The sequence below is a fragment of the Poecile atricapillus genome, chromosome 14 (assembly GCF_030490865.1).
Source record: "Poecile atricapillus isolate bPoeAtr1 chromosome 14, bPoeAtr1.hap1, whole genome shotgun sequence".
NCBI classification, from domain to species: domain Eukaryota; kingdom Metazoa; phylum Chordata; class Aves; order Passeriformes; family Paridae; genus Poecile; species Poecile atricapillus.
The window spans coordinates 11,342,285-11,585,733 of NC_081262.1; the positions used below are offsets into that span (position 1 = coordinate 11,342,285).

General features: G+C 43.5%; 5 protein-coding genes across 16 annotated transcripts; 3 read left to right on the forward strand and 2 right to left on the reverse strand.

Moving 5' to 3' along the window:
- Positions 1-14,116: 14,116 nt before the first annotated feature.
- Positions 14,117-105,843, reverse strand: PRKAR1B (protein kinase cAMP-dependent type I regulatory subunit beta). Of its 2 annotated transcripts, none has more exons than XM_058849884.1 (11): positions 105,629-105,843; positions 104,599-104,803; positions 94,935-95,105; positions 91,048-91,139; positions 54,458-54,519; positions 53,681-53,727; positions 45,928-46,086; positions 37,137-37,197; positions 33,572-33,693; positions 17,053-17,134; positions 14,117-16,635 (listed from the first exon to the last, which is right to left on the reverse strand). In XM_058849884.1, the coding sequence occupies exons 2-11, from the start codon at positions 104,773-104,775 to the stop codon at positions 16,463-16,465; spliced, it is 1,146 nt and encodes a 381-aa protein (XP_058705867.1). In that variant the 5' UTR covers positions 104,776-104,803; positions 105,629-105,843; the 3' UTR covers positions 14,117-16,462. The 2 variants fall into 2 exon arrangements, with proteins under 2 accessions (XP_058705867.1, XP_058705866.1); XM_058849883.1 differs by having other exon boundaries at positions 104,599-104,782; positions 105,629-105,784.
- Positions 105,844-107,803: 1,960 nt separating this feature from the next.
- On the forward strand, positions 107,804-135,671 carry DNAAF5 (dynein axonemal assembly factor 5). The gene is made up of 13 exons (XM_058849829.1): positions 107,804-108,379; positions 108,983-109,167; positions 110,202-110,326; positions 110,759-110,874; positions 114,883-115,115; positions 117,510-117,722; positions 119,823-119,966; positions 123,863-124,031; positions 126,774-126,921; positions 131,275-131,425; positions 132,705-132,861; positions 134,022-134,213; positions 134,711-135,671. Exons 1-13 carry the CDS (start codon positions 107,845-107,847, stop codon positions 134,848-134,850), a joined length of 2,508 nt encoding a protein of 835 aa, XP_058705812.1. The 5' UTR covers positions 107,804-107,844; the 3' UTR covers positions 134,851-135,671.
- Positions 135,672-137,760: 2,089 nt separating this feature from the next.
- On the forward strand, positions 137,761-171,251 carry SUN1 (Sad1 and UNC84 domain containing 1). 10 transcript variants are annotated; one of them, XM_058849819.1, is made up of 23 exons: positions 137,761-137,889; positions 148,378-148,474; positions 154,123-154,314; positions 154,648-154,838; positions 155,941-155,967; positions 156,068-156,259; positions 157,907-158,029; positions 159,000-159,083; positions 159,400-159,510; positions 160,890-160,988; positions 161,609-161,702; positions 161,818-161,876; positions 163,041-163,186; positions 163,337-163,561; positions 164,067-164,153; positions 164,527-164,570; positions 165,483-165,618; positions 166,167-166,421; positions 166,944-167,028; positions 167,438-167,553; positions 168,027-168,194; positions 169,029-169,121; positions 169,541-171,251. In XM_058849819.1, the coding sequence occupies exons 2-23, from the start codon at positions 148,398-148,400 to the stop codon at positions 169,652-169,654; spliced, it is 2,718 nt and encodes a 905-aa protein (XP_058705802.1). In that variant the 5' UTR covers positions 137,761-137,889; positions 148,378-148,397; the 3' UTR covers positions 169,655-171,251. The 10 variants fall into 10 exon arrangements, 9 of the variants coding, with proteins under 9 accessions (XP_058705802.1, XP_058705807.1, XP_058705808.1 ...); XM_058849821.1 differs by lacking the exon at positions 137,761-137,889 and adding an exon at positions 141,611-141,750; XM_058849823.1 differs by lacking the exon at positions 137,761-137,889 and adding an exon at positions 142,059-142,298.
- A 601-nt stretch (positions 171,252-171,852) lies between these two features.
- GET4 (guided entry of tail-anchored proteins factor 4) lies at positions 171,853-182,807 on the forward strand. Of its 2 annotated transcripts, none has more exons than XM_058849831.1 (9): positions 171,853-172,068; positions 176,309-176,387; positions 176,798-176,879; positions 177,170-177,319; positions 178,918-179,056; positions 180,853-180,993; positions 181,078-181,153; positions 181,327-181,399; positions 182,470-182,807. In XM_058849831.1, the coding sequence occupies exons 1-9, from the start codon at positions 171,911-171,913 to the stop codon at positions 182,556-182,558; spliced, it is 987 nt and encodes a 328-aa protein (XP_058705814.1). In that variant the 5' UTR covers positions 171,853-171,910; the 3' UTR covers positions 182,559-182,807. The 2 variants fall into 2 exon arrangements, with proteins under 2 accessions (XP_058705814.1, XP_058705815.1); XM_058849832.1 differs by lacking the exon at positions 171,853-172,068 and adding an exon at positions 172,280-172,687.
- A 2,462-nt stretch (positions 182,808-185,269) lies between these two features.
- Positions 185,270-233,439, reverse strand: ADAP1 (ArfGAP with dual PH domains 1). The gene is made up of 11 exons (XM_058849830.1): positions 233,120-233,439; positions 222,931-223,061; positions 221,264-221,355; positions 213,021-213,103; positions 192,586-192,698; positions 191,983-192,129; positions 189,001-189,084; positions 188,025-188,087; positions 187,589-187,660; positions 186,969-187,197; positions 185,270-186,596 (listed from the first exon to the last, which is right to left on the reverse strand). Exons 1-11 carry the CDS (start codon positions 233,202-233,204, stop codon positions 186,568-186,570), a joined length of 1,128 nt encoding a protein of 375 aa, XP_058705813.1. The 5' UTR covers positions 233,205-233,439; the 3' UTR covers positions 185,270-186,567.
- Between the last annotated feature and the right edge of the window lie 10,010 nt (positions 233,440-243,449).

The window sequence follows — 243,449 nt, forward strand, 5'->3', positions numbered from 1 at the left end:
ATCTCAGTATCACACTTTGAGCTGCCCACTGGTTTTCCACACATCTCCTCTGACTTTCCCCAGGCCATCCATCTGGTCTCATAACCACAGGTCCTCTGGTGGTTCACCACGTGCCCCCATCCCACCCTTTGTAAAGGTTTGCTGTATCACTGCTACTTTCCTATCCATCTGGAATTTCCCCTGAAGGCTCTGAGCCACCTACTCCATAAGTATCATCAGACACCTTTTGCTGGGAGGGACTTTTGTTTCTTTGTTTCATGGTTTCGTAATCCAAATTGGCTGTCGATTTAATTCTAAATGCTATCACACCGGAGCAGGGCTTCTGCATTTGAAGCAGTTGAGAAAAATAAAATACTGATAAGGAGCCAGATGGCTCAAAAGATTGGGAACCAGCAATGGAGTCTGTAACCTCGACATCACTGCTCCAAAATGCAGCTCTGATCCACAGTGAACTTCATGGGCTCAGTCCAATTTCTTTCAATTTAATGGTCATACCAGAAAAAAACTTCCTGTATAAACACCCCCTGCTTTGGAGACCTGAAGAGGTGTATGAGGGTCCCTCAAAACAGAGGAAATGTCACCTGCTGCACAAGGATGATGCAGTCCCCAGCAGTGCTTGTGCACCATCTGCAGCAAGGGAAATTCAACTTGCAGCATTGTCCACCTGGCCAGCTTCCACAGGGAAGACATTTCCCTCTCTTCCAAATTACCTTTCAAGCCAGTATTAAAATTGCTTTGTGCCTAAGTCTCATGAAAACTGTAATTTTGCAGTCCCAGTGGTCTGACTGATCCAATGTACCTGGTGAGAGGCTCCTGAGAGGTGAAAGAACATGGCCAAAGTGTCAATAAAGGAATAAGAAGCAATTAAAAATTTGTGTCTGGAGCATCCCTAAGATTAAAACAGTATGAGAACAAAATCTGGCCACGCACACAGGAGCCAGAAGCCTTACTAAACTAAGTTACAATTTCTTGCAGCACAGCCTTCCTTCCTGCTGATGGTTATTTTCTAACATTGCTCTGCAGGAATTGGAAAGAAGCAGGTGCCAGAGAAGAGGTGACTCTGAAATGGCACTAAGGTCATTACACACAGAGCAGAAGGGCAATCCAGCCTCCCAGGTTTCATTTACTAAAGCCATAATAGTCAGAGAGAGCATCAGACCCCTTAGTGGTAGCCTTCGACTGTATGAGAAGGCAACAGAGCAAACAACTGCTTTTCCTTGCAAGGCTTCTTGGTGTGGATATTGTCTGTCCTCAGCCCATGTTCACTCAGCTGCTCTCTCCCAGATTCCCCTTGCCCCTGCTGGAAAGCTGCCCAGGAACTCCCTCCACAGCTTAAGGGCCAAGACCAAATCAGCTCAGGCTTGTTAGAATCATAGAAACATTAAGGCTGGAAAATACCTCTGAGATCATCAAGTCTAACTCTTAACCCAGCACTGCAGATGTCTCAGCTGGATGGTCTCCCTAGGGGCCACACCTACTAGTCTTTTAAATCCCCCTCCCCGGGACAGTGACTCCACCAATGCCCTGGACAGCCTGTTCTAATGCTTAACAACCCTTTCGGTGAAGAAATGTATCCTGATATCCAATCTAAACCTCCCCTGGCAGAGCCTGAGGCCATTTCCTCTTGTCCTACTGCTTCCTGGAGAGAAGACTGACCCTCCCTCCTAGCTACAACCTCCTTTCAAGTAGTTGTAAAGAGCAAGAAAGTCCCCACTGAGCCTCCTTTTCTCCAGCTCCCTCAGATGCTTCTCTTCAGACCTGTGCTCCAAAGGGACTCCTTGTTACGTAGGTTCCTGCCTTGCCTTAACACCCTGTGCAGGTCGTTCTCATTCTGTGGTCCTTGTTTTGGCTACCCAGGCACCCTGCAGTGCTCCTGGCTGTGGGATGACCACAGCCTGTCACTCTCTGCCCCCCTGAGAGCTGCTCCCATCCCACACATCCACAGCCCTGTGTCAGCCCCAGAGAGCTGCTTCGTACCGTCCACAACTGTTTGGTTTATATTCGCGTATCGGGCCGTGACCCTGAACTGGCTTCTCCCTTTAAATTCCTTCCACATGGCTCTGCCCACACTGTCCACAAAGCCTCTCAAAGAAATGCAGCTTGGAAAAAAAAATCTGAGAAGAAGAAAAACCCCTTCACAACAAAATGTCCTTCTCTCTCCAGCAGCTCTGCTTGGGTGCGGTTTTCCCAACACTCCCCCACAACCGAGGCGCGGAGTGTGTTCAGCTCTGCTCCCATCGGCACTGCAGGGACAGGGTCACCCCATGGCTGAGCACAGACACCCACACTGCAGGGACAGGGACAGGGACAGGGACAGGGACAGGGGACAGGGACAGGGACAGGGACAGGGTCACCCCATGGCTGAGCACAGACACCCACACTGCAGGGACAGGGACAGGGACAGGGTCACCCCATGGCTGAGCACAGACACCCACACTGCAGGGACAGGGACAGGGACAGGGACAGGGACAGGGACAGGGACAGGGACAGGGACAGGGTCACCCCCTGGCTGGGCACAAACACCCACACTCAGTCCCCATCCACAGGGGCTGGGCACCTTCCCGGGGTCACTGCAAACAGTGCTTTTACCCAGCTTTCATCCCAAGAGCCTCGATGCCCTTTAGCCTCTGCCATTGCACAGCCCTGGGATTGTGCAGCAAGGCCGGGAGCTTTCTCCCCTGGGTGGGGAGCCCATGGCAGCCCCACTCCATTCTCTCCCTTCCATATAAACATATATATAGGACTGTCCCCATATAGTGGCAGCTCCACACATGTGCTGGTGGGCGGGTAGCTCTGCATTTGCCCTCATGATTTCATGCCAGAAACATTTGCAAGTTCAGCTCGCTGCTCGGTTTCCCCTCTCTCTCTCCTTCTCCCTTTCAGGGTTACTCCCCGAGGCTGCAAAGGCATCCCACATTTCCCCCACCAGGCCATGGGCTCCTGCCTGCCAGCATCCCCCCAGCTTCTTCATTACCTCAGCCTGCCCCAACCTCTTAAAGATTTCCTTAAAGACTTCCAGTAAGATCAAAATAAATTTTGCCATACGTACTGCTGTTATCAAGCCTTCCCTTTTTGCCTCTTTTCTCAGCAGCTATTTTGGGATGATTAATAATTCACAGTAAGGCTTGGTATAGCAATGGTTAAAGGGATGAAGCTGAGCTGACGCAGGAGCCTTCTGGACAGAAGCAGTTTTATAAAGTCTTATAAGTGCTATTTTTTTCTTTAGGAAAGGAGTGGATTTATTTTTTTTTTTTAAGTTTTGTGAGAATAGGAATGTTTCTCTTTTAGCCAATTCCACATACTTTTTGTTATAGGAGAAGATGTGGTCTGAGGGTTTTAGCAGAGGCTAAAACAGGGGAGAACTGGATCTATTTCGGTGGTGTATCAAGTGGATAGGAAATAATCGAAAATGCTGTGTTAAAAAATGAGTTTAGCAGCAGCTCCAGGCGAACCCTGTTCCACAGAGAGCCCTCCCTCCCCTCACCTGCCCAGCACCCAGCAGACCTGGCAAATGTGCAGATTTGATCCATTTCCACCCTTTGGCCAAAAGACATTCCTTTAATCATGGCCTCCTGGGAACTGAGGTTGCGAGTGTTTTTGTGTTGGTAAAATGAAGCATATTGGCTGCCAGAGGCTGTTTCAGGGCTGTGCTCAGGGGGTGTTGCTCAGTGGACAGACAGGTCTCTCCTGGGGCTCCGCTGGGATGCTCCCACACATCCTGGCTGATGGGCAGCCTGTGGCTTTGCTCAGGCTGAAGCACATCAAACATTCCTTTCTGGGCACGGTGGTGCAGCAGCCTCCTACCTTGTACTGACTATTTTTCCTTCTGCACCTGCTGCCTGGGCTGAAATCAGAGCTCAGATCCATCCGCTCTCATCCCAGCACCCTGTCTCCATCACACCCTGCTCAGTGGAAAGGTGATGGAGTTTTTCCAGGACCTCACATGACATACATCCCCTTCTGAGGACATTCACTGGTCCCATCGCTTCAGACACACCTCCAGGTCTGCCAACAGCCTTGCCTGTAATGATGGGTGGGATGTAAAATGGATTAAAAAGCAGAGGCCAGAACTTTTTTAAGTTAATCTCCTAATGCAAAAGGATCATATTTGGCAGCAGCATAAGGCAAGCTCTCATCAGTTTATATTCCTGCTTTTCTTCCCTTTAACAATCTAATTTTGTACATTGCTGTGTGGAATCCAGATACAGATAATCCTCCCCCAGTTAACACCACTCTGGTTGTGCCCTATAGAAATCTTTGTGCTGCATGTGCAAGCTGGAGACATGAGGGTGCTGTGCTGGTCTAGAGACTGTCTGGAGGGACTTCAGCAGGCAATAGACAGGTCAGGGCCACAAGAAGAGCTGCTGGAAACACTTTTCATAAGCACTTTTGGAGAAAGTGGTCTTTTGTGTTTGCTTCTCACCTTACACTTTGGTGCAGGGACAGTTGGTAGCTATTGAAAACCGAAATATTCCGATTGTTGCAGAGGAGAAAATCACAATTTTCTCTGAAAAACTTTCACACCAAATGGATATTTTCTGACAAACTATTCAGCCAGAACGACCTTTTGTGCTGCAGAACAAACTGTGATGAACATTTTTTTCTACCCATTATGAATGTCAGAATTTCTCTGACATTATGAATCCTGATGGGGGATTAGCTAACACAGCTCATTATCAGCACATGCAGCATCAGAGAGGAGAACTTGGAGCTATGTGAGATCTCAAAAACAGCCATCTGATGCCAATATGCAATTTGAGATGCTGCCTCAACCAAAAAGGAGGATCCATGGGCTAAAGTTGGTGCCTATGTTAATCCCAGCTGTGGGTGAAGTTGCCCCAAGGCTGAATTTTCCTCAAGAGAGTCAAACTGGGGAGTGGATAAACTTCTAAGAAACTCAGAGTGAATGAATTAGTGGAATTACTGGGTAGGGTCAGCAATTAAATTATGAGTCCACTGCAGAGGAAACAGGATGCATTTCTAAAGGGCTAAGAATGGCCCCTTTGCTAGATTTATTGGGCTGAGGTGATGAGCACAGGGTCAGATAATAACCTTTCAAACCACCAAGGCAGACCAAATATGCTTTGCCATGGCCCGCTTGCTTTTCAATGCATGTGTGTCATGTTTGGAAAACAAGGCCCCGTCTGTCCTGGCTGAAACAGCAGCAACAAAATAACGCTGCTTGTTAGGGAAATGCCACTGCAGGAAAAGATAATTGAAACATTCAGGCTGGCAGTACATGGGGATAAAGGCAATAAATCCTGAAAGCACGCTGCCTTATCTCGGGCAGGAGCTGCCGGCGCTGCTCCTTGGCCGGCGTTCCGCCAGGCCGGGGAGGCCTGCTCCGTGCCCGGCTATCCTGAGCGCCGGCCTTCAGCCAAGGCCACCAGCCTGCCATGGTACAGCAGATACCTGTCCCTCCTCAGCTCTCCTCCCTCCCAGGCAGAGGGGGAAGCATCTGCAGTGGCTTGGGGTGTGTGAGATAACCCTGAAGGCACACGGCCACCAAAACACTGAGAAGCGGCGCAGAGCTGTGTCAGGGAGGTTTAGGGTGGATGTGAGGAGAAGGTTCTTCACCCAGAGGGTGGATGGATCCTGGGACAGGCCCCCCAGGAAAGTGGTCACAGCACCAAGCCTGACACAGTTCAAGTGTTTGGAGCACGCTCCAGGGCACAGGGTGGAATTTTTGGGTTGTTTTGTGTGGGGTCAGGAGTTGGACTCAGTGATCCTTGTGTGTCCATGACTCTATGAAAACAGCGGTGGGGCTGGGAGGGACACACAGACCCTTATGGAGCCACTCCAGGCTGTCCAGCACAGCCCTGGTGGGTGTCCAGCATCACCCAAAGGGCTCAGTGGGCTGGAGCTGCTGCTCCACTGCTCACAGACTTCTACCCCATTGCCAGGCCTTTCCTGATGCCACCACAATCTACTGCTCTAGGGGCTCTGAAAATATCTTAACATTACACAGTAAAAGTGGTCAAGGAGCCCCCATAATTCACCTACAAATCTGACATAAAAATGATGCAAACTTTTCTTCTGGGTTTATGTACAGCTGAAACATGAGCAATAGAGGGGGAAAGCCTGCAAACAAAACTAGTATCCTCAAATCTTCTGCTTATTACGTGGCAACAAAGGTATGTGATGCTGCAAAGCTCTTGGCTTGTGGCCTCGCCCTGCTCTCACACAAGTCCTGGAGAAGTTACACAAGTGCAATGGGAATCCATGAATTCTGATGAGGAGTATCCCTGCCTCTCACCATTTGTACCTTTGTGACAGGAGGCAGCACAGAGATGTGCTGCAAGGCAGCTGGATGGCAGTGACCTTTTCATTACTGCCCAACAGGGCACCCCCTCTCTTTGTCCATCCAGTTTTTCATGCCTGGTGCCTGGTCTCCTGTTGTGGCACTGAGATTCTTCTGGGAGTGGTTTTTCAGCTGGTAGCCTGGGCAGCAAAGCCCAGCCCCAGCCAGGCAAAGAGGGTCCATGATGGGATATGAGCTCCAGGGAGCACATTTGGGCTGTAGGGCAGCTGCCCTTTGAGGTTTTTTGGGAGCCCACCCTCTGCCCCTTTACTTTCTTTGATGTTCTTCAGATGGAGCCAGGATTTACCAATGCTTGACTGTAGGAAAATAATGTAGAGGAGAATGCTATTTCTCCCCCTGCTTCTTTCCCCATCTGCTCAAGGGCTTGATCCTGCAAGTACTGCTGAGACAAACCAACAGACAGGGGGAAATGATGTTTTCCAAGACCCCTCCAAGGTGGGCAGTAGCACAGAGCAATCAGCTCCAGTCTGTGTTGTTCTGTGCTTGACAAGAAGCAGCCAGAGAGTCTCCAGGGAGACCTGCTTTTCCTAAGGTGCCAGTACAACTCCTTACACGGAGCACAGCACTTTGAGGTCCTGAGGCATCGCTGTCAGACCCCAGCTCGCTATGGAAATGTTGCTCTGGGGAGGATTACCTCTCTCTGCAAAACACAAACCTTTCTTCTTCTCTGCTGCAGTAATTTTTCTGCAATTATAACTTACACTGAACAGCTCTAACTGCAGGCATTAACAGCACAGGCTGCAGCCTCCCTTTACCTTCGGGTGGACAGCATGGATCAGACGGCACCCGGATGGTTTCAGCATGAATCACTCACTGCCTCTGTAACCAACATTCCCATAACCTAAATCTATCAAAAAGAACATAAACCACATCAGAAGCCAGTTCTCAGATACTCATTTGCTAAGACTTTGGAAACCTCTTATATTAAACAGATCATCTCTTTACAGGAGTATGAAGCTGCCCTAATTATACAAAGGGTGGAAAGGGACGATCTTCCATCTGGGGAGGCTGTTTAACTTCTTCTGGCTTCCTAAAAAGCTATTTTCTTGTAAACTGAGCATTCCTTCAGTGGCCTGGTAGACACAACATTCCCCATGTCCCAACTAAGTGCTGTGCAAGGAGCAGCAGTACCAGAGCCAGTCAGCCTGAACAGCCCCAGAGGGGCTGGTGCTGGCTGCCCCTGGAACACCCCATTCAGAGCATGATGTGCTGCCAAACACAGTTCTGCTTTGGCTTTTGCCTGTGGTTCCTCAGCAGTGGCCTCTGGCCTGGTTTTTTTTGGAAGGAAAAGGTGCTCTGGGCAGCCCCCTTGTTCACACCAGGAATCACTGTGATTGTAGGGGCCTCAATGGGTGAGCAGTAGCTCTGCAGCATTGGTCTGGTGGCTCTGAGGTTTCTCCATGTGGCTGGAGATACAATGAGAGCCCCAGATACTCAGGAAGAGGAACAGCTTCATCACATAAGCTGCCTCATTTCTCACCAGCCACCATGGCCAGGTCCCCCCACACCGACCACCCAAGGAGGGTGATGTCCCAGGATGCAAAACAACATCCCTCAAACCCCCTTTGCTTGCAAACCTTGCTCAGCTCTTTTCTGCAGCTGGAAAACCAACTGTGAGTAGCAGTGAGGTGTCAGCTACTAACACCAAGTCACATCTTCTAGGGAGGACATTACTTCCATGTTATGATAAACCCAGGTATTTTTATTTGGCTTCAGTAGCTTTTATTATTCCCTTCCCTCCTTCATCTGTCATCAATACTGTGATCAGTTTCTGCTTGTGTACATGCTCTGGTAGATGCTATAGTACAGCTGACAGGCCTCAAATTTACACTTTGTGGGAGGCATATTTCTTTCCAAAGGTTTTACATTACTACAGGTAGCAAGTCACAAAATAAAACCTTTGTTGCAAATATCATTTGAAGTTAATCTTCATATAATCCACAGTAAATATTTATGTGCAATGCAATAGTGGCCAGATTTGTTTACAGTTTGAAATTGTTAGAGAGGATTCCATATAGATTAGTCAGCTAATCTGCTGTAATCTTCTTAAAAAGCAACTGAAATGGGTTTTCTTTCACTGAATCATGTTAGCCCTGTCTATGCAGTGACTTCAGATAGGGAAGGGATTCAGGCACAAAAGGGCATTTACCTTGTGGGTGCTCACAGCATTGCTCGCATTGCAGGAGAGCCATAAATTTTCCCTTCTGCCTTAGAGAACAGGACAGCTGCAATGACTGAATTTAAGCTGAGATGAGTGTCAGGCTCTTCTATCCCATTTCCTTGCTGCAGCTTTTGAACTGTATCGCCTGGGGATAAACTGATCTTTGATGAGGCACCTGCACGGTGTCTGCACAGAAGTCATCCTTTCTGAATTTATTCTGTTTTATTTCACTCCCTCCTAAAGAGATCTACAGGAGGTGCCTTTACCTAACATTCTCCTGGGTTAATAAGGAAAGCATCCCATATCCTTTACTCCCAACTCACCTTTGTTTGCAGGGAAGTTGCAGCTCAGGGTGGAAAAATATTTTAGATATTCACTGTACTTCACAGAAGGTCTCTGGGTGATGTAGGCATCCATGGCACAGGTGTGTCTCCTCTGGGCTGTAAGATCAAGGCTTGGACCTCTAATAGCCCAGTGAGTGGAGGGCAAAGCCTTGGCAGATATCTTCGTCCAACCAACCAAGCAACAAGTTTGTCTGGGACACTCAGCGAACACATGGCAGTGATGATATGAATAGTGATGAAATCCCTTTCTGTAGTTTTCACCAATATTCAGAGGTTGGAGGATCTCTCCAAGTCCTTGTTCCAGGTGTGAGGATACTCACACAGAGATGGCGTCATGGATACAAGGTAATAGCTGCAGCATGGGTGAATCCTGAGCTCCCTGCATCCTGTCTCTCTCTATATATAAGCAGGAGTATAAGTGTATAAGCAGGAGCCAGGCAGGGAACAGCAGTGCTAGGAGAAAAGGGGGATGAAAGAAATCATCCTGTGGGTGTGATGCCACCAAACCTGGGACCAGCCAGGTGGTGGATGGGGTTTCCTGTGGTTCCCTGTTCACCACTGGTTTAAATCCCATCTCCTGCCCCCTTGCACTGGGAAGGTTGGACACCTCCTGCCTGCAACATGCTCCTTCATCCAGGCTTGAGCAGTGACTGCAGCCCAGTTCTGCATCTGGAGGTTGAGACCTGGAACCTCCCCAGGGAAACCTGGGCAAGGCAAAACACACCTTGTGTCCCCCCCGTAAACAGCAACACTGGCAGGACTGTGGCTCCCAGTCTGAGAGGGGGCCTGGCCCATCACCTGTGCTGCCCTCTGGCAAACACATCAGCCTTTGGTGTCAGGACAGTCATTTCTCTCCCCTTTCACACATCCCCAGTGCCGGTAGATCATTTCAGTGTGGGTTCCTCTGAATAATACATTCATCCACAGTCCTTCCCCCACCCCGTCCTCAGCAAGGCCTTCATGAGTTGAATACAGTGGCTCAGCTCCAGCACACACAGCTGCCATCACTGCTGCAATTCTTTTGCCTTGAGAAAAAGCATATACAATTTAATATGCTCCTGGCACAACAGCTTTTCTGTAGCAGAGGAGGCGGGTTTGTTTATGGCTATTTTGATAGGGCAGCTTTCATCCGGACACAGGTTCTGCTGCATCTCCCCGCCCGCACAAGGGCGCTTTTGTTGGGCTGGTTCTCATGTTCCTCTGCCCATTTTGGTACCTTCTCCTGCTCCCTGCAAACCCAAGGTTTAAAAAGCCCTCTTTGCTGGTCATGTTATTCTTTAAAAGCTAGATCCTGGGATAAGAGCCAGACACACAAGGCAGTGGAAGAGGGTGTGATGCTTTACTGGATATGTGTCAAGGATATGAACCATCCTGCCATCTCATGGGAATCTGGCCCATGGAGCAGAGCTCATGGTGCTTGTGGTGGCCGTTAGCAGTGACCTACAGGCTTTCCAGGCTGGGAAGCAGCTCTGTTGCTTTCTCAGACACCTTCTGTCTCGCCAAGAGCCATATGAACCATGCACAGGGGCATAACTCCTTCCTCCAGGCAGGGCCAAGACAGGGATTTTCCATCCCCACAGGAGCTGGCACTGAGAGATGCAGATTCCCTTCCGGCAGCAATTTCCAGAGTCACCCTTACGCAAGTTAAACTGTGAACAGTGACACATCTCCCTGCTCTGCACTCCCAGGGCACCTCAGCTCCCCAGGCAGGGTGGGGTGTGGAGGAGATGCACCTCAGGGCTGGGAAGTCTCTATCAAACAACCCAGAGTATGCAAGCCCAGCCAACTCCTTCTATCTGGCAAGCGGCTTGAGCTGCCCCTGGTTGACGAGGAGAAATAATCTCTTGTGTTTTTCAGCTGCTGAGTCTGGTCCCTCTCACTGCCACAGTGGAAATAAATGGTGGGAGGGTTTAGCCAGCACTAATTCATAGCCACGTTCAATCTGAAGCTGCTGCGACTTTGTGCTTGGCCCACAAACACAACGGAGAAAATGAAACCGGATAGAAAATACAACGGATCATCCGATCATCGTAAGCACATGGGAGCAAAACAGAGTCACTCTGTAGTGCACATGAATTCCACACATGTGGAGGAATGCAAAGCAGCTATTGTACCCCCACTTTGCAGATTCATTTCACTGTTTTCCCAGTTTATCTGGAAAATACATACTGCATGGTACTGTACGTCGTATTTCACTGCTATGCACCATGATGTCTTCTAATGGAACAATCGCCATGCTTGTAGTCTAAGGGCAATACAAAAGTGCTTTCAAATAATAACAATACATTTTCTGTATAAAGAGGATAGGGAGTAGCCACTTCCCAGAAAGGCTTGATTTCCCTGGAGCCAGAAGTATGAACATCCAGAGAGCCAGTAACAGCAGGCAGTGGTGAGAAATTCCCTACCTCATCATCAGTCTATACATCCTATTTCCAACTGCCAGTTCTGGGCAGAGTGGAGACTGTCAGCACCCACCGAGAGTAAGGTGAATGCACCCAGTGAGTCTTGACAGCACAAGGCTCCATTTATCCCATCGGGGCTAGGGTGGGGAGCACTCTTTTGACAAAACAACTCTCTATGCTTTGAACCAAAGCTGTGAGCAGAGGAGCAGCGTTCTCACAGCCCAGCTCCCAGAGATCACACAGCAGTACAGCATCTGCCAATTCATTCAGCACTGCTGGCCCATGCAGCAACATGGCACGCCACTGTTCCATGTTTGGAGGCAGTTTATACTGGAATAGGAGCAGTCTTCTTGGGTAAAACAATTATTTCTTTCCTCCATAAGATCTCACGACTTTTTAAAGGGAACCCTGCACACTTCAAATTGCTGAAGCACAAGAGCATGGGAAGTATGCTGCAGCTGGTCTGGGCTGTGGAGGCTCTCTGTGGCACTTGTGCAGAGAATGACTTGAAAACAAGAATTAAAGCACAGCTGGGGAGGGACTGACACACTCAGAAGGGAAAAGTTATCCTTGTACATCAGATAGGAGTCAGAGCAGCCCAAGGAGACGCTCATGCTTTGCTTTCCTTGCCCAGCAAAGTGCAGCCTCTTTTCTAAAAACTCAATCCAGATTTTTAGACATCAGAAGAATCACTCTGGTATTGGAGCCTGATCAAGCACAAAAAACATCCTCAGCCTTCAGAAAAATACCAGATGGCTGCAGATGCCAGCTCCTTCGGCCAGGCAGTGTTTTGAGAGAAAAGGCCAGTTTGTTGTGAGAGTGCTGCATCCCAGATACAACTCTGCAGAGCAGCAAAGAACCACAAAGAAATCCCTGGAGGAGGAGGAGCATCCAAGCCAATGTATTCCCGTAACATTAGATTTTCAAGGCTACACATATGCTCATATCCAAATATGCTCTCTTTCTCCAGAGGGAACAGGGACCTACAGAAGTGACTGGCTGGAAATGCTCTTATGAGTTTCTGAGCAGTCGTGTGCACTTGAAGCTCCAGTCAGAGTTGCCAAATCATTGGAAAGAAGTTAAAAAAACATGCCTGGCAATGTAAGAGGGGATAATTTAGTCTCTAAATAGTGAATTGATCTTTGGAATATTAACTCTGAGAGTTTAAGCTGGTTGGTTCTCAGTCACCTTGAGGAGGTCATCATGGTGCTGCTGCTGCACGGGATAATATCCTCTTTGCCCTACATAAGTGGGCACAAAGAACAAACAATTCTCCCATAAATAGGACAATGAAAGGATTTATGCACCATTTAAGACTTAAAACTGAATGGGATGTACTCATGTTGTGCAACTTTCACAGCAGGAGAAATGTCACCCTTTGGGTGACAACTCCACTTCCAAAGACCACTGACTGCAAGAGAAACAGCCCAGCAGCCAATAACCCAGCTGGGGTTACTTGGTTCTCCAAGAGCTCTTGTTTCCCACCAGCACCTGAACAGGTAACAGGGTGTCAGACCATGTTTGCTTGATGATCAAGGAAGGATTCACAGTGTTCATGTGACTCGACGACTTCTGCACCATTTTAGCAGCGCTTTAGTGCCACAAAGCAGTGGGAATGCCTGAGCCAGTCAGAGTAATGTGATACACACACCAAAACCTGGTCAGCCACATGGCCTTGTAAAATCCTGAGGTGCAATTAGTTTCTATTAAAAAAAAAGTTTTTTCTTTTGTCTCAGGAGTCCTGAAATGGCCGTGGCACAATTAAAACCAACCAAAAAAGGAATGCAATGAGGAGTGGTGAGATGCTCTTTTCTGGGGAGCGTGGGCTGGTAATGTCCTTCTGGAAGGACCTCAGAGAGAGTGGTCACTTTTGATTACTGCATAATGTGAGTAATTCTCTGGAAAGACCAGTCCTTCCCTCCTGAATCATAGCGAAGGGGGGAAAAATAACACACTCCAAAAACAGAAAGCTGGACAGCCCTTGGATGTCGGGAGCCGCCCAAGATTTCTGTGCGGGGGCCACCACAGAGAAGCTGCAAGGAGTGAGCCACTGGCCCTGCCCTCTGCTCTGGGGTGACAGCTCCAGCTCTGGAGCCAAGCTTGGACCATAACACACCTACTGCAGTGACCACCCAGACCTCTGTTAGGTGGGGTGGCACTAACAGCACACGGAGCACCTCATCACCCAGAAGCCACTCTTACTGGTTCTTCAACCCATGCTCAAACCTCCATACTTGAGGTACAGGTGGTTCCTTTGGAGGCTCTGCCTTCTCTGAGAAGTTTGTCCTCAGTGTAGTTCCTGGCCAGCCCATGGCATGAACACAAGCCATGGCAGCAGCACAGTGCATCCCTGGTGCCAAAAGTGGGGCTGTGCTTCAGTCCCAGAGCAGCCACACTTCTAAAAATCCATGTGTGGCCAAAAGTTGAATGACTGGGACAGATCCCTGGTGTGGCTGGGACCATGGGCTTTGTTTGTGATATTGTGGAGAAAGGAGCAGCACTGGCATTTGAGAAGGAAAGAGCCTGTTTTTCCCCAGGTGTACCCCGTGGCTGGACAACAGGCTCAGCATCATCCTGAGGGTTTCACAGCCAGCACCTGGACAACAGCAGGAAGATCCCAGAGACACCTTGGACCCCTATTTCTTTATATAGACATATATGGTTACATTTAAACAGATGATTTTTTTTCCTTCGTGCTAATCCTCCACAAAACCAGTTTGGTTTCCATTACTATATATAGCACTGGGAATCGTGGTCTATTTTTTGTCCCTTTGCATCTGATTATTTTCAGTAGAGCTCAAAGTTTTGATGATATGCAGATTTTAACTGGAACATGACATCTACTCACACAGACTTCCATTAGCAATAAACCCACAATGGCCGCTTATAACGTAGAAGAATTTTATTCATACCATAATCCTGTCCCATCATCCACTGCAAATATTACAATTATCTTCAAAATGTCACTGAATATCATTTTGTTCCACTTAAAGCACAGGAATCCTGGTGTTAGACAGTTACATTTCTCTTGAGATTGCTTATAACAGAACCATAATTCAGACGTATTTTCCATGAGCTGTAAAGGTTTAAAGCAAAGAATCTGCAGTGTGTCTGTGTGCTCGAGTAACTTCTAAACAGTGAGGCTAATGCTTGGTATTTGACAAGAGATGTGTCCTGCATATTATGCGAAACGCTCACAATTTATTTTACCAACACAACAGAAATGCAACAGGTAAAAGAACATACTTGAGTGACTGGTAACATTTAAAAAATATTTCTTTTTAAAATTGCACAAGAGAATACAAAAACAGTGCAGCAAATAATCAAATGCATATACATGGACCTATCTATATAGAATGGGCGTCTGCCTACATAAATGCACATGATATAAATTGCAAGGTTGGAAACTGAATGGTCATATTTAATAACACATGCAAGAAGCATAACATAATCATAATAAATAGCAGCAACGAATATACACTAACAGGACCACTGAAATTAAGCTAAAATAAATTAAGCACCTTTAAGTGATGAGAAGAGCGTGAAGCTGAGAAGCTTTTTAGCTCTGTGAGAACCACTGTGGGCAGCTACTGGAATACTGGGCCCTTGGTGGAAGTCAACAGGAAAGTGTCCAATTAGTATTTGTTAATTCCAAAGAAGAAAGCCAATTGTGTGTCACGAGTCATTTTAGCCATTTAGCCAGCTACACCTCTAGTTTCAAAAGGGAGATTGGTACCATATTTCACTGCTTAACTTTTGGCATGTCAAAGGTACAGAAAGTTTGTATTTACTCAGAAGAATGTTGTTGTAAAGAAGAAATGGAGTTTTGGCCCAACTGAAGGGCAGGCAGTGCTGTTAAGGGTGGCTGAGATGCAGAGCTTTGATGCATGTGTAACAACTAGGTTACCTGCAAGGTAAAGCTTTGCAAATCATAATCCAAATGATCCCATCCTTGAGGGCTGTGCAGATCCCTAACCCTGAGAGATCTGAAAAAAGCTCCATTCAGGAGGAGCCCCATGTCTGGGCAGGGCAGCAGTGACTGCCAGCAAGGCTGTGAGGTCCCTGGAGGGACCTGGGCTCCAGGATCCTGGTGCTCTTTGTTACCTAATACCTGTATTTTGGAGAAGAAGCAGCATTTTGAAGCACTTATTTGGCTTTCAGAAAATTTTAAAAAATTCTAAAATTTAGTCATATACTAGTAGAAAGGCAGTTGAATTTAATTAAGTGGACCTTTTTAAAAACAAGCTGCTGTATTTGTCCCTGAAGTGCACCTGGCACCATCTCTTCGGTATTTCATATAATGTTCAGAGAAGTGGCTGAGGACATTCTGCTGAGTTTTGAAGCCAACTTAATTCAGCAGAGAAGCCCCCATTTGACTTCTAAGGACTTTAATGTAAATCCTCATTTAAAAAAAGCTGAGGACACCTAACTTAGGTCCTAAAGGCTCCATTTGAATTCTTACAAAACATTGTCCCTTGACCTCTTCACCCAGAAGACTGGTGCAGGCTGTTTGCCTGAGCATATCCTACAAAGCAGACCCAAAAGGGTTTGTGACATGGAGGAATATGGCCCCTATATCTAAGCCACAAACAAAATCACTCAAAAGCTTTACTTTTCCCTGGCTTGCTGGAATGATCAAAACCTTCCTCCAACCTTCCCCCTGAAACTGCTTCTCATCAATGAGACTGCCACTCATTCCACAGGATTTCGGAACCCCCCAGTCCGTAACCAGTGAAAAGTCTTTTAGAAGTGACAGGCAGAGAGATATCACGAAATCACAGACTGGTTTGGGTTGGAAGGGACCTGAAAGGCCATCAACTTCCAACCCCCTGCCATGGGCAGGGACACCTTTCACATCATTTGATCAAAGAACCTTGACAAAAGGTGAATAAGACCAGCTTTAAAGATAATAAAAAACCAGAAATTCATATGTATTTTAAATACTTGAACCCACAGTTTCAAGCAATATGAACCAGCAATAGGTAAAAATCTTGTCTGCAAGCCAAGAGCCCAAAAGAGCCCCAATCTTCCCTAAAGCTAGTCTTACCCAAACAGTTATCCTTCCACTTCCACTATATGTGAGATTTGAGCTGACATCCACTAGGTGACATAAACAGAAAAAAATACACATAAAATGCATACTTCTTTTTTTTTCTTCATAAAGCTATGGAGCTGCACAGAGCAAATTTTAAGTGCACAAGGTCACATGAAGGCAGCTTTCCAGAGGAATCATTTAGACGGTGAGCGAAATGAAGCTGTTGTATCTCTGAATGTTTCTCTTGAGGATCTCGGAGCAAGGGCCGAGCACTCGTTCGAAGCGGGGCCGGTCCAGCTTCACACACTTGAGGGGTCCACGTGCCACCACCGTGGCTGCCCGGGGCCGGTTGAGCAGCAAGGCTATCTCACCTGCAAACAGAGACAACACACTGCCACACGCCCTCCTCTCCTTCAGAGGGTGCAGATTCCACCATCCCATTGCTCTGCTTGTAGAACATCTCCCTTTATATATCTCTTGATAGACACTTTACATAATTCTGTTGACAGTACAAATGCATTACACATGCATAATGCATGTGTGTAAAATGCCTTTGAAAACAAATGCTTTCAGACTGTTTTGCTGATTCTGGATCTGTCTCCTGTCAGCTACACTGGTGTAAACCAAGGAGTGGATTTGGCTTCCCTGCAATCTCTGAGCATCGCTGAGAGCAGCGGCTGACCTGCACATAACCCCTCGCATGTAAGAGTGGAACACTAATTAAGACAATAAGTACTTGACCCAGACGTGCCTGTCTTTCTGAACCACGCTTAGCTGAATTTTCTTACCAAAATAATCTGATGGACCAAGTCTTCCAACTTCAATGTACTCCTCGTTGTCAGACCTGCGCTGCAGGACGGAGGCTGTGCCCTGGGAAGAGAAGGGCAGGGAGTCAGCTGGCTTTGCTCAAACCTGAGTATTTCCTTTTGTATATCACATATATATGATATATTGATATATGAATGAAAGGAATTAAAGGATTTAAAAAAAAAATAAACTATTTCTGTTATGAATTGTGTGGATGCAGATGTATTCAGCTTATAAAGAGGACAGGAACAGGACAGAACCCAGAAATTCATATTTAACTAATGCACATGATGCTTTAATGTAAATGTATGGTTTAATATAATTTTAAAATATGTTCTGTGTGGATGCAGAACCTGAGAGAGAGATACAGAAAAGATTTACATTAAAAGGAATAAAAAGATAATTTTCCCAGTAATAATCCTGGGACATGATTTTGTAAGAGCAACTAGAGCTTATTCCTCAGCTGACCTATTGCTGAAATGGGTGGCAAAAGAAGTTTTTAATGCTTGTTCTAACAAAGGGTGGTGGTTTTTTTACTGGCTTTGCCTGCTCATGGTCTGTAGTGGTCTGGACACCTGCGAGTCAGTCTCTGGAGAGATGGAATGTGCCTTGTCTCCACTACCCTTAATAACTGCTGTACCTGACACGTGCTAATACATGTTAAAATTCAGTTACAATCTATTTAAACCTTCAAAGAGTTTTACATGCAGAAATATTCTGACCTCGAGGAAATCTTAAATTATTGTGGCATAAAGCTTTTGTAGAGGAACAGAGAAGGTATCTGCTTTTCTGGAAAAAAAATTATAGTAACATATGAGAATATCTTCTGAGTCCAAACCAAAAGCGTAGGGAAAGGCCAAATGTTAACATATTTTGATTTTAACTGAAAAACCTCCATCCGGAGCAGAGTATTCAGTGAACATTCAATAGCTGCAAATATCCTGCAGCCTCCTTCAACCAAAAGAAACTTGTGCACCTCCAGGAGGTAAATCTTATTTCTTCTGTCAAGTTTCCAGAAAAAAAATCCTTTTCCTTGATATAACTAAATTGTTCCACCAACACTGCAGTTTTCCAAGATCTTCCAGTAAATCTGCAAGGGCATGAAAATGCAGAGATAGTGTGATGAGCATTGTTATTCACACTTGCTGCAGCTTTCAGAACAGACCCACATTCACACGCAGCACTCTCAGAAATACCCCACACAGGGAATAATGCCTGCATCCATCTCCCTCTTGCCAAACTTTGGATCAGGTGCAGCTCAGTAAATTGATGCTGTTCTCATTGCCTGTACCGTGAAGATGGATTCAGAGTCACTCCTTGTCCCTGTCTTTCTCTCATCTCCATCTGGAGCCTGGCAAAACCTGAACCCTTTGACCCAAATAGCTGCCTGAAATCCACGTCTCCAAAAGGAATTTTTAAAAAAATCTTTTGTTATGGATGTTTTATTACATAAACCAAAAAAAATTCCCTGAAGTAATCATAGTGACCACCCAGGTCAAATGAAGAAAGGACTCAATTCCCCACTGCTCACCTTCAGCACATTGCTATAAAGGTAATCACAATATCAAGCAATATTGCTTTCATCTTCCCAAGTGTCAGCTTTTATTGTGGCTAATATTTTTCTGACAGGGTCCATGTGATATAGGACTCCAATAAGTCAGCCTTCTGAAGCAATTTCTTCCACTGTTCCACTACAGTCAGCCTTTTTAATCCAAGAAACACCATATCTGCTGGAGAAGGACAGATGTGTCTGGCCTCCACAATAAACACTTGGCTTGGCAGGATAAAGCAATGCATATTCCAGATCCATATTTTTTCCACTCTTGTTTTAACAGTCACATAGGCTTTTCCCGTTGCCCAGTGAGAGCAGGTCTATCTCAGAGCAAAACAAGTTTCCTGAAGCCCTGACAGCGAGCACCCAGATGTCAGCTCTGATTACACTGCTTGGCCCCTCTTTGCACCAGCCACCAGCTCCACAAGTACATCCTGGAACATTGTCAGAGTGACCTTCGTGGGAAGGCTGTCCACCCCAGGAAACAAAGAAGATGTTTTTATAATTGCCTGCCTGTATCACCTTCACTTTGTGTGTTTTATCTCTGGAATCAGCACTATTCTGACTGTAGTCGAGGAGTCCAATTGTAGACAAACAGTGTAAATGGGGAAGAAATAATATAGAAATATAACAATAAAGAACAAAATAATACAGAATAAAATACTACAGAAGCAGTCCTTCATTACCCATATATCTGATAAAGTTGTCATGAATTCAGTTTTGACCTCTAGCCTTGTTCTCATCCCAAGTTTTGTGGCTGTTTTAAATTTTATTTTACTTGTCACATACTTCTGATAAAGCTTTTGATTTTTCTGTCCTTCTTGTGCTTTAGGATGTCTCACCTCCCACAAATGATAGGACTGAATAAATCCTCTGGGCCCTGTCCCAGGAGGTAAGGGCATTATCTAACAAGGGTTCAGGGGCTCATCACTCTCACTCTCAAATGCATTTTCTCTCTATGGGGAAGACTTCTCCTTAAATGACACACAAAACTTGGCACGATGAATCTCTGAAACAAGCTAAGTGATCCTAGATTTGCAGGATCAGGCAGCTTAGTGCTGCTCAACTTAAAATACTGCCTTGTACACTGATACCCGTTTCAGCCTCCTACACCACCAAGCAAACCCTACAGAGCACGAGCTCGAAGGCTGCCGAGAAGGTTTGACACCGTTTAATAAATCAGCCCTTTGTGATGATATTAAACTGAAGGCAGACAGGCATGTCTTTCTGCTAGCAGACACTTGGGAGTGAAATTATGGTCTTTGGGGGATCCAGGAATATTCTCTTTCAGTCACTGGGGAGTGCCTGTATTCCCAGAAACTGATAGCATTAACCTTCTCTCCTCTCCTCTGAGTAAATACGAGCATCTTATTCCAAAAACAACAAGAGTAGGAGTTCCCAAAGCACTGTGCCACCAGCATCTCTCTGCCATCCTCACCCCACACACCTGCCTGCTCCCTCTGGCACTGCTCCGGAGCACTGCTGGGAGTGTTTATTCAACTCCTTCCAAATGCTTCAGCAGTTTGTTTTGCAAAAATTTATGCCTTAGATATGGCACCATGATTTATGATATAAAAAATAAATTAAGGTTTATAATGCATGAGCTCCCATCCTCTCCAAAGTAATGAGATTTTGATAGATGTTTCACTTTTAAACTCTCAGACCCTACAGATAGATGAGGAAGACATTCTAGAGTGTGGCCCATCTGGATCAACACTGGGATTCCCAGGCCTTATCCTGCAGGTACATCCAAGCATTAACTGCTTCAGGAGCCCTGTTTTTATATTTAAGTATGAATCCTATAGCCAGCAGTTGGCCTAAAGAGCCTGGCTACAAAAGACAAATATGATTCATGGTGCTAAAAACTGAAATCCTGTATTTTTTCCCTCTATTCCAGCTCAGTGGATCAGGTGGGATCACTCCCAGGCAGCACAAGGCAAAATCTGGTAGTCTGTGTTACCCCTGGGTGGGACAGGCAATGCAGGATGGGCTTCACCAGAAGCAGAGGGTGGGATGGGAAACCCTGCACTGTTTTAGAAACTTTTTGGTTTAAAAGTCAGTCATACTGATTGTCTGGTTTTGTTGGTCTGACCACCCATTTTAAAGATATATAGCCATCAATAAAAAATATAGTGAAGTTTCATCTGGGATAAAGGATAATTATTAAAAAGAAGACATTATTAAAATTATAAGAAAATAACTTCAATTTTCACAATCAGGAAGTTACTACTTGATTTTCTAGTTTTATTTCATACTTTTTTTACTGACTGCTTTTTCTAAAAAAGCACAGGCGACATTTTTTCCCCGTGGCCTCAAAATGCGGCATTTTTATCCTAGTTTTGAGCTTAGAAAGCTTTTCTAGCCTATTTTATTTCCCTCTTCACCACCCAGCCCAAAGGGCAGTGCAGTGTATGGAATTAGAGATGGAAAGGTCAGGCTGATCATCTGTGATTGCCATTAACTCCATCGATGGCAGCTCTGAACATACCTTTGCTCTTTCTCACTTTGTTAACCCACACACTCCACAATTCACACGTTCAAAAGATAAGTTTCCCCTCGCTCCACAGCCACACAAACCCTCATTAAGGTGTTGCTATTAAATCTTTGCAGTTACTACAAAAGGAGAAGGAAGGGGCTTTGCAGTGGCACAAAACACTGCTGCTCCCATGGCGAAGCAGAGGGACTGGATGGACTGCAGCAGGTCTGAAATGAATTAAAAGATCTGTCACACAGTATGATTCTGGGAGGATTTCATTTAATTGTAGGCAAGACGAGGTTTGTGGAAGTAATGTATTTTATTAGATCAACAAGCAGAGCTAGAAAAAGGGAGGAGAGCTCTTGGGCTCATGTCTGTCTTCAGGTTGCCTATTTCCCCAGGTATATCTAATAAAATCCACCATTCATCTGCCTACAAACAGTGTTTGGGCAATGTTCTTACACTATAACAGCTACAGCTATATTAAGTTGCATCTTATTTAATCATATCTGCTTCCTAGAGCATCTCCAAATCATTAACTTAATTTAAGGAGAGCCAGAAGCTCAAAATGCTACATATTTCCTGGAAACTCCTGGGAGTTGGAACTAGTTGATATATGGGGTCCCTTCCAAGCAAACCCATTCTATGATTCTATGAAATAGTGATTGCCTGGTGAATCCGTCAGCCAATGCTTCAACCCCCACTTCAAAAAGTTGAAATTCAGTTGTCTGATGTGAAACCTCAAGCAAATTTGGTGCAGTTTGGAAAACTCATCCCTCTCAGCTATCCCTCCTGATGAGCCAGTTGTGATGGTGGGAACAGGCTGCCAGAGCAGCCCCAGGTTTGCAGTGACTGGAAAAGTGGTGGCTGTTTGCTTTGCTTATCTCAAGCAAGTCAGTTCTTTTCTGCATTCATTAGAATTCACTATAAATACTGCACAAGGCAATGCCAAGGTAATGAGCTGCTGAGAGCTTTTGAGAATGAATATGCAACATTTTACACATCCAGCTTTTTAAATTTGGTTGTGACTCTGTACATTTGGAGTTGCACTGATTTCCTGGGATTTTTAGGAAGCCAGCATGTTGGGAATGGGGTTAGGATTAATAATGCAAGTTCAAAGGAGCTCTAAAGGCAATGTTAAACAAGCTCTGCTCCCTGATCCCCACCCAGCCTCCTTAAGAGAGCGGTGCTGCCAAAAGCACCTTTACACTGTCAGTGATCATCACTAGGTTATCAATTCATCTCATTTGCCATCATTCTCAACAGCACATCAAATTCTAGCAGAGATGGAAAGCACCAGTCCCTGCCCAGCTAGCAGAGCTCCTGGACATCATCTCTACAACCACGACTGATATCAAACAACCTGCAGGTTGCTGTGTGTTTTATATCACACCTGCATCAAACTGCCCTACATATGCCCAAACTCCCAGTTCTTTGCTATTCAGACATGTTTATATTAGTTTAGGACTGTGGGTTTAAGAATAACACCCAGACCCAGGAGAGAGGAACAAAGCTGTCTAGAGCAGTCACCAAAATAGCCACAAACATTAAGGTACTTTTAAAGACGACAATCAATCATAAGCCAAGTGTAGCTTAAAACAGCAGAAAGAACTAAGCCACAGGGCATTTCCTAGGGATATACAGGAGGCCAGGGTTAAGGCCCAGACATGACTACACCCAGCCCATCATTAATCACCAGGAAATGCCTTTGTCTTGATCGTTCAGTATTTAAAATCATAGATGTCTGACACAGGAAGACCTTTTCAGTCGTTTTGTTCATCCTCCTATCTCAGTACCTCAGACAATCTTTCCCTTCAGTGTTTCTTTGATACAGCCTGCATTAAACCTGTGCTATACCTATGTATTCCTCTTGAAGTGAAAGAAATGCTGTTACTAAGTGGAAGTCAACATTCAGACAGAGAGAGACCAGTAAACACAGTGAAAAGCCAAAAGAAATTGTATCAGCTGCAATTTCCTTTGTGCATGGAGACCATTGCAGTATCAGGTGAAGTAAAGTGGGTTTTGCACAAAGAAGAAAAAAATGGAATTTCTTGTTTTGTTAAGCCTTTCCTGTTGAAAAGCTTTACAGGAGCAAAATTTTAAATTTTATAGTATATATTGACTTTGAATTGTTGCCTTTGAGATACAGCAGCAGAGCTACCATCAGGCTAGACCACACAGATGTCCAGCAGAGGCATATCCACATGGTGGGGGACTCATGACTCCATCATCATCATCACCATCATCATCATCATCATCCCCATCATCAGACAGAGGGACACCACAGCCCCAGTGCCACACTTCTTCAAACCACCTGGGTTAGGGTAGGGGCAGTCCCAGCTGCCAACAGGGAAGCCTGGGAGCGAGGGGATGGTGATAGAGGAATCAGATACCAGCTCTGAGCCATGGGAGGAACCCCTTGCCTGGGGTGTGATCCTCCTTGGCTAGCTGTCCTGGCTCCATGCCCAGAAGGCTGGGAAGCCATTGCACCACAGCCTTTGGGGTTCCTCTGCACTTCTATCTTTGCTCCATCCTGGGATTTTGGTCGCCCCTTCCATTACACATTCAGTCACCTGTTGCAGGGGTGACAAGAGGCAGAGCCAGTCAGTAAAGGTGGGCTCAGATGTTGGTTTTAATGATCCATCTCAGGGATACTTGGCCTTGACTAATCAGTAGCTTCTGTGGGAAAACAACTGAATTAATATTCATCCTGATGCCAGATTTTAAAGACCTTCCGTGCCAAGTGCTGTGGATTATTGGCAACAAGGCCCTGTTTTCCCCCCTCAGACATGTCAGTGCACAAAGCAATAAAAGTCACAAAGGGAAAAAAATGTTGCATTTTAGAGATTCTTTCTTTCTACAAAGCTAGCCATTATCTTGACTCTCTCTGAAGCCAGGAAACGTCCACTGAGTCAACATAAAAGTGACTTTATAATGGGTTATTCATCAACTGTTATATTTGTGACTGACCTGACAGGGCTCATCTCCTGGAAGCAGAGAGCTACCACCTACAGCCAGGGCAGGGGTGAATGTATGGGAGAGAAAACACGAAAACAGTGCTGAACCTCCCTCACCCTGCCCGCAAAATCCTTTCTGGTGAAAATCGTTTTTAGCTGTTAATGCTGTTTTACGGCCCAATTACTCCTACCACCATCTGCTTCTTTGTGAAAACATTCTGTAGATGCTGAAGTAACCAGACCAAGCAAAAGGCTGAGGCAGACATTGTCATTAAAGTCTCATAACTAATGCTGTGACCAGGGCTGGGAGAGCAGCTGTGGCCAGCAAAGGCAGCAGCTTCTGAGAGAGAAATAAAACTTGGAGTAAAATGGGGAAAGGAGAGAGTTCATCACAGAGATCAGGAAAATCCCCCAAGGAAAGTTCTCTTTGACTCCTTCCTGTTGGTGAATCTAGTCTGTTCAAAGGACCAAAACATTACATTCTAAAGAAAAATCCTCACAAACTCAAATTTGCCTCATCTTGGAGCACACTGGGAAGGGTCTTGCATGCTCCAGAAAATCCACGCTGCACAGCTAATGAAGGAGCCCTAAGGGCTATATTCTTGCAGCAAATCTGCAGTCAACTCAATGATATCTTTGCAGAGGAGGGACAAAAGCTGTTCGACTAAGGGACAGCTTTAACATTATCCAGGGAAAGGGATGCACTCCAGCAGGGATTGGGAAGTTCTCCATTTCTTTTCCTCTAGGTTGAGCATCACCATGTTTCAGTTCTTGTTTACACTGCAGTGTTTTTGCTTGAAGACAGAGAGACTCTCCTCAAGACAGAGCTCCCAGCCCCTGACATAGCAGATGCCTTTAATGTCAGTTCAGATTTAACATGCCTGGGGCCACAAAGTTCTTGTTCACCTTGACTAAGTGCTTTGAACCAGGGCTTGTGAGCTCAGGCTCCAGTGCCAAAGGAGCTTACGGGGATCCTGAAAACCTGGAGGGGTAAACAGCCTGTGCTGCTCTCCTTACTCCCATGGAGAGGCTTTTCATTCCCCGTGAACCTCCAAGGTTTTGCAGACTGCCCTGGTAGGAAGACACTACTGACAGGACCAGTGAAGTGTTAAAGAGCACCAACCATACCCTAAAGTTGGTATTAGCTCAGGAAGAAGTCACAGGCTGCTTTGAACACAGAGAAAATCTTGCACTCTGATTTTTATGAAAATTCAAATGGGGCATGAATATATTAAGAATGAAACTGCCAATTACTAACTTTGGGGTTTGCTTCTCTGCACACCAAATGATTTCACTGATTTCCCTGGTTTCCACATATCCCATTGTGGTACAGGGCCAGGGTGTGTCTGTCATTCCAGCATAAACTTCAATTTTATGGGTTTACAAATCAGATGTTTTAAATTACAGCTGAATGAGACTGGAGACTCCTACACAAGTTGTCATGTCAAAAGTGAACCGGGGAAATATTCATGATTTTTTTTTTTTTAATGCTGGGTATCACATGTGCAAAAAGAGGCTGGGAAAACTACTTTTAAGCCTTTGGGAACAGTGTGGCTGCACTGCATCCTCCTGGGAATTGTGCTCCAAGACCTGGGTTTGTCAATATCCCAAAGACAGAGTAACACAGTAGGTCCTGTGTGTACATGGTGGTGCTGACATAAGCAATGTCCTCATCCCCAGTGTCCTGGAAGACCACCAGCACATCACTCCTCAGCTGCCATTTCAGCCCTCAGGGACTGCTGATAGCATCATTCCTGGGACAGCTTTTATGTTAGAGCTAAGGATCAGCAGTTCTAGGGCTACTTTCCAAAAGAAGACAAATCCTTTGAACTATGTAGCCAAAGACACTGCAAATATTCCTTTAGCCAGTAAATAATCTTGGATTTTTACTTTTTGCCAGCCTTTGATTTATGAAAGAGACCTTTCTACAAAAACAAGGGACAAAATCAACACATTTCTCCCAATACAAAGTGCAAGTGACTTCCTCATCACGTGCAGTATAAAATAACACCCATCATTTTTGGGTGGTAACATTTAACCTAAAGGAACAAGGGTGCTCCATTAATGATGGGGTGCTGGCCACAGGCTCCCATTGTTTCTCTGCCTTAGACTTCTATAAGCGAAATCATGAAGACCTTCAAGGTATCTAATTCCCATCAACTGTTTTTCCAGGAATGAAGAACTATCACAATTCTTATGCCCCGTGCTTCAGATCACACCATGCAACATGAAGGTTGCTTCACACACCTCATCAGAAGGGGTAGTGAGGATAAAAGCCCTGTGACCTCCATGAGATGTCCATGTAGGTAAGAAGGAATAAACTGGTTAAAAGGTTACATGTACTACTGACCACAGTTACTATAAATCTTACAATTATTTAATTATAAAATTATTTATCTCATACTATATGGAGGGGCCAAATCCAGGTGAAAACTCTTTTCTATTATAAACTATTGGTTGTGCACACTGCTTTTACACTGTGTTCCTTTCCATCAGACCTCTTTTTCAAAAAGACTCATTTTCCTAATATAAAAGCTATCTGACATTAATGGTCTTGCAGAAAGATGATGCAAGAGGACTTAATTCTGGTTGTGGACTCAAGATTGAGTCACGAATGGGCTTGACAGTATTTCTTTAACTGTACATTTTCAAACTATTATATATTATTCTTCATTCTCTGGGTTCATAGCAACTCATGGAATTTACATACAGTTGTCCTGGTTTCTGCCACAAATGAGGAATGAAATCTGCAAAGCCCTAAAATAGACTAGAAATAGTGGTTAATCTGAAATTTCACAAAATTGTTAGGAAAATGCTCCCTCGTACATCACTCCTGAGGTGTCAGGTTTTACAGAATTCACCAGAGGTACCTGCACTGCAGCAGTTATTGGTAGGGCTGGAGAAAGAGTTGGAAGGAAAGGCCAAAAGCTGCAGTCATTGACAGGTCCTCCATGGCTGGTGGGAAGAAGAAAGGGAGCAGCCATTTGCTTCCTATGAGACATTATCCCATGGATATGCAGCCTGACCCACTGCACATGGAAATAAAACTGAGTTTAACAAGACCTGGACTGAGCTGACATTTTAGTCTCTTTAACTCAGCAAAATACTTCACCTCCATCCCTCCTCAGGATGGGACCCAGTCACACACACAACTTTCCATCTTTGACATCAGCTGGCCTTTAAAAATGGATCCTGAACAGAGAGGAGCTCTGTAGCAGGGCCAATGGAAATGCTGCTGCTCCAGCACAACTGGGTGATACCAAGAAAATCGAACATCCCCTTCCTGTAAGAGCTCTGTGGGAAACAATGTCTGTGCAGTTAAAAATAAGCAGAGTGCAGAGCCCTGGTGCCTGCTGGCTCTGTTTATTCAGGATATTTTGTTTATTGGGTACATTAGGAGTCGCTGCAGACTGCCTTTGACAAACATTTTCGGTATCAACAAAATCCTGGTAACACTAAGCAGTTCAGATTTGTAGCCTTTGAAACTCCTTTTCTAGACAACATTCATCTTCCTAATTAATAATTAATCGCACTGTGTTTTAAAGAGATTATCAGGTGTGATAGCAGAGTGTGCCTAAGGCAGTGACTTCATTATCCCTAAAGAAGGAGTTTACTTTGTAGTTCTCCTGCCTGTCGCAGGGGTAGGTGCCAAAGGGGTCTCTCTTAGGTTAGAATGTCAAAGAGCAACGATTTAGGGCAGGAAACAATTGAGCTATTATTTTTCTTTTTTTTTCTTTTCCTTCTTAAGGAGCTTTTAAATCATAAATCTTCAGATGCTCGTTGTGTAATTTAAGACTCAAGTAGAGTTTTCCTACAGAAAGGCCCAATTTTGTGTAGGACCAGGTGCCCTTCGGAGGCAGGGGCAGGTTACCATGGCAGGAAGAGTTTACAAACACTGTTCCACCTACAGGCTTTGAACTGCATCTGTGCAGGGACGCTCCAGAGCGTGCCAGGAGTGTCAGCAGGGCTGGAAACACTGATTTCACCTACAGGACACTATCTCAAGTACACTCTCGTCAAGAACTCACAGCGGATCCTGCCCAGACCGGAGCCAGTTCGTGGCCCTGACTTGAAATGTCAACAGCAGCACGGAAGGAGCAGCCCCACCCCAATCCCCCCAGACAAGGATCACTGGGCTGTTTCCAGTGTGATCAGCCAAGGATAGTGATGGAAAAATAATAATTACCAATTAATTTCACTCATTTCTTTTAATAAGGCAGCTCACTGTGTTAATTCTGAAAGGCCTTTGCACTATCAGTGGGGTTTTTTTCTCTTATTTGTCGATTTTGCTATTCTCATTGCCTGGTTTCAGTAGTGACAGATATTTATGCCTTTTCCCATTAAGTTTTTCCTCACCTCTAAGAAGTGTCATTAGGATTGTTCCACTGATGGGGAATAAGGGAGGGCAATGTTCTGCCCACAGCTTGAACAGGTGACACTGAAAATCAGATGTCCTGCAGCAGGACAATAAGGAAGAATACAAATCTCCAGATTTTTATAAGTGCTTTCCACAAAGGAGTTGCAGAGGAGTTGCTCTGTAACTTACCACAAATCTGCAATTAATAACTGGTTTGTAAAGCTAAAAACAAAAATCTAATCCCGACCTCCTTGATACCATGGGTCCATTTCTCCTTGAATTGTCTCCTGTGAATTATCTTCTATTTTTAGCTCTTTTATTTTTAGGCTGCTGCATACGATTGCTGGGCAGCTCGACCAGCTATTAATTGGAAATGTTTTACTTCTCGTGCAGATTTATTTCTATGCTTTCTGCACCACTTAAACCAACCTGTCCTGGGAGCAGATGACAAGCTGTACATTTAAAGGGCAGCCACAAGCTGTGCTCTCCAGGTTCAGCGTGGCCCTGTCAGAAACCTTTTGCTGCTCTCTCCTCCTCCACCTGCGCACGTTTGTGTCTGTGCACACATTTTTCTTAAACCATGTCAAACTTTATGAGTATTAGGGCCATATGGCAGCAGCTCAGCAAGCTCTGAGTGTGCAGCTGAGATTCAGAGAGTCCCTGAGCGCAGTGGGTGAGTCCCGTGACAGGGTCGGTGCTCCGGACACGGCGCTCGCTCGTGACAAGCGATGCCAGTGATCTGACAGGGGAGGGGTGGCAGCTGGAAATCCCAGCAGGCTGCAGATCCCTGCATTTTTGGCAGCTGCCTCACAGACTTCGAGGTACTGTGCCACCCAGCCAAGCTGGGAGCTGAACTTGAGAGAGTGGTACATGATCAGAACCGCTATTTTTAATACTATTGTCGCTACCTTTCTCAGTAACCTAGACAACAGCAAAAACCTCTTTTCTTTCCAGTTTCAGAGCACTACTACGCTGGTGTGAACTACTGTTTGAGCTGGAGTCAGTGGCAAAGCACAAGTTGGGAATAAAACCAGGCCCTGTTCAACTGGCATTTAATTTAAAGGGACTTTTAACTCCACAAAGCTCATGTGCCTTTGCATCCACCACTTTAAAATGCTGGCTAAAAATATTTGTGTTATCTGAAGTCAGATGAATAAATCCTCCCCACTGTTGGGTACACAGTGTGGCAGTGCACGACACAACTGCAAATTTATTTGTTAGAAACCGTACATCTGTTATGATTTACGCTTGCCAAAATATAATTCTTTATGGCAACAATTGTTTCATGGTGCTTAAAGTTTTTCACCTCTGTGCCAGGAATCTCATATGGGATAATTCCATGACCTTGGAATCCAGCAGATACATTCCACATCTGTCTGGTCTGGGAAAGCCCGAGTTTGTTGTGTGAAAAACCTTAGTGGGAATGTAAGACCTGGAAATATCTGAAAATACAGAAACTGCAGGGCTGCTTCTTTTTTCAAGTGCAGTAAATCAATCTCACAGAAGTCATTGCTTTTGTAAACAGACATTCACTTCTGATCCTATCTTCACATTAAGGAATATGGTATAAATATTACAATAATTCTATCTCTGGGAAAAAAAACAAAACACAGCATTTAAATATTAAAACTAAATCTTGTTGAAGGCTGCTTGGTATTTAAACAGGAAAGAAACCAAACTAGTGCAAGTAAACACCTTACTGGTGCCTGTGAAGATTTAGGATGGCAGAAAAACTGTAGCTGTCCTGGAATCTCAGGGTATACACTTTTCTCATTAGACTTTTTAACAAAAAATAAACCATAAACAGCTTTGTGAGCAGTGAACTTTAAAAGCTCTGGTTTCCTGTGATTCTTCCCTGTGCACATTTTCTGTTATTCTAGCAATTTGGCTGAGCTCCTGCTGCAGCCTCTCTTTCCAAGGGGCACTGGAGCATTTCCATGCACACAGCCTGCACCTCAAATAACCTGCACCCCAAATAAACTGTGCAACACTGGAGGGAGGAAGGTGAACAGAAAGCCACGACAAAAAGGTTATAGTAAGAAATACAGGGAAAAGGTGAATGTGTTTGCTTGAGAGAAGGGTGAGACTAATTAGACTTATCCATACTAACTAGGATGATATTCCTGGTTTAAAGCAGGAATTGCTGTTCTAATCATCACTGGGGCTATCAGTTTCCCTTTCAAAAGGTTTTAGTGGTTTCCCTTCAATCTGCAAATCCAGAATGTGCCAATCCACTCACAGGCTGTGTCCTTGGGCAGGACCAATGTCCTTACCATGTCCCAAAGGGATGGCACAGAGCAAGGCAGCAGGGCAGGCTTGCCAGAAATGAATGACTAATTTCTGAAGTTCAACAATTTTAAATCCATGTGTGAGTCCTGGGTGCCTTAGAGAAGCTTTTATACTAGGAGTCACAAGATTCCACTTGGAACCAGTAGCTGGGAAGCACCAAAGCTTTATAAAGTGATAACTGATTTGTCTAAGGCATGATATGAATGGTCATGGTTTCTGATAAATCATGGAGTGGTTTGGGTTGGAAGTGGCCTTAAAGATCACCTCATTCCACCTCCTGCCATGGGCAGGGACAGCTCCCACTGTCCCAGGGTGCTCCAAGCCCTGTCCAACCTGGCCTTGGACACTTCCAGGGATCCAGGGGCAGCCACAGCTTCTCTGGGCAACCTGTGCCAGGGCCTGACCACCCTCACAGGGAAGAATTTCTTCCTGATATCTAATCTAAACCTACCCTCTCTCTTTTGAAGCCATTCCCCTGCCCTGTCACTCCAGGCTCTTGCAAATAGCCTCTCCATCTTTCCTGCAGGTTCCCTTCAGGTGCTGGAAGGCCACAGGTTACCCTGGAGCCTTCTCTTCTCCAGGCTGTGCAATCCAAATTCTCTCTGCCTCTCCTCACAGGAGAGGGGCTCCATCCCTCTGATCATCTCTGATCATCTCCCCTGGGGAGGGGACCCCAGAGCTGGACACAGTGAGCAGAGTAGAGAAGCAGCATCACCTCCCTTGAATTGCTGCCACGCTGCTTTTGAAGCAACCCAGGACACAACTGGCTTTTGGGGCTGCATCGAATGTAAAATGAGTAAATAAAAAGGTAAATGAGTACCTTGTCCAAAACTCGTGTGGCCAAGTTAGCTTTGTAGTACTGGACATGCTGTGCTCCAAAGGAGGCCGCATTTTAGTGATACATGAAATGGTTCTCTGCACATACAGCAGCCAAACAACTTGGCTGCATTTCTAGTGGTTTGGATTAGAAGACCACAAACATCAAAAAGCATATGAAAGAAGCTAATGGCTTTTCAATGTATTGTGACAACAAACCAGCCAAAACTACTTTCAACCAGGTTGTAGAATAATGTGTTCCTGGTGACTTGCAGCAATTTTTCCTACAGAAAAGCTTAAAATCAAAGATGTAAACTCCTATAAAAATCATGTTTAAAATATGGAGCTTAAACTATGTGTGAGCAGGCAGAAATACTGCTGCAGCACAAGAAACAGTTGAAACTGGATGTTCATTCTTTAAAGTAAAAAAATATAGGAAATTTCCAAAGTGAGAAACTATGTCAGATTTGCAGTGGAAGGGTGAGGTGAGCAGATACTTTCTACAGAATGCAGTGTTAATGCTTTTCTACCCATTCAAGTCTTAACAGCTGTTTCAGCAAGAGGGGGAAAATAAAGGCCCTTGGTAACTCTTAAGCAAGCTGCCAATTTTCCACATGGGATTCAATGGCTAAGAAAATTAGATTTTCCTAGTCTCCTGCTGCTGCAAGGAATAACAGCACATGCAGTAACACTAGGAACAATAAAAATTCCATATTTCTGAAAAAAACTTCTATTTCCTAAATTTTTCTCGTATACTAAACATCTTCTTAATAGAAGACTCCCTATCTAATATCTAGTCTCTTTTATTCTGACACTATTCTTTTGAAGGGACACTGCTTGTCACATATTCAAAGTTCCTGAATTATCTCCCTGTATGATAGACAGGTGAAGTTACTTGCTCTGACAATTTTGTGAGCATTGAAGAAAAACTATGTTCATAAATAAAATACATATTTCCAACACTCAAGAGGAAAAAAAGGATGGAATTTTAAGTGTCAAATATTGATTATGAACCAAATTCTATCTGCTTTGCATAGTGGCAGCTGTCCAAAAATTTACAGATAAAGAGCAAGCAAAGCAAAGCCTGGAATGCTTTCTGTGTACATACAACTGGATCCCAAGGCCACGCAGTGACCAGCTCCTTCCAGCCCTGTGTGCCACCTTCTCCCACAGTGAGGGTCTCCAATCCCTGTTCCTGTGCCACCACTGGAACTCATCGCTGGCCATGCAACACCTGGCCTGGTGTGTGCACTGCAACTGTCTCCACAGCCATATATTGGCTATTTCTGGTCTATATATTTGCATAGGAACACTCACAATCCAGAGAAAATCATATCCTAATGCTCTCCTGTTATTCAGCCTGAGTCTCTCTAGTACCTCTTTATAGCTTTTTATATCACAGTGCCTTGGTGCTTGTTTGAGATACCAAGGATCCAAATATTTATGTCGGGGTGGGGTGGAAAACCCTGTCAGCATCCGTTTGCAGAGGTGAGACAGTGGAACTGGAGTGTCAGATAATCTCCCAAAAAGATGTCAGCATTTTCAGCTGCCTGACAGATCTGTCTTCCTGTGTCAGAGTAAACAAGAAGATGGCTCAGCCATTTGGACTGAATTTAAGGCAAAACAAAGAACAAATTATCTGTTTTCTGATCAGGTCTCCTGCTCCAGTTTACAGAGATCCATTTGTGATATTCCCTGGAAGTCTCTTTGGGAACAATAATCAATGCACTCTGTGACTGACCAGCCCTGCTGAAATATTGGAAATTTGGAACTAGAAAAATCTCCTGTAGAAAACAAACCTTCCAACAGTAAAGACACCAGACACACCTCAAAATTACTCTGCATTTTCAGTTCACTGGAAAGAAGATTGTTCCACTTAAGACAATTCCATGGAACTGGTCTCTGAATTAATTTGAATTTTAAGTAGGTCTCTTGGTTTAAGTGGAACTAGATTTATGCTGAAGTAAGAGATTGAACTGAACCCAAATTTCTTTTATACACAGCCTTGATCTTTACCAGGAAGTGACAGAGCTTATCAGGTTGCCAATCTTACCTCTGTAATAATGAAGAAGTCATCACCGGGCTCTCCCTGCACAACAATTTTTTCTCCATCTTCAAACTGGACAGGTTCCAGTGCATCAGCCACTGTCAGCCGCTCCCATTTGTCCAGGGACTCTAAAATATTGAAGATCATAAAGTTATATTATAAAAACACTCCAACTTTGGCTGAAGATTCATATCTAAACTGACAGCTCTGCCGTGCCTGGTACTGTTATAAAAGAAACATTTCTTTCATCTAGGCACTTTGCACGAACCTCCAGTTGGGAAACATGAATGTATTTATTCATTGTGTCTTAGCCATCAGTAATCACCCAGAGAGCAGTCTTAAAAGTTGGGCAGGAAAAGTTGGCTCCGGTTCCCCGCGCCTGCGATCTGATCCGCGCTGCCCTGGCGCAGCTGAGGAGCTGCAGGGAGCTGTGGGAGCACCTGAGATTCCCTCACCACATCCCACACCAGGGGTCAGGACAAGAGCTACGGTGTTCCCATCAGAGCTGCTCCCAGTCCCAGGTGGGATGAGGGGCAGGGAATGCAGTGTCCATCCCAAGGATGGGTGAGACCACCAGAGCTGATGGCCAGAGCCTGGTGGCACGAGCAGCAGGACACCAGAGGATCCAGGTTTATGGATGTTTCAAATTACACCTCCTCTTCATGTGCCAGCAGGATGGCCTGCCAAGTGTTCTCCTTTTCATTCCCCCACTTAAGGGAGAAAAGTTATAAAACTTCCAAAGAACGTCTGTAATTAAAAATGATGGGTCTGTTTTAGGATTAACAGAGCAAATGCAGCCTGTGATAGGGGTCCTCATCAGCCACCTGCCCCTGCCCCAAACCCCCATCATGGCAAGGGACAGCCTGCACAGGGCACATCCAGGGCTGCTCAGTGTCCAGTGCCCTCCCTGCCTTTGCTAAGGGATGGATTCCACCTGTCCTGCCCTCGGAGAGGAGGTGCCACCTGTGACTCTCCCCGACACCCATTTGCATGAGAATTCAAGACAGTGAATTGTACTTGAACTTTTGTACTTTGATCAGATTTGACTGAAAAATTACAGGTTTAAAAGTTATTAAAAGCAACAGATAATATAATGATTTAACCTTCACTGCCTCAAAAAGCTGGGCTGAAATTCACGTCCCAGAGCTCTGCTGATTCCTACTTACTATGAATTATTGAACTAATGTAAGTCAAGATACAGTTTCTGACACCAGGATTAGATCTGTGCCATTCCACCAGACTCTGGTTTCCCCATTTTGTTTGAAATATTGCTTAGAAGGATTGCATGAGGGTGAAAGGAAGTTCCTTGAAATTAAAATCCCTTTTGGCTGAACTCAGAAGGACACACTGAGTCTGGTAACAAAGCCAGACCAAAGTGCTCAAAGCACCAAAGGTAAGTTTTGAGTTGACAGACACAGCTTAATCCTTTTATGCCACTTTCTTGTTGCTGTTTGGGAAATAATTTCTAACATTTTCCCCACCTAAAGCACTTTCCTGGTGTGTTTGTGACTTTTGCTGCAGAAGAACTAATGTCAAAGACCAAGTCCATATTGTCAATGCAACATTCAAAAACTGCTCTGTTCAGTTAAAAATAAGCATAAAATTCTTTCATCCAGACTAGAGGAGACTTTTTATTTTCTTCTTTTTTTTTTTTAAAAGAACTCAGTAATTAACAGTGAAAAGAGTCTCTTGAAACCTCATCACTTGGCTTTATGAAAAATTCAAAGCTAATTCTAGCACTAGTCACGAAGTGTCTCTCTTTTGTCTAAGGGAACTGTACCACTACAAATACATTGGTTAATAATTCTTGCAAACAGAGCATTATATAGAATATTCTACAAGTTTTAGTTGCAGAGTTGAGGTATCAGATAAATTAGACCACATGCAATTTTTTTGCAATGTCTAAATTGTACATATCAATTCATGACTTCATATTTAATTAAACTCCAGAAGAAAAATTTTACACAATCACTTCTTTCATATCGGTTGATACATTACAAGCAACTGCTGATAATCTAAAAAAATACATAGATTTTAAAAAAAATGTGACTCTTGCAATTATATGGCTAATTCCAGACACTAGACATGCCTTGGAAAAAAGAAATATAAGCAGGTAGAGGTTTTTCCACCAGGAAATCACTGAGTTCTGACCACATTAAAGAATGAAGTTGACTTTTCAGTGTCATTTAGAGACTTCTAAAATATCTTTCTGCTTTGCAGGTGTCATCTACTTTTTAGACATGTCAAAGAGATCCTTACACATTTCCCCTAAATTTCCGTGTTCCTGCAATGATGTGTTATTTTGTTCACTCCTTTTCTGTACTTAAAAAAGGTTCAAATTTTAAAGTCCTTCCTCTTTTTTTTTTTTTAACTGAGATTCAAAAGCCACACTACAAATGAGGCTCTAATTACATTGCAAACCGCATGTTTAAGGAAGCACATCTCTGAATAACCTTTCTACTCTGAAATTGTTTTGAGATGTCTCATTGTTGTAATTGCTCCTCATTAGTGCAGGTGCACAGATTCTTTTTTTTTTTCTTTAAATACTCATTGTAATTTGGTATAATTTGTGCTCTTAATTTAGGAAGATTTAAATTAAGCATAAAAGAAGGATTTTAAATGATGACAACTTCATTAATAAGTGAGCAACATACTTGGCCTCACTTTAAGCATAAAAATATAATTGAAAAACTCATGGATAGCACCTCTCAGAAGTTCAAGTATACTCTGACTAAGACACTCTGATATTTCAGGTACCTCAGTTGAATGGCAGGTGAATATCATAAAAAAAAAAAACCAACAAAACAGACAAACAAAAACCAGAAAAGTTTTAAGTAGAATTATAAATACTCTAATTATATAGCAAACAAATGCTGAACTGTTTTTTTTCCAAGCAGCCCCAGCAAAAACATGATGTTTCTCCTACAGGATCAACAACTCATTGTTCTGTCTAACACTGTCCTCCTTATTAGAGGCTTTTGTTCTCCTAATGTTGATTGATTGGTCAGGCATTATGGGTTTGTTGTTTTTCCTACTGAAGGCCATCAAGAACATGTCCAAATTTCGTGGCTATCACATTAATCAAAGGGAAACAAAATCCCAGGACAAGAAGCTAAACAGATGTTTTAAGAATGTGAGACAGGGGCTGTAAAATGCACAGAAGAAAAAAGATCAGCCCGGTTTGATTTGTTTGGTGCACACAAACACTGTATTCTTGCAGGAAAAGGCTTCTCACCTGTTCCCTGCAAGGATGTAACTGGACTTTATGAGAAATTCATATCTCTGCAGTGCTTTCTGCTCTATCCACATAATCTTTACTCAGCAGCAGCTATTGAAAGTGCCAGTGTGTGCCTGCTCCACCTTTAATGCGTGCTCCAAACACACGGGCAGAGCACAGGAAAGAATGGGAAAAACAAAAAGGGCCCTTTACACTTTCATTCCTTCAGAAACAACACAATGTGAGACCTTCTGTCTGAGTACCACTGCTTTCATCGTGCCATCAAAGACCAAAATTCATCCTGCAATGTGAATAACAGAGCAACCAACAGCCAAGTTCCAAAGGGCAACTGACCCAAAATGGAGACCTTGCTCAGGAATTCTTCGTACATCTTCCGCTTCCTCAGAGTGCTGCCCTGTTATTACAGGAGAGAGAAAAAGGAGGCAGAACATTACACAAAGTATTTTTGTGATTTCTTCCTACAGCTGCTCTTTTTTTTTTCCTCCTCTTCCAAATCTTAAGCATAGCCAGTGTAAACAGCCTCAGGCAAACGTTTCCCTATAAAATGTCTGGGCAAGTTGTATTGCTGATAAGCAAAGACAGGAGGACTCAAATTCAATCCTGCTGTAATTTCACTGACTTCACTGGTGTTACTGGACACTGTAGATGAATTCTATCCACTTACAGACATTCATTTTAAAGCCTGAACTTCCTCAATTAACTGTTTAGCTAATTCAATATATATCTTGTTGCCAATGAGGTTCTTTGCAATTACAAAGTAGGATAAAACTTAAAGTGTCCCCAGTCATAGGTCCCATCCTTTTAGGTTAAAAACTCTTTAATGGCAAATGTTTATCTGTAAACCTGGTTAATATTCTGTACAGTGTTGTATCTATTGTTATGCTGAGTAATCCATTAATGTTATTATTTTAACAAGATTTAAGCATTGGGGCAGACAATCCATCAATGTATGTGCAGCCACCAGCATAGTCATTCCCACTCTACTGAGATTTTGTTGTGTGATAAATTTCTAAGACACCTTCTCATTTTACAGTGTTTGATCAGCAAGACAGAGACCACAAGTTGCCTTTCCAGTACGTGTCTTTGAAGGTGATTCATGTAGGAATAATTATGATGAGATTTTACCAATACAAATATAACAAATGCATCTTTAATTCCTTCTGCAATGACACACGATAGTCCCCAGGTACCAGAGGAACTCCAGGGCCTGCCTTGGTCCCATGCAGTTTGTTCCATGCTGGTGACACCCCAAATCACTCCTGGCCAGGCAGATTTCCTGGGGATGTCAAAGGCTGCCTTGTGCCTCCTACTCAAATCTACCTAAGGCACAACACAAGGATGATACATGGATCTTCTCAAGAAAAGGAAAACAGAGATGCCATTTATTCATAGACTGGGCAGAGAGGATGGAAGCAAATGTCAGCGTCTGCCATAGAAAAAGCCACTTCTCTATTCCTCCTCCTCCAAGTGACCATCTGTGAGTGCTGGAAAAGTGGCGATAGAGAAGGGAAAAGGAGAACAAACACTTTTCCCTCTGGTGTGAAAGCATTCAGAAGTGTTTTGGGTATGAAAATGGGAATGGCTGGTGTATTCAAGGGCAGAGATATAACTAAGAATTAAATATCATCCCTCTTCCTACACTTGCTGTGCAGGTGGGGCTGCAACAACCCCCAGAGCACCATGAATCCTTCCAGCAGCATCAACAGGCTTTGGCTCCAGCTTGGAACCACAGCTCCAGCTGGGGCTGCCAGGTGCTCTGGGGACAGCTCCTGTTTGTGCCCCTGTCCTGGGGTCAGCCCTGCTCCCAAGCAGCCACAGCAGCAGCAGGAGCTGCCACTCTTCCCAGGTAGCTCTGGATCAGAGCTGCTGGATCCGCAGCAGCTCCCGAGGCTCCCCCTGCGCAGCCCGGCCGTAACTCCGGGCTGGTGCTGACAGTTCTGCTCAGCGATAGCATCGCTAACCCTCGTCTGACCCCTCCGTCTGACAAACTCCCTCCTCAACCTCGGGGGGCCCCGGCAGCATTTGAAGTGCCAGAAAGAAAAAAGTAGAGAACTTCAAACACAGGAGGCTCTGCAAAGCACGCCAGCTTCTGACAGCTCGCTGGGAGACAAAGAATGGAAAACTGGACACTGCGCAGTTGTTGCTTTCCTCCCTGCAATCCAGTGGAAACGAGAGCAGCAAAATTGACAGCTGTGGAAAACCAGATTGGTGGTTTAGTTTGATGGGCTGGGACACCCAGGGACAGATGTGGAAAATGCTTTTTAAATGACTTGCGGACACAGATGAATTTTAAGAAGCAGTAATCAGTAGCCATAAGTGATGCCTGACCATGGCTTTGAGTATTTCGAGATGCAGACAAGACCCAGGAAGGTGGGAATTGCAGCCATCCCACCTGGCCCAGAGAGGAAGAGCCCACCACTTCCTACAGGAACACAGGTGTGTTATATCCTGGCTAAACTAAGCCAGGGCAGCAGTATGGAATCCACGGCAAAGACAAGTGCAAAAGCAAAACTGAAGTGGAAATAATTAAATGTGCTGTTACTATTTTTTGTATTGTAATAGTATCTAGAACCCCTCTGAATGCATAGCTACGCTGATTTAAATATCCCCTACCTCAGAATGATCCCACAGGGGTAAGGAAGAGCGTGGCAACAGGGAAGATCTGGTAACTGGGGCTTAGGGCTGCTGTTTCCCAGCACATGCACTGAAACCCAAGGTGACCCAGCTCCTGACTCCTCCTGGAGGATGGCTCCATCCATCCCTCCCTCCCTCCCTCTCTCCTGGAGGAGATGAACAGCAGCCTCTGGGGTGGCTGAAGAGCAGAGCTTCACCTCAGGGTGCCCAGGCAAGGCACAGGAGCTTCCTCTGCTTTTTCAGAGCATCTGAGGCTGGATCCAGGTTGGCACAACCAGACCCCAAATTCAGTTCCAGGTAGGAGAAGCCTGGCTCACCCTTATGCACACTGGTTTTACTGGAGTGTGTTTTCCTGCTCCAGGTCTCATGAGTAGAGTGAGGGGAAGGATTTTGAGAGATCAGTACTGTAGTGCAAGCTAAAAACAAGCCAGCAGTGCAATTACAGCCAACCAACCATGTGTTTATTTCCATTGGTGTTAACCATCTTCTCTCCCATAAAACAGAGAGAGAACATAGAATCATAGAATCATAGAGTGGCTTGGGTTGGAAGGGACCTTGGAGATCATCTAGTTCCCACTTTCTTTGGCCAGCCTGATATTCCTCTCTCATCCCTTCCCAGGCAAAATGCCACCTCTGGCTTCTGGTGTCCTTTTTACACTTGTTTTATTTAGTTGCTTTACCCAAATTGTTGAGGCCAGGGGTATGAACAGCATCACAATCTCCCCTCCTACCCTTCAGGTACCTTCTGCAGAAGTGCCAACCTGTGCAGTCCCTGGCACAGGTGCTGAGTCTGTCCTCATGAAATATTTTCATGGATCTTCTAGAAGCAGCAGCAATTAAGACAGCACCTACATTTACAGACTGTGAGATGCTGAAAGTTCACCAGAGCAGGAAAATAACAAGAAAGGATCTAGAAACTTTAGAAATGGGACTAGGAAATAATAGAATGAGCATCCATTTGGAAAATACAACTAATAAAAAAAAATCCAAAGCAGAGATGTTTGACTTACAGAAGACCTGCAAGTTGTAAAGCCAAAAGAGATTCACAAACAGGAGGTGAGACCTGCCTCAGACTGCAACAAGAACACAGCCAAGGCTATTTTGGTCTGCACAGGCAAAGATATCATCCAGGAATGAAGTTTAGAGGCTCCATCTCCGTGGCTCAGATGTGACGGCGCCTGGTGTGCTACATTCTGTCTCGGTACCTCTTCTCCAGAAATGTGCTCCCAAATCCAACAGAGCTTGAAGAAATGCTAAAACACTCAGGGAGAGCTGATAAGCAAGGAGCAAAACAAATCCAGCCTGTATTTGTTAGCTCAGCACTGGGATCATAGGTATGTCATCCTCATAGCTAGCATGCACTCTGGCAGGGGTTTTATGTATATAACAGTGATAATTATCTACAGATATATGACAGAAAGAGAGGGCAATTCAGTACAGCATAACTTGACATAACTCAAAGTAATAGGAGAAAATTAAGAAAATCTAATTTAAGATCAATATCAAAAAATTTTTCCAATGAAGGAATTATTCTCTCGCAGAAAAGTTTCCCAAGGGAAGCGGTAAAAATCTTACAGCTTAAGCCAGATAAAAACAATAGTAAATGTACATGAATAATTCTGCACTGGCAGGGTTCTTGATGGCATGCTTTAAAAAGTCTTTATTAATTCTGCTTTTTTCTAACCTATTAATATCTTATTTCAATAGTCACTGCTTCTCCCTCTCCCCCCTCTCCTTTGTTCACTTTCTCCCTGGTTCTGAGCTGTCAGGCACAAGCTCATCTCCTTAAAGGCAGTGGCTCCCATTAACTACAAAGCCTCGTTAATATTCTAAGCTGCAGTGCTCCTCCCTGAGACAGTCCCAAGGAGAAACAAGAACACTCTCATTCGTCAAATCCACACAGAAAAGGCCTCAAAGCCATTTTTGGGACCATTTAATGTTGCAAGCCCTAGGCTTAGCCTAAGCAATACACAGGCTGGGGAAAACGAATGCCCCAGAGATTGTAACAGGTCCTGTTGCGTTCCTATTCAGCATCTGTTCCATCTCATTTCCAGCTGCCCTTTCCCTGTTTTCTTCCATTTTTTCTTCTCATTCCTCCAGTCCAATCTCTGTCCCTCCAGCAAGCTTTGTAAGACACAAATTCATTTTTTCCAATTCATTTTTTCAGGTGGAGCTGATTGAGTCCTTCCTAGAAATCCCCACCTCCAGTAAGAAGCCAAACAAATGTCTACTGAGAGGCAAAGCATGACTCAAGTTTCAAAGAAAGAGTTATCCTGGCAGGAGGTGCCAGAATGGCACAGCCCCATTTAATCCCTGATTAAGCTGTTCCTGAATGATGCTTTGGGTGTTCATGCTGGAGCATGAAAGAACGAGCCCCTGATCATTCTGGCCATGGACACTCAGCAGCCCACACAGTCCTGGTGCTCTCTGCCACCCATGTCAGGCGGATTGCAGCCTTTGGAGCTGCTTTGTGCTTTGGCCACCACACAATCTGCATTTTATGGCAACCCAAAATCCTCCTGACTTTATTTTATCTCAGCTTAAAAAAACCCTACTTGTTAAAGAATTTGTTCTCGGGTTCCAAGCTGTGAAAAGACAGTAGGAGAAACCCAAAATAGAGTAAATAAAATGAAGGGTAACATTAGGAACTGACTATCCTTGATTTGTCACAACTTACAAACCAATGTTATAACTCACTTTCTGTGAGCAGTTTGCCACATAGGACAAATGTATTGAATCCCACACAACTCCACTCTCAGGGCCAGGTACCTTGGGCCAGGGAAACTAGAGGGTAGTTAAATTATCCTGGATCGAGTCCTCCAAAAGAAGAAATTGCAAGAAATTAATACTTCGAATTTTCTCAGTCTGGGAACTGAATTGTCTAGGGGATCAATCTGATGTTGGGATACAGACATTTGCTTCTCTGGTATTTGTGGTATTTGCTATATTTAGAATACAAATATTGTACTACCCTGGGATGTTCCCCATTCCTTGATGCTCTCGAATGCAAATTGCAAAAAAGAGGGCAGCAACTGAATTCCATGAGAACCTATGGCAGAAAAATATCCTTTGCTCTCTCCCAGAAGAATGTAAGTAAATAAATGTTGAATATGTACACAAGTGTGTGTGTCTGTGCCCATGTGCACACACACGCAGAACATACACAGAAAAGAATTTGCAACAGAGTGAAAAGTATGTAACTCAGCAGAGATGATTCTATGGAGTAAATGAAACACACAGATGGACAGATATACCACAGAGGGAACATGCTGAAGTGGTTTTTTGTACCCCATGTAATACAATGAATTTCATGGTGTAATACTGTCTCAAGGACTGCAGTGAAAGATAAGCAGTTTCACTGCACATTCTGACAAAAAAACCTATCCCAACATTTACAATCATCACAGCTGCTAAAACAAACTTGTATGTGACCTTCAAGCCATCAGGGTACCTAAGCTGAGACAATGAAATATACAGAAATATATCTGTTTCAAAAAACTTCCTCTGGGACAGGCTAAATAATAAATGGATGACAACTGTAACTAAAAGCCAGCAGGAACTTTCTGCATCAGGCTTTGTCTATCCGTAAAAAGGAAACCCCAAACTCCAAACCTCCTGAAATACATTTTATTCATCCCATAAACCAGTCAGGATCAATGAGACACATAAGTGGGGAAAATGGCACTAAGCAGAAATAAAACCAAGGAATTATTAAATGCAAAGCAAAGGACCAAAATAGCTCCTGCAAGGAGAAATAAGGTGGAGAGTCAAGTGTCTCATGACAGGATAAATTTTTTTTGGCAAGTGTGGATCTGAAAGGCATGATTTGCAAATAAATATTTACAACTCAAATAAAATTTCAACACTTGACTGAGAAAACACAGGGCTGGTCATGGCAGGGAAGGAATGCAGACGAGAGAAATAACTATCTGGGGTTATAGATGGGCTTTATCTGACTATAGCAAAAATCTTTGGGATAAAAAGGTCATTTATTCCTTGGACAAAAGGATTTGCAACCAGAAAATAAGAAAAGAGAAACCTGCTTGCTCCCAAGTTTTGAAACCATCTTAAATTCTACATTTCAAAAGGTACCCTAAACATTACTATTCTTTATTTAAAGGCAGAAGCATTTCTATGTTCAAAATACCCAGTCAGAGGCTAAATGGCAGGAAACCATATTTCTGGGAGCTGAGAGGCAGATACTACTACACTTGAACTGAGCACAGCAAAAACAGCCCCATAATGGTGGAGTCAGCTTCAAGTATGAAATGCAGCCACTGAAACATGGTGTAATTAATTCTTAGGCTTGAGGAAATGAGCAGAGAGCCACTGTAACCTGCCCTCACACGACTGCACAAAGACAGGTGTCTCATTTCACCTACAGCAACAAAATTATCCACCCTGCACCCCTACAAATAAATGAGAAGATGACAGGATTCATTCAGTGTGGACGGGTGATTTGCATTCACCATGGACTGCATTTCAAACCAGACATTTTCTATACCCGCAGCAAATAATCTACCATGAATTATTTCCTATCTGAGTACTGGGAATACTACAATAATGCTGTCTGGGTATCTAACACAGTGCAACAGACCACCAATTTTTAGTGGCCTCAAAGCACAAGAAGCAAGAGAAGGAGAGAAATATATCCATGTTAATCAAAAGCTCTCATCAACTGCAGAAACTGAGCTTGCTAGGTAAGGTACAGCAGGCACTGGTCCAAAGAACATGTAAATTAATTTGAAAAGCACTTAGCACTACACTAAAATCAAACAGAAGTACAACCATAACTGGCATTAAAAACATAGTCTTTTCCACTTGGGACTTATATCCTTCTAGCAAAGTCCTGTCTCTGCATCAAATATTCATCTTCTGAAGTGTGCTATCAGATGATAATGGACACATGACCAAACTTGACAGCTCACAGGGCTGGCTGTTTTTAGGTACCTTTAGCTCCATCAAGACCAACACTGAAATCACCTCCAGGCAGCAAAGCCTGTGAACCTGTCCCCTCAATTCCTTACCACAAGCTTACAGGCAGCTGCAGAAAGTTCTGCTTAAAAAGCCAAGGAATATGTGCCTTGTCCTGGCATTTATTTCCCTCCTACATTTCTTCGCTTTGGAATTTTGGATTCTTCCTTTTAGCTGGCAGGTTCATCACACCAGTTATCCCAGACACCCCTCCACTGCATCCTTGTAGGGCATGGGACAAATAAGTTGGGTGTGCCTCTTACATCCCTTCAGAAATTCTCCTGCTCTGTGTTTTGAAAGTACCTCTCCCTGCTTGCCTGCACTGCGAACCTGTCAAAATTATTCATCCTGCTTACCCGCAAGACAGAAGACAAAACACTTTTCTTAATCATTCCTCTGTTTTGTCTTGGAGCCATCAGGCTGAATATTTTGGGATAGAATAAATTTCCATCAGCTGTACTCTCCTAAATGTCAGCGTGATGTTTGCTTATGTGACACTGAACTCAGCCCATGAAATAGGGAGTGAACACCAGCAGTGCTCATACAGACACCCAGCAGTCATCACACAGGGTAAACAAAGCATTTTTGCACTGCTGCTTAAGAATTAATCATTTAAGGGCAAAATCTACTCAGTTCCTTTGCTGGTTTTTCTGTTTTTTATAACACCCATTGGAAATACAGATGATCTCAAAATTGTTAGTCTGAGATCACAGTGTCATTTCCTTCAGATCAGAATGGAACAACGCAGCTTTTAGAGACAAGTCCTATTGAGAAATAAGCTTTACACAGAGTAATGTCTGTTAATTATCAAAAAGAAAGGAATATTTTATGGAGAAGGAAGATATGCACATGGACATTGGAAACAAACTCATAAAAAAGTTATGACTTTGCTGAAGTTAATTATCTGTCAAAGTTTCCATTATAAACTCACCACTGAAGAACCAACAGCAAATCCATAAGCTAGCACACGCCCCAGGTGCCACAAAGGTCTGCAGAGCTTTGCTGCAGGGATGAGGGAGTTTGAAAGGAGCAGAGCAATGAATCATTAGCAGCTACAACCCCATGGTATGTGTGGCTGGGTGCTGGCTTACAAAGATGGAGGGCACAGTCCAAGCAAGACTTTTTATTGTTTTACTGGAGCTGGATTTACTTTCTATCACCTGCCTTGAGGAATGTAATACAAGATCAGACAAAGACTTCACAGGCAAGGGGTGCTGCTGAGAGATATTTCCAGGCTCACGATAAGGAGAGGATTTGCATAGCTTTGGTGGGTAACGGAGGCCTCCTGAGGTTTTCATTCACAGAACAGTTATGCATAATGTTTCTCAATTGCATTTCTGACTCAGCTCCTTTCTGCTGAATCCTGTCCCCTTTTCTTCCCGTTCATTCAGTTGCTCAGTGACTTTGTCATGTCCGCTCTCTTTCATGTGGAAGCACCAGAGTACTCTGAACACAGAACTGCAAAAGAAAGTAAAAAATACCAACTCCATAAGGAAACCCTTCCCCATGAACTCACCATCAAGATGCGTCTGTAGCTGTCCCTGTCGATGCCCCAGAGCTTCAGGTCCGTCTTGGCCTTGACGGTGGCAGCCCGGGGGGTTCCATAGATCAGCGCCAGCTCCCCGAAGCTGCCTCCTTCTCCAATGCTGGTCACCCACTCCCCGTTGACATAAACCTGCCATGGCACAAGACAAAAGAAGCAAAAGCAGTTTGGAGACTTAGTTGGAGCTCTCCTCCTCATTGCCAGTTTCCTAAAAGGCTGTCAGCAATTTCCTTTCTAATTGTCAATGTTGGGGACACAGAAGGAAAACAAGAGCGTGACACTTCCGACAGTTGGTCCCCAAAGAGGGGAGCAACCTGCTCTGTGGACAGAATTTCAAGTTCTCTTGCTTCAGTACAATGACTTTATTTACTCTCTGGGTTTTCAGCTCCCATGGTTAGCTGGCATCATGTTTTCCCCCTTGTGTTCAAGGCTCAGGCAGTCAACGAGCAGAACTGTCACAACTTTGGCTTTTTATTAACACTGTCAGACTTGAAAGGAAGGAGGTTTGTTGATATGTGTAATGAGGATTACTGAAATATGCCATGGCCATGAAATGAAAAACAGTCAAAACAAGGAAATATCTTTTGAAAAGGAACTTTTTTTTCTTCCCTAAGCCTAGTGCCTCCAAAACCCATTTAAATGTAACTATATAGATCTTCTCCCTTAGTGAAGATGACCAAGGGCTTTGGACTTGAGAAGCCTTAAGCAGAATGACCCCTTAACATCAGCTCTGGAGAACTCAGGAAGCAGAGTTTGACCCACATCCTATCTAGGTACTATATTCTCTTGGAACATGGTATGGATTGATACCACTATTGCCATATTTTTCCTGGGTGTTGCTTTGAGAAGAATTCCTGCACTTGAGTGCTATGTGACATCTTCCCTGGAAGAGGGGACTTGTGCAGGTGTTCTGCTGGGCAGCTTTTTCCTCACTGTTTATTCATGAACAGTGCTGCTCACGAGCCATAAGAGTGCATGCAAAGGCTGCTGTGGACTGTGCATTCTGCAGCTTGCTACAAACTGCACAATAAACCCTCTCAATTCTCTCACTGTGCCTGTGAGTCTTACTCAGGGCAGAGTGTACCCCAGCCTGTTACAGACCAGTAACAGCAGAAATCAAGCACTATGGCTTTCATTTGCTTGGAAGTTCTGTGAAGAAAAATAATATGGAAAAAAGAGGCAGGTATTCTCATCTAAAGCAGAAAAGTATTGCAGAGGCAAAGACCATAACCTGACACCAATTAGTGAGTAATAAACTAGCAGTTTTTTAAAAATGCATGAGTTAGAGCTGTGCTCAAGCTGGGCATGAGAAAAGATGGTGACCAAAATAAATGAACTGGGGTCAAAGCTCAACAACCTGTCAGTATTCATTTTAATTCCATCTTCATTTTATGATGAAAAGGCTTATTACAAAATAGAGCTGGAATCAATCCCAATTTATCTTCACAATATTCAATTAAGATTTGCTCCAGCTCCTACTGAGGCCGGTGAAATGCTGTTTCAGTAGGAGATGGATGAGGCCACGAAGCAATTCTGCTGATCAAGAGACCTCTTGGGTATCAGCTGAAAACGAGCAGCTGAACTCCAGGCAATGTGGTGGCTCCTGGTGCTCCTGGAAGATCTGAGGATCAAGGGGCTTAAAAATAAAGGGTAAAAATAATCCCAACCAGGCAGGTGGTTTCAGACTGCCAAGAAAAAGCTGAAGCCACAAAAGCTAAAGCTTCATTTCATCACCATGACAGGATGAATGTCACCCAGGAGAATATCACACAAGAGAACAGCAACAGCCTTCCCTTTCAAACTTTCACACTCACCACAGAAAGAAAATCTCACAGAACATCGAATCTACTTTTGATTCCCCTCATGATGAAAAAATGAAAGCAAAAAAAGAAGTTTTAAAAAAGCCAGGCAAACCCAAGCAGTTTCCTGGTGAAACAAGCAGGTAATTCTGTGGATTCTTTTTTTTTTTTTTTTTTTTTTTTGTGAGACAAGCAGGAGAAAGGGATGAATAAAATGAGGATTCTGAAAGGCTTGTAACATAGTGAGAATGTATGAACATTTCTAAACTCTATTAGTTCATTGCAAAATTGCCCAGATGCATATTTAATCGTAGGGATACCCTCCTTCTGCAGGAGTTTCACTGGATGGGTTCACAGGGTTTGCTACATTGCAGTAATCCATGTGTCCTCAGTAAAAAGTCTCAGGGATGGTGGGGAAAATCTAAATTCCAATGGGTTTTGGATCGCATCCTGAATGTACTCTGACATGGTACCCTTCACTCTTTTTCAGCACACCAAAAATACATGTGTATGTGTAGAGTACATGCTATAATGTTGAACACCACATATTTTGCTTCTGTAGAAGGGTCTTAATTATAAGCAGGAAAATAAACTTATTCCAACACATTTTTAAAGCAACATGGTGACATTTCTTGTTAAAACAGTGTGCAGGATGTGACTGCAGCCCAGAGAGGGGAATTATGCTGGTGAAACTCAAGACTGAGCAAGGGAAGGATGGACATTTAACGTTGCACAGTTGTTATTTAGAGAGGCTCCTACTGAAATTCTCCAAGACTCCTTTAATTTTGCTGTCTCACTTGACAAGACTGTTCAAAACACGTTTGACATCTCGCCTTAAACAGTTTATGCAAATGGTCATTCCTCCACCCTGAGGGTGTCAGGTTTAAAGTGCTCTGAGGTGAAACCAAATCACTGATCTGACAGTCTTTGGGCCCAGCACTCACTCCCCCAATAAAATGTCATTTTGAGTATCAGTCTCTGAAAATGAAAACAGTTTGAGAATAAGTTGTTTTCTAGAAGCAAAACCATCGGACTTCATTCTCTGCAAAGGCCTAAGTCAATACTCAACTTCTGTGTTTGTGATGAAGTTAGAGTGCATTGATGGCACACTACAAAGCCATCCTGCCCTTTAACAGAGTTCAGCTCCACTATAAATCCCTTTAAAATAGATTTTTTAAAAAGAAGTGGAAAGGAAAGAAGTTCTGTTTGTAAGGTGTGGGAAGCAAAGCTATTTTAGGCTCAGAACAGCTTATGAAAGTCGATTTTATATGGCAGCAGCTCAGATGATCTCCCTATTTATCCTAAAAAAATGCTGGGCTGAGGTTTGGGCTGAGCCAGTTTTAGGCATTTGTGAACTCTCACCAAAGTGGTGAGTACATAAATGAATTATTCCTAATTGTCCTAATGACCTGCCAGTCACAGATCCATAATAACTGGAACCTTCTTTCATGCAGCCGAAAAGTAGAAGTGCAGATGCCCAAATATGACCAAACCATCAGGACCATCTACTTTCCACAGAGCAAAAGTACTTCAGATTTCTATTGTTTTCCATCATCTAATATGAATACTGCAGTTTCTGAGGGCTTGAGTATCACACAATTTGGTTCATTTCATTATCTTCTGAGGAGGCAAATGGGCTGTGATACCCATGGGCACAAACTGTGGGAGAAGTTGCAGAGTCACACACATTCAATGCCACAGGAATGAATCTCCTCATCTTCATGTTCTTTTTCTGAAGATGCAGAAAGGAACCTTGCCAAGAGCATTTTACCTTGAAGCCAGGATATGAACATTTATCTCTCAGCTTCGCTGGAGTGAATTTATCATTCTTTTAATTTTGTATTGCTGATTTCAAGTTAACTTCCAGTATTTTTTTATTTTTTTGTGCTGCCACTTTGTGATCTGTCTGGACTATCCAATATGTTCCAGGCATGGCAATTCTTATGTCTTAAATCCCCTCCCTTGTATCTGTAATAATTTGTGCTTTATGTCTTGTCAAGCCTTAATATTTGTTATCCAAAAATGAAGATGAGTTTTACTTTTTCTTGGAAAAATGAACAAGCCTTAGACATGAAGGGTATTTTTATGTGGGTAGTTTTCTCAAAGACGGTGTTTAATTTTACATTTGAGTTTAAACATATGAACTTGGAAACTGTCTTAAGAGTCCTTAAAAGTCAAATTGAAAAACTCCAAACTTTACAATGTTCTGATTCAAATTTCAAAAGGCAGCCTTCCAATATTAGAAAAATCATTGATGATGGAAAAATTTAAACTAGAAGCAATCTATGGAATCTAACCATTAAATATGACTAGTTTTTAAATCCAGCAGTATTCTCACATAAAACATAGTGTAATTTTCATCTTTGTATATACAAATTAGACAGTTTTTATATGCAAATAAGGGCTTCAGGAAGATTTGAACTACAATCAAGAGATAATTTTATCTCTTATCCACAATATTCATGTATAGCTTCACATAGAAATGTATACAGTAAATACAGAAATTTAAGAAAAAAAACCTGAAAAGTTTTCATTTTGATTTTCACCCTACTACATCTTGGCTGCTGTTGTATTACAAGAAGAAAACCTGAGAATGCCTGTAGAGAAAGTTGCTGTGACATTAAATAGAATAGGAAGTTGCTGGGTCTAAAAAAAAAATACATCTGTTCAAAAAGGGCAGTCAACGGTGCTTTTTAAAGTAAAAAAATGTGAGGTTATGAGATTAAAAAAAACAAACAGGAAGTCACTTTATACTTAGAAATATGGATTAGAGATTTTTGCAAGTCATATTTTAGCAGGTACTTTCAACATCTTTACTGGAAACTATAATTTAAGTTCCACCAGCTCCTTTTTGGCACACACTCCCATTTGTCTAAGCAGGAAATCTTCCAGTAGACAAGTGACCTCTAAGCCTTCAATGTTTGTGCCATCATCTACCTCATGTGCACTGTACCCCTCTGCAGGGACAGTCATGAGATAAAATCCACCTGATGTGCTAAGAGGAAGACTGTGACTGATAATTCAATAATGCCAGCTTTGGTCAAAGTGTACCTGCTTTGTAGGATAAAGTAGAAGAGAGGAAAACCCCATGTTTTCCAAGGCCTACCTCTTCCTCATTCTAAAATCCCTCTTTTGCATATGAAAATTTGTGCCCTTCCCTTGGCCCACAGAAGAAAATGTAGAGATATTTTATTCTGTGCTAACAGGGCTTGTTTATACTCTAAGAAAATGTAGGAGTTGAGAATGAAGTGCTATTATATTAAAAAATATTTTATGGTACTTCTAATTTGACTCAGATTATTTTGTAAGGGAAAATTTTAGAAAGTTCTTACTTAGTCTTTGGGGTGCCTGTGCCAAAACTCGAACAAAAATTACTTTTACATGTTGCAGCTTTTTAAACTCAAAACACCACACACTGATTTTGTTATTCTCACTTTGTTGGTGGTTTCTGTTTGGTTTTGGTTGCTTGGTTGATAGATTTTATTGGGGTTTTTTTTGTTTTTGTCATGACTTTCTTCCACGGGTAGAGATTTTATGGTGACGCTTGCGACCTCCTTTACATCTGTGTGTGGAAAATCTGGGTGCTTATCAGTCATGATGATCCCAGAGTGAATTGCTCCTTGAATCCACCACTGCTGATATTCCTGCTGCTCCCAAGCAGATCAGGGAATGGCAGCAGAGACCCTGGCCAGGGGTTAAAGCCTCTGTGCACGTGCCAACACCAGCTGAACCAGGCAGAAAATGGCTCCAGGCTCTAAGTCTCGGGGTCAATTGTCTCCACTCCAAGTCACTTTTTTTTTCTTGGAGAAGCATGGAAGCAAGCCAAAAAAGTATCTGGCAAGGCTTAAATGAACAGCAGCTCGCTTACTAGCGGCCTGGGGTTTCCTCAGGCAGCGCAGATTTCAGCAGTTCTGCCCAGAAAGCGACAGAACTCCTCTGGGGAGCACCACAGACGGGGTGATGGTGCTCACCCAGGGGCTCTGGAAGCTGTTGCCTTACACAGGAGCAGCTCACCCTGCACTGGTGCCCTGGTACAGAATTTGCTCTGAGGGAAAGCTGGGATCAGCTCCCTGCAGCTGCCCAGTTAATGCAGGGAACCTCCAGCTCCCACCCCAGCAAACGCCCCGTGCCTTGCACAGCACCTTGCACTGCAATTCAGGGGCACTCTGGATGAAGTTTTGGGAAAAGCTTCAGAAGGAGAAGGACCAAGCTGAGCAGATGGGGAGAGCAGTGGGAAGGTGCACCAGGAGGCTCCTCAGGGGGTGCTGAGGTGGGGCAGTGTGAGAGCTGGTCACAGGAGTTTGGCCACACACAGGTGGGCAGAAGCTGCACTGTTCTCTGGACAAACACAGTCCACATTACATTTTTTACTCTTGTCAAGAAGTATTTGTTCCACAGGTGATGTCTGTACATGTCTCTGGTTAAGTGTCAGGGTGACATTGTGGTGGATATGTTCATTTTAATCTGTTCTAGCAGCTATAGGTTGATTTTAGAGGACTAGGGAGTGAGAATGCATATGAAATCAAAGTTGCAGTCTACTCAATGAAACCCTATTTAGTCACTGTTTTTTAAGAGCACTATGTGCATACAGAATATTAACTCTTTTGCAAAGGTTTTTCAAACTGTTTTCTGGTGTCATTCAGTCCCTCACTATCCCTGAGCTGAACACTGAAGAAAGCTTTCCTAAAGGTGCTGAGAGAGGACAAATTCTTTTTAAAGAGGATTAATCTATAACTTCAACATGTGCATTTGCGTGTTTGCAGCCCTGATTCAAAGCCAGTGAACTCATTTAGCTCCCTATCGGTCCCAAGCCAATTATTTTAAAACTAAATTTTAACACTGTTCTATAAATATTGCCCTTTTATTTTCTGGCCCTGTGGATGTGGCAGTGTTTGCTATTGAGAGGGTTGTCTGATAGGAACAGTGAGTCAGACGGATTTCCTGAGGAGCAACTTCCAGAGGCAGAGGCAGCATGTGAGGTTTCTCAATTCCCAACAATACCAATTAGATGGTCTCCTGACACAAACAGACCGCTAAAAGAAAATAACTTTCACTAAAATAACTCTGTGCCTCCTGCCTGGATTTAAAATAAATCACCTTCTTCTTTAAATATGCCAAACCAAACTCATGTGGGCATCTGAAGAGCAGAGCTGCTAATGAGCAAGTCTGTCCTACCCAGCTACTGTGGATAGATACATAAAATGTGTGTAGGAACTCACAGCAAAACTGCAAAAGGATGAGTTTCATACAGGAGAGGAATGACAGGAGGTGAACAGTTTATGGTTTGGAAGGCAGGTTCAGAAAGAAGTTTCTTTTCAAAGACTTGCTGATTAAACCACTGCATACTCCTGTAAACATTTTGTGGTCTAACAGATCACTTTACACTTATAATAATCTTTGCTTTATTAATATGCTGCATTGTTCTTATATTTGGACCTAATTTTAAAAGCAAATTAAGGTTTCTAAGATGAAACTCACTGCCTGAGGCTGTATCTCAATTTCTGGAAAAAAAACAAAACAAAACAAAAACAAACAACACATGAGCTAAGCTAACTGATTAAAGAAAATATTTTCTTTATGGTTGATCTGAACCCTCAGGTGCATTCCAGCATGGTGGCCTGCTCTGCCAAAGACTGCACACCTCCAGGTGTGGTTAGGGCTCTGAAGATAATGTCATTTGCTTGGTTTTGATACCATTTTCCTGCTTGGAATGGACAAATAAGCTAGGATGTAACTCATGCCAAATTTAAAATTATGAACAAATAACCTAACACAACAAAAGCAAAGTCATGAAACCAATGCTGTGAAATCTAGTACAAGAAGAAAGATCAGACCCACAGCACATGGCTGGCTTCAGCTCTCTGCCAAAGCACACAGTTTTATTCTAGAGCTTCAAAATAAATATTATACTGCAAGAGCATACTTACATCCACCTCGCCTTGGTCAATCACATAGAAGTTGTCTCCCTCATCACCTGGAAACAAAATACAAAAGGTGATTGTTTCCTGAAGGTCTGCCAAGCTATTCAATAACTTCCTGCCCTTGTATTTAATCCTGTACATATTTGCTCAGGTTTGTACACCAGATTACTTACAGGGAGATTAATTTTCTGAAACATCCTTGCTTATTTGCCTTCATAAATCAAAGTATCGCTATGATTTCTTGCTATTAATACCTTTCAATTGCATTAATTTATCTCTTTTGAGATTCAGGTAAACACTCAAGAGGTTTTAATATAGCCTGAGGGCAGTGAAGTCCTCCACAACGTGCTGCAGGCATGCAGGTAAGTTGCCAAGTGTGATAGCTCTGATACAGCACAATGAGGTGTTGAATATTCCCAACAACCATAAAAATATTTTCCATCTCTAATTACTCTCAGCTTGCCTGTGCCACCCTTATGCATCCTGAGCTGGGGTTTACTTCCTGACTATCTTCAGTTAAGGAATGAACATTTTAATTTGAAGTGCTGTTTTTCTACATTTAACTGTAGCACTTTGAAACCCTGGAGATCTACCAGAGTGGGGTTCTCTGCATGTGCAGCAAGAGATCTGCATCCATGAACTTATCATATGGCTGCACACTTGGAGGCCTTTGGAATATAGTTATTCTTCCCATTAGGCAAAGAGGGTGAAATCTCAAATGGAGAGATGTGAATTATAGGACCCTAGCAAACACAGAGGAGGAAAAATGACAGGAAGAATTACCCTGTTGTATGACTGTTTCTCCTGCGATGTGTGTGACAGGGAACATGGCATCAAATATGTCACTGGAAAAAAAAAGAAACAGTTATTAATAAATCAGACCTATTTCTTATCTTTCATCTTATCTATTGTTTATTTATCCTTTGTTAACATATTTTGCCAAAAAAGGAAAGGAAAACATTAGCTGTAACTGGAAAATGAACCCCTGCTCGGCAAGAAATCAAAATAACTTGTTAGGCACAAGCTGTGGTTTAAATCTGAGACCATGACTTGGTGTGTGCTGTTTTGAAAGAACTCCTGAATTATGTGAAGAAAGGCACCTCTTACAGCAGTGCACAAAGGGCCAGCCTGAGTACTGTGTTGTCTAAGCAGAGATTTCAGATTTTCAGCTGTGATGGGTTTGTGGCCCAGCAGTGACTGCCAGATGCCCAAACGGGAGCTCTCCTCTTCTGAACATCTGGCCTTGCGTTTACAAGCAAAACCTGTTCCACAGTACAGAGCACATTTGGAAAGGTAGTTGGCTCTAAATTAATGTAGCATAAGAGCTGGCAGGAGACTGCACTCACAGTGCAGAAGAGGCCAAACTCTGAAAATCTCAGCGAGTTAGTCGTGAGAAGGGAATCCAAGCGATGCTACAGAAAGAGGGAAGCTGCAGAAGAGCCTCGTGCTCATTAATCACGGCTGAATTACACACCTTGCCATGTCTCCAGCTCCCTGTCACATCGCCTTAAAAGGCCAGGCAGAGCAGTGGGGATGGGAACACACCCTGCACCAACACTTCGGGCAATGTGCCCAAACCCAGTCCTTTGTTTATTGAGGGAGACAGCAGGCTCTGTGGAGCCAGGGCTTCCTTTCCCCACATCAGATTTTGGGGAAACTTATTTTCAGAAGCATGAACCACATCGAAACGGGCGCTCCCCACCTCTCTTCCCCTTCCTATGCATCAGCCTCAAGGGCTAAAGGAAATAGCTCCCCAACAAAAACAAAAGGCAGCAAGAGGGGATTGTTAACTGCTCTCTTCCCTGGTCTGGCCTAGAATGGTCCATCCAGGGACCACTGATGACAGTGGTGAGATGAAACATTTCAGTCTGGAGTGGAGAAAGGACCTCACACACACAACTACACAAACAGGGAAGAAACCTAAAATCTTCATCAAAACAGGCAGAAGATCAGTCACCAAACCCATGAAACCCATGCTACATTTCAATGCCTTATATGGGAAATGCATATTGTAAAATCCCATTATTAGCTTATTTCCTGTTCAACTGTTCCAGACTTTATTCAGGCTCAGTTCTAGGAAATGTTTCACTCCCAAGTTCGAATTGCTCATGTCTTTCCTCTCCATCAGTCTGAATGTTTTTGCTCAGGATCGCAGCTCTGCGTCAGCACTGCTTGTAGGAGAACTGGGAGATTTCAAACCAGGCACCTCCCACAGCACCTGCAAGGGATGCTCAGCCCATGGCCTATATATAACAAAATCATATATTTTACTCCAGCTCTTTTCATCAAGGCCAGTCCATGCTATTCCTACTCACATTCAGGAAACACCTCCACCATGGATACACAGAGGCATCCAGGAAAAACTTCTTCCTCACCTCATTCTGAGCACCAATGCAAAGACCTACAACAAATTATTTTGAAAAGTCCATGTACCTTATTCTTAAGTGCCCTAAGCTCATTTTTGTGATCTTGCATAGGTTCAGCATTTCTCCACTTCAAGGGGTTTCTCTGCTGGCAGAAACCATCTGCCTGGTAGAGCCAGATCTCTGGGGCTGGTCCCTGTGCCAGTGCTCCAGCTGGAGCTGGGAGCTGAGCTCCAGCAGGATGGGGAAGCTGCCACACTGCTGGGTGCCAAACTGGACTTTGTGTGCCTGGGGAAACTCCAGTTGTTCCTCAGCAGCTCTGGGGCTGGGAATTCAGTGGGATAGAGGCTCGTTTGCCTCCCTCTGGTTTCACCTTGGCTGTGCCCGGGCTCCTCACTGAGCTCTGAGAGCACTTCTGCAGCCTGCAGAACATTTACTGAGGAAAAGGCACTCTGTGAGGCAGAAAGTCTTCAATGTGATACCTCCAAAAATAGGAACAACATGGTGAATATCAATAACCAAACCAAAATGTACTGTTTGAGCAAACTTGGAAACTTTTCCTTTTTTTAATAGAAATACAGAGGAAATAACTACCCGCAGTTTCACCCTTTCATCCTTGTTTTAATCCTCTATTTTATTTATAACTTAACAATTGACTGTACAAACAGTGCTCAATAAATTATGTATAGCACTGCACCCTTCTCCAAAATGTTCCACATTTTATTTCTACATCACCTTTTAGTTTTATCAAAAAAAAAACCCTCTTAAAACTCACAGACTAAAACTTTCAGCTGCCAGTGTAATGAACCCAAAGTCTGTTAGTAGCAACAGCAGATTTACCCTAATACTCTGCTATGTAGGAGAATATCAGTCTAGATATTCTAGTACCCCATATATGTTGGGGTGAAATGTGAATCTTATTTCAGTGAAGTCTTAATCTTATTAGACCAAGACTTGGATTTTTAAAGAGATTTTTGAAGGACAAGTCATCAAAAATTATTCAGAAGTACACATGAACATAGAGACATACAAGGTACCCGAAGTTATCGTGATGTTGATTTACAACTGCAAAGTGAAACCAGAGCATGTCTTTGATATAAATGTAAACAACCAATAATATCAGAATTGTCAGTGAAAAGACACCACTGTGTTCCTTTTCTGCTAGGGAATTACCGCTCTTAATTGATATGGTTCGGCCAAGATCTTTCATAGTGATTAACGAGTTGAAGTATTTCTGCTTTTGGATGCTCAATTTAAGATTCATTAAACATCCTCAGATCTCCAATGATATGGATCAGCAGGCAGCCTCAAAGTTTCTCAGCCTACAAGGCAGCCAAGAGCTGGGCCTTTCAGAATGGCACCAAAGAAAACCAACCTTCTGGAAATTATCACCTCCTAAAGTACCAAATGCTTAAGATCCCTGTAGGAAATCTGGCTTTTGATTCGCTTCAGATTAAGTGTAGAATGGGTATGGAAATTTTTATTCCCTCTATCTCCAGCGTCTGAAATAAACACAAAAATATTACAAGGATCAATATACCAAAATACTTCAAAAATTTGAAGTATCTGTTCCTGAACCAAGCCAAAATCTGAAGCTGCAAAAAACCAGACCTATTTTCCATCCCCCCAATAAAGTGTTGATGCTGGCATAATTCAGTTCAAGCCATGTGTTCCTGGGCCTGTACTATGTAGAGAACACAAGCTTTAAATACTGAATAAGTTGAGTAAGTGGTGCTTGCTAAAGGCATAAACAATACAGCCAAGGCCAAAAATATGGTCTGTTGTTTTTCCCTGTACCACACACTTGTTTATAAGACATCCAAAATCATTCTCTGGCCATTACAGCAGAAAACAATCCTTACAAACACAGTGCTGCAACCATCCCACCACGAAGCAGAGACTGTAACTACAGCTCTGCAAAAGTAGGTGTATTTCTGGTATCTGAAGGGTTTTTTTTTTTTAAATAATTAGGGCCAAACACATGCAAACACATTCCTGACAACCAAATATTCTTTTTTTCAAGCACAAGCAGGTTTCACTCTAGCACAAACAGAAAGCCAGAAAATCAGTAGTTAAGTCTCAAATGTTGAACTACCATGATTTCATCTTCTGTCTGAGCTGCAGCACCAAGAACACAGCAGCCTCTGTCTCCTGCCCCTGCACTGTTGACACCGACCATGCTCGCAATGCTGTGTGCTCAACTGATATGGAAATGGTTTGATTTTTTGCCAGGATTTTTATGATTGTGCTGTAAATGAGAGCTGCTCAGAGGGATTTCTTTATTTTGTTGACCACATATCATTTGCCCTCTTTCCAAATGACTTATTCAGGTGATGGATGAAGAAAATAGGGCACCAGTTCTGGTATTTAAGCTGTTGTTCCATGAGACTGTAACCAAGAGAGCTGCACTGCTCCAGCGTGTCCTGGGCTCAGCATCAGCACTTGAAGGGCCCTTTTTTACCCTCTCCAAAGCCAAAGGTTTTGACAGGCTTTGCAGTTTTTTTAAACCTTCCCCACCTCCCCCCAGAGGAATCTATATCTGGTTGCTCGTGGCTCTTGGGAGTCAAGCATTTGTTCCAATCAGAAGGTATCAAGGGCAATTTTTTGGCTTGGAAGTGTAGCTGCAGGTGGGACAGCATGTACCCAAATATCCAGGTTTAGATCCAAAGGAGGCATTAGCAGGACACCACTAAGGTTTTCCAGTGGCATTTCTGCATCTTTAATTCTTTTCAACCTTCTGATAGTATCACTCAAAAAGAAATCACAAGATTGTGAGCAGCAGAGAACATACAGGGAGCAGTGAACTAATCCAGCAAAGTGAAACCAAGAAATGCGTTTAGACATGAAATCTCTATCTATTCAATCAAAAAATACCAGCTGTCTGCTTAGGGAATATCAAAATTTCGAAGACTTTTTTTAAAAGGTCAAAGATATCAAAGGCTTGCAGCAAGTTTTAACACATAAAGTGTCTTCCATGAGTGTACATGGAATTGCAAACAACTGCAATCAGATCTGGAATCACAGGGGCTGATCCTCTGCTGTCTGGCATCTCTGATGATTCCTGGCCACCTGGCCAGGTTGAGCCAATTCTCTTCTGATGCCAAGAAGGCAAACTGCACTCAAACCAATGAGACTGCAGCTATTTAGACCAGAAAAGGATCTATCACAGTGATTGCAGAATAAATATAATGAAACACTTTGCTGGTTTAATTCAGTAGCTTTTTATGGACCTCATTTGCCAAGAAGCAAATGCCTGTGCTAAGAGGAAGCCAGTGGAGAAGGCAGGGCCAAGGGGTTCTCTTTCTCACGAGAAAAAGTGAGTGATAAAAATAAATCATCTCATCTGCTTTTACACTGAGGCCTCTTGGAGTCGACATAGAACAGGAGATAGAAAAAAACCTGATGTGCACTGTGGGTAATATAGCACTGGCAATAGGCAACTGAGAAGAAGCTTGTTAAAACAAAACGAGAGAAAGAGAATTCCAAGCACTTTCAGAACCAGACCATGGCAATGGCCAAAATAGGGAAACTATGTAAAACAATTTATCAGTTTCACAATCAGATTTCTTTCCAGCCCTTGCTGAGCTGAATGCATTGCAGGGAAGGAAAAATGGAAAAGACAAAACGTATACGTGTTAGGCAAAAATGGAAAATCCTCACTGTACCTGCAGGTTATAATTTGTCAAGAGTTCAATCAGAACAATTTCATGGTGCAGGCAGCCTCAGAAACACTTCAATGTTTGCACTATGCAGTTTTTCCTTCTTTTGCTATCTCTCTAGCAAAACAAAGCCAGGCCTGTGTTGTTGAGGACAGCTTTAAAAGATATGGAGCTGTTCTGGCATAATTCAACTAAAGACACACAACATTTTCTCGGAATGAGGCTGCCCTAGCAGCAAGATTCAAGTATTTTAAACCTTTCCTACTCACATACCTTTAGAGTTTAGTAAACAGAGTTGGTAGTAACTCCACCTCCCTTTAGCTGTAGCTTTGGGTACTATCAGGGTACTATTTTATGATTCCTAAAATGGGGGGGTAGGAAGTGGAGGTGTATGGGGTCTTCTTATGTACTTCTGAGATTTTCTTATGATTCATTTCCTGAAAAGACAACATTTTTCTAGCAATTGTTCTAACAACAGCTCCTCCTGCTCTGTAAGGATGAAGAGCACAAAATTTAAACCAGACTGACTTCAATAAACATCTGTATAGTGAGGGAATAAACACACTACTTTACCACTGAATAAATTGCAAGGATCTCTGCTATGTGTAAGTACAAAGCTCCCATCCATACTCCTTGTTCCTAGGAATGCTGCAAGTCCTTGCTAATGTACAATACTGGAACCACCAGGAACCATTACTATGATTTACTGATTACTGAGAATAAAAGCATAGCAACCAGGTAAAAGAAAGAATTTCTTTTTGGAGGTACTTAAAATTTACAGCCCCGAGGTTACAATTGCTATAATCAAATATGTGGTGTGTCAGGCATGTACCTAAGAAAGAGTCAGTACTGAAGCCTTAACAAAAACATTACCCATCTGCTTCTGTTAATTTCTTTTCCTGTTAAGGCAGCAACAAATTAATTATAGCAGCATCCAAAGTTATTAACAATTTAGAATATTTAATTACTTCATTATAATCGCTGGCTGATGATTAGTTATTATTACAATTAAGACATGCATTGATTTTACCATAATGATCATACAAATTGGACATGAGAAGACATTATGAATGGCAGGTTAACACTAAAGTCCATGTCTAATTCCATAACATGCATTAAGTCACAGGTCCACATAACTAACAGATACACGAAACAGAAAGAAATAAAAATTTATCATCTTCTGTGAAGTATTTCCATTTTACTGTTTTATGAAGTCCCTTTACAGGTTCATTAATTATTACACCCAATGAACAGAATACAGCTTTATGAGCAGAGCATCAATTCATTTTACAGGCTCTGTACATCTACGTGCCAATGGGTCACATCATCTTCCACATGTTAACAGCAGCTTCCAGAGAGAGTTTCTGCAGGGATCTTTATCTGGAAAGCTGTCTGCCACAGACTGCTGACACAAGAGGTAAAAAAGGGGACAAATAATGTGGCTCAAGCACAGAGCCCAGTCCCTCCCCTGGTTTGGGCTCTTTTCCTCACCCATCCCTCAGAAGCATCATTTCATTGAAGTGACCCTGCCAAGCCTTGCTTGTACCACGCTTGTCCAAGAGGCAAGCCTTGGTGGAAATACAACTCATGTCCACTTCTTGCTCTCAGCTCCACCTAACCTTTCCCAAAGCTGAGGGAAGAGCCACATTTCCCTCAGCTAGCCCCACTTCCAGGCCTGTCACCACTTGGCCCAGAAGCCCTGAGGCAGAGCAGGCGATGGGAGACAGAGGAGGAGCACTGCACAATGTGGATGCTCAACCCATCCCACCTGGTGCCCAAAGCCAGGCCCAGGCACAGGACACCCCCTGGAGCAGCTGCAGCTGCCCAGAGGCTTTCACAGTTCCACAGTGTCAATAATCTGCAGCTCAAGAACAACTGCAGGCTGGGCTGTATCCCCAGGCCTGTAGCCAGCAGGCTGAAGGAGCTGATTATCCCCCTCTGTTCAGCCCTCCTTGGACAGCCTGGACTGCCATGGCTGCTTTTGGGCTCCCCCATACCAGAAAGACACAAACTGGAGCAAGTCCACAGTGGCCTGCAAAATGGTCCAGGCCTGGGGCATAGAGCAGATGAAGAGAAGGGGGAGAACTGCGTTTGGTCTCTTGTGAAAACAGGATCAGGGAGATCTCATTGCTGTGAAGACAACAGGCACAAATGGGAACGGAGGAAATTACCACCTGATTGAGAGGAGGGAAAAACTCCCGATGAGGGTGGTCAGACCCTGCAGAGGGGCCCAGGGAAGGGGATGGTTTCCAAACTGGGCAAGGCTCTGGGTGAGAGCAGCCAGCTCTGTGCAGGCTGCCTTTGAACAGGAGCTGGGAGCAGGGATGTCTGGAAGCCCCGTCCACCTGCCGGGAGCCCAGGGCTTGGCACCGAGCTGCTCCCAGTGGGAGGGATGAGGTGGTCCCAGCCCCGGCCGCAGACACGGGGGAGGCAGGGGAGCGTGAGTCAGAGGCCAGCTGGAGAAAATCCCATGCATAATGCACGGAAAATATGCTCTCTGTGCACTGGTGGAGGAATATCTGCCCTTCTGCGTGAATAATTGCAAAGAGGCTGGGTCCCAACTTCCCATCACTAACACCACCGCTCACCGACAAAGTCTGTGCATACCAGGAGGCCTTGAGCAGGAACTGGGCAACACGATTTTTATTGGGAAAAAAACCAGTTTGCTGAAACTGAATATTCCTGTCAAAAATGGCTGATGTCATTTCCCATTTAAAATGTTTCAAAAGTTTTGAAACTCCAATTGTCCTACTGTGATAACTTCAGAAGATCTACTTTTCACAACGAAATTACTCCAAAATAACATTTCTTAGTGAAAAGCTGAAATCAAAAGAAGGCATTGTTGAAAATGCTATTTCAGTTGAACATAATCACATTTGTTCTCTTGTTTTCTGTGTGTGAGCATTCTCAAGATTTTCATATTGGAGCTAGGATTCAAGATGAGAGACGAATTTAAATGCCAAAAGAGAAACAAACTAGCAAAAGCAAAAGTCCAGAAGAACTTGGGTCAATAAAATACGCTTTCTAGTTGATAAAATATACAAATATATATACACAGGTGTAGAGAAACACAAATACTAAACTGCACAGGCTTCTTTCTGGTTTAGCAGGTACAGTACCTTTCCTTAGCCCCAGCCTTAGTACTGGATAAAATGCAAAGACAGAGACATTTATGGAGATAATACACTGCAAAAACAGCATTGCTGCAAGCACACTCTGCTGAAACTTTTATCTTGAGAAGTCCCCAAATGCATCATTATTCAAAGCAGAAAAGGGCGCTGTAATGAAGCCAAAGGTGTTATTTGAATGCATGGGCATAGTAGAAGTGACCCAGGAAAAGGCTCAGCACATGAACTTCAGACCATGTGGGCCAAATTCATGCCTGGTGTCACTGAAATGAGATTGGTGTATTTGACCTGACTAAACACAAGAATGGCCCTTTAAGTCCCGCACAAATGTATGAGTTTTCATTTTCCCCACAATTAATTACTTCCTCAAAATTCTGGAAAAACAATGGAAGATACCATGCTGAAAAAAGAAGTATTTTAACTTAATACTTGAATGAATAAATGTTTTAATTTAATAGCTGAAAGAAAATTGCTGCTGGTTGGACTGAAACACACCACTACAAGAATAATCATCATCCCTAAAACAAGACTCTGTTGTTACTAATATGAAGCAAATTCCACCAGTGATAAAGAGCAACCACAACAAAGCCCCCATATTTGAACAATTTATTTCCTTCTGGTACTTTTAAATCCCTTCACTCTTTAATTTGAAGCTCCCTCTTCTGGACTATCCCAATGGAGCTGGAGAGTCACTGTGCACTCCTCATCCTTACTTCAGGAACCAGGTAAAACAGCTGAGGAAGCCCTTGGCAAGTGGCACTGATAGAGGTGATCACTGTGGCCCAAATTCATGGTTACTACAGCTGAAGTGGTCTGAAAATACAACAGAGTACGCTGAGATTTCAAGAGCTGCCAGAGAGCTGCAATTGGAAATGCAAAATTATGTGACCCCTTGGAGTAGATGATGGTGGAGATGTCCCTCAACACAGGTACCTGGAACATTTACCCCTGAGGATATCCCTGCATAGGGATATAGGACATTATTTTCAATAAGAAACTCTAACAAATCAAATTTCACACATAAGTAAATATGAAGAAAACCATATTATGTTGCCTTACAGTTCAGATTCTTCAGTGAAGAGGAACATCTTCACCCCCGTCATAATAGCTTTTTTTTGTTTTGCCTCAGGACATTCTTTCATGAAAATGAAGTGTTATATATATATATATATATAATTTTTTTAAATATTTTTATTTATTATATTTTTTTTTACATTTTCTTGCATCCCTATGCTTAGAAAATTGTTGCCAGAGAAAGTTTTATTCTAATAATTCACCCAATTTTTCTATCCAGAGCATGGTTACACACAAACTGTTGTGGTTGTGGAACTTGGACATGAACATGATATCAACCTATTTTTTTTCCCCCCCCATTCTCTGAAGGAATCACGTTTAACAGTTTTCTATAAATATAGGAAAATTCAATTGTATTTGATAATTACAATTGTTCCTTCAAATCATATACTTACTGCTCCTACACACTATTTTTATGACTATAGCTTATGCACCTTGATGCCACAAGGCAGCACCTCTGCCTGGCAACTGTATCAGCACAAAAATAGATAAGAACTATTAGGTATTAGGCTAAAATCTTTACCCTTCCATGCCTGGTGGTCCTTTCCATCAACATAAAAATCAGAATACTGCAAGGATGCTAAAGATGTTAAAGAATAACACAACCCTAAAGAAGGACAAGATGCTCAATATAAGTGCGGCGAGAGGGGGTTTGTTCATGTACAATAATTTAGTACCTCAGGATATTCTGATAATATCAATGAGGCCAGAGGAATAGCTGGGGAGCAGTGAGAGAGCAAAGCCAAGCTCTGCAGAGTTGTAGCTCCAAGCCCCTGAGCGGTGCCTGCTGCGAGTCAGGAGCGTGTGCTGCAACTAATCCCAGAGTGTTCAACACGCGTCTCCCCTGGCTGACAAGCTCAGAGCACACGGCTGCAGCCATCTCCCACATCTTGCTTAATTAATTTCCATCCCTGTTGTGTGCTCCCACACCTGCAGATATCAAACAGCTGCCTATAATAAAAACATTTTAACCCGTGTTAGCGGATAGGATTCAATTTAGTTTATAATTGGATAGGTAAATGAAATCATTATAAAATAGCTGATAAAGGTTCTCTGGAATGAGTCAGAATGGGTTTTTAAAAGTGTGTAAATCTAGCGTTAAAGAGCTGATGAATAAAATTCACATCTAACTCAAAACCACATGTCCACAAGCACTTGCTTTTCTATTTGCATATCTATTATAGCTTACAGACATGTGCAAACTCATACACCCACACATTTTCCTTATGTTTTCCTTAGGTTCATCATTACTCCCCTTCATCTCTGATTCAGAGCATTTCCGAGATAGAATCTTCTACAATAAAACGAACTGGAGATAAAATTTCCCCAGACAACAAATACTTCTTTTGTAGGAGTTCTTAGTGAACTGTCGCAATTAAGCAGTTTCATTTTTTACAGCTGCACTATAATTCAAAGAAGGAGAAAATAGAGATTGATTAGATCAGGCGAAACATGCATGTTTTCTTAAGTGGTCTGTGTTTGCAGGGCTCTGAAGGAAAAGGAGCTATTTAGGCATGAAAAGCTTAAATCTGTAGATGCACAAACACAGACCTGAGGGCACACTTCCTTCATACCTATGGAAATAAATTCAGACGCCGTTACATTGCCTCATTCCATCTTTCTTATTAATTTTCTTTTACTAACCGCTGCAATGTACATCAAAGACATCTTGAAGAGTCCCAGCAATATCCCTGGCAGCAACACCTGCTCCTTCCAACCTCCCAGCACCCCTTCCCCAGCACTCAGTATGTTTCTAAAACCTGCCCAGCAGACCCTGCACTCACCTCTTTCTTCCGCATTCTGCCGCAAACATTACAAAAATCACAAGTGCCCGGTGTTCAATTCTGCAATGTAACGTACATGGGCCTACTTTTATCTCTCCACAGTGATAGCAGATCTGGAAATCTCAGCTATGCTGGGCTTTCATTAGCATAGCTGGGATGGGAGAGGGGAAAAAGCAGTATATGCCTTCCTGCATATCTACAGTACATTTTTGAAATGCCTGGTTGAAAGGGGACATGAAGAATTCTCTGGGCAGGCTGGTGGGTCAGAATTAACCCAGACCTTTGTGGTCACTCTTAGTCCAAACCTTCAAACACCTTTGCTTGGCTCTGCTAATTCTGTCCTTGCTTTCATGCTGGTATAATTTTGAAGCAATTTTTCAGCAGAAAGAATTATATTTTATGGCATTAAATAAACCAGGACAAACCAAGCCCCGAAACAAATTACAAAAAAAAACCTGCAGGAGTACATTATCACAGGACTCATGTTGCTTCCTCCCAACTAAATAACCCTCCCAGTTTACAGATTTCTGTTTAATTTGGCCTCTGGCATGACAGAAAGGAATTTTTTGCCCATTTACACAGCTCTATGAATCAAAGGTTGACAACAGTGAGCAGCTCCTCAGTCTGACTTGGAGGCATGCACCGAAAAGCAGCCAAGTGCTGTACTTGCTCTATCAGGTCTCCTGCACAGCCCAGCTCCACTGTGGCCTGTAGCACACACATCCCCCTCCAACACTTGATGTATCAGCAGCTAGAATTGCTCTGAATCCTGAATCCTGGCTGTGTTTGCTGCTGTGAACTGCTCCAACACCAGCACCTTAAAACACTCCGTCTGTAAGCTGTATTGTAACTGATTTAGATTAGGTTTAATAAATAGCTTTTTTAAAAAAAAAAATGGGTTTTGCTGTTTAAGGAACATATCTCCACTGGTTTAAATAGATTCTTTTAATGTAGGGCAAGCAGGCTTTATCTCTGTTGATATGAAATTCCAAAATACAATAAAGAAATGAAGCAGAAATTTCTATACTAAAGCCCACTTAAAAATAAATCCAATTAAAGGGAATAAATAGGACAAGAGAACAACTAATTCCTTGTCTTTGCTTCTCTTCAAGGAATATTCATATAAATCCCTGGTCTGACATTTATGCTGTTTCATGTGACAGGGATCAGAATTCTCCATAGCACAATGTTTTTAAACCATTTACTGCAGCAGCACCTTTATAACGAATAATAGAAACCTCTCCACACGCACAGAACATTTTCTATAGGCTCACAAAGGGTTTAACCCTGCAAGCTTTTATCCATGTGAACAGTCAGCACTCTAAGTTGGAATAAAAGGAGCAATTTAATGAAAAGGGGGTGGTAGAATCAGGGATTTGGAGTGAGAATGTTCTGGGATGAACATCTCTCTTATCTGTACTGGTGAAGTGGTTTGTAATCACAAGTGTGAGATGTGTGCTTTGTGGTGCAGTAATAATAACAAGGAAAATCTTGGCCTTGGTGCCTGAATTAAGTAACTGCCCTGGAGCTTTCAGATTGCTTTATTTTAAATAGAAGATTTCACGACTCATGGACCAAATCATAGCCTTCTTTACCTGTTCCTGTGGCCAGAGGAGGTGGGAAGAGGTCATAAGCATTTAGACTCCACTTTGACTCTCACTTTGAGGGGGAGGACATCAGGAGGGACCCCAGCCATGCCTGAATGGCTCGAGGTAACATCTACATGCAGTGTTCCTGCCTAAATATCCAGGCACGAAAGAGAAATGCCTGCATGTGCTGAGGGACCACAGCCCAGAGAGATCCTGAGAGCAGCACAGCTTTGGGACACTTCAGTGTCAACCTAGACTGATGTTATCACACCAAATCAAATGCAATTAAAAAGGAAACCTTTAATAAGGACACGGCAGAGAAATTTCACTGGGTGAGGGTCAAAAGAGGGGGGGTGGAAGGCGGCAAAAAGTGCTCCTTAAATAGAGGAGATAAAGATGGCAGGAGATAAAAAGATTAGACTAGGTGGTCTAAAGGTCCCTGTTAACCCTAAACTCAGTGACAGGTACAGAAAAGCAAACACTTGATCTCAGAAAGATTTGCTCATACAAAGAATGTCTTGAAAACTCCCAGAAAAGAAGCAGCAGTCAAAGCAAGGCTTGGACCCTGGTAGTAGGTAAATACGTGATGAACCACACAGATATACACAGCTGCTATGGGCCACATCCCTCCCCATTGGAAACAGCAACTTGCACTCACATTCCTGAGATTCTCCTCAAGAAACTCTCTCTGCAACACCTCAACGGGAATATCAGAGGTTATTATAAAAATCTTACAGGAATAACCCACTGAACAATAAATTGCTGATGTGCTATAAGATTGGTAACACCAAGTTGACTTTAAAAAATAGACTAATACATGCAAAGGTCACTAAAATATTTATATTAATGATGGAGCTGAACACTAAGCAGATATTGACTTCTGTTAAGGTGAACCTCAAGATTTATTGGCTTAAGAGGTAAACATTGACTGAGATAAATCCAAGGTCAATATTTACTACAAAGGACAATAAATCTCAGTGGCCCATGAAACATGAAATAAATAAATATATATGTATATATACATTCATAGACACAAGCACATCTACAGATATTTACACCAATTATCATCAACTTCATCTTTTACAGCTTGTTCTCCTAATTATGTCAGAGAGAACCAATGAAAAATAATGAAAGAGTGCTAGGTGACATCTATTTGTGTGTGTTTGCACTGGTGATATCTTAGGGTGACATTTCTGCTTCTCCAAGTGATTCCTTTCCCACTGAGCCAGGTGAAAGCTTTCTCAGCCACAAAGAGAAGTCAAACTGGCTGCCCTATTTCCATCTTAGCTTGAGAACCCTTGCTTGTAACTCAAGAAGCAGAGTTACATGCAGCAAAAAGTCTGAATAATTATCAAGCTCTGGATTTATCAGCCAGAAAGATTTCTGATGGCGCACTTCTAAATTCAGTGTACCTCCACCTAAGGTCAAGTTTCTTCCCTCACAGCACAAGAACACGTGGATATTCTGGAAGTGTTTTAACAAGAGGCACTTTTACTGGAGTTGTGGTCAATTTTGTATAAGCTCAGAACAAAGATGTATCAATCAAACTGAGCAAAATAAATAAATAAGAGCATTGGATGACTTTCAGAGTTATAGGCTTTTTCCTTGAACTAGAAAAGCAAATAAATTTAACAGGGGTGCTGACAAAAGTAGACCTTCTTCCTCCAAACATTATACAAGATCTAAGCCAAAAGGAAACAGATGACTTTGTGTGTTTGTAGGAAGTGATTAGAGAAGATAGAACTTAATTTATTAAGATGGGAGATGGTGATTCTTTTGTTGACTTTTCAGGTCAAGTGTTAAAACCTCCTGCAAATAAGGCAGTAGGCACACTACAGCTGAGCCTCAGCGGGTCAGGGGATTGGGCTTTTTGATGCTCAGGGTTTTTCTTGTTCTTTCAACAATTGTTTTGGAAAGGCAAGTGAGAGAAACCTGCAGTCCTTGCCTAGGTTTCCTGGTGGCTTCTTCTCTGCCCACTGCACCAGTTTGGGCAGCTGGAGGCTGGCTGGACCAACCTTCACCTAAAGTTCCAATGCTGGACACTGCCCTAAGCCAACAGCTTCCACATGACTTCTGAAGGGATGACAGAGCAGGCTATAAAGAATAAAGAAAAAAGGAAATAAAAGAGAAAAGAACAAAATTTAAAAAAAGGAAGAAAAGACAGAAGAAAATGTTTGAAAAGAAGTATTTCATTTATCTACCAGCCTGACAAGTCTCAGGGAGGAATGTGGTGCTGTGCAGGCAGTGCTGGCCACTGGATTTGCAGGAAGGAAGAGCAATTAGAAGCGCTGGGCAGGAAAAGGCCTGTTAGCACTCTTACCTTTAACTTAATCTTTAATCTCCTCCTATGCCTCCAACTTGTCACCACAGGCATTAATCACCTTGCAGGTCTTATAGCCAGCTCAGGCTCATTTATATTATTTGTTTTAATGGGCTCTCTCATGCCATCAGTGTTCAGCAGTCAGTGGATGGTTCTGCCCCTATTTCCTGCTGGCTGCTTTGCTCCATCAAAGCCATGTGGTTTATTTTCACACAGGTTTCCTAAGGCTACAGCACAGCCACAGGTTTCAGTGATCATATCACAGTTGACCTCTGCAGAGAGTACTCCAGCATAATCCATGAAATATTATTGCTCTGAATATTTTAGAAGCCTCTGAACTCTCATTAATATGAACACTTCGTATTTCACTGAATTTTATTAATGTTCTTAGTAATTCAAGGAAAAGCAGAATGGCTGCATTCTTAAGAAGGATTTATTTCTTAGCTTGCAAAGAAAGGAAAAGCATTTTCAACTATAGAAAAATTGGAACATGAAAAATAATAAACTGACAAGCAAAAGACAAAATATCTTTGTACTCTGTCTTCCAAATCCAGATGAGATCTTGGGCTAAGTGATCTCTCGACAGACAGAATCACTATATAAAACTTATAGCCAACAGTTTTAAAATTAGAAGCCAAAAATCCAAATTTATGGGTTTTCAGAAGAACTGATAATTTCAAAATAGTTCTGTTCAGGAAAAATACGATGCCAAAATAGGCTCAATTAGTTAAGATCAACCTTGAGATGTTCAGCAAAAGGACTGCTGTCTCTTTTAGGAGAATCTGCATCCAGAACAGGGAGATTTTGTGTCTTGCAAACTATTTACCCCTCTGAGGATGCTCTAAAAGGGGCTTTCAGTGAATGGTGATAGCAATTACAATATTTGGAAAATTTACATTTAATGTCACTTTCTCTTTGAAGTGGTGCCAAAAAAATTCCCTTAAAATTGAGTTCTAAAAGCTGCTGTGAAGATCCAACTATGAATTCTTAATGTAATACCATATATATTTTATATGGTGAACTCATTTATATGCCAAAACATTTTATATGATAATTATTTCACAGCATGAGAAATTATGAGGAAATAACGAGGAAAGTTTTGGAAGAGATTTTAAGAGAAATAGTGACTCAGTGACCTGGTGGGGGAAAAAATGGGAAAGCATAAACCCCTTTCAATTTCATTTGTTTTAATTAGAAGTAGAGATTTCTAAAAAATACTGTGTATTCCACTAGGATTTTGAGGAGGAGACATCCTAGTTGTTAATTTTCATGCAGTTGAAAACTAAATTTGTCAGACATCCCACAATCTGAAATTCTCATAATGAAAGGCTTGGGAAGGCATCTTTTTCCTGATGTGAAATCAGGACTGCAGCACAAATGTCTGACCTTTTTTTAATCAACTCAGAAAAGACTGCATTAAAAGGCACTTTGTTCATCATCTTTGATGTCTGTACATTGATGTCATCTCAAAGTAACCTGGGCAGCTGTAGATTCACCATTGGTCCAACCTCGGTCATGCAAGGTTTGAAAACAAATTTTTAAGTCAGGAATAATGAAAGTCAGAGAGGTAATTGGAAAATGAGGCACACTAGAATATCTGCTTTCTCCCTTTATTTGATAACTGCTATTCTACAGAAAATAAATCAATTCTTTAAGCTAGCAGTTTCAGTGCTAAGAAGCAAGCTGCTGGTTAAAATGGGAAACTTGATTAAGAGGAAGAAGAACCATAATGTGTTTGAGGCAATAATTTAAGGTAGATTAACAACAGTTGATATTGGAAGTGGAAGAACAAACCCAGAAGTCATTTTATTAAGGACATTTCAAGGCCCAGTCCTGACAGGTGGAGATGCTGTGTTCAGATGGATTGCACAGAGGATGTTTTGATGACTAAAGTAATAAAGTTGGAATGAAATTCAGTAATCTAACATGAAAGACCATGTATGTTGGAGTTACAGCAACAATTTCTACTTTAATCTGGATTCATGAAACCACTGGGTCACAGCCACCCCTCCTACCCTTGGCTGGAAAGAAGGCAAACCCACCCTACATCAGTACAAACTGGGTCACTTTCAAGTGAGCAAGGAAGTGTTAATGCTGTTGTAAAAAGCAGTTCTGTAAATGATCTCACTTCAATAATGGGTACAATTATCATCAACCATGTGCAAAAGAAACAAAGAAACAAGATGCATTTGATTTGAAAAAGATGCATTAAAAGGTATTCTGGGGTGATAAGGGTAATGAGGAGTCTATCTTTTATAAAAGAAGAAAAGAGAATGAATCATTTACTGCAGTAAAATAAGTAAAGAACAGATATCATTTTAATTTATAAGTACATAGGGATGAAAAGCAAGGGTTAGGCTGAACAACAGAGTTGAAAAGGAGTTACTTTAACTGATGGGCAATGAGGCCATGAAAAATCAACACATATAAACATTTAGGCTGGAAGTGAGATGCTCTCTTGCCATGGGAGAAGTAGCGTGCAGCAGCTTTCCAACAACTGTAGCCCAATAAACAGGATAAAACAAAAACATCTTCATTTAGGTTATGTGAGGGATCATATGACTGGGTTTTTATACAGTTATCAGATGGCTGAACTCAGTGACTCAAGAGAACCAGTTCAGATTGTATTTCCAAGGACGAGCAAAAAGATGTTTCCTAGCAGGGCAACGAAGAGTAAAACAAGTGCAGGAGAAAACACACTGATTCCTGACAGCCTATTCTTGTAACTGAGACAAAATAGCTGGGAACCTCATCAGATTCGTTCCTCTCAACTTTTTAAAAGATGAGAGGCAGTGCCAAACACTCAAAACAATAACGTCTTGCCTTTATAAACAACCTTTAGTATCAGTGGATATAAAGCAGAGCCTTGGACATCTGCTGAGCATGCCGATTGGATTGGCACCAGCGCTCTCCCCTGGCTCGCACGGAAGGTGACGGGGTCAGGAATGAGACATCTCCTTCTCCAAAAACAATCTCCCAATTCTGCCACTGGTGGCTTTCAGAGTCCACCTCCTGTACAGCCTGTCTAAATCTGCCTTCTTTTGGAGTTTTTCAGGCATCCTCTAGATTCCAATTAGAGCCGGAGGATCTGTCTCAGTGCATGTGCTGAGCAGAATTAGGGACTCTCAGGAGCTGAGTGGAGTGCAGGCTCTTGGCACAGCCATGGGTAATGCTCTGTGTCCTGGTACATACTGGGAACAGATTGTCTGAGTCTGCTGCAAGAATTTCATTGTTAAAGATGTAGCTTGAGACTGCCTTTCTTGCTGTTCCTCCAAACATCCTTCTTCAGCCTTTAATCTCTCTGCTAATAAATGTTATTTTTACACTGCTCCAGTCCTCTCCATATTTTGCACATTCCCACCAGAGACACAGCCAGCCTTTATCCAGACAAACATGCTGGATAGACGGGGGATGATTGGAAAAGATCAGTACCAGTGGGACAGTAAGAAAAAAATGTGTCATCCCCAAATAATGCTATCGTTCCCAAATAATGCATTGAAACTTCTGAATTTCCCCCCTACCCTTCCACCCTTGCTGGGAGACAACCCAACGTGGCACAGCCCAGCATCAAGCTGGATAAAATGCAGAACAAACCAGTGCCACTTGCCACAAAGTGTTTCCTCAGCTTCAACTAATGGGATGATTAAACCAAAACAAAGCTGCAGATGAACACAGCAACTGGTAAAGGCACTGGGTGATTCAACCAAGCCCAGAGGGAAGGCAGATGTTTGGGTACTGGAATAAGCAGTGTGAGATCATTAACACCCAGCTGATGGATCACAAGAAAGGCAAAGGAAATCTCTGAGGTCTCCTGCTTCTTCCTTTCACCGGCCTGAAGGCCGGACAGAAATACGGGCATGTGTGAGGGAGTGTGAGCTATTTTAACAAAAACATTTCATCCATCCCTAAATATGGTCACAAGATTTTAGATACTTGGCTTACTCTTAAACAGTAAGATTCTGAATTATCTCCAACTGTGTAGGCTGTAAAAGAAAATGCATAAACCAGCAATCCTGCAAACTCCCTAGAAACGTATTCCCTGCCAGTTTTTTCTCTGTAGCTGTTATATTAATCAGTGTCTTAAGGAATTAGAATGCCCTGTGATTATATCTCTTTCAAACCTAATAAGCAATGCTTTGCAATTAACTTCAACTCACTCTCCTTAATGTCATTATCTATCATCTAGAGCTTTGAAACACACCAGAGAAAAATGCCAGAATTATGGCTCCATGTATATGGGCTGCACTTTCAGTGAGCAGCAAACATCAGTATTTCAGTGGCATCTTGGTTACTCTCTTAAGATTTCCAACCCAAATGGAAAAAATGTGAAAAGATCAGCTGTTCTCAAAAATATTGCCAGAAAAACACATCCAGGGGATTTTGCCTGAATCGGAACTCAAATAATTTTCCATAATCTGGCCCTGAACCAAAACACAAGAGATCAGATCTCAGGCTTCAGTTTTATATCTTACCAGATAATCACAGACAAGTTCATCTTTCAAAGCAGCTTCGATGCACAAGTGTGAGTGTGAACGTACACACAGCAAGTGTGACACTGGGGTGTAGTCAATGGATTTTATTTCTGTACTTGTAAATTTATATAGTCTCACAGAAACACCTCTCCTCATCTGCCATATGAAAGTGTTATATGTATGGCATGAATGGTGTAAGGTATTATCAACATAAATTTGGAATAGTCAAGTTATTCATAAACAGGCTTTGCAGTATCGGATTTTAATTGACAAATGTTGATAAAAATGGAATTTATATTTCCTTTCAAGACTCATGGGCTAGATTTTTTTTTTTTTTTCTTTCTGAAATTGAACAGATGCCAAAAATAAATCAGAAATTGCAAAGTGGAAGAGAGCTGTGAGGCAGCACACCGAGGGCCGGGAGGAGAAGAAAAGTGGAAAATTACCAGAACGTAAACCCAGTGGATTTAAGAGAAAAAGGCAGAGTGGCATCACCATGAATTCCATGGGAATAGAGGCAGGAAGAGAGTAAAAGTTGACCAGAAATTATAATCAATATTGTGTGTCAGGAACTAAGAGTGTTGTCTGAGTTAAACCCTGTGTTTTCAATAAAAATAACTGCAATATCCTACCAGCATCACATCTCCAAGTGCAAAAGATGGATTTTTTTTCAAACACACAGAGCAAACACGGGTAAGTCTTATCTCTCATTTGCATTTCAGAAAAGAAAACTGTTATAAAGTTGCTTTAATATATGATTTTTAATTATGCTGATTTTCCATGCCTCTGTGACTGGAAAGCTGGGTCACTACCAAGAGGCTGAATCTGGGACCAATGAACTAAAAAACACCAAAAAAACTAAAAGGAAAGATAGAAATTTTCAAAAATAACCATTGGGAAAATTTCTGGGTTTAAAGTCATACACTTGCAATCTATGTAAGGTTGCATTGATGCAATGTTATACTCCTGCACTTTAAATCAATAAAAATAAGGAAAGGAAAAAGAAGATTCCAGTAATGGGAAAATTCACATCAGAAATCTACTTGACTTCATGTGAAACTTCTAGCAACTATGAAAGGCAGCCAAGTTTAGACAACTCCCAGAATTTGTAAAAAGTAATTAGCAATTTTCTGATTTAGTTTCACAAAAGAGCTATCTAATAGCACAAGTTAATTCTCTCCTACCAATGTTTTCTGCTGTTTTGCTCCCAGTCAACAGCTCCTTTACTTTGGCTGCCAATTTAATATTGATTAATCCTCCTTCCTGTAGCAGCTCCCACTGACGTCCACGGAGCTCCTCCAGTTTATAAAAGCTTGTTTGCAGAGATCAACTTTCGGGATCAGATGCTCACTTTGTAATTTTATTCATCAGCCACCATAGCAAAGGATATCCAAAAAGTGTTCACAAAGATAATGGTTGTTTATCCTTCTTAATAAAAAGCCCAGAGCACAATAGGCAAAGAGCACCTTTTAAGAGCCAACTAATATTAAAATAAATATACTTCACAAAGCTTTCCATGGCTTGCTTTTCACTGCCATTCATCCTTTCTACTGCTGTGGTGCATAGAGTTTCTATCAAGCTGCAGATCAGATCCTACAGCTGGACTCTCCTTTGCCCTGAGAGCTGACACTGTCAGATGTCATTGATAAGTATTGATTTTACATCCTTAAGGATCTTCTGCATCTGCCTAAATCTTCTGTCTGACCCATTAGCAGCATTAACTGTGAACTAGCCACGTGCACCTGAGAGACTGCCCGAGTTCTGCAGCGCTGGAAACTGCTCAGGCCTTGGAGAAGCGCAGTGCCATCCACACTGGGAGCCAGCAATTGATCTGGACCCCCAAGAGGCAGTGGCAGAGCCCACCCCACAGTGGAGCTGCCCCAGGAGGAGCTGTCTGTCCATCCCTGCAGCCACAGGGGTGTCCCCAAGCCCTCCTTGTGCCCTGCTCCCCACCCAGACACAGCCTGGTGCCTCAGCTCTGAACCTCGTGCTTTCTCACCCAAAGGGCTGCGATTCTCTCCCTTACTTCACATTCCACACATTTTCACATGTGTAAAGGGAAAGCAGCTGTGCTGTATTTTTAGCTTAACTAGTTGAAAGGAAAAGCAAAGGAAGCTAAAATCAGAAGTATTATTTTGCACTATTGAGCGTATTAATGACGCCTTTCCAACCTCATCAACATTCCCATCAAAACTAACATGTTAATTTATATTCTTCATATAGCACTAATTATGTGTACAGCAGCATGATAGCCCGTACGAGGAGCTATCTCACTACAAGAGATGAAAACATAATGTTCTGATTCTGACCTCGTGATGGGATACATAATTAATTACTCCAAAGAACACTGATTATAATAGGACTAAAATGTGGCTCTGAGAGATGCTTTGAATAACATGCTTTTTGAATATCATGTACAGAAGATGCTAAGTAGTTTCATTCAGAGGTGGTGCCAGTGATGCAAAGTTCATCTGAAAAGGCACAGGAGTGAGGCAGTTCTGACTGTACAACCCTGCAGTACTGCAAGGAATGGATGATTTCCACTTGCAAAGAGCAGTGAAGGAACACTGCTATGAACACTGCTACTGCTTTTTCCACCCTGTTCTCCTTCAACTATACCTGTAACTGAAGTACTTCTTATCTAATCAAGTGCACAGACATGTCAACAAAAGCATTAAGAAAATTACACACATTATAAGGAAATTACACAGGAATTCTTTTCTATGAGGGTTTTGAGGCCCTGGCACAGGTTCCCCAGAGAAGCTGTGATTGCCCCATCTCTGGAAATGTCCAAGGCCAGGTTGGATGGAGCTTGGAGCAATCTAGGGTGGAGGAAGGTCTCCACCCTAGACAAAATGGTTGGACAAAATGGTATTTAAGGCCACTTCCAACCTAAACCATTCTGTGATTCTATCATACACTTTTCATTTAGTAAGGACAAAAAAAAGGTTAAAAAAAATTATTTAGCAAATTTTCCTACTAAAGAACAGACTGAATTCCATGCAATGTGTTGTACAGTCCCATTGTCTAGAAGTTCCAGCAATATTTAGCTAAGGGAAAAGAAAAAAGGTGCACTGCACAGAGGTGCATTAACTCCTTCAGCTCCAATAGTGGCCATCCACTGCAGGTACAGCAGTAGGAGTCTGTTCTCTGGGTGAAGTCTGTTCTCTGGCCTTTATGAAGGGATTTGTGAACAGAAGAGAGGGTAAAAAGGGTTTCTATGTCTCACTGCTTTAGCTTAGACTTTCAGAGCAGCAATTTTGCAGCTGACTTAGACACAACTCAGAGAGCACCAGGGATGCCCAGCTTTCAGCAGCTCCCACACTGCAGTGCTGCTCTGACAAGAAATGGGCTTGGAAGTTGCATTTGCATCATCTGGGTTTTCCCCTTTTGCCACTGCACAAACAGCCCTTCCTCTCTCACAGGGCAGCACCTCCACAGAAAGATTTACACCACACAGCATTTGGGGGAGTTTTAACATAAATACATATTTTGACAAATTTAAACCCAGTCAGTTTGAAAATGCATCCAAAGTGCTTTTAAGAAGTACTGCTGGTATATAACATATCATGGGAGGTTAGCTGAGACACAGGTTTCAGTAACAGAACACTAAAGAAATTCTGTGAGATGGGTGCAGATTTAAAATATCTATTAGATTCCCTATAATCTCACATGTGTAAATAACAGGCACAGCAATTTTGAAGCAATTCTGGGATTAAACCAGATCAGCACCAAGACAACAGAAGATTTCTCAGCCACAAAACCACACGGCTACAAGGACCTTCAAAGTCAGTTTTGACACACTGTAGGAGCCAGCAGGTAGAAGAGCTGGGACAAAACACAATAAGAAAAGTTTATAAGAGGCAACACTTTGCTTGTGACAGTCCATGTCTTGCTTTATACAAATCCCTAACCTGCTAAAGTAGACTAGTTTACACACTGAAGTATAGGGCTTTGTTTTCTCACATACAATAAAAATTTCAACTAATTTGTATACTTGTGGTAATCTCAATTTCAGCCTCGAGGGGTTAGGGTTGGGAAGTATGTTTTTTACTGCTTCTATTTTCTTTGTTACTTCATACCTCTCCTTTTTAATAACCTTGATCACAGTGACCCCAGGTGGCAGAGACAACCACGGCTGCTCTCAGAAGCTGAGCCAGACCTCCACATTTCATCACGAAGCTGAGAAGTCCCTGTGTCCCAACCCAGAGTCCCCAGCATCAGTCCAGGACAGCTCAGGTGCTGCCATGGGACTGGAGAGGGCTCATTCCAAACAGGTCAATACAAGTCCCTGTGAGCAATCAAAGGTTTTCATCTCAGAACCTCCACTCCTTGTTTTTCCATGGAGGTCTCCCTAATAAGCCTTTGACTTTGCTTGAGCCCAGCAGCACAAATTTCTGTATCTGGGCTAATTCAGGTTGCTGAGAGGCCCAGTGAAGGAGCTGGCACAGCCAGGCAGTTGCTTTGTCCCAACTCATAGCTCTGTATTACCAGCTTGCTCCACAGACATGCACAAGGCTGCTTATCAAAATGAGACACAGACCTAGATGCGACAAAAAACATTAAGTATTTTCCAACACCTTGATTTCAATAGAACTTAGGCACCTTAATGCCTTTCTCCAAGCCTCATCTGCCCCACTTTGCTGCTTCAGCAGCTCACTGGTTTTTCTTTTTACTGCCTGGAAAAAGGTCAGCTGCAGGAAGTTTTTATTTTGTGACCCATCATGTAAGATTGCACAAATAAAAGCATTACCCATGCAATATACAAAATTAACAGTGGAACTCCCAGCAGCTTTTCCATCTTTAAAAACCTGTGTTATTTCCCAGTAGAAGGGATCAGTGAGTCCTCTCAGTTCTGGTGAGAGCCACACCACAGCCAGGGCATTGGTAAGGCTTTGCTCAGAGCCTGCGTTCCAAAAGAGAAGAGTGTGCTTTAGAGATGATGTAAACAAATTAATTAAAGTACAAAGGGAAACTTTTCAAGCTGCTCACCAGAAGAAAAGCCCAACTCACCAGAACAAAATGTCCAACTCTATGGAATTTGAATTTTATATCAATTAGCCATCATTTTACATGTGTGAATTTCAATCTCGAGCCAAAGCAGCTCTGAGGGAAGGAAGGACAGGGCACACCAACACCTTTCCCATGAGGCTGCTGCTGAAGGGCTCCTTAATGGCAATGAAACTATCCTGCCATTGCCAGAGGGTGTCACTACGGCACTGGGACAAAACAGCCAAACAAATCAAACAGATAAACAAGAAACGTGGAGAAACCTATCAGAAATAAGCTCTGTGTAACCTTCACATGAATTGTTCATCAGCTCACCCATGGGCTCTAAGAACATGGCTCTGGAGTCTGGGTACAACATTACTCTGTCTTTTCTTTTCCTCTATCTCTGGTGCTCTAATCTGATTTCTAACCCTAAGTCTTGGAAGGAAGAAAGAAATTACTTATTAGAATTGTTTGCAGGATCTCCATTGTTCCCACATAATTTCACCTCATTTTCCATGAAAGCATCCTTTGAAAATGAAACTATTCTAAAAGCACATAGTTCACAGACACAATAACTGTATTTATAAGGTAATTGTTTTCACAGCAAATTGCTGCAAAAGAAATCTAAATCTTCTGGCATAATGACACATAGCTCGGGTAATTAAAAAGAGCCAAACTGAGCATGTTAAAGTGATTGTGAGTGCTTGGTTCAAATCCTAAACCAGAAGAGGAAGGAAGTCAAGGAGCCAAAGAGCACAGTAAATGGAAGCAGTCAGAAGGCTGTGAAAAAAACACCCTGCAATACAAGAAAAATTCCAAGGTGCACCAAATCAGTAGGTTTATTGTCTTTGTAGGATAAATGCAATCTACTTATGACTAGCAAATGGCAGGAGACACATGACCATGAGCCTGTATTAATATGGTACATGATGGTCAAGAAACTCGATAGATGTTGGAATTTATGAATGTATGAATGTATGAGCAGGCTTTGCAGAGTGTTGGTAGCTGCTGCTCTGAGTGTGACTGGCAGAGGGTGGGGTGACTGGCAGAGGGTGGGGTGACTGTGAAAAAGAGAGCATTAAGTCCCAGATTCCACAACACACTGCTGGAGCAAGTGAGCAGCTCCATTTCAGCTGTATTTTGGTACCAGGGTAAACTGACTGATGCTGCTGAGGACAGTTTTGATTAGGAAGGGCTGTTCCTGTAAAGTGTTCCAGAGCTCTTGACAACCTGTCAAGGAATCAAACCTTATGCTCTAATAATAGAACAATAATTTAATATTCTTGGAAATAAGTTCTAGTCAAAGCAGAGGATTTAACAAATAACAGAAGAAATATGACACATTTCATACCATTAAAGAACAGTAGGTAAACTTGGACGAAACACAGATTTTCACTATTTTAAACCAAGTTTCTGTTTCTAAAGCAAAGGAAAATCTGCATGGATGTTGTAACCACATTGCAGAAAGCAGCTGTGTGAGGAACATGGGTCAGCTGCAGTGATTAAACTGTCAGGATTTGAAATCAGGACACTGCTACAATATTTTAATATAGCAAATCCTGTCTATCATGGTGAAGGTTCAGCTGGTTGTTCCAGGAATTATTAGGATGTCAAAAGGCCAAAGTCTATTTCTGGATACTGAAAAATAATTCCCATTCACCTCATATGATAATGATGTGCCTCTGTTAGGGAAAAGAAGAGCAAGCAATTCTATGGTAGCAGCAAAGTCTCCTTAAAAAATCTTTTCAACAATGAAGAATATAAGAAGAAATTAAATTCAGAATGTATCTAAATCTGTTCTATTGTTTCTCTTGTTTCTCCCTGACTTTCATGACAAATAGATCTCTCAGACTATCACACATGAAAAATACAAAGATGTGGAAAACAGAGCTGGACTTTGGCTTAATGACAGCAGACTTGGTCTTTTATTACAAATGCAGAGAGAGATGTCAGGTCTAGCCCTTATGTGGGCCTTGTAGTAACTGTAAATATATAACAGACTATCAGGGCAGAAAAGTGTTCTCCTATTGATTATAATTAAAGCTCTAGACTGAGCAGTTTATTCTGCTTACCTCAATTATCACATCTGGAAAATTATTCAATTCATGTCTCAGCCTTTTTTCTAGGACATTCACTCACCTGAGCAAAGAACTTTCAAATCCTCTGGGGTCATGATGCAAATCTAATTTTTTCACATGGTTATATCCACAAACAGAATAAACTTAGCTTGATCCTGCAAGCAGTGATGATAATTGATGAACTTTTAGTTATTCAGACAGTGCAGGATCAGGACTTAGGAGTGCAGGACACATGGAAATAGGTTAGATGTGATCAGGAAAAGAGTTTTTGTAAGAAGCCAAGTTGGGAAATGCTGAAGAAAATGGCTTAGGAGGAGGCTTGAGCCAGTATGGCTGTTTGGGCAAGAAAACAGAGTGTTCAGTGCTGAGACACTTGTGTTCAGTGTTGAGCTCTGGACTCCTGGTCTGGGCAGCAGAGCTCTGGGTACCACTCACTGGTGCTTCACCCTCTCCATCAGCAGCAGGAGGAGCTGTGCTGTCACAGCTCCCCTGACACCATCTAACACCAGCTACAGAATCTCAGAGGCTCCTAAACAAACCCCATCTTTTGTAACTGAACTGAAACAATAGCCTAGCAGGAGTCCCAGTAAGTGCCTGTCTCAGACATCCAAAAATCAGCCGGGATCCAAGTTGTAAGAGCTTGGCTTTCAGGAGGACCGATGTCATACAAGTGTTTTGTTAACAAAAGAAGGCTGCTGACTCTTCATTAAGTGAAATAAATTTTCATGTCATCACATTTTGCCATCTTTGAAAAAAATACCCCTCACAATATTCTGAAGCACTTTAGAACGTACTGTGAGGACCAGCAAGAGCAGAGAGCCAAGTTTGATCTGAAGGTTTCAAGCAATGGAAAAATCTGCCACATCCCAAGCTAATTTAAATTATGGATCAGTTCCCTGATTGCTCTAATAAGAAAAACTAAACTTTTCCAGTCTGAATGTGCCCAGCTTCAGCCACCAGCTGTTGGGTCTCACATGGATCTAACGTGTCTTTAAGAGATTGTTGCTGCCACTTACCTTTCCCTCCCAAACATGATAAATTCACCTTCATTCTGCTTCAATTAACTAAATACAGTCTCCATATACAAAACTGGGAAGATGCTGAGTGCCTTAAAATAGCATCTGATGCTGTTTTTTGGATATGCACTATTATATCTTCGTTTTAATGCACCACACAGAGAAGCACATTATATTTTTCTAATGCAAATTTCAGCTGTCAACAAGCATGTCCTTGGATGATTTATAAATCAGAACTTGAATAAATATAAAAAAGACAAAATCCCTACAAAGAAAGTTATAGTTTTGGAGGTTTTGTTTTCTTTTTTAATTTATAAAAGCAAAAAGCAAATTAAAAACCTAATTTATTTTTCTGCTTTTTTTTAAAAAAAAGGAAAAAGAGAGAGAAAAGGAATCTGGTGTTGCCAAAGGGTTAAAGTATCCTATTTCGGGCAGGCTGAATATCTGAATTTAGCAGCTGACAGTGCATGGTGTGTCAGTCTCTTACAGCTGTTCCAGTTGATTCAAAGACCATCTTTGTTTCTCAAAATCTTAGCAACTGTTACTTTTTTCCGAAGACAATGATAGACCAGCTGTTACCTCACAAGATGCAATGTACTTCAGGTCAAAGTCTTTAGTAAGGAACTTGTAAAACAAGAACTAAATCATTGTTTGGGTTTGTCAGGGTTTTTTTTTTCATTAAAAGAAAGTTAGCAGCCTAACAGTCAAATAACTTACACTTGGTATTCCCATTAAGTGCACCGGAATGACAGAGAAATTTCATCTGGTTGTTGAGTTGAATTTTGTCTTTCTGTACAGAAGAAAATTCCCACTACTAAATCTTGTAGTAAGATATTTTTTTTTGTTTGGAGGGCAGTTTCTGCCTTTCCAAGCACGGTGTTACTAAGCAGATGCCACCTCATCATGGAAATGCACAGGTCTAACCATTCAGAATGTAAAGTGGGGATTTTCAAGAGAACCTCATAGGAGTTAAACATTCACTTCCCACTATATATCAATCAGTGGGCATATCCAGTTCCTTTAAGCCCTTTGAACATCCTCCTCTAGATGCATAACAAAGCAGCTGAATCACAGAGTTGATCCTCCAGTACCTTCACACCCCACTTGAAGACACCAGGCTTTCAAATCCATGCAAGGCTGCAGAATCAGTCACCTCATGAAGATTCACCAGAGCAGGAGTAGCTGTTGACAGGTTACCTACAACCCTTCTAGGGGGGGTGAAGGAAATGAAGCAGCATTTTAAAGAGCTTTACTTGAAATAAACCCTTGTTGGTCCCTGCATAAAGACAAATCACTGCTTCCAGCTGCTCTGATGCAGAAGACAAAGACTTGCTGAGAAGAGTGGATGTTCTTTTATTCAACCTTTGTGTTTAATTCTGGAAAGCCTTAGCGTTGAGTAATGTATTTGCAGAGCCACTGCCAGCTAATTGTTGTGTAAAGAAGCACACAAAGGCACGGTCACATATACTGCAGCAGTAGAAAAATTTTACAAGGCCTGTTAAATTCAGCAGTAGTCATAATTTTTCTGTTTTATATATAGAGAGATAAGTTTAGACTCAAAATTGTTTCACGAGCATGCATGAATACTATTTGCCTTGGACTATTTTTTCTAGATCTAAAAAGGATTTATGTAAATAACTTCTCTGCTTTAACTCTGTTTTTCAGAATGGGTGACATACTGCCCATATGTAAACCAGTGCTTTATGCAGAATTAAAAATAACCACCATTAGGCATGGCGCCGCCAGTATTTGTGATGAAGAATATAAACTGTCTAAGACAACACTGAGGGTGAATCACAGCCCCCAAAAAGCTATGAACTGACAGTATTTGTTTCTCGAGATAAAAATATCCATAAATACCCAATGTGTGTGCTTTTAGTTTTGTTTAAGAGAGTAGCTTACCTACCAGGCCAAATAGTGACATCACAAAACATACAGCCTGCTGCTGCTGTCAGCCTGCTGTAAGGGATTTGATACCAAAGCAGATACAATCTCCTGGTGACTGCTGAGAGCACAACTTTGCATAGCTAATTTAAAAACTGCTGCCTGCAGGCACTACAATGGTAATTAAAGACAATAATTCTTGGACAAATGAGATGGATGCACTGGAAAATAAAGTCAGTGCTAAATTCACAGCTAATCCTTCAACAGAGAATTGGATCATTTATTTTCCAAATGGCTGGGCAACTCTACCTGATTTCATTTCCATCTCTGCTGCCAGATGATTCTTGTCTCCAAAATCTGTAATTCTTTTTCTAGTTTAAGTAGTATTCCTCATTGGCAAGCTCCAGTTCAGCAAGACTGAATGTGCTTCCATTTAGAAACATGAATAGTTCCTTTGACATCCACAGCAAGTCAGTGGAACCACTCACAGTTAAACAACACACTTTTAAACACCATGAGGAACCAAGGCCATAAACAAGGCACAAAAGGCATAAAGAAAAGCTGGATTGCCAGGCAGTTTACCTGGAAAACATCTTGGTGTTACCCAAAGAAGAAAAGCTTTGTTTAGCGTGCCTTGGTAAATTTGAGTTTCCTCTTTTTGGTTGTTCACAACCAGAAGTCACAGGACAGGCTAACATCCAACACCACTGATGATCAGGAAAAAATCTCCCACTCACTGAGGTTTTGCACCAGTTTCTTCACTACCAAACCTGTTACATATGCATGATATATATTGCATATTCACATCCCCTCTGCCCCCAAGCCACCACTGTCTGCTGACAATCTCCTGCAGTTCCAGCACAGGTGGGGCATTCACGCCTTTACAAACCCCCCTGGGATGCATCTGCACAACCCTGGGATCATGCTGCATCTCCTCTCCCTTCTGCAGTCCCCAAAAAGGAGGGTGAAGGATCCCATCCAGCTCTGTCCACCAAAAAAATCCTAATGTAACTCAAGGAAGCCATGTCATGGATCAACAAAGCCTTTCAGCCATGCCATGCCTCGCTGTGCAATTTCTCTCTCATTCTTAATTTTCATTTCCATCTTCCCAGTGGTTTAGCTCAAGATCTTGGGCATTCTTGACAAGGCTTATTAAAGAGATATCCACCCATCTATTTCCACCCTCTGTCCAGAGACTAGTAAGGGAAATTAAGGTGCAGTTTTGCCACCATTTAGTTTGATTTGGGCCCCTGCTGCTGCCATAAGGGGAGATCCTGCCCAGCCCACTCCTTCCTTCCCTTTGCCAAAGCCAAATTCTGGCACAGGGTGGGAGGAAGGACCTGCTCTGACTGAAAACAACCCTGCAGGGGAGGATCACTTTTCAGAGAGCTGCTCTGGCTCACCTGGCCATGACAGCAGCAGGAACATGCAACCAAGGCTTGGCACCCACTTTGGTACCAGCTCAGAATTCAGCTTAAATCAATGGTGAAACCATACCCTGAGGTTTCCAGCTGAGGTGGAATTTTTCTTGCACTCTTCTGCACACTGTAGGCATATATGAAGCACAGGCAGAAGCTAAATCTGTGTTTGTTTTTTAACAAAAGAGTTAAGTTACAAATGCAAGGAAAACACAGGATGTGTAATGAATATGTCAGAGCTGTGGCATCCTGTTTCTAAAATATCTTGCTCCTGAATGGTGCCGTCTTAGGTTTCTTCCACATATATGAGGCTTTCCAGCTGGCCTGCAGCCAGTGCTTTAATAAAACATGGTATTATGCAGAAGTGAATAAAGCTTATGGCAATAATAATGTCCTTGAAATTCGCTAATCACCAGAAGTTTCAAGAAGATTTCAATATGAGATCAACAAGAAAACAACTAAACACTAAAATTCACTTGTATATTTTTCTCATGAGAAATTATGCCTGTATTGAAGGAAACCCCAAGTCATTTCTGACCCAGATGAAAAGAGTGTTTTCTGAATTTGAAGACAATACCTTGCTGCAAAAGAGTGCAAGCATTTAAAAAAACTTTATGATGTAAAATGTTAACATATTGAAAAACAGTCTGAGAAAATAGATATACTTACAGTAAAGACAAAACAGCTAGGAATATTAGGGGAGGGGTGACCAACAGCATAAATACATGGTGAAGATTCATGGACAAAGTGGCACTTTTGCAGGAAAGGAACCACTGATTACAGTGGTCACATCCTAAACAGGACTCAAAAATAACCCCCTGCTGTGAAAAATTTAAAGAAACAAGCCAGACATGGAGTAACTGGGGAGAGGTGAGAACAAGAAAAATGATAAATAGGCTGAGTAACCTGGTCTGCAAAGTGCCAGTGTTCATCTTTGTATCTTGGTCCAAACAAGCACAGATATTAAAAAATGCTCTTTATCCTCACACTTTTGTCATGCAGGGAACATGGGTAAATGCAACACTGTGTACTGCTGAAAAAAATAAAAAGTCTGCAAGTTCATTTCTTGGTACTTTTTTTGTGTCGTCATAAGAAGTCAACATTTTAGTAAAAGCCTTAAATACCATTTTGTGCCTGCTGCTTTCAAAGCTGTTTCACACCATTATACTGTTCAAAGAAACCAATTTATTAAAAATGCAAGTAATAAAATACAGAAAGGTATTCTGAAAGCTGTTGCCTTACAGCTGCCTGTACATTAGCAATAAATTCTTCCAAAAATTACATTAGCTAAACATTGATCTACTCTCTTTTATTCCTTGATGAACAAGTTTGACATAGCATTTACACACAGATTGGGTGAACATTTAACCCTTCCACTCCTTTATGTGGTCAGGAGGACTCTGAGTTCTGCACAGGGACTGACAGATGTGGCTCGAGACTCAGCAGAGCAGAGTGGCACTGGTGACATCCTGGAAGCAGGAGTGACACTCCTGCTGCTCTCAGCCCTGCTCTCTCCCCTACTGGTTATTTCTGCTATATTTCCTTCTCCTCCTTGGCAATCATCAGCTTTGGGCCCAGCCTCCATTCCCACAGCAGCTCAGCTCTGAACTTCCTCACTGCCCCCCTCTCAGTGGCTGCCCCTGTCCAGGAGAGACACAACATCCTGTCAATGAAATGGTGAAAAGTTACTTGTTATTTTTATCCACAGAAGAAAAATTAATAATTTCTTCTTCTTGATTCTCCTTTACTATTCAACATCACAGCAGAGCCAAGTGGGTGCGCTTGTATTCCAGCATTACGTGATAAACAATGAAAAATCTTCATAGCTACACTGCTGGGTTAGAAGAGATTAATCAGAAGAGGTTAGGAAAAGGTCACTCAGACTGGCCTCTTGTTGCCAATTTTGACTTTATACACCATTTCACAACTAGGAGGCCTTAGAGGATGTTAATCTGCTGGATATCCAGGAGTGGGAGAGGAAATAGAACGCTGCCAAGTGATGGATGTAATTCTATCTGTGCATAGACAGAAATCCTTCAGTGGCTGCAGAGCCTCACCAGCCTCACCCATGTGCAGAACTCCCAGGCAGCACTGACCAAAAGAAAGGAGAAGCTGATGCAAACTCTAAATCACCTTCAGAACAGGCCTGAATCTTGAGATCACACTAGAACCAGAAGGGATAAGTTCAGCAAGGAAATTCCCCTCAAGACAAACCATGCATTTCCCATTACTCAAACCAGAACAGCAACTCCTCACAGCCAAAACCACATTCCCACTTCAGGTAATGGGCATTTTTCCACTGGCTTTGATAGAACCAGGACCTTACTCCAGAGTTTAACCAAGTCCCATGAGAAAACAGTGGACTGCCACATCACTTCATGGAGCTGCATTGTTCTTTGCAGTGTCAGCAACTCCTGAACACTTTGGCAAAAGTTGCTGATAACTCGTTCTGCTGCTTTTGGTACTGTTGCAGTCACATTTCCCTTTCATTGCACTTTTCAGTACAATTTTACACCAGAGACTCTGTGTGTGTAAGACATACATGGCAGCCCTGTTTGAAGCATGGCACAGGGAAAGATGTGCTATAAAATAAGACTTGAAGAAAAGTATTTCCAACAGCAGTGTAAAAAGGTGCTTGTTTACCTTAACTTCAGAATGATTTCTCATGCAACCAACCCTTCATATGGAAAAACTGACACAGAGATGATATGCTACACTCTGCCTTTATAAATAAGGGTTTAAATTTCACAGCTGCCAAGCAGCAAGTGCAACACAAGTCAGAGCAGGCTAACACAAATATCTTTTTGAAGAAAAAAATGTAAGAGTCATCCATTGTAAATGAGAAATCTCTAGTCCATCCTTCCCCCACCTGAACACCTCCTACATTTTGGTCAAACATGAAATTAGATAAAACAAAGATAATACCCTCAGTGTAGAAAGCACTGAGGAAAACAAACACAATCCTATAAACACCACCACTGCAGCACAAAAAATAAAATAACCTCACATAGCTTTCCACCATTCCAAGAGCCCAAATGAAGTAATTTACCACTTACTTTACTGAACTGCATATTTACATTAAGAAGATGCAGACTGGAAGGGATGGCAATGGTATGCTCTGACTTGCTGACTTCTCCACACTTGACAAATGCAACCAGACAAGGGTAAGAGCATGATAACAATTTATTCCTTCATTTCAGTCTTGTCTGCAGAGCAGAATATACATCCTTCTGTGAGCTCCTTTTCTTTTTCCTGATGTCAGCAATAGCCTGCTGTGCTCATCATGAGGCTCAAATGAGTCCTCTGGACTCATCCCTGAGCAGGGAAATGGTCTACAACTGCCCATGCTCCACTGCACAGCCCAGGAGCTCCTGGATCTTTTGACAGCAGAGGCAGAATCCACCTGGCCAAGCCACAGTTTGCAAAAGCAAAGAGTCCACAATGCACCTGCAGCACACACATGGGAGCCTGTGCATGTCTCTTCACTCCTAACACATATCCATGACAGGACAGAGGAAAATGGGACACAGGGAACGGATAAGAGACACCATGATCATGATGTGGAATCAGCACAGTGCAAGAAAAAGCACTTGTCCTTCAGATTTTGTCTCTCACCCTATTTTGATAACTTATTACTGAAAAGTCCTTTTTTCCAGACCTAAAACCTGTCCTTTCAGTTCCTGTCACATCAACACACTGACAGTATAATGAGGATTTACAGCAGTTCTGTACAAGAATTCTCCCCTGTGGGTGAAAAAGCTAGAAGAAATGTGCAAAGTTCATCCTCTTCTAATTACTCCAAAAATCTGCATGTTAACATGGTACCATTAAGATTGCAAAGTAATTAAACTGTGTAAACATCTGCAAGAGGGAGTAAATTTTGCACTCTTGGAATGTGCTTTGACTGCAAGCATTTGAGTAGCCCCACTGAAGGACTGTGCTGCTGATGTTCTGCCAGAACTAAAACCATCAATGTAGAGAATGTTTTTGTCTTTTCTAACCATGGAAGCACAGAAAAGTGGGGTTGGTGAGGAGTTCCTGACCTCACTGAGCCTTATCTGCTGCAAGGCAGGACTGATGCTCGTCACTCCTGGCAGAGCACAGTCTAATCTCTCCTCAACAGCCTCAAGTGGTGGAGACTCCACAACCCACCCAAGCAATCAGAGACCTCTTCTTGCATCTGACTTGGCTCCCTCCCACTGCACTTTAAATTTGTTGTTCTTTACCCTCTGGCCCACAGAGCAGTTAATCACTCACACAGCATTATTCACATGCAATTATAAGCTATTATTGCATCCCTCTGCCCCAGCTTTTATTCTGCAGGCCAAGCAATCCCATTCTTCCCTCAGAAATGATGTTGGGTAGGTCTGTGATCATTCTCACCACTGCACCATGAATTTCTTCCATTGAAACCATGAACTGTTCTTCCTTGAAGTGCAGTGCCCAAACTGGACACTGTGCTCCAGCTGAAATCTTTCCAACATGGGGACATCTTGCATATTCTGTTTAGCTACCCCAGTAAAACATCAGTATTTTCCAAAAAATACTAATTGATGTGAGTGACTGTTATTCAGACCATGAGTCACAATAAGTTCCACATAGTTTTTCAAGGAACTACCAAAACTGCAAAACTGTTTTATAGTCATAAAGGTGTTCTTCCTGCCTAAGGAATACTTCTCTGCATTTGGCTGCTTTTACTGAAACTTCTGCTTTTACTAGAACATCCCTTCAACCTGTCAGCATAATTCTGAATGCTACTCTTGTCTCCCAGTGTTTTAGCAGCCCTTTCAATCTTCATGTCAGCTAAAAATTCAACACATAGCCTGTCCCACCGAGGCTACTAATGATAATAATGGTGAAAAGTAGAACAACCCCTTCAATGTACCTTTCCATTGGAATGATGGACCAGTGGTCCCCGCTATTTGCTATAATTCCATCAATTTTGCACAGATTCCACACTGGTTTTACTAAAGACACACTTTCCCATTTTATTTTATGAAACCATCATAAACATTAATGTCAAAAACATTACTGGAAGTTGAGCTGTTTGGCCTCCTTTGTGCCTCCCCAGCTGTACAACTTTCTATCGGTTCTGGAAAGGCATTTTCAAGCCTTTAAAAGTCACATTGGCTGCTAGTGAACTCCTTGGTCTCCTTCAAATGCTCATACATAATTTGTTTGTTCCAGTTTTTCCAAGAACAAAACAATTTCTGTGTCATTCCCTTTCATCTCTTTACAGACATTATGCTTTTTCTTTCCCACTCATTCAGCTCTTGACCTGTCTTCCCTGAGTTTCAGAAATAATGACAAATGCTTCTGAGTCTGCTTTAGCTAATTAAGTAATCTAGAATAAAGTTTATTAGGCCCATCTGTTCTGAAAATATTGAATATGTCTGAATACACTCTAAACTATTCTTGTCCTTTTTGCCTTTTGATTTTACCCTCTGTCACAATACCATGAGCATGTCCGAGGGTGCATCCAGTGTGACTCAAATGCATCAGTGAGAGCAGTTCTGAGCCCTGAGACAAAATTTAATCTAATTTCTTGTCCTCACACCAAGCTATGGATCCCCTTGAATGATAAAGCCCCTCATACCTTCGTTCATTGTCATCAAGATGAGCAAAGAGCACATTCTTGGAGATGGCCTTAGCCAGAGCAGTCATAGTTTTATAGTCCTTTGGAATCACCTGTAGAGAAAAGAATGAAAGGTAATTACCCACCTGATTGTATTTCTTCACAAATCATGAAATCTACAGAAAATTCCAGTATTCAAGAAAATGGGTGCAATTTGATTTCAGGCACTGAGACAGGATTAGGCTATAATATAAAGCCACTAAGAAAGTAACAAATTACAATTTTGATAATGAAAGGATAAGAATTTTTGTTCTCAAAATGACACTCAGAAAGGGAATACAAGATCAGGGATGACTGGGGAGAAGAATATCCATAAAATACTATAATTAGGAGCTACTGTGTAGTCTTCTTTCAAATGCCTTGGACTGAGAAAATTTATTTCATATTCCTCTTCTCTCCAAACAATATCAGAAGCAACCTACTTTTAAAACTGTGGAAATAGCAACATTTCTTTAGGAAAAAGGTACAAATCTGTTGATTAAATCATATCTTTTAGCACCAGCTGTGGTATAAGGAACCAAGCTCTTGATTGGCCCACTTGAGTCAAAATCCTGTGCCTTGGCTTCATGACAAACAAGAAGAATTTCCATTTGAACATAAAGAGGTTTTTATTTGTTAAGTGGAGAGATTAAAAAAGTCTTATTGTGCGTGAATTTGCTCAATATAAAAGTTGAAATTCAGGAGTATTTCCATTTTGGTAACCATTTAGGTAAAATATCAGTAGATAATGTATCTCTCTATTTGCCAAGTACTTTCTTCTACCACTCAGAGACTCCAAGATTAAGACAAGATTAGGGAAACACAAGAAATTTGTAACAAAATTCTGACCTGTCAAAGATATACATTGTCTTTGATAATGTGATTTTCCTTTATAGTTTAATTGTAATGGGACAGAATCCAGCACAGCAGAAGTTTTAAGTGTTAAATAAACCTTACTCTAATCTGAAAATCAAAATCTGTTTGTCAGATTACTGTAATTATTGTCAATTACTGCACAATAAAGGTCTGATAAGGGGCATTTATCACATACATTTCTCTCACATTTTATAGGAATAGTGTATCTGTCTGTCTTAAGTTACTGCCTCTGCTGATGTGCAGGTATTTTCCTTCCCTCATCCTGGACAGGCAAGGAACCACCCATCCAGCCAAAAGAAGGATGTCTCAAAGGGTGAAACTGATGTAGAACCAGCTCCAACAAGGAATCATCAAGACTTATTTCACAGGGAAATGTTGCACTGTGAAGATCTAAAGTAAAACTGGCTTCAGACCTCTCTTATATCGACTGCTGCAGTCATCAGATTAATCAAATTAAGTGTAGAGAAGTATATGTGTACAAACTGCATGTTTGTATGAAAGTGAAACCTAATCTAATTGATCTAAAAGTTTAAATTTCTCAGTGTTAAATTTGGCCAATGTCTTATTCTTGTTTTTTGCCCTATCAGAGGAACACTGGATGGGTTTGCAGGCCTGAACCCTTGCTCTATTAAGAATACACCAGCTGCTCAGCTTACTGCTGATGAGCCAAAAGGGTAAATAATCAGATCACTGAGACATTCAACTCCAGCCTTTCTGCCTGATTATGAAATAGCACTGACTAGCCTTTCCCAGTGTAAATTTGCAGCAGTGAAAGTCACAAGGTTTGTTGGGGCAGGGACACAGAAAACACAGGAGAGGTTTTCTAGGTGTAACCAGGCATCTGACAAAAATTAAATGCTGCTAAGAATCGCTTGGACATTTCTTACATCACTCTTCCAAATAATCACTGAATATTCTCTTCAAGCTGATAACCCTCTTTAGAGCAAGATTCCTGTTCTGTTAGCTGTTAACTGTGTTATGTCAGATGTGTTGACAAATATTACTTTCTCTGGTTCAAGGATGAACTAACCCTCCACAGAGATCTTCCCCAGAATGAAGCCATGCCATGTGCTTGCACAAATCACAAAGCTAAATCTCTTTTGATTTTCTCTCCAGGGACATAATTCATTTCACTGCCTCTAGCACTACTCATGCTCACCCCTGCGAGGGATCCTTCAAACTGGCTTATGACCCAGATGTGTTTCTATCCAATACCTGAATTCAAGCCAGGGGTTCTTCCTGGCTACTATCTAAAATTCCATCTGTTTGCAATAGTCTAACACAACCTTTGCCTTGCTTTTTACTCTTTTAAATTTGTTCCATAATTTGCCCTTTCAGTGTCTCCTTTTATTTCTGTATTCTAGAAATCTGTCACAAACACACATCCATGGGTTTCACCATGGGATACATTTGCTTATGGCAGAAGACAAAGCACTGACACAAATCCTCCCAGTGCTAGTTCTGTATTCCTTCCAGCATCTGTAGCTGCACAAGAAACTATCCCCTAAATAATCATCATTTAAAATCAGTCAGTTCCTAGGAAATTAAAATCATAACAGGGGTAGTCACAGAACACACGGAATATGATCTGTATTGCTGCTTCTGGTTCTTGCCTACTCATGCTACTGTCAGGACTCACTGACATCACAGCTGAGAAATGAAGAAAATAAAGTTTACTTCAGGTTCCATTATAAACATAAAAGAATTACTCAGGGGGTGGGAAGGGATGTTTCTTTGATTTGCAGAAGAGTCAGATGGAACCCATAATAAGCAGAAACAAATGGGATCTCTCCATGGAAGTTTTTTAGGGGGATATTGCAAAATGCACAAAAAGAAAAGTGTTTTAAAGTGGCTTTTGAAGTATCACGTAAGTTTTTTAGTGGTGCAGGGCATTAAATAATAGTTTGCCCACAGTGCTATTAAAATTTACCACACACTTGCAAATATTATTTAAGTGCCACAAGAATACTCTTACACACTTGTTTTTAGGATGAATGGCTCTCCTTATTCTTTTTTTCTTGCTACAGAAATCCCCAGAGCAGGCAGTGAACTTGTATCATAAGCAGATGACAAAAGCACATCTGACTGCAAAGGCAAAAAGCATTCTGCCAAAAAACAGTGACTGACAAAATGTATTCCCATAAAGAAAAAGCTCTTTGAGTTAAAGCTACTCCAGGCATGCACAAAAGCACATTAGTAGCATCTGTCAACCTTATGAAATACACTTTCAGCCTGGCTCCCTAAACAAACATGACATATGCTATTGTAATATCTCTCTTTTAATAATCTTTGAAAACTTTAGCCAGTGTCAAAAAAATGCAGAGTTATTAAGAGATATCAAAGATATAACATAGTTAGATATTTTTGTGAAAAAGGCAGTTAAAGAGAGAGAAACCCAAATTAGAGCTCCTAGTGAGGAAATTACCTAATTTGAGATTGGCATTTCTTCAAAGACAATGGTCACACAAAGTCACCCAAGTATGGTCAACTTCCAAAACTCAATGGGTTAAGTGGTAGCTAATCAACATGGGAAATAAGTGCCCTAGAGGTCTAGGAAACCTAAATGACTTAGATTAAAGAAAGTTTGAGGCAGAACTGACTTTGGGGAACAAAAAACAAAAAGCATAGCAAACAGGAAATGCAGCAATAGAAAAGATGTCTTCCAATAACGTGAGGTTCTGACCAAACTCAGAAAATGCTGGTCAGTGACTATCAATAAAATGGCTGAGAATTACTGACCCTGTTAGACAGGGACACAGATGAGCAGCACATCTCAAAAAGGGAGGAACAGCAAATGCTGAAATCCATTGATGGGGAGAGTTCCCAGTCAAGGAGACAGCAAAAGATCTTGAGTGTGAAGATGGTCAGGCCCTGCTCATGCCAGCATGAGGACACCATCCTCCAGGCTGGCCCAGGAGTCCAAACTAGGGACAAAATATGAGTCACTCGATTGTCTTGTACATCTCAGAGCCAGAGAGGTGGCCCCACAGTACCTTTCTGACGTAGGAAACAGCATCTTCCTCTGTGTACACCTCTGCACTGACCCCTCCTCGCCTGCGCCGCGCCTTCACCACCGGGTTGGGAGGCGGAGGGGAAATCTCATCATCGTGAGAATCCGACTGGGAGCTGGATTTCTGCCGAGCCAGGATCTGCTTGCATTCTTCCTGCAAGGCAAAAAGAGACAATCAAACACCTCTTACCCATGGATATAGCCAATTCTCCCTTCTTTTATGACTCTCAGCAACGCTTTCACTTCTGTTTGGGTGACTGTCAGTTTGCACTGCTGACAGAAAATGGCAAATTTAATGAGAATAGCATTATCTACAATGTGTGTACAGGCATTTGACTTGTTCAACTCCTTCTTACACATCATGGCAACCAATGTATATAAAGTGCAGGCATATCTTTGCAGCTACCCTGGTTGAGAAAGCAAAACAAGCCTCTTTTGCTTAGTCTCCAATATCACAGCTGTTATCTTCTCAGTTGGCCTGTACATATCACTGTCTCTTGTGCAGACAACTTGTCAGAAGTCACACATTGATACAGTAGATAGGTTTCTTCATCTTGCTCTGCTTTGCAAGCTTACTATCACCACAAACAGCAGAGATGCTCCCTACTCCAGAATTTCTGCCATACAACTGATTTATAATCAATGGGACTCCTTCCAAGCAAATAAGATCCAAGGTAGGTTCCAGAGGACTATGAAGGATGATGGCTGGCCTAGCACCAGCTGGACAATAGGGAGGTTATTCTCCAAATTTCACGCTTGTGGAACAGAAAATAATATAGGAAGGGGAATCCCTGAAGAGAGAGTAACGAGAGTAGAAAACTACAGAAAACCTTCAAGAAAGGAGGTCAGAGTTGCAAGACTGTCAATCCATACACTGAATTTGACTTCCAAAGGATAGAGGCAAACCAGATTACCCATAATTATAGCATTTTCTCTGAGCCCCATGTTCTATCCCTCAGCTTCCTCGGATTTGAGGGAAAGCATAAAGGAGTAAAATTCCCTTTGCATCATCCCTGTCTGTCAGTCAAAGGAATGGGGGCCTGTCTGCTCAGACCCAGCCTTCCTTCTCCCCCTGGCACTGCTCAGCCACAACACTCTGCCCCTGCTGCTTCCCCAGAGCCTTCAGGGCTGCTTCATTCCAGTCTTCACCCATCTCCTAAAGGCAGAGGAGAGCTGGAGATGGGGTGGGCCATCTGTTCTGTTCTCTGGCACAGGAAACAGAGGGCATGAGCAGGAGGGACACAGGCACTGCAAGGGCACAAGCTGGCTGCTGCAGCAGTAGCCCAGTGTTTGATCTGCTCTCATCTCCTCTGTGCAGGCAAACCCCAGAGTCTGGCAGCCCCAGTGTCATGTCCAGGGCTGTACACGTAGCCATCACCCCATGACTCCCTGGAAAACCCCAGTATTTGTCAGACAACTCAGCTCAGCAGCACTGCAGGCTGCCCAAAAGAAATCACAGCAACGCTGAGCTCCCTGCACGCCCCATAAACCAACATTCCTCCAACAGGAGTGCCAGAACCTGGCCTCTGTCCTACAGGAAATTTCCAGTGAGAGCTTCCATTCAGAGTTAGGACAGGAGTCAGTGGAGGAGGGAGCATTTGGGAGCACCAGCACGAGTGGCAGATCACCAACATCACCAGCTGGTCTCACTGACAGAGGAAGTGACTTATCCACAGCTCATCAGGTATGGCACCAGAAAAGGGCAGTACAGAAAACTGGCACAAGCTCACAGCTTTCAAGCTTGCAAGAAAAATGGATGATTAATATATGTTTTGACATTGATGTTTACATCAAATCCAGTCATGCCACCTGTCTTTTCTGGTCTAATTCCAGTTAATTCCTGTGCTATCACTGACACTGCCCTGCTAATTAACCTCTGACACCAGTCTCTGATGCACTATTGCTACTTGAAATAAATAACTGAACAGTATTTCCATGCCATGAGCCATGCTGCATGGCTCAAAGTAACAAGTCACACACTCTTGTTTTGAAGAAGGCATTACTGAAATATTTAGGGGACAAGCTCAGAGACAAAATGTAGAGGGCTGGCTAAAGATCTGAATTTTCAAGACCTTGACCTGCCTCAAAAAGTGCCAAGTTCTTCCTGAGAGCAGTTGGGTTTTAAATTTGGCTTACAACCTCAAAACTCCCAGGCCACAATACAATTGACCTCAGTGCTGTAACCAAAACCAGAATTTCAGATGTATTAAATCCTTACTGAAACTTTTTAACTTCACATTCAAACAGTAACACTAGATATGTAAAAAATGACTCAGCTAGGTTTTCCTATAGTGTAAGAACTGCAAACTCTATTTCAGCATTCTCATCAACTTCTTCCTTACTCCTCTCTGTCTCTAGATTCCTTAAGTACAATCAAGCAAAATATTTCAAACACAAATGTGTGCCATGTATTACAAGTATATTTAATAGCTAGTGTTTAAAAACAAAAGCTGTGACAGAAGAATTTCAAATAACACCACTGACTGCCTATCTCTGACAGTGTAAATGGTCTCTGATTATATTAAATCAACACAACCAAATTCTTCATGGGCTTAAATAAAAGGTAGTAAAGACCTTTCTGAAGAAAAGCAGCTAAAATTTAACTAAAAGGCAAGTACAACAAGAGGGGAGTTGGCTAACTCATGGTGTGCAGCACTTACACAGTTTTTTTATACACAGCATATTTACTCAGAGAGAAGAGTAGTAGTTTGCCACATTTGGATATAAAATACACTCTTCTCTCTTCAGTATATATTGCATAAAAACCACTTCCAAGGAATTAATAAATAATACCTCCCCTGCCCCAGCACAGATTTATACACAAAAGAAAGCTCAGTGAGATAAAATTAATACTACAAAGCATGCTCTTAAACTCAAATACTTTTAGAAGCCAAAAAGACATTAAAGGATTATAAAAGTGAGTTACGGTGTGATTCATTTTAAAAGGAAGTCTCTTCACTACAAACTCCTTTTATATAAACAGCAGGCAGTTGACTGGCTGGCTTTTCCACACGCCGCTATTTGCAGTCTGGGAAGGATCCCCATTCCTGAACTAGAGAGTGCCTTTTGGAAATGAAAGCGTTTGCTCTGTCCTGGGCTGAGCTCTCAGGGAGATGTCTTCCATATATCCTGGGGTAAAACTGCACAAATGCAGCAAATGTTTGAAAGGAGGAATGAACTGTCTCCAGAAGAGTTCTTCAAACACCGATCTTCAGATGTGGCTTGATGTGAATCCTTGTGCAGAACTCAGTTTCAAGTAAACACATCATCATCTTTTGTTGTCATGGCAACAAGTGGTTTTTCTCTCTCTCTCTGTCTTTGGATGGCACTGGTAATTCATAATCATATTGCCCAATTATGTCCACCTTCAAATGAGAAAACACATGGAAGACACAACTGCAAGACAGTAACTGCCTTTGATCATTGCCTCAACTTGATAGAAGAATCAATAAATACAATTTCAGTGACCAATTTATCTTTTGAATGTCCACCTTCAGCTACAAGAAGCTGAGGTATAAACCACAGGAATTTGGCATATTGTCCTCAGCATCTTCCCCAGATAATGCTTTCATGAATTTTGAATGAGTTTAAGCCCTGCAAGTGAAGCAGCCGCAATGCTGAGACAGTTTTAGACCACTGCTTAAGAGCACTCACACTTCCTGACCCAGAAGTGTTTTTTCCTATCAGCTGGAGCATTTCTAAACAGAAATTCACTTCCTTTCCCATTCTCTCATTTCAGGCTTTGTCACTAGCTGAAAACTCAGGTGAGCTGAAGGAAGGAAAGCACCTAAGGAGGCTCCAAATCACTGTGCAGCCTTGCAACTACAACCCAAGAAGACTTCTAAAAGCAAGTCAGACATTTGATATCAAAGCTCAGTATCTGCTGTGCTTCCTACAATGTACACATTGCATTCAAAAACACCACCACCAAGTACACTCTAAATGATTTTCTTTCCCCCTCAAGCACATTTATAAACTTTTCTGACTGACAGACCTGGATCATTCACAGAAAATGTGCAGGAAGGTTCATGCACAGGTAACTAATCTCTTTTTGTGCTGGAATTGACCCAGAGGAGATGCTCTCAGCCCAGGAGGGTTTCTACTTGTTGGGATTAATGATTTATAGCAACCAATAAAGGCCAAAGGCAGAGCACCTTGATTTGCTGGAAGCACAGGACTGACCAATGCCATCACTAAAAGCAGGAAAAATCTGTGAGACCTTAATGTTCTTTGAAGTCTTATCATTGCTAGGACAGACAGTTTTTATGATCATTCAGCCTTGTTATTCACACAATCCCAATTATTGTTCCACTGCCCTCCCCCTGGTACATGCTGCCTTTTCTTCTACAGCACTTCTAAGAAATATCTTTAACCTGCACTCCCTACTACCCTACCAAGGCATTTACCCACTCCACACTTATCCTCCACTTGGATTACTATTTCTGCATCCTCCACGGCCTCCCTGCATCTCAGCTCATTCCCAATTTCCAATCTAGACAAAGTTCTCCTGCCAAAAATCCTCCTACTCTGATGACACTCCAGCTGCATCACTGACCTTCCTTAGACCCTTTACTGCCATTGTTTTACCTCCTGCACCTTGTTCACACTTCTTGTCTTCCCCCCCACCAGTGTCTTCAGCATCTCAACCCTTCACCACCTCTTCCCTACTTTCTTACATACACCTCACAGCAAAGTGAGAGGTTATGTTACAAAACACAGACCCTATTTTTGATACCTAAAAGCTTATATAATCAAAGAGAATCATAGCCAACACTTCTGATTCTTAAAATCCAGCCAAATAACAATGTATGCACGCATAGCTTGTGTAAGAAGAGACAAGCCCACATAAAAGTGGATTAAGTAACCTGATGAATGTAAAACAGGGGAGCTTGAGATGTGAAACAAAGACGTCTTCCAGGCAGAATTCCCTCTGTGTTCCATCACTGCATTCTGTTTTTGTTAGGTTTTGGCTTTGAGACTGGGAAAGCTACTCACACTTGTGGACACACAAAGTAAACAGGGAGCTCAGCTCTAATATGTTCCACACAAGCTCCTAAGAGCACGGGTTTGCTTGTAACCAATTTTATTTCTTAGGGAAAAAGCTTTTTTTCTCTTTCTACTCTTATTCCCTTCATCCTCCACCCTTCCCTAAGCCTCCTGCATGCAGGAAAGTTTGCCTGAGGGGGTTTTAAAAATTCACTTCGTTTTCCTTTACCTCTTCCAAGTAAACTGTCACCTCTCACAACACTGCCTGGGGCAGACTCTGGCAGTCACAGGGGTCCCAGCTGAGCTGATTTCCATCCAGCTCTTCCCAGTGCTGCTGTCAGAGGAGAGGCAGGAGCAGAGGCTGCCCAAGCCTGCTCAGAAGTGTGGTCACACAGCCAGGGCACCTGCTGCTCCCTCTCTTGTGCTTCTATCAACATCTCAGGTATGTTCCTGCATGCTTTACCAGCATTTCTGACCACCAAGAGGATAACACCCAACTGCTTTGCAAGCTTTGAACAATATTATTATTAGGCTTTAGAAAACTGCTTAGTTAATGCGTTTTTTCTAGTTTTCTTCTCCGTGTGATTTCGCTTCAAATCCGTAACCTCTCCCCAGCTTATCTGAAAGCAGTGAGTTATAATTTGCATAACAATAACCTATACTTTTAAGAATGAATTTCATCAGTTTAGACAGGTTCTGGTGGAAATTATTGATTGAACGGCTCCTTTCCGTGATAAAATACAAATACTGGGAGAGCAGAAGAAGAGCCTGGTGCTCAGATTTTGATGCTCGAGTGCGTTTGGCTCTGAAAGCCTCTGTGGGAAATAAATGAAGTGCACTTTGCTAGCAGGGGGTGCTTTTGGGGGTTATTTATTAACCCTTTTCCTGCCGTGTCCCACCGTGGCCGGCTGCAGTTCCGCCCGGTGCCGCCAGGCGGGGCTGGACTGAACCCCGAGCGGGGTCCCGAGCTCGGCTCTTCCCGAAATTCCAAAAATTCCAAAAATTCCCTTTCCGATGGCACCGGGAGACAGGCGGCACCAGCCTGGCTCCGCAAGAACGCTGCCCATCCGCTGGCAGTCATTTTAATAAATTTAATTTATTATTAAATTTTATTAGAGCAAAGCGGTGTTTCCTGCGTGTGCTGAGGGCAGCAGGAGGGGCCTGGAACCAGCTCAGGTCCGGAAGGTCCCAGCAAAGCCCAGCTCAGCCAGAGCAGCTCTGCTCCCAAATACCCCACACTCAAACAGCCTCAGCAAAGCCATTCTAAACACATCCTGCAGTTTCCTGCTGCTTCCTCTTCTTCTGTGCCATTTTCCTCATTAGCTCTATTCTTTATTCTCATTCTGTGCTGCAGAACAGTTGAGCTTAGCCTGGCAAGACAACCCCACCTTTGATCATATAATCGTGGCACTAAACAGCCTGACACTATGAAATTTTTGCAGTCTCGGTATGGCTAAATGTACAAAGCCTTGCCAGTAATTTCTCAGTAATTAACTTTTCCACATAAAGTAAGAACCAGAGATAAAATATGCGTTCCCTGTGTTTTTTTCTGCTATGCCTCCTTTAGTCCTCAAGTAAACAGGACTTAATTACAGCTGTTAAAACAATGCTGGAGTTTCTTCACTAACATCTATTCTCTCACTCCAAAAAAAACCCAATTACAATCCCTAAGGGAAAGATTTTCCTCACTCCATCCACCCAGATCTACACAGTCACAGGGAAACATAAAACAAATTTTTCAAACGAAATATCACAGGTTTTAAAATCTAGAGTATCTAAACTGTTTTCAACTATTTTCTGTGCTCAAGGGCATGTTATAGGTTTTTACAAAGTAACTGTTAATGTGATCAGAGTAGATTTCGTCTTGAAGTCCATAGGTCACAGCATATAAAAGTAACTTGCAAACTTCAGAATACAGAAACACAGGCTGATTCCCAGCAATTACTGGCAATCTAAGCAGGTCCTGCCAGTATTAAGTGAACAGAAAAATGTGTATTAAAGTTTTCCCACAATTATTTTCAGTTATGGTTTGTGATAGTGTACTTGATACAAATAAACTGCAGTTACAAAGGCTTTGGGGGGGTGTTCTTTCAAACACTGGCACTCCTTCAGAATCACACATCAAACATCAAGCCTCAGTCTCCAGCACTTTATTCATAAGTATTTATTCATGTTCTCCCTTTCCAGCCCTCGCAGGCCATGTCCATGCTGTGAATAAAGAGTGGCCCAGCCACAGAGCTGAACACCAGCCCAGGACAGTCGCCTCCCTCGAGCATTCCCTCATTCCCTGGCTCTGCTCTCAGCTGCTCACACCAATTCCTGCCAAAACAAACCTGCTCCTCAACGTGTTAGACCTGAGAATGATCCTTGGGGCCAGTGAGTGTGGTGGGGTCAGGGGTTAGACCCTGACCCATTTTCATTTAGCAGCAGGCTGAAGGCAGTGGACCCAACTCTGATGTCATGAGAAGGTGAAAAGCATTTACAATCTGCTCTGATCTTGCATATCATAATAAATCTTGGTTTTATAGGTTGATTTTATGAGATGGAGTTAAGAATTAGCAAAATTAAACACACTCTTCTTTTTTTTATTCACTTCTGAGGTGCCTTCAGCACATTGATTGGGATCAAGCTCTACTTGTTTTCCACAAGCTCATTTTTTAACCACTAGAAAAATATCCTACACTTCACCTTTAAACTTCCCACATGTTTTCAATAGATAAACTGTTCTTCTACTGCTCTCTTCGGTGGAACATGTTGTTTATCCCAATGAGTTTGGAAAATAACCCCAAAATACCACACTTTGGTGGAAAAATGTATTACTTTGTTTGGAAAATCATCCTGAAACCCAAAGATTTTCACTCCCCTCCCTACATGGGACCAAAATTAAAGGTGCTAATAGCAAATGTGCCATGTCAGTATTGCACATTTACAAAAATCTAATGAATAATTGCTAAATTCACTATTCCATTAGGATTCTTCACATTACCTGTATATGACAAGTGTATAAAAACAGGATAAAACTTATTGAAAGGTTTCTCTATCTTTAGAAGTCTTCCTTCAACTGTTCTCATGCCACTAGCTAAGTCAAAATATTACCCTACAGCAGAAAATCCTTCACAGTGCAATTCATCCCAAGGAAGTCCTCGGAGATGGTTGGGCAACAAGGGAGTCAAGCTGCTGTAGGAACAAGAATTACAGTGCTGGAAACCTCCAGAAGCAGCCTAAAGCCTCCAGGCTCAGCAGGCTCAGCCCCCAGGCTGCTCTAGAGAGGCAGTGCCAAGATTGTGTCCTCCCACAGCAAGCACAATATTCCCTGCAGTTGATGCCTTGATGTTTCTAAATCATCTTCCATTTTGAGACAAGTGATATCCACCAGCTCCTGCACTGGCATCCTGATTGATGTCCTACAGAATTCTGGTGTCTGCTGTTCTTTGAGAGATAATAGGAGAACACATGAAAGAAGATGGAATTTCTCAAGGGTAGGAGCTGCCCTCCTGCCTCAAGTCTCTGTGCTGTGTTAACATCAACAAAGCCAAACTCCCCCAGTACAACTCCTCAAGAAATCTCTCTAGCAATGGAGCATATTCCATAATACCACAGCATATTTTAATGGGTTTTTTACAAGAATGGTGTTTATCCTTCCTTTCAAGAAGCCAAAAATTCCACATGTTATTATGGATAATAATTCAGAACACAGTAAAGGAAATTCAAAAATTTTGAATGTCTCAACATGGGTCTTGGCTGTCAGAAGTTTAGAATATACAGAATTAGGAGACTGTTTCTTTTTCATAATAATCAAATACAATTAAAAACCATCTTGTACTTTGCACTCCTCTCTGATGTCCCAAACCACCACCAAAATGCAATGTTTGCATTTTTTTTAAACTACACAATTTTGGCATATACTCACCTATGGGAAATGTATCTGAAAAGCAGAGAGTGGGATGTATTAAATGTTTTAAATGGTGATATATCAATTTTATGTATTATTCACTCTTGAAGGAAAAACCTATTAAACCTTATCTCTCAAGCCTACAACAACACTTGCTCACACAACATGCTCGTTCTGCAAAGACACCCATAGGCTTTAGAAAGAATTTGTCTGGGAATGTTCTAAAATGTTTCCCCTTCTCTACACTGCTTTGTAGACAGTCACAGTAAGTGAGGTCTCTCTTAATGCATCCCCTGTCAGAGGATCCTGGGATCTCACTGCAGACAGGAGAGAGCAGGGAAATTGAACAGCAAACTGTTTGATGATTTTGAGAACTTGCTGGTTCTCTGATTTTGGTCAGTTTTAGGAGAAAAAACCCCAGCACCTGACTCTGGAATAAACAACATCTTTTACACCCGTAGGCAGGTTATTCCAAGCGATGGAAGTTCAGGATACCACGCTTCACAACCAGTTTGGGTCATTTTTAACAAGTGCAGTGTGATGAGATATTATAATCTTGGTGTTATGCACAAAAAATTCTAAACTATAGTCAATGTCATAGTAATGAATAAGGGGTTGGGGCTTTTTTCTCTTAACACTTGACATTTTCACAGTTGTATGATCACTTAAAATTTGAAAGAAAAAAAAAAGTCCCAAAACATTTGAAATCTTTAAACAGTCTTTTTCACTTTATAAATGGAAAATGTCAAATCACATGAAAATCACTGACCTTTTCTAATTTTTCAAAGTGTTCTCTGAGGAACTTCATGGGTCGGTCTGGCTTTGCTATACAGAGGTTTACAATGCATTCTTTTAAAATCTGTTGGATGTTGTGTTTCTGAACATAGAGTTCACATCCCTTCAGGCTCTCATCTTCTTCCACATTGCAGGAAGCAGCAGCAGCCATCTTCAGGCTTGTAAACAGAAAACACAACCTAGGTAAGAAAATGGTGCAAGAAAGAGACGAGACAGTTCCCAAATCCTTTGTCAGAGAGATCTGAAGAGCAAAGACATTTTAATATTGCCTGTTGCCTACTGAGGACCTATTGAATTTGAACGTTTTCATGTTCTGGGGTTGTACATGGAAATGCTGAACGGTGTCATCTTTGTATCATCAACATCCCACCAAGTACACAAAGAGGATTTTAACTCCTAGATAGTGATCAGTCTTTGGGAAAAAAAACCCAACAAACCGGTGAAATTGACCCTACGAGGCAATGAGTTTCAAAGACACTATTAAACGATGCTGTAAAGCCTTGCTCTCCCCGTGGGGACTTGCTCCTGTAACCAGAGACCCGGCTTTTTGCTACAGAGATTTTTGGGCAATTTTAGCATCTCTCGCTTTCCCAGCCAGCGACCTGTCCCCTTCGCGGCCCCGGGAGAGCTGGGGAGGAGCGGGCAGATCCCTCCGAAGGGAACTGAGTTCCCCAAAGGGAACTTTGATGACCTGGAGGGAGAACAGCCCCAATCCTTCTTTATTTCCCCCAGCGGGGTTATGACCGCTCCGCTCGGAGCCCAGAGCGCCGGGGCAGCTCTACCCCGGCCCCGGCCCCTCTGCCCGGATCTGTGGATGCCGGGGGCGGCCGGGGCTGTGCGGGGCAGGCCCCGGGAGGCTCCGAGCGCCGGGGAAGTGCCCCGGGCCCTGCCGGGCGGATGTGTTCCCCTACACCTATCCCGGTCCCTGTCCCGGTCCCGGTCCCTGCCCCGCCGCACGGCTCCGCGCCCGGCCGGGCCCGGGGAACGGAGGGGCCGGTAAATACCTGGTGGCCGGAGCCGGCTGAGCGGCGGCGCCTCCGCTGTGCTCGCCGGCGGTGGAGGCGGGGGAAGGGGCTCCCCTGCCGGTATCCGCACTGCAGCCGCCGCCGCCGCCTCCGCTGCTGCCCGCCCGCCCGGGGCCGCGGGGCGCCGCGGGTTCCCTCCTCCCGCTCCCGCACAAAGGCTCCGCTCCGCCGCCGCTCGCCCGCAGGAAGTGCCGCCGCCGTCACTCACCGGCGGGCGCGGCCTCCATCCACCGCCTCCGCCGAGAGGCGGCACGGACCCTCCGCTCCGAACCGGGCGGCACCGGCCCTCCGCTCCGAACCGAGAGGCGGCACGGACCCTCCGACCCGCACGGACCCTCCGCTCCCAACCGAGCGTCACCGGCCCCTCCGACCAGCACCGACCCCCCGCTCCTAACCGAGCGGCACCGGCCCTCCGCTCCGACCCGGAGGGATCCTCCGCTCCGAACCGAGCGGCACGGACCCTCCGCTCCCAACCGAGCGGCACCGACCCTCCGACCCGCACGGACCCTCCGCTCGGAACCGAGCGGCACTGACCCGTTCTGCTCCGAACCGAGCGGCACCGACACCTCCGCTCCGAACAGCTCCGCTACGACCCGCATGGACCACTCCGCTCCGACCGCGACGCACGGACCCGCTCTGCACCGTTCTGAGCCGTTCTGCACTGTTCTGACCCGTTCTGCACCGTTCTGATCCGTTCTGCACCGTTCTGACCCGCTCTGCACCGTTCTGACCCGTTCTGACCCGTTCTGACCCGTTCTGACCCGTTCTGCACGGTTCTGACCCATTCTGACCCGTTCTGCACGGTTCTGACCCGTTCTGCACCGTTCTGACCCATTCTGACCTGCTCCGCACCGCAAGGACCCACAAGGGATGGCAGGAGCTGGCCTGGCTGCTCCGCACCTCCAGCCTGAGACAGGCTAGCGGAGGAAGGTGAGCCTGGCCACAATGGACAATGGTCTGGCCATTAAGAACAGGCCTGGCCGCAGAGGCCAGTCTGGATGTGTGAAGTGGCCAAACCGTGAAGGACCGGCATGGCCATGACGGGCAGCAGCCTGGCTGTGACACACGGGACGATGGCTTGGGCACAGAGGACAAGCTGGCTGTGAAACTTGTCCTGACCATCACGGATGGTCAGCAGCACAGGCTGCTGAGCCAACGGAGCTGCCAGCCCTGCTGAGCACCCACAGCTCGGGAGGGTTTTAGAGCAAAGCATCACACCAGCAGCACCACTGTGCAAGGCCATGAAGAGCTGGGATTCAGCCGTGGGCCAGCACGGGCTGTCAGGAATAGCCCAAAGCACGCTTGTAATCCTTCCATTGCCAGGAAATTCACATTCATGGTTCCCATAGAATAAAGGGTGAAACAGGACTCCAATAGATCACGGTCAAGCTAAGAGAAGCACAATAAGAGAATAAACTCTGCTGGTAAACAAAGGGATGTTTTAAAAGAATAATTTTAATTAGTTAGTTCTGTAGTTTATTGCACTTTAGATTCGGTGTGATCACCCAAGAAAATCACCCGAGAATCCTTTTGGTTTGATGTCTGTTCCTTGCAGTCACCAGAGGAGCACACAAAACACGAGGTTGTGTGAAGTACACATAAGTACAGGATAAACACACTGTATATACACATTAGCTAATACAAATAAACACTAAAATGTATACAACGCTGTTAGAAACTGACGAGTTGTTTCCCGTGCTGTTTGACCCCTGCAGAGAAGGAACAGCCGGGGAAGTGACACATGGCAAAGGGGCTGGGCACGGAGCCCCGGGCACGGAGGAGCCCCGGTCCCGCTCCCCTCGCAGCACCTGCGGGCTCCCCCGGGTCCCTGTCCCTGTCCCTGTGTCTGTCGCTGTCCCTGTGTCTGTCCGTGTCCCTGTCCCTGTCCCTGTCCCTGTGTCTGTCCCTGTGTCTGTCCCTGTCCCTGTCCCTGTCCCTGTCCCTGTCCCTGTCCCTGTCCCTGTGTCTGTCCCTGTCCCTGTGTCTGTGTCTGTGTCCGTGTCTGTGTCTGTGTCTGTCCCTGTGTCTGTCCCTGTCCCTGTCCCTGTCCCTGTCCCTGTGTCTGTCCCTGTCCCTGTCCCTGTCCCTGTCCCTGTCCCAGTCCCCGCGCACCGCCCGGCACTGCCGTAAAGCAAGTGCGCGCCCGCCGTCGCAAACGCCCCGCGCGTCCGTGGCGACACGGCGGTGCCGGGAACATGGCTGCGGCCGGGGAGGCGGCCGAGCTGTCGCAGGCGCTGGCCCGACCCCTGAGCCTCCTCCAGCAGCCCGACTGCGGCCGGGCGGCGCGATTGCGGGCGCTGGAGGACATCCGCGCCGAGCTGCAGGGCCGGCCGCTGCCGGGCGCGGTGCTGCAGGAGGTGTTCGCGGCGCGGCTGCTGCGGCCGCTGTCGCGCTGCCTGGCGGGGGACGCGGCGGAGCGGTGCCGGGAGCTCGCCCTGCAGCTGCTCCGCCACGGGCTCTGCCACGGCGAGCGGCCCTGCGAGGCTCTGCCCGTGCTGCTGCCGGCCCTGGCCCAGCGGCTGTGCCCGCCGCAGGGCGCGGAGCCCAGCGAGGAGCTGCGGCTGGGCCTGGTGCAGATGCTGAGCCTCCTGCTGCAGCGCTGCGGCGCCTCCACCGCCCCCTACCTCGGCGACATCGCCCGCGTCCTCCAGGCCACCCTCCTCGACCACTATGCCGAGGTCAGGCGGGAGAGCTGCAGGTGTGCCGTGGCCTGCGCCAGGGCCATGCCAGGTGGGGCTGAGGGATGGGCAGCGCTGGGGCGATGCCATAGGGGCTGAGAAGGGACGCTAGGAGCGAACAGGGATACAGGCAGGAGAGAGATGAGAGGTCGCACGCACCCTCACAGGTGTGCTTTGAGGGGTTTGGAGGACCTGTTGGAGAGGAACCGTGCCAGGAGCGTAGGCTGAGCTGTGACATGTGGGTAGTAGCAGGAGGAGGGGCTAGGGGAGGCTGTGTGGGCAGCGTTCAGCTCTGATACTGCATTAAGTTAAAGCTGCCTGCTACACAGACACAGCACCATTAGTCAGGCTGCTGTTTGTAGTGGTACAGAAATCGTGTTGCTCCAGATCTGTCACATACAGAAAGAAACAGGATTACGGATCAGCATTAAGCGCCCCCCCCGCCAAATGCATCAGTCCTTCCAAAATCATCTTGTACTGCTGGTCCCAACAACTGTTGGTGTCATGAATATATCGACACTGCATAGAATCAGAGAGTGGTTTGGGTTTGAAGGGGTTTTAAAGATCACCTAGTTCAAACCCTCTACCATGGACAGGGATCCTGCCCACTATGGCAACTCACATGGTTGATGTTTCTGTCTTTCTGCCCTAACAGAGCACTTCCATATGCAGTCAGAGTCTCTGATAAAACCCCTAATGCAGACAATTTCCCACCAACACTACAGAGTTCGTGTTGATGTGATTCAGGCTACTGGAGCAGTGATACAGTTTGGGAATGGAAAGTCTGTGGATGATGTCCTGTCTCATCTCGCCCAGAGATTATTTGATGAGATTCCCAAGGTGTGCTTTTCTTCCTTCTTTTCTTGGCATTTATTTTAAGTCTGTGTGAAACCCATCCCCATGGGGTGGGTTTCTTGGTGTTTCTTTCCCTGATTTTCCTGTTTTCAGCTGTCTTGCATTCAGCTGAGATCTGTAAGTATGTCTGTCATGGTTTAATCCCAGATGGGAATTGAGGACCACACAGCCCCTTGCTCACTCCCAGCTCGTGTCACCTGTCCTGGCATTGCTCCCTCAGCTGTAGGTGCAGCTCCTCACTAGCAGAGCTTGAAACACCCAAAAGTCTTGACTTAGGGTAAACTACACTGAGCAACAAGAAAACATCAGTGTGTTATCAGCATTGTTCTCACACTAAATCCAAAAAATAGCACCACACCAGCTGCTAAGATGAACTCTGTCCCAGCTGAAACCAGTCCAACGTTCCACCCATCTCAGTTGTAATCTGTCCCAAACCAATGCTGGTGACTGCTGTCTAGTTCAGCAGGGTGTTGAGGATTGTAGGCACCTTTTTGTTCTAATGGATGCCTTCAATTCTGTCTTAAATTCTCTGTCACATCTCTCTGGGCCTTGATTCTCTGGCCTTCTCAGATGCTTAACAAACATGATACGGATCTCTTTATAAAATGCAACTGAAAAGTAATTTTAAAATTGATCTGTCTTTTATAGTGAACAGAGAAAATTTTCTTCTGGAGATGTGCTTGGAAAGCTACAAATTCCAGAGAAATGTACATTTCTTACATTCTCAGGAAGGAATTAACCATGACAATTTAGTTTTCTGAGTGAGGTCCATATCTTGTCTTCTCAGAGCTGGCTTTTGTGCAGCAGTCTAAGACTAACTAAACCAGAGTGGAAAAAGAGAATGTGATTCCTTGTGTGTTCCTTAAGATACTTCTTGCAAGTGAGGAAATGCTGGGTTCTTGTAATTTCTTCTGCAAGTGTTGATATGTTTCACCACATCTTATATACAGAAAGAAAATATTATTTTTAATATTTTTCTGTTATTTTCCTGACACCTTTTAAATGGTGTTTCACTGTAGGTACGGCACGCTGTAACAACTGTCATTGGAGAATGGTTGTTGCACCTAAGAGACAGATACTCATATTTTCACAAGTTGATCCCTCTGTTACTTGGCAGCTTTACTGATGAAATTCCTGAAAATATGTAAGTGGAACATTTTGTCCTTTTTTCCCCCCTTAAATAGATGTCAAAGAAGTGTTCCTAAGTTCACAGATGTATTGCTTGTAGGACAAAACCCCCACTTGTGTTTGTTAGTTAGTTAGTTTTTTCTTGGACTGAAAATGTTATCATTACCTTCAGTAACTTTTGTTATACTGTCCTTTTATGGTACATTGAATTAAATGAGAGAGACAAAGACAGGGGTGGACAGAGACAGAATTATCCCTTGGGAGAAGAGGCCTCTGTCCACTGAGTACAAAAGAAGTGTAAACTCTCAATTTAATGTGCCTAGGTTAAATGGCAGGAATGCTTCCCATCCTTCCAGCTGAATTCAAGTAGTCACCTTTTCCAGAAGTCTCATTTTAAAGTGTTTTTATGTGGGGACATGGTGGTATAAAACTCTTATTTTATATCTAGGAAACTGGCTTGGACCTACTGGGAAAAGATAGGCTTGCAATGGGAGAAAGAGAATGAAGAAAATTTGAAGGATAAGATGGATTTTAGTGTTTCACCATCCCATTATCCCAAAGGAGGTAAATGTTCTGCTGAAAGTGGTTTTTGCTTGTGAATAATCTCCAAGAGCTGCAGTGCAGTCCTGATAGCAGAGCAGGATGTGTAATATTCATTACAGTATGTAATATTAATGTACAGAGAGGTAGCACATATAAAATATATATAAAATTATTTGAATTATTCCTATTAAATTTAAAATTTAAAAAGTGTTTTTTCAGTAACCTTTTGTTTTGATTTGTTTTTTTGGTTTTTGGTTCTTTTTGTTAATCCAAAAATTAATTTTGGAGGAAGTAAATGAGGCTGCCTATGCTGAAAAAGAGGTAAAGCAGTGGTGCAGAAACAGCAGTAAATTCTACACCAACCAGCAGCCAGGTACACAGTGAGCACAGAAATAACTGGAAAGGAAGGCAGGAGGAAAGAAAACCTGTGAGCTAAGTCCTTGAATAATGAGTGCAGGTCACAGCATTAATGATCCACATAATTGGTGTGGAAGAAAAATTTGCAATGAAATTATTTCAGACTTCTCTGTGAGACTCTGGGATGCTACCTAAAATCTGCCAGTGTATATGAAGAATGTGGGAACAGAGTAATTTCCTTTATTGTACACAAAAGCCCCAAGATATGCAGAATGGGTAGTTTACTTTTTACTACCATATGATTTATAGGTGGCTTTCAAGCACTGTGTTTGCAGTAGCTTGAAGCTTGTTTCCTGTCTTGGGTTCACAAAGTTAATGTTTAAAAATATGTGTATGGGAGTTGGGGGAAGAGAGAGTTTAACTGGCTCATTTATTGATTTCTATACTCATATTTAACTGAACAAAAACTCTTTTAGTGTGAAAGAGCAGGTTCATGCTTGACTTGTGCCTACATGACAATCACATCACAGAATACCCAGCAGCAAAATCCTTTCCATGACAGTGGGTTCCGGAGTTCTTTCTTCTTTGAAATTACACTTCTTTTTTTTCTTTAAAGTTGTTTTACTCAGTAATGCTTGAATGAAAGGGGAAGCGCTTCATAATGGTGACTGGTTTGACAGAACTGTTTAGCTTTGAAGGCAGGCAAGTTGATCTGTCATCCTTCCCAATGTTTTTTCTTTCTTCCTTATTTTATATATAAGTTTACCTCAGGGGTTTGGAAATGCTGAAGAACGCTTTTACTTCCACTAGTCATGGCAGAAGCATGTTTCTTCTCTTGGCAGTCAGAGAATCTTTTAACAGACATAAACTGATGAAGTTGAGTGTCTAAGCTCCAGTCACTTATTTTACAATGACCATGATATAGTGAAGTTCATAAAAGGTTTCATTTCATTGTCCTTGGAACAGTGATTACCATTTGTACAGCTGGTGGGGTTACCTTGGTCAGTTTTGTCTAGGTGTGTGTTGGGGTTTGTGTGTCTAAGCTGTTTTGGTGGAGCTTTTTAGAAAGTGACATTTACCAATTACTTCATAATTAAATGATATGTGATCTCCCAACTAATCTTCTTAACACAATAAATATGCTTCATTAATTTGGGCAACATTCCAGCCCCACATTAAATTGAATTTTCATGCATTTTTCTTGGTAGAATGATGCAGTTAAGGCTTGAATGTGACATATATGTATGTATTTATATATATGTGTACATATAACTAAAGAATATTTTTTTTAAATGGCCTAATAATTTTGGACTTGAGTCCCAAGTTAATGATGACTCTTAGGTATAAATTTCTTGCTGTTTATCTTTACTTCCAAATGGTATGTCTTATTAATAGTCAGGCTTGATGTGACAAACAGAAGAAAAATCAGAGGAAAGTATCATGGCTGCTTAATCCTACAGATAGAAAACTTTCTATCTACAGATAGAAAATTTTTCAGTAGAAAAATTTTACTGATGTACCTTATGTGGTGTCCTACCACAGACTGTATGGATGATTGTTATTATATGTGTCCTTTCTGTTTGCTATCCATGAACATTTGGTTGGTTTGGTTTTTAGGGAGGGATTGGTTTGGATTTTTTTAATATGATAATGATGTATTTTAGTACTTTGTTGCCATTTCTTGTAACTTTAGTGTACTGGAATATTTTTTTTCCAGTTGTGAGTATGTAGGATGTTTTACTTAAGTAGCTTTGTCCAGCTGTCAGACTAATGGACCTGCCATAGGAGCCCCTGCTTTGATCTCCCAGTGACAGATCCTGCAGGTCAGAGGGGGACCAGAGGGAGACCTGGTGTCATCCTGGCAACTGCACAGCTTGCACTGAGCCCCAGCACTCATTGCCTCAGGATACAGGTGCAGACAGTTTATAGCAAGGAAGTCTTTGACATGAGTAGCTACAGGGATAAATGCCTGCATTTGAACATCTGAAATGAAGGAATTGCTGATAAAGAATGGTCCAAATTCTTCAAACAAAATTCTGCCTCGGGTTGAATAGGATGCCAGTCTGTATTTGCTGTCTCAAGTTGATTTCTTTATTTGACCTTTTGCTACTAATTCTCAGCTTTCATAATCCAAAATGTTTCTTCCATTGACAAAAGAAGCAGCAATTCATGTCCTGATGTTTGAATTTTATTTTCTTCCCTAGTTAGGTATTTCATAGGTATTTCTAAGCCTTTTGTATCCTCAGACCATTTAGTTTAGTCGCTTTTCCTTTTAGCATTTGTAGTTGCACAGACCAGTGCAGGCAAATATCCTGAGACAGCTCAGTCATTTTCTTCCTGAGCATTTACAGGAGAACTCTGTATCAGAAATAAAAAATGCACTCACACATTCAGTGTATTTTGACACCTCATAATGAATGATGTCTCTTTCTTAGAACAGCAAGTGAACATTGTGAGTGGCAATTATGAAATCATACTTCTCAAAGAACAACTTTTCAGATTTTGTTTGAATAAACATATACAGTGTTAAGACAAGAAAATAGGAAAAAAATCACTGAAAAAGTTTTGGGAAGGGCTGTCACTGCTTTATCTGTAAAGTATGGAACAGGACGTCTATTAAATGCTTGTTGCATCTAACAAAGATGCAAGATATCAAGATATTTGTCAAGCTGCTCTTCTGAATCTCAGTGATTTATAAATTAACAGGTAAATTTGATGACTGCCAAGACAGTACAGTAGGCATTTGTTGGGAAAGGTAAGTTTTTTAGTTCTCCAGAAATTTGCATTCTTTTTTTACAGCAGGGAATATATATTTGTAACACTTTTGGGTTCTGTTTGAAATCAAAAGATAACCTCAAAAACTCACTTTCCACAAAGTCATTACAAATGAAATTCAGTCTTAAGAAAAAAAAAAATGTACCCCCACAACTGCTGTATCATTTTAAATGTACTACTCAAATTAAGAGACACTTCAGAGAGCTGCTCTTCCTGGAAAAGCCTTAGAAAGGAGATTATATAATAGCTGTGATTTTTAAAACACTATCAATTTGTTGGCCTGATCTAGTACACAGCATCTGTACAAGCCATAGTTCCATTCCCTTTCTACCTTTAATTTGCCAGATACACTTTTAACCTTTTCCTTTAGAGGGCACAATTGACATTGTCTGTTTTACTGCAGCTCATGTCTTGTGTATTGTTTGTGCCTTCTACTTTTTCCTCTTCCAAATTATATTTAACTCAGCATTTGCATACAAAAGTCTTTCTTCTGTTTATCTATGTGTGTTTCAGTTTATTTTTCATGATGCTTGTGTTGCTGTCAAAATTAAAAGACAATTATTGAGCTGTGTTTTCCAATGTGGGTAAAGACACACATTAATTTCAATTCTCTTTCCTTTCTTCTTCTGTAAACATTTTAAAACATGAACTCCAAATCACCATTCTGTAATAAGTACATAAATATTCAAAGAGCTGTGTGGAGTTTTAATTCTGCAATATATATTAAAAAAATGCGACTTGCACAGATAAGTTCTTCAGCAGCATTTGGAATATTTTGTTCTATGCTGAAGCAGACTCCCAGAGCTCTTACCTTGCAGCTTTTAAACTTTTCTGAGGATTGTTATGCATTGGCTTTTCCTTTGATATTTCTTTTTGTGGTGTTTTTGTTTCTTCTAGAGACTCGACCAGGGCTGGGTTGTCGGGAACTTGTGTCGAGAAACCTCTCCAAAATTCTCCCAGGTCTCTGTCATGATATGACAGACTGGGTGGAAAGCACAAGAATCAAAGCATCCCAGCTCCTGTACACATTATTGCTGCATGCAGAGGATCACATCACCCAGCACATGGAGCTACTGCTGAGAACTTTGTACCAAGCGTGTTCAGATGAACAAAGAGAAGTGGTTAGAAATGTAAGTTTGATCTGTTAAAGTAGCTGTTATACACTGAATAAAGACTGTATAGTCTTCAGTCTGTCTTCTGAAGGTTGACTTTACCTTAGGTCACTGGAAATTGCCCATGACTGAAAGATCAGGCTCAGGTTTATATGGATGTTTAAAACACGTGCACATTGTACTTCACTAATCTCTTAAAATAAATGTGTTCCTCTATCATTGGTATGAAGACCAATAGTAAAGTTATTTAAATACTGTTTAGTTTGTATGCCAATCCCATGAAGCATTGATAATAATCTCTCTGAAAATTATAAGCAGTGGATTAAAGTCTAAAAGCCTTGGGGCAAGAAATTCAGTGTAAAAAAATGTGCAGGTCATGCCCTTTCAAGTTAATTTCACTCCCCCTGCCCCATAATCCAACCATATATTGAGGTATGTTTATTCCATGTGATACCCATGTTCAGTCTTTGAATCCTTGACCTAATGCTTGGAAAATGGCAGGGGGGGCTTGTGAGAAATAATTCGTTTCATTTTTGCTAACAGTTGATTCTTTCAACACTTTGATCAACAAACCAGTGAAACAGATTCAGTTGAAGACATAAGTTTAGCAAAAGAAAGGTGGTACAAATGCTTTTACAATTTTAAGATAAAATCTTCTGTTCCTTTTTCTACACAAGGAGGAGAACGTATGTATAACAAAAATATATCCACGTAACTTACTCTAAAGTTACAAATTATTGCTTTGAGAAATTGGAAGAATGTGTTCTGCTTACTGGATGCAGATGATCCAACCCTAAATCAGGCTCTTCTGTAGGTTCCTGCTCTCAGCCAGGCTATAAGAACACATAAATAATTAGGACAATAAGGCCATGTAGCCTTGCTGTCCTGTCAGATTTCCTATCAAGTGCTTATTGCTATAAATCTATATTTAAAAGTACATGTTCAAGCAGCACAAAGCCGTCCCTTGCCTTTTATTGACTATACTTGTCTCTTTCTTGGAATTGCATCACTAATCTTCTCACAGGTGCTTCCAAGAGATTTATTCCAGGTTAGGAGATGATTTCAGTATTTAGTTGTATTTTTCCTTGTGCCAAACATAAGATTCAGCAACTTTTGGGTTTGAGTGCCTTTTATCTCTTAGTGATGCAGCTTCCCAGAGTACTGTGATAACCTCCTCTAGTTTGCCACTGTAGGAATCCATTTCAGAGCAGCCACCAAGTTGAAAAATGTCCATTTCTTTCTCCAGTCTAGTAATACCAAACGAGACTCTTTCAATTTTTTTCCCCTATTAAAATGAATATATTGATCCATACAAATGTATCAAATCATATTTTTTGAACATATATTTTAGTTGTATTGTCCAGTTTTCAGAGCACTAATAGTTTTTTCTTTCTCTATGGCAAATATGGAGGAGAGTGGAGTTCTCATCTACACAGAGGATGTTGCATCTCCTTTGAGTCATGTCTTTGTGAGAAACAGCTCTGTATAATGCAAATTTAAATTGTAGAACTCATGACTATGTGCTTCCATTGAGACTAAAAAAACTAGCATGTTTCAAGTATTAATTAGGTGCAAAAAAAAAGTCATAGTTAAATCACAAGACTATAAATGGTAGAGAAAGGGAGATAAATGTTCATCTTTGAGGAAATGAGCCAACCATTAAATCCATGGGATTGGAAGAAGTGTTCCTGTTGCACAGGTAGTGCTGCAGTAGTTGATTGTTTCTTTATTCATGCACATGATTGTAAATATTGGGCATCAGTCAGGCAGTAAGCCCCGGTGTGGTGGTATTTCATGTGGAATACGACATCCTGATACATCTGCAAGGCAGGAATGGGATCAAAGGGTGTCACTGTCATGGGGAATACACAGTAATTTAAGCCTTTCCATTAAAGAAGTAAGATGGAAAGCAGTAGGCAGTTCCCCCATGGCATTGCTTCCACACTTAACCAGATCTGAAATGTCAGCTTCAAGGTATAGTACAATAACAAAAAAATTCCTCCTTAAGGTTTTTATAGTTAGAGCTTTTCATAGACAGGGGGTGATGCATTAAGGGCAAGCCTCAGAGCAGCATTTGAGGGACAAAGTGCTAAACCACTAAATGTGCAACATCTGGTTACTCTAAATTGGAAACTTTATTACAGTGAAGTTGCACACTTTGTGCACTGCTTTCTCATGGAAGTTTGTCTGATGTGGGGAAGGCTGCTTGCAATGCCTTATTGTGTGCTTACTGAGCATGTCAAGAAAATTTCTTTATGCATATAGTCATCATTGAGTGAGTGGAAAAGGCCTACAAGGCCTTAAGTGCTGAAGCACTTAAAATAACAGCTGGAAACAGAAAAAGGCCATGATACGTTGAATGGTCTTTGTGCTTTTAGGAAAATCCTCAAATTATTCCTGTTCTTTTTTCAGAGTGTGAAAGCAGCAGAATTGATTGGAACGTTTGTCAGCCCTAAGGTGTCTTTGAAATTAATCACCCCAGCCTTTGAGCAGACACCCAGAGCATCCTGTGTGATGGTTCTGGCTGCAGTGATTCGAGGTAGCCCAAAAGAAATCTTACAGCCTCATGTAACCCAGCTTGGCAACACACTGTCACAGGCTGGAGTCTGTCAGCGATCTGAAGAGGTAAGGAAAGCTGCAAAACACACAGCAGGATACAGGCTTTGACCAAACTTCTTTTTCACTTATTCTCCCTCAATGCTCCCATTCCTGTCTCTCCCTTGCACACCTGTCTCAGGATATAGCTGTGGACATGTGTCTGAGACAAAACAGGAGCTTCCCCATTCTCCCTGGGCCATGTTGTCGTCTCCTGGGAAAACTGCTGCTTTCACAAACTTACCAGCAGTCCATCCTCTTAGCAGATGTAGGGTCAGGTTTGAGAACTGCTATAAAAGACTTCATGATGAAGAGGCAAGGCAGGGAGAGAAGCAGCTGCTTAGTAAGTCCTGTACTAACAAAGGACTACCCTGGCTGGTCCTGAGGCAGAGTTTAATCCATGTTTTGAAATTCCTTGTGTTCACAAATCCAAACAAGATCATGCATTTCAATTCTCATCAGTAAAAGTGACTGAAAATTTTCAATAGTCTATTGTAATTGGCATGGCAGGTTTCTCAAGATGCCCTCTTAGTGTTATCTGATTTTTTTTTTCTATTCTTATTTTCCATTTTAAAAGGCAGTTGCCAGTATTTTATTTGTATATTTAGGAACGTGTTTTGTAAACTTTTGGGCTTGGTTACTTCTCTTTTAGTGAAAGTCTAGAAGGAAGACCTTTATCGATTAGAAATTTACTTCCAAGTGTATCTTTAGGTAATAGCTGAGCCCAAAGACCATTTTTATTTTAGCATTTGAAGAATATTCATCAATTGCTATATAAGGAGATTCTCTTGAACATGGAATGGATATTTTTTTAACCTGCAGGACTTTTTTTCCTTCCCATATTCTAATGTAGAAATAGATCTGTTAGAGATGCACAAGAGGAATCCCTGAAGTTTTCCCCACAAATGAAATCCTGGCTTTCATTCCACCAGAAGTTTGTTAGATCTCTGCTGTTAAGATGACCAAAAAAGGGCCAGTGCTGTGCCTTGAGGAACTGACTTCATGTCAGATGTAGGCTTCCCTTAAAACAGTTATTCATGTGTGCAGACTGAATCTGGCCTAATTGTCTTTTTGAGCCAATGTAAGAAATACATTTCAAGTTCTTCCCTCATTAGGTTTCTTCCCTAATGGAATATGTACCAGTGATGCAGGAATTAACCTTAATCTCCATGAAGCCTATGATGATTAGGAGCTCATATAAGTGGAAGCACTATAACCTGATTGTTCAAATAACAATTCCCTGAGGTATAGCTGCAAAATCGCTATGAGGTTTAAGCTTACCACTTCCATTTGGCACTAGCTCCAGGAGTCAGATCCATCTGCTGCTGAAAGTTTGGCAGAATTGTTCCAGCCTTTAGTCTTAGAAAACAATCTCTATTTTAGCCAGCAAATGCTGCACTGACACTGTTTAGCTAAGGATTGACCATGTCCATGAGATTAATAACACTTATAGCTAACCTATTCCTAGACTTGATTTATTTTTTGGGAGTAAATTTGTAACAATGGGCCCTTCTGTTCCCTGTCAGCTTCATGGATATCTGATGCACTTTATCACAGAAGTCATGGCAAACTAACTGACAGCAGTATTGACTTGAACTGGCATCAGTTGGATCAAGATAACATTAATTATATGGCATCAAATGAGATAAATTGGCTGAGATAAAAGCAAAGGCTCAGGTTTTCTTGGTTTATGTATTTAGCTGTCATTGTTCATCCAAAACAGTCAAACATGGAATAATATTTCAAAGAGTTGTAACAAATATGTTATTAATTAACAAATTGCACTTCTGAAAGAGAAAGTACTATCAGCAAGCACTCCAAAATGCTTTGATGTTTTTATTCACCATTCACCAGTGGAACCATTGTGTGATTAAGAGCAGGGTCATTTAATTTGTTAACAGGACAAGGTAAACACAAACAAACAGTGTGGAAGGAAGATTATATTGTATTCTATAAAAAGTAGAATACAGGTAATTAGAAGAACTAACATGAAATTACCAATATGTTACCAATGTAAGTGATTACACAGTGCTCAGATTTTATTACTGTCATTTCCCATATCTCTCCTTTAAAGAAAAACTTATATTTGCTAAGAAAACATAATAAATATGTCCTTTTTAAAATAAATAGGTCTTTTATATGGAGCAGTTGCTTTCTTGTGTACAAGCACTGATTGAAGTGTGCCAGGAGGACTGCAAAGAAATTAGCTTGCAGCTAATGAAAGTTTTGGTGACCATAATGGCAGTACCATCTTCTCAGGACCTTAAAGAAAAGGTAAACTAGCTGGTTTAATATTTTGTTGTGTTCTTGTCCTTTCCTATTGTTAAGACACTTTGTGGGGAGTATTTGTGGCTCGTCTGAGATTGTGCATCTCTGACAATACAGACTGTACATGCTTACTACCAGAGTTAAGTCTGGAGTTGGGTTTACAGTTTGGGTCAGCAGAACCTGGAGAATTATGTTTCTTCATAACTTTGATTAAAAGCTCATAAACCTAAAATACATTCTGGTTCCAGAAAAGACCCTGGAATTCGGTTTTATTTTGTGGTCAAAAGCATCTAGTATGGGTCTGTAGCTGCAGTTACAACTGTAATTTTCATCTTCTCTATGTGTGTTTAGGTTAGGTTTCAGAATAGATGGCTTGAGATGGATTACTGGAGCAAGGGAATCTTAGAGCTCTGGATGGGGGCAGCCATGGGCCTAGCAGAGCATTTTATTTGGGTGGGTATTAACCACCTGTCCACAGTTAGGTAAAGTTTCAGAACAAGCAGTGTCCAAGATTTGATGTTTGTACTGGATTCTGCAAAGCCTTGGGCATACTGGTGGTGCTGGTTGAACTGTTGATGTTGACTTTTTACTGTGAATGTTTGGTTATATGCAGGAAAAAACTGAGATTTATTTTCTGACTGTTAAAGAACAATTCCCTTAGAGGTCAAGAGTATTACTGGCCTTAAAAATGTGATGGTTTCACAGTGATTTTTTCATCTTTAGCCAAGTATCAGAGTGATTTTACAGCAGTTGACCTTTTTACCTCCCCACAAGAAACAAAAGTTTAAATGTCACAGGAATGCTTTAAAATCGAGGACAGCTGTACATGCCCAGATAATAGATGAGCTTTTTTGGCTCAGCATTATCTCACCCCCTTATTTTTCTCTTCCTCTTTCTTCCCCAAGCTACATATCATATAAATCAGCGAGCCATCCTCATGTAGTACAATTATGACCTATCCCAGTTGTCTTTTTTTCCAACACACACCTTAAGTGCTGTGGTTATTCTACTTCCTCTCCTCTTGCTCCCAGGCATGCTATTCCAAAGGCCTGTGTAGCATCAGTATTTATGGCCCCAGAGCTGACAGGCTGCCTCTGAGGAGGCGCTCGCTCAGAGAGCTCTTCGGAAAGAAAGTGGAACAAAGCTTGAAACAAGTATTGAAAAGACTTTGCAGGTCAAAGAGGGGTGGGATGATGATCTGTCTTATGGAGAGTGGGATCTTTGGGTGGGGGGAGTGGGTTGGAGTTTTTGTTTGTTTGCTTGGAGGGTTTTTGTAGAAAAAAATAGCGGTCTGGGTAAGCCTGTGATGGATCTGGAATGTTTTGTGGTATCTTGCCTGTTTATCCCTGCAGTGGTCTTCAAAGTCAGCAGTGTCCATTTAAAACCTTACAACTTCATACTCCTATGAAGAAAACAGTTTCATGGAGATAAATCCTGATTTTCATAAATGGAAAACTTAATCTCCTGAGTTTATTAAAGGTTTAAGATGTTCCTGCAGTTCCAGATGATTTTTTAAGTTGACAGTACTTTGGATGAGAATCCTTTTTCTCATTAGCCTTTCTTTCAGCTAGACACATACAAAATCTGGCAGTGAGATTACATAATTGCAATATTTCAAAATTGTCACAAAGACAAATATGGCTTGAATTTTATTTTTTTCTCCTCTTACTGATTATTCCAGAACTTCAAAGTGAGCTGTACAGCTTGAAGAAGGCAAGAAGTCCCTGTTAAAATAGCTTAGGAACATGTAGAACAAAAGCATCACAGCTGCTGTACAAGTATGAATATTTTGTTCAGAAAAGAAATCTGTATTCGGACTCCAAGATTCTGAGTATGAACATAAATTATTCAAAAATTTGCATTATAGAACTTTAATTCAGGCTTTATTGTAAGGGGACAGAAGACCACTGAGATACTGGAGACCACAACGACTGTGACCTGGTGCTGAATGCTCAGGTCTGGCCTGATTTTTGGTTTTGTGTCCATCATGTTTGTGGTTGCTTGGGGCTGAGGGAATGGACTGAGACCACCAGCTGAGCACAGCAGAGGCACGAGGAGGAGGGTGGCTCACAGCCCCAAAGAGACTGAAGCTCTATCAGTTGGTGGAGTCTGTCAGGCATGATTTGAGCTTGTCAGGGATTTAACTGGTGACCTAAAGATAAGGTTTTGTTTCATTACCACTGCCCTGTGCTATCCTGACTCTTCTTTCAGCTCACTGATTATTAGCAGGAAAATATTGTGTAGTTAAATTTGTTAGCTGTCAAATAAAGGAAAGAAATTTGTCTTTGCTACTTATTTTTATTTAACTGTAGACATTGCTGAATAAGAAAATATGCATAAGTCTGCTGGCATATTTAACTTATTCTCTCTTTTTTTTTGTTTTTAATTGCATTATTGAAACCACAAAATTTACTTTAAATTATATGTGAACAATGTGTTATTTTATATCTCTTGTTCAATGGAAAAAAAATCTTGTGTGTTATGTGTTATAGTGGGATTAATAATAAGGAATAGTTTCTGTCCTGACACATTCTGTAAAATGTTCCAATTAATTTACAAGTAGCTTATATGTAAACTATTAATTTATCTGGGTTGTTTTGGCTGTCTGGCAGAATGCTTCCATAAAGGAGAAATCTATTGTGCTCGAGGCAGGCAAACCTGCTTTAAGAGTAACCTTTGTCCTCAGCAAATCTTGATTTATTTTTTTTTTTCTTAGAATTCTCATTTATTTTCTCCACATCTGGTACTTCCATAAAAACATCTTTGTCTGGCAAGTGATTAGTCTGGAAGAGTCTAAAGGTCCTAGACATGTTTGAGCTAACTTGTGTGGTTGAGTTCAGCTTAAAAATATTAAAAATATGAGTACAATTTGTAGTTCTACTGAAGCACTTGGAGTCAAATGATGTCACTCCCAGCACTGCACTCCATCCTTCCCTGCTGGAGCTGGCCCTGCTGGCAGCACACATTATTCCTTAGCGAGGTTCCTAATGGTGCCTTGCTCCCCATTCTTGATTCACAGTCCACTGAAATCACCAAGACTACAGATCCTGCTTCCAGCACGCTTTTAATCTCTTCCTTGAAGAAGTTTTATACTTCTGGTAGGAGCCTTCAGGAACTGTAAAAACAAATTTTTGTTTGCTTTGAAACACATCTGCTGCAAGTGATTAGGAAAATCTATAGGCATCCTTGCCAAGCATGCTCATGTCTGGAATTCATTTAGCAGTTCTTTTTACATGTTTCATTTGCACATGTTTTATTTGCATGTCTCATGGAATAGTCTTAACTCTAAATATGAAGAAGATATTTCTGACATAACAGTGAGTTTTGGTACTTCTAAGGAGCAGAAGCTGAGGATTTTGAGATGAGCCTGCTCTCATGAGTTACTACAAAGAGAGAGCATACTACAAAGAGAGAGCATCTTTCATAATTAAAACTGGGGAGAGAAAAGGAAGAGGGGAAATGCCATGTCTTCTTCTTACCTGCAACAGCAATAATTTCTGGAAGCTGCCATGGCTTGGGATTGTGAGAAATTCCCCCATGTTTGTTTTAAAGCCTTCTTAAATTAAGGAGAAAAAGCACTACATCTTTAAAATCACTAAGAGCCTTTTTTATGATGTGGTTAGTTTTTGGATAGGTCTGCACATGGATTAGAGACTCTATCATTTTGCTATTAGGTTGCCGTGTTCCTGATGATTTCATTTTAAAATCAGGACAAATGTTTTACTTCAAATAAAAGTTAATGGATGTAATATAAACAGACATTAAATATCAGTCTTGATTGTTTAATAGAAACTATGAAAATCTTCCCGTGTCCCTTCTGTTCTTGCAGAATGAGTTTTAAAGGAGTTTGGGGTTTGTTTTTAAAATGGTTTCAGTTAAGTATCCTGTCTCCATTCTAACAGGTGGAGAAAACAATGTCTTCATTAGCTGAAGTGCAGCAATTGGAAAGTTTTCATTGTCTCTACAAGCAGCACATAATTCAGCTGCTGGAGTGGGTTTCAGTGTCGTGTGAAGGGTGGACCTGCTACTCCCCAGAAGTGCTGCAGTTCGAGGTCATCGCAACCCATTCAGGTATGACATGCTTAGTTCTAAAACAAATCCAGTCAGAATCTCCACAGCCTGCAGACAGCTTGTGTTTTGTAATGAGCAGTGTAATATTCAGAACCTTCACAAGAATGTGATGGAAAGCAAAAGAAATGTTGAAGCAGCACAGATTCCCAAAGATTCCACGGCTGCAGGGAAAATGCTAAAAGCATTTAAGGAAAAGTGCACTTTCAGTTGAATGAAATTGGTGAGGATTAAGGGGAGACAAACTGAAATAGCTTGTGTCTAAAAATCTGTATTTTTTTCAAAATTCCATCTATTCACTAATTTTTAAAAAAAATTTCACTGAAATTTTTGAAAATTCTATCTATTCACTAGTCTTCCAGAGGACACCACCTCTCTCTAACAAACACTTCCTCACTGCTGCTGTCCAGCACGTGGCTGTGCAGAGGTGAGTGGCACACACTGGCGTACATCTCACACACCTTCAGTCCTGCCCAGTGAGCACTCCTCTGCCACAGCTCCCCAGCTGGCATCTGCAGCAAGGAACATGGTGACAGGCAGTGCTTTTCACCTAGACACCCATTTTAAGATTATTAAAATGAAAAGTCCTGTTTATTTGGTTTTTCCTTTCAGTTGGTTGTAAGGGAGATGGAGACAGTCACTTCTTGAAGTATCACTGTGGCTGCTGCACACAGATGTAAAGAGATATATTTTAAAGGAATGTATCTTCTGCATTTAATATTTGAATCTCAAATCCCCTCATCAAACCTATGTGAAGCACCCACTTGTTGGTATGTGCAGCAACCAGCATAAGTTTAAGCATAAAAAAACACCACTTTTTTTTGGTTTTCATCTGTGGACAGAACAAAAAGTTACTTCAGCACAAAATTTGAGAGGCCAACTTTTCTGTATATTTGTGCTCCCATTTCCGTGACTGAGGGACTTCTAGACAGTTGTCTATGTTTTCCTTAATGCTAAATAAATCATCAAATGTCTGGGCAAACATTTTGGCTTGCACCCAACACTGGTAATATGCTATTGTCTGTGTTTTCTGTCTGACACAGCAGCTCCTAGAGCTATTTATTTTCTTTCTTTTCATTCCCACACATAATGTTGTTTTTAATCAATTTAATCAGCTTTACTCAATTCATATTTCTCAGTTTTTACTGTTTTTCAGGAGCGTATGCTTAAGCTGCAATTAGTAATGTAGTTTATATTGTTTATTTTCCATCTGTTGAATTTGCTGTTATCAGTTTGATATAGTACTAGTATCTTGTGAATGTCACAGAACTCACTTGGAGCAATGTATCTTGAATAAATGCTGTGAAAATAAAGACCTATTTGTTGGCACAGACATTTAGCAAACTGCAGTTCAGCACCCTGTATTGCTTCAGTCTAGACAGTGAAGATTTGGGGTTTTTTCATTATTATTTTAAACATTAAATTTCCAGATATTATTAAATGCTATTGAGCTTGTTTTGGAATCTTGAATACTTCAATCTGTCCATCCCATGTGTGAGGAATATTCTTGTCATTATAAATGCCAGTGTTGTGTCTCCCCTGGAAAGATTTTCTGAGTTAGTGGAGTTGAATGGAATGTGCATCTGAAGGATGCAAAGCTGATGAAGTTCCTAAAGGAAAGCAGTTTCTTGCAAGAATAGAGCAGAAAGAGCATTCTACTGCAAGAAGCTTGCAGAATAAAGTGTGTGTACAGTCTTTATGTACTCTTCCTCTTTCAAAGCAGGCAGATGTTAATCATTATCAAGGAGAAAGGCACAAATTCCCTTCAGTTGTGGGAAAATAACTGTTGGGATAACAGTTTAGAGTTTTGTTTTTTTGTTTATTGTCTAAATTTATCATCATAGGATGTGAAAATATTAACAAACTAAAGAGTTAATTTAGAAGATATTTTTATTTCAAATAGCTTCTAAAATACATCATATTTTAGATTGTCTTCTAAGATGAAAATAAGCATTGTTTAAACAGGGAGAAGGAATGCTGCTGCAGTAATTGTATTATCCAAGTTTTGAAGCTGATCCTTTCAAACAGGCCCTTTCCTATGCCTCCAGGAGTCATGAACACCTCAAATGCTGCACGTGGAAAAACTTGAAAGAAGAAAAAATGCACCTGTGTCCAGAGGTGTCAGGGTCATGCCAGATCCAGTGTAGTTTTTTATTAAGTTTAAGAAAACCAAAGCTTTGTGCATATCCTCAGACTTACAGAGTTACAAGGGAACAGCATTAATCCTGCAGCCAGCTCTGCTACTGACGGTCCCAGCAGCTCTGGGGTGTCATGGATAGATCCATTCCAGAGTCAGTAAATGATAGAATGATATAGGTTGGAAGGAGCCTTAAAGACCATCAAGTTTCAACTCCCTGCTGTGGACAGGGACACCTTCCACTATCCCAGGTTGCTCCGGGCTCCATCCAGCCTGGCTTTGGACACTGCCAGGGATGGGGCAGCCACAGTTTCTCTGGGCAAATGTCTACAGCTATGCCAAACTGACTGAATGAGATGTGGGGAACTGATCTTTAGGCTGCTCTGGCCAAAACTGGCGGTACCTGAGCCCATGGAGAGTTAGCCTGGGGGTTGGTGCACCACCTAGTAGGGTGTCCCATGGACACCTCAACAACTGCCGTGCAAGAGTGGGAAGCTAAGGGCTATTTTAACACCAGTTACATTAGAAATCTTAATGCAGCTACGTTTGAAACATCTAAATAGAACTTACTAGTATTCTGAAATAAGCCTTCTGTGTTTGTTTGCTAGGTCCTGTCATAGGTGAAGCTCTGGATGATTTTATTCTCGTTCTGAAGACGTGTCTCCAGCCAAACAAAGATCCCCAGATGCGGTTAAAGATTTTTACTGTTTTGTCCCAGTTGTTGCAGAAAGCAAGTGAAACCATCAATTCTCAGGGGTAAGTGGAGGTCTGATTTCACACAGCTATTTGAAAACTCCAGAGGCATTAAGAAGTAATGACCATGGGAGTTATTTAACCCCTATAACCATCTCCATGTGAGCATGGCTGGAAGAAGAAAGACTTTCCCACCATCTTCTACAGCCTATTCTTCTTGCTGTAATTTTTAATAATGATTAAGAGGGTAGAGTGCAATAATTAAAAATGTACATACAAATAAATGGAAGTCTTGACTTCCTTCATTGTAGTCTTCCTACCTGTGCCATTATTGGGAATTAAAAGGAATGTCATACAGATCTGGATAGTTAAAAAAAAAAAAAAAGAAGAGCTGTGGTTGAGAAGAACACTTGTTTGAAAGCTAAAAGGGAGATTCTTAGGAAAAGAATTGGGAGAGAAGTTGTTTGGGTTTTTTTTTCATTTTCTCACAGCCAACTCCTAAATCCCTAAACTTGGCCTGTAGTCATTGTAAGGAAATAGTTACACACCCCAATAAATTGGCATTTAAAAATTCCCAAGATATTTAATGATGTTTGAAAAGCTTTAAACTAAATGTTTGATAAGACATTATTGTGACTGAAGATGTAAGTCTCCTGTTGCTTGGCAATATTTATGCATTACAAGTACAATCTAAGTATAACTGAGATGCTTATAAAACTCCTCATCTATAACAATGCCAAAGGGGGCCTCTTTTACCATTATTAATTTAGCCTGACTAATAGTAGAAACACTTGTGAAAAGTACAAACACTGAATGCATAAACCACATCTGCCCTACTTTTTACCTGCTGCATTTAGGATATAAATGTATTGATTATTTTTTTTTAAATTTTTAACTCTTAAAAAGCCTGAAACCAACCAAACAACCAATAAACCAAAAGGAAAAAAAATCACAGGAAACATTCTTCTTAAAAGTACTTAGATAGCAATTATCACTTATTTATAGGTAAAAGTTTTTTCACAATTCTGATGAGCAAATTGGCACTCACTGGGCAGTTGATATGTTGAACATTCATTCTGGATCCATGAGGCCAAGTTAATATGAATGTAGATTTACTTTTGCCATTTTTAGATATATTTTATATATTTATGGCCTGCATCCTATAATGAGGGGAGGAGGAGGAACTCTGGCATTCCTATTCAGTAGGGAATTCCAGGTAAGCTGTAGAACATGTGGTGATGCAGCCCCTAATAGATTTTGAGCTAATGTACTTAGGACTAAATATAATGAAACTCTTCTTTTTTGACTTTTGTGCAAAGTGTGCTGTTGTCTGCTTCCATATTCTCAGGAGTTGATGTTAAATTCCTGATCCATATAAGAAATATCTTTGCAGTCAGTGGTAGTAGTCAGTTACTTGTTTAAATAATCATGTAACTGAGTGATAGTTACAAGATTAATCTAAATAGTCAACAATCTAGAAAAAAAGAAAAGCACTCCGAAAACTGTTTGAAGTGTTACAGGATCTGACTATTTATTTTAAACCAATTTGTGTCATCTAACTGAAAATGCAAAGCCCTTGGAGCCAAGAAACCCAATCCAATGAGCTGCCAGCTTCATTAATATTCTCAGGAAAGGGAAGAATGTTTCAAAGTAATTCAGTGAATATGGGCACACACCACCCCAGCTCTGCACACAGCAGTGATGGAAGTTGTTTTGCTCAGGGCAGTGTGAGTGAATGGCTCTTGTCAGGATGGGATAGATCCAGGAGGGTCACAGACCTGTTTGTATGAAGGATGGTCCAGTCCAGCTTGTAATGAGGCTCTGTCCTCTGACAACAAAAGCAAAGCCATGAATTTTACCACTAGGTTTATCTTCAAGACTAAAAAGCAGTGGAAGCAGCTAGATGCCTCTTTGAAGTCTTGAACCTGCTTACCATGGACACAGCAAATGTTTTCATGTAGGAGGTAATATGTAGAGTTTCTGTGTTTGAAGAATTGTTTGCAAAACATTTCTGGAGAATTTGATTTATAAAAGCCAATCTAATTTTGTTTCATATTACCTGGGTTTAGGATGTTAAATTAGAAAAAAACCAAAAAACCCAAGAAAAACATACACAGAAAACCCCAAGACACAACAATCCATAAACATATAAGGCAAAGTGTGGCAATGTCATAAAAGCAGAAAAGAAACCAATGCAAAATAAAAATGTATAAAAAAACAATTAACATGGAATGAAAGTTTAATGATGCAATTCATGAAACCAATTTTAATGCCAACCCAAGCTCTCTGCTTTGCACATCAGCATAAGAGCAGGGTATTAATGTCTCTGCAGATCACATTTTAGTTATCTCATATCCAGTTGAGAATGAAATATCAACTCTCTTAATACAAACGTCGCAGACAGGGTATGTCTTTTCCTGGAAATGACTGGCTTTTAGAATTAAGTTACACAGATTTACAACAATGAGATCTGAAAATAGAAAGAGGGAGAATCTGATTGTATCAGCAACAGCAAAAATAAAATGGTAATGGTAATGAGAGATAGTGTTGGGAAATAGTAGTAAGTTCCAGTTGCACTCTCACATTCACTGCTGTCAGTAATTTGTTTAACTCCTTGAAATGGTTCTCAGAGTTTAGATATGAAGGCTTTAGATTATTATGCTAAACACAGTTGTGTGGTCACCTAATTGTGTTGGAGTCTGACATGATGGAGTCAGATAATTGCCAGATATTGCTTTGCTGATTCTGTTTCAAGGCACTAGAACAAACATTCTCAGAAACAGCACAGCACCATGGTTAACATAATGCTGATGGAATTTACCTTTGTGTTTTGACAGATCGTTTTCTCACTGCAGTTTAACAGAAGGTTTTATTAAAAACAGAAGCAGCTACTGATCAGATAGCACAGACAGCACAGAGCTGCTTTTTGGAGCTGAAAGGAGATTTGGAATGATGCCGATCATTAGTTTTACTTTTTTCTGACAACTTTTTTAACAGGAAACTATTAATGCTCAAAAATGTGTTTAAAATACCACATCTAAAGGTTTTTACAGATTTCAGTGTGTCTAATGGGACGTCAGATTTCTTGTTATTACTTAAGTGCCATCTGCTGACAAGAAGCAGCAGTGGATGGATCTCTTCTTCAGAGACTTTTTCAGAGTCCAAAGGCTCCCTTGCCAAGGGGAAGCAGCAGCCAGGTGTATTTATTTCTGCAGGTGTGTGTCAGCACATAACTGAGGCCTGGCAGTGCAGTTGCTTGTGCTTCAGTCAGGTAATACCTGGAGAACAGGGACTGCCTGCAGCCTGGATTCTTTTTAAAATGCTCACTGGTAATTGTTGGTTGTTAACATGGACCTGTTATGTTCCTCCTGTGTCTTGGCACTTCACTAAAGGGGTCACTCATTCACCCTGGCAGTGTAGGACTCTTACAAAAGTCAGCAAGAGCTTGTTCCCTTTGTACCAAGCAGCAGGGTGGGGCTGTGCTGTTTGGCACTCAGGGGGCTGCAGTTTGAATAGAGCTCTGAACACAGTGGGACAGTCAGGCTAGGTTCAGTCTGTTTGCACACTGCCAGCTGCTCTGTAAGGCAGGGGCACAGTGCATAACCTGAGCCTCAGTTACCAGCCACTCATGTCTCTTTGGTGCAGCAAAGCATTTATTAACTTGTAAGATCTATATTTTTTAGCTCTTAATTTGAGATTGTTTGAGCTGTAACTAAATGAGCGTGAGGGAATCCTGCCTGTTTTAATTGCTGACTCTCACAGCAACTTTTAGCATCATAACAACCCATTCAATGGAAGAGGAGGAAAAAGCATCAGCAAAAACATCACAGATTTATGTGTTTGTAATAAAAAAACCCTAGTATTGTGACTGGCACCATCAGAAAATCCTAAAGACCTCTCATCTTTGGGGGAGACAAGTTTCTGAGCCAAGAGAGGCTGAAATATTCTGTGCAGGCTCCCTGCTGTATCAGGAGTTAGGGTGTCATCAATAGCATTCATACTTTTCACATTATAACTACTTTTACTGGCCAGTCTCATAGGGCCTCACAGACACTAGTGAATCCTCACACCATTGCACAGAGTGTTATCTCCACTGCACAGACAGAGAAGGTGAGACATAGAGAAGGTAAGGAATTTACTGAGATAACACTGGGTCATGGTCATTGCCTGAAGTGGGAGAAAGTCTAGCCTCTCCTTTCTATGAATGTTAGGTATTTGTTTAAATATTATGTAGAAAAATTAAGTTGTGAAAAGCTTATCACATTGCCTTATACAATGTTATTTATTTTTTTACAAAGTCTTTTTTTTCCCTTTTCTGCCTATGTTTCTCTGACAGAAAATTCTCTTTTACATCCTGTCAGTCTCTTTATCACTTTCTCATGAACCTTTATTTTGCTTTCTTATTTTTGCCTTCAGGCTGTTCCCTAGCTACCTTGAGACTGTGATAAAAGACATCCTGGCTCCTAATCTGCAGTGGCATGCTGGAAGAACAGCAGCTGCCATCCGTGCTACAGCTGTATTGTGCCTTTGGGCTCTCATCCACTGTGAAATGCTTTCACCAGAAGAGGTAAATTGCCTCTTTCTCATCCTTTGAAATCTTAGGCAGGAAAACAAAATAAATGCAAGGGAAAAAAAAAAAGAAAAGAATAAATCCTTTGGGTAAGTAGCATTTCCAGAAGAACATACAGTTTTCATAATAAAATTCATTAATTGTAATTGAATGTTCATGACTGAAACAATCACTAGTGGAGGGGTGATGGCATCCTGATAAGAGACCTGAGGCCAGCAAAATGCTGAGGTGTAAAACTGACCAGCATCAAATTTTGTAGCTGTTGTTGTCTAACAGATCATCAGTTCTGTGTTCACTGACCACTATGAACACAACAATTTGGGGGATTGACATTACTGGTCCCTCAGGCAGAGCCTGTGCAGCAGTGCTGGAGCCAGCCAGGACGTGCTGTGCCATCATGTGGCAAAGACAAGTTGTCTGGTTGCCTTGGAGCCCACAGATCCATTTAGGGGGAAAAAAATAACTCACAGAGATTCTACAAAAGAACAGGAGGACTTGAAAGGGACATGAAGAATATCTATAGAGGCTGGAGTGCTAGCAAGGAGAACACTTGAAATGTTACTCACCCCTGATTAAGGATTAATTGAATCTGAGGGGGTTTTGAAGCTTCTTTGCTAACAAAAGTAGCATTTGGAACTTATGTACTGGAAATATCTTAGCTACAAGCTCATTTTTTTTAAATAAATTTAATTAAAATGTTATTAAATGTTCACAGTCTTTACTGTCTTTATAACAGACCTTAATTGAAGAAAGTGCTTAAACACACATATCTGGTTGAGTTCACATATACAGAAATGTAGATATCAGAAACTGCTATTCTAGCCGAACATTTCTGAATCGGTGCCTTAACGCCTATTTGGCGTTAATGGATGATGTGAAATACACGGAATAAAGTCAAATTCCAAACCTCCCAGCACATCCCAGCCCGGTGCTTCCTGTTGGAGTCAGGCGCCATCTGCTGCTCCCTGTGCAGAACCCTCAGCTCCGCCTTGCTCCAAGGCTCGGCGATTTCCGATTTGTTTTAAAGACCAGTCAGTTTTAAAGCTTTCACAAGCTTAAACATACATGAGTTACATACAGCTCATCTGCTTGTATACTGAATGTTCAGGAGCTGGGTGATTGTTAGATTTTCATTTTCCAAGCTAATGTAGAGGCAAAATTAGAGCTCTGTAACTTCAGGGATTTCAGGGATACAGCAAACAAGTGTCTGGCACAGCTAATAGTAAGTGCTGTAACACTAAGCATATTTTTTCTATGTTTTTCCTATTAACTGTAGATCTTAAAAGTGAAAGATGAGCTGATGCCCCAAATTATTGCTTCCATGGATGAAGACTCTAAAATTACACGACTGATGGCTTGTCGTATTGTTGATGTTTTTCTAAAAGTCTGTGGGAGGCAGTTTGATGCAGATAAATTTAAGAACACTTACACAGGTATGTGTAAAGGTTTAGTAGACTTGGGGCGAGGGCGTTGTGGGTTTGTTTGTGTCTTTAATCAAGACCTTAATCAAGATCACAATGTTGAAGAATTACATTTGTTTTTTACCCAAAGTGCCATAGTTTGCTCAACTTTTAAGAGTTTGACAGAACCGAGCAGTATTCCCAACGTCATTATCCATCAGACCACTAGGTGGAACTTCACTCAATACTTTGGTTTGTGCAGGGTTTGCCAGCAGCTCATCTGCATTGCTTCAGAGTTTGGACTATGTGAAATAATGTGCTAAGTATAGTGAGAGCAGAACAGTACTGCAGTGTATAAATGGAAATCACATTGTTCTCCGTGCTGAGTTTGAGAGCCAAGAGCAAACCATTTCAGTGTACCATAAATAGACCTGAATAGGTAGTGGGTTGGGTTTTTATCTAAAAAAAAACAAAGAAGAAAACTCTAATCTAGAGTTTTGTATTGCCAATTAGAGCAGGGAACTGTAGTGCCTCTTAGGATGAAATGCTAAACTATGAATCAGAAGTACAGAATATGCTCTGCGCCAGCAATATTATGTTCTTATACATACAAATAAATTTGGCTTTCCCTAACTCGGCATCTTAACAACTGATAATTTTTCTTACATGGCCCACTAGAAATCTAACTACAAACATTTTTATTTTGGAGAAATACATGATCAGATAATCCTCGAAGTATATATATGTCTTTGCATCTTGCATATTCATGCAAGTCTGCAGTGCAGTAATTCACTGAAGTAGTAATATTTAATTATTTAAATAATATTATTTAATAATTTCATATTTAATAGAAATTCTGTGCTTTATAAAGCATAGAAATACTTAAACTCTGTAGTTCTGTAATGCATAAATAGACATCCATAGTTCCTAGTTAGAAGGAGTGCTAGATAATGTTCAGTTAATCTAAATACTTCTGTATATGTCCTCTATTAATGTTTGGACAACACAATCCAATAACAATGAATGAGGAGCTTTTAGGAACAGTGTGCTACATGTATTTATTATGCTCAAAAGACAAAAATATGTCAGAAATGCAATAATAATTTGGATGTTGACAGAATACATTTGTTTTTTTCAAATGCAAAAGCCAGCTCCTCTGTTCACAGAGCATTTTGGTTATTGCTCCTTTTCAGAGGTTTTAAAGCGTCTGGACGATGCCTCGTGTGATGTCCGAATGGCAGCTGCTCACACCTTGGCTAATTGGTTTAAATGCTTAAAGGACAGTGATGTGAAATCCTCAATGGAAGGTCATGTTGAGTTTCTGTACCAAGAACTATTGGTACATCTCAATGACCCAGATGAAAATCTCCAAAAAGCAGTCCTAGGTAAGAATTGCAGTCATGTATATTTTTAACAATGTTTTTTAAGTCATCATCTTGAGTGTTCATGAAAGCAGCACATACAGGTAGAGGATAATCCTGCCAGGTTGGAGCTTTCCTTTGGGTTTCAGTGGATGGGCTCTGATGTTTTACCTGTGTGCAGAATGAATGCTTTGCCCAGTGTTCCCTGTTCTGGTAGCTGAACTACCAGAGATTTTATAGATGGTAAACAGGATATGGAGCACAGCGTCCAACCACTGCAGGGTGTGACCATATCCCAGCCTGCTGGAGGGACTCTCTGGAATTTATTAATGTAGCAACCTGTGTTAAAGAACATAAAGGCCAAAATAAAGATCTCAGAAAATGTGGGAGGGAGGAATTGTGTTGTCGTCACTGCATTACTTGTAGAACAATTTCCAGGTTTTTTTCAGCTATGTTGAGTGAAGTTGGGTAGAGAAACACAAAGCAGCTACTGTTTTATAAAACATATTTTTGTCTTACAGAAGTTTTAAAGGAAGGAAGCATTTTATATCCAGATCTGCTGGTGAGAGAAATTGAAGGAGTTGTACATAAGCATCAAACACCAGTCTATTGTAATCAGCTGCTACATCACATTCAGTCAGCCAAGCAATCAGCTTTCTGAATCACTGCTGAGATTCTGTTTTGGAAACTGATGTGAAATCTGTATGACCTGGATTATCTTTGTATTTTTGTTTGCTTAAGAAAGGCTGAGCTGGAAATAGATTGTTTTTTCTTTGTAAATTCACTGTTGGCTCATTTGAAAGTGAAATTGGCAAAATTCTAAGTTCTTTGCAGTTTGAACATTCTTTGTATTTCCTAGCAATAAAACAGTGTTCTAATTCACTTTGCATTGGTTTTTCAGATACAAGTTTTAAAGAAGGAATGTTTTTTCAGGAATTTAATTTTTGGATTATTTAACAATTGAATATTTTAATGACAGCTAGGATTACTAATGTAATACAGCAAGGATTCAGTCTTTCAGAAAGCATTTCAAACTGGATAATATCATACTTCAGAGAGTCAGGTATGTGATGACCAGTTTTATTAGGAAAAAAAAGAAGCCAAACTTCTCTTTCATAATGCAGCAAAGTGTATAATGTTTTGAATATTCATATTTATGCTGATAAAATAGGGGCATAGTAGAATATGATGTAGAATAGATGTAGAATATGATGTAGAATATGATTTTAGAATGGTACTAAAAGAATAGTTTTTGTTTTTATTGTATTACTTTTCATGACTGAGAATAAAACTGAATTTTTTAAATTAAGGTTTATACATGGGGAAAAGTGTTCTGTTTTGTCATTTAGATTACAGTATTTATATTTTTGTACTAAATATATGTCATTTGCAGTGTTTATGTTTATACCGTTGTGCCTTGGAAAGCAGGCAACATTTGTTTGCATATTGCTTTGAAATTAAATTTGGTAACTTTAGGTTAAAGCTTGGTTTGTTTGGGGTTTTCTTCAATAGCTTTGTAGTGTATAAGTTTTGGTGTCATCTTCTATTCTCAGCTGTGTAATAAAATAAGGGAGCTCCTAGATGCTTGTCTACTCCATTGTGGGGTAGGGTACTGGGGGCTTTTTTGCACACACAAATCATGAAAAATCAGGATTCTGATGTGGGTTTTTAAAATTATCTGTATTACAGACAGAAAATGCTCTTTGGCTTCTAATTCCCAAGTGCCTTGGCTTTGTGTCAAGTCTAAAAACAGACTCAGTGGGGGTTGTTCATACTCCTTATGCTGTAGGAAGTGCTCATGTTTGTTTGTCCATCTGACCTAACTTTACCTTTTCAGGCCTGTGACATAATTGCTAACCAACCCATTATCTGTTTACTGCTCTGTCTACTTGCCTTCCTAAAGAAACATTTGAGACAGATTACACACACAAGACAAGTTTTATTCCTAGCTTAAAGGCAAAGTCAAACTTCTGGCCACTTCTCTATAAAACACTGGGTTGCTTTGAAAATTCTCTAAAAAGGGACAATAAAACTAATGATACAGAATAGTTGAGGAGTTTCTTATGGATCCAAAAGCTATTGTGCATTCCTGTAGAATAGGATACTCATTTTAGGTCCTTTGTATATCTCTGAAGTTCAGCCTTCTTTTAATGAAAAGCCAAAGTACAGCTGTTCCTGTACTGAGCAGAATTTTAATTGACTAAAAACTATTAACTATTTAACTCACTGTAAGTGGAGGGACAGCTAAAACTCTTACAAGGCACAATGTGAGTGAAGTAAAAAAATCCCTAAAAAGCATTAAATAGAGTGAAGAGGTTGTGGAGTCTCCAGCCTTAGATATATTGAAATTCTGACTTAATACAGCCCTGAGAAACCTGTTCTGCCTGTGTCTGTTGGGCAGGAGTGGGACTACATACAGCATCTCCAGGGCCCTCTTCCAGACTGACTGTTCTGTGGTTCCATTAAATTGTTTCCTTAGTCTAATCAATTATTAAAAAGCCAATTAAATTAGACTGGAAATAGACTCTATAACTATCCTAGCAGAGACCTTGTTCTCAAAATAGTCTTTCAAAGCACCGCAAAGCAGCAGGTTCCTGCAATACAACCTAAAGTTTCACTTCAGCAGCAAGAACCCAGTTCTTATGTTAAAGTTCCCTTGAAAGTCCCCTAAATAAATCCTACTTAATGACACTACTACAGGCATGATATTTTTAGCTTCTTATGTTGACAAAATTTAGATTCTTTACCACTGATTAACAGCCTCATGATAGCTGCAGTACAAATGTTGGTCAAGTGCTTTTAATTACTCTTGTGATCTAAAGCAGAGATGTTTGCAAACCCAACTTCAAATGAGGGATGAGAGAAGAGAACATTCTTGGTTGATGTGGAATCTAGTCAAAGTTTTTCAAGATGTTCTAAAGCTGGCACACAGATAGTAAGAGCTGAAGTATTCATCAAGCTTGATATCTTCAGTAGGCTGGGAACATTTTTTTCTTCCATATGTTGAACATTTTGTTATCTTTCAGAGCAGTCCATTGTGGGATGCCTCACAAAGAAAAATCTCCACATCATCCAGCAAAACAGCTTTTTCTTCAGAGCCAGGAGAGCTTGTTAAAATGAATATTCTAATAGTCCTTGTGGAAAAATGCTAAACACCAGCTTGATTTTGTTTGTGTGTGTGACAAACTGGGGATCTGCCACTACGTCCTTTTATTAGCTCGTAGGACATGACAGTGTGCTAACCTTGCTTGTAGTTTACCGTATTTCAACTTATATAACCCAAATTTCTTAAATCCCTTTACAAAAATGTACTGAGTCACCTGTGGATGGTTTATGAGTCTGGATTTTGAAGTCATTTGCAGCTTCAACCTTTTATTAGATCAGTAGGAACTCAACTAAAATGTTTTGGGGTTTTTTTCCTGTTTGGCCAGATCAGCTCTTGTATTTCCTAGATTTAGTTAGTGCACATTATGGAATGTCACTAGCACCATATGCATGACGTTACTTTTAAGCAAGGGCAATTTTGGGGAGCAGAGCTGTTATCTCAAACTTTCAGGCTTTCAGGCACTTTAGATAAGCAGCCTTTAGCCCCGCCCTTCCTGTGACAAGCAGTTGTGCCTCTGTCTTCGTCCTTGTAAGCCAGAAGACCTGTTGTGGAGCATCCTGGGACTTGGATTCTCAGCAAAACAAATGTTTTTAGGTAAGTGCATGCATTTGTCTAACTGAATATAGTCTCTTTTATATATTTGTTAACTACCTTAAGTAGATTCAATTAATTAGATGATGAGAGGACACTGACAAATAAGATAACTAAAGTTTGAGACAGAGTCTACATCAGAGAGCATTTTAGGAGAGGCTGGTGTGTTCCAGATCCATCCATTTCTTATCCGTGTGAGTCCATACAGGCAATGTGCAGATTTGCTCAGGAATGCTGTGGCAGATTGCAGACACTCTGCAGGTGTCCAGCCCTGCAGGGTCATGTGAGCCCACGGGGAAGGTGCACTAATGCACCTCTCTGCTTGTGTCAGCAGTCTGCTCCCAGAGACTGTCCCCCAGCTGTAACGGCAAAGTTATTACAGGCTGTAATAACATATCACAGCTCTAATCTAATCTCTACACAGAGAAATTCAGCCATTAAGGTATAATAAGTTAAAACCAGGAGTAACCAGAAGGAATTAGTATAGTCCATAGTACTATTTTACTACATAGTACTATGATAAAACTATCCAGTTGTAGTACAGTATAACCATAATAGGTATTTATGTCATTATAAGTTTATTTATTTATTTATTTATTTATTTATTTATTTATGCTAAATAAATTATACTATAATAGTTCTGTATAGAGAGGTTAGAGTTCTGATGGGCTATTGCACAGGCTTTATCTTGCTGGGGGAAGCCCCTTGTCTGAACCACACAAACATACCAGCGCACTGCCCCAAAAATAAAGTAACATCTTGGCTTTAGAAAGCCAGCTGCTGGCTTGAGAGCAGCCAAGTTTCTGTTCCGTTTGCGGAATCTGTGTTGGGATCCCTACAGGGGAAGGTGAGCAATTGTTTGCTAGAAGAGTGGATCAGAGCTGGTCCTTCTGGGTGCATCATGGACAACTCTGTGTCTCAGCTCTCCTTGTGAAGCTCTAACCATGTTTAAAAAAGAGAGAAAGAAAAATAAAAAATCTTCATTATTAGGCATCTGAAGGATCAGCAAAAATTACAGTTAACAAGCTTGTGTCCATTTACTGGGATCAATCCCCCAGAGAAGCAGGAGCTGAGCTGAAGCAGCAGATGAGAGCTGTGAGGAGAACGGCTGCTCTGTCAGCCTGCCTTGGGTGTAATCGGCTTTTCTTGTTAATGTCTGAAATCCCCTGTAAGTCAGGACCACAGAGATCTAGTGGCAAAACTGATCTGAAGTGCTCTGGATCCCTCTTTCCCTCATAACCCAATTGCTCTGGATGCAGCACCCATTGCCTTTGGCTGAGGTGTGGGGAAAGGTCCCTGTTGAGCTTAGCCATAAAAGGATGCAGATGGTGAGAAACCTTTTCTTTAATGAGCAAGAAATCAGATTTACAGATATTTTAGGTGATTTTCATACTGCTACATATATATGATGATCTGCCCATCCATGGGCACAAAGGTCACCACCACTCCCATCCTGTGCAGCAGCCTGCCATGCCCAGTACTACCAGTCACAAACACCTCGCTGCACTGGTTCCTGCCACATTCAGCCCGAACCTTCTGGTAGCAAGGACCAGAATGTGGAGCAGAACAGGTTTGCTAGGCATGACTGCAGGAGAGCACTGGAATGGGAATCATAGAGGGAAAGGAGTGATAATGAGGGAAGGGAAGGGAAGGGAAGGGAAGGGAAGGGAAGGGAAGGGAAGGGAAGGGAAGGGAAGGGAAGGGAAGGGAAGGGAAGGGAAGGGAAGGGAAGGGAAGGGAAGGGAAGGGAAGGGAAGGGAAGGGAAGGGAAGGGAAGGGAAGGGAAGGGAAGGGAAGGGAAGACTAGGGAAATGTGGTCCTTGGATTAGTTTGGCCTTGTATTGCAGTTTCCCCATACCTGTTGTCAGTTAAAAAAGGTGGTTTTTTTGCTCTAAATATTTAACTGCCCTCAACAATGTTAAAAATTGAACATTTTTAATATGGTCAATTTGTATTCTTAATGACCATTTTTCTCTATACACTTCAACTTAGCCAATAAAATCATCAGTCCACTTTATATTCAGAATTTGTTAGATGCTGAGAAACCTTGAAGGAATTTTTATTTGCCTCAGAGCAGTTTCTTCTGAAATGTGGAAGAGTTAACTCCCTGTACACACCAGCTTGTTTTAACAAAACCAGGACATCTGACTAAGTTCCCATTTAATCCTGGAAACTTAAAACCAGCTCTATTATCTCTCATAGCTGAGGAGTGTAGGGAAAACTGAACTTTAGCATCATCCTCCATCCAGCCTCTTGGCCTGATTGTGATGGAAAAACAACTGCTCAGGACAAGTCAGAGCAGCCTGGGAAGCTGGAGTAGCACCCTGGGAGAATGGCATGCCTTGTCCTGCCAGAGCTGAGTGCTGCCTGCCCTGCCTGGGCTCCAGGGGAACAGGGTGGGAAACATCTCTGAGAGGGCCTGGCCTTACACCACCAAGGAATTTTTCAAGATTTAAACTAAGAGGTGATTTTGCCCTGAGTATCTTAAGCCTTTAAATATTATCTACTCTTAAGATAGGAAAACAGGTGTGGACTAAGTACAGAAAGAGGAGTGGCCAGAAAATTGATTCTGCAAAATACTCAGCCATATGCAGGGAGGAGGAGACTGGTGCGGTGCTGCACATCTGACCAAACCAGGCACTGGCTTCCAAGTGTCACTGGGGTCAGTTCAACTTTGGCTGCAGCATCTTGAAACTGTCATGTAGCTGGAACAAAGCACTTCTAAAAGAAACAGGAATTGCCCAAAATCAGTGCTACATCAATATCAGCTAATACCTTAAGTGAATATGTTTATCTTGCATTTTCTGTTTCTTAAGGATTAGCTGCCTTCTCTCATTTTGTATCCAAACATTTGGATTATTTGATAATTACATATTTATAAGCCAGTCTTTCACAGCAAGCTGAGTAATTTCTCTTGCACACACAAGTAAATAACAATTTATGGCCTGATTAGCCTTTCCCAAGTGACAAATTCCCTATTGTGTTGTGTCACTGACATTGTACCATCCCTGCCTACAGCTTGGCCCTCGAGAGAACTGTGGACTCGGGGAGACTGAAGGCTTAAATAAACGTCACTCAGGCACAGGCTCCACATTGAATGGATTTGCATACGTTCCCCGAGTGTTTAACAATGGGGCTTGTATCTTCTCTGCCAAGAACCAGTCCCATTCCTGGAAGTGTTCAAGGACAGGTTGGACAGGGCTTGGAGGAACCTGCTGTAGTGGGAGGTGTGCCTGCTCATTGCAGGGGAGTTGGAACTAGATAGTCCTAAAGGTCAGTTCCAAGCCAAACAATTGTGTGATTTCTTTTCCGTGTGGCTGTCCGGAGGTTTCTGTGGCCCGATGCTGGCATTGGTGAGGTTCTGTTGGGCACCACACGGAGCCGGAGCGGCCGGGTGTGCCGTGCCAGAGCCAAAGTCTTAGCGAAGGCCGGCGAATCAAAGGGAAGGGAAATCCAAGAAAGGCCGGGTAGGAAGGAAACAGAGGAAACACTGGGAGGGAAAGTCAGTGAGTCAAGCAATAGAGGCCGGAGTGAAAATCTGAGTTAACTCTCCTCGCCTCTCCACTGCTCGATCCAGAGACTCCCACAGCTCCATTTTGCGGAGGGGGAAGGCGAGGCAGGAGGCGGCCGGGCTGCGGCGGCTGGCGGGGCAGCCCCCGGCGGGCCCGAGGAGGCGGAGCGGGAGCCCCGTGCCCGGTGTGAGGGGCCGCGCGGGGCGGGCACTGAGGGGGCGCTGCCGGCACGCGCCGCGCGGGCGGGGCGGGGGCTCCCGGCGGCCTCGGCAAAGCGGGCGGGGCCCGGGCAATCTCAGCCGCCGCTGCCGCTACCGCCGGCTCTGCCTCTTCCTCGCTGCACCGGCACCAGGTAACCTCCGCCGCGGCTCTCCCCGTCGCGCAGGGCCGGGCAGCTGCTCCCCCGCCCGCCCCCGGAGCGCGGGGCTGGAGGTGGCGGGGTTCAGCCCGCCCCGGCCGTTGCCAACCGTCCCCCGCCCGCGCTCATCCGTCCCCCGCCCGCCCCGGCCCGCCCGCCGCCGCTTCCCGCCGGGCCGGGGCCGCGTGTGGCGGCCGCCCGCCCGCGGGGGAACCCCCGGGGCGCGGTGTCTCGGCTCTGCGGCCTCCCCCGAGTGGGGAATCGGCGTCCCCGGTTCGGGCAGCGGAGCGTGAGGCGCTGCGGGCTGGAGTCGTGGGGCAGGCAGGCGCTGAACCCTGGTTAGCCCGGAGTTCTGCCGGTCGGCGCTGTTCGCTGGGAGGAGAGAGAAACCTCAGCTGCCCGGGTCCCTTTGGGCCTGGCACCTGGAGGCTTTTCTTGTCAGCAGAAACTATAACCTGCAGCTTTTCGCGCTGGTTGTGAAAGAGCTGCCGAGTGCGCGGTGGTGCCGGCGCTCGCCGCAGCTGCCGAGCCTTGGTGCAAAGGTAACGTGCTGTGATGGGTGTTGTGCTCTGCTCTGGGTAGCACAGGTGGACAAACCTGCCCTCTCTGTTCCCCGGCTGTCACCTCAGGGCAGCTGCCTCTGTGGGGAAAGTGTTGTTTAACAGACGAGTTTACTGTGGAAGAGTTTGGCATCACTCGACAAGTGAGTGTCTGCCCGTGTTTTTACAGCAAAATGTGCTATTTTAGTGCTGTGCTCCTTTTGAGGTGATAGTGCTGAGTTCCTCATGCCGCGGTCACGTTTGGCTGCTCTTCAGTGACCACAGGGGTAGAAGTGTCAGGAACACTGGAGACAGCTCCTGTTTCCTGACAGTTCCAGTAAGTTTTATATTTGCTGGGAAGAAGTATTTGGTTTGCCTTATTTTACGTTCCTTATTTTATATTGCCTTATTTACCATTATATTACGTTAAAATAAAATACATTTTGAAAGTACATTGTTTATAATATGCTATAAAGAAAAAAAAATATTAGCCAGCAAATTCCGGGTTTCTGCAGTATTTGCAGGGCCCCCCCATTCCACCATCTGCTTTTCAGTTTAACGTTATGCAAAAAGGAAGTTAAATATTTGCTAATTTTTTTTTAATGTTTCTGTTTCAGTGCTTTGCAGCTGACTATTCCCGATTAATGCTTCTGTTGGATTACCCAGTGAATCCTAATGTCTAATTCTTGCTTTTACATATAGGGGTGAATTACTAGTTGCTGATTTTCATGCCAGTGTTGTGGAAGTGAGTTGCGGGTGTTTTTGTCCTAAGTGAGCTGGACCGAGGGGGTTTTATTGGCAGGCTTAACAGGCTTTTTACATTGATCTATTAGTAAATGAGGTGGTGTATAGATATCCTTAAATCTGTGGTGCTTGTCTGGCTGGTAATTTGGGAATTGTAAGGTGTGGACGTTTAGGCATTCAGGTGTCGCTTATAAAGAGTAAGATGTCGGGGTTTAATTTGATCGCTAATTCTGGGGGTGTTCTATCGGGCAGGTGAAGCGTTTCAGGAGCGTGACGGGCGAGGTAAAACACGTCTTTTGTTGTGTTCTGGGGGGCGGAGAGGCGCCGTCGGAGCCGCAGGGGTTAAGGCGGTGGGGTCGGCCGGGCGGCCGCCTCCAGTGAATTCAAACTCGGCGAGTGACGGGAGCGCGGGGGCCGGGCCGGCGGGCGCTGCGGGCTTTGTTGGGGCCGGGAGCCATTTTGGGCTCGATGGCACGGCATGTGCCGGCCGCGGAGCGAGCCCTGAGCCCGGGCCGCGGCGGATGGCGGAGAGCCGAGCTCGGGCTGCGGGGCCCGGCCAGGCCCCGGCGCGGCGTGTGCGAGCGGGCCCGAGCGGCCCGGGCTCTGGGATGGTGCGCTGGCAGCGGGGCCCTGGGTGTAAACAATGAACGGGCACGCTGCTTGCTTCACCGCGGCTGAATGTGTGGCTGGGTTTTGTCAGCACCCCCTTTAAAAAGCGTTTCGAGAGGTACAGAATGTGAATGTGCGGTGTTGATGCTTTGTGATGATCCTGGTTTGTGTTGTTAGTGCTGTAGTTTGACGCCTGTGTTTTGGGGATCTGTGCCGTAATGCTCAATGGTAACATCTAGTGTAAAATATCAATTTTAGTACTTTAGTACTTTAGTAGATTTTTTTGTTTGTTTGCTTTTGTGTTGCTCTTTTAAAGGAATAATAATGTCTTATGAATGTGAGTTTTAATAAAATGTTGATTTAGCTTGGAGCTCTTTGCTCTTCAGCCTGTTTAAACCAGTACTTAACTTGCTATGGTGAAACATCCTTTGTGGAGTATATTTGCTTATATATTTGCGTTCTTTAACAAAAAATAGTGATTTTATTGGTTATTCTGAATAATAGAAGAAAATAAAAATTGAAATTACAAATAAAAAATGGCTTGCTCTCAGGAACTGATGGAGTTTGCATGTTCCAGTTTCATTGTTATTGATAGTTTGCCTAAATCTGTTTAGCATTTGTGACATTAAACATGTTAAGTTATAGTGACTCAAACTTTCTTGGCTTTAAAATTTGAGGCTAGTAAAGGCTCTTTTTGAAGTAGTATTACCAATATCTAAGACTTTATTGTATCATTTTTTTATCTCTTGTAACATAAAAAATTAAGACATGCTGTCTTGGGAATTTTCTCATTCTCTAACAGACTTTGGTGAATATTTCTATTCTGCCAGGGTCCCTTTTGTGAAATGGCAATTTACCATTTCCTTTGTTACAAAAGGTTTTCATGAGGAACTGCCTGGACAGTATGTTTGTAAAAGTCTGTGTACCCCAAAAGCCCTGAGGGTTTGTGTCTGTCCCTGAGGTGTTTGTAGTGCATGGTCAGTGTTTGGTGCTGCCCTCCCTGCCTTGTGATGCTTCTGTGTATAAAGGCCACTCATCATCTTCCCTGGAAGCCAGGAAGCTTGCTGCCATGGTGCTAGGATTTTGTTGAGGCTGGCTGATTGTGAAAGTGACTGTCAGACAGGCTTTTGAGCTAGTGGTGCAGCCTCATGTCACTCAGAAGCTTGAGTCCTTTGGAGATATCCAAGGGCCTTGTGTGAAGGTAAATTCTGCTGCACTGATTACAGGAGTTCCTGAGCTTCCTTGTGTTCTGACAGAGTCACAATCTGTCTTCTCCTGCCCTTCTGCTGTGCTGATTTATTGTAATACAGATTCAGTTTAATTGCAAGGGAGAGATAATGCTTAGGATGACTGTTGTGTCTGCTTCCCAAAAAAAGGCAGATGATCCAGCTGTCTCCTCTGCAGGAACATGGAAGCTGGCTTGTAAGCTGAGGCCCCACATAGTGTCTGCTTGCATTCCAGTGCAACTGTGTGCTTCCCTTTAATTGACTGTGGGCTGTCTTATCAAAGTATTCTTATTACTTAGGCGTTTTATACAACTACATGCTTGCTTCTTGCACCATATACTCCTTAGTATTAGAAATAGATGTTTACAGGCTTCTACAAAAGGGAAAAAGGCTATTTTGGAGTTTGGCCCTCGTAACCTTGCAACAAAGCTGAGACTAAAAGTCTACATAAAACTGTCTGAATCCAAACAGATCTGTGGTTCCTAAAGCAGAAGGGTGTTGGGCACCCAGAAGTGTTCACTGTGGAACTAAGTACAGTGCCTACCTCTCAGGTTCTCTACCAAGTTTTGTGATTTAAAATTTTCAAAATATTTTGTTATCATGTCTCTTTCTGTTCCAGTTGTGTATGAAAGTTTCATAAGCAAGAAGAATGATAATGCATGAAAGGTGGAGTGCTGTTAAACATGAGTGAAAAAATTAGAGTGAGTCAATGTCCTCCGCCCACCCTGGGTCTGTTTTGTAATAAGGATGTAGAATATTTCTAAATAAATTGGGTTGATCATTTGTTTTGAAGAGGTGGATAACCAAGATAAAGCTGTTGAACTAAAGTCAGGCTTAAAAAAAAATCCACTTTTACAGTAAATTCTGGATGCCCATTTTTGCAAGTTGTGGTCATCTCTGAAGATGATTTTCAAATTCTGTTTAAGTCAGTTAAGTCTGTTTTGTTGCTTTGAAAAATTGAATAGAGGTTTCTCCTCTTGAGTCAGAATTAATTTTAGAGCATCAGACAAGCAGTGAATCAAACCAAGTTCCTAAATCTTCTAAGAGTGATTTCTAAGTGCGGTGTTTAGATGGCAAACCTGATATCTTCACTGGAGAGCTCGGTGCTATGAAACCCAGCTATTAATAGACCTACGCCTAAGTACCTTTGAGGCTTTGCAGTTAGTACTGCCTTTGTCAAGCACATTTTTTATCTATAATAACTTAATGATACAATTAAAACCTTATCAAATAATAAATATTGTTTATGTTCTGGCATTTGATTTATTTAGAAAACAAGTGGAAAGATAACTGGTGGTGAAGGGGAAAAAAACAGGGAAGAAACTGAGCCAATATGTTGTTTTTCAAACTCGGCCGTTGCCCTGCCCATATGGGCAATGGAGACAGGGAGGAGCTGGGGAGCTACTCAAAGCTCACTGGCGTAGCTGAGCTTTCTGTGTGGGAAAATATGCTGGGTGTCAGAAGGACTAGCTACCGAGTTGCCAGTTAAAAAATAGATTTTATGATGAAATGATGCGTGCTAAGCACGCACATCAACTCCAGTGGAAACTAAACAAGGTTTTTCTACCTTGGGGGTTAAAGATCTTTATTGGGATGAACCAAGTCAAACAGATCAACCTTAATCATAGTTTTCAATTTCAACAGGCATGTGTCTGAGAAACCTGCTTTGCTATTCTTTAATACAAGTGCTCTCTGATGTTATCAGCATCCCTCTTCTTGAAATTCACTGTATTTCCACTTTCATTCCTGGGGAGCCATTACTCTCTGGTCCCCATTTCCTATGTGCTAAATTGAGCTCTTGTTTGTTGATAAAGTAAGGCAGCAGTTGTTACATATTCCAACAGAATTTGCTGCTCATTCTAGCAGGAGAATGAGACTGCTTTGCTAATGCTTCCGCACTACTGATTTAAGCTTCCTGTAAACAAACAACAGATTTATATACAAGTTAGTGAAAGCATTATGGCTCTGGGGCAAATAAAGTGAACGTAGAGGCTCACTTAATGGAAATGTGTTCTCTATAATACAAAAAAAAAAAAAACAACAGTAAATAGCAAGAAACCTTATTTTTCATTAACCCCACTTTGCATGGGAGGTGCTTGGATTCAGGAAGCTAGGATGCTTAGGCCCGGAAGTTTTAATTTTTTTAAGTCTTCAGTAGTAGCGGAAATATCCTCCTGCCTTACTGACCTCAGGATTTGGAGACTACAGGTGGACTGACTAAGAGCATTTTAATGTTACGTGTACAGACTTCTTTTGAGCTTCTTTTGCCTGTACCTGCTTTTTGTCTCTATTTCTTATGCATGTGTAGCTAGACAAAATGAAAACTCCTGTTTCAGCATAGGAAAGTGCATCTCCAAAATTAGATGCTTGTTGATGTTATGATTATGAAAATTAGCTGGGAATATTTTTATCCTGGTTTAGATATGTCATCACAGATATGTGGAATATCTTTTACTGCTGTTGAAACAGGAGCCATAGATAATCTGAAAGTAGCCAGGATTCTGCCTTGCTAACTGTGCAAATCCAGAATAGCTAAATCCCTATTTGTTAACTACAGATAAGCAATCATCCAAGAATCTTGTCTACAAAATTAAAAATTTTCTTTGGCAAATAAAACCAAGAAGGACTGAAGGTTTTTTGCAGATACTTTGAAATTGAAAGTCAAATTGTACCACAAGTAGTCACCCATGCAGCTCTGTGAGTTTGTTGATAGGACATCAGTTTTTATTTTCTTCCCAAAGCTATAATACCTTTCAGAGGCCCCATGGAAAGTTTCACAAGCGTTGCTTGGGTGGTTTTGATTTGGTAGTTTTGGCTTTGGGTTTGTTGTTGTCTTGGAAGTGGATGGCACTCTGGAAAATGTGCCTAATTCTGCCCTATGAGTCACTTTGCAGTTGGCTCTTTTGCTAGGGTGTGTATTCAGTGGTTTTAATGACAGAAATAAATTATGTGAAATGAAACTCGCTGCTTAGTGGATGGTATTCAAAAGTGCTAGAGCAAAATGATTTGACTATATGTAAAAATGTTCTCAAGTTTCATCTGCATTATCCTTGGTGCACAGAGCAGCCTGTGCTTTGCTCAGAGGGCACTCAAAGCAAAACAGGTTATGAAGAGATCTCTGAAGCATGGCTGCATAGTTCCTTAGATTTCTATACTTAGCTTCTTTAGGGGATACCAGCATAACGTAGTTCCTGTGGAAGTGTTGTAATTTGGTTGTGATAAGAGTTTGGCTTGTAACTGTCATGTTCCAGAGAACTTGGAAATAGCTGAAAATAGAGTGTCGTAAAGAAGGTCACAGTCAGAAATACCCTGAGCTTCCTGTAGTAATGATGAGGAATATCTGACACTAGCAGCAATACTACTCCACTACTGAGAGCTCCATGTTTCTGGTAACTGCTCTTTTATTTCAACGCTTAATAACACAGGCTGAACAGCGTAAGGGCTCCTAGATTGACTTTACGTAATTTTAAGTCATTGCATGACTCTATTTTCACCTTTTACAGTATGATTTGAAACTGTCAACATGGACTTTTCACGTCTACACACGTACACCCCTCCCCAATGTCTGCCAGAGAACACTGGCTATACATATGCACTCAGGTGAGAACCCTTTTCTTCTTGTAGACAAACTGTCTGTTCTCTGAATGTTGCTAATCCTTTCATGGTAAGTAGCTGACTTCTTTGAAGAAGTGGGCTTTTTCTAGTCTGGCTTGAAAACAAGTGCTGTGTCCTAACTGGAGGAGAGAAGATGTTGAACTAACAGGACAATGACTAAGAGAATGACTCAATGTTTATTAGTTGCTATGAGTAACTTGTGTCCGCCTAGTTACAAATGCTGTTGGATTTCTATAAATAAGCCCTCAAAATTCTTCGATGTTTTGTGTATTGTAACTTTGGTGTGTGCTTTCTTTTGTGGCTTGGGACCACTTTCACTTTTAAACGCTGATTTTTGCGCACTCATTGCTGCTAGTATGGGACTTGGCTGGAAGTAACATATCAATTACTTCTTTTACCAAAGCTACGTGTTGGGTGAATGTAAAATCTGTGTTCTAATGAATCTTGCTTTTCCTTGTATCTTTTTCTTGTGTATCTTTTAATGATCTTGTTTTTTACTTGTATCTTTGTTTCTCTTAAATCACTTCTGTTTTCAAAAAACTAACTAGTGTTTGGTAGCTTTTGTATTATGTATGCAGAACAAGAGTTGTGATGCCTGTTTTGAGTTTCTTAGTACTAATATAGCAGATTGTTGCTGTTTTGATCTATTGTGCTTTTCCTGTTGTTGAGATATATACTTTCTTCAAAATGTATCAGTGAACCTGAGTTACTGGTTTTGCTAATTAAGTTTAAAATATGATTGTTCGTTAGGATCCAGTATGAGATTTGCTTTTCTATTCCCCCTCTGTCATTATTGTGTTGTTATTAAAATCCAGTATAGAGATAGGAGAATTACGAGAACACTTGGCTACTTGCCAGTAAAGCAGAAGTTCGCAAAACTGAAGCATTAAGAGATTACTGAGTTAATACTCTTCCTTTTGTGTGCTCCAAAACTGTAGGTTTCCATTTTCTGTTGGGGATCATGGCTTTTTTTTTTTTTTTTTTTTAAGCTATAGCCTAATGTCAGTAGTGTTGCAAAATGTGACATGTTTTATGTTGCATCAACTGAATTGCAATTTTTCCTGAATTTTATGAAAAACTATTGGTAAAATGTCAGTTAAATACAAGTGGGTTTTCCAATTTCAAGAAAAAGCTTGCTGGGCAATGAAAGGTGATCTGTGTGCCTTGTATCCAGCCGCAGTTTCACTTCTGCATTACTGAGTGGGTTTACCCACAAAAGTTACTTTTGTGTTGCAAATGTACCTTAGAGATTGGCTGAAATATTGTAACTCCTGACAGGTTAAACTCCTGTGGTGTTGTCCAAAATTCTCATCCAGTGAAACAATGGGCAAGTGGAAAGGAAAATGGAGAATGATTAATCCTATTGGATGTCTGGAGGATATTTCATTATGGCATTGGTGGGGTTTATTTAGGGGACAACTGAGTATTTGTCTTGCTACATAAATGAAGACTGTTTTGCAAAACTGAGAAGCTGTGAAGGGATTATATGTCCTGAAACTTCTAGCTTGCCATTTCACTGTGTTAGACTATTAGGCATAGGTATTTAGAAATGGATAGAGCTGGGTACGATGAAGTTTAATAGCTGCTTTAATGAAGGCCAGTATAGTTAAACTAGGTTGAAATTAATTCAGTGTAATTCTTTCTTGTGTGGAAAAGAAGGATTGGCAAGCTCTTTCTTTAAAATTGTGTGAAACCCCTAATGTTAAAATAACGGGGCAAGAAAACCTACTTGCTACACTGACATGACACTGCTTTCAGGGTGTAAGAAAGTAAACCAATCTTTTGTGCAGGCTCTTGCTGTGCCTCTGCTTTCTGTATATGTGCAGAATGACATCTATTATTGTCGCTCTTCATACTCTGGATCAAACAATCTTTGAAGACTGAGGAAAGGGAGAGTTGCTAATCAGAAATATTTTCATGTTGAAATTTGTTCCTTCTTACCCCTCAACTCCGTTTGTTTTGCTTATATTCTAATCTGATTTATTCTGCCTTTGACAATTCAATCTTTACAGAACCTTTTCTTTAAAGAAATTGACTTGGGATGTAGCCCTGCAGAAAGCAGTACAGTGAAGTTTGATACCACAAAGCTATTAATAGAGTTGGCTATGACTTATTAATAGAACTTATATTAATACCCACTGGAATCACTGTGTGTTCATAGCTGTAGTGCTTCTGCTTTGTGCTTCTACTCCTCCAGCCCAAATCAGAAAAACATTTAACTGATATACCTAAGTAATCTTTATCCTCCTCCAAATGCAAGTCAAACTTGTGAATCTCACCCACCTGTCAACATGTAATTTACACCCCACTCTTACGACTGATCTTTCTTTTTAGTCACCATCATATTTTGAATTGTGTTGTCAGTTTGGGTGCCTTTAACACTTCTTCTGAAATATGAGTTAAATCAATAAGAATTTGGTTGAATTTTCTTTTTCTATGTCAGAGCATTCAGTTGGGGTGTAATTTTCTGCACAGTAATTGAATAAAATCCTTTGAGGTTCTTAAGTATGTTCTGGGGCTCAATGAAGAAATAACTAAATTCAAGGTAGTGTCCTTGGTCACTTAATGTGATGCCTCCTGGTTAGAAAGCCTGTGAGTGTTTTTGTATTGACTGTATGTCTGTCTGTCTTTGAAGATGTCTTAGTTGTAGTTCTCCAGGTGCATTGGATGTGCCTATTCCTCTGAATGGTCAAGAATATCACTGCCCATTTCATTCCAAGGAGTATTTATAAATAAATGACACTTAAGGTCTTTCAGACAAGCTATAGCATGCTAAAATTGTCAGACCTCATTCTCATTCCACTTACTTGAAAAATAACCCACCGAAGTCTAGGACATTGTTATTCTGCAGAAGCTCATGTGAAGGAGGTATCAAGAGGAGGTATCAAGAAGCTGGAAATGTAAGACTAGATTCAGTCACCAGCTCTGCCAGCAGCCATGGGAGCTCTTTGCTGGTGGAAGGAGCCAGAGTCCTCACTGTTAGAAGAGATTATCCAGGAGTGTAGGCTAATTGTATCCCACCTTTAGGTGTTTCTTGGTTAGCAGTATATATTGCTTAGGAGGACATCAATGTGCAGGTTCATTTCTGGCCCTTGAAAGGAAAGGCAGTGGGTTTTTAATTTACTGTAGTCTTTTCTGTAGAAGTAAAAAGGCTGCATTCCAAAGCATGGAAAGTGAGATGGCAAGTTAGGGGACTTCTAGGTACTGTCGTGCTGCCAGAGGACAGATAATGTGAAGAGAATTATTACCCTGTGTAAGTGAGAGACAAGCCCCTTTTGTTAAAGAGGAAGAGAGTCCATGATGGTTTGTTGGGTTTTTTTCAGATAGTGGAGCCCAACTTGAAGCTATTTATTCAACCCACATTGATATAAATGCTCATTGAGATACTTGGTAACAGCAAGTGTTCATAAACAGAAACAAATTGAGGCTGGTCACAGCTGTCAGCTTGTACTTTGTGTTCTCGTGAATTGAGTATCTCTAAGAAACGTGGGGTGAAGATGAGGAAAAGCAAATGCATAGTGGCAAATGTAAATAGCAAAACGGAGTTCTGAAACAACTGTTTAGGGAGGGACTCAATAGAAAACTGTTGTGGCTCTGACCCTTTCAGAATAACAGCAGGAGGAGCCACATTTAACCCATATTCTCGCTTCATATCTGTCAGAGTATGAATCATCTATACTTGGCATTTTTGGAAACTGTAAAAATTAAACTCTTTAGTCTACAATTGGTTAAGTACACGAGAAAACGTATCTTTCTTCTCCCTCTTAGAGCCAAATGAAAGCAAGGATGAACAAGCCTAATTTATTTAATAATATATGCTGGGTTTGTTAAGTTGTGCTGGGGCTCCTGCCTTGCACAGGGTTGCACTGCACGTGCCAGCACTATCAGGGCAGACCAGTGAGAATCCAGCATGCAGAACCAAAGCCCTGCCATCCAATCCGTGCTCCTTTGGGCAATAGAAACAGCTACTTTGGACAGATTCTGGTCTGGTCTTAGAGGCTGAATGCCCAGCTGGTGCTGGAGCCATGAGATGTTTTCTGGCAGTGTGTTGTCTGCATTAGTGTTTTAGCCAAAAGTAATGCACTTGACATGCTCTGACAGCCCCATCTTACATACTTAACTTTGTGTTGAGGACCAGTGAAGACACTGATTTCAAAAGCACCACCTTGTCAGAATTACATCATTACTGTAAGTGTAGCTTCAAGGCCTTCTGGTGTTAACTTAATTGTATGCCGAAGCAATACAATAAATACCATATTGTTACTTTGTGATGTTCTGAGATCTTTAATGATTGTGTGAGAAAACTATTTCCATTAAATCATTTTTACACAAATACGTTTATTTTATAGTAACTGTTTGTATGTATTTATTAAAGGGAACGCTTCCATTTAAAATATAGGTTGCACAGTAGAATCTTCTCATTCAGATCTAATTTATTTGTGTGTTTTGCTTTGGGGAGAAGGAGCTGCTGTCGTAAACAATTCTTTACTTATCTCTTCTTTTAAAAAAACAAGCAAAACCCCAGGAGTACTGGAGTGCTGATACATCTCTGTATATCCCTGTGGCCCAAGAAGGGACAGAGTCCTTATGAAAGCTGGCCTGGAGCACTTAGCATTTGGATTCTGTGGGTCACAGGGCTGAGCAGTTCTAGAACCTGACCTGCTGTGCAGTGTCCTGTGCCAGCAGCCTCTGCTCACATAACTGAACGTTTCTTTTGGTTGTAAGTTTGAGAATTCCGCTTTAGGCTAAACTTCTGCTTTGGTAAATGTATTTCTTACAGACTCCTCGGGTTAATATGTTTGTGTTTGCCTTGTATTGCTGCTTTGTTCTTCACTAAGTTTTCATGGAAGCTCTGAGGGAATCACGTGTGGAAATGTGGAGTTCCTGGGGTAACGGTGTGAAGGTGATCTATGTGTAAACTTGCCTCTGTGGAGAAAAACAGATTGAAGTCTCTAAACATTTTTTGTTAGTTTGGAATTAAATATTTCTAATGGTTTGCATTAAATTAAGAAATGTTTTTAAACCACTTTTTAAAAGAAAACTAATTGTAGTTAAACTGAAATAGATGAAGTAGGGAAGTCTTTAAGTATCTTAAAAGGAGGAAGTTCCTACTTGTTGAGAGATGGAAATTCAGAGTAATGTGGCATATGGATCTTCAATTCTCAAAACAAGGACTTGGGAAACAGAAAATCGACAGAAATAAACTTAGATTGAAAATTAATCTTTGCCTTGCAACTTGGAGTGTGTCATTTTTAATTTGTTGCTAGGCATGATGAAGAAACTGTGTCCACTCTCAAAGAAGAAACTGGTGGTGAAGAAACTGGCTTCCACTCTCAAATTGGTCCCAAAAGAATGAGTGCTTGCTCTGGCTAAACTTCACACGTGGTTTCCATGGTGGTTGTTTCTTTTTGTGATTTGCTTTCAGTTGTAGAACACATAATATGAATTGCTTAGGAGAACCTTGAATATCTACATATATCTATATTATTTGGGTTATTTGGTATATCTTGTGGTGATTGTATCATAACCCTGAATAAACTGCATTTAATGGAAGCTTGGACTAGCTTGAAGAATATGTTTGTTACCAGGCTGAAAATTCTCCCAGTAATTTTGCTGTTCTTATTTTACTGCAGTTCGAGTTATTCTTCATCTGCTTTGGATTTTGAGACAGAGAACAAAATAGATCCAGTGTTTGATTCACCCAGAATGTCACGGCGTAGTTTACGGTTGGCTGCTGGAGGGTACAGTAAACCAGATGATGGACAGAGTGATTCCCTTCATGACAGCTCTTATGCTGGAAACATGTCCTTCAGGGATCAGTCTAAGTAAGCATCTTTAGTCATCACTAGTAAATCCTGAGTCTTACTGTTTAAACACAATAATGCAAAAAGGTTACCTACAGGTCTTATTTTTTGTTCTTGGTGCTTACTGCCATGCTCTGAAATTTATGTTCAGTATGTGGTTTGCAGTGACAATTTTTTACAAAAATCTTTCTAAAATTATAGGTGCTTGAAGGTGAGGACTTCCTTTTAAACCTTGTTTACTCTGTTTAGTTGAGTCAGTGTTGAAATGACTGTTTATTCATTTTATTAATAAAGCAAGAGAGTAACAGAAATTTGTGTCTTTAGTGCTATGTCTTACTTGCCTTTGTTTCCTAGGGTGGTAAAGCAACGCAGAAGTATGAGCAAACAGTCTGGCAGTGGAAGACATGTGCCAAGGAAAAATCTGTCCAGCTCATCTATTTTTAGCCAGAGCAGTTTCAATAGCCATGCCAGTGATACATCAATGATATCCACTTTATTGGATGAGTCTCTGATTCGGGAACAGACAGAAGTTGATCATTTCTGGGGTAGGCAATAATTGCTATTGCTTGTATCAAACTGTGCAAACTATTTGGTTTGGTGTGTATAAATTTATGATCTTTACCCCACCTGTTGTCCATCCTATTCCCAAAGATGTGTGCACTTGCACTTCTGCTGTAGGGGTCTACTTGCTAAGATGCCCACATGGTCCAGTGCATAAATTTAATTTACTGGCATGGTTAAGGTCAAGATGTTGCACAGTGAAGTTAATATGTCAGCAAACATAAACACTTGTGTGATGCAATGCCATATTTATCTCCTATCATTGCTTTCTTCAAAATGTACATTGAGTTCTGTACTTAGAGTGGTAAACATGTAACTTTTTTTTGAAAAGCCAGAGGAAAAGCATTTTCTTATTTGTTTATAGGCAGGAATGTGTTTCTTCTTAACATAACTTAATGTGGAAGTTTCCAATTAGTGGCATTTCAGGATTTCCCAAAAGAGTTTTTGTGTGTGGCTGGTTGGTTTGGCTTTTTAACTATATAAAAACGTGTTTTTCTGGAGCCTTCTTTCTGCAATGAAGAGAAAATGTGAGAGTTGTCTAAATAAAGTATTGTCTATGTGAAGTATTGTGTAGAACTAGATCAGCAGTTTGTTATATCTCCCAATTCAGACTTTGTTTCCAGTTAGAATACTTGTGACCTTCCCAGAGTCCTAATGGGAAGAATTGTGACAATCTTGGTAGAACCCATTCTAAATTTTAGATAACCTGGCTCTTAAAACAGTATTTTAAATACAGTAGCATCAAAGTAGTTTCCAAGCAGCAAAAACATAGTAAGCTTGTAATTAGCTGCTTTAACATCTCATGGGAACTAAGCCAAGGTGCTTAAAGGTCACATTTATGTGACTTTGTCTGCCGCATCTGTGGTGGGATGATTTTCACAACTATAACCCTACTACAATAAGGTCTGTATAGATGTTTCTCTGATGTGCTGCAAAATATGTTAAATGTTAACCATGAAGAGACTTTTCTTTGAAGTCTTAAAATTAGTGGGACTTCTAACTTGAGTTTATGTCAGATATTGCAATTTAGGTCTTTCTTATATTTGGGACCAATTTCTTTTTTTCTTTTTTTTTTTTTGTTTACAGGCCTTGATGAAGAAGGTGACCCCAAAGGTAAGTTCACTTTGCTTTTCCTCCCATGGTTTCTGTGTGACAGGTATGGTGCTGGCAGTGCTGACATGTGTGTGCTGGGTGTTGTGCTCTATGTTTCCAGGCAGTGACACCACGCTGCTGCAGGGGAACGGGGGCATAGCAGCAGCAGAGCTGCAGCCCACGCTGAACGGCTACACGTGTAGTGACTGCAGCATGCTGTCAGAGAGGAAGGAGGTCCTCACTGCCTACTCAGCTTCCCATGTGCCATCTTCCAGGATCTACACTAGGGACAGGAGCCAGAAACATGCATCTAGTAAGTTACTTTGTGTTTCATTTCTATATAGTGTTATTTAAGCACCTGTCTTACCTTGGTGAACTTGCCAGTAACTGAATTCTAGATATCACCTTATATGACATACCTTTTTCTGTGTCAGCTGAAATTTCATGTGCTTGTCAGATTCTGATATATAATAATCTACTGATTTTCAGTGCTGTTGTGGGAATCAAACAATTACAAAACTAAAATGCTCTAGTATCTTAAGTTATAAAATTATTTGGCTAGCCAGCACTGGCTGTAAGTCTCCTAATCTGACATCAGATCTGCGTGGCTCTGCCTATGAAGTATTTGGTCATACAACTTTTCATACATATGTTCAGATATGTGCTTTAATTTATAATTTTTTATCCCTTACATGATTTGAACTTTCAAGATTGAGCAAAATTGTTACTTTGCAGTGCTTGTGCTATTGAGGGAATCTTTGAGAGGGCTTTCTACTTCCTGCTTCCTTTTTTTCTCCTCTTTTAACTTTGCAGCTTTTTATACTGTTTCTAAAAGCTAAACCTCAACTACATGAAAAATTGAGCTCCAAAGGGAAAAACTCCAAATAGTCACTTGAGTGACTACATTCCAAAAGCTTAAAAAACTGAGTCTGTATAAATAAGACTCTGCCTTTCCAAGACGATCTCCATTCAATGGATTGTTTTCCTCATTGTCTTGCCTGTGTCTGCCTGCCTCTTTCACCTGGATTTCTTGATTACTGGTAGTCCTCAGTTACCACAAAGGATTTGTTTTTTAATGACCTGGAATTGCAAAGGAGCCAATTTTAGTATTCTGTAGGTTTGTTAGTCTTGAATGAAGTTTGTTTTCAGTAGAAGGAAATTAGTTTGTTTGAGCTATATGATGTGACTTCAAATACTTAAGTATTTCCTTTTAGTTAGTGTGTAGCACAGGGTGGAATTCTTTTGACTTGAATAGTCAACTACTTAAAGTGGCACTGCATGAAAACTTTGTGTTCTCATGAGTTTGTATTCACACAAGAGAATTTTCCTCATCTTTGTACATTCCTTTTAACTTGAATCTAGAAGTTTGAGTCAAACTTTGGGGGTGTGGGGGGGGTGAAGGGCCCACGCTGTCATGGCAGATTTTTGGGATGTGGCTGAGTCTAGGACAGTGGCAGTGGTAGATTTTGTCTTTGTTCCTGTGGCGCTGCAGAAGGGTGTGTCTCTAGCACTTCAGGCAGACCACTGTAGGAACTTCCTCTGATATAACAGCAGGGAAGATGGTGAGCAGTCCTCACTCCTTCACTGTAGTGTCTTTGGAACTGTGACCCCAAAGTCAGGATCAGCAGTCCACATCAATGAGGAATCCTGAGTTTCATAAGCAGGGAATTCATTGCTCTTTAGAGTTCCACATTCTCACTAAGCCAAGCTGTTCTTGCTGAAGTTACACATTTTGCCTTGAAGTCATTACCCAGGGTGTGTAGTTTGTACAAAAGCTTTGATGCAATATCTAATACATACAGACTTTTCAAACCACGCTTTCTGAAGTTTCATACTCTTGGCTAAACAAACACTTTCTCTGCTTTGTCCTCACTCCTACACAAGCTAATGGTGACCAGAGAACAGAATTACATATTCTTATGGATGAATAATTTGTATTCACATTGTTTTTTTTCACTAGGAGGAACATATTTCTACATGAGTAAGATTCTACGATTGGTCAAAAATACTGCAGCATCTTTTGCATCACTATTAGTGCATCTATTTCAAATGGTTTTGCTGAAGCTGGGTTATGAATATAAAGGTACCTTTTCAGTTGTCTTCCTTGGTCTGCAAGCAAAGACAGAGTGTGTGTATTTGGTTTTTTTCTTATGGACTTCATCTTTGATGCTATGGTATTTTTCTTCTATAGTCTTTTGGCTGGCTCCTATCTTTCTCAGTTTTTACTCTTACCTCACTTCTGCTGCACTTCTCATACCTTTCCTCTGCTTTGAAAGTATCAAGATTCCTTTATATGAGATCCACATGTTGATTTTACTAGAAGTGATAGAGAGTAATTTTTGAATTGGGAAACTTAAGTTGATTTTTAAAAACTCTGGTAATAGGGTCAAATTCTAATTTTTCAATGTCTTTAGGTCTCTTTCCACCCTTAAACCTGCTGCGCACTTAAAGCTTCTTTAGATCTGTCTTGCAAAACTCAAACTGCTCTCATCACTCTGCACTACTTTTAAACCACATCTTGTTTTCCCTGAAAACATTCATTTCTTCTTTGGTGCTTTCTCTTCTATAATACCTGATCTACAAGTGAAGTTAAATTGCCATAGGCAGAAGGTAACTGATTTTTGCATGTGAGTAGAACTTTGCTCTCCTCTTCCTCTCTGCTCAGAGCCTTATAATTGCTCATGCTTTCTTCTCCTTCTTGTAACAAGTTTTTTAAAATCAACACAAACATGTAATGAATGGCTGACCCATTTGATGGAATGTTGAGAACAGGGACTTACTTGATAAGGGTTGGTTGGGTTGTTCGTTGTTTTTTTTTTTTTTTTAACAAACTTTGCTATCTGAAAAGAAGCAGAAGGATTTTTTGTAACTAAGAGGCCCCCTGATATTTAAAGAAGAACAAGATTACACAGAGTAGGCTTCTTCCTCAATCAGTTGTCAGTTTTCCTTTTGAGTAGTCTGACTTTAATAGTGAAACAAGCTAAAATCTGTATATATGAAAGGTTTTGAACTGGAGAATTAGAATCCATGTGTGATTTTTGGATGTGTTGCAGCTCACTCAGACTACTGTGGAAGCATGAATGTAAAGGACTTCTACAGAGAAGATCGTCATCTTGGCGTGAATGAGGAATCAATATGTAAGTACAGTGATGGGTGTAGTCTCAGTCCTGGGCTCTGCACCAGGTTGTTGCTGTAATAGTAGTATCAGACAGCCCCCCCCAACAGTGTAGGAGCTACAAAGTAAATATTTGGTTTGCAACTTAAATGTGGGGGGATGGTGATCCCCTGGTGTACTGTAGTAGTTCCTCCAGCAAGCTTCCTTCCCCTGAAGTTTGCTTGGCAGTTTTTGGGTTGATAACTGATGATGTGAGATAACTTGAACAAGTTATCTTGTAACAGTCTTGACTTGATCCTGGCTTTATCCCATTAATCAACTGTTACCACAATCAACAGGTGATGACTGTAAAGGGAAGAAACATCTTGAAATATACACCACAGACCACATGCAGTCCTCATGGGCTAAAAGTGTAGCAAGGACCATTTGGCACACCTTTTCTTCTGCAGGTTGACTTGGACATTTTTGTTTGCTTTTATTTTGCATTGCAAACTCACAATGTTAATCACATGTTTTGTGTTTGGGGTTTTTTTCTCCTTGCTTTATCTATCAAAGTAGGGCAAAAATGTAAAGTGTCTAGACAACTAACTTCCTTAACACCTCTTCTGTCTGAATTCTTGTTCTGATTTTGGCTTTTGTATGAGCTTGGCAGGCTGCTTATCTGTTAGTAAAAACAAGGTGCAGGGTAATATGCACCTCATATGTTAGAAGGAACAAGTTAGATTGTTAATTTATTGCATTTACTGTACTTTTCTTGCTTGAAAAGCTGACTTTACATGAAAGCAAGGTATGAGATACTTGTATGGAGATTATTTGAATAAAGGGGTTTTAACATTTTATTTTTGTTCTAGTGATAGTCAATTTTTACAGGAATCTTATATAGGGATAGAATCTACCCTGTGAGATGAGCGTTCCCTAGCTTGAATGACAGAGGCATCAAGGATCTGTTGAGTGCTCTTTATTCAGCAAAGGAAAATGATTTACAAAAATTGGGTTGGTATATCTATAATCCCTCAGATTAACCCAGACATATCTGCTAATCTAAAAATGTAGGATTACTTTCTAAACATACATGGTGTAGTTTGTTCTGTAGAAAGATTGGTCCTAGTCTTGGACATAGTAATTGTTGGCCTCAGCAGGCTTTAAGTTACAGCATTTTATTACAGTTTTTTTGGAAAGGGGAGTTGGTGGTGGTAGTTTTGTTCTCTTTAAGAGATACAAAACTATCCTGCTGAACATCCTTGGGAACACTCAGTTTAATGAAAATTTACTGCTTGTAACCTTTAGGTGGGAATGCTTTCTGTTATTTATCAATATTTCTTAGACATCACTGGAATTTTAAATTTTTAATGGTTCTCGCTTCTGTGAGAGTAACCCAGATAATGAACTTTGTGTATAATTCTGAACAAACAAGATGCTTTTAAAGTAATGATGTGCTTAAAGCTTGTTTTTGTGGTAGTACTCTTGCTAGTCTCTGCTACACTTTGCATGGCATTGTTAGATAAACATTACAAAATGTAAACTTTGATTTTGGAAAAGTGATATTCTAACTGCACAGGTGGTGTTCAGTCTGTTTATCTCAGTCAATGAGAATTCAGTTTCTAAACTGTCTTGGTTTTACTTGACTACCTATTTATTAGTGGCTTGCTTTGCTTTAAAGTAGTGAAGAACCGAGTTTGAGTTTACTGGAAGGTATGGTTTAAAATTCTGCAGAACATGTAGTGGGCAAGGGGGTCTGTTTTACTGCATGTACTGAAGAGCTTCTTTGTACTGAACCTTCAGCTCCTTTGTGTCTGTTACCACATGGAGTTAATTTGTTATAATCCAGGTTACTTTATGCTTCACATGTTGCGAACAGTGGGAGCCACTGGATGGTTTGTGTCGGAGAAGGTGTTGTCTCTACTTTGGCTGGCCATTCTTTCTCCAGGTTACTATTCTAATCTGTGTGTGTGTGTGCATTGCCTATTCTCTTTGGCAAATGAGGGACAGCAGGGGCTTACCCTAATTCAGCTGTGCTTGTGCTCTAGCTTTTGTCCTGAAATGCATGTGCTACTTTATTGACCAAAATACGCTTAATGAGAGGCTGTGTTTCTGTTCACAGGCATTACAGGAGACTAACCAGACTGTTTCATGAGGGAATGAGTGTGTAATTAGCCCTGAATATGGGGTGTCCAGAATAATGGAGTGTGTTTGGTTTGGCAGTCACTTACTATATTTTTATTCCTCTTACCAAAAACTGCTGCTGCTAATCTGTGTTTCCTGGAGCATACTGAGGCCTCCAGTGTGTAATAACTTGTGTTCAGACATTAATACTGAATTTCCAGTGAGGTAGCATTGTCATAACAAATGAGCACTTCATCTCTTTGCATGGCTGTTGACCTTGTTGAATAGCTGATGTTACAGTGCTGTCGTATTTGTGATATCTAGATGTCAATAAGCTGCATGCATTGCCTTATCCATGCATTTCTCCACTCTGTCTTTCTGCTTGGTTTATTTGAACATGTGCTGCAATAATTACATTTCACACTCCCACCTTTTGTCTTCTAGGGAAGGCAGCTTCTGGCATGTTCAGGTTGCTTAGAACTGGATGGTATCAACTTGTTACTCTGATGTCTTTGCTCAAGGTGTTTCTTGTAAGAAGGTGTGTATCCTTTGAAATAATTGTTTTGTGAGCAAGTTATTTACCCAGTTATAATATAAAACTATTAATTGTGGTAAATACGTTCTTTCTTGTAAACTTTCCTCTCTTTATCTAGATGCTTTCCAAAGAACTACAGATGGTTACTGTTTCTTATCCCACTCCTGTTTCTACTAGGTATGTCAGTTGTTTACTTATGATGCAAATCAGTGTGTGTACTACAGCTGCTCCAAAATAGCCTTTTGAGTTGATTTTTGAAGAAGATGCAGAACTGAAAAGATCAAGTTTGTTTGTGAACAGGGTAGTAATTCAAGCTCCCAGAGTACTGACAAGTCAGCAAGCTTTCCCCTTGTCATGAAAGCAATATCCTTGATTTAATTGCATAGAGCTCTTTAGAAAGAGTGGCCGAGGAAGTAAATGCACTAAAGTCCATTTTTCTTTACCTCCTCTTCATAGGAGTAGCAATGAAAGAGTAGGCTGGGTACTGATGGCTTTGTCAGTCCCCACAGAAGTGTGATTAAGATTTTACCAACTGATCCAAAGTCCTTCCTTTGCTCCAGAGCATGTTTTAGTTGCTTAAGATACTACTTTAGAGTGGTTAGTAGACAGTGTTCCAGGCCAGCTGTCAACTTCGAAGTGAAACAAATTGAAGTATTTACCAGAAGTGCTGGGCCATTTCTGAAAAGCAGTTTCATGTCTTTGTGAGTCTTAAAAACTTGCAGCTATTTTGTGGAGAAGATGAAGCTTCTTGGAAACTTAGAGTGGGGATTCAGAGTCCTCTGTACAAGGGTGAAAAAGGAAAGAATTTACCCTGTGTAGACACTGCTGCTGCTTCCCACTAAGATATTGCAAAAATAAGTCCAATCTTGTGAAATGCTATTTTATTTCCATGAAAGCCTAAGTTTTCTCCAACTTTTATTAGCTCTTGTGCAATGTGATATGTAGTAAGTGTTTAATGCAACATATTTTCCATGGAGAAAAAAACAGCGTTTACATTTGCCTTCAGAAAACGTTGCCTGTCTTAATCAGCAAATGTTACCAAGGTCCAGGGAAGCAGTACTATGAGTCTAGGCTCGTACCATGATATATGTAAGTGCAAGTTGCCTTCCTCACAATGGTGTGAGTGGCAGGATGGGTGTTCCCTAATATTCTTGAGTGCTTGATTGAAAAATTTTAAAGCTGACTTGTGGTGATTTTTGTTTAGACTGGAGCGTTGTCCATTGTGTGGCACTTGCCTTGCAAACTGAAGATAGCTGTGTCCTTAAAAAGACCATTTGTAGATATCAGCAGTTGGAAGGGAGAATTCTTTTGGACACATGTTGCTTTTTGTTTCTGTTTTAGGTTTGTGGTTCTGGGGGCTTAATAGCTTCATTTCATTATTACCTCCATTAAACTGGACAAAAATTGACAGAATACAGAAAACAGGTGATTCTGTTCATGTTCCTGAACCACAAGATGATTCTTTTCATTCTGTGCAACCTCCAAAGGTAAGGGAAGACAGTCTAGGGAAGAACTTGTGTATATTTTAAGTCTTCTTAACTCCCATGTCTTCAATATTTTGCAATAACTATTTGCTGAACAAGAATAATGTAAATAAGTTGTTTTTTATGTATTAAGACATCATCTTTATACTTTAGGATACCATAAGTATCTTTGACTTTGGTCGCATAAGTGAGCTGGAAAAGCAAATGGCCTTCATGTCCGACAGATGCCATGACCGAAACAAAGAGTATAACAAAGTGATGAGCCTGCTCCAGAATCTTCAAGATCAGGTTGCCACAATGAGTGACAGAAGTGAAACATTGAATTTAATAAAAAATGTGATGAGTCAATATCTTAAAGATATGAAATTGGAGGAAAAGGTAAGACAGTCGGTTATTGATGTTTCCTGATACTGATAGAAATGTTGTGTTTTACTAATGTGGATTGTGTGCAATTTGACTGGAGGATTATTTTTCTGCTCTAGAAATAACCAATAGGTAGTATGGGCCAGGGAGAAGTTGTGGGCATTTGTTCCTCCTTTGTTATTGCTGACAAAGGATTAATTCCAGAAAGGTGGCCTAAAGTAGATTCCAACATTGCTGAAAAGCTGTTTGATTTATCCTGTTTCCATACAGATAAAGAAGACTATAGGAAGGACTAGTGACAAAGCAGGGATTTAGTGATAAACTTCCCTGTATGTAATCCCTACTACAGCTAAATCAGACTTCTGTATTTATTACAGATTCTGTAATTTCTCACACTACCTGCAGGATAAATCACTTAAACATTCACAGAATGGAAAGAAAAGTACACTGGGCAGAAAATACAGTTATGGTATTTGTACTCCAAAAGAAAATACACCCCCTTTTTCTTCCCTCTTTTAAGACTGACTTCCTGGCTTTACATAAAGAACATGAGTTGCGCATCCAGACACTGGAAGACCTTCTTAGAAAACTCGCAGCTGAATCCAAGGTATTGACAGTGAGCTTTGCTGACTTGTTCTAATTGTAACCTCTTGATAAAACGTACTGAGTTTTTTTATTTGCTGTTCCAAACAGCAGTTTCCTTAACTCTGGCTATTATAGTTCCCTAAGTCTCAAAACCTGTTTGTGTTTTTGGTCCCCTTTCTTGGAGAGGGTTTCATTCCAAAGTTTAAAAATTATTCCCTTGACCACTGAGACAGGTTCTATTTGGAATGAAACTTTAATATACAGAGGCACAAACATAATTGTGAGCACAATCCCATACAGGTGGTGCTAAAATTTATTTTCATATAATTTTCTTTATCCTTTTTCTGTTACTTGAGTTTCTTTGTGTGTTAAAACTTAACTTTTGTATTTTTTAGGACATCCAGAAGGAGTTCAACCTAGCCAAATCAAAATCAGTGAGGTATAAGCACTTTTCAAATATATTTTGCATTTTCACTCCTGATGCCAACTGACAGTGATCCTTATCTTGTGTCAGTTAACTGACCCTGAGAGGTTCTATTGTCAGCAGAAACACTTCTGTCTTGTACTGGATTTCATCTGTGATGCTGAACATCAGCACAGGACCCTCCTCCAATGTGGGGGCAACCCTACAACTACATTTTCATTAGAAAAACTATTTATATAATGGAGGAGAATGAGGGACATCTCATCCTCCTGTACATGCATTTGTTTTCCTTAAGATCACTTAGTGAAATGTACAGTAACTGCTTTTGATGGGCTTTTATTACAATTGATGGGTTTTTATTTAAATTCTTGAAATATATAAATTCTAATTTTTGTCTCTTGTTTTTTGGCTTATTTGCTGAATTTCCATTTAAATTAGAATTAAATGTGAAATGACTTTAGAATGATGGTTGAGACCTTTTTCCATAGCATTCACTGGACACTGATCTATATTGGTCATATATGAGCTGTTATTTGTAACTCAGCACTGCCACTGGAGTTACTCTGGTTTGACTGAGGTAGCCTGAGGCTCACTCAAACCAGTGGCAAACTCACACAAAGTTTGTCTGGTTTGCCAGAAGCCCTTAAATTCCCCAAAATCTATTAACTGACTTGTCAGCCTGATGATAATCTGAAGTCATCACTGCTGGATTTTTCCATTACTTCAAAATACTTTGCTTTGAATATATTAATTCTAGGTATGCCTTAAGTAACAATATGTTACAACTGTGAGTTCACTGTGTGTGTTGTGATGAGCAACTAACTAGGAGAGCACTTTTTATTATACAAGTATATTCTCACACCTTTGGAATTTGATGGAATGATTCCAACTACTCTTTCCTAATGATTGACTCCTTGTTTTTGTCAGAGATGATGATCAATACAGTCTCCTTATGTCCAAAATTAAACAGCTAGAACTAGATCTGGCTTATATGAAATCGGAGCTGTTATCTGGGGAAAGTGTGAAGACGAGTTGTGAGAAAATGGATGTCATTCATGAAAAAGTAGGTTCTGCAGCTTCTCTAACTGTCCCAGTAAAATTTGATATTACTTGGTTTTGTTCACTAACTTGAAATGCACTGAAATCAGTTACCTGGGGGTAATATTAACCTTAAAGAGTGACAGTGTTTTATGTAGGGTTACTGTGAATTTTTCCATTAGTGCATAACACTTTACTAGAGAGGAGTTTATTGCCTGTTTTCTATAATGCCAGGGGTTTGCTTGTAAGTTACGCTGTAGTGGCAGTTCTCTGTACAGTACTTTGTTGATGTATTTTGCTAACCCATGGAAACATGGAAAAGAAACTCGTGTAAAAGCAAGCTAGGTTTGTTATCTGAACATTATTTCTAAAAAATCCTGCCTAAGTTCTTTTGAAGCCTTTTAAAAATTCTGACTGGAATGTAGTCAACCAAAGAACAATAAATATTGATATGGGATTATCAACTTTTACTTAAATAATGACTAGTGATAATGGTCTAGCTATGTGCCTGCTGTATATTTTTATACATATTTATAAAAACTAATAATTATAATTATTAATGGCTTCTACTAGGTTGATGCCCAGGTCAAAGAATCTGTCAAGCTAATGCTTTTCGGTGATCAACAAGAAGACTTCCCTGATTCACTTCTCCAGTGGCTTACTTCCAATTTTGTTAGCAAAAGTGATCTACAGACTTTGCTGCGGGATCTTGAGTTGCAGATCCTCAAGAATATTACACTCCATATGTCTGTAACAAACCAAAAAGTAACATCTGAAGTAGTTACAAATGCTGTGACTAATGCAGGGATTTCTGGAATCACAGAAGCGGTGAGTGAGTTTTAAATCTCAAAAGTTCAGCTAAAACTGGAAAGAGTTTGTTCATGGGCGTTTTGTGGAGCATGACTGCCAACATAAATGTTAATGCTTTTAGGAGATGTGAGAAGCATCAGTTGAAATGAGGAGAACTGCAGAAAATTGAGTGTATTCTTGCAGCATTGATTGTTGCCTGTTGTGCAACAACAATACTGTTTGCGTTTTTTCAAAGTGTGCTATCTTGAAAATTGAATTCCCAAGAAACAAATATACCAAAGAAATTCAGCTCAGGGTCTTGGGAAGAAGGAATGCAGGGTTAAAAAAACAGCAATCAAGGTGCAGTATGAGCTTGTATTTTGAACAACCATGCATTAAAAAATGGCCCCTGTCTTGACAGAGGCTTTCAAAGACTTGTGATGAAGTGCAGCATATCAAAAAGATGCTTCCAACTTCACAGATATGTAAATATCAATTATTTTATCACTTGATCTTATTAAAATATTTTCCTTCCATTCTCTTGCATGTGTACACCTCTAGCAAGCACAGATTATTGTAAATAACGCACTGAAACTCTACTCTCAAGACAAGACTGGGATGGTGGATTTTGCCTTGGAATCTGGAGGTAAATAGTAAAGGAAACACCATTTTTTACTATTCATGCTTTTAGTAGTGTTTACTAGAAATACTAAAATGAAGAGCAAAGTTTAGAGCATTACTGTGTGCTGCCTGATGATCAGATCACTGCAATCTGTGATGGTGTTTGCAGGCCTGTACATCAGTCTAGGTGTGCATGGACAGGAATAGAATAGTTCTCAGCATGTCTACAGCTGGATAAGAAAGAAATGGAAAACCTTTAACTTGATCTTAAAATAACATTGTATGTGATAGAAGCATTGTATCTTCAGAAAATTATTAAATCTTAACAATATCTTTAATCTGGTATTCATTAAGCTTTATATGAATCTCTGCCTTAATTACTCATTCCTTCTTGAAGACTTTTATTTCTGCTAACCTGACCTATCTTTTTTGAGGTGGCAGCGTTCTGAGTACTCGCTGTTCTGAAACCTATGAGACCAAGACAGCATTAATTAGCCTCTTTGGAATTCCTCTGTGGTACTTCTCCCAGTCTCCCAGAGTGGTGATTCAGGTAATTAAAGGGCAAGTAAACAAATGCAGCAATTTTATTTTGTTTTGAGTGTTTTGGATGGCTCTTTGGGCGTGTCTCTGTAGTATACTGGGGGCACAGCTACTTTGAGCTAAGTTCCCAAGAGTGGGATTCTTCTGGCAGTCCCTGAACACAGCTTAAGTCCTACTCTAGTAAACGTGAGACTCAAGGGAAGCTTGGGTGGTGCATTGGACTTGTGCAAAGTGTGAGGGCTGGGAGGGTTCCTGTTGAGAACCAATCTCAAGGTAGGTCTTCAAAACACCAGTAGCTTGGGTGGGTGTGGTGTCTTTCTGAAAAGGTCCACCAAGGAGATCATTTCTGTCCCTTACTGTTTAGCACTGTCCCTGAGAACTCAGAATTCATTACAACTCTTAATTACAATAAAAATAAATTAGAAAACACTAACATTGTTTTTATGTTGTGTCCCATCTTCTCTCCACCTTCCTTCTGTGCAGCCGGACATGTATCCAGGAAACTGCTGGGCTTTCAAAGGATCACAGGGCTATCTTGTGGTGAGACTTTCCATGAAGATCTATCCAACTGCCTTTACATTGGAACACATACCAAAAACTCTTTCACCAACAGGAAATATCACCAGTGCTCCTAGGAATTTTTCAGTATATGTAAGTCTGTCTCTGAATTTAAGTTGATGTTTGTTTGTATACAGAAAGAATATTTGTGTTCCATACCTTGGAAAATAGTAACTTGAGGGAGGACAGCTAAGAAAAAGAAAATGATAAATTGTTTCACTCATTGCTCTTAGAATTTGTTTTTATTTATGAGCTTTGAGATTATGAATAAGAAGCATTGCAACTAATTTTGGGCAAGTTATTCTTTATTCTTGCTTTATGCAGTAGTTTACACTTTCGGAGGGAGATAATGGTTTTTCATTTGATCCAGTTCTTTCATACACTTTGTTTCAGCCTCCTTCCCATTCTTCCTCTCTCCACCCACTATCCCTCCCATTTTGTCTCTGGATCTTATCTGTGATGTGCCTTAAAGAATTTTTTTAATCCATTTTACCCAGCACCACAGTTGTGTAGGCAGGATTTCAGAACAGAACAGACCACAGGGTGTATCAGAGAGTGGTTATGATATTTGAGAACTTTGTCAGGATTTTCTTAATGCTTCAACAGTCACCTGCAAGCATCTAAATCTTTGACTTCGAATGTTCTCTCATTTGTCCTGAGCAGTTTATATTGTACACTCTGATATGGGTTTAGCCATGGAAATTAAAGGGTTTGACCATGAAAGCACATAAACAGCACAACTATTTACAAGGCAGGAAACTGGAATACAGAGCTGTGCTTGAGCTTTAAATTACATGGGAAACATTCTGATCCTGGTTTGATAGACATTCAAGTGCTGTCACTTGATACTGTGTGTGTAGGCATGCTTCTAGTTTGGGTTTGATTGGAAATTTGATTGAAGCAAAAATCTTTATCCTGTTGTTATAGGGTCTGGATGATGAATATCAAGAAGAAGGCAAGCTTCTAGGAGAGTATGTCTATGATCAAGATGGAGAACCACTGCAAATGTTTCCAGTGATGGTAAGTCTAGATTATAAGATTTAAAGTGTTAGGAGAAAGTTACTTTTATTTTCTACACTTGTGTGCAATGAACAGTGAAGGGAAAAGGCCCTATTCTTACCTGGGCACTGTAGGAGCTGAGGTAAAAAGTATCTACCTCTGCCTCAAAACATATGGCCTAAATAGAAGAGAAGGGAGGAAGGTTTGTTGCTATGTGGATACAAATAGTGGGAAGTTGCTAAACATGGGAAGAGTCTATTGCTGCTTCAGACTCACAAATAATTATAAGGCAAGGAAGGTTCTGTTCAAAGGAACAGAAAATTCACAAGGTATAACTTAGGTTCCTGCAAGTACCAATAGTCATTAATAACTAAGAAAGCTGCAGCTGTTGATGCCAGAACTCTGACATTAGTTTGTCTGTTTGCTTTTTCCTTCCCCAGGAGAAAAATGAAGACGCATTCCAAATAGTGGAGCTGAGGATTTTCTCTAACTGGGGCCATGCAGAGTACACCTGCCTTTATCGGTTCAGAGTGCACGGGAAACCTGCCGAGTAATCCACACTACAGCTGGGGGTGGCTGCTTTGTACATTTTGTTCCTAATCTGTATATACTGGGAAGCCTACAACACTGGAATCTGTAAAGGACGAGGATGCAAGATGCACACTGCAGAACTATTGATCCTCTGATAAAGGCAGAAGACTGTCAGCAGAAATGTATAAACCCCAATTTTTATTTGCTCTAAGGCTCAGCTTGTAATTGCCAGTTTGCTTCATATTTCTGTGTCCATGCTGAGAGAAATAATGCATGCAAACAGCTCTGGTTCATAAAGCCCAGTTGGCAAACAGGTGATACATATTTTATTACAAATGAATGTATAGGTTTTTTTTAAAGAATAAACCACACTTTCTGCAACTAGGAATCTGTTCTTTTTTATCCAGGACTTAACTGCTAGCTTGGCACCATAAGCCAAAAACTGTGGTACATTTTGAACTCTGACTGTGGCTAAAGGTGTCTTTCAGTTGACAGTTGGTTTTGACCTTTTTGGTGGCTCCAAAAGGGCTTCTTTGCTACATGTTGAATATAATAAATACTACTGTCAGGGAAAGCTAACACAACCAAAACCAGTTTAAACACCAGCGACTGAGAATGCTTTACTGTAATTTGTGGCTGCAAATTGCTCTAAAAGTCAGGGATAACTTTAAGTAACTGAAGTTATTTTAAGGGTTTTTACCATGGCAACTTGGCCAGTTTGTTCTTTTTTTAGTGTCAATCCCAAATCGACCTTGATGTACTGACTGACTGGCTCGGAGCTGATAAGCCTGCTGAATTGCTCAGTAAACATTGCTGTACAGCAGTTCAACTACCTTAGTTTGGCAAAAGTGATCTCTTTGGGACAAGATTTCCTTAGACTGGTTGATTGTTATACTCCATAAATGTACTGTGAGAATTCAGTGTGTGGAGAACAAGCCTGAAGTAATTCTTGCTGCGTCACATTTACAAGAGGGACTGGAGCTCAGCGCTGCTGTGTGCAAACACGGGCATTCCTGATCCTCCCCACCAGCCTTAGTCGGGTACCAGATGAGTAGAGTTGCTCTTGGAAACAACATTTCCACGTAGAACAAGATGAAACTGCTTATTCCCCCCCTTAGCCTTGCTGTTTTGAAGATCCTTTTCAGAAAAGATTCCTGAAATTCACTTGTATGCAGAATTTTTATCTTGCTGTTCTAGTGCATTTTGTAGTTACACAGAACTGTTACCACATGGACCTGCTGACTGGTTTTCTGAATTGAGTTATGTATGTTGCACAACAGTCCTCGAATGTTTGAAATACAAAAAGTCTCCATGTGAAGAACTGTTTTTCACTCGTCCTAGAGACAGAACCTATGGCCTACGCAGAGGAGTAGATGACACTGTACAGGTGTTTTCATATTATAGGTTACATATTTAAAATTAGAATTATCCTGTATAAATTGAAATTAGGTAGCTGGGGGGGAATATTTTGAATAACACTAACTTATTTTTAAAAAAGCAAGATAGGACTTTGTGCAATGTATTTTTGTAAATGCTTTTCAAAATGTCTGTTATTCTTTGCTGCCTCCAAACTGACAAGATGCTATTGAGATGTTTAAATAAAGAGTTTTAATTTTTGAAGGTGCATGTAATACTTGAAACAAGAAATAAAGCCTCTTTTCTGCATTTTTTTTTTTTTTTAACCAGCTGCTTAAATAAGTGAGGAAACATTGTGATTTCAACATTGGCCTGAGCTGGGGCCGGGGGGGTGGATTTGGCTCAGGATTTTACAAAGAGCAGGGTCACAAAGCTTTGAGGGACAGGTCCAGAAGCAGCGTGGGGCTGGTAGATAAAGAGCAGAGCTGGAGATTTGGGAATAAAGCGCAGCTTTTTTTTTTTTTTTTGGGAAAAAAGTGCTTCCTTCCTGGATGACTTTCAGCTGTGTGAAGGGGGGAAGGGCTTGGTTTCACTCCTGTTTCTGAGCCTTGCCTAGATCCCTGAGCCAGAGCAGTCCTTACCCAGTCTCATTACCGGCGCTCCATCAATCATTCCTTGATTTTTGTTACTTTTTAACATTCCTCTGCAGTTTCCTGCTCCGTTGTGCGCTCCAGGGCCGGTCGTGCCCCGCTCGAGTCCCGGGGGTTCCTCTCCCGCTGCCGTTACCGCTGGGGCGCCGCGCGCAGCCGCGCGGGCTGAGCCTCGCGGGCCGCCGTCCGAACGGGCGGAAGCCGGGCAGCGGGGCGCCGGGGCTGCGTGCGCATGCGCCCGGCCCCCGCCTCCCCTCCCCGTCCTCCGCGCTGATGGCGGCGGCGATCATGGCGGCGGAGCAGGAAGCCGCGAAAGGCGGCGGCGGCAGGAACCGCGGCGGCGTGCAGCGCGTGGAGGGCAAGCTGCGCGCCAGCGTCGAGAAGGGCGACTACTACGAGGCGCACCAGATGTACCGGACGCTCTTCTTCAGGTAGGGCCGCGCCGGGCCCGCCGCGCCGCCCCTCCCCCGCCCGGCCTTCCAGAGCCTTCCCACGCACTCTCCTCCGCTGCCGCCCGCCGCGCCCACGGCCGCTTCCCATTGGCCGTCGCGCCTGTCCATCTCCGCGTCCCGCTCCCTGATTGGTCCGCAGGGGGGCGGGGTGGGGCGGGCGCGCGGCGCCGGCCCAAGCAGGGCCCGGCCCGGGCCGAGGAGCGACGGCCCCGGGTTCGGCCCGGCTCGGCCGCATCACCTTCCCCGGCCCCGCCGGCTCAGTCAGCGCCTCGGGCCAGCGGGGGAGCCGCTGCTCGCCGGCCTTTGGAGGCCAACCCCGCGCCCGGCCCGGTCCGTGCCCCGCCGGCCCGGCCACTGTCCGGTGACGCGCGGGGGGTGTTGCGTCACGGTGCCCAGAGGTCACGGGCAGAGCGGAGTTTCGGTCCCCCGTCCCCCAACGCCTCTCGGTGGCCCCACGTTCCCTGGAGGCAGAGTGAAGCCCCTCGAACAGCGGGATGAACTCTGGTTGTCTCCCCTGGCGCTCGGGCCGGGGCTCGCCCCGTGTCCCGGGGCCATCCTGCAGCTGAGCCCCGCGCAGCCGCTGCTCTGCCGGCCCGGTGTGAGTGTCAGGAGCCGCGCAGTGACGGATTCGGGGTTTGAAGGTTGATTGTTGCCCAGCCGGGACATGGGGCTACTTTGTTGCACGGCACGGTCACCCTGGTGCAGGGTCCGAAAGGGGCAGCTCTCAGATTGGCCAGGATCTCCTGCACGGAGGAGCTGTTTTGGAATAAATTCCACTTGGTGTAGTATTTGTGTACGTGACAGTGACTGAGTAGGCCTGGGCATTTGTTCAGAAGTGTTACTACACTACAGTCTCTTTTGTCATTAGGAAATTGTTTTTATTGCAAAGCATTTTTTGGCTTAGATTTTCATGTCCACTGCAACTTGCAGGGGTCACCCTTTCTGTCATCCCTTGCTTGCAGGAGCACAGAAGAAGGTGTTTGTTGTAGGGTATTCCTCAGTTGGTCCCAGCTTTATTTACTTGTGGTTCTGCTGGGAGAGGACAGGATGGAAATACGGCTTCACAGGATCAATTAGGTTGGAAAAGATCTCTGATGGCATCAGGTCCAACTTTTGGTTTTCATCACCTGTCAACTGGACAGTGGCACTCAGTGCCACGTCTGGTTGTTTCTTGAACCCTTCTAGGGAACATGACTCCACCACCTCCCTGGGCCGCTGGGCCCAGTTCCAGTGCTTCACCACCCCTCCTGTGAAGAAATTTCTCCCAATGTCAGACCTGAACCTCCTGTTAAAGCCATTTCCTGTCATCCTGTCACCTGCTGCCTGGGAGAAGAGCACATGGCTCCAACCTCCTTTCAGATGTTGTAGAGAGAAGGGTCCTTCCTGAGCCTCCTTTTGTCCAAGCTGAGTCCCCCCAGCTCCCTCAGCTGCTCCTCATCAGACTCATGCTCTGGACTCTTCACCAGCTCCACTGCTCTTCTCTGCACATGTTCCAGCATCTCAGGGTCTTTCTTGAAGTGAGAGGTCCAAAGCTGGGCACCACCCTCTCTGTCCTGTGTCTTGTGTCTTCTATCCTCAGGCCTCATTTGTGTTAGGATGAGCACAGGCCTATGGGTAAGCACAGAAAAACAGCAGTTATGGCAGAAAGTGGGGAAGAAGGTCCTTGGTGCATAATCCTACTAGTGTTCCCAGTGTACATCAGACAGCCTGCCCTGCCCTGCACCATCACAGTAAATGAGTTTGTTCTTCCATAACCCCTCTGATGGGATCAGCGAGGCACCATCCAGGCCTTAAGACTTAAATTGTATTTGAGAATAAATCTAAATTTAAGACAAAGCCTGGCCTATTTTATAGTAGGGATTATGTGATGTAGTGTCTGCAGTGGTGTGAGAAGTCTTAGCTCAGGAGGTCACTTCTCCAGTCTTCTGGATGTATTAACTCACATACTCAAGCCTCCCTGAATTAATTTGGAATCAAAGATCCTGCCTTTTCTATTTTAAATACAAGTGAAAGGATGTGTTCAGTTAAATGGAAAGGTGACATTTACATGGCTGGGTAGTCTTGTCAATCCTCTGTAAAATGTGATAAAAATCAGCATCTTTTCAGACACATTAATGCAGATTGGGATGACCTGAGCTCTGGAACTGTGATTGGGATAGCTAGTGCTTATTCCTTTTAAACACACTGTCCTATGAAACATTTGTCTCATCTGTCAGAGGGTAAACTTGAAATCCTGACTCAGTTTCATGCACTGAGATGTATTTTAGAGTGGAGGAGGGGAAGTGGAGGAGGAAAGATTACCATAAGCCTGCCTCCTGCAGACTTATTATCCCTCCAAGATCCACGGAGCAGGTGGAAAACTGCTGTTCCTGCCAAACCCTGAGCTACCCTGAGCTGACACACCTGAGCTGGTGGTGTTTGTTACTCCCCAGGCTGGCTGGACTGAACCCTTCTCTCTTCATGATTTGGTAACTGAGTCACTCTTCAAAGTGTAATATCCTTGTTACATCCATTTCTATTTCCCTGATACTTGTAGGTCATTTTTTTGTGATATAAATAATGTGTTCCAGGATTTCTCTTGTTTTAAATTCCATTTAGATCAATGTTATAAATTTATTTTTATTAAGAAACTTTTCTGATAACAATCTTCTTTGAAAATCCCCAGCTCTTTAAGATGTATTTTATATCGTAAAATTGTTTTCAGCATCTTTTAGTATCTTCTGTAATAATTCTAAGATTATGAGCTTCCTTATAGCATTGTGAATCTACTGGACTTAGAATTTGTGGAATTGGATCCATGCTGAGTCCAACTCCTAGAAGCAAACCTGGATGGGAGCCCAACTATAAAAATGTTGGAGCTACAGATTCATTTGATTCCCATTTACCATGGTGATTGCAAATCCAAGTTGTTGAGGATTGTTTCAAAGCACTGCTGTCTTGCCTTCCATTATTTCAGTTCTGTTTCGGATAAAAGACCTTGGGGTTTCTCAGAGTTTATGTGAGGATGGGAGGAGTGTCTCCTCCCTTGTTTGTTGTCTGTGTGATGTTACCAGTATTGCCTGTCCCCAGGGGACACACGTGTGACAGGAATCTGGGGCACAGCACAAGAGGTTTGGGATGCTCTGGTTGTTCCTTTGTTTGGTGTGACCCTCCATGGCCACACTGTCCTGCTGTCCCACCACCCCCTGACTGCTTCACCCCCAGAACCACCAACCCCTCAGTTACCCACAGGCACTCCTGGGCTTTGGAACAGCCTGGGGGCTGCCCTGAGCCCCAGGAACAGAAAGGGGTGACATGGGCACAGCCCAGGTGTGTCACAGAGACCAAACCAAACTGCAGGTGCTAGGGGTAGAGCTGCCACTTATCTCTGCTGATATGAGCAAATCAGCTACTGAGAACACTGACTTTTTGAGTAGCAGTTCAGAGAAATGGAATTTGGAAACTCTGCCACACCTAAACTGCTTTATGGGAAATGCTGTGTTCATAAGCTAGAGCTGTGGCTCTCCAAGAGCTGTAGTTACTGCCAGGATGATGTGCAGGAGGCTGCAATCACAGCTGTGTGGTCAGAGATCCTGGGGTAACCACTGGGAGCAAATTCTTTAATTCCTTATTTCTTCATTAAGTCCTAAGTGAGAAAGGTGGAAGGTGTGTTTTGAAGAATGATATTTTGTTTCATGGTGAATCTTGCTGGCTGTGCTTATCTCACTGTGGAACCCGTGAGAGACGAGCTCCTGTGGTTCAGCAGAGGATTAGGACAGGCTGATGTCCCCTGGCAGAGGGGTCAGAGAAACTTAGATCAGTGGAAGGGTCAGTGAGCTCTCCAGGAGGTATTCCAAAAATTGTTTGACTAGGATGGTTTTGGTAGAGGCTCAGTACCTTGGCATCTTTGCTCATTTGAAGTCTGGGGTTCATTCCCTTTTCTTTTTCCAGCCCCAAACATATTTGTAGCTTTTTCCATTTTCATTCTTATATTCTTTGTTTTATTCCACCGGGTATCGAGCTGAAAACTAATTGCAACTTGCAGTTCAAGCTACATCATTATTGAAACTAACCTGATTTAAAAACAAATCCCTTGTCTTTATTTTAAATTTTAGCAATCTTTTAAACCTTTAAATAACTTTATAATAAATAATAAGGTTATTTAAATCCTTTAAATAACTTTAAGCATACACAACTAACCTAGTGGTAATTTTTATCGTGGTATTGCTATTTTTTTCAGGTATATGTCACAAGGAAAACATGCAGAAGCAAGAGAACTAATGTATTCAGGGGCTTTACTGTTCTTCAGTCATAATCAGGTAAGTCACTGGTTTTGTGTGTATGGCTTGGGGGCAGGGGGTTGTTACTCCCAAGATTTTGGGAGACAAATGGTAAATTCTCAGTGGTAAATGTTTGGGGTAATTGCTTTGCAATCTTTTGTTTTATCTCTTTGTTGAGCCTTTCTCCACAAAGAAGGATTATGCCAAGCTGGAACATGCAGCAGTAGTGTTTGTGAGCATCCAAACAATGCCTGTGTTCTGCTTTCCTGGAGGCTTCCCTTTGATGCCATCAAATTGCTGTAATTTTTTTATCAGGAACGCTGAGACTTGATACTGTGCCCTAGCTGTAGATGTTGATAAAAGCAAACCTGCTGCTGCCAAAATTTTGGTTGATGTTTCTTTTTCTGCCCTGATACATTCATCACTGCCAGTATGTGTCTGTTTTGTAGCAAAACAGTGCTGCTGACCTGTCCATGCTGGTTTTGGAGTCTCTGGAGAAGTCGGATGCAAAAGTAGCAGAAGATCTTTTAGGTGAGGTGACCTCTGCTCTGGGTTTGGTGGCATTTGTTGTGCTTTCCCTTCACAGTGACTTGTTAATAGTCTTGAAAACTGCAATCCTTTTTGGACACATTGCCAACATGGCTAAGAGCTACCTTCCCCATAGGAATGGACAGGGAGAAACCGCATTAGACAATGAAGGGTTCCTCATGACTTTATGGGCATGCTGCCTGTCCTAAAGATGGATCTTAGAGATGCATTAGAAGCAGCAGATCATCTTACTTTTCTTAGTGCTAAATGTTTTTCAATCTTGTTGCTTCTAGAAAACTTGGCTAAATTGTTTAGTTTAATGGATCCAAATTCTCCCGAAAGAGTGGCTTTCGTATCCAGAGCACTAAAATGGTCCAGTGGGGGATCAGGAAAACTTGGACATCCAAAACTACACCAGTTACTAGCTATTACCTTGTGGAAAGGTAAGAAAAATCAACTGGCTTTTCTGTGTTTTCCTTTGAAAATGTTGAAAGCAAGGTGTTATGAGAGATCTGCTTTGGGAATAATCTAAGGAAGCCGAGATGGAAATGATTGATTGAATTCTGCCATTATCTGATTTTTGCATTATTGTCTTCTTAATGCTACAGGAAAAAAGTAAGGGTCTTTAGCTCTATATTAGTGCAAAATCCATAACACAACTGCTGTAAGGCTCTCTGTAAAAGGCAGGTTGGTCCTTCAGACATAGTTTGATTGTGTCATTAGGAGGAAAATTGCCAGGAAGAAAAGATGTTCTCTTGGCCAGGTTTTTTGTTTTTAAATCCTGTATAAACATGACAAAGATTGAAATACATCACCTGGCATCCAAAACAATCTTTGGACTGTAATTAAGTACTTTTTGAGAAGTTGGTTAGCAGGGTTATTTCAAAATGAATGCTGTTGCCTTTGATTTCTGAGCCATTTTATCCCTTGTGATGCAATGTAAGAGAAACACAAAATGCTATTAGTAATTATTTTACTTGTGGATGATAGCCAGTATTTACAGTCTTGTGTTCAAAACATAAGAAAGGTGACTGAGAACAGTTGAATACATGCCATTTTTTCTGTGGTTTCTCATGGATAACTGCAAGATGATTGTTTATTTTACATTTTTCAGTAGCGTCCAAGTGATGACAGTGGTTTCATGTAACAACTCTGACCCAATAATGGTCAATGTTGCAGCCTCTCTGCCTGCCATAGCCAATTCCCTAGCTGCTCTCCTGGGATTTCTGTTAGCCTGATGGCTGCTGCCAGCCACAAAGGGAGGATTTTTCTCACAGCATTCAAGTTAGAGGCTGCTACAATTAGGATAAGAAACAGTTACATTCTGAAAGTAAAAGTCCTCATTTTGTAGCCGTCTGCTCCCCGTTTCTTGAAGAGCAAGATGCCTACATTTTCTTAGTCTGTAGCCTTTTGAGTTTCACCACAAAAGGCCAGGATTTTTAAAAGAAAGCTTTGAAATTCAAAAGATCAGCAGCTATCCAGTTTTGTCATTGCAGTGATTTTGCACAGTCCTTTGCTTCAGGTTCTAACAAGTTACTGCCATTTCTTACACCATTTTTCCTGTATAATTGCTGTTCTATTCAGCATATGGAAGTGATTTTAGTTTTGGTAGCAAGAGTGTGCTAAGCTAAAAATGGGAAATGAAAGAAGAATGCTGAATGTGCTATTTGACTTTATGGTGCACATGGGCTAATAATGGAGTTTTTTGATTCCTGTCCTAAACATTGGTGATAGCACATCAGGTGTCAACATTCATTTAGATGAAATTATATGACCAAAGTTGAAGCCAGCAGTAGCTGTAATTGAGTAAATTGCATTTAATATCAGTTGTTCAAATGTACTTAGGGTAAAATTTACTATTATCTCCCTTTATAAATTGTCTGTAGCTTACAGACCTTTTATCAATTGTCTTGTTTATATACCACACTCATAACTCTTTGTTCTTTTGCCAGCTAACAAAGTACAAGCTTAATAAATTTATTTTTATGTTCAGGTACACTGAACTGATTTCTTAAAAGCCTTTTCCTTTTTCTTTTTCTAGAGCAAAACTATAGTGAATCTCGGTATCACTTCTTGCACTCGACAGATGGTGAGGGCTGTGCGAATATGCTGGTGGAATACTCCTCGTCCCGCGGATACCGCAGTGAGGTGGACATGTTTGTAGCTCAGGCAGTACTACAGTAGGTGTTAAACTTCTTTTGAAGCATTTTGCTGAGATGACATTATGTGTGGGACCAATCTAATTTAACCACACAGCCTTTGCACAAGAAACTGTGAAACTGGCCAGAACAACAACAGGAGAAAACTGTCTGTAAACTGATGTGTTAAATTCGTCAGACTGGGGAGAAAAAAGGAAAAATAGCATATTAAGGTCAAACCTGAAATTATGTTAATTGCCTGAAGAATGAATATGATCTGTTTAACCCTGAAAGCACAATATTTAGCTCTATTAACGCCACTTTATGTCTAGTTAGGGCTTATCTCTATGTTCTTACAAATACTGGACTCAAGCAGGCCCTGTATTTAGCACAGAACTTGCTCTCACTCATGTCCTAAGAGGCAATTTGTCATGGTCAGCCTGGTCTGTGAGCAGCAGTTTGATGGCTCTTGTCTTGACAGAGTTGTTGCTGGCTCTTATTTTAGGCATTTATGTTGTAGGAGGTGGGAATGCAAGCTATTGTGTGTTTTTGCAGAGCTCATGTAGAATGAAGGTTGACAAAGCCAGTTTTACTGTGTTTAATCAGCTGATGGCTTCTTCAGGCAGGGAAAGCAGCTCATGGAGGAGTCTGAGGAGGAGGTGGAGACAGGACTGTGTGGCAGGGAGTCAGGGAGAGAGTAGGTGTTGGGGGAGAGGGAGGAGGTGAGAGCAAGTTTGTCTCTCTTTTGGCAGCAGTGAGCTGTCATGTCAGATTTGTCCTGCTTTCCATAGCTGGTTGCTATAGATTGCTGTGATTTTGAGCAATAGCAAATCCTTTATGGAAATCCAATATGTGCGGGACTCAATTTTATGGGAAGAAATTCTGTAGAGAAGTTAAAAGATTAGTTTTTGAGTGTTTATACAGCACTTCTACTGCATCCTTTACTGGCCTGTATGTAAAATACTGTGTTAAATCCTCTTACATGGTAGTTTATTCTCTAATGAAAATAATTGCAGTTCCTTGCTAGCAGTGAGGCAAAACAGCCCCAAGCCCTTGCACATGTGAGGGTGCAGAATTAGAGGCCAGCCTGCCATCAAAAATGAGATGGCTTGTGGCAGCCTTCCTAGTGCTTGCTGTCAGCATTTGTCCCAGATAAAGGTCTGTTAGGCCAATGGGACTTGCAGAGATTGCCAGTTAAATTAACTGGACCTGAACAAGGATTTGATCTGTTTGGGGGATTGATCTGTTGGGGACAAATGGCTTGGGAGCTTGAAGTGCAGCTTTATTATAAGACTTTAAGGCATGTGTGTCAAGCTATTAGTGGTCCTGATGCCATATTATGTTGAGATGGAATAGAATGGCAGAGTCAACAAATCCTGACAGATACATACTAAAAGGAGATGTGTTTAATTAATGGTCTTTAATTCAGTTTTAACTCAGCATAGTAAATCCTGGACCAGTAAATGGAATATCATGTTAATGTGAATTACAGGGTAGCCAATCCTTCCATATTTTGAAAATTGATGCTCTCTTCTAGTAACCATACTGTACAATCTGCTTAGATCCTTGTTAAACTCATTTTATTAATATTTAATGTCTGTTTTCCCTCCCAACCTGCCTATTCCACAGTGTGTTCTAGTAGTGATTTTCCTCTTCTTCAGCTGATGGTCAAGCCAACCCCAAAGATCTCCATCTCTACCAGTTGTGTTTTGCCATCAGTTCAAGCCTGAGATGGCCTCTATGCACAAGTGAAATAGATTTTGGCTTTCCTTTTTCTGTGGTGAAACCATTTCTCTGTCCTTTGTTTTTAACTTGCCCCATTCTCTTTCCTTTTTCAGATTTCTCTGCTTAAAAAATAAGACCAGCGCGTCAGTTGTTTTTACAACATACACACAGAAACATCCTTCGATAGAGAAGGGTCCACCCTTTGTGCAACCACTGCTAAACTTCATCTGGTTTCTGTTGTTGGCAGTTGATGGGTACAGTCTGATTTCTGTCATGTCATTCTTGGTTTCCTTTTCAGTTGTTAACTGAGATGACATTTTTGGTTGTTTCCTTTCTAGAGGAAAACTAACAGTATTTACAGTATTGTGTGAACAGTATCAACCTTCGCTGAAAAGAGACCCCATGTATAATGAGGTGAGTTACTCATAAACAGGATTTCACTCCCTGAATTAGTGAAATGGTGGCTGATTGTCTCCAGCTTTGTAGATAAGAGCTGGTGATTTACCTTGTGTGGGTGACTCCTGCCCATAGTATTTCCACCTGTAAATGAAAGAATTGACTTTTTTTTCCACCTTGTGTCCCTACAGTACCTAGATAGAATAGGACAGCTTTTCTTCGGAGTTCCGCCCAAGCAGACCTCGTCCTACGGGGGATTGCTAGGTAAGCTCTGCCTGTAGGTACCTCCAGGCTTTGATCAGTGACCTGGATAAAACACCTGTGCTGGAAACAGATAATCTGTTCTAAGGAATTTATAATTCTTTTCATAGCCTGTAGGAGCAGCCCCTGCTGTGGAATACAAAATGAATGGGTTGCATGTGAAAGTTGTTTGGGGGAGCTTGTAGACTTCTCATCACTGAGGAGAAGCACTAAAAAGGCTCTTATGGTTAATTTCTGACATTATGGTATAGCTTCCTAATGTAAAGAAGCATCTTACTGGTGTTAAAGCTTAATTTACTGGTGTTAAAGCTTAATTTCCTCAGAATTCAGTGACTGATTTTCCTAAAACCAAGTATGGGGCTTTGGTAGAGATCTAATCAGTGCTGATACAACATGAGTGTGCCCAAAGAGGAAGTTCTGAAATTAATACTGCCCTTCTACAAGGACTGAAATGGAATAGAGAAATTCAGCCTTCATTTCCTGGCTCTTGAATAAAATGTGAATAAAATTAATGTTTTCCCTGAGAACTAAGCTTCTTTGTTAAGTGACTTGAAGCTTTACCTACAAACATCAGTTCACTGGTAGTCAAAGTTTGATGAAAAACATGAGCATCATGTTTTTATCATATGTAATTTGCTTTTCAGCAATTCAGGCACTTTTAAATCAGTGCCTCTGAGTTTCAGACAATTTTTTACAGCATGATGCAGACTGTGGCTGCTTTTTGAGAGTTTCACTGCTGGAGATGTGTTTTTCCTCTTTTGGTTGGATTTTTTTTTCCCTCTGTATTTATGTAACACATAAATATATGACTTTGGGCTTTTCCAGTATATTCTTAGAGAAGGAACAGTATCAGTGTACAGCTAATAGTATACAGCTTCTCAAATCAATATTCTTAATGGAAATGGAAACCAGTGTGGAATTACTGATGTCTTGGTGAGAATTTTCTGCTTCAGAACTCTTGGGTTTGTTTTTTTTACAGAAATCTGTACTGTAACAGGATGGAAAACTAGTTAAAAGTTTTTGAGGTGAGAATGTAAAAGTAACGATTTTGCCTGTCCTGTATTTTATTCTAGGAAATCTTTTAAACAGTCTGATGGGAACTGGGGAAGATGATGACACAGAAGAGGGTCAGGAAGACAGCAGTCCTATCGAGCTCGACTGAATGTTGTTGTCATTGGGTGCCGTGTAAATCTGATGATTCGATGACTCCAAAGACACTTTTGGAATTTGAATCCTGCAGTTGTTTCTTGGCTCCTAAAAGGGCTCCTCTGGTCTTTTAGAAATGGTTGCTGAAATGTTTATACTGTCGGTCTATATTATTTATGTAAAAAAAAAAAAGAAAGAAACCAACAAAAAGTAGCCAAACGAACCAATCGGAGCAGTTGTTAGTGGGTTTCCAATCCAGCGGCTGGGGACTGATTAAACATGGTCTGCAGTTTCTGATGCAGTATTCCCTTTTGCACAGTCTTTCAATAAAGCATAAACATGGGGCTTGTCCTTCACGGCCTACCCAATACCGTCTCTGTTCTGAGAAAGCCTCCTTGCCCTCTGCCCTCTTCCAAGGAAGATCTCAAAAGGCAGGGGGAGCACTTGAATAACTGATTTGCGAGGCTGGTGCCAAAAGTACTGCGAGACGAACCGAGCAGCATAATTTGAGATGCACATCCAAGAGACATTGATACAAGAACTTGCTTCCACTGCCATGAGTAACATGCACACCCTTCATACTGCCTGCCCCTCTCCCCAAGGCCAGGTTCTGGCTGAGCCCACGCGTGTGTTTAGCCGATACTTCCCGAAAAGCACAAGGTTGAATAGCTCTTGAGTAAAAGCCCATTAATGGAATGCAGGTGATTGGCTTCCAGGTGGATCTCTCTTGCCTAGGTATAAAAATTTGGCACCTAAAATACCTCCTGTGGCTTGTGGCTGTACTTTGGAAGAGGTTTTGCCAGAGTAAGTTCCCAGCCGTACGTGCAGGCGGCGGCGTTGCTGTGAGCGGAGCGGTTTGCCGTGGGCAGAGGATGTGTTTGAACTGGGCTGGATGGCAAGAAAAGGGATACTGCAGAGCTTCTGGTTCTTTATGATATATTTATTTTTCTTGGGTGATTGATTCATTTAACACTTTCTGTTAAAAAAAAGAATAAATCAATAAATAATGGAGTAACTTCACCCCCAGCAGTAGGCATAGCCATTCTCCATCTCCTCTGTAATGCAGCACAGTCTGGTACAGGGAACAGGTGAAAGGGTGGGGAAACGCTTTATTTTTTCATGATGAAAATAAAAAGGCTTAGATTAATAAACAGCAATCATGCATGGGGGAGGGATTAATACAAATTTATTGACTGTATGAAAAAAAAAAAAGGCATTGACAGGAAGACTTTGTGTTAATTGTGAAGTCTCAAATAAACACTTTATACCAGGATGTGCGATATTGCTGCTTTCTAAGAGTTTCCCAAGCAGAGCTTTACATTCCTTGCTATTTTTTTCACTCTGCATTTGACTGTGTGTCGTCCAGCCCTCAGTGCTGCAGCTTCATCTCTGCAGTAAAGGTATATTTCTCTTGGGTTATTGGAATATCTGGAGCATTTGGGGATTGCTTTGCTGTGCAGCAGGTTGAGGGAAGAGCTCCCTCTCCAGGCTCGTGCTGTAGACATTTAGTAAATGATCTGGGATGTCAGCAGAGGTTTAGACCCACATCATTTCATTGCTTTTGGCTGCCAGGAATGTGTCTTCCAGGCAGTGTAAGGTGTCCACAGGCATCCAGCACGTGTCCCCTCCTGTGTCCTGTATATATGACTCAATGTGAGGTTATTTGCCTCAGCTCTGTCTGCAGCCCCCACAGTGAGCCCTGCATGTGCCCTGACCCCAAAACCCCAGCCCTGACAGGAGGGCAGTGCTCCAGGGCTGGGACACCCACACATGGATCTACAAAACATATATTCAATAATTACAACAGTATATACAGAACATATGTGTGTGTGTGTGTGTATAAAATATATACCCAGCAATTTAAAATACATGTATATTCACACACATATAAACAGCCTTTTGTATAGATAATAATTATATACTTGTATGACATATCATTTATAATATTATTCTTAATTATACATGCACACAAAACAATTTTTATAGGTACCTATAAACACAAAAAGGAGCCCAGTCTGTCCTCTGCCTGCTTCTGCTGTGCCTGTGTTGGTATGTGTGAGTGACAATGTGTGGGTAACATATACTTGTAAATACTTTAAATACAAGTTAAATATATAATTATAGTTATGCATACACATGTGCATGCAGATATATGTATGACTATATGCAGTATATTCACCATAAATTTATAATATGGTTATAAATTATGTGTATATATAAAGCATGCACATGTGTATATAATATATAATCATATATTTTAAAAAAGTATAAAAATGTCTATGCATACAGAGGTGTGCGAAATACATTTAGCTTATATATTTATAAATTGAGTATGTCTGAGTGCTACATCTATACATGAATGTGCATATGAACAGCTCATACATACACACATTTTATCTATTACACTATATCCACTATGCAGTTTACAGTTGTCTGTGAATAACCAACAACCCCCTCCATAAAGCTTATTTCTCCATCCCAAGAACCAGCTAAGCCTTTGTGTATATGTGTGCACACATCACGTATTGTAGAGAAAATGCCCAGAATATGCACTGTATCACACACATATACACCAATAGTATATAAAATAACACACACTGGGTGGGGCAGGTGGTTTAGAGGGTGTCCCAGACCCCCGGGGCTCTGCCAGCACCAGCCCCTTGTTTCCATCTGCTGCTTTTTAACCCCACCTCCCTCCCCTGCCCCAGCACCACACGGCCACGGCTCTGACATAATAATAATAATTTATTGGTTCGAATGACATTTAGTACCACAGTTGTCTTACCAGTGACAGAATGAATGCACACAGCCGATGAGATGCTCTCAGATACACAACCAACCTAAGAAACGCGTCGGACAGGTCCGTGGCTGGGGCTGGGCCTTCAGGGCACGCAGGAAATCTCATTTTTGGGTAAAAATCCAGCACCTGGTGTGCAGGTCCCAGCCCGCCCGCCCTGACTGCAGGAATTACAGTGCTCAACACCGCGCTGAAACTGAAATGTCACTTCAAGCAGCTTTTTTTTTAAATTTTTCCTTGCTTTTTTTTTTTGCTTTTTTTTTGCTTTTTTTTTTGCTTTTTTTTTTTGGCAGGAAAAGAAAAATCAACGAAAAAAAAATTGAATTATTGGGGGAAAAGTGCAACCACCAAGTCTGGAGAAGGGATGTGCCTGCTGAGAGTGAGCTGAGACAGGCTTTGATGGTGCCCACGAGCAAAACTGCAGATAAAGCTCAACCCTCCAGCTGCATACCAGGCTCCCCAAATGGGGCAAAGCCCCCCAGACCACGGAACAGGGATGACCCAGGAGACAAACACAGGCCTGGCCCCCAAAGTTCTGCTCCTCCAGCATCACCTCACGGATTGGTGTCTCCCTTGCAGCCCCCCCTCCCTGCCCTTCGTTAATGTAACGAGGCTGATGATGCCCATTTCCTCTACTTCTAAATCCTATTTGACTGTCTCCAGGTACAGCATCACCACCAGTCCCCAGGGGATAATTTACTTATCATTTACCCCGGCAGGCTCAGCTGTTTTGCACAGCACCACGTCCTGTGTCCTGTGTTTCCAGGCTGTTTCCCATCCCACAGGGATGTCACCTCCTGGGGACTTGCAGCCCCCCTGGAAAGGGCTGGCAGCCATCTGAGTGTGGGGATGCTCAGCTCCAGCAGCCAGGGACCTGAGCATGGGGAAAAGTCCCAGCTGCCCCTGGGATGTGCCACCAACAGTCTCTGCCATCCTGGTGAAGCTGGGGGGGACACCCCTCCCAGCAGGTGTGGGGTGATGGGGTGGCAGGAGCACCTGTCCCATCCCACAGAGCAGCCACAGAGATGAAGTTCAAGTTGGACCAGGATCTTCTCTGACGTTCCACTGCCGCCCTTCCGACATGATCAAGTGAATGATGAGGGGAAAGGGAAGTATTATTATTGTTATTATTATTACTGTTATTATGAATTATTTTTAACATTTCAAATAAAACCACGTTGTGTTGTAAACAGAAGCTGACTCCTCAGGTCTGCCCAGCCAGTCCCAGCTAAGGTTTATGTTTGAAATGGGCTTCCACTGAAAAGAAAAAATAGAGAAAATTAAATTAAAGCAGGGCAAGCACTGGCAGGTGCCGACAGCCTGACACAAAGTGGTCCTTCACTGCTGCTCCTTGGCTTTAATTACCACCATAACCATATGGCTGACCCTTACAGCAGCATGGACATCACACCAGAGGCTATGAAGAGGGAAGGATACCACCCTCTTCCTCCTCCTCCTGCCAGAGTGAGCCCCTCTCTGGCCAAAAAGCCTTTGCATCCCGCTGGGCACTGAGGAGCTGCCTCGCACAGACCAGGAGGAGCCATGTCCTGCATCCCCAATCCCTCCCCAGCCATCCCATCCTGCAGCCCTCAGCCAGGGCAGGCATCCAGCCCTCCCCAGGGAACTCACCTGCGTATTCCTGAGGCAGCATGGGCCGGCTGATGACTTTCTGAAAGGTGGTGATCCACTCCAGCTGGTCATCCTCTGTCTCGCAGGCAAAGAGGAATTTCCTGTCTGGGGTGACGATGGTTATCCCGTGCTGCCAGTGGTTCCCCTGCGTGGATGGTGGGAGCCCTTCCAGCACCTTGTAGCTGTTTTCCTTGCTCCCAATAAAAACCTCCCCTCTCGCAAAGGCATCCTAGGAGACAGCAGAGCAGTCAGGCAGGGCTGAGCGTGAAGGGAGCTCTGCATCCTGGGCAGCCAGGACAGCACAGCCCCAGCAGCACCACCCACAGCCCTGCTCCTCACCCAGGGGCACCCACAATACAGCACCAGCACCAGGGAGCCAAGGTCCAGATGCAGAATACATCGTGGACAGGGGTTTTAAAGTGGTTTTGGTATCTATGCAGGGTTACTGCACACTGGACAGAGCCACCACGCAGTGACGATGTTGTGTCCCCTTGGTTCTCCCACCAGCCTGCCCTTCACTGCAGACCATGACTGTAATTATTACTGCTATTATTCTTATTAGTAATAGCAGTAATATTGCAGATAATTCTCAACAGGCAGCCCAGGCACCTTCATCTTACCAGGGGATCTTTGAAATACATGAGCCGTCGGTCATCCATGGTGAACCATCGCTTCTTGAATCCCTCTGTTTGCTGAAGAGTCAAAAAATGCCAGATCAGCACAGCTTCTCTCTAACCACACATGACCCAGGAGTCTCAAAGCACTTGGAGGAGCCTGATGGGCTGGGGGAGCTGGGAACAGATGGCTCCTGAGCCATCACGAGCCACCACAGCCAGGGTCTGGGCCAGCTGTACCAGGAAGGGCCTTTGTGATGTAGATTTGGATTTTTTTAATGTTTGCTCAAAGGTGATGAAAGTGCATTAAACACAGAGTTATTCACAGAGTTATGGCTTTGCCTCTCTGGCAAGGTTGGTTTGGCCCAGCAGCAACCCCTTCTCAGGGCCATACAGAGCAAGACTCATGTTTGGAGGGACTGAAAAATGCTTCATATCCTACCTTTGGCCCCGTTTTCTCCATGTATCCTTCCTTCAGGTAGTTTCTAGAAAGCTTTGGCACCAGCTGCAAGAACAACAGCCAAAGAGGACAGAAAAGAGCAGTGTCAGATGGAGGGGACTGGGGGTTTCTGGCTGAGCTGGGCAGGGCTGGGGGTCACTGGAAGGAAAATCCACACTGAGCTGGGCCCCAGCCCTGAGCCCACCCCATGGCTCTGCCTGACAGCTCCAGCCCTGCTCCTCCCCAGCACTCAGAAGAGGAGGAAACACCTTGGAGCAGCTGCCCAGCACAGCCAGCAGCCTCCAGGAGAATCTCCCAAAGTCCTCAGGGTGCAGGGCAGGCAGGGACAGATCCACCCTGCAGAACCATGGCTGGACCCCTCCCAGATATCTGGTAGAAGGCAGGAAATGCAATTAGATTTCAAAAGCTACAGGCAAGGAGGTAGCAGGGAGTAATCAACAAGCAGCACCACGGTGATGTTACCCCCCAAGAGCAGCACACAGCCCTGGCTGACAGCACATCAGAGCAGCCTCTGGAATTGCATTAGCCCAGGGTAACACAATTAGCAGCTCCAGCGCCCGGAAACCACAGGCATTTATAAGCCAGGCTGTGCTGACCTGCAGAGAACTCAGGCAGGGCACTGACATCCTTCTGCCCTCACCTTTCCTGACTTCCAGCCTCTGTTTTGGCTTTTGTTATTAGAGCAAGAGCCTTTGAGCCTTGCTCAGGGCTCCTGCAGGCGTGGCAGTGCTGGAGTTCCTCCCCCAGCCCCTGGGAGTGCCTGGGCTCCAAGGCTGGGTGTGGGGAGCAGGTGCTGCTCCTGGGCTCAGCATCCCACCACAAACACTTCAGCCTGGTAATTGCAGAACGCTCCGAAGGATGGAGCACTCCCCAAACCTTCCAGCTTGTTAACAGCATGCTAAGAATGAGTGAGAGGGGGAAAAAAAACCCCAGCAAGCAATGCTGCAGGAACACTCACATCAGAGTCACTGGCTCCAGGGAATGCCACTTGTAGGTAATGGAAACGTGCTGCCCGGATGGCATTGAACCAATCCACGATTTCCTGATCATGGGGAAGAAAAGCAGAGTGAGGAATGCAGCCTGCACACAAAATAACCTGATCCTGCTGTCTTTCATCTCTCCCATCACTCTGGCCCCAGTGACAGAGCATAGTGTAGCAGCAATCCTAAAAACCACAGAACACAGCAAAGAGGTGAAGGATGTGGAACATTCAGCTGCTGTTCCAGACGTGCACAGAGCTCTGCAGCTTCCAGTGAGCACCGAGGGCACAGAGGGGAGGATTTAAACATCTCAGAACTGGCAAAACCAGCCCCAAAAGAGCATTTCAAATACTGAGCTGACCCTATAAACACAGCTGGGCTGGTGCTGGCTGGTGCAGCCTGCCCACCCACCCCTGTCCCCCAGCCCCTCCAACACCAGAGCAGCATCTGCATCCCACCCAAATTCCAGCAACACACTTCAATGTTTTGCTAAAAGAGTAGCTAAACATCTCTTCATTTTGTATCCCAGATCATAAGCTGTGCCTGTGAGTCCTTTAGGGACAGCCACAGCGATACTGAAGTCCAAGAAGCTCTGGCACTTCTCCCTTTCCTTGGCAAAAATCTCTCTCCATTCTTTACCTCCTCCAAAATAATTGTTTTGTTTTTAAACTCATGTATTCCTTTATCTCTGGCAAGACCCAACAGCTTGTGCTCTATGTCCCTGAAGGTTTTGCTGAGAAATGCCACATTAATTTTAAGTGTCCCACACAGGGAGCACTCAAACACTGCCTTGTGGTCTGAGACTGTGGGACCAGGGAAGGCTGTTGGGAGGGGGATTAACTCCAGCCTGGAATGCTGAGCACAGGGAGAGGGATGCTGAGCTGTCCTGCTGTCATTAATGCAGGTGATGCTTCACACATCAGATCATTCAATGAGCTCAACAATTCAATGAGTTCAATGAGCCAGACTTAATCCTAAAATAAACACTCAGCCCTTTCAGGTGAAGTCGCTGTAGTGTAGGAAAGACCAGATCAAAGGAGAAGTTTGCCTTCTCTAAGATTTAAATTTTTTAGTTTAGAAAGCTTTAGAAATTATCTGGGTAAGGAGGAATCTCATGTGAAAATTTCACGTGAAATTTTGAAATCTCAGTTTTATTGGGGAGATCTAAAAAATTATCTAATATGGCAAATAGCCATTCCCAAAAAATTAAAAACCTTTGCTTTGGTTTGTTAAGCTACTTCAAGTTTAAAGGAAAAAAACCCAAAACATAATAGGACATAGGCAAACAATGTTTTAGAAAACTCTGACCTAATTGTCTGAGGTTTTACTCACTTATCACTTGCTTTCCTACCCTAAGCAGCTAAGGACACCCCAGATAGCATCACAAAGAGGATCAGTGAGAGGAATTCACTCCTAAAGTTAGTGATGACCAAACCAGGCTGGAGCTAATGAACAATAAGCTGTGATATTAAAATTCTGGTATCTTATACAGCCAGCAATTGGGTGGTTGCATACACATTTATTTCTTTATTTACCTGTGGGTTTTCTCTGTGATCATGATGTGAGGTATGGTTTCACCCTGCAGAAAAGCAGAAGCTGAAACCCTCACTGACCTCCAGCAGTAAATTGCTTTCTGGAATATTGTTAATCCATTGCCACAAATGAGGTTTGACCAAATTCTTCCCTGTGAGGGTGGGCAGGCCCTGGCACAGGGTGCCCACAGCAGCTGTGGCTGCTCCAGCCCTGGATGTGTCCAAGGCCAGGCTGGAAGGGGTTTGGAGCAGCCTGGGATAGGGGAAAGTGTCCCTGCTGGGGGCAGGGGTGGAATGAGATGAACCACCAAACCATTCTGTGATTCCATGAAATGTGAGAAGGAGCCTAAATGAGGCTCCAGCACTTCAGATGAGGGAGAGGCAGCACCTCTGGGCTCCAGGAGCACACTGGAGCTGCTGGGGAGTACAAGAGGAGACCACAGGTGAGTGCCAGGGCAGCCCCCAGCCCCAAAGGGCAGGAGTTTACTCCAAGGGGTTCATCTTCTTGCAGCCCTTGTGCAGCCAAGGAGACAGATCAAATTCAGGGAAGCTGAAAGAAATTCAGCCGGGTCATTATCAGATTTCATCAGAGCACATCCTGCCCCTGCGTGGGACCGGCGAGACCGCTCCTTCCAGCAGCCCCCAGCAGAAACCTCAGCAGCTGAAACACAAACCCCAAAGCCAGCACAGCCCTGACTGCATTCCTCAGCTTGGCCAAACAAACCACCAAAGCCCAGCAAACCACAGACACTGACACAGCAGTGGGATGCAACTTTCCCATGAAAGAGCTGCTGCTGACTGCTCTGGGTTAAGTTGCAGCAGGGAGGTGCCTGAGAGCAGCTCGAGTCACACTGTGCTGTGCTCAGGAGGCACCTGCTGACAGCTCTTGGCATGGAGGGGAAGTTTGGGGGCAGCTCTGCTGGAGCAGCTCCCTGGAAACCACAAACAACCACCCATGGGCCCTCTGCTTCACACCTCCCGTCAGAGACACCTGAGCAAGGGGATTTATTACAATACAAACATGAATATCTGCACTTTGTGACATATGAGATAGGCAGAACCACAACAGTTCCCCTGCTTCTCCTATATTCCAGTTTGCTTCCCCTTTTGCAAGTGTTTGGACTGAGTCCCCTCATCTGCCAATGCTCCATCCACCCTGTCTCCTTCTCTGGCTACAATGGAGCCTGCCTTGAAAAATCCTCTACTCCAAGATGCAAAAAATTCCCAATTCCTTCCATTTCCATCTGTTTATTAGAACACAGTTTGCCACCCCTTGTGCTTGGAAGAATACAACAAACCCTCTCAAATCTGGCTGTGCATCTTCCACCCTCCAAGTGATCCCAGCTTGGTTAGAGCCTGGTGTGCCACAGGCTGGCTCTGAGCAGCACCAGCCCCCAGGACCACCCCCCAAACCTTCCACAGCCTCACCTTGCCATCCTCATGATAGACAAAGATGTTCCTTGTGCTATTGTCCTTTAAGTAAGTGATCTGCAGTCCGTGTGGGTTCCCGATTTTTGCAGGCTGGAAAGTCGCATTTAGGTGTTCAATCTTCATAATTGCTTTGGGTTCTTTTGCCTGGAAAACACAGCTGAGTGAGCAAAGCCCTGAGAAGTGGCTTTCAAACCAGAAAGCAGCTCACTTGGTCAGAAAAAAGGCCTGTTTTGTTTGAGGCCATTAGCTAAAAACACATGGATCCCAGCCCACAAAACTACCTGGTGATGAGACATCTGAGACCCTGCTCGGGTGTCAATGAGTGCTTCCTGCCAGCCTGGAAAAATGCTCTGTTCTTCTGCAAAATTCAGCAGGGATACAAAAAAAGGCAGACTAAAGTCTCTCCATGACTGTGGTGGAGGAGCAAGAGCAAACCCCACTAAGAGAGGGTGAGCTGAGCCTGGTGCTCTTCTCCAGGAGCAACTGGGGATTCAGTGCTTATGGAAATTGTATAAATAAAGTGATGTCCTAGGAATTATGTGTTCCAGGATGCTCTCACAGCTGTGATCCCACCTGCACACGGCAAGCCCAGGTACTCACATCGTTTTTGTTGAAGTACTTCAGAGCACCTTCCCTCTCTGACAACACGAATTTTCGGCTTAAGAATTGCCCATTGTCGCGTCCTCTCTTCCACAGAAATCCTTCTCGGTACCCTGCAGCAGAAAGGAGTGGCTGAGAACCAGGGATAAAGTGCTGTATTTAAAAGAGAGTTGAGATAAAGAGAAGAACTACAACTTCAGAACTAAGCAAACCACGTGTAGCTGTTCTGCTGAGGACATGAATGAAATGGGCCTTCTCCTTCAGATCTGCCCTTCTCACTCTGCCCTGGTTCTTTTCCAACAGCTTGTGCTTCAGACATCTCCACTCTGACACCCAGGGGGTGACTGCCTGCAGGGACCCCTCGTGCAGTGCTGCAGCTCAGCCCTGGGTGAGCCAGCACAGGCAGAGGGTGTCCCTCTGTCCCTCTGTCCCTGTGAGACCCAGCAGCCCCCATTGCCTGCACCCCACAAACCCAGCCTGCCACTGCCCCGAGATGCAGACAGGATTCATCATCCCACAGCCAGCACTGGGGGATAACACCACTGTCCATCTATTCCTTCCAGCTCTGAGCCCTCTCCATCCCTCCTGTGCAGGAGTGCTCCAGCCCACCAGAGCCTCATTGCCTGTGTGCACCAGTCCAGTATCCCAGGGGACCACCACTGGATACATCAGGGGCTAGTTTAAAAAAAAAAGCTTTTTTTTTTTTTTTTTCTCTAGTCCACTCATCCAGCTTGGAAGAATCTTCCCCAAAACCAGGATCAGACCCAGGTCATTCAGTCCACCAATCCAACCCTACCCCACTATGGGCTGGCTAGGAACTTTCCTAGCAAAAACCCCTTTAGAGGGCACTGGCAGTGTCAGAAAGAGAAGAGCCCACAGGAAGCAGGATTACCCCAAGCCTGAGCAAGGGCAGAACTGCTGGGGAACCACAGCTCTGCCTGATGCAGAGGCAGGCGCTGCTCCCTGCTCCATCAGCAAACCCCTCTGTACCCGTGGCAGGCTGCTCACCATGGAGCTCACAGGAATAAGGTGTCTGTGGCAGGGGACAGGCAGGCAGGAGGTGATGCCAGCTGATCCATGCCTAACATGACAGGTTTAATGTGAAGCAGAGATGCTGCCAGAGGTCTGATGGCTGGCAGGGCCGACTGCTCCCCTGAATGGCAACACGTGAGCTCCTCCTCAGAGGGTGAGGTTTGGGAACCAAGGACAAGTGGCTTCTGCTCCTGAAAGGTGCTGGGTTTTAATGCCAAGCCAGTTGGAGCAGCAGGAGAGCACTTCAGAAGCTGTTGCTATTGATTCCACTGAACAGCAGAGAGGCTTTCAGAGCCTCTCTGTGCCTGGCATTTGGGGAACACTGATGTCATGTAGGAAAGGACATCAAACAACAGGAGAGTGGTATCTCCAAACATAAATGTGGAGTGATGCCGGAGTAAAGCCCATCTTTTCCTTCAGAAATCCCCACCTGGGATTCGTGTGGTTCAGCAGAGCACACAGAACACACAGAGCTCAGCTCATGGTGGCCCCACCTTGGGGCAGCTCCTGCCTGTGGATCTCATCCATTCACTCATCCATTCCAAACACAGGATTAGTGAAGGATGCTGCAGGCATTCCTGATTACACTTGCTCCCCTCCACAACACCGATTTTTTAGCATTTAAGGGATGCAGAATAAAATCACTCTGTCTCCCCAGAGATGATCTCAAGTCATTGCTAACCCTGGCAGATGTGCCCCATCATCTGTGTATGAAAAGAGGGAAGCCCAGAGAGGTTTGCTGAGCTGTCCAGGACAAGGCTGTGAGCCAGGGTCAAAGTCAGCCAGTTTTCCCTGCCCTCTTACATTGGACATTTAATTTTGATGTTTTCTTTCCAACTTCTTGTGTCAAAACACAGGGTTCAAATTCTGCTTCTAAGAAGAATTACAAAAACCCAATACAACCAAGTGTTATCCCATTCTGTGGCTCGCATGTTGGCTCTTCCCAGGCCAATCACGTCAGCAAAAGAGCTGCTGGCTGCTCAGACAAAGCCAGCTGCTGATTTCAGTGTACTTTACAGTGTACAGGTTTTTGCTTGCTTCTTTTCTTTTTCTTTTTTCTTCCCTTCAGGGCTGCATCCTCAGGAGCTGCTCCTCTGCTCTGCCCAAACCTGAACCCCTGTCAACACCCATGAGTGCAAACCACAGTGAATGGCACTTGAACCCAACCTGAACCCACACAGGCTCCCCAGGCAAACTGTGTGTCAGCAAGATGTGTCCTCAAAGCCCTGACCTGAAGGGTTGTGAGAGCAGCCAGAGAAGGTGCTGAGAAACAAAACTGCAGGAGGCTGAACAGGGAACAGATCTCACACTGGAGGGCATTGGAGACAAAATAAACCCTCTCTTCCTTGTCTCATGTGCTGCACTATCTTAGCAACAGCACCTGGTCACATTCAGACCTTCAGGGGTGCTGAGGCCTTGGCACAAGATTCCCAGAGTAGCTCTGGCTGCTTCCCTGGAAGGGTCCAAGGCCAGGTGGGACAGGGCTTGGAGCACCCTGGGATAGTGGAAGGTGTCCCTGCCATGGCAGGGTGAAATGAAATGACCTTTAATGTCCTTTCCAACCCAAACCATTCTGTCATTCTGTGAGGGCTGCTCTGCTCAGGTGGAAGCTGAATGACCACAAGCCCTACAACACCTGCTGACCACTGGTGTTGGGCACACAGCATCGTGGCACCAAGTTTGCTTCATCTCCCAAGCACAGGACAAGGGATGCAACCACCTGCCATCATCCCAGTGATCACCAGCACCTAACCACGAGTGTAGAAAGCACTACTTGGGGAAAACCTGCTGAAGAAATACCACTAATGTTGCTAGCACTGCTGCTGTCACATTTCCTGCATCACTTCTGCCACCTGCCAAGGAGTGAGATCAATCTCTTGCTTTTGCAGACTGCTCTGGCACAAACCTGTGACACCTGCAAAAGCCCCACCAAACAGTTGTGTCAAAGTCAGCCAGCAAATGGAACATGATACAACCACACCACCCAGGTATTTCTGAGCTGTTACGTGGCTTCCAAGGTAAAATGAGGAACTGTCACTTCCACACCCACTTCATCCCCACAGCTAAAAGTCTGGGGGCAAGGAAAACAGGGTCACCAGGCTGGCTGACTGAAAAGATCATGTTGTGCCAGCTCAGGTGGGCTGGTGGCTGCAGCTCCTTCAGGCACATAAAACTGGCAGTGTACCAGTGTACCCAGCCTGCCCCTGCCTGAGAGGCTGCAGAGGAAACAAGGGAGAGGATTTTATGTCAAGAACCTCTGTTGTAGCCACCATCTTTCCATCTGACTTCTACCAGCATTTGGTTCAAGTTCCCTGTTTTAAAGAAGAGGGATATTGCTACTTCCCCACCTCAGAAAGCTGTCACAGAGCTTAGTAAATGATGGGGGGTTTGGTCTCTGAGAATGTGGAGTACAGGAAGTACCCAAAATCACTTGTTCAGTTTTACTCTTTGTTCTCAGAGAAGAAAAATCCCTCCTGCAAGGAGAGCAATCAGATCCAGTGGCTTGCAAAAACCAACGTGCATGGACTTTGCTTCTGTCATCCTAAGTAAGGCATTATAAACTGGGAATTAAAACCACATCTGATCTTTGATTTCTTGGCTCCTTATGTCACAGTTTCAGAACTGCTTGTTCCCATGATGTTTCTAGGGCTGTGGTAAAACCAGGTCCAGGCTTTTAGAAGAAACCTGAGTGTATCCAACACCACACAAATGCACAATTGTGTAGTTCCTTGCCTCCTTGCCTCACTGCAAGACAAAGCATGGGGGCTGAATAAGAGAAAAAAATGTACTTGTGCTTGTAATCCAAGAGAATCACGTTTTCCTAGAGTTCAGCCAGGGCACCTCCTCCTACAGAAGCCATTTTTCCTTCCTCTCAGCGGTTAAATTGTGTTGACCCCAATTCAGAGCTTTGGAGAGGATTCAAATCCAGCTCCCTCACTTTGCTGCTGAAATTGCAAGGTGCACATGGCCACTCCTCTGTGTGTCAAAGCTGAGCACTCTGCTCTATTAGCACTGCAAGGTGTTAATTAAGGCAGGACAGGGGATAGGCACTGCCTGGACATGGTGTGCCCACCTTTTCTGAGAGGTGAAGGAGCTGCATCATTATCTGGAGCAGCTGGGAGGTCACTGCTTGGTGCACCTAACGCAAGGTGGGTGCCTGGCTCACACTCTCAGGTGAGAAGGGAATGATCTCCCTCCACCTCCCTAAAGACAACCTTTTCTCCTCATTTAGGACACCACATCCTCTTCACATCTCATCCAGCCAGGCCAAAGAGCCCAAGAACATCACCCTGACACCCACACCATTTCCTCGCGCACGCACGTTTTAGAGACGCAAAATTTCCCAGCTCCTAACCAACCAGTCCTCTCTTAACGAGCACTTAGCTTCCAAATTACCTTTCCTGAAGGCCATTCTGCAGAGAAGGGTTTCCTGTTGTCATCCAGTCTGCCTCTGCTGCCTTCCAGGAGCTCATAAAACAATTATTGTCCCACTGCACTGTCCCCTCAGCTATGGATGCAAGCGGCCGATGAGATTGATTACTTCCACAATACCCAATTAACCCACTCACTCTGCAAACGACTGACTTAATCAAAGGCAATTAGTGCTTGAATGGCTAGAGCAGACAGAAAGCCAGGATTTAGTGGATGATTCAGATAACATTGTACAGACATCTCCTTGGCCTTCTGAGGGAAAACATCTTCACTAAGGCTCAGCTCAGAGCTGGAAGTAGATGAAACCTCAGGCCGGTGCTGTGGGGTGGCACAGAAAACACGAGGGAGTAGGAACACACACTTCCCTTTACTGACAGAAGGGGAACTTGCAATGACTGATGTTCCCTTTTTCCTGCTTTTTCTGCTCTTGCAGGGCCTGGAGCACTGAGCAGTTGACCAGACCTCAATGTCCAAGAGGGTCCTGGAAAGGTAACTTGCCTCTGATAGATCCAGCTCTCTGAGCAAAGTCAACGCTGTTCTACAAAACCACCTTCAATATGGATTTCTTCCACAGCAACTTCTCCCACAATTTAAAAAAAAAACCGAAACAAAATAAAAAAACACCTCAAAAGACTCAATTTGGAGGCAGGACCACATCTCTGTAGAAATACAGGTGTCAGTGTCCTCAGGGACTGATTTATCTCTAGACAAATCACCCCAAACTGGCACAGCAGAGACCAGACAAAGCCTCACCACAGGAAGGTCAAGCAGAGCAACCCGTGACACCTTAAGCAGAGGACAGAGATCATTTTAGATCATGTGAGGAACAACTTCAAGGCTGAAGCCAAGCATGGAAAACCAATTCTCCAGCTCACTGCAAAAAGATATTGTCATCTTGCTTCATCCTGATTCTGTAGTGGAAAAGGATGCTCCCCAGCTGGGATCAACATGGAAAATGGAGCCAAATGCACCATCTCTATGGAAGGGTCACAGGGCTGAGCTTAACAACACATGGAGACCCTGAGGCTGACAGAGAGGAGATGAGGTCTGTCCCACCCCCACAGGCATGTGGAATTTAAATTCAAGGTCCATCCCTGGGTTTCCAGTCCCACTTAATTGTGAATACACTTGCCTTGGTGTCTCACAGCTGAAAATCCAAATTGCTTCTAAGCAAAGCCCCAGTAATAAAGCTGAAATCCATTAAGCCTGTGATGTTTGCCACTATTTAAATCTGATTAAAATTGTACATGACACCACTAAGCCAAACAGTCAGAAAACACTCCTGTCAAGTCTGATGTTTCTCCACTTAATCCAGACCCCCCTTCTTTCACCAGGTTGTCAGCTGAAAGGAGCCATAACAAGAGATCATGTACTTAATCCAGCTTCCTAAGCTGTTTTTAACTGGTTTCTTTAATCACATGTTATGATTCCCTGCGGAGCAGCTCTCAGGTGACATTAGCACAGTCACTCACACTCTGGGAGGGATCTCAGGTGGGATCACCTTGCCCCTTGTGGCCCTGGAGTGCAGCAGGAATGAGACACACACAGGAGCCTCTGCAGAGCCTGGGAAGCCACCAGTGGGATAAACAATGGGAAATCACAGCAGCAGGGGGTGACAGCCACAGGCGAGCAGCTGCAGGGTAAGATAGTGCAAAGGACTCTCATTAGAGAAGAAGCTTCTTTTGGTAGAGTGATATTGATCTCCCAGTGAGCACTCACCTCTGAAAATGCTGTGTGGGAACAAGTATCAGGCAAAAACAACAAATTATACAATTCCCAAGTCCTCACCTGACTGCTGCAGGCATATCAGGTTTGATAAAGAAGGCAGCTACATCCTCCCTTTTATCAGTTTATCTTATAATTGACCATCAATACAGTACAACTTCCGTGGTAACTTAATTATTGAGCAAGTGTTTACATATTAAAGATAAGACCACAGCTGGCTGCTGCAAGCACAATTTGATTCTATCTGCTGGGTGATGTTATAGCCCCTTGCTACAGAAAATGTCTTTACTGGAAGCCTTGCAGTTACATTGCTGAGAATTGAATGTGGAATCTAATTTTACTTGGAAATCAAATGCTTCCTCTTCCAGTGGCATCCCTGCAACACCAACCTGGGAGCCGCTGGCTGCTTGGAGAGAAAAATCCTGTTACAGGTAAATAACCTTCAGGTTTCGATCTTTTGAAGCCAGTCTTTCATAATAAAAGGCAGATGAAAGCTGGGAGGTTCCCAGTGTGATGTTCATCCCATTTACCAGCACTGAGTGCACTCAAAGCCTGATTTAGCTGGAAAGCCGGGGGAGAAAATGTTTAAGGGCAGGCACGCGGTACTAACTCACAATAACATCCTGCAGCAGCTCACTTCAGGAGCTGGATTCTGAGAGCCAAACCACAGGGCAAGGATCCTCCTTGGGCAAGACATAAACACTCCAAAAAATCCTCACTGCAGCCACTGAGTTACTGCACAGGAGGATGTCCTGCAGCCTTCCCTCCCCCTCACCTGGAGGAGCTGCTGCTGCCATCCCACACCATCATCACCCCTGCCCAGGGATGCCCACACAGAGCTGGTCCTGCTTGGACCTTTGCAAGGCAAGGGAGAACCCACATGGGACTGCACTGGCTCATGCAGGAAGCAAAAAGGTGAGACACTGAAAGAGGACAGGGAACCTTGACACCCTCCTCATGCACCACTGTGGGATTCACCAACCTGCAGTGCTGAGGCTCCAGCTCAAAACAGCTCCAGAGCACCAGGAGCCACCTGAAGGTCTGGATTTTACACAGGCATCCTCAAACCACACCTAGGGGATCAGGCTAAAATGGCCTCTGAGCCTCAAGAGCTCTTGATGGATCTCTTCCCCACACCAATAAATAAAACCTCAGCCTAGGCAGCTGCTCACACAGATCAATCCAAGCAAGGATGAGATTTAAACCTCCAACAGAGCTGTAGAGAAGTCAGAGAGAAGTTCACCACAGACTTTGGATGGGTTTAGGACCCTGTGTTCTGGGGCATCCTGGAATAAAGTGTTCCCCAATAGGCAGTATTTCCATACAATCATAAATCATGGAAAGCCATTCTCACATGCACAGAGCACTCCTCTTTTTCTGCTTTGAAGAAAAATCCAAATGGCTTTGAGCAGATTGAGTGCTGCTATTGGCTCCTGGATGTCTTTTATTGAGTGTTCAATGCATTTACAGTGAAAACTTCATACAGGAAAGGAGAATTTTTTAATTTAGGACTCATTTCTGCCCTGGCTGCTGGCGTTCCAGCTGTCCCAGAAATCAGCTGGTACACGATGCTCTGGCAGCTGTGCTATCAAGGGAGGAGCATTTGGCAGCACAGCCACAACCTCCAGGTTGCACAAGGACATTTGCACACCTTGATTTTTCTAGAATTACCTCCCATTCCCTGGAGCAGCATAATCCCACTAAATGAACTCCTGGAATTATATAAATCAAGGCTAAATTCTGTCCCAAAAAATCACTGACCAAAATTCCCACTGACTAGGCTAGGCTAAAATTTTCTTTCAGCCTCTGCAACACATGAAAGTTTGAAATTCACTCCCTGCTGAGCAGCCTCGTTGTCTTTTAGGTATTTTGGGGATATGCTGTTAGTTACTGCCATGCCACATGTCCCTCAGGGGCTGCCCTGGTTATGAAATTGGAGGTGGCTGCTGCATCTGCACCTCAACAGCAGCAGCATTTGTAAAACCAGTCCCATTTAGCCAGCTGGGGAGGCACCTCCCTGTCCCATTTCAGTGTAAGCATCCCAGAATTGGGGTGTGCACAACTCCTCTATTGCAGCCTTCCTGCTGCAGCAGAGATTTCAAGGTGAAAACTCGGGTGAACTCACTCTAGGAGGAAAATGCAGGTGGATGTGGGCTGGTGCTGGCAAGAAAGAAGCACCAGCAAATGCTCTGGTTCAGAGTTGAGGCTGATCTAACTCAGCTATATCTCTGGCAAACTCCAGAAAAAGACATGACCTCACCCTGGAGAATGTTCTTTATCTGGTGAGAGACAGAAACCAGCCGACCCTGCGCAGGTCTCCAAAGTAAAATGGATCTTTCTTTAGTAGAAATTTAATTAAGCTACCATGAGTTGCCATGAAAACAGCCTTTTCCATGTTCTTTGTTATCCTACTGCTTCCTAGTCACTCCCTTCTCATTAGTGGAAGAAAGATGCCCCAGCTTTTTGGTCCTGTGTCATTACTCAGGGAATGTGAATGTGCACAGTGTAAAATCACTGAGAAACACCAGACCTGGAGCACCAAGAACTACCCTCATAAAGCATGGAAAATACAAAGGGATGGTTCTCCTATTCTTTCCTTAAACGTTTATCATGCAAGACATGGAGAACAAAGCTTTGTACTTCTTTTCAGCTGTCTCAAATTGATATAGGTCCTTTTATTGACTGCAAAATCTCAAGGTTACAGGAACAGACAGCCTGAGCAATATCAAGATACACTAATTCAAGTTGGTTGACCTCAAAGAGGGAAAGCTCAAGGACAGGAGTGAGTCATGATAATTTTAGTCGGGGTGTTTCATACATTTATCGACTTTATCGATAAATGTAAATATATCCTCACCAGCTGGACTGACTCTCCTGGGAGCAACTCAGGGTATCCCCCGGGAGCATCCAGAGCACACCCCAAAACACAGGCAGCACATTCAGCTGCCACAGGCTGGAGGGGCTCAGACCACCTCACCCATGAGAAACTGCAGTGGTTCAGCAAATTCAACCAACCTAAAACTGACCACAAATTCAATGCTTTTGATTTGAGTTGATAAATGTAAATATTTCTGTTAAAGGATGACACAAAATGAAACATTTCTTAGGTGTGCTTTTTTGAGAGGGGGAAAAAAAACCCTAATGAAATATTTTGCACAGAGTCCTTAGATGGAGAACAAAAAAAATAAAAGGACCAACCTCCAACTATTTAAAATTTCATGGGACAGCCCTTACCCCTCTCAGCAAGGCTCCCACCCACGCTGCTCTGCTTCCCCTGCGTCGAGCATCGCTCCTGCCTTTCCTCTTGCACGAGAGCTGCTGCTCCTTGGCTAATTATAGAAGCTTGGATCAGAGCTATGCTGAAGGCAGCTTGACAGAACCAGCTGTTAAAATTACAGCTGGATCCTGAACTAGCTGCGAGCATCCAGCTTTAGCTCACAGTGGTGCTACCCCCTTCCCAGGGCCAGCTGCCAATGCCCTGCTTGGCCAGCTGCTCCTCCTCCCCTAAGTTCAGACCCACAGGTTCTCACCTGCAAGTTTTGGCTGCCTAAATGCTTTTGTGCTTTAGGGGAGTTGAAGACATCAGAGTATTTCTCTTTGCTAGATGTTTTTCTTCCTGCAGCAGCTATCTGTAAGATCCATCACCGCCCCATCACTTTGTCACTGCAATGTTCATGGATTTCCTGGAAAGCATAACAGCAGTCTCTGGCCTCTTGCCATAGCTCAGAGAGATAGAAAAAAAAAAAAAAACTGCACCAAATTTAACTCTAAAAGACAAGCTTTTGCATTTGGAGCCCTCTCCTTTGCCTTCTGGTGGCGACTTTGTGCGGTGTCTCCACATCAAGGCTGGGAAGTGGTGCAGCATCTTCCCTTGATTCCCACAGAGGCCCAGGAGGCGGCAGTGCTCCTTCAGAGGGGTACCCAGTCTGCATCAGCACTTCCAAACAGCTCCTGAAAGGCACTGAAAGGCTTCTGCAGCTCCTGGTCATATGATGCCAGTGCTGTGGAAATGTCAGCACATCCCGGCATGGGAGCGATGGCACGCGTGGGTCCCTGTCAGCCCCGCTCCCCTCGCACAAGGAAAAATAACAGCAAGTACAAACCATGCTGTGATCTCCCCTTGCACCCTCCTCCTGGGTTTAGTTTGTTAAACAGCCCTTTGATGTGCCTTGTCTTTACTGCAGCAAAGTCCTGTTTGATGTTTACACCCATTTGCATTGTGAATTCCGACAGGGAGCGAGGCTGGGACCCAGCACAGGAGAAACCTTCCCTCCTCACCCTGCCCAAACCCACTGGGGATGCTGCAGGGGGTGCTGTCAGTCTGCCTGGGGTTAGGTCTGCTGCTGCTTTCTGGAGTGGATATTTTCAAATGGATCCATTTCCTTCCAAGGCAATTTGCTTCAGTATTTGCTCTCTCACTGTGTGAGTTTTTGCTTTGCTCTGGGTGAGGCTGCAGAGAGCAGAAGTGACCTGCAAAGCGTCTCCCCCCATCCACTTCCCATGGTAGCAGTGCCAGGGCACACCAAGGCAGAAGAAGAAGACATTTGTTTCAAAGCAATGACTGCATTTCCCTCAAACCTCCAAGGAGAGGATGGGGAAAGGTTTCTTGGAACAAGCCCTGACAGGGAGTTGTGTAATGTTAAATACATAAAGGATTATGCTGGGGAGACATGAAAAGGAGACAGAGCATCAGCGATGGGTCCCATCTGCTTCAGCTGAACATACTTTCCTCTAGACTTTCCTCCTTCAACCATTTCAATCTTTCTCCAGAGCCTTTCATCTTAAACTCTTCCTCCCTATTAGACAAAAGGTTTTGGGGAAAAAAAAAACCAAGAAGGCAGGCATTAATCCTCCTTTTTTGTACCCAAAATCCACAGCACAAGTGCCAACGCACGGATGCCAGATGTCACAACCCCCACTGGGGCCATGCCCCGCTCCTGGGGCTGCAAATGTCACACCTGACACATGTGAGGAGCAGGGGGGCTCAGACCCACCCAGAGGGGCTTCACCTTCACGAGAGGGCGTGGGGAGGGGGAGCAGCTCCCCCAGGCTGGCTGCAGCGTGACTCACGTCCCGGCCGGCGGCTGATGTCAGCGCTGGGGAACAGAAGCCTCTCTGTGCCTCGGCAGCAGGAGAAGGAGGTTTCGTGCCAGGCAAGGTTGCTCGCTGGAGGGATGCTCCTGCTTTAACCCACTCCTGACAGCAGCACATCAGCCTCCAGTGACCTTGGTGCTGCCAGGGTTTGCAACTTCCATCAGGCACTCACACCCCTGCCCTCTGATGGAAACCTCTGGACAGGGGCTGCTTTTTGGGGGATCTGTACAGCACTCAGAGCACTGGATGCAACAAAATCTCTGTTGCAAACTACAAAATGCTCTTGAGTACCCTCGAAATGCTAAAATGCTCCTTTGGAAAGCCAATAGTGGAGGCTGCATCTTTTTTGGAGAGGGCTAGAGCCCCACTGCCACTTAGCCTGACATCCTGCATTGCTCCCTGCCGTGCTCCCCACTGCTCCAACGACCACAAAGAGAAGCATCAGCAGAACCTGCACAGCACCAAGCTCATGGCAGGCTGCAAAACTCAGCCAAGAAGCCAAATTCCCTGATACAATCCCAGGCTGGCTGTGACATCAAATCACTTCATGCTCTGGGACACTGAGGCAGGGCAGAGGTCCATGCAGCATCCCTGTGCCCTGGGCTCCTCATCCAGCCACAAATCCAGCCTGTTCAGAGATCAGTCCCACCTTCAGCTGCCCTGGGTGCATCAGAGCCAAGCACAGGAGCTGCTCCTGGTGTCAGTGAAACGCAGCCAGACTGTGGGAGCCTGCAGCCAAGCCCTTACAGACGAGGGCAGGACTGAGCACAGAGGTTTGTAACACGGTTCTGCTGAAACCCAGTCAGAGCCAAACCTGGTGCTTGGGTTCAGCCAAATACCAGAATCACTTGCTGGGAATTTACTGGAAATGTTGATTTAGCAGAAGGCAGCACTGATGCAATCCTAGCATGCACACCAAGCACCAGCACGCGCTGCAGGGAGCTGGTCCCTCGACTTCCTACCACAAAGCATCTCCCCCTCCATGCCCAAATCTCTGCTTTGCAAAAGCCAACATGAATTCTTGACAAAATACCAGGCTATCCTGATTTTCACTGCTTTTAAACTATACTGCTAATTACTTCTTGATTTCCATCTCTAGGTCTATGAGGAATCTTCTTAGAGGGATTGGAAAGAGAGGCTAAGGCAGCACAAAAAAGCATCCCACAGTGAGGGATGCTCCACAGATCCTGTGACAGCCGCATCCTCCTGACACACGCTGGTGCTCTGAATCACAAAAACAAGAGTTTCCCATCAGTGAGGGGCAGAGCAGAAATTATGGAGCTTCTCTCAAAGCCCTGCTCTAATATTTGAGCCTTTCAAGCATCAGAAAAGAGTTTAATCCACTTTACAACCAGCATCAGATAACAGTGACATTAAAAAGCAGTCAGAACCAAGCAGCAACTTCTTTTTGAGGCTATTAAGTAGAAATAAATTAACTTATTTCTTTATGCTGAAAATTCCTCTCTACAGGCTAAGATCAAGGCCAGCTAAAGCTTTTGACAGCTGTTTGCCCATCAGCCACATCTGCATTGAGGTTAAATAAAGATTTACACTCACAGAAACTTCTGAAAAACTCAGACCTTTGGATCAGGATGCAGCCAGTATTTTCAGAAGTTCAACTCACAAAATGTTAGAAGAACCAATTATAATTAGGCTTTTTCTACATTTCTATATATGGTGTAAATCAGGAGGCAAGCCACTGGCATTACAGGAAACATGCCAGCAAAAAAAAGCAGAATGAGGGGAAAATAAACTCTTTATTTGCACGATACTATTCACTTTACAGACACATAACGCAGCCAGGGCTTTAAAGGCCATTTATAGATTTGCAGCATTATGTGGCACTAGAGCTTTTACTGTGGTATTCAGAGTCTAACGTGACCTGGTGTTCACACAGTGGCATTTCAAACCCCCCTGGCCTCAGCAGAAACACCTCCATGGCCACAGCTCGGGGCTGGGCACATGAGCACAACCATCACACCTGCTCTGCAAGATTCTGCTGCTTCCAGCTCCCAGCAGGAGCAGGGAATGGGAACTGATGTTGTCTAACAGGGCACTCATGTTTACAAACTGGTGATGTGAACTGGAGGATGCTCTGGCCCCAGACACTCGGACATTCGGACATTCAGACACTGCCCTGGGCTGGTGCCGCAGCCCCTCGAACAAAGGGCAGGCTCCAATCCCACACCAAAGGCTATTTTTAGCACGAGGAGATGTTGTAAAGCTCATAAGAAACTGGGGGAAGGGAGAAAATGTTCAAGGAAAAAAAATCCCCAAACGATGCTGAAGTACTTGTGTCCCTTGTCAGGTCAGAGAAGTGAGGCACAAGCCCTGCCCAGGTCCTGGCAGCCACAGCACGGACACGGTGGAGGATTATTTCACACACACGCCCAGCCCACAGCAGACAGTGGTACCCAGCCCCCAGAGGCTGTGGGATGCTCCTGCACACCCCAGGGCACCCAGCAGGTGACCTTGCTCTGCAGCACTGCGCTCTCCTGCAGCACACACTGCCTGGACAAAGCCCAGCGAGATGTTGCTGATAACCCTTGACATGGTGGTTTTATCTCATTGTTTCTCTTACTGCTCCTGCGAGCTCTGTTTCCTAAGGAACCAAAGCTTCTGTGAGCATTGCTCATCCATCTCTCCCTCTGGCTTCTCAGCATCCTGGATAATTTCAGCCAGATGTGGCTCCCCATAGTTGCTGTTCTCTCTTTCTCACTTATAAAGCAACGGGGTAATTTACACACTTAAAAATCATCCTCATGAACCACCCTTGTGGGAGAACAGAACACCCTCCTTCTGTGAGGGGCTGGCATCTCCCTGCTCTCACCTTACCCCCAGCCACACCCCACCCTGCTCTGTGCTTGTTAGCACAGCATTACCCTGACCATGCTCACACCTTCACCTGGGAAAAGCCAGGACAGCTGCCCAGGAGTCGGTGGAAATATAAAGAGGAACATCAGCCAAGGATGTGGGCTGCACTAGGGGAAAAAACAACAGTGAATTAAATCTTCCTGCTGGTCTGCATGAGAGAAGCTGAGATGGCAGCTGGCTACCATCCTGACCACACACATGAGCTGGCTCAAATCCTTCCCAGTGCTAAAAGCAGCCCTTGATTTAGCTGACAACACTTTAGCAATAGAGTTTTATTTTAACTCTTATTTAAGGTGCAGGTCTGGTGTCTTGTCAGCAGTTAAAGGATGCTGCAGGGAGGACCTGTGGTGCTTCTCCCCATTTGCAAGGAGCTGGTTTCACACAACAGCTGTGTCTCACCCTTACCAAGCCACTCCCACAGGGTTTCTCCCTACCCACGGGGGTGATGCTCTGACCACGGAGAAGGTCCAGTGGGATGGAGCAGTGTTCCACATAAAGACTTTCAGACAGCATAAACCAGCACAAGAAATAGGGAAAAACCCCAACAACCCACCTTTGCCTCTCTAGCACCTCTCACAGGAGCCCAAATCTGGGAGCACTGGTGTCTTATACCTCTACAGTGCCCTGAATGGAGACCTTGCTCTTTCTCACCAGCACCCTTTTCTCTTCTGGTCCAAAGGTCCTTCCCAGCAGCACAGGAGCTGCAGCCAAGCCTGAGCAGGGCAGTGATTTACTGGCACAGCCTGTGTAAGTGACAGGACGCTGGGGAAAACACCTCTCTGGAGCAGCACTTCCACCACGCCTCACCCCAGCAGTGTGCAGCGTTAAAACCTTGCAGACTGCACACAGGGTGCCCTGTTCCCCTGAGCCTGCAGGCATCTCCACTCCCACCCTTTCTTCCTGCAAGCACCCACACTGGCTGTCCCCAGGCATCCATCCTCCCTCCCAGTGTCACCACACCTCCTGTCCCCATGCCACCTCCAGCCCTGGGCTTCACTGCACCTGCTTGCACAGCAAAGGGATGGGATGGCTCTGGGTGCCTTCACAAGCATCTCCTTAAAGACCACGAATGTTCAGAGCTTAGCAAAGGCCACCAGGAGCCCTCAAGCTGATGCTTTATTTCTTTGCTCAGTGCTTTGGGCTGTCTGATGTGTGGAAAGCCCCGTGCCCTCTGAGGCTGCCACTGGCACTGGTTTGTTCCCCGGGTGCTGCTCAGCCCTGTAATTTGCTTCTGAGGTGGTGAAAAAACCCACGGCAGAGCCGGTGTCGCTCTGACACCCACAGCTCCTCACTAGCTGGAGGAAATGGGGTAAGAGACAGCAGAGGATCACGCCTGTCAGCTAAAATAATTGGATTTTAACTGCAACACTGCTCACTGTTTTGTCTGATGAGGCCCAAAATAAACTGCATTACATCACTGCAGGTCACACTGAGCTAATAAGGGTCTCTTCCTCACACTGAGAAAGGACGTTTTTGTGTCCCCTGTGTTTTCTCCAGTGCTTTGCAGTCAGAGCTCCTTCCAACTGTGTGAGTGCAGGGAAAATTAATTCAAACTGCTGCCCGAATTATGCAAGAGCCTCATGGAATGGAAAGTGCATATTAACAGATTTTACTATTTTAGGGTGTTCTTTTATGTCTCAAAATTTATTTTGCCATCATATTTGCAGACAAATAGGAAACAAAACATAAGCCAAGTAATCCTTAGGGCACTGACAGAAGACTGTACAAGGAAATAGGCACCTTCAGAGAAATGCTGCCTGAATAAACCACAGCTCACCTGAACAGTGACAATATGATCCAGTCCACTATAAATACAGGAATACAATCCAACAGAGCCTGAAGCCCCAACCATCACTGACTTTGCTAATATGCCCAAAATTTTGCCTGTGTGTTCCAGCTTTCTCAGCAGCTCCAGTGGAAGCTCACAGACCACCTCAAGTTGCAGTAACACCATGTTATTTTGCTCTGCAACCCGACAGGTCATCCCACCCATCTATGGAACTACCAGTCAAATAATCCCAGTCCTCCAATTCCCACCCCAAAGCACAGGGTTTAAACCTTCACCTGGTGCAAATCTGGATTCCTCCAACACTTTTATGGGACCTATGACAATTTTTATCAGCTGAGGAGCCCCAGCTTCACAAGATCAGTGAATGAAAGCAGTGAAGTCAAAGTTCAAAGAGCAAACAATTCCCCTTTTCCCTCTCTTGGCCACGTTTCCATTCTCTGATCTGTAGCCTGAGATGCATCACAGCAGCTGCACCTTGGCCAGTTTATATCATCACAGCTCTCCAGCCCTGCAAATACTATTCCCTTTTGGTTCCCCCACCTCTCCCTTGGTTAAAATAAATCCCCTTGATTAAGAGAAATCAAGAGCACTCAGCTGAACGAACTTTCAGCAGGTCCTCTGGGAAGCATTGCCTTAACTGCCATCTATCAACAGCAGTGGAAAACAACCAAGCTTTTTTAAACTGATCAAAATATTTTTAAAATTTATCAAACCTTGCAATTGTCTTGAGATACAGATCCAGACTTTGATGGCAATTACAACTGTCCCCTGTTTCTAGGAGAATTCAGCACACATGCCCCATTAAACTCTGTTAGGAGGGACAATTAGCTGGAGACTGACAGTAATTTTGCCAGTTCATTTACCAGAAGGGATAAAGCCAACCTGAAACACGTTAATGTGAGAGTCTCAAGACTGGTATCATTCTGTGCTGTTGTACAATAAATGTACTGCTAGAGAAAGGGATGTGGCCATGGTGTTAATTAGGATTGCTGGGGTGTAAATAATGTTTTGTTTCATGAAGTGTGGCTAGGGCAAACAAATTATTTAGCTCATAGTACAGCTGAATGAAGAGCTCAAATGTATAAGAGGGTGTCTCTGAGAATCAATAGTGGATCACCGAAACATTTAATCACAGTTTTACTGATCTCACTGCACCATCTGAGCTCAGACTGACTCCTCACTCTAAAATCAATGGTGCTGATACAGTCATTAACAACAGAACCATCAGTCTGAAACACTAACGGGGTGCAGAGGAGCTGAAAGCTGGGAGCAGCACATGGGATTGTGCTCCAAGGCTTCCAAGGCGAGCAAGGAACTCTGAATCTCCATTACAGGAGTTTCCACTGTCATCTCCCACCGAGGGGAAGTGGCTGTGATTGCATGTACAACATATCCCAAGAGGGGCTATCTCATTTAGGGACTGAACCAAGACCCATGGATCCACAACCATGGCTGGAGAGCTGGTTTCAATGCTCAGTGCTGCCCACACAAGGGATCTCTGCACATGGGAAGTGTCTTTGCTTCCCATTCTGATCCTGCTACCTGGCATCCCTCTGTATCTCCTGAGGCAGATGTTTCCCAGCAGTCTGGGACAAATGCAAGACCCTTTGGGGCAACTGTTGCCTTTTCATCCCACACTGCCTCTTATTTATCCTATTTATCTTATTTATCTTATTTATCCCCCTCCCCAGCAGCTGTATTTTGCTGCATCCTCCTGCCTGGCTTCCCTGCACGGCTCTCTCAGCCCTGACCTGCACATCTGACACTCCTGTCCCAAGGCTCATTTCTCCTTAGTCTGGCAGTTCAGCTGTGATAGCTTCTGCTTGGCACTACAGGCTCCAGACAGTCTCTCCCCAAAGGATATTCTGAAAGACACTGGATTTCTGGCCAGGGTTTCATCAGGCTGCCTGGAAAAGGATGTTGCTCAAAACTACTCCAGTATAGCATTTTCTTATTTTTTATGCAATTATTGAACAAATATCAGAATGCAAAATAGCCCCTGGGATTGGAAAATGGAATTAAATCTTCCAGCAAACATGAGAAAATGGATACTGACATTTCTATTAGCAACAAAATGTTTCATGCTTAGAAACTGGTAACCTGACACCGCTCCAGGGAATTCAGGAGGGTGAGGAAAAATGTTCTGAGACAGCATCAGGAAGAAACAGAGATACAGGTTCACTCCATTGAGACACAAATGGATGTGGGGTGGGCAGGAGGGTGCCCTGGTGTCGGTGCCACCTGGGTTTGTTCAACAGTGGAAAAAAGCAGCAGCCCAGAGCCTGTGTCAGCCCCAGGCACAGGAGGTGCAGCACCACGAACAGCACGGTGACAAAACAGCCCCATGCATGATGCAGGAACTGTCCAACACACACAGCAACATTTCTGCTGTGGCCTTGGCAGTGCTGGGTTAATGGTTGACGGTCTTAAGGTTCTTTTTCAACCCTAAAGGGTTGTGTGATGCTCAGTGTGCTGCTTTCCTACAAGACACAGGGTTTTCCCTGAGCTCCCTTCTTCCACAATCCCAGCAAACAACCAGCTCCCAGCCCAAGAGCTGAAAACTGCATCAGCAGCTGCTCTGCAGGGCAGGCTGGGAGAAGGAGCACGTTTTGGCACAGGGTGAAGGACAGGTGGGCAGAGACACCTGGGGGCTGTGATGGTGCAGCAGAAGGGGAAAGCTGGCACTGGGAGTTTGGTGTGTGCATCCCCAGCTTTGTTTTGTTGTAATATCGAGCTGGTCCCCCTAAGGAGGAGCCACCTGGCCAAAGCTCCCCTTGGAATTTACTGTCCAGAAGAAGCAGCAAATGATATCCCAGGTGCACAGGTCATTTGGGTGGCTCCTATGCTGGATTTGGGAGACAATGCCATTCTCAAAGACAATTCACAGCCTAAACTCACTTATACACCACGTACATGATGCCCACCAGCCCGCTTCTCTTCCCCTCCTCCTCCTCCCCAGAGCACTGCTCACTGAAAATGGCTCACCCTCTTCTCTTCTATTCTGCATTTAATGGCTTTTGAACTTCAAAGAGAGGTGAGAAAACTCTATCATTTCAGCATGCAGTTAAATATTATGCAGCCACATTACTGAAGAACACCTACAAACTACTCTGCTAAAATAAACTCCCCTTTGAATTCTTCTTATAATATCTTTCAGAGAGCTCAGAACATGCTGCCCTTCTTCCCACATAGCACTGAAGCACCTACTTCACTTTAACCAGGTACACACTCTTCCTGGGGTCGAAAGGACTCATCATGTGCTTAAAATTATGCATTTTCCTCAAGTACTTGGTTGAATCGCAGCTTTTATATCCAGCAGTTGCACAGTAGGAATTGGAAACATTATTCTTGGGTGGGTATTATACACACATTGGCAGATACATTCCAAAGTTATCTAAGAAATCAAACTATTTATTGTTAATAGAACACATCTGAATCCAGCAGAGAGCTTTTTTAAAAATCTTAAATAAAAATTCGCCAAACCCATTCCCTATGAATATGGACACTCTCCACACACTGTGCCTCATGTACACAATACAGCAGAGCTGAAATGCTCAAAACATAAATTGAGAATGTATGAGATCAAAATTTAATTGTGGTTTTCATAACAGCAAACTGCTGGAGCTACCTACATATTATTAGTCTTGAAAAGCATCATGAAAATAATATTTTAACCTTTAATCTGTAACACGGTCTTTGCTAATAAAATTATCCCAGAGTCATCCGAGCACATAGCTGGTGTCAACTACTTAATATGCAGAATAAATTAAATGCCACTTACATATAGCAAAGAAAGACCCAGCTAATTTCATGCACTTTCATGCTGGTGCAGCCACACAACAAACACAGTCAAGCTCTGCATCCCCTCTTCAAATCCTGCCCTTCTGCAAGAAAATCACCCAATGTACTGCTCTACTACCCCAGCCCCCTGCAAGGCCCCTGGGACCCTGCTGAAATGAAATGAGCTCTGAAATGAGCTCTGTCACACGAGCTGCACCTTTGCAGCTGCAGAACACTGACTGTGCTCGAGGGAGACCAGGTCCCACTGCTGACACCTGAGGCATCCTGCAAGGACACTGGCAGATCCTGTGGGGCACACACCCAACATCACCCAGACCAGGCTTCATCTCTCCAAAGCAAAAGTCACCTCGAGGACACAAACATCCTTTATCTCCACTTCAATCCAGCTTCACAGCTCCTGCTCCCAGAAACAAACCCACTGGTGCCTGGTCTGACTTGCTCCTGGTGAACAGCCCGTGGAACTCAACAGAAAGACTCTCCATAAATGAGTTGTTCCCACCAGGTACCCAAACTCCCAATATTCCAAATCAAATATGCCAGGAGGGATCTTGTGTAAAAGACCACACTTACTTTTCCTACTTAATTACATGTGGGCAATAATCAACATAAAGAACATAAAAACAGAGAGGAAGAAAATGGAAGGTACTGGACATTAAAAAATTTATCTGCCAAAAGTGTCTTTCACTACCTGCAGAATAAGGCTCCTGCTTCTCACTGTGGATGAACTCTTTTCGTTCGTATTTGGCTCTGATCCACTGTTCCCGCAGCAGTCTGGAAAAAAAAAATACAGAGAAAAAGAAAAATGGTCCAAGATATACTAAGAAAAAAGCCAGAACTATTAATTCTTAAATCAAAGCACAAGTGTGATTTAGAAGTCTTCCAAAAATTGCATTGTACAGTCTGGAGTCAAAGTTTCTTCTGCTTACTGTTGGACAACAATAAATCATTTCCTTGTACATCCAATTTTACTGGAAACTTAATTTTAAAAGATACACAGATTTAGCAGAACAGTCTGTCCCTACCCACCCAATAAGCCTCTGTAAAAAAATCCCTCAGTATATGAACCATTTTAGACCTAATTTCCTCAGACCACGTTCTTCAGTGAAGAACAGGGTCAGTAAATGAAAAAAACCCAACTACACACCAAAGAGAGGTGATTGCCCTGAAGATATCAATACAGAAGCAGAAGGTGCTGTAAACCCGTATGGCCAAGCTCTTCCAAACTCACAGCCCACAGTGCCAAGTTTAAGAAAGCAATCCATGATCCATGGCAGCAAATATGATTAAAAAGTCCTTTATTTTTAATACTGAAATGATACCAATGATTTATACACCAAGACCTCAATTTCCAAAAAGGAAAAAAATACCCCAAAGATCATGTGGGTTTTTTTTTTTTTTGCTATTTTATTTCAGCATGAGTGCTTGAACCAATGAAGTAACTTTGATCTAGAATATGCTGGAAGTTGCTTCAAACCATTTTTAACTGAACTTATTTCTTAATTGCCCTAGAGCCCTAAATAGCCCAAGCAGGCAGATCACACTCAGAAATAAAGGCATGTGTTATCCCAGCTTCACAGCAGACATTTTGGAGCAGCCTACACTGAAGACAGTAAAAGATCCTTGGCACTGGGTGTGTTTTGTAAAACCATCAGATTTCAGCACATCAACTTCTCTGCCAATGAAAACTATTCCTATGCTTAATCACCTTTTCTTTTTTGCTGATTATGCAAACTAAATGGTATCATTTCAGCAGACACATCCCAGAATGCTCCAAGAACATAAACATACCAACATTGCTGATGAAAATTCATCTGCAGGTACTGCAAACACATTCAATGAATCTGCAAGACACTATCCACTGAGAGCTGTGCCTGTGATTGGTTTCCTGGCAATACAGGAGGAAATAATTACCCAGATTTTGTTCCCTGCATTGTGTCAGCTCCTTGCTTGGGGCACCAGCCTTCTCCCCAGGGCTCGGGGAGCACCAGCACTTCCCTGCCCCCAAAACCCAGCTGGCAGCTCCTGCTGTAAGGGAAACAATGCACCGAGTCTGCCTCTCCCCTTCTGCTCCTGTTCCCGTGACTGCTCTTTTGCTGTCACACATCTGCAAGTTTGACTGTGACCTCTGAACACCCATCTCCCTTCTGCTGCCATCCTGTGCTACGCTCTGCCCTGGGTGCAGCCCATCCTCAGGAGGTTCAGGTGCACTTTGTACAGTCATAGAAAGGCTTGGAAGGGACCTTAAAGGTCATTTAATTCCAACTCCCCTGCTATGGGGTTGCTCAAATGCCATCCAGTATCCAAGGGGGCTCCTCTGGCTCCAGCAGGATGCCTTTTCTGGATCTGATACCCACAATCATAGAAGCCTGATGACCCAAAAGGTGGCACTTGAATGTCTGTTCTATATTGGTGTCGCTAATCAGCAGAGCTACCAAAATTTAATTATAAAATAAACACAAATACTCGAATTTACTGCCCTTCTTGCAATTTTTCCTGGCCAGCTGCTGTGGACAGCTTGTTACCACTGAAGTCAAACTTGGGCCTTTTCAACAAGATGATTAGGGACCGAACTGGGAGCAAGAAAATTCACACCACCCTCGGCTGCAGCTGACGTCAGTGGATTCAGCAGGAGCTGCAGCTGCTCCGCGTCTCTCCGAGCCTTCCAGCATGGGGCTTTAAATACAGCATAAATTAAGATTCATGTGCAGCAGTGGGAAAACACTCCTGCTGTAGGATCGTTCACCAGATCCACTGCGGGGCTCATCCCTGGGGGATGGCTTCCTGCAGGGCCTGAGAGCCCACAGCACTGCCCACAGCACCCTGCAGTGCCTCCAGAGCTCTTGTGCAAGAGGGCACCTCCGGGGCAGCCAGCAGGCACCACGCCCAGAGGAGAACCCTGAGAAGCTGCACAATGCTCTTGGTGGCCTCAGCATCTGGCCCTGAACACAAGTGGCTGCGATGGCAGCTCCCAGAGCACGCAGGAATCCGGCTGTGCCACCTTCCCAGCAGCTCCCTGGCACTGCACACATTATTCCCCTTTCCTTATCATCACAAACCCAAGCTCTTCCAGCAATAGTTTCCCAAAACCCAGGACACAGCGAGAGCAGCCCATAGTTTGGACAACCCAGAGCAAGTCCACCAGCTGCAGCTTCTGCTCCAGTGGTTATTTATAGAAAGCAGAACAACTCCAGTAAAAGAAACCAAAACAAAAACGCAACTAGGACAGCGAGGAGTTCACCTCTCCCTTCGCTGCAAGAGAGAAGCTGAGCAGGGATTTGACCACATTCAAGGACTAGATGTAATCCTGCTGGTGCTAAACCCCAGTTTCACTAGCACAGCTCTGATGAATTCATCCAGGAGCAGGAATGTGTCCTGGGACCTACAGGATCTGAGAGCAATTGGAGGGCAGGGACCATCCAGAAGCCCCTCAAACCACATAGGGATTGTATGAAAACAGCCACCACTTTCAGTGCTGACCTGATCTTAATTTAAGTATATTTTCAGGGGCTTTAGAAATATCTGTTGCTGTGTTTTAGCTGCAATGTACTTTTCCAGGCATGAATATGTGTGTATATAACCCAGGGCAGACTTCACATATCCAACACAGGAGCCTCCATCCGAACCCCCCTTTGACTCCAAAAGGAGTTCTGCGACCAGAAAGGACTGTAGTAACAGCCCCCTGGTACTTTACTGAATTTCTGGTGATGGGATAATATAGCAAATAAGAAAATATATTATTTGTATTTGTTAGAAAAATGGAAAGTGCATCATTCCTAAACTGCAGAGATGCACAGCTTTCAGGATCAACTCCAAGAGCTTTAACAGCCCACCTAAAGTCTGTCAGGCTGCTGGTTACTTGTCATTTTTTGGCAATTAGAACAGAAAAGTCCTTGTATTCATCAAAAACCTAGAGGCAAATCAAAAAAACCCACCAACAAAACAAAATGCTAAGGAAATCCACATTTCCAACAAAACAAGGGAAAAATTCATTCCCCAGATGGGAAAGGACTGAGGAGGCAGCAGGTCCAGAGGCTGAGAAAGCACTGCCAACACCATTGGAGGCACTTGTTTCCTGACCACCCACATGAAAACAAGGGCTCTGCCCCGGGGGCCAGCAAGGAAGGTTCCAGAAGAAGCCACTGGAGCAGTTTTATCTTGGTCCCACCTACTCAAAGCTCACAGCAAAAAGCACCACAGCAAAAGCTGCTCAAGCAGTTTAATATCAAACTGTGGCTGCACAGCTTCAGAGTGCTGTGTGGAGGAGGTGCTGGCCAGCCAAATTCAGAGTCTCCCATTTATTTTTTCCCAGGGCTCTCAGCTGGGCTGGCTGATGCACTCCAGAGCACACCCACAGATGCTGCACGGCTGCTGTGGCTTTTTTGGAGACATATCACAGACAAGAAACCCCAGCCAGAGGTGAAAGTGGTCCAAAAGGCATCCAACACCACACACTACCACTGTCTAACTGCATCCTTGTGAGACACCATCGAGTCCAAGAAAGACAAAAGAAATGAATGTCATGCAGAAATTCCATTTCCAGAAGGCAAATTCGTAGCTTCTGGAATTTGTCAGAGGTTTTCCTGCAAAAGCCAATCTGCTTTCCACAGGCAGCTTGGTGGATGCAGCTATGCCAGGTTTCTGTCCAGCAACTGCTTTAATGAAACTTTAAGTCCAAATCCCAATTCTTTGCTCAGACTGTAAGGAGAGCCACTGCAGCATAGACTAAAAGCCTGTCTAGCTTCACACTCCTTTCCTATCTAGTAAGTTCTTGCTGTGAGGACTTGCTTTTAAATAGCTTTGTGGAGGCATGAGACAGCTGGAGGCTTCTTCCAGTCTCTCTGTGCATCACCTCAGCTTGTGGAGCCTGAGCACTGATGTGCCATCCCCTACCAAGACCAGCGCCCAACAGCAAGCTGCCAGGGGAGAGCAAAAAGACAGGGGTTTGGCTCTCAAGGCATAAAACCCTTGCATTATGGATTTGGAGAAGTTAAAACTGATTCTGAGCATGCAAAATCACAACATTTTCAATTAAAATGCTAACTGGTTCCTTTTTTGTTTGATTGCTTTACATGCACAGTCCAGTTCACACCAACAATATTTTTCAGAATGGTTAAACACCAATTAAAAACATGTAGGAAACAGCCTCTGTCAGTACTACCTTAACCTTGTAGCAATTTCCTTTGGAAATTAAAGGAATCAATATGAATTAACAGGTTTACAAGCTAACAGCAAAGTGAAAATGAACAAGAAGAGAAAACCCCGTGGCTGGTCAGGATTGAAGGACTGGGCAGATCTCAGCACTGGGGGAACTCAAAAGAATTCCCGAGGCTGAGTGCCCAATTTGAGCCACCACAGGAGGCTCCACCACTTGGGAATGAACTGATGAGCAGCCACTCCAAGTGGCCACAATGCAGCACCTCAAACTCCACACCCAAGGCATCAGGCACTTCTGAAAGCTGTGAATGTAAAATCTGAAAACACTTATTAATAACAAGAAGCCTGAGCAATCTTACCCCTCTGGGCATTATGTAATAAAGTCTTTATAATGTTTTTATTATCTATAAAGCACTGTCAAAAGAAGGTGACAGAGGAAGTGGTGAGAAGTTTGCATTCCTGACTGCCACTGTGCCCCACGCATGGGAGAGGAGGGGGCCATGCTGACCTCACATCTGGCTGAGGTGATGGGCTTGGTTGCTCCTCTACCAAATGTACCAAACTTTAAATGATTTTTAAAAAAAAATAAAATAAATCCAGAGATCTACCAGGCAATTTTCCCTCTGCACATCTTAATCAATAAGAACAGCCACTTCAGCTAATAACTGTTGTTCTTTAGATGAGTACATGGATGACTCCTCAAGGCGTGCACCTCTCTCTGACTGATGTCTCAGCTCATTCCAGATACAACCACCCAGCAGAACTCATGCCATCTCCTTCTGCCCCGTTTTTCTGTGCTGACAGTCAGTACATTGAACTGCTCTGCATGAGGAGCAGATGTAGCTCCCACTTCTCCAAGCACGGAGAGAGGAGCAGAGCAAAGCGCTGCAGCTCATTCGCAATTCCACAGGATGAGGCTCTGCATTCCCAAATCAAGCAACAGAAAACCATGGTGAGTACTGGGCAGGGATAGGGAGGTACTTCCAGCTCTGCAAAAGCCCAGTAAGAGATTATCTCACTGTCTTCTATCAGTTTTCAGCCAAGTCAAAGACTGAACAACAACTTTTTCCTTTGCTTTTACTCAAGAGTGAGTACCTGCCACTGAGTGGTGACTCAAAACTCAGCCGTGTGCCTGCAATGCCTCTGCCCCATAAAAATCCACATCACAGCTCTCCATCTGCTGCTGTGGTGTACCAAGCTGGGCCTTGACCACTTGTGACCATCCAAGCAGAGGTTTTGTGGTTTAAATTCCACACCCACAGCTCTTTGGGCCAACATTGCATGGTGTAGGAACAGCCCAGAGTCTGGGACTCATTTCACTGTTAGGGACTCCCCACAGGTACAGGAGCTGGCTGCTCTGGTCACTGTCCCTGGGGCATGGGTCAGTGCTGGCAGACAGTAGATAAGAGGAAAGAACAGAAGGGGTTTTTTTTCTTTTGGTCAGGTAATATTTTTATCTATGAACAGCTGGTAAACTTTCCCTGGGCAAATCCAGAGCACCCCTCCAACTTCTCTAACCTTTGCCAAGTGTCATGCAGAACCAGGAAGCCACAACGGGGTTTCTGAAGGATACAGAAGCCAAATGCACCAAGCAAACAGCGTGAATTTCTCAAAGAGACAGCCACAACATTGTAGGCAAGAAGAAAAAACGACAAGCTGGCACTGCAGCACTTCTCCCTCTTGCCCTGAACTTCACAATTCTTCATGCAACCAAAGCAGAGGGATTCCAGAAACAGCATTATAAAATTAAGCTTCAAATGAACAAACAGCTGTCCAGGCACTGCAGCTGTCCAGTATGTGCTGCTGTTGGAATTAGAAGCTCCAAAACCTCTTGATGCTGCAGAACATGGTTGGAATCCTTGCCAGAGCTGGATGGAGGTGTCACCCATGGTGATGTTTCCCAGGGCTGTGAGCAGGGAACAGCTCATGCTATTGCAGTGACTGGACTGCAGCGAGGCGGGGAGAAAGCTAAATATACATTCCTGTAAAAAGCAGCACTCCCCTGCACTTGTTTAGCATGCATCTGTTGAGAGGCACAGAGAGCCCTGAACTACAGAAAGAAAAACACAACCTGGCACAGCATCCTTGAGACACTCCCAGGGTGTAATGTGCCCACAGCTGCTGATCCTGCAGCAGTGTCAGGAGATTGTCTGCTCCTGTGAGAGGTCACATCCATCCCTTTGCACCCTGCTGTTATGGCAGGGACCCAGCAGTGCTGCTCCAAAGAGCCCCTACAAGAGCAGAGCTGCAGGCTGAGTACAGAAATCAGGCCATGCAGGCTGGTAATTGTCCCAGTGCAGAACAGGCACAAGCTGGGACCAGAAAAGGCTCAGAAATTAATCTTCCAGCTGCTCCCAGGAAGATGGGCCTTGCCTCATCCTCCCAATGAATCGGTGAATAACCAAAAATAAACAACACACCAAAACCCTTTCAATCCCCTGCTGCAGGTCCTCGCAGGTTCCCAGCGCGGTGCCGCTCCGTGGGTCCTGGGCACGGGCTGTGGGTGGAGTGGCTGCCCCAGCAGGGTCCCTGTGAGCTCAGACAGCCCTGGCAGGGCTTGGCTGGAGCTGAGCCACCGCCTGGCAGAGCTGGCCAGGGCTCACAGCTCTGCAGGGTGGAGGGGAGAGCAGCACAGCAGCAAAGCTGAGTTACAGAGGCCAAACCAGCAGAGAGCCAGGCACAGACGCTGCTGCCAGCCCCACAGCAGCAGGGATGGGAATGCTGGAGGGCTCCATGCTGCCTGAGAGCCTGAGCAGCTCCTGCTGTCTCTCAGGCTGAGCTGTGCAAGGACAGCCTGGTGTGACTGGCCCCCAGATCTCAGGACACACCTGAGATCCCTGCTCCCTGCCACGCTCCTCCAGCACCGGCTCTGCACCCCTCAGGTCATGGAAAAGAACCAGAACTCTGCTCCTGGGCAACCTGAGTTAGGCAGCATCTAACTGAGCTTAGCTGAGACTTAGGAGTAAACAAAATCAAAATCCCCTAGAATTGTGTTTCTCCTACCAATCTTGCTTCTCCAACCCCAACATGACAAGCACATGCAAGCCTCAGAACAGCACAGCCAAACTGCTGGTGTTCTGGAGGACAGAACATCCCATAAATGCATGTTCTCTTCTTGTCAAGCCAGGCAGCTCCACTCACGCAAAAATAAAGAAACACCTTGATACACAGCAGCACTGGACCCTAAAAGCCAAATTCAGTTCATCCCCTTGCACCCTGCATGGTACAGCATGTTCTGGCTGCTCAGCTTTGTGCTCTACAAGTCCACCCCAACCCAGTGGGGAGGTTTACTCCACACTGGATGGACACACAGACTTTTAGCTGCCTTCATGGAGGACATTATTGGTCATCTAGGTGAAAAAAAAAACAACACAACCCCCCCAGAATTTCTGCATTACAAATAACCCAGCATCTCACACAGAAGATTAGCAAGTTCTGCTTTGATGCAGAAGGGGGATTTGAAAAGACAGAAGAAATCAATGGGTAGAAATTGGCATTCTTGTAGCTTTAGAAACTTGGAAGAGTCTGGGGAACACACAAACTATTGACTCCCCTGCATCATCTCAACTGTACTTATTAAACAAGATCCCACACGTAGCATAAACTCTACCATATGCATGCAGAAGGAAAAACATTTTCAGGACCTTTTATAAATGAAACCTCCACTGTGGCTAAAAAAAAAAAAGAGTATTATGCTTAAACTAAAGTATTAGTAGATCTGAGGCTGCAGCTGCACAAACAAATAAATGTTGTTTACCAGCAGAATATTTTACTTACTGGCAGTCAAGATACGTTGGTTTATAATAAAACGGTGGCATTTTAGATTCATATTTTGCTTTTGCTACATTGTTTCCATTTGAGGCCATAAACTGCAAAAAGAGAAAAAAACAAAGGATTTTAAAAATGTTAACAGTATTTTCCTCTATTCTGTTTTACTTCTACAGAGCAGTAAAATTATTGGGATGGGGGACCTGTTCTCTTACTGGGGGGTTTGCCCAGGACTGTGCACAGAAGGGTTGCTGTAAAAACTGTGCCTGCAAACCAGGGCTCAGAAATAAATATTGGTTATTATTGCTAGGGATCCTACAGCTTAAAATGATGCTGAGGACATGTCCCAGTCCCACCTGCATGATCCCCACAGGAGCAGGAGGCAGCACACAGTGGCATTTCCCCCTCACAGGCATGGGAATCAGATGGCTCCCAGGAATCCAATATGGGAATGAGGAAACCAGAGGGCAAAACCTCACACGGGGTTTTAGTCTCCGTGTGTTACAGCTCCAGCAGGGTGAGAGCCTCTGACAACACATCCTGTGCTTCACATCACATCACTTGTGCCAAAAGGATGATTTTGTTTTTGCAAAGTCATTGCAGCTACCTCAGGAAGGAGCTTGAAGCGATAGACAAATAAATAAATAAATAAACAAACAAATAAATATATAAAAGTTCTATATGACTTGACAGCCCTCATTTCCAACAAATGAATATATAATGTTTATATCTCCCCTGCCAGCTCTCCTTTTCTTCTGATACACAAATGGCTAGTTGAGAACTCAGCGAAGAAAAACTCCTCATTTCCTTATTCATATATTTTATTTTTTAAAATTCACTTTATAAGTATAAAAACCCCGTTTTTTTCCAGGCAGCCATGCTAAATATATTTTGTTTCATGTCAAATGCCAAGTATACAAACATAACACGCACCTAAGCTTTTTTTTTGTTTTTCATATTGTCATGGTTTTGAATTTCTCATATTTACATATTCAATCTATTCCCCCAAGAAATATCAGGGAAGGAAATAGCCACGCAACACTAGGGCCTATTCTCATAAAACACACAACTCCATGAGGTGCAGATTTCAGAAAAACCTCAACTCTACACATAGAAGACAGAAATCAATGACTGGTAGAGTTCTTCATGCCTTTGAAAACACCAGTAGTCAAAACAGAAAGGTTTCCTGGGTGCCTTTAGCAGCACTACACAAATCTAGGCTGGTTTGGGGCGTAAACAGAGAGAATTTATATTGTGAGTGTTTGGTTTTTCAAGCTGTGAATTTAAGAGGAACAAAGCCAGAAGTAGCTGAGCTGGGCAGGGGTGGTAGACCAGAGATATTGTAAGAAGCAAGAGAAGACAACTCATTAAAAATTAGTAATTTCTACATGCTATTTCTCTGACATTTTTATAGGGGTGGGGAAAACCCTCACAAATCCTTCACCAAATGGGCACTCCATGTCAATCAGCATCACAGCCCTCATTCCCACATCCACCATCCAGACACGCTTTCTGAAATCACATTTGTTGTGAAATCACAACTTTAGAAATCACATCTGAAATCACATCTTTAGAAATCACATCTTTAGAAATCACATCTGAAATCACATCTTTAGAAAGGGCTGCGAGGGGAAGAGCCCAAGCCCCCTGGTGCTCCCAGCCCCAGGTGCACGTACCTCCACCTGGGCATCATCCCAGTCATCCAGGCGCACCGACTTCACCTTGCTGACCTGGGGAATGCTGCGGTGGATTCCTGAACAGTTCAAGCAGATGAAGATCCCGAGGCTGTGGGATGCCCAGTCGGGGTCTGGAAGCAAGAAGGAAACAGGGAATTGCACTTGACTGATCTGTTGGATTCAGGGCAGCAGGAGGCAGAGACAGGGCATGGCAGAGGAGTTCAGGAGTTCACCAGGTCTGATGTCCCTGAGACTAAAGGCATCAGATAAATATACATGGAAAATAAATGTTTATATTGATAGGAATACAAATTAAACTAACAATTAACAGATCTGCAATCCCCAGTGCAGCTGTTATTCCTCAAACTCCAATATACAGACACCTGCATGTGCCCAAGACCTCCATAACTCACTCCATGCTCACATGGAGAGGGGAATATCCGTCTTTCATGAGGAAATTCCACTTAAACACTGCATGGAACAGAAACTGCATCAGCTCAAGGAAGCCACTATGCTGCTCCCTTTTTATGTATTTATTTCATGTGCTCCACACAGAGACTTTCCTCCCACAGCTGCAGCTCCCAGCAGCCCAGCCCTCCATGCCAGGAGGTTTCCAGCCCTTGCCTTGATGGAAAAATGCTGCCAGTGGTAGCTCTGTACTTTCTCTGAGCAAACCACACACTGTTCACAGCCCCAGGCTGACATCTCACACAAAGCACTGTAAACACGAGTCCCTGGCCTCCAAATTCCTCCTTGGGAGAGGCAGTGCCCGAAGAAGGGAGACAGAGGGACGGGAGGGGAGCAGGACACATCCAGCAGTGTCCCTGGCACTGCCTTGCCAATAAAGCCAATACAGGGATCTTTGTTTGAACTCCAAGGCAAATGTCAGCGCCTGCAGAGCCAGCTGCGCCCCAGCAGGAAGAGCTTCACTGCAGGTCACCCAGTCAGACACTAAATCCTCCATCCTCCCCAAACCCACAGACTGGGAGCCCCCCAGCCAGCCCAGGCTGTCGAGGGGTAAGGGCAGGTCTTCCCTTCCCACAGCCCCTCGTCACCTGTTTATTCCTCACTGTACCTGCACTGAGCCCTCACTCCCCACAGCACAGCAATTATTTATAAAAGGCAAGGGAACGTGCTTTCTCCTCCTGATCCATATTTAATGCTCAGGCTGTGTCAGTGCGGGGAGGAGGCTGGCATGGGGCAGCTCAGCTCCTGAGGGGGAGCCACAGGATGCCACCAGCCTCGCCTGCAGGGACGGCCACCAGCCTGCCCCAGCACACCCTCGGGAAGGGCAGCTCAGTTCTCCAGGGGTGCCTGTGCTCGGATGTAAACCCCAGTGCTAAACAAGGATTCTCATCAGACACAGCTGGCTGCCCACGTGGGAGAGGGAAAAAAATTCCCAAGCTGATACAAGTCCCACCAGCCACCAGCAGACACAGAGGTGGGGTTTCTTCTGTCTCACGTGTTCTCCTATCCTCATCTGAGACCCCAGCGAGTACAACTCAAGCCTGGCAAGTGTAAAAGCAGTCAGGTTGCTCCAAGGGCCTGGTGCTGCCCACCCTGCTCCTTCCACAAGCAGTGGGTGACAGCTTCACACCCCATCCCACACCCCCACTCCTTCTGACCTCCGAGACTGTGGCCAGTGACTGGGCAGCAAGAACCAAGAGCTTGGCATGCTCAGGCACTTTCTGTGCTCTAACTCATCTTGCTGTCCTCTCTCAATTCCAAACACATTTGTAATCAAAGTCTGGGACCCTCCAAACTTCCTGCCACAAAAACATCCCAAGGTTCAGCCCTGCTGAAGGGTCCCAAAGGGCACAAGGCAGGCAAGGTGAAAGCACCAGGGTCTCGTGTTCATCGCTGACCTGAGTGCTGAGGATCAGAGACACGGAATGCTAAGGGATACCATGGAATGGTAAGAGGGTCCAGAGGACAGAGCCATGGCAGCAAAGGTTGGAGCTGGGTCCCTGGGCTCAGAACATTCCAGGATAAATAAGCTTCAGTCCTTCCCAGAGTAATGAGATCTGATCAAAGCACTGCCCAACCCAGGGAAACATTTCAAAGTATGCACTGGCCAATAAAACATGTTTTATTGGGAGTCCCATGCCTTTTAAACGTTACCAGATTTATCTTAGGGATGCAGATGGATTTCTTCATGTTGTCTGCAGCTTTGTGGAGTCAGGCTTCCAAAGTCCTCCCCAGGAGGTAACCCCTCCCCTGCCTGCACTGCTGTGTGTGACAGGACCAGGGGACTCCACACCTCCCTCCAGCCTGGGAGGGGAACACTTCCTGGTGTAGGAACATCCTGCAAGAAGATTCTGGAGGAGACTCCAGCTCTAGTGGCCACCAAGTCAGCTCATATCCAAACTGTCTCCTCTTGGCATGGGCGAACAGCACCTCAAGCAACAGGTTTCAGTCACGCCTGGGCTTTAAAGCATTCTCCTCACACCAGCAGGCTCCGCTTCAGACCAGACTCTTAAACACACCTCCCCCTGCTCCACACCTTGGCAAGCCCTGTCTAATTAAGAAAACAAAAGCTGGATTATATCACAGGGTACATACACACACCTATATCACATCACAGACAACGGGCTCAGTGGTGGCCCAGCCTTGGAAGGGATGCTCTCAGCTTGTTCAATAAACCACAGCCAGTAGCTATCTCCTCCTGGTCACCTTCCTTTCAGCATTTCCCCTCCTGCCTAGACTTAAATCCATGTCCATCCAACACCACCAGTGTCCCACACAGCAGATTTCAAGGAGGACCATGACAGAGATGAACATTTCACCTGCCCCACCAGACCTGACCCCAGTCATTCACACCTCTGCCAGGTATTAATAGCAACTTCCTCCTCACTGCTCTTCTGGTTTTAGAAATATGTCTTTTGTGGCAAGGGTGGGTGGAAGAACCTTGGATGCTCAGCTGGGTTTGTGCTGCTCTCCCGTCACAGTTCAAAACCACCCACATGTGGTAACTGGGTTTAGTCCCAAAGGAAACACCAGGCAGGAGGAGAGATCAGAGGCCTCAAGTACTGACTTAGCCACATCCAAAAAACTGCTGGGCAGTGAAAACCCCCAGAACAAACCGGTCTGCCAGGGCAAGTCTCTCTGAAATGTCGCTGTTACCATAATCTGAGATTTCTCATGGCTCTTGCTCTCCTGGCTGAGGACATCTAACAGAAAACAAGGCAGCCCAAACCTTTCCCAGGCTTTAGTTGAAAGCCAGAAGGAATTTTTCAGCATCATCTGAACAAACCATAGGGTTACAGAGCCATGGGAGCCCTCGGGCTCGTGCTCCCCTGTGACCTCCCCGTGCCAGGGCTCTGCCTGTGGGCAGGAAGCAGGGGGTGGAGGATTCCCCAACTCCAGCTTCTGGAGGGCTCTGTCAGTGCTGCTTCCCCTTCTCTCCCACCCCCTGCACTTGTGACACCGTTGTCCAAGAAATCCAGCAAGGGAACCGCCACACCCACACGTCTTCTGCAGGGACTGGTGACACAGCCAGGGCATGCCAGCCAGGACCAGCACCCATGGCTGCAGGGATTCTCCAAAGCCTTCTAAAGGGTTTGGGGCTGTCAGTGGCTGTGTTGCTCCCCAAACACATCACGCTCTGTCTCTCTGCTCTCCAGCACAAGTTCTCAGCTCAGGGACACGGTGGATAACACCAGTGATCCCCAGCCTCGGCTTACCACAGACTCCAACCCTTCAAACGACTGCACCAGAGATAAGACAACATCTTGTCAAGCATAAAAGTAAACTTTCATAAGTGTTCTCACACAAAACAGTGAATTTTGGGGCAGGACAATTAGTTCAGTGAGCCAATGAGCCCAGGCTGCATGGCTGGCAAGTTGAGTCTCCAAAAGAAGGTGAAGTCCACCTTGCTGCTGGACACTTCAACAGCTGGAACATGTTTCCCATGCTGGATATTACTGAGAGCTCAGTAATTTTATTATTCTGTCTGGGCATGTGCCAAAAGAGTGCACTAAAATGGCAATATGTCATAATCTGGTTTTTTTGGGCATTGCTCAAAAAAGATGATTTTTTTCCTAAGCCTCCAGAATTTTGAACAAACAGCAGTGAAGCCTAATGAAAACTCTCCAGCATGCCTAAGTTCCACACAAATTACTTTATTCCATTATTTCAAGCCAAAAGGAATAAAAATGAACAAGGAGCAATGGGAACATTAAACCAAATACACTGCTGTAAGTGCAGAAAGACTCTTACCCTGAATGACCAATTCCAGCTCTAAAAGGCTTTCACTGCTCAGTGTGGTAGAGATTCTTGGTAACTTATAAACAGATTAGAATGCCTTTCAAAATAAAGATATGGGTCAGCTTCATTTTAAAAATGAAAGAAACAAAGAAAGACAAACTAAACTCAGGAGAAGGGCACTGGGCTGGTATTTTCCCATATCATTAATCTGAAAGCAAAGGCATAGCCAGAGATTAAAGAAGCACCCAAAACAAAACTAAAACACTTGGGCAATGCAGCAGAATTCAGAAATTAACTTCTCCACCCAGCCCTTTTTACCACCACAAGCCTCAGGAAAACTCAGCACAGTGAACCATGAACACCACAGCTTGAACCCAGCATTCCTGAACTTAGGGAAAAAGAAGAAAAATGAAGGCTAGACACAGAAAATATTACAGAAGAAAAAACAACGTAAGACACAGGATGACTTATAGAAACCAAAGAGATTGGAAGCTGGATGGTAATGGATTTTAAAAAAATAAATAATCACTATTTCCTTTATCCAGAATATAAATGTGGGGTTCCAGTTGGAAAATCCCCAGATGCCATCAATCCAAGTAAAATCCCATGAAGCAGAGCAGCAACAGGCTCAAAGTGGACAAAAGCAAGAACTCAAAGAGTCACAAAATTTGGATGTTCCTGCTCCACCTTTTGCCTTAAACTACATTTATCCCTGTTTATAGCACAATACTGAAGACCAAGGCAAACACCTGAGGCCAATGCACAGCAACACATCCTCAGCACGTTCTTCAGCACACAAATGATGGCCTGACCCTCAGCAAGCTGCCCCTGCAGCATCCCTGCCACACCAGCTGGGCAGAAGCTGGCCTGTGCTTGGGATGCCGATTCAATGGATTTTCCTGAACCCTCTCCTGTTTGAGGTGATAAAGAAACCTCTCCAGGCAGGCAAAACCTTTTTTACCTGCGCTAGAAATGTGACTCATCGATACAGGGCAGAACCACAGGGATTTTAGTGAGATCCACACAAGCACAAAGCCTTTCCTGCTTGCTGCTCAGCTGCTGCTGATTTCCCCCATGCCTGAGACAGAACCTTGTGTTCAGCACCCGAGTTCTGCAGCTATTTACTCTGGGGAGGGTTGGGAGGCTAATAAAGAGACCCTGGTCATGCACGTTGAAAAATAACAATAAAAGAGTTAATGCTGAAGTCAAACCACCTCCCACCAACACTCTTCTCTCAGTAGGAAAATTTTTCAGTGAAGGCATTAAACTTGCCAAGGTCTTTTAATTCAGCTGGCAGGTCCCAGCAGCCCCTCTCGCTGTCTGCAGCCCACGATTGTGCTGCAGCCCAGGCACCAGGACTGGACAAAAACCACCATCACATCAAACCTCCTTTGTTTCAAAAAGCCCTTTTTCCTGCAGAAAGTGGCATTGAGCTGAACACAACTGCTGTGGGATTTTTTCTTTTTTTTTTTTTTTTTTTTTCCCTTCTTGCCCCTCTGCTTACAGCTGGGGAGAAGGGCTGGCCAATTCCCAGGGACACACACCAAAAAAAAAAAAAAAGAAAAAAATGAAGAAAAAAATCAGTATTTGAGTGAGAGGACAATGGAGGTGCAGGAACAAGTTTCCACTTTGAGCTGGAAAATGAAAATCCCGTTTCACAGCATTAGAGCAGCAGAGCTCTGGAACAGCTTTCCAGTGGGAGGCAGTGGGGGCAAGAGAGGGAAGAGCTGCGAGGCAGAGCCCCATCGCTCCCCCAGGGGATGGGCAGAGCCGCTGCAGATGGCAGCACCTGGCAGGACCCGATGGCTCTGTCACCTTCCTGATCTGGGCTTTCAGGGCCAGAGGTTGGAGGGAGGAAGGAGAGGGCTGAGATCAAATCTGTGCCCTCCTTAATCCTGAGCAAATCAAGCAATCCCCAGCTCTCGGATCTTTCCCTCTAATCACCACCCTCACTTGCTGACATCCAGGGAATGGAAAAGCTTCACCTGCTGTAGAACTGAGAAGGAAAAGGTGTTTACAACCACCTCAGCCACCCTGAGGCTTTCAGATGCGCTGTTACACCAGAACACCAGGCTCTGCAGCTCAAAGCTCCAATTCCAGCATGAGCCTTCTGCTCTTCCTCCATCCTTCACCCCCTCTGGGCCTCAGGCACAGAGGCCAATGCTAGCCAGGATCCATGTCCCAGTAATCCATCCCCAATAAGGAAGATAAAATGATAACAAGCCATGTAAACTGCTGCTGCAGGGTTTAAACTGCAGGATTGCTTTGATGGGATTTCCATTTCTGTCTTCAGAGCCTCTCTGTCCTCCTACAATGTAAAATAATTCTCACTCCATGGAAACACGAGCCTAAGTCATAGAAAAATAGAGTAAAGAGAGAAATACTCAAGGTCTTGTTATGCCCTGAGATAACCATCCGTCTCATGATGTGAGGAAAGATTGCCTGAGACAAAGAATCATTTAGAAAAAGAAAAGGCTGAGCTGCCACATTAGTCTTGAAGAAAAAAAGATTATTCTAATGCACAGAGAGCCATTACACACCAGCAATTCAGTAACATTGCTCAGTTTGCACTTAAGACTGCATTTACCAGGCTGTCTTCACTGAGAAAGAACAGCTTTAAACCCACAGAAAACAGACACCCAGGACACAGAGGTGTGTAATGACAGAGGACCCTAAGCCCCATCTAATGACTTTATTAGTGGCTCCTACCCCAGAATTCCATCCCAAAGATGTAACCAAGGCAGTCTCATTATGCATTACTAATCGATGACATTTTTTGCAACAGAAATATCTTTTATTCAAAACAACCTTTCTTTGCAATTTAAGGTTTTATAAAAATGCAATTAATAAAAACCTAACTAAAAACCTAAAAAAATTTTACAAACGTAAAAACCTGCCAGTGAAAAATGTAATTAGTTATTTTACACTCTGATTTTCACTTTCTACATTAGCATCCTTTCTGCACTCCCAGCTGTCATGCCAGGGTCCCTGTAAGACAGTTCTCTCCACCTGAGACATCCCTTAAGATCTCTTTGAAAGGTCTGGTTTTGCACAAGAATTATTTTTTGGCCAGACATATACACAGTTCCTGGGGAAGATCCAGACCTGACCTTCATGTGCACCACATACAATGCCCCATTCCAGCCAAGTGTGCACCTCCTGTGAACAGGGAAACACATCTTGAACAGGGCAGCCTTACAGGGCTCGGCCACTTCAACAATTCTCAGTCACAATTAGTGGCAAATCCTGGCCCAGCCCCAGGCAAGCAGCAGTTGTGCCCAGATCTCCCCAAGGAGATGGGATGATCCTGCAGGGGATGAAGTTATTTACCCAGCCCAGGAGGAAAAGCATCCCAATGCCCCATGTCTGTCCCCAACTTTGATTTTCCTGTGGTCACAGCTTAGCCCAGCGATGCCAAGCTGAGAGCTCCACTGCACCAGGGGTTTGTGACAGGACACAGAATACCTGGGACAAGCTGTGGCTTCAGGGCTCTGGCTACTGAGCCTCTCCCAAATGCCAAAACACTAACAAAAGAAAATAACCTTTTTTGACAGCAGGGAAGGAAAAAAAAACCAAACAAACTTTCATTGACTGGCTGATTTCTCAAACAAATATTTCCAAAAGAAAAAGAAAACCCAGCTGGCTTCCAAATACACAAATTAAAGTGACTAACAGAGAATTTTCCAGCCCATCCTATTCTTTGTTATGAGCATCCCTGAGCTAAATGGCTCCCTCTTATCATGGATCCTGTACTAACAGGGTATTTCAGGGAAAGGCACTCACCCACCTGAGAAACAGCAACAACAAATCCTGATTTTGGCTTCCCCCCAGTTGTACCAGATCAGTCCTATGGTGATACTCACATGTGGAAAAGCACAAGACTGCCCTGCTTCCCTCAAATTCTGTTCATTCTCCACCCTCCCTCTCCTTTCCTTCTCTCTATTTTCTCTGCTGTGGTACTTTTCCAGTGCCAGCTGCCCACCTGGTTCCAGCTGTCACCTGCATCTTTCTGTTCATCCCGCTCCTCAGGAAAGAACATTCTTGCACTCCTTTCTGGAGGCTCTCTGGGTACTTTATCCTGCCTCTCCTGCATTACCTCATCCCCAGAAAGAGCTGGCCTGCCACACCTGCTCAGGATGAATAACTGAATCCAGGCTGAATATTTTCTATACTACCTACAGACACAAGTTCTTATCTTAAGTAGCCCAGGGCATGTGAAGTTTATTGTCACTCCCAGGCAGACGAGCACATTACAGCACCATGAATAGCTCTCGTTTGCCAAAGAAACTAAAGCAAAGGAGTCACTAAAGAAATTGGGTTGATGAACAGGGAGGTGGTCCTAAGGAAGTAATGCCACAAGAGTTCAGAAGAGGCTGAATGATATTAATATAGCACATCTTGACTTACAAAAGACACTGGCCCAAATTTTCCTCTCTGACTTTCAGATTCACTAAGACATCTCTGTATGCAAATGTCACCAAAACCAAAGTATGGTTTTGTTGTTTTACAAGCCCTTTTGGTGCCTTTAACAACAACCTTCTTGCCCTGGTATGAGCTCTCTCACTGACCTACAGCTCCATCTCTACCCTGGTGATGCTGAGAAACTTCTCATCTTGCCCGGGGGCTTTATGTTCTATACCCACAGGGTGAGGGAGAATCGCCCTGCTGATCTGAACGGCCCAGGTTTGTAAAGTTTTCTCCAGGAAGGAACAATTCAGGCAGACACCTACTCGGGGAGTCCAAGCTGTGCTCAGCAAGACACCTCCGAGGTGGGCTGGTACAGTCAGACAGCAACAGCCGGCAGCAGATGGGTGGGAGCAGGCAGAGCAGCGCGGCGCTGCAAAGCCGTTTTCGCTGTGCCCAAAGTTCTTTGTCCTTTCCAGCTGGGTACCGGAGGACACAACGCATCTGAAAGTGAACTGCAGTGTCCTGGGATGCAGATTAAGGATATAAAACCACTGGGAATGGTACGAGCTGGAGAGAGGTATCCAATAGATCTTGACACCCGAAACAAATCAATAGCTGGGAAAATAGGGCTCAGCTGAAGTGGTGGGTTTTTCTTTAACCTATAGAATGACAGAGGCTGAAAAGGACATCCTTTCTCTACACCTCCTCGGAGCCATCCTGCCCAAGCTAATACAAATTTAGGTTTTTCTGTGCGGTGATTTTTTCTTCTTTTTAAAAATAGGAAAGTTACTTGTTCTGCAATTTTTCTAAGGTTGTTCTCAAAGACAGACCCCACCACCTCATGCAGACGCTGCTCAGCAAGAGCATCAGGGCTCGACCCCAAAAATTCACCATCCAAAGGGCGAGGAAGACATTCCCAGCCTAGATTTTCTCCCCTCCGCACACGAAGACGTCTACAGGCATTCCAGCCCCGCTCCCTGCGCAGCTCAGGCGCCCATCGATGGCAGCTGGGCAAAGGTTGTCGGGCAGAATGTCCGCAGCGCTGCCTCCGGCTGTCCCCGCGTGTTTGCTCACTGACAGGGCAGGAACAGCCCAGGACACGCCACCCCCGCAGCCCAGGGCACCCCGGCAGAGCCCCCTCGGCCCGGGCAGCGGCCCCGGCCGCGCTGCAGCCCGCGGGGACCGGCGGGGATGACATCAGCGCTCACGGCCGGCCGAGGAGCCGGGCCGGGCCGGGGCAAATTGGGGAAATCGGCCGGGGCTGGTCCACGGGGACCGCGGCAGAGCAGCGCATCCCTCCACCAGCCCCGGAGCATCCCCGCTGCATCCCCCGCCGTGGGGAGGGGGGTCGGGCACACCCTCGGTGGGGCGCAGCCCCCGCCGCTCCCGGAGAGGGCAGAGCCCCGCGCCCCGTCGCTGCCGTGCGGTGCCGTGCGGTGCCATTCCGTGGGTGCCATTCCGTGGGTACCGTGCCATGCCATGCCATGCCATGCCATGCCATGCCATGCGGTGCGGTGCGGTGCGGACAGGTGCAGGTGCAGCCGCCGCCCGCGCCCCCCGCCTCCCCTGCCCTTACCCGGGGCGGCGCAGTCGGCGCACGCCGCGTTCCCCGGCCGCTGGAGCAGCTCCACCAGCGCCTTCCTGCTCCTCTCCTTCGCCATGGGGGCGGCGGGCGGCTCGGCGGGGCTGTGCTCGCTCCGTTACGGCAGCCTCATGGCGCGGGCGGGGGGCGCTGGCGAGGCGGGCGGCGCCCGGGCGGCTCCATCGGCCCCGCTCGCCCCGCGCACGCCGAACGCGCCTCCGGCCGCCGGGACGCGCCGGGGCGGTGCTGCCCTCCCTGCCCTGCCCTGCCCTGCCCTGCCCTCCCTGCCCTGCCTGCCCTGCCCGCCCGGGGCGCCTCTCGCCCGCCGCTGCCGGAGCCGCCCGGTGCCGCCGGTTCCGCTCTCAGCGGGCGCTGCCGGCTCCCCGCGCCCTCCAGCGGCAGCGCGGCTCCGCCGCCGGCCCTACCCCCGAGGGGGTCCCCGACCTTCCGGGCATCCCATCCCGCAGTGTGCCCCCGGCACTCGGGGGTGCCTTTCCTGGTTTAACTCCTGCCCGCGGAGGGGATGCTGCGGTGGGTGGGAGCCGAGGGGCTGCAGCTGCGGGAGGCGGCGGCTGGCAGCAGCCCCAGCCCTCACTGGCCAGGGCCTCGCCACTCGAGCTCCTCGGCAGGCTCATGAGCAGCGCGTTTGGGATGCCCCTCTAACATCAGCAGATTTTGGGGGTACTTGTGGAGGTTTCACTGGTGGCCCCACGCACTCGAAAACACTCTTCCTTCGCTGCTGTCCTTGCACATCACCACCAGCTTCCGTGTCTGTGTCTTGGCAGGACCGTCCTCCAAGCATCTTCCTCCGTTTTTCACACCTCCATGGTGTCAAGGGACTATTGTGGGGGAAACATCCCTGTGTCATCATGGCTGTGCATCTCATGCCGTCTATGGGGCAAGACTCCTTGTTTTGCCAGCTAAAGTGCCACTCTGGGGTGGGGTGTCGGAAGCTTTTGGCCAAGAAAGCTTCAGAGCTGTGCCTCCTTAACCCCTGCTGAAACATTCTTCTCAAGTATGGGTCACCTGCGATGCTGCTATGTCCTGTTTGTGGTTCACACATCTCTGTCTATAAAAACAATTTCGGTTTTACAAAGCAAGTCCCCATTCAAATATCCAACTCTGCTTCCTCCAACAAAGCAGAGCCCTCCTGCAAGCTCAGCTCGTGCCGTTCATGCTGCCCGTGAGATTCAGGGTGTGCATGAGCATCTGCAGGAGGAGAATGCCAGTAGCTCCTGGAAAACTTCCTCAACCAAACCACCATCTTGATCCTGCAAATGTGAGGACATGAGCAGGTTCCTGAGAACACTGTGGGAGAAAATAGCCCCTTAAATGCAGGAAGAGTCGTGGCCTGGTGTATATTTCCCTAAATGACCTTTGCATTTGTGCTGCTGGACAGGTGACTGCATCCAGGTTTATTTCTGTTTTAAACTGATGCTGGACTGTTCCTTGCTGACTCAAGCCAGCATCATGCTGGGTTTGCTGGTTTTACACACACAGCTTGACAGTGTCTGGAAACTCACTCCCATCCTAACCAAAGGCATAATCTTCCTCACTGACCTTTTGGGGGGAAACTGATCTGCTGCATCCAGACCCTCACCTTCTTCAGCCTCTGAGTCACCAACACTTACCTGGAGCACTGACTTCTAACACCCTCAGAGTGAAACCAGCTCAGCAGAGTACCTTAACCCTCCCCACCTGCACTGTGTTCAAGCTTGCCAGTGTAAATGCTACAGGATCAGAGCTTTACCTAAGCCCAGGCTAGGCCAGGTTTTCATTTGCACTTTGGCTCTTCCAGAAGAGGCATTTGCTGAATGTCTCAAGCAATAGCCAGGATGCTGCACATCATCGTGAACTTACGGTGGGCCGGGCTGTGAGCAGGGAGGGGGTTTGGTTTGAAAGTCTCTGTTTAGCTTCCCATTAAGACTTATTGATTCTCTTAATTTTTTGTTCTCCTGGTTGCTAGGCAATTCCTCTCTCCCCTCCGTGTGCTGGAAGCCAGGGCTGCAGACAGAAATTTATATCTTGTAATAAAATCAAATAAAACAGAGCCTGTTGTCAATGATGAGAGGAGAGAGTTTCATAAAGGGCAGGCAGAGCAGGAGAGCAGGGCCAGCAAGGGTGGATCAGCAGCATCCTCAGCATTTAAGTCTCCTCACAATTACTCTGGACTTCACACAGGGATACAAACAGCCCACGTGCGTGGAGGGAACAGGGAGAGACAGGGAGAAAAGTTGGAATTAAATGAGCCAGAAATGAAGATAAACTTTTATTCAATGGAAAATCAAAGGCTTGAGCTGACCTCACACATACAAGGGTATCTCTGCAAATTTACTCCTGGTTTATCCCAGGTTAAGAGGTTGGGTATTGCCCCAGTGTTGGTTGGCACAATGCTGATCCAGGGCAGGCACTGAGGTTCTCCTGATGGACATTGACTCCTGAGGATTGTGATTCCTGGCATAGACCATGGACTGAATCTGAGTTTGTATCTCACACGGGGTAAAGAGCAAAGGTTGCCCCTACAGGGCTGGTGGAGGCTGATGGGCATCACTGCTCAGTCTTATCCATGTCAGATTGTTCCCTCCTCTGAGCTTTGCCCCACATTTTCCTGTGGGTAGCACCTTTCAGGGAATTCCTAAGTGAGTTTGCTCCTACTTCTTGTGAAATCTCTGACCAAACTCTCTGAAGATGGGTTGTCGCTGTCAATACATTCCCTCGTTCAGATACTTCCTGTTTCTCCACTGCTAAGTGACTTGGAGGTCTGACATAAATTCATATCCATATGTATGTAAATACATATTTATGGGTAAGATGTGTTTGTTTGTAAACACACACACTTTTAACTCAGCCTTTTCTAAATCACAAGGTTGTTGCCTTAGAAACGGACGTTATTAATGCGATCTCCCGAGGTGCTAAGCACAGTGGCAGCAAGGGCAGCCTCTGGAAATGCCAGATACTGAGGTCAGGGCAAAGAACGCTCAGAAATTCCTAGGAACCTTTCCATCATCTTTGTGGTGATGCCCTGAAAATACACAGACATAACTCTACCTTCTCCTTGCCCTTCCATATCAGCTCCTTTCACCCCAAGACTGCCTTTTGTCAGAAAAAAAAGCTGTTTACACTGGGGTTTAGTTAATTTTGCAGCCCTAGCCCTGAAATGGCTAAATCAATGTCACAAGCATGCAAGTAAAAGGGTGTTAAACACAGCCCTCGATGTGACCCGGGAGCGCATTCACAGCGCAGCGTGGGGAAGCATTACAAATTCCTGCGTGAACAGCAAACCTGAACAGAAATATCAATAATTCATGCCACAGCAACTGCATTCAAGCAAAACTCTGGAGTAGCAGATAGACCAGGCAGAATTCCATAGGCTTCCTCAGCACCACAGGGGAGGCAGCTCTTGCAGCTGGAGGTTTGTGTGAACAAGCTGCAGCACTGGCACCAGCACCTATGTTAAAGCAGCTCATTTCCGCTGCAGTATTGGTTTCCTGTTCAAAAGAAAAAGAAAAAAGGAAGAAACCAATCCTAGAGGTTTTTCTTTTAAAAAAGGAAGAGTTTCCTGGGTTATCCAGTTAAATCAAGAGTGGGTATAACTGGGAGGGAGGAATGCCACAGAGCAGAGAGCTCAGACCAGGGCAGTTTAAAAACTCTTGAACCAAAAATCCAATACTTACGCCAACTTTCTCTTATTTTGAGCAAATTGCTGTATGGAGCCTGTGGGATTGTTTTGGTGTGGAATGGGGAAAAGCACACTCGCAGCATCTGTGTGGTTAGGATGTGTGGATCAAGTTGATGATGCAGGAGAAAATGATGTGAGGGTGGAAAAAGAACTGTGATGTCCTGTGTCTGCAGAGCTGCTCTGCACCTGCAGCAGCCCTCAAAGAAGAGAAAATGTTGTGCAGCTCTGAAAGTGTCTCACTGCAGAGTAATCTGCAAATCAGGGTTTCTTTCCATTTGCATAGTGGTTAATTCTATTGCAGCCCAGTGTCACCAGTGTGAAAAAAAGGGAGTTCTTTTGCTCCCATGATTTAACTGTCATGCAGTTACCACCTTGCAAACCAGACCACAGAGATCCTCTGTAGAGAAGCAGAACTGAAGAGAATGAGGACAAGGAGGGGGTTCAGACCAAAATCTCTTTTTTTAGATTTCTGCAACACCCTAGAGCTGATCACTGCTCTCTCACAGCCATGCTACCACAAAACTTCTCCAAGCACCAGCCCCTCGTGCTCAGAACACCCTTTCAGATTCTTTTCTGCCTGCCTCTGGCCAGCAATGGGCTGGTTTGGTGGTCAGTACGTGGTTGCAGGGGCTGCTTAGTTGCTCAGACAGCATGGTTGGGAGCCAAAATACACCTGAGACAGAGACAGGGCGGTAATTGATTGAAGATGTTGGATATTTGTATGTCTGCTCCATGGCACCTGGGGAAATCTCAATGTAAGAAAAACAGCTCTGCAACAGTCCTGTTGTTGCACCAAACCCATTTCCTATGATGTAAAATATAACATAGAGGGGGCAGCTGAGGGAATTGGCTCCACAGCAGCTGCAGTGAACCAGCTGGAGCTATGCTGATTTCTGTTGTCCAATGGCAGGCTCTTTTCTGCGTACAGAGGAGATGAAATTAGTCCAAGGAAGTCAACAGTTCACCTAAGCCAGTGGTAGACCACTGCTTTTAGCATTATTCCTGATTTATCCTAATTGAGAGGCTTAGGCCTGTGGAATCTCTGTGTAGAGAAAGCCAACATGGGTGTGATGACACTCATACATCAGGGGATCAGCTCCTCCAAAAAAGTCAGTGACTATTCAGAGCAGGACGTCATCAATTCAGTCTGAGTCAGAGACACAGCAGGACAGGTTTGGTGTGCAAACAGCAGGGCAGCACTTATCATGGAAATTGGTTCTGCTCAATTCCAATAATTTCATCTCTTCCTGGCTCAAATGGCTCATCCTTCCAGGAACAGCTTGGAGACATTCAAGCAGGAGACTGAGCTGTGAGATGTCGCATTCCAGGGTGGAGACTGAAGTGACCCACCCACCTTCTGCCAGTGCTGGGAACCAGGGGCTGCTCCAGCCAGGGACACAGAGCAAAGAGGATGAGAAAGAGGATGATGGAGGTGCTACAGGCAGGACACAGAAGCCCAGCACTTCACTTCTGGTCTGGAAGTCTCTTCAGCAAAGCCTGAGTTCTTCAGAAGAAAAAAGAAAAGAGATTTTAAAAGGGCACAGAAGAAGAGAGAAAACAGTGCAATTACTGGCCCTGGTGGTCAGTCTCGTGTCACAGACTGCTGCCTTCAGCTGCTGGTCCAGCTCAGGCAGCTGAGAGCACATCCTCTTCTGTAGCACTGCTGTGATTTGAATAAAGCAGTAGACACAAACAAAACTGTGGTTTTTCTCTAGAAAGAGATTAAAAATGATGGTCTGAAGAGAGCTGCCAAACAGCTGGAGATGGTAATTCAGCCTCTTCCCCCAATTAACTTTGTCCACAGAAAGTTGAGGGCCATGTCCTACCCTTCCTCTGGCTGCTGATGGGATTGTTTGGATGTCACTGTATGCCTCCTAAAAGCTCCCACAACATCGAGATACAGAGCATGCTGCTCATTTATCTGTTTATTTCAGTGTGCTTTGCCAAAGAAAAATCAGCAAAGAATTAATTAACAGCAATTATTTCTAGCAACAACAGAGCAGCCCTGCTCCAAAAGCCATGAAAACAACACCATGAGACCCCTGTGACCAAAAAGCCTATCTAAACAGGTGCAAAAATAAACAATTTTATAGCAGGGTATAAAAAGAGCCCAAGCCAGGTTGGGGAATGGCAGGAGAGCAGCCATTTCGATGGCTGAGTCAGAGCAGTCACCCAGGTGACTTTTGTGAAGGAGCCTTAATAAACAAACCAGAGCAGAAGCACCAACCTGACTGAAAGAACCAGCAGGACCAGGTTATTGCTGCCATAGAGGGTTTACTACACCCATCACCCGGTGTTATTAGTGCTGCTGAAGTGATTTACTGTCCCAGTCAGTCCAGCCTATTAGAGCTGTGATCTAAAGTACAGCCAGCTCCAGTTTCAGTGATAAACATCACCCCCTGCCTATTACTTGCTAAAATAAGCTGAAATAAAGCCATCAATCCAAACATCTCTGTGCTCAAATGAGTGCTCCTAGCTGGCACCACCACACCTGCAAGTCTCCTGCCATGCCTGCTGGAAGGATGGAGGTAGATGTTCCAGACACACTCTCATTTTTCACCTACCTGGTTGTTTTTCAGCAGCCAGCAAACTCAGCAGCTCTGTCCCTTTGACCACAACTTGCACCTCCTGCAATGGAGCCCTGCAGTGACCCAGTTCCTGTGAACATCTCTGTGCTGCCTGAGCACCTCCCTGCACCTCCTGCCAGAGATGTTCCCCTCCATGCTTCACCCTAATTGTTGGCAGTGGACAGTCCCTGTTTTCCACCAGACTCTGCAGCACAGTCTGGGGACAGGGAAAACTAAACTAAACCCCACATTCCACCCACCTGTACCACTCCCACCCATGTCTGTGCACACAGACTGCTCACTCCTGCTCCATGGCACTGCCTCTGCTCTCCCATGCAGATCCTGCTCTGGGATTGGGCTGCATGGACCCAGTGCACCTACACCTCTGGATCACACAGAAATTGGAAAACACAGAGAAGGGGGACAGATTTGTGCTGCCTTAGCAACCACTCTGAGCATGCACATGAACACAGGAGCTGTGCCAAACAACAGGCACAACACCCCAGAGCCTGTGCTCTGTACAGGATGAGGACAAGGCTAAGGACAACCTGCTTCATCCAGGGGTTGAAGTCAGCACAACTCAACAGCCACCCCCACAGTAAAGAGCAAAATCCAAGGGAGGCAACCTCAGCCCTCAGCAAGGAGTCAGCCTCATGACACCCCTGGGATTTCCTTCTTGGTGCTTGCTCATGGGGACATGAAGGCACATTTATCAGCAGGGGGTTTTGCTCCTGCCTGGTTCAGCATCCTGAGTTACCAGCAATTTTCTCAGCATTCATCTGATCTGCAGCTTCTCTGCAATCCTGAGTGGCAGCAGGAAATTTTTTTCCCCATCTGGGTCTGCCTGCCCAAAAACTGACTTCCTCAGTGTGGTGAAATGCTTTTCCATCCACCCAGCCCTGCTACTTGGGGCTGTCAGTGCAACCCAGAGGGGAAGAGCCCTCGGTAGATTGACAGCAGATGGCTGCAGCACACAGCATCACATCAAACCCTCAGGGCCGTCCTGGTGTCCCAGATTCAGCAGTGCCATCATTCTCCTGCCTTGCCCACTAAGGAGAGGTGCTTCCAAACCCTGCTGAAAACCAGAGCATGGTTTAATAACAGAGAAATGTAAATTGAGCAGACACGACGGGGCCTGACTCCCTCGCAGAGCACCCCCTCCCATGCTGCTGCCTTCCCACGTGCTCCCCTCGCTCAGCAGCTCTGCAAACACAATCAGAACTGGGTCTGTGAGCAGGTTCTTGCTGAGCAGGGCTTGCTAGCAGCAAGAAAACTAGAAATCCTCCAGAAATCAGAGCTGTCATCTCTCCTAAGGTTACTAAAATAGGCAAAGGACTCAGCTGCCCAAAGGGGCTGCAAAAGCACCCCCACCACTTGCTTTTTAAACACATCAAAGTGAAGTGAAAAGCCTGGGTCATTCTGGCTCCTTGCTCTCTTCACCCCCCTGCTCTTTGCCAGTCTGCTTTCCACCACTGCTCCTATCTGAGTTTACCACAATTCCTAAGGACCTGGGCAGAAGAGCATCCCCAGTACAAGGTGGTTTATGGTGCTGCTCACTGCCAGGCAGCAGGACACGTGGCCAGATGGAGCCCAACATCCCTCCCACAGCAGTGGGAACCTACCTCACTCTGTGGAAGGGCTGCTTGTGCAGGCATCCCACTGGAGGTGGGGAAATGTGGGACACTAAGGGCTGGATTCAGCCCACCAGATTTGATCAGCTGAGCTGTTTTACCTCACAGAGAACCGTGGCCTTTGGTGGGCTATATGGTGAACACCAGCTTGTCATTCAGCCAAGCCCAGCAGGAATCAGCAAGAGTAAGATTGATGCACCCGCTAATGCAAATCCCAAAATGGATAATGAGGGAGAGCCCAAGCATCAGAACCTCTAGGGAGAGCCATAAAAACCTGTTCCTGTATCATCATCATTTCCAGGAAACAAAAAATGGACCAAGGTCTATCAAGTCCCCTGCACACACTCATTGGACTTCTAGGTGACTTTCTATGAAGCTCCTATTTTGAGCAGTGATCAATTATGCATTTCAAGCCATATGGCACCTTTATTCCAGAAGGAAGGCATTTTGTCTTGAAATCTGTAAACTAGAAAATCTGCTGCATCCTGACAAAAATGCAACATTACCAGTTACAGAAGCAGAAACATTAAGAAAAAAAAAAAAAAACAAACAAAAAAGCACACCAGGATAAGTTTCATCAGATGTCCAGTTTTCACTGAAATATCCTTGAAAAGGAAATACCCCTGTATGTGCACTTCCAGTCTTTTTTAAAATTAATATGAGTCAGAGCTTTGATTTTTGTGGGAAACCTGATATATATACAACATTCCCAATTTAGCAGAAGGATCTCTTCCAGCATGGATCTCCTCCAGGCACAAAAGCACTGAAGTCCTCTGGATAGATATGCTACCAGACATGACAGCAGTCCTGCACACTGGCAGAAGCATCATTCCCATCCCAGGAATTATGGATGAGAAATGTAGAAAAATACTGCACTCCAGTGGAGCCAGGACACCCAAGGCACTTCTCAGAGCAGCAACAAGTGATGCTCTTGACATTTTTTATATGGTATCAGGCTGTTCCTTCTCTCACAGCCTCCTACAACCCAGGTTTTGATCCAGTGGATCAGTGAAAATGGTGTTGCCTCTCAGCTCTCTGCTTGGACTGAGACAACAAGATGAAATTCCAGAAGTGCTTTAACTCGTTGCCCCTCACCTTGTTCAGCCAAAACCAAAGGCAGCAATAAGTGAAAGCTGTTTTCAGTGCTGCCCCAAAGGGCAAATAATCACCAGCAGCAATGTGTTCTCCCAAGGAAACCAAGCTGGTGACCACTGACCATACCACAATACCCAGCCACAAGCAATTCCTTGGGCTTGAAGGCAGCAGGACAAACTGGGGAGAATGCTTTGGGGAAGCACCAAGCGTGAAGGTGAGCAGCCACACCCAGTGCCTGCTGTGACTGCTCCCAGCCCCAAACATTCACCCCACACGTGCTGACAGCTGCAGCCCTCCTGCCATGCCAGGGATGTCCTTGCAGGTGGCAGATGCAGCAACAATCCCTCCTCAGCACCGAGGCACGGCCTCATTGTGCTCCTACAAAGGACTTTGGACCATGGCCCGTTTCCAGAGCAAGCACAGGAGGCTCTCTTTGTGTGGGCTTTTCTGTGAAAGCACACTCAGAGCTCTGGAAATGTTTACTAAACCCTTTCTTCCTGGTTCTGCAGGTCACTGTAGTTGTTTGGATACACCTAGAGCTCCCAGGAAGACATAACGATGGTTAACTTGCAGCAATGTTCTCTCTGTAAATAACTGCTGTGATCAAGGTTAAGCTCTTTGTGGTTGAGTGGATTTTAATCTGAGCAAAGAATGTGTGGGCAAAGCTCTGCTGATCCGGAGCCCTCCGGGGACTCCCTGGGCCCGATCCCAAGCAGCTGGGTGCCTCATTAGGGTGTGAATGAGGCTTTGCTGCAGAAAAGCTACAGAAAAGAGAATTGCAACTCCCTGGCTTATTGATTTCTATTGCGATGGTAACAGCTCACATAGATCTTCACTCCAACACAGTCATCACTTCCTCCTGCTTGGGGCTGCCTCTTCCACACCTGTGCAATTACACCCAGGCTGGCAGTCTGTACGTCAATCCCAGCCGATTCCCAATGGTTTGCCTGTCTCCAGGTCGCAGGATCTGTCAGCAGCTGGAGCTTCACGGCAGCGCTGGCACGGGCAGCACCTGGCAGGCTCCTCACAGCAAGATTGATGCACTCCCACAGCACAGCAGCTCATCAGCTCCCAACAGCTCCACCAAGAAATCAGTGTCCCTGACAAACTGCCTCCCCTGGAGCAAACACACCTCAGCCCAGCGTTTCCAGAATACAGATTTTTCCCAGTGTGGTGACAGGCTCCTCGGCCTGACCACAGCAAAGTTGGCTATGAACCTACTGCTTTCATTTGGTTTATACCCCACTGGCAGTTTAAAGGAGCACAAACCTGGATACCACCAGCAATACTAAAACAGAGAGGTTTCAAGTGGAAAGATTTTAATGAATGATCTGTATGTTGGCAGGAATTAA

Bases quoted from the DNA above. Each gene is read 5' to 3' on its own strand.
- PRKAR1B (XM_058849884.1), bottom strand. From the start codon at position 104,775: ATGGCTGCTGCTGCTTCCTGCAATGTGGAAGAAGATGAGAGCCTGAAG. The intron at 95,106-104,598 runs GTCAGTGATTTT...TTTGCCTTGCAG, and splicing joins ACTTTGAAAAATTAGAAAAG to GAAGAATGCAAGCAGATCCT. The intron at 54,520-91,047 runs GTATGAGGGGCT...TTTTTTTTCCAG, and splicing joins CTTGATGACAATGAACGAAG to TGACATATTTGATGCCATGT.
- DNAAF5 (XM_058849829.1), top strand. From the start codon at position 107,845: ATGGCTGCGGCCGGGGAGGCGGCCGAGCTGTCGCAGGCGCTGGCCCGA. The intron at 117,723-119,822 runs GTAAGGAAAGCT...TAAAATAAATAG, and splicing joins TCTGTCAGCGATCTGAAGAG to GTCTTTTATATGGAGCAGTT. The intron at 124,032-126,773 runs GTATGACATGCT...TTTGTTTGCTAG, and splicing joins GGTCATCGCAACCCATTCAG to GTCCTGTCATAGGTGAAGCT.
- SUN1 (XM_058849819.1), top strand. From the start codon at position 148,398: ATGGACTTTTCACGTCTACACACGTACACCCCTCCCCAATGTCTGCCA. The intron at 154,315-154,647 runs GTAAGCATCTTT...TTTGTTTCCTAG, and splicing joins TCCTTCAGGGATCAGTCTAA to GGTGGTAAAGCAACGCAGAA. The intron at 156,260-157,906 runs GTAAGTTACTTT...TTTTTTCACTAG, and splicing joins GAGCCAGAAACATGCATCTA to GAGGAACATATTTCTACATG.
- GET4 (XM_058849831.1), top strand. From the start codon at position 171,911: ATGGCGGCGGCGATCATGGCGGCGGAGCAGGAAGCCGCGAAAGGCGGC. The intron at 177,320-178,917 runs GTAAGAAAAATC...TTCTTTTTCTAG, and splicing joins AGCTATTACCTTGTGGAAAG to AGCAAAACTATAGTGAATCT. The intron at 181,400-182,469 runs GTAAGCTCTGCC...ATTTTATTCTAG, and splicing joins GTCCTACGGGGGATTGCTAG to GAAATCTTTTAAACAGTCTG.
- ADAP1 (XM_058849830.1), bottom strand. From the start codon at position 233,204: ATGGCGAAGGAGAGGAGCAGGAAGGCGCTGGTGGAGCTGCTCCAGCGG. The intron at 189,085-191,982 runs GTGAGGCTGTGG...CCCCATGATCAG, and splicing joins TCTATCATGAGGATGGCAAG to GAAATCGTGGATTGGTTCAA. The intron at 187,661-188,024 runs GTAGGATATGAA...TTGACTCTTCAG, and splicing joins TGGAGAAAACGGGGCCAAAG to CAAACAGAGGGATTCAAGAA.